The 242,309-nt window shown below is 36.0% G+C and overlaps 11 protein-coding genes, 1 long non-coding RNA gene and 2 other non-coding genes across 35 annotated transcripts; 5 read left to right on the forward strand and 9 right to left on the reverse strand.

Annotated features, from left to right (window-relative positions):
- Positions 1-6,588: 6,588 nt before the first annotated feature.
- On the reverse strand, positions 6,589-6,670 carry TRNAS-AGA (transfer RNA serine (anticodon AGA)). The gene has a single exon. It is a non-coding gene; the product is annotated as a tRNA-Ser (tRNA).
- Positions 6,671-7,029: 359 nt separating this feature from the next.
- TRNAT-AGU (transfer RNA threonine (anticodon AGU)) lies at positions 7,030-7,103 on the forward strand. The gene has a single exon. It is a non-coding gene; the product is annotated as a tRNA-Thr (tRNA).
- Positions 7,104-7,357: 254 nt separating this feature from the next.
- Positions 7,358-35,238, reverse strand: LOC128678026 (tyrosine-protein kinase Drl-like). Its single transcript, XM_053759254.2, has 6 exons — positions 34,763-35,238; positions 13,090-13,217; positions 10,102-10,788; positions 9,703-10,016; positions 9,160-9,456; positions 7,358-8,894 (listed from the first exon to the last, which is right to left on the reverse strand). The coding sequence occupies exons 1-6, from the start codon at positions 34,851-34,853 to the stop codon at positions 8,783-8,785; spliced, it is 1,629 nt and encodes a 542-aa protein (XP_053615229.1). The 5' UTR covers positions 34,854-35,238; the 3' UTR covers positions 7,358-8,782.
- A 930-nt stretch (positions 35,239-36,168) lies between these two features.
- On the reverse strand, positions 36,169-52,238 carry LOC128677385 (proteoglycan 4-like). Of its 5 annotated transcripts, none has more exons than XM_053758185.2 (10): positions 52,079-52,238; positions 47,800-47,935; positions 47,330-47,504; positions 43,289-43,451; positions 42,693-42,819; positions 42,373-42,544; positions 39,840-40,877; positions 38,243-39,497; positions 37,949-37,991; positions 36,811-37,044 (listed from the first exon to the last, which is right to left on the reverse strand). In XM_053758185.2, the coding sequence occupies exons 1-9, from the start codon at positions 52,083-52,085 to the stop codon at positions 37,957-37,959; spliced, it is 3,108 nt and encodes a 1,035-aa protein (XP_053614160.1). In that variant the 5' UTR covers positions 52,086-52,238; the 3' UTR covers positions 36,811-37,044; positions 37,949-37,956. The 5 variants fall into 5 exon arrangements, with proteins under 5 accessions (XP_053614142.1, XP_053614177.1, XP_053614160.1 ...); XM_053758176.1 differs by having other exon boundaries at positions 36,815-36,954; XM_053758167.1 differs by lacking the exon at positions 37,949-37,991 and having other exon boundaries at positions 36,169-36,954.
- Positions 52,239-52,558: 320 nt separating this feature from the next.
- On the forward strand, positions 52,559-145,150 carry LOC128677408 (guanine nucleotide exchange factor DBS-like). Of its 10 annotated transcripts, none has more exons than XR_008405531.1 (20): positions 52,559-52,988; positions 84,299-84,497; positions 85,341-85,431; positions 86,116-86,346; positions 87,115-87,248; positions 87,927-88,046; positions 88,473-88,593; positions 89,745-89,895; positions 90,005-90,159; positions 90,710-90,880; positions 91,572-91,709; positions 133,303-133,434; positions 135,981-136,166; positions 136,406-136,597; positions 137,001-137,129; positions 137,285-137,482; positions 137,961-138,166; positions 138,530-138,689; positions 140,097-140,311; positions 142,440-142,575. XR_008405531.1 is itself a non-coding variant. In XM_053758283.1 (20 exons), the coding sequence occupies exons 1-19, from the start codon at positions 52,820-52,822 to the stop codon at positions 139,376-139,378; spliced, it is 2,889 nt and encodes a 962-aa protein (XP_053614258.1). In that variant the 5' UTR covers positions 52,560-52,819; the 3' UTR covers positions 139,379-139,401; positions 142,440-142,548. The 10 variants fall into 10 exon arrangements, 9 of the variants coding, with proteins under 9 accessions (XP_053614258.1, XP_053614267.1, XP_053614191.1 ...); XM_053758283.1 differs by lacking the exon at positions 140,097-140,311 and adding an exon at positions 139,373-139,401 and having other exon boundaries at positions 52,560-52,988; positions 142,440-142,548; XM_053758292.2 differs by lacking the exon at positions 142,440-142,575 and adding an exon at positions 139,373-139,401 and having other exon boundaries at positions 52,560-52,988; positions 140,097-140,295.
- LOC128677476 (uncharacterized) lies at positions 53,653-63,342 on the reverse strand. Its single transcript, XR_008405532.1, has 3 exons — positions 63,201-63,342; positions 56,664-56,806; positions 53,653-53,980 (listed from the first exon to the last, which is right to left on the reverse strand). It is a non-coding gene; the product is annotated as an uncharacterized LOC128677476 (long non-coding RNA).
- Positions 55,566-60,953, forward strand: LOC128677452 (uncharacterized). Its single transcript, XM_053758318.2, has 4 exons — positions 55,566-55,774; positions 56,043-56,322; positions 56,921-57,151; positions 57,760-60,953. Exons 2-4 carry the CDS (start codon positions 56,062-56,064, stop codon positions 58,951-58,953), a joined length of 1,686 nt encoding a protein of 561 aa, XP_053614293.1. The 5' UTR covers positions 55,566-55,774; positions 56,043-56,061; the 3' UTR covers positions 58,954-60,953.
- On the reverse strand, positions 67,879-70,392 carry LOC128677443 (uncharacterized). The gene is made up of 2 exons (XM_053758306.1): positions 70,263-70,392; positions 67,879-69,879 (listed from the first exon to the last, which is right to left on the reverse strand). Exon 2 carries the CDS (start codon positions 69,876-69,878, stop codon positions 68,064-68,066), a length of 1,815 nt encoding a protein of 604 aa, XP_053614281.1. The 5' UTR covers position 69,879; positions 70,263-70,392; the 3' UTR covers positions 67,879-68,063.
- Positions 88,552-89,545, reverse strand: LOC128677459 (E3 ubiquitin-protein ligase CCNB1IP1-like). Its single transcript, XM_053758331.2, has one exon. It carries the CDS (start codon positions 89,450-89,452, stop codon positions 88,637-88,639), a length of 816 nt encoding a protein of 271 aa, XP_053614306.1. The 5' UTR covers positions 89,453-89,545; the 3' UTR covers positions 88,552-88,636.
- Positions 145,151-147,197: 2,047 nt separating the features above from the next.
- Positions 147,198-148,925, reverse strand: Ak2 (Adenylate kinase 2). 2 transcript variants are annotated; one of them, XM_053758344.1, is made up of 4 exons: positions 148,817-148,925; positions 148,548-148,707; positions 148,016-148,252; positions 147,198-147,705 (listed from the first exon to the last, which is right to left on the reverse strand). In XM_053758344.1, exons 2-4 carry the CDS (start codon positions 148,647-148,649, stop codon positions 147,316-147,318), a joined length of 729 nt encoding a protein of 242 aa, XP_053614319.1. In that variant the 5' UTR covers positions 148,650-148,707; positions 148,817-148,925; the 3' UTR covers positions 147,198-147,315. The 2 variants fall into 2 exon arrangements, with proteins under 2 accessions (XP_053614319.1, XP_053614329.1); XM_053758354.2 differs by having other exon boundaries at positions 148,838-148,923.
- A 530-nt stretch (positions 148,926-149,455) lies between these two features.
- Positions 149,456-159,741, forward strand: Nup188 (Nucleoporin 188kDa). The gene is made up of 17 exons (XM_053758053.1): positions 149,456-149,669; positions 149,771-149,984; positions 150,066-150,670; positions 150,964-151,084; positions 151,459-151,572; positions 151,674-151,973; positions 152,187-152,511; positions 152,733-152,916; positions 153,045-153,225; positions 153,862-154,129; positions 154,574-154,866; positions 155,270-155,539; positions 155,862-157,271; positions 157,520-157,641; positions 158,031-158,247; positions 158,564-158,746; positions 159,080-159,741. The coding sequence occupies exons 1-17, from the start codon at positions 149,650-149,652 to the stop codon at positions 159,674-159,676; spliced, it is 5,424 nt and encodes a 1,807-aa protein (XP_053614028.1). The 5' UTR covers positions 149,456-149,649; the 3' UTR covers positions 159,677-159,741.
- Positions 159,742-160,468: 727 nt separating this feature from the next.
- Positions 160,469-174,703, forward strand: stau (staufen). 7 transcript variants are annotated; one of them, XM_053753848.1, is made up of 18 exons: positions 160,469-160,622; positions 160,739-160,893; positions 162,974-163,118; positions 163,501-163,606; positions 163,913-163,972; positions 164,286-164,470; positions 164,650-164,751; positions 165,133-165,259; positions 165,446-165,631; positions 166,266-166,505; positions 166,979-167,121; positions 169,139-169,339; positions 169,708-169,948; positions 170,196-170,317; positions 171,185-171,278; positions 171,662-171,774; positions 172,602-172,759; positions 172,956-174,703. In XM_053753848.1, exons 2-18 carry the CDS (start codon positions 160,751-160,753, stop codon positions 173,023-173,025), a joined length of 2,436 nt encoding a protein of 811 aa, XP_053609823.1. In that variant the 5' UTR covers positions 160,469-160,622; positions 160,739-160,750; the 3' UTR covers positions 173,026-174,703. The 7 variants fall into 7 exon arrangements, with proteins under 7 accessions (XP_053609823.1, XP_053609866.1, XP_053609839.1 ...); XM_053753891.1 differs by having other exon boundaries at positions 166,266-166,406; XM_053753864.1 differs by having other exon boundaries at positions 165,452-165,631.
- Positions 174,704-175,102: 399 nt separating this feature from the next.
- Positions 175,103-194,813, reverse strand: LOC128674911 (uncharacterized protein). Of its 2 annotated transcripts, none has more exons than XM_053753904.1 (15): positions 194,652-194,813; positions 190,924-191,025; positions 186,998-187,221; positions 185,123-185,310; positions 184,665-184,747; positions 184,194-184,336; positions 182,685-182,841; positions 182,116-182,316; positions 181,531-181,716; positions 180,574-180,687; positions 179,976-180,124; positions 176,948-177,160; positions 176,283-176,422; positions 175,549-175,739; positions 175,103-175,339 (listed from the first exon to the last, which is right to left on the reverse strand). In XM_053753904.1, exons 1-15 carry the CDS (start codon positions 194,793-194,795, stop codon positions 175,274-175,276), a joined length of 2,301 nt encoding a protein of 766 aa, XP_053609879.1. In that variant the 5' UTR covers positions 194,796-194,813; the 3' UTR covers positions 175,103-175,273. The 2 variants fall into 2 exon arrangements, with proteins under 2 accessions (XP_053609879.1, XP_053609886.1); XM_053753911.1 differs by lacking the exon at positions 194,652-194,813 and adding an exon at positions 191,954-192,089.
- A 1,966-nt stretch (positions 194,814-196,779) lies between these two features.
- Positions 196,780-211,182, reverse strand: Pask (PAS kinase). The gene is made up of 22 exons (XM_053759633.2): positions 210,982-211,182; positions 210,673-210,778; positions 210,499-210,590; positions 209,888-210,039; positions 209,210-209,355; positions 208,846-209,019; positions 208,233-208,352; positions 207,330-207,513; positions 207,127-207,248; positions 206,457-206,685; positions 205,359-206,084; positions 204,814-204,996; positions 204,041-204,183; positions 203,042-203,153; positions 202,520-202,695; positions 201,775-201,915; positions 201,097-201,296; positions 200,293-200,426; positions 199,851-199,988; positions 199,487-199,570; positions 198,926-199,074; positions 196,780-198,693 (listed from the first exon to the last, which is right to left on the reverse strand). The coding sequence occupies exons 1-22, from the start codon at positions 211,011-211,013 to the stop codon at positions 198,541-198,543; spliced, it is 3,696 nt and encodes a 1,231-aa protein (XP_053615608.1). The 5' UTR covers positions 211,014-211,182; the 3' UTR covers positions 196,780-198,540.
- Positions 211,183-242,309: the final 31,127 nt, after the last annotated feature.

Genomic DNA, 242,309 nt, shown 5'->3' on the forward strand with positions numbered 1-242,309 from the left:
AGCCAAAGAGAGCGGGTTGCCTGATTACTTGATCGCACATAGTTCTAACGTACGCACGACCAAACCCTACCTCCCACTGGAAACGAATCTCAAACAGGGAGTGTTTGAAGTTTGTTGTTTGTGAGTTTTTTTTTGTTTTTTACAACGAATAACAGATAAATATGTAGCAATATACTCAGATAATACATATATTATAAAACAAATATTAGTAGCCGTGTAGAAAAATATTCACCGCCTAACCAACGTATTAAATGACGAGTTATTTGTTGAATTTTCCACCGGCTATAAACTACGGCCCATCGAGCCTGGGCTCGACTCACCCGACAACAGGAGATGGGGGTAATGTAGTGGAAATCTACTCCTCGTAGATGAGAGTAACCTACTTATATTAGAAAATCTAATATCGCAATAGAACTCATAACTATGTACTTAAATTATGTCGAATATGTTTTTACTTATTTTTTAAAAAAGCAAAGCCTTTATGGAAAGCGACGAAATTAAAAGAGCCGGTTTTTGAGTTGAGATTTTAACCCGAACTCGACTTTACTACTTTCTTTAAGTTCTTGATCAAAATTAAAATACTGTTTCAATTTTTTTTTCCGAATAAGATTAATAAAAAGTAAATAAAAAAATTCAAATCAATGATTACAATAAACATTTCAAATCTTATTCCTGAAACTAGTAGACGTGGGAATTTATGAATAGTTAGATACATAAAACTAAGAGCTATTCTTAAATTATCTAAAAAATTAGATACAAAAATCCTTCAAATAGTTAAGAAATCTTGAACTCTTCCATTATTATTAGTATAGATTATAGTCAAATACAACGAAAAGAAGACAGATACAATGGCAAGCATTTACCTTAATGAGCTGTCGAGGGATACCTTGGCATGGCTTCAGATACGATGACAGATCCGACAGAATATAGCGGGGGCTTCCACACTCCGCCATATTACAGAAAAAGGAATGTCGTCGACTGTGCCCATTGCCAAGTTTCAAGATTTTTAACAAAGATGGATATTTCTTGTGGACTAAATATGCAATCTTTTATTTGCTGTTTCGACACGTGGGTATTGCGTTGAACAAGCCGTGGTTTCGCGTCTCAATAGTCATCCATAGCCGGATCTGCATCATTACATACATCACACACATATTAAACATTATAAAACTAAATCCTCCGCCACGTCTGTCTGTATGTATGTTCGCAAGAAACTCAAGACGGCACAGATTTTCATGCGGTTTTCACCAAAAGATTGTGTGATTCCTTAGGAAGGTTTAGGTGTGTAATTCATTATATTTTTACCCGAGCTTAGCCGGGACGGGAGCTAGTAGCACAATAAAACAAAGTTGCTTCCCGCTATCTGTCCCTATATATGCTTAGATCTTTTAAACTAAATAACGGATTTTTGATGCCGGTTTTTTTATAGATAGTGTGATTCAAGAGCAAGGTTTATAGTATATTATTGGCCGCTAGTATATTATGAAACGAACTCGGTGGCGCTGCACTTTACGTGCTTGCCCCCAAACCGAGAGGGCCCGGGTTCGATCCCCGGTCGGGTCATAATGGAAAATGATCTATTTGCGATTGGCCCGGGTCTTATATATGTATTTGTTATAAAATATAGTACCGTTGAGTTAGCATTCCATAACACAAGTCTTGAACTTACTTTGGGGCTAGCTCAATCTGTGTTCTATATATTCCTGAGATTTTTTAGTATTCACGTCCCAATCTTCTAAAATCTTCATTACAGGCCGTTCCTTTGATGCTGCTGCATGACTAACAAGAAACACTTTTTGCAATTGTCATCCACACTTGCAAATTACACCTTCGCAATAAATTGCCGACAATTTCACAGGCGACTAAGTAAATTGATTAAAAGAGATGATTGATTATGCGTCCTGCTCACACCTGATACAAGCAATCCATCATGACCGCGACAGGTCGCTATCGAGTATGACCCAAGGAACTAACAACCAAATGAAATTTTCCTACTTCCAAATACAAAAATTGTCTGGGCTTAATTTGGTCTTCCGGTTGTGCAAGAAATTTCAATGCAATTTGTGCTGAAAACAGGAGCTTCATTATGTGATTAAGCTATTGCAGATCAACGATTCAACAGATGATATGATATAACAAATGTACATATTACTTTCGTATTCATAATTTTTCATATATAATAATTTTTCGATAGGTAATACGTTTGTCATATCAACCATGAGAGGCAAAAATTTGCAATTTTTATAAATGATAACACTTGTTAGATAAATTTAAAGTTTGCATAATATAGGCTCCTAACCCTTTCGTGGCCGCTTGTCTAGACACAAAAGAAGTTTGATTGTTAAAAACCTCCATAATATTAAGGCTTCTTGGTCTGATTGGAGACTCATTAACGCGAATATTTTAATGAGTCGGTTAATATAACGCGTAATCTGGTAGGCGCGACAGGAACCGGGGTTCCTAATGCTCAATCATTTTAAATCAGCTCAATTAAATAAATGAATTTTAACTGTGTTGTTAATTGGATCATAGAAAATTGTATTGTCTATTGCAAGCTAGTATGTGAATTTTTTGGTCATTTTAATATTCACACACCTTGTCAAAAAATAAAATTTTTCAATTTAAGCAAAATGGAAAAAATAAGTGCTCAAATATTAATTTACAAAATCCTGCATCATTATCACAACAATCATTAGGTGATTTTGTAAAAATACAGTCGACGTCATGCAAATTTTCTTCCATCCATCACAGGCTTCGGGACAGATTAAGTAAAATCTCCCATTTTCCCTGAAATATATACATTGAAACAGTATTTTTGTGTTGCCTATCTAATTTATTCTTTTAATGAGGTTGCATTATATTAAATTGGTGAGTAAATAGATAAATAAATATATTATATGAATGCTAGTACCTAACTGGATGGGAACAAGAAAGGGTGGTTCGCAGAGTGTTTCGACCGCTGCGGTCACGCTGTCATTACAATGTCGAAGAAGGAATGATTTCCAAAATCAATCATTCATAAAATTTACATTACTACAGTACAGAGTAATTAATGTACAGTCATATAGTAAAACTCATTCTTGTCTTTGTTTAAAATTTGAAAAATTGTAATGTCAGCGCGACCGCAGCGGTCGAAACGCAATGCGAACCACCCGAAAACCAGTTACACAAAACAAATAAAATAGAAAAAGTTGGTGCTATCGTTCGCCGTATAGAAATATAAAAATGACGAAGAAGAAAAATTGTAGAAAATCTACTTTACCAAAAAAAAGCATTGTTCTTTTTATGATTATAAGCTAATTTTAAAGAAAATAATTACAATTTCGATATTGCAATCAAAATAGCTTGAGGCCATAACCACAACTATAAAATACAGGTAGCATAGAATTAGGTACAGCGCAGCAATCATCACGATTTACGCACGATAGTGAAACCAGTGAAACCAAAGGAAACGTATGAAGTGTCTTTATGTCAGCTCCATACTATCGGCGAACTCAGGCAGATGCCGACCGAATTCACGAACATTGCGTAATTTTAATGAGTGCTTTTATTTACCAAAAGGAATAACGAGCAATGTGTACCGTATCTTCCAAAATTCGGAAAACTGTATCGCTATAATGTATAGCCGACATTAGAATAAATCCCCAAGGAGTCTGTAGCGGATGCGGCGACGAAATTGCCTGTCACCTGCCGCACTCAGGAATTTTTCATTTCGGCCCTTCACTCCTTAAAAATATAATTCCAGCCGCCATCTTGCCAACTTCAGATTTTAATTAACAGCAACACTTTCCAGGTGTCATCTGGTGATTTCTAGTTTATTCTTTTTAGGGTGCGGAGCGCGTCCTCGCTGAAATTCTAGACATGGCGGAATTAAAATAATTAAAAAGTTGCTTGGAATTAAACTTTTTTTGTCTGGATCTGATAACTTTATACTACTATAGGTACTAAACTATTATATAATAAATGCGAAAGTTTGGATGCTTATATGGGTGCTAGAATAATTGTTACTCAATGACGCGAATTCTAGTGAAGGATTTCCATGAAATTCGGCATACGGGTAGAACATGATCTGGAATAGCAGATGGATATTTTTCATCTCAAAATACGTCAGGGGCGCTATCATTTGCTACACATGACTTTAAAAAATAAAATACTAACAAATTGAAAAGTATATATGAATTATATACACGCTACTTACTTGGTACGACTTCTGTAAGAAATACTTGTATTGTAATAATACAAGTATTTGTTACAGAAATTCACCTACATGTGTAATACAGCACATAGCTACACCTGTCAAAAAATAATTATCTGCAAGAGGTTTAATCAATTTAATCCGGTATTGTTTGGGGTTGGTTTATCAGCAGAGCCAGGAGCGGCAGAGCGGAGGTCCCGGGGGACATAAGATTTTCCCGATTTCCCGGATTTCCCACTAATGAAACCGCGACACGGCCCGGTTGATGGGGAGAGGTTTATCAAACGAACATGTTTTAATGTAAGTAAATTACTTTGTTTTAGTATAAAGTTGTGAGACGATTCGATGTGGTTTAGTACCTATAAGCAACGAATGTTAATCATAGGTACCTATGCTTTAGTCGCTTTAGTATGTATGTGTATGTGTCATATGTAGGTACTTAATTATGTTCATTTTTTGTTATTTGTCAAAACGAAAATCAACAAATATTTATTTTTGAAGTGAAAACTTCATTAGCGGCGTTTTGCACTTTTTAGCATCAGGTTCAGGACACGTGACTCGTGACACGTCAAAAATTCACAACGTTAATACCTATTCAAGTTTTCACTTCTGCCGGCACCCCCGGAGTGCAACCCGTTTTTTTTTATATCTTTATCTTAAAGTCACTCACGGTACTAACAAATAAAATAATGCCCAGTTCAGTGTATATCGGCAATAATATTAACCATTACTTTTGTGACGCACGCATTTCGCCATCTCGATAAGCGTACGGGGCCCTCAAAAGTCGTTTATTGTAAGAAAATAGGGAGTCCATAGTGGAAACGAAGACTTAGTTCTGTCGTGGGGATGTAATTACTGATTGGAAGCTGGAGGGAGATAAGGCACGGTGATTCGGCGCTGATAAACAGTATGCCGGGGATGAATACAGAAAATTTGGTATAGATATGTTACTTAATTGCATTAGTTTTCAAAATAAATATTCCCAAAGAGATTTAAAGTCAGACACGCAGCCGATCTTAATACCACAGCCAAAATTTTTTACCCTAAGGTACTCAGTAAACAGGAGTGTTTTCAATACAAAACGATAAAGTAATATGTACTAACTTGTAGAATATATAGATTGTAATATTGATACGCTATAACACTATGAACAGTGGCGAATTTACTAATAGGCTAAGTAAGCTGGAGCCTAGGGCGGATTTTAGGGTGCGGCCTAAAATTATTTAGCAGAAATAAATAAATACCTAAATGTCTAGGTTTCAACACATTACCTGTGCAATATTAAGCTTTTCTTCGCTCATAAAATAAAATAACTTCTTCTATAAGCCTAAATCAAATTGTGGGTTGCAAAATTATTCCCACTTTATAATCATACCAATAAAGAAAAACAACTGATAGGAAGACAATAATAGTACACAAATCAGTTTATCATGAAGTTGCAATTACATTGACAAAACAATTAATATAAACTAGCGAACTAGGTAGGGTATCGAAACATAAATGCAGACGACAGAAGGGGCAGCAAATTTTCAACAGCTCACTGGCGGCAATACTAACTATGCATATAAATAAAATCGGCACGATGAAATGAACTTTGTGCTACTAGAAGATAAAATCTCTGTCTACCTCTTATACACTATAGATAAGTATACTCTCAATATAGTCACTTAATTCAACTGTTTATTATATTGTGGGAGTAATGATGAAAGCTAATTAGAACATACGTTCATACTGCACGATCTTTATGTATAGTATTCCTTATTCTGACAACAAATTTATGAAACGACCAATGACAACAACAAAAAAACATGATGCTATTAATTACCCAAACCGTATCCAGCTCCAGTGGGCCACGTAGCCAACATAAAATTCATGTTTATAGCATCTATTGCATTTTAAACCGCAGTTTATCCCCTTAATTAATTGGAAGTAAACAAAAAAGGTTTCGGGTATTATTAGGGGACCCTTTTTTGCGGGACTCTTCCCTAACAGCCCCCTGCTGAAATATATCAGATAAGATACGAACACCATACATCGCTCATCACTATGGTACCTATATTTTACAAACCAACTTCATCTAGCAACGAAAATACTCATTTTTCCAGACAGTCAGCGAATTTTTAATGAATCCGTAGTCTGACGTTATCGTATCGGAATCTTTTCCCCGAATAGCACTTACATTTCATGCACCCTCAGGACTCAAACAGATATTATGGCAACTACAACCACATATTATTATTTTATAAATTTTACCAAACCAAACTAATGGAAGTAAAGCAAAAAAAAATCACGCCGCTTATAAACGAGTTACAACAGTAACGACCTTTTTATAAAAAAAATAATGACCCAATAAAAGTGATATATATCTGCAATTAAATTCAGTGAAAAAAGTTCGCAGTCGGTAGGATTCGAACCTACGCTCCCAGAGGGAATCTGATTTCTAGTCAGACGCCTTAACCGCTCGGCCACGACTGCTTGCGACAAAACGTTGAAATTTCGTTTCTAGTGCCATAAAGATTTCTATGTTAAAAAATGCAAGTATTAATTTTCAGAGTTCCTCATTGACCAAAAAATTTAAAAAAGTAGCGTGCATACCGACTTGCAAAGGTGAATTGATGTCTGAAATTTGACATAGGCATTTATCATCATGCAAATTAAATAATACTGCATCTTTACAACATGGTCATATCACAAAATTAACAATATATAGTTCACGTATTTTATATAAAAAATAAATTAATCTGATTTATCTCTGAATGATAAACATACTACTTCCGAAGAAAGACGTCATAGGCTTGAGAAAATGTACAGTAATTTCGACTACTCTACAGCAAGGCGCCGTGGCTTAGTTGGTTAAAGCGCCTGTCTAGTAAACAGGAGATCACGAGTTCGAATCTCGTCGGGGCCTATATGATGATAACTTTTTTTTCTCATTTTTCAATATTTTATAATGTAAACTCAAATTATTATTACGATTAAGAGTCAAAAACAAGCTACGAACTTTTAACTATGAAGTTACTAGAAGCTTTTATTTTTATATCAGTCACTTTCGAAGTATTGTCGTCTTTCTGTGCTTTCGTTCACCACGCCACGGGACAGTGACTGAGCTGATGCCAAGAGAAAATAAAATCATAGGAAAATTATAGGCATATAAAAAAATACTTGTGTCAATATTACCACTCGTATATTCACATTTTCGTCTTATTTACAAATGTACAAGTTACAAAATCGGTTCAATATCTATACATTACAAATGAAGTAAAAATACTAGAGATCTTTCTGAATATAACAAAATTAATCACTGTACTTGCAACTACTTAGCTATTTGAAATAAACATAAAAGTTTTGAGAATTATGTGAATCATTACTCACAAATTTACTAACTTGTTCGTAAGTGAAGTAATTGTAATGCCAGCTCCACACTGTGTCGACTATGTACAAAAAACAAATAAGTTTAAATAAAAATAAGAATTACAGTTTACTAATTTATTGTGTTGCAAACATTGCAATAAAAAAAAGGTTTGAAATTTAGTTTCTTTGTCATAAAAATAAAATGAAGAATTGGATTATTTTCCAATCGAAAATTTTTTGCACATAATATATTGAAGATAGAACAGTCTTATACCATATAACTAATTATAATGAAACACATATAAACATCTAAATCTTTCATAAAATCCGAGGCACATTCAAATACGTATTATATAATACATTATTATATATACATCTTACTCTAATATGGCAGTACTGAGGTATGAACAATTTACAAGGAAACTTTAGGCACACACTTTATTTTTTTCGTGTGAAAATTGTAGCATTGTTGTTTTGATAAATATTAATTTAATATGCATTAGTATTAACATGCTTTTTTTTTACTTATCTTTATTTAATTATCATTTCGTGATTATTTTTTTAGTTTGTTATTCATAATATTATGACCGATTGTCATGTTAGAAATTATAACAATAATTTAAATATGTAGAATAACACGATTCCAGTATTGATATCATAACATGATGAGTTGTACAGTCAACCATATGTCAAATCACCCTGCAAATAACTGTGTGCAATGGTAATATGGGCGTAATTGTAATGTATTTGGGTAGGTTGATATGCTGTTGACTGTACACTGTGGTCTTTCCAAATGAAAACAGCTATATAAGTAGGGTTATACTTAAATACAAATTAAAATCTTACTCTAAATGGGATATTATCGATACATAATAATTTTAATAAAAGGTCTTAGTTGCCCACTTGCTATATATAGTTTAATTAATACATATAATAGCCATCAATGGGTCACACTTGTATGCTTATGCAAACAAAATTGATAAATAATCATAACAACATTTGTAGAAAACGTGACCAACAAAAAAACACAAAGTGTGTGCCTCAGTCGAAATAAATCTCTACAATACATACAATACATATCGATAAACACTTTATAAAAATCAGTCTCTTGTGGAACAACACTACGAAATCGGCAAACGTTCACGTCACTACACTTTCGTTCACAATAAGGCCTCATTCAGCTGTTCACTTTTATTGTCGTCTTTGGGTTGTCTTTTAGGGTTCCTTGGGAATGGTTTAGACGAATCTGGTGAGTTGCGTGTGGAAGTCCCGTAGGAATATCTGGAGTTGCGGCAGCGTTGGCCGGTCGTCCGGCGACATCGCCCAGCAGTACGCCATCACGGCAAATCTAGGCAAAAAAATAATAATATTAATACATATTTTTGCATGCATATATCTACGTTCGTTCGTTTCTTCGTCTTCTTCTTTGCGTGTCATTGGCAAATCTACAACTCTCTTCTATTGATCTATGTATTGTATGTAGGGTATTCGTATATAGGTACATATGCGTAAATATGCGTGCAACATCATATATTATCCTTGTTGGAATGTTGGAATTAATAGAATTAAATTTCATCTCATCATAGAAAGTTACTTTTAAAAATACTACTTACAATTCATCAGGGCAGTTCGCGGGCTGCTGCAATCTGTACCCGTCCCGCAAGTAAGCGGCGACTTCGAACGGGTCCACTTCCGCGTATGGCTGATGTGCAAGCGTCGTCAGCTCCCACAGCAACACTCCGAGAGCCCACACGTCCGCCGCTGGGCTGAACTGCCTCTTCGTCAGCGACTCCAAGGCCAGCCATTTGATTGGCCGATTCTCGTTGTCCCCAAGGCAGTGGTAATCCGCTGGGAAAAGATCCCTCGATAACGCATTGTCTGCGATCATCACTCTGAGGTTCTCGTCCACTCTGTTGACAATAAAGTAAATTTGTTAGTGTACATTACTTTGTCTATGGTAATAATTGAAACTGAATCGATATGGAAAACTTCAACTGTGTAGGACAAGTGGAAGGAGATGAAATATAACTTGCAAGATTTGATTACAGATAGGTGAAAATAAATAAAAGCTTGTAAAAAGGTCTAACATAATATGCCTTCCAGACGGACAGGTGAAACCTTGTATGTATAATACGAAAGAAAAAATATCAACTTACATGCAATTTCTCGCAGCTATGTCTTTATGTAATACGTGCTGTGAGTGAAGATACGCCAAGCCATCTAAGGCATGAAGGGCCATTCGGACCACGTGTTGTGTCGTCAATGGAGGGGGCGGGGCACCTCCAGCGGCCCCACCCAAACCAATTCCCCGGCAGGCCAAGAGGAACTGCTTTAGGTTTCTCCAGGTGGCGTTCCAAGGATACAATAGGAAGGGGGCAGTTTGGTCCTCGATGCTCACTCCAAGAACCGACAAAACTCGATCGTGGTGCAATCCATAAAGCATACAGCCCTCTTGGAGTAGTAATGATACCTAAAACAAAGAATAACATTAGGTCAAGACCGTATTTTTTTAATTTGATAATGTTACTGGTGGTATTTGAGAATATTCAAATTACCTGCACTTGAGATGCATGTTCAGCAACAGTTTTAACGAGCACTTCTTGCTCCCTTGCCTCCTCATCTGCATAAGTTCCTCTGTAAACCCTTCCAAAGGTTCCCTCCATGGCGACAGAGCGTAGTCTGACACGACACCTCTGTATCGTCAATTCAGCGATCCTCTGCTGCAGATCTCTCGCTCTCTCTTCTGCTGCAGCAGCCGGGAGAGAAGTCGGGCGACGGTAGCTGGTATAACTGGCGGCGGACTTGCAGGAAGAATCTGGTAAAAATGCGTGGGCATCTTGCTCGTCACTGCGAGCGCGACGGAGCTTCCTCGCTCGAGCGCGACAGGCCGCCGCAGCCACAGCTGCTAGCAGAAGCACGCCGCCAGCACAACCGGCTCCCGCGTAGAATATATCTGCTGATGTTGGTGCATGAGGAACGCTGTCAACTCTCACAGCAGGTCTTCTGGAGTCTTTAAGGCAGATTTTCTTTCTTCGGAAATGTAGCACAGTGGACGAGGACCCAGTGGACACGTTGAGGGATATTGTTACATCTACTTCGGCGGCAACCATATGGGTACAAGGCAGGTCAACCCGCCATGTCTGTGGCTCCGTAGGCACGAAACCTTCCCGTGAAATGTTTGGAGAAGGTGTGTGCATGGCTTCTGAATGCGACACTACGTCAACATGCAGCGTATATGGTAACTGTAACAAAAACATTGATTTGAAAAGTTTATTATGTGCTACCTACATTTAGAAAATCAGATCAGCAGTAAACTCTAGTCACGATAAAGTTTAGGAATGGCAAGCAATATTTTGATGTACAAAGCACGAGTTGCCCCTAGATGGTATGTGTGACTACAAACGTCTGTCAATGGGATCAAATGTCGAGTATCCACCATGAGAGCACGAATCTCGCTCCTTATAGGCCGAAGGAACGGCAGTGAGGCAAACCTCGGGCTTACTTGGTTACTAGGCACTATATCTTGCCGTATTTGCATAATCCAGTCAATAGATCTCTCAATATGTTTACTCAATACATTCCTTTATAAGGCTGGTGCAGTGATACGAATTTAAATTAAATTTAGTGTAATAACGTCCACGAGGTGTGAGTATGGTAGTGAGTGCAACCAAACTGATTGCAAGTTCAATTCATTGTAATTTGGAGGCTTCGTGTAATGTTGTCGTAATTACAGCACGTTAAATTTTACGATATGGTAATGGTGAGGCGGTAAGTATAATCATAGGGCGGTAACCACAAGTTAAACAAACAGAAACAGAATTCGCCGCGGGCCTTTGGCCATTGGAGTTCACAAACCGAGTAGGTGCGACAGTGAAGCCGCTAATTAAATATTATCACTAGCAGCGGTGAGTACAGACAATAGTAGTGCGATCGCTCATCGGCGCTAGTTAACCGGTTACCAAATATTTGCTGTAGTCAAAGGCGCCGCCGAGCAAATAAGGGTGAGGAGGGGAAGTCAGCAGGGGGGGCGATCTGATAGCGCCGGCCGGCACAAAGCAAGCCGAGATGATGATAAGGCCAGGGCGCGTGATCGCGAATGCGGTACTATTTACTTTTTAGAACCGCCAAGGGATAACTATTTTTTGTAGAAAACTTATCCCAGACAAATGTATTCAAATTACTTGTGTATGTTAAGAAGTTGCTTGTATGACTTGCAAATGTCGCTCTAAATAAGCAAATGTTTTATTGACAGGTTCGCTGAACTTGTTTGCGGTACGCCGTGTCACATTTGATGTTTCTCGCTCGGTATGTAAAGTAGCTGAGCGTTCGTTTGGAAATCCAAAATGACGAAACTTTGGGAGCGTCTCGTTTGAGATGCGGATAAAATAAATGAATGCACATAATATTTGGCCGGCGAACCAGGGACTAAAGCAAATAAACCTTATGTCGTGATCTTGCCAGACGTTGAAGCATTAGCATACGAGATAGATGAATTTGAATCATACATGCTTTAAAAGTAGTTAACATTGATCAAATATATAGTCTATATTCAATCGATAGTAGTTAGTTGGTTATGCTCGTTATCAATGAAAATCTAATCCGATTACATGTGATACAAGCTAATGAAAAACCTATTTAAAAAGGTATTTCTATATAAATAAACCAAAATATTTGTACTGGCTGACAATGAAAATAAATTAAATAAATTTCCGGCTAATCAATCAAACGTCAGAATGTAATCCCTCGGCAAACCGCTACCAGGCAAGATTAGTGACTGATATAGTTATCGTGTCTTACGGTTTATCTGACTCGGGACTGTGGCATTTCCATAAGAATGACTTGTTTGCCGGGCTCTGAGTAAACATCATGGAGCTACCAATCTAATAAAAAAAAACTGCCCCCTAAAATTATCATATCGAAGACATTACCGAAGATAGTTCAATAAGATAGAACACATTCCTAGCAGAGGTAGTTAGTTTATCAAATTTATCGATTCTAAGATGATTATTATCTGTTGTAACAGGATTGAAACTTGCTTTTTTCACAAATATTCCATTTCCATTTTCATGACTATCAATGAAGCCCTTATTGCCATTGAAGGAGGCGAGTTAATTGAGAGGATATGTATGAGTAACGTTCGTTACGGGCGTCTCGTCAAGCATCCGATTAGCATTCTGGTCAAACAAGTGTTTAACATAATGGCGCGATTGTTTCGACCAATCGATTGTTCAATTTAAACTCACATACTAGTTTAGACTTTCAAATTAGGAAGGTACATCAAGACTATTTTTTAAGTCAAGATAGAAATTTAAATACGCGTTGCATGTTTTATATGGCTACAAGAGAGAATTTATGATTAATAAAACAAACAATATAATACATAAATCGGACTAGTAACCACCTAAAGATTTTGACTACTCAACTTATGATTTTAAATGAAAAGTTTTAAAAGTTATATAAAAACTAAAACGACAGCTAATGATAAACAAAATGAAAAACTTATGCAAGATGCCACTCATAAATTTGAAAATGATCAAACTTACCGGTCTTCTAGTGAGACTCTGCCACGTGAAATGCAACTCCTCTATGGTGGCTGGTACAGGCACCACAAAGTTCAGGGCGTAGTAATTGATCTGACCATCTCTCACGTAGTAGAGTTCCGCTGTTAGACCTGGGAACAAACAAGCATCAAAGGTTAGTCGGTTAAACGTTAGACTCGTTCTCGGATTTCGCAATGTTATGTGCAATAAATAGGTCGTTAGAATTAATAGCTAAATTTATTAAATTAACTTTCTAATTTAAATTAATGAGAAACAATGGTGTGTTTTTTTATACATAAAGTTGTTTAAAATATCACACCAATTTTAACATAGATCTATTTATATTTTTTTCTTTAAAACCATTTTGTAGAATAAGAGCGTATGAGGAACAATCCAGTGATTGTTCCTCATTCACACACTTCTCATGGATTATATTCTATTAATTCTTTTGTGTGTTACCCGACGCCGTCCTGTCTAGCAGACACAGGAAAGTTTGACGTATCCCGTCAAAAATTGCAACCGATACCGCGATATTCAGGATCCGTTCGGCGGCATTCAGCAATCTTTGCTCACATCAATAACACAATATCAGGAAAAAAGTTCAATGCGCACGCGCACAATAACGCGGCGAGATCAAAGAACCGCACAAAGATGCCGCAACCCAACGCCTGCGCCACCTGTCCACAAATCATGGGAACCACAAAAACTTTGCTCAAGGCTGGATCAACGACATAAACGTCAAAGTATACCGGTCTTAATAAAGTGCCTATTTAAATCATTGAGGGCTGTAAATTAGAATCGGGTTAACAACATCGGTTGAAATCTCTCCGTTTTTACAAGACTTTTATTTCTTCTCATTTATCTAGTTTTCTATCTGTCTGTAATCTTTTTTAAATGGCAGAAATTATAAAACATTTCATCCAAGATACCAAGAAGACGCAATCTTACTAAATTATCAAACTAGAGACCATTTACTGAGAACTCATCAAGAATATTCACAATAACATCTCATCAAGAACTAGGGTGTCCTGTTACATTCTTTGAATAAGAGTAGGTACGTATTGGACAAAGTTGGCTGTCATGTGTCATAAAAATTGACCAACCTGTTCGAAATTAAAATTATTTAATTGACTACAATGACTAAGAAATCATATTAGAACATAATATAAAACAATAATTATTAAAAATAAAAGTGAAGACTGAAACAAAAACTAAAAAACAAACAATCAAAAAACATTTTAAAATATTGCTTTGGAAATTGTAGAAATAGCCAATACTTCAACAGATTCTTGTTTGGAAGTACTGACTGATGTTATAACACAAGTTGAAGATTAGAAAACAGTCCGAGAAAAAACAGTAATCCAAGCTCAAGATGAGACTGTTAAACCAAGTAATCTTATTCTCCGAAGTTACCATAAACAAGTTAGAATATTGCGACTGGCGCCCATAAATATGGTAACAGGATACTCGTTACTGTCGATCTCGCAGTTACATCGCTGTTATTAACACTATAATCGTAAAATATTAATGTTCTAAACATGTTTGTATAGGTGCCTATGGACACATGTAAATGAGGACGGGGTTCTAATAGGAAAGAAATTAAATAATGCAGCAAAATTGTCTGCAATAAGTACACAAAAATATTGATTTAAATTATTTTTTTTATCGCAAACGTTATTTTCTAAGAAAATGAACATAAATTTGAAACAGACATCTAGATGTTTGTAAACTAGGCGTGATTAATTCAGTATCGCCATTAAGTAATTTTTGTAGCTGATATTCCAAGACGCAACATTTTGAAATGCCATATCCAGTCCATTCGGATCACCGGAACGTGGACCTAATTAATATTTGTAATAATGTTAACCGCTGTTTGTTTATTTGGGACGTGATAACGATTAACAAGCAAGGTACAATAACGATATCGTTCCAATTTGCATATAGCGGGTTCATTGACAAAACATTGGCCTTTGAATAATTCATCGTTGAACTGTTAACTATTCAAATTAATTATACAAATCGCTTTAAACTTCCGGTTTAATATTTCACCGTTTCAAAATTTAACCGATTGTAAAAATAAAGATAATAACAGATAAAAATGTAACCCAAAACAAATTATATATAGTAGTAGCAGAACGATATACATCTAGATGAGGTACCATGAACATTTGAGCGGAGATAACAACAACTTCAATAAATTACTTCCAAGAAATCGAGCTCCCATCTGATTAGAAGTTGTAAAGAGTTCAAACACGGAAGGCAGCCGGCACGAAAATCATCTCTACGAATTTTGATGAGGCAATAAAGACGATGGGGAAAGATTCTGTTACATTCCCACTAATATATAAGTAAATAAGTGGTCGCAGGCGCAGGACGGCTACCGTGCGCGGCGCCTTTGAAGTTTGAAGTCGACGGGACGAAAGGCCACTTGATACGACAAATAACTAGAGATAACCGAGCCCGCCTACAACAGGCGCCCACTTTTTTGCTTACTCGAACTAATTTCTTAAGACACTCACAGCCCTTTCGAGTCTTATCGCAAATTCTTTTAAAATACCGCCCGTGTTAATAATACATTCTCATGTGAAGGGTATCGCGTCGCGAAATCGCATGTTCATTTTTACATTCGCACCTCCGAATAAATCTTTCATTACAAACCCCTATTTGTAAGGAATAAAATAGAGCGACGAACAATAGTCTGATATTTCGTATAGAAAGTCCCCCTTCAAGACGCTGAATGTAAGGATTTTAGGCACAACAGGCGCATTATTGTGGAATTATGCGGAGGCGTGCAAGAAAATGGAACAAAATGCAGAGGTGTCGGTGAATAAAGCGGAGTTATGCACTTCACCCGGACGAGGGTTCATATGGATAGCGCGGGGTGGAAATGTCATCGTTTATTATTTACATTACTTGCACTTCCCAACAAGTTCTATTAAATATAGAAAGTACGATGTATAATGAAATTACGGAATTCGTGTTTTGAAATGTCATGAAGTGTGTGAATAGTGGAAAATTAGAACCTACTCACCTCAGTTACGAGTTGAGTATGCGTATAATTGACAAGAGTAATTGATAAAGAAAGCTACAAGTAACCCTAGAGATAGTCGAGGCGACAGCAAGATAACGGATATTGATATTTTACATAAACAATAATCCAAACACAGTTACCGGGAAGTCGATAAATGAGTAACTGTTTAGCATTTTACAGCCTCACCACATCCCATAACGACGCGTGATAATGGTTATCATAAAATCGTACGATGTGTTAAGAATAGTATTGGATGCGTCGTAAAAAACTGTATTTAGGCAGTGCCTGTTGCAACGGCGACAGTTTTATAGGCTTTGCCCGGAAAACAGTGACATAATGACTAAAGCGGAGAACAGAACGACAGAGATGTCACAGTCGTTTCTAACTGATGATTTGATTGCTTCGAAATGTTACGAGGAAGCACAACTAAAGGCGTCAGTAACATTGCATACGGTCTGATGTTTTCTTTGTATGAATTTTTTGATAATTGGATTAAACAAACGATCTATCTGTAAGATAAAACCCCTTAAAAACAATTTTGATCAAAAAAACATACTAAATTACTATGTATCAGTATGTATTCACCACAACGTAGTTACGGTATAGTAATGATTGCCAAATTTGATCATCACTAATTATACATTACATTACAATAATTTCTTTACCAGTAAATTTTAGTTAAAAACAAGTTTATAAAATTGTTTTATTAAACTAATTGACGACCTCGGTGGCGCAGTGATAAAGTTCTTGCCTCTGAACTGACAGGTCCCGGGTTCGATCCCCGGTCGGGTCATAATGGAAAATGATCTTTTTCTGATTGGCCCGGGTTTTGGATATTTATCTATATATGTATTTGTTACAAAATATAGTATCGTTGAGTTAGTATCCCATGACACAAGTCTAGAACTTACTTTGGGGCTAGCACAATCTGTGTGATTTGTCCTAATATATTTATTTATTTAAACAAAATATCAAACATCATAACATCATACTTAACATGTATATTTATTGACATTGCTTTATTGTTTGATACGCCTAAATTCAAATTTACATTGCGCAGACGCAACACCTACAGAGACAGAATTAGCCGGCTGTAAATCGAAGACAGCTTCATCCTATTTGTCGTCTACTTTGTAAACAACATAAATATCCAATTGAAGTAAAAACATTTACATTTGCTTTCCATTTAAATGTTATTCACCCTGATATAAGCGTTATCAATTTGCCAATACGTTTTATTAAAGAACAGATACCCACACTGTTGATAACAGTAATTACTTATGTACTTATCTTAAGAAGAAGTTATCTGATGATGAGGAATAATTATTGTGAAGTATAAGAGCAAAATTAAACATGGTTTGGTTTGGTTTGCTCCCATAAAAGCATCATATTATCTAATTATTTACACAGCTGAACACAAAAATCGATCGGCTGATCGAAGCGTAGAATTGTGTAATAGCAAAAACTGCATACAGGTGTAGTCAGGTGTAAATGCGGCTTTCGGATTTACCACTCCGGAAGCGAGTAACACGATCCCATTGTCCGTCCGTCTGTCCAGAGAATAGGGGGCTTTGTTCCTAACAAGATTTGCCCTAGGGTCTAAAAGCCCAGGGAAATTAATGCGCCTGAAAAGAGCGAAGTGTGAAGATGTTGCCTTTGTTTTATCTTCCAAAATAGGATTATGCAAAGTGGATTTTGAAATACTTCGATAAAGTAAAAAACAGACATTAGAATAGAGACAACGCATTTCTTGAAACTGATGATCTCACCATCTTTTAAATTCCCCGAAATGGTATTTACAATTTTTGTAATATTTTAATGGTATGTCAGATCAGATATGAGGTATGTAGTTAGAAGAGAAGAGAGAGAGAGAGAGAGAGAGAGAGAGAAAAGAGTTTACCTACATTAAATATGTCACAAATGGTAGAGATAAAAATATTAATTTTTCATTTTGCCACTAGTAACTCTAACTAAAAGTGAAGTGAATTCAAGGGAGTGAAATATAATGATAATATTAGAACAGTGATTCATTCATAAATTAATTCATTTCATAAATATCCAATACAGCTAATATTGCATCAAGATAGGTTTTTAGACGCGGTATTTCTTGAAAGTTGGCAACAATCTGAGGAGACAGAGACAGTCGCTTAGGGAAGCAATTCATTACTAAAACAATTAAGCGATTTGGCTCAGAGTGGGAGGAGATAAAGTAGTTCTCTGGCTATTTACGAGGCACAGTCTCTTTTGTCACAGGCGCCAACTTGGGCTGCCGCAGATATTTTTAAATGGCTGTAATCTGTAGCATTGTCCATATGAGCACCATTTGGACATGCAAAATCTCAAGTGCCCGCAATAATTTCGGCGTCAAAGTAGCTTGTCTTCAACATTATAATGCATATGCAAACCATTTTATTTTGTTCCGGGGCTTCAATCCCTTTGGAACATCGGAATAAAAACTGTCATAATGTCACTCAGGAATGTGTAACCTCCTATTGGTGAAACTATTTAGCAATTTGGGTAACATAACACATAGACTTCAAACACTTCCTTTTTATGATATTAACGTAGATCACCGGAGAATTTTCCAAATTGTCACCAGCTTATACAGTGTTGTATGCAACGCTCAATATGCTAGCATTAAGTAATAAAGTACCACATAAACCAAGTTATATCACACAAACATTATATTAAACGGAGGTCTGAGCATACCCGCAAATAAAAATCAAGGTGCGTAAGCACTCGAGGGTGCGAGGGGAAAGGGCAACATCTCAGAGGATAATGTGCGTAATAATCGCCACCATCCCTCACACCACCCTCACATACCATACCATTACCTAACGCAGAATTTAATTACGGAACCATCCAATTACACGTGTGCAAACAAATTTATTAAATTAATTAACTCAAGCCTCTATTATGCTACAAAATTAGGACGGTCCGTGTGCAATATCACATTTTTATTCACCTCGGCTACCTTATCAGAAGAATAAATTTAATTAACATCTAAACGAGCGTGCATTATGTAACTTGTGCATTTCAAGCATATATCATCCAAATAAGGTGATTCTGATGCTATAAATTAATTAGTGCGATTTTATGTAAACTTTTATGTTGTACCTCAGGATACAGAAAATTCTCTGTATCCTCCCAACATAATTATAATAGCAGATGTGAAACTTTAATCTACAACAGTTGCATAACTTCACAACGATAGATGATTAATGTTAATGAAGTATTACTCAATGAGATGCCAATGACATTTTACCAAGGACATCTTCTATTTTATATAGAAAAAGTTAAAAATATCCCCGTGGCTCATTCGCGGTGATGAATGTAGCTTTTTGCCCGCGTGCCCGGGATCGACTCCCGACATCCCGGGCTAATCCCGCCGATTTACTGACACTTCGGAATCTTATTCCTACTTTTTGCACCCACAACCCACATGCTACATCTTAATTAGCTGCAACGGGACGGAAACATTATGTGACTGAACGAATTAACTGTGAACTATCGATTTAATTTGAAATGAAACTGAATTTACTTAATAAATTTAAACATAGCAATCAGTGAGCGCGTTAATAATGTTGTAACTAAAATAAACAAACGTAAGTGCGCTTCGACGAGCGATTTATTCAACGACATGCGCGTTGCCGATGTAAACATTTGCCACCTGTCGCTGAATTATATCGCGAATGTTATCGTTACAATAACGTTTTATGGAGCGGCGTGCACTATGAAAACAAACTCAGTAATTGTTGTGTTTACATACTGCGAAACGCTCGCAACAGAGCCGTCTCGAATTTATGACGTCATATGGGAGCAGGAAATTAACTTTGGAGTTGCCGAACAACAAGTAACTATCTAAGTTGCATTGAAATGAACACTTGAGTGGCCTCGCTTGCAATTCAGCAGAGATGAAATTTGAAACATGCCTCTTATGTCGAACGCCGGCATAACTCTGCCCAATCACGTCAGTTTGTAGCTCTAATCCGTTTGAAATGCTGTCAAACCATATTTGTCGTGATTGTTCAAGCTGCGGCTTTGCAGAACATTCGTGATGGAAGTGGCGCAGCGTCGTGGCAGCCCGGGGACCGCAATACCACAAATAGAGTGGACCGCTAGCGCTGCAGGAGCCGACCTAATAGCTCAACGAACCGCTCAGATTACCTCCCTCGTATGGCTTGGCAAACAACCTGTACCGCGGAACTCGAACAAAAAACGCTACCCATTTCACTCCGTAGCTCCGAGTGCCTTTGGGATGTGACAAACGACAGAGCCACGTAAACTTGAAAAAAAAAAAACAAAACACGACGCGTGAGTCGTGACGCGTTTGTAAATGCAGGATTATTCCCAACAACCCTCTACATGAGTTATTGTGTCTCGAGCTTAATCCAATAACCAAATCGACACACGTGCATGATAGGCACCAGATTCCACCGTCCCCAACCTTTCTCAACCTTATCTGACATAGTTATCAGAAATCCTTCGACAGAGGTTATCATACGGTACTGTAGAATATTCGGAATATTCGGTCGCTGTAATAATCGACTCCTTATCAAACCAGCGATACGAGATTTGTTTTAGTTCATTTTTATCTACGAACGATAAGCATTATTACGAATTATCGTCAAAGCTACTGGATTTATATAACCGTGTTCTGGGAAACGAGCCAGCAGAGACAGATGTGCAAACACGCACCATTCCTGAAAACTCCCATGGCCTGTGTCAGTGCAATTCAAATACAAATTGTATGCCAAGTAGAGGTGTCCAGTGACAAAACATACGAACACGCTTGTCAAATAACGCTCACCAAATATTATCCGACCGCCACACTGTATTATGTGGATTTGTACCAACATAAGTTGGGGACAGAAGCAGGGAAGGTATGTTTGCTTTGGAACTTAAGAAGGCCGTACTAGGAAAATATATTAGAACATATCGGGTGTATTCTGTCACCTCACACTTGAAATTAAAAATACAGGAACAATGCCGAGTTGAGCGCTGAAAAATGGTCCGTTGGGTGAATATTTCAAGTTTGAAAAGAGCAGTTTGTGAAGAGCTCTCGAGGGCTCTCGGCGCGAGCGACGGCAGCGTGCTTAAACTGCACTGTTTACACCTCACCAACAAACGGTATGAATCTCATGAAAATAAAAAGGCGTGCTGACGTCGTTAGAGTTCAGACGCCGGATAAATTAGAACCCATCGAGATCGCGAGCGCAGACGAGGATAATCCAGTTGGCAACCGTTCAAGAAGTAATTTACACACGTCGCATGCGAGGCTGCGATGGAAATCATAAAAATTTTAACCATCGCCTGTAAAGTAAACAATGGGCAAAAAGAAAAAGATTTAAATGGGCGGCGCGGCCCGAGGGTGCACCGCTGTGCACTCGTCTTATTTTCAACTCTTGTACATTAAAAGTATGAAATTTATAAAATAACACAGAGAACGTTCGAGTCGCGCCAACAATTATTATAATTTTTGAAATATAAAATAACACTATGGGAGTTAGTTATTAAAGTAATATTTTACGATAAACATGGATGTAATAATTTACGTAAAGAATACATTTAGTCGTATAAAAAAGTCAGTAGAATAAAGCAGATGGATGAAAGTAGCAGACGTCTAGTGAACTAGACGAAATGATATCGTCGAAAGATAAATTATAATTAGATCGAAGTAATTACACGGCTTTCCAAAGCGTCAGCAGCGGTTTCCGCGCCACACAATGCGCCGACGCGTCAGATTCGACGCGCAGCTAACAAGCCGTGGTGATGCTCAGTAGACCACGGCGAGATTACCTAACAAGCAATGAACCGTAGTTAAATGACTATTCCTTACCACTGTTACCACTAAACTCTAAAATTTAAAGCGAGATATAAAATTGCCAATATTTTTTTACTTATCTACTCAACCATTAAGAGATACGTCCAGTATAGAAAATAGTTATAAAGTATGTGTATATATTTTTCATTCAGAAAAAAAGCTAGAAGAAAAGAGATCGAAGACGGTTAAAAAATATTTCTTACTTCTTTACCTTTTCTTATACATATTTTGTATTTGATTCACGAAAAATCATTTTCGACGTACGTGCAACTAATATCCCTTGTTTACTTATCATAACTTTAATGTGGGAATATTCAAAAGAGCATGTGATTTGAATCGAATAACAAACACAACAAATTCAATTAATATCCCAGCAACCGTCTCTGGATAACATCTGTTTTGAATATAAAATACGGCAACAAGAAACAACGTCCCTTGTTTAAAACCCCAATAAAAATGAGACCCGCACAACAGACGCCAACAAAAAAGGTCCCAAAAAAGTCAACACGTACACGGTGATCTCAAATTTTGATCTAACGACCCTGAAGGATCCATTGTTATTAATAACCGATGTCTAAATAAATATACGACGGACATGAAAATATTGAACGTAAAAAAGAATGAGAAGTTTTTCGATAAATACAAGACATTTATTAACACGGACCAGTGGATCTTGATAAAAACAAACATGGCTGTGGGCGCGGGCATAAACACGGAGTTTATCGTGGGAGGCTGTCACAACACGCGCCCATTGGGCTGCGCTGACGCATCGGTGAAAGCTGAGGAGACACCCTCAACGACATATGAGATGATGTTATCGCTTCAAACATTCGTGGCCTACGCATGCCGCCTAATAATATTCTAATACGATAATGCTGATACGGCTATCAGTGAAGTTACGATAGATTCCACGATTATAAATTAACGACCAAATATATTAGTCTTTATTTTAGTAGAAGGATCTAAAACATCAAAATCAAACAATGCAGTAAAAATAAAAAAAAATTAACAGATAAATATCTAAGATGAGAAAACCACAGCGAGCCTATAAACCTGGTAAAAAACGATTCAAACCTAACAAGGTACTAATATGGTGGAAAGCGGCGCAGCGCGTTTACCAACAAAGCAAAATAACAAAAGAACAGGTCGTGATACCCATCGGATCAATCATCGAGAGAGAGCCGAAATGGATCGCCCGAGCGCCTCGGAATACCAGTCTACCAATTGCCTACAATCTGTCCAAGTCACCTTCACTCCGTATTCCATTTCAATTCTCCCAAGGGAATGAATACTTAACAAGCCTCATTTATTCCTCAAAATGAGGCTGTTATACAAACATCGCGTCGTGTCCGATGGATCTCGAAATGCAGGTGATTTACCTTAGGTGGCGGTGAAGCGAGATGGCGAGATACGAGCTTTACGAACAACAATGGCTCATTAGGAGCCCAATATAATTCTGCGAAATTCTTTACTACCGTACATGTAGAGTCAGTCGACGACCTACCTACAAAGACGCTGCATTTTAATTAACATTTTTAACCAAGAATTATGGATGAGTTAATTGATATTATGAGATGGGAACCTCAAACGAGAGGGGAGTCATCGCTGGAGATATAACCATGACTTTATAATAACAGCATGTGGTGTCTATAAATCAGAATTACCATCCTAACAAGATAGCTACGAGGTTCGGTGTCGGTTGATTTTGGATCAAAAACAAACAGGAACTCGGCCACGCCTATCGCCTTTTTACGGACCCTCCTCGGGCCAAACCTAAGAATTATTCCACCTGGTAGCTGCCCATTACAATTAGATTCCACTTCTTACGAAGTAGCTACCGGTTCCCTAAGATAAAGTACAAATCGCACGACACGGAAACATTTTTTTTATTTTAATGCTGTTAAATCTCCTAAGTCACGACAACGTGAGGTAAGAAGTAAAAATAAATATGGCCCTCGCCATGCGATTTCAACCTACGATCAGTTAAAACGGTAGTGTACGAAAAATAAACGTAGACTGGCGAAAACAAAAAGCTAATGAGCGGCTACCGAATAAAATATACCAGTGGCTTTAAATGAAAGGAAAAAATAGAGTACGAATTGTTGCAAACAAAAAGGATCTTAGCTAAACTCATTAATGTGGCAGGGTGCATAGTGGCCCTCTTAATGAATTATCTGATGCTCTGAAGCCGATCCCAATGTACTCCATGCAAAACCGCACATCTGTAATTTAACTTTGCGGGACAATGCCTAAAGGAATAACCATATAGACACTCTGAATTAGCATACAGTCAATATTAATCTTTCGCACGACTCCGCTACACTCGCGAGAAACGTGCAAATAAAAACACAAAGCAGTAAAAGAGTAAAGTAAACATTTCCATTTGGTATATTCTCGTAAAGATTTCCGAGTTGGAATTGAATTTGCATTCGCAAAAAGGAGTGTGCAATGCGCAGGGCTTGCTTGCAGCGCCCACACCTCGCAGCTTGCATTCCACTTTATTACACGTCTCCACCAGGCGCCGAGGCGACACGTTTTATTTTCTCTACATCGACCAACCTCCCTAGAATTTATAACAAACGTTATGAATAAACTTGAAAAGAAATTGCATCTCCATGTAAAACCTTATTGATTTTTATGGGGCATTATTCGCAAGGAATTTTATGTTTCGAATGTAGTCCGGTATAACTAAAAACGTGACTGCAGAGCACAATTGTGGATTCCCGTGATCACGACTGTCGTGAGATGTAATCTGGGGGCCGACAGTGGGCTATGCATGGTAATGTGGGCGCAGCGGGCCACATACCTGCTTCCGACCACGACATACTACCACCACAATTAACCTTACAACCCCACTCGCTTCGTTAAATTCTCATTTGTACGTGCTTACCGTATATATTTTTATGTAAAGGCACTGAATCTAAACACGAAGTTAATTTCAAGCCAATTAACATTTGATAAGCAAAACACGACAGCATCGCATTTTTAACAAAACATACGTCAAACAACAGCTAACGCAAACTGACAAGTTAATTGATGAAAACCGTTGTCGAGCCGAAGAAATGACTCGTGGCGACGCGAGCGGTACAGTAATCGCTTAAAAATCCCCACGCAGTCGTAACCAGTCAGTTACGAGCGGTTAAATAAACGAAGCCTCCCATTAATACCATTGGATACCGGGACCGTACGTTAACTCGCCCAAAAATAAAGTTAAACCCGATCTCATGACGTTTAATGTAGCAATACTGGAAATGAGTTACGATTCGACGCATATTTGAACGGTTTACGGAAAATCGTTTGAGACATTTCTCTAGAAGCTACGTTAGCTTAGCCAACCCACCTTTGGAAAGTAGTAATAATGACCTCTGCGAAGGCAAATATTAGTGCTTGCGCAGCTCCCGTCGGATTTAACCAATATTTGAACAGTACAAATGCTGCCCAAAAGTGTATTTTCTTATTCAACAACTTCCACCGTCCGACGCCCGTGAGGGTGTCACGATGTTTGCTCACCCAACGCTTCACATGAACACAAATATGGAGAAATTTCCACTCGAGCGTCAGCATCGAAATAACGATATTAACATCAACCAACTCTCATCAACCATCGACCAAGCATCTGTGACAACCACAATCAAAACCAATCTAGCCAGTTGAGATTATTCGTTAAAAATTATTTATGGACTCCACCACGAAAAGTATGGGCTCACTCGTAATCTGTACATTATGGTATTTGATTGTAGTTAACAAGAGAGTGTGGTAAGTTTGTATTTTATTTATTCATTTACTTGTGTAAAAGATCTTAATGAGTATAAATGTATTCTGTTTTCGGCACAACTATTTTTGTGTGTGTGCTTCATAAAATATATTGATGTCCAAATGTAAATTTAGGAGCATGCGGTCCCGAGACACCGCAGGAGGCCAGGGCCTGCGCTCCATGACTCGACCCATCTCAACTCCATGCTGCGAAACATACGAATTCACTTTGAATATATACTGACTTAGATCCCAAATCAATCTACGTCCTCCATAGAGGTTTTGACAATAGTTTGAAACCAAATCTTAATAAACACGGGGCCACACGCGCTTGAATAAACAAACCCCAGGGTACTCATAATGCACATCCTGAAGTAAACATTCAATGGCATGGCACTATCTTCGCTAATTCCCGCTGAGCACTGCTATGGTGGTCTACTAGTAGATAAAGGAAATGTCCAAAAAAAAAAAAACAAAGTAACATGTCAATCGTCACAAACAGATAAACGGTAATGCATTTTGCATTTCTGGTGACTTAGGATATTCTTCCTAATGCTTAAACTAATAAACGATAAGATAAAGTTCGAAAAGGTTCGAACATAAAATATGTAAATGCCATAAAAATTTGGAATGACGAATGCCTTTTGAATTTAAACAATTTCCAGAATATGATTTATGTGACAACACCTCAAATCAAAAACATGGTGGCTTAAATTAGCAGTAAACTTCGGCAGACGCACATAAATTCAGAGACACTTGGTACGCCATCGACTATAAAATGTCATTGGGCATTCGTCAATCTTACGGGGGCCAATAAAATGCTATTATTTAGGAGCTCATAACCGCTAAGATTTAGTGGTCGTAAACAAAAGGTGAGTTGACCGCATCCTTCAAGAAACTTCTTTGTCCGTAGCTAGAGTAAGTCGAGTGGGAAGGGTTTAATCTCCGACTGGATCCTCGTTTAGACGCACATGATGGATATGTTCGAGTACGGCCATATCCGGTGCAAGCAAATTTAACTCCGAATAGCCTTGTTTATTCAGGGGTGCAGTGAACCATTAAAATACCATCCAGGCGTAACAACGTCGACCGCGTTAAATTCTTCAATACTATCAGAATGCTTTACTTTAATTGCTTTCTTATGAACCCATAAAATTGAAAGTGCCTGTTCAATATTTACAGGTTCGCATTTAACTTCGGCGATATTAAACTTTAACAATAAACCAATCAACTTAACCTTACGCGTATCGGGTAACATTCAAAACCATACAAAATTTTAATGTTTATTCACTTGAAACATTTTATAATGTTAAAATAGGTTCCCCTTTTTGGTATCGATTATTTTAAATTATATCTACCTACGCTCATATACGACAATGGCCCTCGTGGCAAAAAAGTTAAGTATTGTCGCGACCCTATTGATTAATTTGTTTCGCCATTAGAATTCTCTTCACGGCCACCAAAAATGTCCCACTGGAGAACATCGCAGCCGAAATTCGGGACATTATTTATGGTACGCCATTCTCTTCAAAGGACTGTATGATTTACAACCAGCTGCACAAAAGCCACTACTTTATTATGACGTGCTGGCCCGTGCATTGTGCCAGAATATTTTATTCGTTCGATTGTGTGCCATGTTTGTTTATTTTTCGTCCTTCCCCGTAAATACTGTATTGTCACAAAACTTCAATACAATTTGACTGTAGCCATATTTCACGGTCCCTAATTATGGAGCCGGATTTAGAAGTGTTTTGCCAACATGACATAATTTGTATAGAAAACATAAACAGGCACAAAGCCAGTTAAGGTATGATTATAATAATGAAATCTTACTACAAGAATTGAAAAAGTAAACGTGATAAGTACTTCGATCTGAGAAACTGGTTGAAGTTATCGATATGTTAACCAGTGGAAGAATGGTGTTTCATAATGATAGTGGTTGCATGTTTAGAACTGATTAGTACCAGGTTGTAACTAAGTAGCAACGCACACACGCAGAGCGAGGTAACTGTGGCACAGCGTGCTCTGACGCCAAAGTTGTTTGCGTAGGGTGCGCTACCGTGCCGTGTGTGGTCCTGTACATATTGGGAAGTTAAATATCGATCATGTATAACATCACCTTTCACATGACACAATAAACCCAAAAGCACTCCGTGAACCCTTTCGAACAACTCTGCAACTGTCATACTTAAACGGAAACGACGTGTGAAACTTTAGCATCTTTATGTTCGTGAGCAGTGCCTCTAAGTGCATTTAACAATTTAGATAATGGCTCACAAGTGCGAAAGCGCTGCTCGCTTAGAACATTACCGGGCTTTTAGCACACAGTAGTTCTCTCTGTAACGACTTTGATTCACATACAATGGTTTATTACGAGCATTTATTCTGGAACGTGGTCGCGTGTCGTTTCCCATCCGCCTATTCAATTACGCGGCGCGCTAAACTAAATTGACGCTGCATCATCCTTAATGGTCTATCTGAGCTTTGAATAAACAGAGAAAATAAAATAGTGGTCGTGTGGCGGCACAACAGGAGTTCTAATAATATGGTTAGCGATGTCACAAAAGATGATTTTCATGAATTATTAAAGGGATTAGACGCAGGAGTGAGATTAGACTCAGATATGGCATTTATAGAATTCAAAACAACATTTACTTTAATGAGAAACAAAACAAAGTTGTAATGTCATTAGCAGCAAACGTTCGCGTGTGTCAGTGGCTATTTCGGTTTAGGCGCATTCCTCTGTACCATCTATCATGGTCGGAGCTGTCAAGGTTTAAACTGGGCTCAAACTGGGTCTGTCTAACTGAATCGTCACCGGTGGCAGATGACGGACGATCATGACGGCCCGTCTGCGTCAGTCTTGTCGGTGATGTTAGGGCTCTGCTCTGACCCGACGACCGCAGACGTGATTTAACTTAGATGGGGTCACATTTTATTCGACTTTACGTTATATTCATGTGACTAGCCTCTTAGTCAATAATTTATTATTTATCATTCTGTGAGTTCAGGATTACTTTATTGTGCAGTTCTATTAAAATTAGTAAAAATAAAAAAAACTCATGTGGCGCTTATATAAAGCATGCGATAGATGCGCGCGCGTAAACGTCTAACATATAGATGCTTTTTGTCGCGCTGACATCTCCATCCATTCGGGCAAATTGCCACGGAACCGTCCGGACAAAACCCCGGGCGAGGTGTGATTGAACGGCGAAGGCCCGCGGCCATTATTTCGAATATTCCAAACTATCGATCACGGAGAAAAGCAATTTTAAAATGCTGGTTGATCTTGCCTTCACGCTCCGCGCTATACTTGATGTATGATCTACGAGTACATGTTTAGTTTCCCGCCTCATGCATCAAAATTTTTCATTGTCAATAAAGACGTTTGTCTTGCAAAGATTTATGATTACAACAGTAAAATCTTTACACGAACGATTTCCTAAAAGACGTTATCCGTGAATCAATTAGTCCTGCCTTTGGTTGACTCTTTGGGCGTCGGTTTCGCGTTATTTATAAAAGATCTATTTATTCAGCCGCGGGGTGACCTGGATACACTGCCAAGCCATCGCGACATTGTAAACCGTTGGATATGTTTGTTTTGTTCTGTCCATGTGTAGCTACAGCAGACTCATCTACACAATTTAAACGTCAAATTGTTTTACTAATGTTTTATGGGGTATGGTTAATTCTGGATGCCATGCGATATTAATCGTCGTCGTGCATTCCGAAATAAGAATAATCAACGCAGTTAATTGCCTTTTCCTTTTGCTTCATCTGGGAATCAGGGAGTTTATAATTCATATAAAAAACCACAAAGAAGTCTAGCTTTACTACGATAATAAGTAATAAGCTCATGAAACTTTTATAGTCATATCATAAATGTAACAGCAAAAAGTCTTGAGCAGTTTATACTCTCACGTCGCCTAATATGGTGAGAACATGAGAGCAGAAAAACTGGTCACCGGACACCTTTAAACTATCAAGGGAAGGGTTTTAAATTTCTATTCCTATCGACGGCCGATCTCAACCTGTTGTGGGTTGACTGATTGCTTTACAGAGATGACAATGCCCGTTGTATGGTACCCGTATATCGTTAGCTATTGTTACCTGGAGAAAAAAGATAAGTTACCTTCGGAGAAGTCGCAGAAGGTTAATTTATCAATCTTGTCAGATAAAGATTTTGCAGATCAAGAAAAAAATAGTGTTGATTGTAAATCATAATTAAAGTGTCGCAAATTCTGTGAATTACAATTAGTACAATATAAATAACATTTATACCAAACAGATTTAATAAACCAGTTGTTTAATATTATGTTTATATGCGTTATTGTATGTGTATGTCGTCCTTTAATAGCTCTAGAACGATATAAGAATAGATAGAGATAACAAATAAGATTTATGCAACCGACGGCAATTCGCCGAAATGAAACATTAAAATTCAAGGTAGGTACACTGATTGTATCAATTGAAATACATCACAAATGACAGATAGAGGATATAAGCCATAAAACTGCTCGAGCTGCAGAGTCTACGAGGACAGTGATCGAACAAAATAGGATTGCGAGATTTCCAAATTTATCAAAATGTGCGACACTGTTTTCTCTTCTTGGTCATCTTTATGGTTATGTACGATACATAATTATAAATTGTTGAATAATGAAAAGTTCTTTTGGTAAATTAATGAATCTTATAAATTTATGAATGAAGTAATACATTCATGAATAACATTTTAATTCCCTTATTCGAAATTGACACCGAACGCATAGGGCTTTTAGCCAGGGCAGAATAGCTTCGATACTCTGCATCTGCTTAATTGGGAGTAACGAGTTGCATATTCATGTAACTTGCATAACGTTGCTACGTCGCCTCGGGCCGTGCACTAATTCTATTTGTGCGTTTGTCTGTTCCCGTGAGTGCTTTGAGCTTACACTGGATTTAAACTGGAGTACGAATTTAGAAACATATGTACCAATATTGTAACGAAAAGTTACGCCAAAGTGACACTCATGGACAGAAAACCGTCAGAATAATCAAAAACATTTCCATCTAAATAGAATATAAATAAATTCGTCAGCAATTCCACCCTAACAATTAATCAAACAAAATTCAGAAGATACCCAGATTTTAATTAACCCGGTTTTATTCGTATCACGGTCTGGCTAAGCCGCACCTGCAGTGAGTGACATATCACACCCCCACGGATTAAAAACTCAGCTCTTAACCCGCCGTCCGTGAAATTAAATTTATTTAGGGCCCACTCCACATCACGCAGCGTGTCAACGGTATTTACAGAGAGAATAGTTCAGCCCATATTTATATAACGCCGTCGCTCTGTTTATTGAAATATTTCATTGTTAATTCTCTCAGCGACTTCTCCTATAGGGGAAGCTATGAATGCAACACTAATAACATTTATTAAAATAACAATATCTATTCCGGACGTGTCATTATTCCGGCTGTACCTGATTGTAGAAAAAATAAGATGACGAGCCGGAAAGTATAAGCTATGGCAAGAGGTGATTTACACGTACATGAACGTGTCTCTGATATAATGTTGGGATAGGTCTACAAAAACAATGTCTCCAGATAGGGGCTTAAAAAGCCGGAAAGGTAAATTTTGGGATCGCTGTAAACAATGAAATCGCAGAGCATAGCAAAAAATTTAGATATTGAGTCTTCGCTTGGTTAACCTACATCGTGCATTTATACTTGCGGATGGAAACTTAACAATTGCGTGATCGACTGATCGTTCAAGGGCCTCTTGGTAACCATGTGAAGAGGTTACCGTGTCTAGACGAAACCTTATACCGCGCTCATGATCGTGTTACGAAAGGTAATTTTTTATTTTCCCCACCCACCACAGCTCTAGCCAAGAAACCTTAGACATCTCTCAAAGATTAAATTTCGACGGATGCTGTGTTCCATCATTATTCTACTGACATAATAGTTCGGAGAAACTTCAACGAATAGTCACTGGACCGCAATCTGCCAAAACTTTAGATTGAACAAGTTAATTGGCGAAGCTACTCTATAGTTACAATGGTTATTCGATCGAAGGAACGGACCAGTTTCAATTCGATTTATTTCTTTCATTCCACCGCAAAGCTAACTTTTTACAGCAATTTAAGTTCTAACCACACTGTTTCTTTTAACTGTTAAATAATCATGTTCTGTTCTTGAATAAATCTGTTTCATCACATAATTATTTCAAGATATTCTTTGAGTTGCAAAACTTAAATCGGCATTGAATTTACCACCACTGTGAAAATCTGTAGTTTCTATCTGCGCTAGAAAATCAGCGTTATGTTGCACCCACTCGTTGTCGCCAGAACTGGTCTCAGAACAGGGAACAAAGCAAAATACCAATAACCAGATTGTAGTACGCCCTAAATAGCAAGCTCTAGGCGTATTGATTGGTTGTTGTTTGTTTTAGATTTTGAACTTATTATTTCGATGATTTCGAACTTGAAACAGAGTTTAAGTTATTTAACTTTGTCAGATGTTAGAATCAATTGCAATAAGTACCTATGTAGTTAAAGAATATAATTAGTTTCCTAATCGCATAATATTAGGCCACGAATTTCCATATTGGGTAGAATGAAGTGGTGATTATACCAGAACTCTATTTCCTTAATTCTTGATAGTTATTTATAATAAATAAAATTTCGCCTGACTCTTGCCTCTTATAGCGACCATGCCGTGTTAAGAATTGAGATGGGCGATAGTAGCGGAACATAAAGCATACTGTCGTCCGATACCGCCCCTGCGGCCGGCCGTGGCTTCGCAGCACCCGACGATATCTTGGATGCTTTATGAGGTACCAGGTAATTCTACTCCAGCTATCTCCAAATCTGGCTTCAAAAGAAAATATTATACGATGCGATGGCAGGAAATTCTTTCTGAAAATGCTCTATCCAGCTTATAAAGCTAAACGGTGTTTTATATGCTAGCTGATTAAACTATATCTTGCATATCTTAGCGATTGCACGTGGGTGTTTTAACCTAATCATGGAAACACAAAATAAATAAAAACGTTTTCGCCATTTGGGTCTGTAATGTGATATACCGCATAATGTATTCGATTTGCCGCGTTAAAATATACATTTTAGGCGTCAGTTTATTGGCTTCGTGTCCATAGCATGTCCATAAATGTCATCTGAAATAAATTATAGCGTACCCGCTGAGACGACCCATACAGAGATACCCGCACGATGGGAACACGTAACATTAAATGTTAAGATGTAAGATATGTTAATTTTTATGTTATTAAAGTTGACAGTAAATAATGTGCTTAATGGAAAATATTTAGATGCGTGTTTGTTTAAATTGAAATCCTAGGTAATTAAAAGCTTATTGGGAAGTATATTGACCAGGGTATCCTAATTTTATTGCATTTTCAACGAAGTACCGTTCTTCGGAATTGTACATTATTATTCTAATTTTTAAGCAAGAACAAAGGGCAGATGTTTTGTCGTTGACAATGATGGATTGCGGGCCGTATGCAGTGCGCTTAGGCACAATAGATTGGGACAAAAAAGACTATGTCGCTATAGATAGAGCTTCGGGTAAGCTTATTACCTGGCACGGGCCTTTCAAAAATGTCACTCCGTCTTCACACAAAGGAGAGGTGACGGGTACTCAGATTTTAGTTGTGACTTTCGTCTAATTAAGACGACAGGAATTATGTTTCTTGGTGATAAAAATTAAATTCCAGGCGATATACCTATCTTAGAAGGTAACGGTACTTTGTAACTCTTAATATGCTTGCAACTAATTTAACCGCCATTAATCGTTTAAAGGGATTGAGTTGAGTGTTAATAACTATGGTTAAGTAAACTTAAAAAAATGAAGTTTTATTTTGAACCTTGGACACAATCCCAGCACAACACAAATAGGTACAGGACTATTCCAAGAACAAAATTGTGGGTTTAAATAGGTACCTACCTACGTTGCGTGGCTTACAAATAATTCATATTAATGTCAATTGAACACATGCAAAAAGACACCTTTTGGAAGAATAGATTTTGTCACAGTAAAAATCTTTTTAAACCATATTGTCGGTGTAAATTATTTTGACACTTTGAATTGGCATGAAATCAATTTTCTAAGCTGAGATTGGATCTTATTGTAGCGAGAAAGCATTATCAAATCAACACGGATTACAGTTTTTAAATGCAGTACATTTTTAGATTACAATCTCAAATAGGTACCTATCCAAAGATTATCCTATATATATATATTGAGATTATAGACCTAAAAATAGTGTTCAAAAACTTACCTAGGTCATACCTTATTTATTTCAATTCGACATTTGGGTAGGTACCTAGGTAGGGATCCTAGCAAGTAGGTATGTATTTCTCTATAGGTCAAGTAGGTACCAGGTAGATATCATCGTAGCTTTCATGAACTAATTTTCATGAAATTTTTATTCAGTAAATTGGTATGATTGAAGTTATCAGTTCTTTGCTTGTTCCTTTGAAGAAAAGAGCTGTTTCCGGTAAATCTTCTAGTTGCGCCGCTTCTTTTTCACGTTCATTTAGGTACCTACCTATAAGTAGGTACCTACTTGTTTACACAATATAGGTGATTTACATAATACCTATAGGTGATCTAAATAAACCGAACTCTTAGTACCTCTACCTACTTAGGGTTCTCGGGGCACAGTCTGTCATAAAAGTAGGTGCCTACCTATCCTAATAGGTAGGTAGGCAGGTACTGGCTCAGTAACTAGGTATGGTAGATTACGACCTCTCGCATTAATTGGCGTTATCACCTCTAGACACTATCATATCGCTGCTGTTATCTAGATAGTGATTTTAGTAAAATGATCTAATTTAGGTACCTACATGTGTAGAACCTAAGTTTATTTTATATTATCCAATTGTATATAGGTATTACGTACAGTATAATACTTGATTGTATGGTTTTGGATTTAGAAAACACCTTATCAAATGGTAGGTACCCCTTCATTCTCTAGGGCAGTCAAGTCCTAAGTAGATCGAGAGATCTTGTTTCAATAACATAGACTAAAGACTTATAAAAAAAGAACTCAACTCAAAACTTACCTAGTAATCTCCATACTTCTTCACTACTCAGGTAAACATTCAAATGGGCCACGCAAAGCGGCATAAACAGTAATCCTAAAAGCCACTTCATGATTTTGCTCGAGTCCTCGTTTTCCAAGATTATAAACAAATTAACATCGGTTCAGTCCTGCACCACAACATTTGTATCACATTTTCAACCACCGTCCAACAAAATCAACGATGCTGACTTCTCGCCGACACAAGATTACACACAGAATTAAAACGTACAAATCCAAATAAATACACTAATTAATCGGTTATTACAAGAAAGTTTTGAATTTTATTCATGGACATATGTTACAATATAGATTTCGAGTAAAATTTTGTTTATAAACAGTCAGAATGTGAACGTTACTTCACGAAATCGCGCGACAGTACCTCCCGACAACACGTTTCACGTCAAACTGGTTGGTTGTTGCCGTGCCGTGCCGTATAGGTACACAACAACGCAACGCAAGTATAGATAGACAGTGATTGGCCAGCTGGTTATGAATGGTCCGCCTCGCACTCGATGTTGCTTGCTGCTGTAAGATTTGATTTAAAGGAATGACTTGCTACGAGATGGCGCTGTCGCGAGCGAGTCGATTTTTAGTCGTATCGTGTCAAATTTGCAATCAAATTAGTAGGTACTCCGTACACGAAGTAGGTACTTACTAAATCCATGGTTGCAATCAACCTCTGACAATTAAGTTTGATAGATTTTATCAATTTCAGCGGTACCTAATTACTTTTTAGGCCTCCATCTATCTATTGCCAGTTCCACACTGAGGCCTAACTCTGATACATGCAGACGCGAACGCGTGATCATTGTGTAATTTATATGAGAGCTTTTATTTACCGTGTCCGTCAGGATGAACGGTTACTAAGCATATACAACGTTGAACGTATGTTCAAACTTTGCTTTCATATTGCTTCTCTTTGATTGCTTCCATCGTAAATCACAAGATATAAAATACTTTTGGGTGACTGTTCATTCTGACATCGGAATGGCCGGTCACCAGTCGTAGTGTCTTTGCTATGTGGAATTAGTAAAATCTTAATAGGTCAATATTTTGTAATTTACGATGGAAACAATTATTTCTTAATTGGAAGCAAAGAGAAGCAATGTTTAAACATACGTTCAACGTTGTATATGCTTTGTGACCGTTCATCCTGACGCACACTATTTACCGCAATGAAAAACCAAAAATGTATACCATATATGCAAAAGTTTGGCAAACTGTTCAACGACCATGTGGAGCCGGCATAAGGATATACAATTATATCTCTTTTAATTAAAAAATAACACGAGGTATGATTACCTAGTTAATTTATTAGCTAGGTACTTTATCATTTGTCATGGATCTTATTGCATCTATGATTTTGGCGAAATAAAACAAAGTACCTAATAAAAAATATTCCAAAATAGACTTTTAATACAAAATTACATCCTTTCAATAAAAATAAGTTTCATCCTTTGGTACAATTTAACATTTTAAAACCAAATATAGTGACTGGTAAATAAAATAATAAATACGTTTAAATAAGTATACTTAGTAACATAAAGAGTACAACATTTCAAACAAAATACGTTGGACGCGATGTGATGACGAGTAGTAAATATTAATAAAAATTAGGTAATTCTAACATAAAGATTACAGTACATAATAGCATATTTGAAAATTATATAAAGTCGTTAACAAATATAGGAGGCTACAATGGCACAGAGGAACTATGAAACGAAGACGCTCACTTTTCTTTGGGCTTCTTTTCCTTCTTCCGCGGTGGCGGTACAGGCGCATCGCCGCTCGCGCCCTCTTTCGACTTTACTTTCTTTATGACTTTCTTTTTGGGGGCGTCTGTAGGCGTCGGCGGGGTCTCTGGGTTTTCAGTGACTGAAGATTCGATTTGAGCGGCGATGGTAGATTTTCCTTTAGGTTTGACGCCGATTTGGGCGAGGGAAATAGCGCCGACCGGTGGAGTGGGCACCTCAGGTTCGGCCACATTGAGCGTGTCCGACGGCGGTGTGGGGCGGGGGGGTGGCGGGGCGCTGGCCGGCTGCAGCTCGCTGGCGATGATGGACTGCGCGAGGTCTGCGGCGTCCTCGAGTTCGCTGTCGGGCGTGGGCAGCGGCTCGGCCGCAGTCGGAGGCGCCAGCTGCAGCTTGCCCGCTGGCTTGCGCCGCTCCTCCGCTACACAACCAAATCCACTCCTTATTCTCTCGTTCGATTACGCTTGGCGTTAGTATGGCGGTCACATTAGAGAGCAAGCTCGGTTAGGGCCTGGAACAAAGTCGAGGGAAAACAGAGCTACACGGTTAACTCGAAACAATGCAAGCGGAAAGTTAGATCGTGTCAGTTCAGCGGAGATCTGAAGCTCGACATTACAAGGAGTATTATTGTGGCACATGACTCGATTTATTAAGTCTACGTTGATGAAAATTTCCGCAAAAAAGCTTTGAATAATGTTCCTTGCAATGCATGACAAGAATGTGAAGCAAATAAAATAAAATAGACACGCTAGTTTTCCCAGACACCTTTGGCTGATTGAAAACTTAACGATCTCGGGTGAGTGCATTTCATAGTTATCCAGTAATCCTTGCCGAGTCATATTTATCTACTAAGTATGAATATTATTATGGATGATACTTAATATGTACGATGTACGTAAATGACATCAAAAATGATAATTAGGTATTACTTACTAGGTATAACACTATGACGAAGTAAAGATTACTGCACGGCCATAACAAATTCCGCTATTTTATTTACCAATAGATTTCTGCGCGATTTTTCAATCATCATGGTCGCTCGCAGAAACAGTGGAATAAGTCTTGACCAAAATGACCTATTTACAGCATTAGCTTGGACACAACCCAACATACACTCAATAAGGAATATGACGAATAGATAAATTGATAGGAACACGCTTCATGGGTACACAACACGGAAATCGGAATTTCTTAATACACACGTAAGATCGAATACGTCAAATCGAACTGTCATTTCAAAATATGGGGTAGTCTTGGTGGGTCAAGGTGGGATAATAAATAGAACTCTCTCTCTCGCTTATAATTATTTTTTGTAGTAAGGAATGCTTTCTGCTGGTTTCCCACTTAATTTGGATATCACAGGTATATAATTTTGAAAGCTGAGTTGAGTCCAAGGACAAAATGGTTATTATTACCTGATCTATCAAAGCCGCGTCTCTTGCGCTGCCTCCTCGATAGCTGGGTGAAATAACAACGAATTTTGAAACGTACTCATTAAAATAACATAAACCAAAACATCACAAAACGGCACAAAAGGAAAACATGTGGGCGCAAAGAGCGGGCGACGACGTCGGCCTCCGCGCTTAAGAGGCACTACTAAACAAAACATATTAGTAGAAGACTGAGAAAAAACTGCAAAAGAAACTCTGTGAAAACTTAAAAGTGCAAAGCCGTTAATGGTTGGCCCTTCGCTCGAATCTTCTACTTACATTTAGCAGCGGGTAGTGAAGGAGTTTCTTCTTTTGAGGGTGTGTTAGCCAGGGGCGGACTGTCAGTGACCGCGGAAGACTCAGATTTTTCTGGTGTGGCCTCGGGTTTGGCCGTTTCACTGGATGGAGCTTTAGACGCTTCAACAGTCACCGGAACCGGCTCTTGGGCCCCTTCAGAAACTGTATCTGGTTTCGACGCTTCGGGCGAAGACTTAGGAGTCGCGGGAGGAGTGGGCGGTACAATAGGTTCCACAATCTTTAGTTCCTCTACTGCAGGTGTTTCTACACTAACTTTCGCACCTGCAGGTGTTTCTACTGTAGTGGGAATTTCAGTAGATGGTATTTCAGCCGCGAGTGGAACATCGGTTTGTGTTTCTAATTTGGTAACTGCATCAGATACCGCTGGTATTTCAGCTGTTATTGGCACCTGCTCTGATACTGGAACTTCAGTTGGCGCTATAGACTGTACTGATACAGGAACTTCTGGAACAGGAGTTTTATCAGCTACTGGTGCTGGTGACGGCGCCTGTGCCTCAATCACGACTGCTTCTTGTGCCACTTCTACTGGTGCTATTGCTGGTGGCTCTTTTGAAGGTGATGGCTGTTTTGGAGCCGACTCCTTTGGTGGTGATTGCTGTTGTGGAGCTGGCTCTTTAGGTGGCGATGGCTGTTTAGGAGTTGGCTCTTTAGGTGGCGATGGCTGTTTAGGAGCTGGTTCTTTAGGTGGCGATGGCTGTTTAGGAGTTGGCTCTTTAGGTGGCGATGGCTGTTTAGGAGCTGGCTCTTTAGGTGGAGATGGCTGTTTTGGAGCTAGCTCTTTAAGTGGAGATGGCTGTTTAGGAGCTGGCTCTTTAGGTGGAGATGGCTGTTTAATAGCTGGCTCTTCAGGTGGAGATGGCTGTTTTGGAGCTGGCTCTTTAGGTGGAGATGGCTGTTTAGGAGCTGGCTCTTTAGGTGGAGATGGCTGTTTAATAGCTGGCTCTTCAGTTGGAGATGGCTGTTTTGGAGCTGGCTCTTTAGGTGGAGATGGCTGTTTTGGAGCTGGCTCTTTAGGTGGAGATGGCTGCTTGGGTGGCGAAATTCGGGTCTGGTTGAGCGTCTGTGAGATTTTGGCCCAAATATTATCAAAGGAATCCGCCCCCATATAGTCGATATTGCCTGCTTCCCATCCCTGCCGACGGGACAACTCATCCAAAGCCTCGCGTGGAGCACCCACACCGGCTACTACTCGAGCTAGGTTGCCAGCAACTCCACTCTGGAATTAGAAAATTCAAATTTATTTGCTGTGTTTAAAAAATAAAATTATATCTTATCTGAAGTAAATGTTTTAGTAAAAGTTAAAACAATAGAAATATAGTTGTGTTAACAAAAGGATACGTGCAATTAGGTTTCAAGGTCACTCATCATGCCAAACTCTACGGATCAGGGTACACTGGCACTTGATATAACAAAAAGAATTGGTACCTGTAATGGTACTGGTAATCGGTACCTGTAGTGATGTACGCAGCAGAAATGCAGAAACCAGTCCTGAGTGCTATACTTCAATATTATGACGATAAAGATGGTGATATAGGCAATTAAATAACATAAAACTTACTTGCTGATCGTCTTCAAATTCATAGCCATTATCTTCAGGCAAAAGATCAATGTCATTTAATGTTGGAGACTCAGATAGCAAGGAGGGCGGTGGAGAGGATGATGGAGTAGGAGGTAGTTCATGCGAACAAACTTTTCGTCCATGGGCATCTATAGCCGGTCGGTGCCTTAAGTAGAATCCATCATATGGGTGCCTTGGTATTATATCGTCATAAATTTCACTATCTTCAGAATCTACACCTCCATTTATGGCTCCATTATAGCTAAGTGGCATTTCAATTGGTTTGAGATTTCGACGCCTTTGAGATATCTGTTCAGTACCTACATGAACATGTTGTACTTGAATTGGTTCTGACGAAGGATGCACTGCCTCAGATCCCTGATGTATATGATGAAAATTGTCAAAATTTAAATTAGTTTTTTCAAAGTTTTGTTCGTGACTAGATTTATGTACATGGTGTTGGCTGTGATAACTTGAGTGTTTGTGCGAATAATTATCGAGATCATGATGCTCGTGGCTGGAATGTTTATAGTGAATATTATCAAAATATTGTGTATTAACGTGATCGAAACTATCGTGTTGGTGTTCGTGAGAAGGAGAATGATCGTGATGATGCTCTTGAAGCCAGTGCTCTGTTTGATGCTGTTGATTTGATTGATTGTTTGCGTCCCATTGTTGACATCCGTACTCGTATCGCCCCTGATTTTGACATGTTATTTCTACTTCAAAAGTATCAACGCCTTGTTCCGATTTATATTCCCAAGCATATTTTCTCATTTCTCCGTGATCTTCATATCTTTGTGATTCATTAAATACTGGCGTTTCATTATTGATCGGTGGAATATGTCCTTTATAGATGTCCCATGGATTATGGAATTCAGTAAAGTCTAGCCTTGCCGCGAGTGTCTGTTCCTGGATTTGAGCACTGGGGTGATGCCAAGGGAATTCTGATTCGGGGTCCACCTGCGGTTCATAGTGCTGGCAGACGTCGTGTGGCAGTAACGCCGGGGGACGGTAGAGGACTCCCTCCTCCTCAACCTATCGGTTGAAGGGACAAAACAACTCTATAGAATTGCATGCAGACAAACACTTGAACTAAGCTTATACACAACGATACAAAACGGTGCTGCTAGCTTTGTCCAAGCGATTATTAGAAAGTTAAAAATTGCAAAACTAATTAAACATACAAACGCATAAATTAAATATATTAAGTAGTGCTATAAAATATACCCAATACCTTTGAACATATCAATCTATGGCATGTAACAATCTATGGCATTGTAAGTGTTTAGGTTATTAACTGGTTCATTAACTGTCCACCACAGCATCGATGTAATATTTGTCATAAGTATGTTTATTTAATTTTGCAATATGTAAGTTTTCACCAAAATACCAACACCATCTAACACCATACCATGCCGAGAGATAGAACCGTAGAACCGTGCAATCAGGGACTGTCATTCAAATATACAAATAGTAGAAAATGTTAGTATTTTGGAGAAACTTTAATCACAACTTGACAAAATGCTTTAAACAAGTGCAATATAAGTGGCAGGTTGTATAGTGGGCAAGCTTCAGAGTGCAAGCGTTAATTAATTCACTCTAATATCTCTAATATTACAAGCTAAATTTAAAATATTGAAGATCTTAATGTGGTAGTAGGGATTTTCGGAAGGTGAATAGAAAGACAAACTAATACATATGTATGTACAAGTTGATTTAAAATCTCACCTCTGAAATTTTAGATTCCTTGTGTGAGCGATCGGAAAACATTTCGAGTCAGTACTATACAAAGGGCACTAACAAAATGGATCGTTTTACTGAGTAATACTAAGAACAAGATGTTGTGGTAATGCGTGAGTAACCGCAATGTGGGTTCGATTCCCCGCTTTACTTGATATCGTAATCGATATCTTAGGTAACGTAAGGCAACTGTATAATCACGTGTATTCTATTGATTATATTTTATAAACGGTGATACTATATATATGTAAATCTATGAGAATTGTATCTGCACCAAGAATAGTTTTTTTTTTATTATTAGAATAAACTATCTAAATGATTTCAACAAAAGTACAGAAGATCTAGCAATATTTCTTTGGATTCCTGTGGTATTTTTACAGGCATTTATAAATTATTTTATTATATAGTTAGACACTTTATAAAAAAAATTTTTTTTTCAGAATTAATCGGCTAACATTTTTTCCAATGGTTTGTCAGCAAAACTGTATAATTAACCCAAATAAAAATAGTAATCTAAACAAATTTGAAGCTATGTTTTAAAGTCATTTTTATTTAATAAGTACCTATTTATTATTCATGAGCTCATTTAAAAATAATTTCGATAGGATGTCTAATTCTTCATCTGAATTTAGCATATTTGAAAATTGAATTCCCTATAACATTGATTTACCAACATTAAAAGCTGGCTAAACTGAAACATAGTCACAGCATCACATATGTTATTCACTGATTGGACATAAAATGGTCCAAGTAGTCATTTCAGATGAATAAAGATTTAAAATGAAATTACCATGGACTCATCAAGCTTGGAGTGGACATCGGAGACGAAGAGATCCCACCAGAGTTGTAGGAACTCCCGCAAATGCTCAGGCGCATCGACTGTGCGGGATTGGAAGTTGAACTGCTGCAGCCACGGCTTGGCCGCACCGATAAAGTGAATGATCTTCAGGTTCTGCCCGTAGCTAGAAAAGTTAACATTGACTGTCAATTCCACTATGAAATATCACTAACAGAATCTACATTGCTAATTGGAAATGAAAATGGCCATCATTTTGCAGAATAAAAGAAATGTTATAAATGTTTCTCACATATGACATTTTTAACACTTACTGTTTTAGAGCAGGTAGATAGGAGTAGAACGCGGCGGATGTGACGTTGTACAGGAAGGGTAGATGTTTGTTGATGTCACCACGTGCCCAATCCGAGAAGAAAGAATTTAGCAGGCCCTGGTCACCACCTTAAATTGTACACAATACATTACGAATGAAGAAATAAAGGAATGGGAAATATTATTGTTCTATATAAAGTAAAATCTATTTGATTATTTAGTCTGACACATACAGAAAAACATACAATTTGTGAGCTGTTAAACTATAAAACTTTAGTTGATATAGGCAATAATATAGGCCGATAATCAATATTTCGTTCAGCGAAACCGAGAAAAAGCATATTCATACACTCTTGTGGTTGAAGAGTTATTTAACTCTTCTGGGATTTCCAAGCATTATACTATTAAATCCACTTTCTAAAATTCCAGTGATACGTTTTAATAATTAATGAAAAGCTATAGGAAATCAAATTTTATCAAAACACCTATTTCGAAGAGTGAATATAAAATAGCAGCTGATAGTTTTAAAATTCAGCATTCTCTTCTAAAAATTCAGCATTTTCAGTAAAGCTCTTATTTTGTATCACGACATTCTCACCATCAAAACTGCCCCGTTCTTGGGCGAACTTGATGAGTTTCTCGAAGGTTTCCGCTGAAGGCCTGTAGACAAATACACCAGAGTTGAAGCAGTCGGGCCAGCCGACGTCAGGCGCAGCGGATAACTCCTCTCTTTCGAACAGTTCATCGCAATTCTGGACGATCTGATGACAAAGAAGGAATACGCTTTAGAAATATTTAACTACAAGCTTTTGCCCGCGACTTCGCACGCGTGAATTTCATAGCTAAATCTCAATAATTTTTTATTTAATTTTTATCGCGTACTTTGTAAGACTGGTAAACATATATGATTCAAATTCACATTTTTTCTCATTTTTAGTTCAATTTTCTGTTTCCCGCTGCCTGTCTCGTCCCACAAACTTGTCCAATCCCGCTTCCTGCTATGTAATGTAAAGTAGATATCCCGTACCGTTTCCTACATATTGTGCCATCATATTTTTTGCAATGTGTCCCGCCCTGTTTCCCACTACGTGTCTCCTTCCCATTTCCCGCTCCTACTCTCACTCCCGCTTTCTGCAACGCCTATCGTCCCAATTTTCATGACGTTTAAGTCCCGGATTTTTATTAACCACAAACATCCCCCTCATTTCCGGGATGAAATGTCTATAAGATGTTGACCCGGGGTTCCGAGGAATTATTGATTCATAATTAGTGTTTTAATTATCCTACGGAAACCTGAACATTTACCGGGATGAAATGTCTATAACATGTTAACCCGGTATATAAGGTACCTACATACCAAATTTCAAGCAAATCGCTCCAGTAGATTTCGAGTGATGCGCGTTCAGACACACAAACAGACAGGCAGACAAAAATTTCCAAAACTATATTTTCGTCATCTATATCAGTAACTAAGTATATCCCATGAAGAATTAAAAAAATATATCCAATGTACAAATTTGGGCTTCCTTCAATTTTATTATATGTATTGATATGTATTGATTTTCTTTTAGTCCTAGATTCGAACAAACAACAAAAAATAATCATTATTCAATGTTGGCTTGTCGTAAATAAAAGTGAAGATGATACACAACACTTCACATAGTATATATATAACATACCAATACTAATCTATAGCGTAAATAAGAAATGCACTTAATTTAATAAATTCCAATTTTGCTGACATTTTAAACAAACAACCTAAAAAAATGAATCACATAACTCGCATGATACTATCATGAAGTAAACATCATCTCACACTCACTATTACTACGTAACATATGAATAGGCATCTCGTGAACATTTAGTAGCTCCTTAAAAATGTGGATGACACGTGATAATTATTTTATTTTACCAGTTGATTAGATAACGTGCATATTTGCGCCTGGTTCATCAGCATTCGTTCTGAAGCTGCATGCCTTGATTATAAATAGTTCACGAATAAAAATGTTGGTCGAGTAGATGTTATCACTAAGAATACATAAAGAATAGTATCGTTACTACAACGTGAAATCTAGATATGCTCGTGTAATATGCGATAACAAACTTTGTCATGCTGCAACGATAAATTCTCAGAGTTGGGATAAAAATAGGTGCGGAAGTAGATGTAACCAGATAAATTTTATCTAATGATCAAATTGGAAAGTACTGTGCAGCTCAGAATTCATCCTACATCTCTACTATCAATCACAGGATTACCATATATCATATTCATAAGTTTAGGTACCTATGTATTCAAATGTGTTGTATTTGTCAATACTTAATTGTAAGGCTTCTTTATAGATTTTCAAAAGTAATTTCGAATTTAGGACAAAACAGTACCTATAATATTAAGTTGCGAGGTATACATTGTTGTAAAAAGCATTACCTAGGTAATATGCATCTGAATTAAAATAGAATTTGCTTATGGAACATCTAGTCCAGAAATTAAAATAATTTGTATTTTTCTGCAATGGGACTCACAGAATTGTTGTAAACTTTGACCACAACTTGATTTTTAGCTTAGCTATCCTATCGTTTTTTTCTTTCATAAACTTATTGGAGAGAGAGAATTGATTCAATAGTCACGTATCCACAGCAAACAGAGAGATAGCGTTTTTAATTTCTTATAGAGTTCATTGAGTTACCATATTTTTATCGCAGGTTATTATGTCAACTGATGCTTTGTTCACGTCCGATAATATGTACTTATAATATTTTTATAAATATTGTTTAAATTGCGTTAATTGAATATTTTACATGTTTTTGTACATTGATACATTGTTTTTGTTGTGTTCAGTCGGCTAAATTGTGTGGACCAATACAACTCACTGATACGGCATTATTTGTGGCGCCATACAGGTATTTTAGTGTGTACCTAATTACAATTTAACAATTCTTCTTATACGGATTATTGCTGATAATAAAGTTGCCTACTCCAATCAGAATAGAGATATTGATACCGAAAGATACGGGAACGCCAGTTGAAAAAACACTATAAAACGAAAGTGTAGAATTTGGACTGTGTCCAAAATTGCCGGGAGCAAATATTTGGGCCACGGTCTCGTCATCGTCATCTCGTGTTACTGCTAACATCCACATCCGGTAACATTGACTTTCTTATCGCATAAACAATTGCACACCGAAATAAATTGATGGCTTTTACAAATTTTAACATGGACCGTTAATTTTCAATCTCTCTCTCATCTAAGCGTATCCCTTCCTCAACCGTTGAGTGTCGCATACCTAGTTGCTTGACCATTATTGGTTTGGTACACCAAAGTAGTTTATGATTGGTATGCATATAATCTTTGACAATATTTTTCAATCTGTACATCTAAAAAGAGCATCTTTTTTCGATTAAATTTAGTTATTGCTCGTTACAAAATAACGTTCATTATGGTCACCGGTACCCGAATACATCAAATAGGCTAGTTGAAAATTTTCGTATTGATGACCATTGAAGGTGGACCAGTGAAAAACTTACTGTTATAATGACTTCAAGATAATGTTTTCAAAGATTGTCATTATCACTAAGATAAAATTACACATTTTGGATTCGCCTAAATGCTCTATACTAAAATGACACGAACAAGTGTAAAAGTAAATATTATGTTTACGGTGATGAGTTCATTATAAAAGTTGTAATAAAATTTTATCTTTTGAGTTATTATTATGGCTGAGTTTGATTTTATAATTTCATAATTTTTGAAAATTGACTTTCCAACCAATTTTAAATATTCGTATGGGTAATGATCCAACTGCAATGTTACAGTCTATAAATTATCATAATGATTCTAAATATCAATTTTACCTGGGTTATACACATTTTTTACAATTCTCTAACCTTGTGCCTAAAAGTGGATATTCTTAGTTTTAAATTATTAATGGGTTACATACATACACATGACACATAGTAGTGTACAAGCATTGTACAGGTAGTGGGTACCTATTTGTTCATCAATTGTTATTTAGGTACATTTTCACGAAATAAGTTTGTTCCGTTTTTTTTACTTCTGCCGTAACTAAAATTTCAATCGATCATTACTACATACATAGGTACTCAGGAAAAATTTTGATACTGTTCTTGATATCAATCGGTAACAAATTGCGTCATAAGAGGGCACTTTGCATTCATTACTCTTCATTTGAATTCGCAGATGTGAATGGCCTGTGTTTCTTCACAATGTATTGTAGGTATCTTAATCCATGATACTGTCTCGCAGTCGCAAGTATCTTTTGCTTTCAAATGTAGTGTGCTATTTATTTGTTTGGTTATATATTATTTTAAATAAGCTCATGTTCTAATTAGCTATTATAAGAAGCCATTAAGTTTTATTTGTTGGGGCTGACTGACCTTATATTGTGTCCCAGATTTTAAATCACGCTATTTGGGGTTATTACCCTAATAAAATTAAAATGTTTGTGGGTAATAAACAATTAATTAGTCTTTGTATAACACTACTGACTCAGCAATGAAGGACAAACAGTTTTGAAGGCCCTACCTAACAGTTTTTTGAACAAATTATCGAAACGAATCAAGATTTTTCTTTAATTATTAAGACTGTCAAAATGTCAAAAAAAATCGTGCCATAATTCTTACCAAAGTGTCAGCGTCAAGGAAGACACACTTCTCGTACTGTGTGAGACCCCAGCAATGGATCTTTGTGAATGTGATGCCCAGTTCAGGCCTTTGCAACAACGCCAAGTGTGTAGCATCTCTTGAATCCAACACGTCGACCAAAACCACCTCAGCAAAAACTGCGCGTAGACGATCTCTGAAGACGCAAAAACACTGCAATTAACTACTTTTTATTGATTATATTAATTTAGAAAGTTACTTTTATATCGCGCGATGCATTTCTACACAATTTATCGTCTATATTGGTAAATAGATTAGAAAGGTAGCACAATAAATAACAATAAAATCCGTTAGCGATGTTCCCATAAAAACCGCAGAGAGGGATGTTATTAAAGTGCTAATAAAAATTAAACTATTAGTATTTAGTATTTTTTTTCAGAGCTTAGAAAGATACAAGTCCAGCAGATATGTTGCTACAAGAAATGATTTACCTCATAGGTTCAGTGACAGATGGTGTTATGAGGACGACGCTAGGATATGCGGAACCGGCGCGACGCAATGAATGCGCCAGCACTAGGGCTCCCAAGCCATAGGAGTCGTTTGTGGCTAATGTCACCCATGCTCGATCTGCGGAAATATGGAGCAAGATTGAAAATTGTATGCTTATGCTTGTAAATGAAACAGCCTAGGGATAGAAGATTGTAGTAGATCTGTTAATATTATTGATTTACCTAATTAGATAGCGCATAGTTACACATTTCTTTCATATTGGCATTTGAAAAAGTTGAATTAAAAAAAGTTACTGAGTAACTAAAAGTAAAAATTTCTCCATTGAATACTTTTCACGTCACGTTTAAAATAAATGTACACACATAAATGAATTCCTTCCCTGCAATCACGAGACTCATGTCGTATTTCAGCAGATGATGTTTAGGATAAAGAATTACTTATTTCGTTGCCATCCATTTATCAGTAACAATAGTCATGTCGTCATTAAACTTCAGCTTCATAATGCTGACATAAACATAAAGTGTAAGAAGTCTGAATGTTATGTAAGTGTGTTTTATTAATCTTCAATATTTAAAATAATTTATTATATTATATACGCAAATGAGAATGTTCCTAAGACATATAATATTACGAGTTAATTTAAAACGCGTGAATCCAATCACATCCAACACAACCTTGGGTGCCAAAGACGTAAAATCTAAATTTACGGGAAATTTTGAAGATTACTCAATTCTGTATTTAGTTGGTTGGTGGGTTTGAGTTTCGTCGCAAAAAGGTCCAATATGCGCAGTAGCTTCCTGTTTTGCACTGACGTGGGATCTACGTAGATGTTCAATAGTTCTTGGCACGTGTGCTAGAATTGGCTCTGCCGCCTTGCAGTTGCCTTTGCGCGCTATTGCTGCTGTCAATATCGACACGTGTTCACATTTAGCTCGATTTATTGTTCGTAATTAATGTTAAACCCTTTTTGATCTTAGAGAGTCGTTTAGTTTCAGCACTTTAAGGTTTTTTTTTGTAAAGTGTGTAATTAAAGTTCTGTGTTAACTGAATATTATACAGAAGAACAATTTTCTCTTTTCTGTAAGAAGTCTCTACTCGGGTTACTTTCCAAAATGTTTGATCATCTCTAATTTTATTCATATATATCACCGAGAAAATATTATCTTCATCAAATTTAACTAAAAGTCACATGTTAGCTGTTAGCGTCGAAATATGTTGGCGATTTTATGGAAAGTCAAAAATGTATATCATAGATTCTATTAATTTCCAACAGTATTTTTTTTTTGTTATAATAGACAGGTTTTATATAAAAACCTAGCTTTAATTACAACCAAGCAGATCATCAATTATTTCTTTTTGCAAATTCCTCTCATTAGCTTCTAGAAATACATTCACGAATATCTGTTGAGCTCGCGTGGGCCATCGCATACACGCGATGTATGTAGTAGACAAGTGCCGCACGTTTCTGATCCAAAATAGCGCGACACAAATAAAATTGAAAATAAAACCAACTGGATAGTGTCAGACATTCGAAAGCGTTGCCGGCGTCTGTTACGCCTACATTAAAATTATACCGGATCATCCCTACCGAGAAACGGGACGAAAGTAAATGTAGCGTTGTATATGGATTACATTGACAGGAGATTGGCATAATGACAAAACATTACAACGGGTACCTATCAAACAATCAATCTTGTCGTCGATATTTCGAAGTTAGAAACCTAACAAATGAAACTAAGCCACAATTATTAAACCTAAGCTGTAATATATATTTTAACAAATCTCTCAATGTTTCCAGTGTTAATAGTAACTCTAATTAATAAATGAAGATGTAGAAGACACAATTTGTGTACGATTTATGATGTGATGTGTCAATCTTGGCAAAGACTCGAACGAATTTCATAGTTACAGATGTTTGATGTGTGTAGTTAGCGAAATTGAATTATATCATTAAATGCAGATTCTAATTTAGACGTTTTCTCTTCGCTGGAAAATGTTCAACATCAAATTGTCATGTTATCCATACTAATATTATAAATGCGATTATCCGTCTGTATGATCCGTTTTCACGGCTAAACCGCTGGACCGATTTTGATGAAATTTGGTATGTAATTTAGTTTAAAGCCCCCGTTCAAGTATGGGCTACTATTTCCAAAATCAATACCCAAATGACTATAATGGGGCCTCCCCCCATGAAAGTTTATATAAAAATCTTGCCTGTTCCGTGTTCGCAGAGAAACTGACGCGGGCGAAGCTGTGGGCAAAAGCTAGTTGTTTATTATAAATGGAGCTCGTAAAAAGCATCTTTTAGCAAGCCACATGTTGATGGTTGATAGGTTTTCGATTAGTTAACGCCTTTTAACATCCTGCGTGCTAGTTCTTGTAATAAAATTGAACACGATAGCAAACTAAACGAGCCAACTGCCGAAAGGCGCCACAATAAGGCACTTGAGAGTCGAGATGCAGGATCAGACGTGGGTCGGGAGCAATGTCCCTGCGGTTTCTATTTAGGTGCGGCCGGTCCGGCGGGATGGAACGCGGGCAGTCAACCATTTAACGGAATAAAGGAATGCAATGGTGATATGCCCATCAGATAACCTATCCTTCCTTTTGTTTTAAGGCAAAAGTCTATCCAGCGGTTATTGGCCTATATTTACAAATGCCCAGTAGCTATGCCATAGCCATAGCATATTTCCTAATCTCTACATATTATTTAAAAAATCACAGAGTGTGTCTGAGTCTGTGTGCCATAATGATTTTGGTCTGGATATCATAAATTGGAAAACTATTGACCAGAGATATACATACATTTAAGTACCGATTGAGGGAAAGATGCAGAAGTATGAAGATCCTTTAGAATATCTAACTTTGAATTTGGAGAAGTGAAAATACATATTTACCCTAAAGAACTCAAGAGAAAGCTAGACAGGTTTAGAAATTAGCTGGTTATCTATGTTAGTAGTGTTTATATAAATATTATCTGGTGCCACCGATGCCATGGATCCACGAAACTTATTTATTGATGAATTGTAGTTTTGCATGCCAACAAATCATCTACGTATTGAAACAGTATTACGCGACGCCGGTTAACCCACAACCAGGTCGGATGAACCTTTGCGGCTAGGATTGAATATCAGCAATAAAACCGCAGCTATATCCAGACAATAGCATACTATGTATCACAATCGATATCTTAAATAACAACATTATCACTTGCCAATATCGTGTGTCATTTTAATAGAAGTTCTTTTGACGCGGAACAAAATAAAGTCCACGAAAATTCATGGCCAAACCAATTGCACAAACTTTGCAGACTTATTACCGAAGTTATTAGTGTAGGTTCTGATAACAGAATATGCTGATAGACTATAGCTTGGCTGGTATTTGCTATAAGATAACGATCGACTGTTTACAATTTTATTGATACAACATCGTAAATACAGATTAGAAAATGAGTTAATTCATAATTTAAACGATTTTAACATAACATAGAACGGGTCGATCTGGACTAAGATGATGTAGATAATGTTTGTAGTGTCAACAACGATAAATCGGACACAGGCTGGACGAAAATAAAATTCAAGGCTGGCCATCAATAAACATAGCGTTTTAAAGTATTAAGACATTTTTTAAAACAGATGCAATCGTTACAATAAGATTATATCTATGTTTAACGAAATTGATGAACTCTTTAAATTATTTTTATTTTCTTCAAAGTTTATGAATACAATTAGAATTTGGTAGATCTATTATGGAATACAACAGATTTTTAATAAATATAAAAAATATATACGAATGCAGATTTTATTATATATATATATATATATATATATATATATATATATATATATATATATATATATATATATATAAATATTAAGGAAATTCTTCAATCAGAGAAACGACTTGGATATGTGGGTTATTATAAATAAAATTATTTTAAGAAATTTGTAGCAAGTGTATTAAAATTTTAATAACCATGTATACTTGATTCAGTTCTGCTACAAGCATTTGCGAAGGTAGGTATTATACCTAGGTAAGTTCAAAGACTAAAATATATATGAATTTGAAATTTATTAAGTAGCTAGCTATGAAGATGTAAATATTTGGAGTTTTTTTTAAACTACCCTGAAAACTTATTTTTCCTAATTTCTTATTCCATTTTGAGAAAGATCTAAAATTGCGAGTTAAATGGTGAGATAAAAATTAGATTAGACACTGGAGTAGATTTCAATCAAATACCAGTAGTTAGGTACTCACTTGACATTTTGTGGCTGGGTGTAGTAGTCTCGTGTGTGACAGTTCCAGTCACCTCTGATATCACGAACTACACGCGCTCTTCGCGCAGCACTAACAAATGCACGCAGCGTGCGCGACCGGCAACTCGACCCCTTTTCCGCGCCACTAACGCACACAACCAAATTAATATGTAGCAACACACTCACTCATAGCATGTAACGCAGTGAGCGCAAGCGCGATATAGCAACAACTTCAAAGCGGTGTCTACAGAATTAAATTTAAAATAATAGAACAAAAAACATTTCTATTTTTGTAAGCAATATCGCTACAAAATTACAGCAGTATGAACAAAAATACAATGGCATAAAAATATAGATGATTTTTGAAAATAGCAATACCAAATATAGCACTGGCAACAATGAAAGATCAGCTGTTCCTTGCGATCGATAGATGTCGGTGGTTAGCGCTTTATTTTTGATGCCGTATATAGAATAACGGTATCCGTAGTAAAATCACTGCGCTATCCAATAGTTTTCTTCATAGTCAGTGGCGGTTCGCTCGTTTGATAATAACGTGCGTAATGATAATTAAGCAGTGTCAATGCACGAATTCGGATAGAGAATGACCTACAATCATGTTATTTGGAAGAAATTAGATCATCTACGAAGACGCATTTAATAAAGCACTAAAAGTGTAACAGCGTAAAATGATTGAACAGACAGGTTAACCCCTGTGTTTGTTTTCGGTGTTTCGGTGGTAACGATGGCTAATTCTCCGACGAGTATAGAGACACAAATAGACAGTTTCTTAGAACAGTTTAAGAGAAGTGCTTCTAAGGCGATGGAGGAAAGGATGGAATGGCCTGATGGTCCTTCACCAGGAGCTGTGGTCAAGTCTCGCAGCAGCTGTTTCGCCTTGGATGCAGCCGCTGGTGAGTACTATCTCAATAATTTAGAATAACGAGTTCTAAAATAGGAAATAAATCAATCAAAAAATCTACGAAATAATGGGAAATTGAAAAATTATTTAAGTATAACAAAGTCGGTAGGTACCTAGGTAAGTACCTACCTACTTTGAATAGGAAACAGACGTTTTCGTTCGTGGTTTAGACCATGTAGTTAGGCACTAACTAAATTAATTAGGGACATCGTAAGTAGTGCTCCATAGTCTAAGGCACAGTAGGTACCTACCTATAATAATAGAATAATAATAATGTCATTTTCATGTAGGTGTATGAGATCTCAAATAATAACGAAGAACTGCAACTATGATATGAGTAAACGGTAAAAATAAACAACTTACTTAAACAAAAACAAATGAAAATAAGAACACAAACTAACAACCACATTTATTTTGGAAAATATTAACAAAGGAAAAAAGATTATCATGGTGACATTGACATTTTGACACTTCAATAATATATTTTCCGCTTTCCGTTTCCGCAATTAGAATAAATTTTTGAAAAAAATATTCCAATTGACTAATGCAAACCTATGTCTATAGAATAAAGTATAGAATCTTTATATATTTTTAATTAATTGGGCGTTGGATACCTGGCACCCTGTGGAATAAAATGACGCGAATGTTTGTTACATTATTGTTTATTTGGCACTAACATAATAATCAGAGCATAAAGATATTTTGCACACATTAAATTTGGTAGTAGTAATGTAATGATGTTACCAACACCAACTGACTTATACCTATACATACATAAATATAGGTATATACATAAATTTATTTATGTTGTAGGTTCGGTTAGGTAGGTCACATTAATAAGTTTAACCATAAACCTCAAAATTTTAATAATTGTTTGTTGTTAATAACCTATGTAACCCTACGAACCCACTTGTACGTAAAAGAAAAATTCACAGACTCCACGAAGATCGCCCACACGAAGATTTTTGAAAAATAATTTGGTACCTGTAACGGTATAAGTAAAGTTTAAATATAGGGAACGCACGATGGAATGGATACCTACATCGCACTCGATCCGGATTCCGGAAGTGAACTCATTTGACTCATCTGTCCATGGTATGTTGATGACAATTCAACGCAACAGGCATCTAAGTACACGACTCCCAAACTTCTAGGCATATCCTATCCATATCCTAACTGATATTAGGTATAAAAGCAAAGACGCAAGAACAAGACAATTGGACAAGAACTAATTTATTATTAGGTACCTAATTATTCACCTAGAATCTCATTTTGTCAGTGATAGCAATAGACGACATGCAAACAGTTAGCATAGCATTTTTTAGTTTTGTTTTCGAGGACCATAATGCAGGAAAAAGCGAGTAGGAGGTAACATACTCGTAAAATAATGGTTTAATGTCCGAGGGAAATTCTAATGACCGCTCTACTATGAATGACTGCTTAATCCAAATATCGTTATATATTCAGCTATAAAATATAATTGAAATTTTAAGTGGTTCCGAATTACATCGCAGAATCATATTTATTAGTAAGTCACGAAAAGTTTTTCTAGGAAGTATAATAGTTACACACAACGTATTGAATAGTAGGTAGGTACTTCGAAAGAACTTTGGAAAATAAAAGGGTACAGACTAGGTTAAACAGTCGCCAAGCTATTCCCGAAATTCCCACAGGAACGAAACCCAGAAATGCAGGTAGCTATAATCAAATAAAATATGTCTGCCGAGGTCTACGGAGATATTTTATTTTGCAGGCTGCAGCTAGGTACAACACCGGTGTTCCACTTCGCTGCGGACCCTCTCGTTGCTCTTCCTTTTTTATTTTCGTTTCGCCCCTTTCCTCTCACATTTAAACACCTCGTGTTGTATGCCTCAGACGAAAGTATTATAATACAAAGTTATTTTCGTTTTTCTGTCTTGTGTAACACCTGCCCACCTACGCTACGATTTCGTCGGTTTACTCAATGAAAGTAATGTTTACCTGCAAATTACGAAATTACGTAGGGAACAAATATCTGGCTATGCCACTTCCGCCCGGACTGACGACAACAAGCCAGCAAGAAATGCTGGCTTGTTGTCGAAGAAACCCAAGTAAGAATATAGGTAGAAGAAATCCATCGGTAACTAAATAGTTTTTACTATGGAAAACCCGGTAAATACTGCGACAAATAGCTTTTGATCTAGTGGCAGTCTATATACAAATTAACAATATCGTAGATTTTTTTTTACATTAATGCTACGTTTTTGAAGCCAATTCTATAAAATGTCTTGAATTTTATTTTATTTGACTTACCACCCTCGGTGGAGTGGGAAACAGTTTGTATGAGTTTTTCTTATTTTGGTTTCATTCCGCATCTTATCATACCCGCTCTTTGGATCGAAGCATACACCATTAAAATCCATTGTAATTCAGATGATGATGTATGTACCTATACGAATTTATGTAAATTAAAATAATTATCGGCTTTTCGCAAGTCTTTCGATCTCAATTTCAAAATTGCCGCGTCTCGTTCGGAGCGAAATGCGTCGATACGGAAACGCGCTGCTAGCGCTTTAGCGGTGGCGAACTGTACTAATTACGTGTTCTACGGCGTCCTCTGATTTTATTCACGGAAAGTGATCGCCATATTGCTTCCGTGAATTCATTGAAATATTTCTGCATTTCTCATCTATTATGACTGTAATACCAAAATGAAGTGAAATAAAAGGAACCACATTCAATCAGTGACTGCGGAGACCCATTTTTGTGCATCCTAAGCCGTGGCATAGGACGAAAAAGGTGAGTTTTAATCTTCCTTTGCTATGACTATATGGCCCAATATTCCACGGGAGTTCGATCCGCTATGCGATAATGAAACTTAAAAAATGCGATTAAGGTTAATAATTGCGCGGTTTTTGTTATGTTTATTTACATGAATTTGAAAAGTTCTCCGCGGTTTTCTTGTATTTGGTGTAAGATTTTGTGGCAATCGGGGCGGGTTTGCCGTGTCGCCTTTGTACATACACGTATGTAGGTACATGTGATTGACGTGCACGATCGGTTTTAGCGCGGAACGGCCAGGCAGGATGTCGTTCGAAAAGTTAGAAGTGGTGAACCCGGCGGAAAAGGAGGCCAGTGAGGTGCTACACTCGCTGCTCTCGGTGGAACGACGTAGTGTGGACAGCAAGGAAGCCATCATCGTGTCCATCCCGTCGGATCAGAATGGCGGCGGCGAGTATGGCGAGAGCGCCCAATGGCACACACCTGTCATGGGCCAGCACTCTGTTTTTGAAATGGGAGCCCCTTCCAATATGCAGCAGCACCAATACAATGGGCACCAGGAACCGGTGAGGCTAATATAATTATCTTTTCTTTTTAATTTTCATATATACAAAATCAACTATAATATCAAATGATATGTATCAGTTCTCAAAGGTGCGAGTTTGTCAACTATAAGTGTAATAAGTTGCAATTAACCAAGCCTGCAGACCTATTGCGCCTCAACTTTATTTACACAATCACAATATTTGGATGCAAACAGTATTTGCTACCAGTCAATAGCTCTGGGAAAAACTAAGTTATTAACTTAGTTTAAATGCTATAATAAATGATGGCTTAAATGCATTATTCGGGATCTGATAATTTTATAGACAACTAAAATTTTGTGCTAATACTTTATACTACTTACCTGTGTGATACCTATGTATGTACTTGTTTACTTGGTTGATACACATGTTATTTGCTTGCCAATTTTTAAATCATCTTAGTGTCCATCCACTAAATGAGACACAAAGGATATTTAATTATTATAACATGTGGATGTGAAGTGTCCTGCAAAGGGTTAAAAATTATCATTTGATATAGTTCACATGATATACAAGTTGTTTGTATCGTAAGGATACATTATCAACTTGAAAATTAAAATATATTTATTATAAATTCTAGGTTTTATGGCAAGGACATACAATCCAAGTTGAAAATGGGGATGCAAACATGCAAGGAATGTCTGCCTCATACACCATTCAATTTGATACCCATGTCAATGAGACAGGAGAAATGGAGGTGGATACTAAGCCCAAAGTTGAGAAGAAAATTGGAATGAAGAAAAAGAAAAAGACAGACTCGGACAGTGACGAAGAGGTGTTGGATAATAAACTGGAGGATAATCCTACACAGGTGATAATTTATATATTTTATATATAAATTTCTGATATTTTTCTGTATCATGCCGCTAGGTTATTTACTAAAATACAGGTTGTGGAGAAATATCATTTCATAATGATTAATCATAATTCACATTTGATTGTAAACTCTTTCTACTCAAGTGGTGATGATGATCAAAGCTGGTATTAGATTTTTCAGTCTGTTTTATAAATTTTAGTTTTTAGCAGCCAAGTACTTGTCTTCTGGGAGAGTTACCTTTTGTAAATATTCAACTCATTACACTTAACATGTGTTAGTGCTCCCAAAACAAATTTAGGAACCATTTTAGATGTCAGTGTTTGGAGTACGTACTTTCCATTGGTTTATCAAAATATATGTGTAAATATATTGTAAAAGTATGCAGTTGTGTGCTGTATATAGGCTTGAAATGCAGTAGGAAGATATGATTAGATGTATATATAACAACAAAACTATTTTCATACTTCAGTTAATTTGGTTGGCAATAATGAATATAGTTTACTGTATAAACTTAGTCTCACATAGTTTTGCCCAAGCATAGATCTAAAATAATGATTAATCCAATAATATAATTCTCTGAATGTTACATTCCTACATTTCAGGTAAGAGAAAGGCTCAAAAGAGGTTGTGATTGTAAAGACAACTGCTACCGTGGTCTAAACCCAGAAGCGGTATACCGACACCGCCTGAACATCGCCGAACTGACCAAGAGCGAACACGACATGTATCTCATGGGCATCACAATGGCCAGCTTGGCCAACCCTGCAGAGACCTCACGGCACAAAGTCAGAAGGAGACTCAGGGCTTGCTATGTATACCAAGGTCGGAAGGTTTGTCTTGAAGCTTTCTTGTATTTAGAGAATGTTACCCATTACCAATTAAAGCGCATACGACAACATGTCATGACGCATGGCGTCGCGCCGAGGATACATGGGAACGTCGGAAAAAAGCCGTACAACACCTTCACATTGGATATCTACAAACACGCTACAAACTTCTTAAAAGAATACTTGAAGCAACATGCTAGTTCGCCTAAAGATGTTCAACCATCTGGCGACGGAAAAAAAGCCAGCAAGACTGTCATCATACAGGGCGACTCTCGCAAGCACTTATTCGAGGCATATAAAGAATACGGGGAAATTCTCGAGCCAGGCGTTAAACTTATGGGTTATTCAACATTCAGAGCATTCATGAAGGATCAGTTCCCGCACGTCAAATTCGCGACGAAGAAACAAGACATGCCCAAAGAATTGGTGCCGTTCCGCAGCGGGAAGTGTATGTCTTACGATAAAAATAAGGATCCGATCAGGATACAGCAGGAGAAAGAGAAGGCGGAGGCGAAGAAGGCAGCTATGGAAGCGAAGAAAAAAGAGGAGCACGAGAGGGAGCAGCAGGCGCAGCAACAGGCGCAACAAGTGCAGCAGCAGCAACAGCAGCAGCAGCAACAACAACAACAGCAGCAGCAACAACAACAACAAGTGCAGCAGGTGCAGGTGCAGCACCAGCAGATGCAGGGCCAGCCGCACGTGGTGATCCACCAGCAGCAGGGCGGGCAGCAGCTGCAACAGCAGATGCTGGTGCCGCAGGTGAGCCAGCACCAGCAAGTGCTGCCGCAGCAGGTGCCGCCGCAGCACTGCGTGCAGACGCTGGGCGTGGGCGAGGAAGGCGGCCAGACGGTGGAGATGGCGCAGCAGGTGATCCCGCTGGCGGTGGTGCAGCAGCCGCAGCAGGCCTACATCGTGACGCCCGTGTCGCACTTCCAGACGCGCGTGCAGGGCGCCTGGTACCGCCATTGACGCCCGCCGAACAAACAATCCACAGTCTCTGTCTGTGACCGCTGTTACTTTGGCAATAAGTTAGCGAGGATAGTTAAGTTCGCGCCCTTTCAGTATTTGTTGAAGAAACTGATTACGACTATTGTTTAAGTATGAAGTTAATCGTATTTACACGACTTATATTAGTGCTAGTGCTAGCTACGTAGATTATTTTGTATTCCAGGCGAGATCGAATCGATCCGGTAAAATAGTGTGACCTTCGGTTATTCGCCATTGTGAGTTGGTTTGATAAATGTATGAGCAATATGAATAAATAGTTTAGGACCAGTTTACCTATTTTAGCTTCTATTACGAAACTCGAAGTTCACATCCATGTGTCTTAAAAATTAAAACAACTATTTTGTACTGTAGAAACATGACGCCCCTTAAAACCATAGGACTGTTCGAATGATACTAAACTGTAGTGATAAGTTATCCAGTCGCTGACTTGAACTGATAAATTATTGAGAAAAATATGCTTCATACATATTTTAGGCACAATATATTTATGTTTTGTGCTAAACCAGTTAATGTAAACAGATGTTAAGGAGATACACTATGTACATCCTAAGGAACATAACAATACATAGACAAGAAAAAACAGTTACAAGATGTACATAGAGTCAGCGCCTTTTTTGACAAAAGCAGTGCCTTCAAAGTTTGATGTGAATAACAAGTTCAAATGAATTTATTATTTCCTGCTGAATTAGTTGTTTGCTTTATCAAATGAACAATTTCGAAGTATTTGAGTATATTTTTAGTAGGTTTTTGCGTCGAGGCATTTTGCCATGGAACTAAGAAAAGAACGATAAGATCATAATATTTTATCTTCCTTGTTAATAAAATTAAATGTATTTGTATTACATACATATCAATAACCACAACCAATCAATTTTGAAAAGACTTTGTCATAATAAGGTTCCTTAATTTTTTAACTCTACTTATTTTTCTTCTAATACTGTAATTTCAGTCGCAGTTTTTAAATTAATAATCCTGTAATGATAGGGCTTCCATCTTACATTCTCTTTACACTGGATGTTTGTAGCCCAACCTATTTCTAATTTGTATATGAATCAGATTGCGGTTTATTATATAAAACAGAACCATCTATTGTTTAATTGTCATAGTGATAGTACATATAAATATGATGTTTTAGGATTATTTGATTTATATACAAAATAAGTACACGGTATTTCATTATTGGATACTTTTTGTACTATTTAGTTTTGCAAGGTTTTTATAAATTCGTATTTTTGAAATTGCACGTGAATATATTGATATCGTGATGTGACGTCACGAGATGATTTATATCCTATGAATTCTATTTATATCACCGCCTGCACTCAATACGTCATTTTACAGTTCATTATTTTACAATTAGCTATTAGATTACATTATATTTTAATGCGAATGTTTTTCTTAATTTCGCGTGATTGTACCGTATGTATGTATGAAATGCTAGGCATCACAGGAGGTGAATTTGAAAATCTCATTTTAATAGTGATAGTATAATTTATGTAATGATAGAAGTGTGTAATCATAATCATAAATATAGACAGTACAGAAATGTGCCTAGAAATTATGCTTATCCGTGTATTTTTATAGTGCAATAATGTGCGAGATTCGAAGCATTGTGAGATCCGTTTTATATTATTAAAATAACTCTGCATATCGAAATGAATTAGTAACACAAGTTTAAGTTATCAAAAGCTATTTTTATTAGCCATAAAAAAAATTAACTGTTGTTTTTATTCATCATTTTCAATACGATGATTGTATTGATAATTAAATTAAGCCTTTCGATTTTATTTTTATTTTAAATAACAGAAATTAAAATAATGTAAAGAGACAATTTTATAACTAATTTATTAGCTTCGGATCATAGTAATTTGCCCTTAGCATGATCTTCGGCATCTGTTCCAAATTGAATACCTTAGGAAGACAGTCATGATGTGATAGCAATTAAAGTTTTTTACGCTATACTTTTATTTTTATTTTATTGCATAATACTCCCACTGACGGTTCGGGATCGTCTACTCATGTTATGTAGTAGTTCTATTTGCGTAGTGCATGGATTTAGTAAGTACTTCGTAGTTCGTACAACGTTGTACGGAGTACCTACTAATTCCATGGCGTAGTGCGTCTTTGCTAAATAACATCTCACCGAATCGAGTTGATTCGCAGTGAAAATCCGGTATGTAGCCAATCACAGTGTGCCATGCCATTGTGACCCGACAACAACCACAACTTAATTTGATTGCCAGACCTAAATGCAAACTCACATTTCTCGCCCTCTGCAGTTTGAAGGTGAAGTTTGGGTTTGTATTTCACTTGTCGCGTCACAATGGCGCACTCTGATTGGTTAGCTGCATATCATTGCGAATGGATTTTATAGATGCAAACCCACACTTCGCCCTCTACGAACGTTTTACTCCCTCACCTCAGATTTTCCTTCTAGCGGTTCTTAATTTTAAGTATTTTTTGACATTGTTATGACTTTCAATAAGGTTTATAGTTTTGTTTTCTGCCAACAATTTTGTTCATGTTATTAAGCGTTTTTTTGTATTTTCGTTGAGCCAAAGTTAGAGCTTAGTTCTGTTGGATGTGGGCCCCCAACGCTTTAGGCTAAGGCTTTCAGCCTTTCAGTTTATGGAACTTAGTTCTATAAGTCTGGCTGTCTACGTGAATAAGTTACGTTCTTTATAATGTGCAATTTCAATTATAAGATTAACATCTTTTATTCCATCGATTGGCTAAACAAGGCGCAGGAAGTCTTTCTCCCACGCGTTCCGCAGCCGGTGCACTGCGTCGTGAGATTGCCGGGGGTGTGCGTCCATTATACTCGTGCCGGCCACCGGCCGTACTCCGCCAATTTGTTAAATCATCGCGTCGTCCTTTTGTAAACAAAAGTCATTGTTTCGACGCGACCAGTTTGATCATGGCGACTTGACCTGGTGGGCGCGCGCGGTATATTCTTTATTCACATTTAAAAGTTTTTTCTGACATCTTTATTAATATTTATAAGATTTTCATGTCATGAAGTTTTGGAAGTGTAGTACCAAGAACGAGCGCCGAGTCGCTGCATTTGGTGAGTTAAAATTGAAATAGGTACTCGTACGTCGTTGATGTTGATCAATCATTATAAATAGGAACCTATTTAGTGCTAATAAATTCATTTGATTAAGTTAACCCACTTTCGGGACATTGCAAGCAATTTCTACACAATTTATCTTTATTGAGAACTGCAGACGGACGCCGCTATTTCTCGGTCTTGACAACTGTTTACCCATTGACCCAGTCTACATCGACCACAGAACACTGATCGACTAATGGAAAAGTATCGGAAAATTATTAGTTTTTGTTACATCACGGGTATGATCACAAAAAGGGACAAAAACATATATAACTAAAAATTAATAGAATTAATAAAAACAGAGATATAACTAAAAATAATAATTTCTACAATACGTATTATTTTCCATTGTTTTAGCTGAATAGTTTGATTTCTTGAAATAAAATTGTAGTATAGCTAGGTGTAAGTAAAACAGCGTCACATGACCTTGACATCTTAGCAAAAACAAGCAAATGATGAGAGCATTGCCTGGTATGGAAGATCAAATAATTACCAAGACTAGTTAAAGAAATATTACATAGCGCCACAACTGAGACGCAGTTAGCTACGAGTGTGTGCTTTGTGTTTTGTAAATAAAAAATTGTCTGTGCTGTAACTACCAGATATCATATTTCATTCATTGTCTTGTTAGTTTATACCACACCGGTTGTCTTATACACGATAATGCACGTATTTGTGTACGTAATTGACATAGACAATTAACCTGCACTGAAAATAACACGCATTTTGTTTTCTACTAGTTAGTGGCAATCCTTGAGGACCTAAGTTTGGGGTGGGGTTTTATTCCAACTCTTGAACATCCCACATTTTTCCCCGCGCTAAAGAAAGGTTTGCTGAAGGCAAGGGGCCCTCACCAAACTGTCTCATCTGAGTTTCCCGGTTTTTTTCTTGTTACCTATGACCCGCTTTCCAAATTCTCCAAGTCGCAACGATCTTCAGCATCCTTAGTTTGTCAGACTATTGGTATTTGGTGACATGACAACTTGATGACATCAAGTTAGCACTTGCCTTCAGCGAAAGTAATTCTAAATATAGTTTCCTCGTATAATTCCTATACAAAATATTATAGATCGAAATATATATCTAAACCACTAACGTGGGAGTTGCAAGCTACTCAATAAAGTAAACCGGCGGGTTGTCGGCCGTTGCGTTGGTTTGAAATGTGCGTGATCGACAACGCTTATTACTTCGTGTGCCAACTGCTAATCTTTCTTTTTGTTCAGAATCAGTTAAGCTTATTTATCCTGTGAACAAAGACCTTTTGGTCGGATTAAGATATCTTTTTTTATTTGGTCTATTTGCAAGAGAATCTGGTGTTATGTCCAAAAATAGACAACAGGCTGGACTTTCTCAGTATATTATTATCAAACAAAATATGGTACCCACCGTGTCCCAAAACAGTTGGACTTTTATTCTGTACTAGAGGTCTGTCCCAAATTTAAGTAAAATCATAAGAAATTATACACCTAAACCTTCCTCAGGAATCACACTACTGGTGAAAACCGTACGAAAATCTGTTCGGAAGTTTTTTGTTTATCGATTTATTTTTATAATTGTAAGGATTTTAGAAGCTGTTAGTAGGTACCGCCTTTATAAAATGCAGGAAGACCCATGTATTTGACATATAGGACTTTAATATACATATGTATGTAAGCCTGCGTCCCATCCATCTGATTGCTATGCGAACCACGCCTCAGCTATCCACAGAGTGGCTTTTGTTTGCGCATGGCATTGTCTCGTCCTTCCCTTACCCAACTTTTACTGAACTTACTGCTGTATTTTGAGCGCCATATAACGGTTGATTTCTAATTGTACTTTGATTTGGTTGATTGAGTTTGGTGATTGTTTGGTCAGCTACGTCCAATTTCCATCAATACGGGTGTCTACAATTTTCCTGAAAAAATAAGGGTAGATATCTTAGTTCTGTAATTAGCGGGACAGTTTACAACTTGATAGCTGCCGATAGATATCATGTCCAATATTTATCTGACTTCAGACTAGGGCACGAACAGTACGGACAGCTCTGACACGACATGATATAAGACGGCAGCACCAAGTTTCTGGTCATGAGAATTTTCACTATTTACGCCACGATACGATTGTATTGGCATAAAATTGAAGTTGGAATCGGTAGTACTTTATATATACTGTGTATATCTTAAACAATAATGGTATTTAAACAATGTATTGTTCTATGTCAATTCATAATATTGTTTTTATTTGATCCATTACATACACAAGGTTTAATTATAGTATATGTACTTTACCTTTGACAATTTTTTAAAACCTTTTAAATATTCTTCTTACTTTGCTTACTTTACGTAATTTGCGAATGTGATGCGTCGCTTTAGCAACGGAAACAGCACAAAGCTAATAAGTAGCATAGCACAGTAACAGCGAATAGTAATGGACAAAAAAGTGGACGAAACGTACACTGGATTCGTTAGCATAACTTCGTCGAGTTCCATTTATTCACAGAGCATTCCTGCTCATTGAAAAAAAAAATTGAAAAAATGTTGATTTAGGAAATGGATCCTTCAAATTCTACATGTAGGTACAGCTACATTTTTTTCTTATTCAATTTGTGGATTTTGTTTAAAGATTCGACTTTCCAAGTATTTTATTATGTTCAAGTGGGCTCAATATAACCTTAAATATTTACCCTAATGTTTTCTTAAAATGTATCCGTCAAAATGTCGCTTTCCTGTCATATTTTCATTTCTCTAGTAGGTACCTTCCTTAAAAGCTTTCAGCTTACAGTGCTTTTGCAGTTATCAAACATTTTACCATTTAATTCCTGGACACAGAAACTCCGTTTATGAAAATAATTTTAGCATCGTTTATTATAACATTGTTCTTACTTCGACTGCAACGCAAAGTATTAGAAACAGTTTCAATGTATTCATTTAGCGATAAACATGTACGTAATCAAGTAATTATTATCTATCACATTGCATTTTTGTTCACCTATTTTTATGTTTCGGTTCAATCCCATCTCACTTCAAGCGACAACCTTTTCGAGAAGGTCGACCCTTCGCCAAATTGAATTAAAAAGTCCTCGACTTAAATAAAAATACTCTACCTAATTAAAGCTTTTTTTTCTCTGCATCACTTCTTGGTTGACTGGTTGAAAAACATTGCAAAACTAATTCCACATAAATAACATGGTTTTGTAATAAAGTTAAATAAAATAATTTGTCTTTTATATTAGGTAGCGAATATAATTCTAAGGTATTATAAATATAATGGTATTTTATAGACATATCACAGTATAATAAAGGGCTACCAGGGCTTAGTATAAATTCGCTTGTGTAGTTATTGGACTAGTAAACTTGCTATACAGAAACATGGCCAAATTTGTATGGGATTTCATCTACAAGTTTCAAATTTCCATTAGTAAGTACCTCAGAATTAAAATTTTATTCAGCAACTACATTTTATCATACAATGTATTGAAATGGTTACATTATGAACCACATAATACAAAAATTTATTCATGCGAATGAACGCATCATAGCTTCCGAAGGCTGTGCCCATTCTGACAGAAAATGTTGGTCAAATGATGCTCTCAATCCTTTTTATGACGTGATTTTCCCGAGTACCTTTACTACATACCTAACCTACCCTATATATTTTTGCAGGTGGTATGAAATAGGTACAAAAGTAGGTAATTATGGATATATGTAAATAACCGGCCAAGTGCGTGTCGGGCCACGCTCAATGTAGGGTTACCGTAGTTTACTACAATAACCAAACAAGTGCTAGTCGGACGAAGTCGACGAAGAAATGTTCGAAGTTTTAATATATCGTCGGCGTTATTAATGTGTGTACCCATATACCAAATTACATCTTTCTAGTACTAAACTAATATTTTTTGAGCGGCCGGCGAAACTATAAGGAAAAGTTATTACCGAATAAAATTGTTAGGCATACCTACCTAACAATTTTATTCGGTTATTACTTAATTTGTATCATTGATGCTGCTGTAATCAACTCACGAGATCGTCATGATTGGATAACTTCATTATCGTTGCTCATAATCACGCGATTTTAATTAGATCACGTCAATATTCCTTTTTACGGGCATTAAATAGTGTGCTGTTACGAAATGTCGTTTGGTTTGTGTTCTTCCAGATTTGATGTCCCACTTTAGCAGGACGTTAAATTCTGCTTCAAAGTCTGTAATCCCGGCCGTAAAAGTAGCTGGTGTTTCATGACGTGTTATCTAAACAAATGTCAGTTTCGTCACATGCAGATTACATCACATCACACATCTCACGCGTCGCATGCAGAGGAGATGTAGGGCGGCGCGGCGGGAGCCCGACCATCCCATTGCGGAAAGACCGCGCGGGGCATAGCGAGAACGGAACGTGCCAGTCGCCCCGTGTTGTTGACAATAGCTACTCGATACGCGCCAACGCGCGATTCGAATTTCGAAACTCAGCCGGCTATTTCCGTTTTTAAAATTAAAAAATTAAGTGACACATGTAAAAAGAAAGATAGTGATATGAGAATACGTTTCGAAGTGCCTAATAAGTTGGAGATAACGTTCGGCAGAGGTAGTGTTTATTGTTCTGTTTGGATCACTGGAGGCGATATGCAAACGGCTTTTGCGAAATACACTAACATTAATACGTACTTTCAGAACAGTTTCAGTAAGTACTTGAGAACTGGTTTTATGAAAGAAATCCTTAGCGTTAACATCGTAGGTAGTGGAGAGCGTTAAATAGGCTAGTCCCTTATTAAGCGTGTGATACCGCAGCAGAATATAGCTGGCTGGTTATTATAACATGGAATTAAGTTGAGAACACAGGCCCAAATTAGCTTTGGGATTTCCGAGGTTGCTTAATGCCTAATAAGAATATGCATTTCGTCCTAAATACCTCTGGCATACTATATTAGGCATACTAGCCTAATAAAAATATGCGAGTTTCCACCTATTAAGTATTTGCTTTGGGAATAGCAGTTACATGCTTGAAGAAGCTTAGAAGGCATATTTCTAAGTGGCGTTACTACAGGAAGACTATGTGGTGTCTGACAGGGTCCAGGGTCCCCAAGGTCAAGGGACCTCAGCCCGTAACCAGCGACCTTTTTTCGTTGCACACTCATTATGAATATCATAATAATATAATGATATTTTTATGATATTTATGATGAGTAATAAATATCATATTATAATAGATGAGATTATACCAGCATTGTAGGCTAATTAGTTTTGGCTACTGTCGTGATATTGTGATGTATATGGTGTTTTAAAATAAAGTTATGTCTATGACCAGCAGCTACTGTTTTTACTACCTACCTAACTACACCATTAGAAATTTAGCACATTCGATGATAAAAGAAAATTATTTAACGACATTAATCCTAATAATTTGTAGTTTAGGTTCCAACCTACCTTCACTTTATCTAACCTAAACCCATCGATAGTCAAGGTGCTATGTTTTCATACATTCTCAATATTATTGCATACTTTTGCTGGCATTAAACCAAAGCATAATACAGCGGAAGACCTAGACATGCGCTGTCATAACCCTGTGGGTTTACATCGCATTAGTGATAAAATACGAGTGCAAAGGACAGTAATGACTAATACTTATTAGATAGGTATCTCTGTTCATAATTTAAAAAAAAATAAATATATGTATATGGAAAAATCACACAGATTCAGTTAGCTCCAAAGTAGGGTAAGGTGGTGTAAGATTGCGCACTTTTGAATCAATGGCTCATAAAATGAAAAATGTAAATCTTATCTGAGATCAATCATTTATTTATTCAGTCCAATTCTACTGGATACAAATTAGCATACTAGTTTTAACAAAAAATAAACAAACTTTTAAGGAATTAACAAAAAACCACGAGTCGGGAAATGCGCAATGTTATACACCCTAGTGTGTAAAATTGCGCATCTTGGTGGATAAGATTGCGCATCTTGGTGGATAAGATTGCGCATCCCCATTTATTTGCATAAGTCGCAAATAAAAGCTCCTGAGCCATTGTAGTCTGAGCAATTTTCGTGCCACCACACATTGCACTTATCACACGCGATCCAGTCTTCTTGTATTGGCTCCTTACAAATTTCGCTGCATCCTCCACACTTCCAAATCTTCTTTTTATGGCATATCTTTGGTTTCTTAAACGATTTTTTCATCTTTTTCGCGTTTGGTACATATTTAGGTTTATTTTTCTGTTCATTTTCTTTCTCTTCTACTTCCCTTTTGTATGGTGAACTGCTAATCACTTCCGATTTTTTGTGCTTCCGATTAAAACTCCTTTTTTGTGCTGATTTAGGAAATGGAAGTAATTCCGACAACGGTGTTGAACTTATTGGAAGACTAGACCTCGTTTCAGCAACATGTGATGGCTTCTCAGATACAGATGCGGTTGCTATGCATGTTTTTAAAGGAGGCCCAGCTTGTGGCTCTAAGCGAGAAGGCCCGGGCTGTGGCTCTGAGTGAAAAGGCCCTGCCTGTGGTGGAACAGTTGCAGCGGTGTTGTTAGCTTGTACCGGTGAAACGATGGATGACGTAGACTCACATGAGACACGCGCTGCAGAAACTGACGGCTCCCTTTCAGTAACGCTACTGGCCAAAAAATCAGCGTCTGTGAAAATGTCAGGATTCCAGGGCACAATACCAGTGCACTTGAAGAGTTCCACTCCACGGCCAGGTGTTGCAGCTTGATAAAAAGCCGCTGCAAAAATTGAAGCCATCTGATAGACGGTTATAGCTCTCCCCGGGTGATTGCGGAGCCATTTCTCGCACTCGCTGGAATAAAATTTCTTCAGGGCACCATGAAAACCTCTATCAAGTGGCTGCATTTTGTGGCTGCTGTGGGGAGGCAACGTCAAGGCAATTATGTTGTTTGCACGGTAAAAATCGACAGCTTTTAGTGTGCAATGTGACACGTGATTGTCCAAAATTAGGAGGATAGGCTGGTCTTTAGTTGGCTTCGCGTGATCTTTGAAGTGCGTTAGCCAATCGAGATAAAGATCTGAGTTTATAAAACTGGAATCCGAGACCATACCCACAGATCCAGGTGGTGCAGCGTCTAAGAGTTCTGCTTTCATTCTCTTTCTCCCAAATATAAACACGGTTGGGATAAATTGACCAGTCGCAGACACAGCATTGACGATAGTCACGTTTGTGCCTCGCTCTGCGCTGGAAATTTTATTGACAGAGCGTTTACCCTTTCTGGACAATACTTTCGGTTGTTTATTAGGTACTGTGGATATCCCTGTCTCGTCCATGTTATAGATAGATTGTGGTGGGAAGTTATATTTGTCCATGAGCGCAGATAAATTTATGTAAAACCTCTCCACCTGTGGTCTATTGAATCCTATTGCACGTGCAATGCTTGTGGAAGTGGGCTGTCTCAGGGAAATATCAGGGTGTCTTCGAAGAAAGCCTCGCAACCATTCCTTGCCCGCAATTTTTGTTTCTCGATTGAATCTATGAGCAATATTGTGTTTTTCTGCATACTCGTATGCCGCAATTCGTAATCTTTTAGCTGTCAGGCCATATAACATGTCATCTAATGTATGTAGTTGTTGACAAAAATTTGCTTCTACTTCCGTAGAAAATGTTGTATCAAATCGGCCTAACTTTGTAGCACAATGTGGTTTTTGCAAACGGAATCGTAAAGTAGATTCTGACATCCCTAAAGACGCAGCCACTGCTCTTTTACTTTCTCCATTATCAATTCGCTTGCGAGCCTCGTTCATTATCTCATCAGAACAAACCTGGCGAGTTGATTTTCTCTCTCTTCTGGACATTCTGAAAATAAAATAAAGTAATGAAAACCAATTAATATATACCAATTAATCGAATACACAATCAAAAATAAAAAGCTATTACAATAATTGCAAAATACGCTTTATATTTAATTTTAAAAAAATAGTGGCGTGTAAAACTGCGCGCGCAATCTTACACGCGCTTAGTCTGCGCAATTTTACACATCCAGGTACAATTCTGAACAATGCTATACTAATGCCATCTCCCGCAATAGTCTCGAATAACTTTCTCTGAGGTTGAAATTTGAATGATAGTACTGTGAGAAAATATTAACAAATTACTTAAACTACTTAGTTTTTTTACACAGTAACACTTTACTTTTGTCGGAAAATTAGATCAAACACCAATAAAAACTTTGTACTCACGTATTTCTTGTGTTTTCCACTCGTATTCAATATGTTTACGGGAGCGCATACCAGGCGTGATAGTAAACAAAACACAACTGAAGTTGGCTACGAAGCTCACTCCGTTGTCCTGTTATGACGTGTGCGCAGTCTTATCGACCGCGCAATCTTATACCACCCTACCCTAAGTTAGAGACTTGTGTTATAGGATACTAACTCCGTGATGAAAGTTACCCTATGTCCTTCTCCATACTTCAAACTATATGCATGCAAAATTTCAAGAAGATTGGGTTGGTATTGAGCAGATAGAGTACGTAACAAACAAATTTACTTTCGCTTTTATAATATTAGTTAGGATATATATAGTTTATAGGTTTAGTAAATACCTATAGTTAATGATTTAAAAAACATGAATCAGAAATTTTCACCTCCGTCATACTTCGTTTAACTGGGCAGCCTAGCTCCCTAATTTTAAACCAATAACTGGCAGTTAAAAGGAATGAGAGAACGCATTTACCGTCGGGTTGATGTCCGCGTAGTTGGTTATAATTAAATCTGGAAATGTATTGGATTTAAGACGAGACTAAGGGAATATATTTAGTTTATGGTTCATATGCTATAAGGTCAACTCCTCGGCACCTTGAATGAGATCGTTTGTATCTCCCAACCTAATTCAAATAGACATTAATTTAAAATAATAGGTACCTATGCCCTATACTAAACTAACACTTTATGTATACGATATATGTTCAATCTTTGTTTCATCTAACTTCTCATTATAAAATAACCTTTGCGTGGCTTTGTCTAAACGAAATGTCTCCCAAAACAAAGCGCGACAACATGGAGAGACAATATATATTGTTTTATTGTATAGTATCAAGCATGTTTATGAATTAATTAACCTCGAAGATTAAATAAAATATTTATTTTGTTTGTCATCATTCTTTCTTTGAAACATTGTCTGCGCTTTAATCTCAGGCATACTAAATGGCCTTTCTTTGGTAACCCAAATGATGTCGGCTCTTAACGTTCGTCATCAGTTGTTATAAATGGTCACACATCAAAACTTTCTTAACTTCGCGCATTTTCTATTCGTTTGTATGAATCACTGACAAGAATAGATAGATATATGTACAAATAAATAACAAAAGAATGTCATTGTTTTACACAATTCTATTACTGTGAGTCTACATACTAATTCAGTCGCAGATAAATAATAATACTTATAGTCAATTTAGTTAGTTTTACGGGAAATTATGAACATTAATTATACACAAATGGTCACAAGATGTACTTAGGTATACTTACGAAAGCACAGCCTTACATGGAAGATATCTTTATCCACGGTTGCAGCTATAATTTAAACCACAAGAAATCAATCCACGTATGTTGTGGCCTGTTTCATGACATAGTACATTTATGTGCATGGATTTTCTCATAGGCTTTCCATACATTTGTATTTGATAACTTGCCTTTCACGAATTGACCTTCATCTATGGGACGGGTAGCACAGAATATCCCATCCCAGATCATCAGCACAACTAAGACCACTCTGTCAAGAGCGACCGATTAAGAACACCTTTGATAAAAGCATATAACATTGAGGCATATCTAGTTACCGTGAAGAGACATGAAGTTGATAATAGCGACGAATTTGCATGAATTTGCGGAACCTATCACCTTCTTCTTGACGTGAGATACCTTTTACGTTTTCGATTTATGACAACACGTCGGCTAATTCAACATGTAAATTGACTGCGTCCACAATAGCCTAGGCATTGGTAGGTCCATTGTGTCCCACAGGTACAATGGCACGGCACCTGATGCCGGAAGTGGTGACGAAGCTGACAGAGCCAGCCTATCTGCAGACTGATAACGTTGAACGGCAACTGATAACTAAATTGCAAGTTGCTATTATTTGCAAGTTGGAAGTGGAAACTTAGAATGTTAGGTAGGATAACTTCTGAATGTTTCGTGCTTGGGGTACGTTGAAGTTTGTCGAAGATGTGGAGCTAGAGATCTTGAAATTATCTATCCCTAGCTATCTATACGTTGATGCCTCGTAGTTCCAAATCTAATTTAGTATAAAATGTCACGGAAAATTTTGCCAACTGTTTCACTGCCAGATATGAAACGACGTTTCTTTTTTTGAAAAATATAATATGGTTATTTATTTGATCTTGTGGTAAACGATAATTTGATGATGATGTAACTGTAGACGGAAATAAATAAATACAAGGAACCCCATCGACAAGAACTTAGTTCTTAATTAGATGATGATATTTTTCTAAAAGTTTTTAGGCAGCACCTAATCAGAAACTGGATTAGTTTCGCGAAAAATTAAAATGTCGTTGACATTTATTGTTTCAAAAAGCTTGTTTAATTAACTGCGAAGCGAAGAAACAGTTCGACCTAGTTTGCTCAAATCTTTACGGGGTGCTAATGTAAATGAAATTCGACACTATTTCTTCGTGTTTTCATCACAAAAAGAAGATGATGAAAATTTACGTTTACTGCTATAGTACACGACACCGTCCACAACATATTTATACGATTTTGATGAATGGATGATCTTACACAAACAGTTAGCCGGCAACCAAGTGGAGCAAATTGATATGAGTTATTACATGTTGGTGGAATGATTAACAACTCTAGTTTTTTCTGGAAAAAATCTGGCAAATGTTATTTACGTAGCCCCAAACAAATTCACGCTATTTATAGTGTGGTCTGTAGTCTGTTTTTGTGCTTAAAAAGTTTGCTAAATGATTAACAAGCATAATAAAAACTAAATTGAAAATTTAAACACCCCCTCCGAAGTTTGTTGTAGTCGGGGGTGAAATATATTTAGTTCCCAAAATTATATTTCAGTTGTTAATTTCAAACCATTTATTACATCTACGCCGTCTCTACATCATTTTCTAACATTAAGGCTATGAAAGATCAATTTTCTTTCAAGGTTCTTTTATGAGCATAACGACAATAGTACGATAAATTAATAAGTATAGTACTAACTGGTTAATAATTGAGTATACTCGTATAAGTAATAGTCTATCATTACTGCACCACGTGTAAGCAATTGTAGGTACTATATCGTACTACCTGCCTGGGTTACATAAAGCCTATTAAGTTCAAACTTACTTATTAAGTACTAGCTGATGCCTGCGACTTCTTTCGCGTGGACGAATAATTTTTGGTAAGGAGTCAAAACTATTAGAGAAATTTAATTATACATATTTGTATGTAACGATAGCTATACATACAGACGATGCTGATCAGACTGGAAAAAGTATACTTTCTATAGTTTAGCTGAACTATTATGACTCTTCTTCAGGTGTTCCAGATCTTTGACTTTTATACCTCCACAGAAAATGCTCATCAGACTGAACAACTTTTATTAGAGCGTCATTTCTTTGTTTCCTATAGTGTAACTGTACCATCATAGGTCTACATCAGGTGTTACAGATCTTCGATTTTTATATCTCAACAAAAATGCTCATCAGCTGAACAATTTTTGTTAAGTCATTTCTATATTCCCTATAATTTAGCTGCACCATCATGGTTCTCCATCAGGTGTTTCAGTTTTCAAAATAATTTATACCCTATATGTTGCCCAGGCTTAATAGCTATATAACAAAAAAAATCATTCAAATCCGTCCTGTAGTTCCGAATTAGCGTGTACAAACAGACAAACATACAGACAGACAGTTTTTTTTCAAATTCTTACTCTGTTGCTGTGACTCTATCGCCTAATTTTATTTTTATCTAAATTTATTCAATGTACAGGATTTTTTTTCTGCTGTTTTATTATATGAATTGATATTGATTTTCCTTTTGGTGCAGGATCGAACGGATTTTTAGGTTTAAAAAGAATTCTTGGAGTCATCTGACTGCAAGAATCAAGTTTTAGGTTAGGTAGGTTTTAACGTAGGTATTCTATATAATATATATATCTCACTCTCTATTGTCTTCGCGTTTCTGATTTCATTCACGGCTGTGATGCTCTGACGTCCGGGGGCCGCGTAATCATTTTAAACATTTGATTCTGCGATTGGCCGCTTATCTAAAGATTTGTGTGTGATAATTTGTAGAGAGTAAAAATTCAGTCTACAAGTATGTTTCAATTTCTGTGATAATACAAAGTATAGTTTACATTCACTGTTAAAAAAAAGTGTATGACAGCGTGGATTTAGAGTCATTTGCGCAAGTAACAAGGACGCTGAAACAATGGCAGAATTAATATAGCAAAGAATGGGTGCGCAGGCGCCGACTTTGGCCACCAATGGGGGCTCAAGGCGAGTCGACAACGTTGTGACATTTTTTATTCATATTTTCTAATTAGGCAAGTAGGTATCTTACTATTATCGGTACATTTTAAAAGTTTACTATGTAAATGTCCCTGTATATTTATTTGTTGTTTGTGTAATGAATATCTCAGATGCATAATCGCTACATTATGATGTCAGGCCATTACGTAGGTCTGAAAAGTTATAATCGTATTTTTTTATCTTGCCACGCTTTTCTTTACAGCAATTACTTAGAAGTGAAAGCTTTTTCTTTCTAAGAATAAGCCTTCCATTTGTGGACCAAATTAAGTAAAATCGCAATCTACTGTGTGCCGATATTAATGCCACGAGAAAAGTTATTTTCTTTGAGATTTTGATTTTATATTTGTAGTCTGAGCATCTTTTACATTTCTCTCGAGAGATGAAATCTTCAACGGCATTATATAAATGGGATTCTAAATCTATGGGGCACTTCCTGTTGACCTAGATTTATAAAATTTGGCAAAAAGCAACGCTTGTATAATACATAGAAAATCACTATTAAAGATGAATCTGGGCTTTGCCTTTTTTACCAGAATGGTTTTATCCTTATCGTCAGTGTAAAAAATATTTTCAATGATTTTCTTCCGGCAATGATTCAGTCTACACCAGCGTGTTTATCGAATTGAGTACATAATGCTCTTCAAATAAATTAGACTGTCTGATGAAGTAACAATTTCGTTGGCTTGCTGGATGTAATATTTTATATATGTACGGGCCGCTTCATTTTATTTCACAGTTTATGTTACTACTGAAACATTCCAATTATTACCTACTATCGTTGTATACTTCTCTATCTCGTGGGTTGAATTATTGTAAATAAATAAAGATGTTTAATGTTTACTGTTCATTGTTTTTGCGTCGGCATTGTTGGATGCCGAATGTTCAGTTTCCGCGTGTCGTGAGATGAGTGAGATTCCTTAGCTGTAATAAAGTTGTTCTGTCCGTCGGTCCGTCCCGTCGTTCCAGTCTGTTTGCGTGCATTCCTCCATCGGCCCAGTTAGTGCAACTGTGTCGATATTCCAGCTATAATTACCAGATACATCAGAAGCTTGTGATGCCTATCAAATTCTCGTGGAGTAATGGGAAACTCCGTTTGACTCGGTTTACTTACACCTGGCACGTTACTTCTGGTTAGTATCAGCGTTATATCAAGCCGAAATTATTTAATCGTTCACCTCTATTGGATATTCATAAATCATCAATGATCAAAATCAAAGTCTTGATTTATAATTCTGTTGCTCAGTGAAGGCAAGAATCTTAAATAAGATCTATAAAGGTAAAACAATAATTTAAGCAACATAATACTGATGTAAATTAACATTAACCGTAACAAGATAACGTCCGATAACGCATCTCAATCGATCTCTCAGCTACATCCCCGTTTATCTATCAGATTGTCCGCGAGCCGACAGATAAGGCTTTCAATTGACATTTTAGCCTGTTGCGGTTCGACGCGCACATTGTGGTTACAACTGTCTTACTGGATTTTAAACCATAGCACGTGGTATTAGACTATATGTTGTATTGTTCAGAGTGTAAGGTCAGAGGTTGTTATGTCGGACAGTACTAGTGTGAGCGTGGTCGCGGTTGGCGCGTGCTGCCGCGTGCGCCGTAGGATGCAGTGCTTCGGAATACGAGGTAACTTAGAAATGTGACATAGATTCCGTGAAAATGCATCGAATTATAATTGAATTGGGGCCGGCACCATTTCTTTTTTCCGTCGGAGAGCTGCAGTGATTGCGATGTAGTGACCGATAGACTGCGGCCGCGCATGGTATGCGCAAGCGCCGCGTAGTTCCATATGTGCCGTATCAAGTGTTGTGTGTTACTTGCGCAGATGAGATTTGGATTAAACCTGTTTTTTGCTAAGAGTGAGAGACTAGGCAAGTGTTTTCTATTTTGGCTTATACTTATTTATAAATATATATACCTACGTTCATATATTTTTATCAAAAGTACATGTATAATTTTATGTGCAGTGGATACTTTGGTGAAACAAATTGAACTGCGATAGAGCAGGGCTGGTAAAAGAAAAATATCAATAATATTTTTTTCGTTCCATAAAAATTGTCAGGTCTGACTGAAACAACTTTTGAAGGAAAGCAAAAGAAAAGTTCGCTCAGAAATTATGTAGACCAGCCACCCTTCTAAGCTCAATTTGAAAACCAAAGTATGTCCGCCTGTCCCTAAATAAAATCTTTCTAAAGATTTCAGGGAATGTTATGCTCCACGTTTGAAATATTCGCTAAAACAAGAATGATCTATCCCATCTTTTATCGAAGTATTCTTATAATTTTGCTTACAGTGAATAAGAATAAGTACAGGGAATAATGAATAATTTTCCACACAAATGTACTCAAACTATTAAGGCACTAGTATTTTAATCGAAACTTTTTTAACTTTTTATTAACCATATCTATTTTCTTAATTAGTTCTACATATGTTATTAGCTGTTACTTTTAATAAAAAAAATAACAACACACTTTTATTTAAATTACGTTGAAAAACGTCGTATGATACGCGCGCATTTATTATTACATACTCGGCTTTATTATAGCGTTCCGCTTCGCGTCGTGCTTTGTAATCAATAAAATTATCACTTGGATTCCATTTATGTCTTCTAAGATTATTAAGTGTAGCTATTTCATTTGCTCATCGCTAAATGGAGTAGACAACGTAATATTTCCGAGCATGATATTAATTTAAGATTGCGGTTAGCCTACGGAGAATTTAATTTTGGCGTACTTCGCTGCTAACAAGAAAGGCTTATTTCACTGGGCATCAGAAAATTGTTCACTATCAAATCTCATCCAAACATAGATGACATTATGTATGGTACAAAAATAAAGTAAATATTTTAGAAAAAATATATATTTTAGGTAGGTTTGTACCTAAGTAGATACGAACATTTTATAATTGAAACATAGGTACTTCCTTATCAAAAAATCACAACGTAATACCTAATTATTTTTTAATTTGTAGTGTAACCTTTGTGAAAGATAGCCCAATTTGAATAAAGGAATCCCTTTTACTTTACCCGGCCCCGAGCCCTTCACACAAAAGAATTTGTAGACATGCAGATTTTTCACGTCCGTGTTTTCATTATGAAACCTCATTACCGTTTCCTAAATACATAAACCCCAAGGTTTTTTGTTATAAAAGACATAAAACCTTAATGAATGGATTGATAACCTCTTTCTTGAAATTGTTTCGTCAAATTAAAAAATACCTTTGAATCTAAGGCCATCGTAGTAAATACCGCGACGTATCAATGAAATAACGTCTCCGAAAGATGATAATATAGCCAATAGGAGTCCTGTGCAATTTGAACCTTATCGCCTCGTAACATGCACACAAGACAAACCCATATAAAATATCGCCAGTATGATACAGAGACACAAAAATTATAAAATTCCATGACTTTGCAAAATTACAAGTCAGTTTGACTGGCTCGGATACTTTCCGAATTTCCCTCGACAGTATTCATGCTAATGCGGCCATCTTCGAGATTGACTGCATAAAGAGAGTGGCCGTATTGAGCCCTGTTTCTTGTTGACACCTTATTATCTGGCTTCTACAAAGAACCCTTGGAGCCGATGAGATTACCTTGCACGATGCACCCCGCATCTCAATGAGGTCAGGAAAACCTTTACGAAACCTAAAACTTGGGATCTAGCTTGCAACTCTTTTAGATTGAAATCAGTAATGAATATTTTAATTGTTTAATAAGTACTTTCAATGTCATATAGAGTAAAATCTAAGCGGAAGCCTGTCAAGATGATTGCGATTGCTATTATAGTTATACGTTAAACGGCAAACTACGTCACAAATTACATAAATGTACAGCATTAGCATAATTTCTATTGTGATAGATAAAATGCAAATTATTAAAACTATATTTAATTCGGTAATGTTTTCGAGCGATGGGTGCCATGTTTTAATATTATTCCGCATGAAAGTAATAGTAAAGCGCTTACTTAATGTATGCGTGTTAAAAGTCTAATAGCTCCGGTTTCACCCAAGCAAATAAATACTGGTAAGCAAGTACATATATACGAAGTTATTTACCAACAAATGTATTTACTTGAAAGTGAAGAGGAAGAAGAAAATGATTTCCATTTCAAGCTTTCAGTATGTACTTCTTAGGATTTGGACACTTACACGCAGATTTGATGTGTCACAAAAGTAATTTTCCACATGAATAAAGCTATCATTATGTCCAAAAATCATCGAAAGTCCACGGATATTTGTATACTAATCTGTCTTACATTAACTTCCCCAAAGAGTTTTTGTTGTTTTTTCTCAGCAGTGAAGCAAAAACTTTACAAGCCGCAACGAAACCAGTCTTGGCAATACAGATTTTTCATAATAAATTGAAATTGTATGCCGTAATAATAACAAAGACCAAGGAGACCGGGAAATCCACAACAATTTGACGCAAATAACTTTGAAGATAGGAATTTAAGGTTATATCCATAACTAAGTATTATATCATGCAAGACGATATTAGTTTGTGATATAACCTATGTGTGAATAGTATCGGTTGAGTGTAATATAAACATTTTCTAAAAGGAAATGTTGGTCATGACAGATTTCTTGGAGAGATGTTATGTCCATGCAAATAATGACTGCTCTCAGCTCTGTTACGTTAAGACCACGATCAAATTTTACACCTTCATCTATTGCTGCGTAAAATAAAACTCTTTAAATTGATGAACTACTTAGTAAATTGTGAGTTTTATCCGACACATGTTTTTAATTAGTGGAAATTAATTGTATAAGAGTGAATTTCGTAAAACCGTTAAAAATTAATTTGAGCGTTCAAAATTCACCACGCTTCGCTGAATAAGCAACAAACAGTAACAAATAATATATCCAGGGCTGACTGGCAAAGAAATGTCAGCGTTTTTCCTTGTTTGGAAATTTTTTTAGAGCATTTTAAAAAAATATGCCATGTTAGTGATACTACTCACAACATGTACGGTGTATACATCCATAGTCATAGTGATATGTCATTAGTCATTTTAATCTTCATTAACCGTTTTTTTGCTAATCAATGTTCAAACATCTTGATGTTACTTCGGCATAGAATTGTTTTGAACAAATTTTTGGTTTCATCATCGGTGATAAACTTTTGAAAACTACGAGAAATAACATAAACCCGCGTAAGTAAAAAAAAAAGATAGGTATCATACCTACATTTTATCGTGCATTAGCCTACATTCACAATACATCTGCGCGCCTCTGCAAACAGTATTACCTATACAAACTTCTGTTGTTTGGCATTGGCCTTGCCGCCAGCTGCCCTTAGTGGAGGTGCACCATTATGTAATTCTCCTCGCTCGACTGCCGCGCACGTAGGTATGTTTAGCTTATTTGTATTACAATTCAATATCAGGTAGAAATGCGGTCACTGATGATAAACTCATATTTGTACCATCTATGTTTACAACGAACATTTCATTGCTATCAGTGTTGTAGGAATGACATTTTTAATTATGAAATTCGTGGATGCTGTTTGGGCTGGGACTTCAATACACTTTTCCTTGTGCGACAATAATCAAACTAATAAATCTAAACATACTAGGTGATATGTTTACAAGACGCTGTCAAAGTCATAAAGGTATGTTCAATATTATTTTTAATTACGATTGAAATAAATAGCGTAAAATTACATTCGAAACTTGTGTTTAAGAAATAGGTATATCTCAAAAGTTAAACGAATAAAATGATCCGGTTGCGTACTGTTACTTAACTATTGAATAATACTTAAATAAATTGCTCTATTTCTTCCGGTCGGATAAAGAATATTGCTTACAGTTTGTATAGATTTATGCCAATTTATGCAATATGTAGGTGTAGGTATATCGGGAGGATTGCAAATGTACATTTGTACACCAAACCCCCATTTGGACTTGCTCGGAATGGGTCGAGCTGTTTTCATCAGTTTTCTTCACTCACTCGAAACCAGTAGATTATATTACAATAAAATTATTGTCATTGAATTCGCACAGCAATAGAGTAAGAAATACATATCGAATTGGATGGGACACCATTGGACGATGTTACTAGGTACTATTATAAGCGTCATAAGTTTTAAGTCAAGAAATAATCGCGGAAATTTAATTATATCCACGAACATGTATTGTGGTGTCTTAATTATAATTATTTTTTAATTCACATCAAACGACGTCCATCGCGGTGGTCGTGAATTGGCCCGAAGCTTCCGGTCTCGCTGAATTATAACTTGACCTTTAAATGGCCAACGTCTCGGCCATTGAACCGATTATAAATATTGTTTATTGCACGCAATTGAAAAGCTTTAGTTTCACTGATTTCGTGATTTGAAATTTTTGATTCTGAAGGATGCACACGCACATTTATTATTTTTCTTTGCAATGCTCAGTCGTGCTCGATTGCGACGACGCAGCAACATTATAGCTCCTTTATTTCTACAGGTATTAACACCAACTTCTCTCTATAACATTTCTGTGTTGTTCGTCGACTGATTACAACGTGACGGAGGACGTAAGAGCGCGTAGCAATGGGACATGGCTCTTAAATGATTCTACGATTGCTTTACCGAATTCGCACTTATTAGGAAAAGTATAAGATCAACCCACCCATATCGACCCCGTTCTGACAACAGGAAATTAAAATTACAACAATTCCGTACCAAGCCAAAATAATACTGCTGCATACCAAGTTTTATGTGTCTAGGTGTATTGCGAAATTCAATTTCAATAAAAGGAAATATATTGTACACAACAAAGATAATATTTCCTGCGGGGCAGCAAATGCATCACGAATTTTATTTGGCAGAACGCCAACCTAACATTTGCGTTTTTAATTTGTGTAGTACCGTCGTCTCGTTTTACTTGCTTCTGAAATCATCGTGAGGAAACCTGCGCCATACTGCCCGCATTAATGGTTGACTATTCAGTTCACTGGTTGTGTATAGGTGCGACTTCATGCCACTAAATGGCGATAGGTAGTCGTTAAAAGTCATGTCAGATGCTTTTAGGCAACTTGGATTAAATTTGACACGTGTGTTAACAATTAATAACAAAATCGATAGGACTGATTTGAGTCAGTTATGTTCTGCTTCAAAAAATAAGTAGATACCTAGTTAAGATCTATGAAAACATTACCAAAATCCCGACATCATTCCTACTTGCTAGGACTAACGTGCACAACAACCATGGCACACCCAATTGTAGAATAAAATAACAATACATATCAGATGGCAACATGTTTTGTAAATCACTTAATGACTTGAAGACACGCAATGTACAAAAACATAGAACTTCCTCTTTTTTGAGGTCGGTTAATAAAAATACTGTCTTTTACCACATATCATTTCAGTCATTAGAACGACATAATTACTGAATGACAATGATCAGAATTGAATAAAATTTGATTTCTCTTCCTCCGTACTACATTTTGGCCGAAAACAATCAAAAGCTGTCCTGAGTGTCCATATTTCTTTTATCTACTCGTAAGGTGTCCATGGTCTTCTAGTTCTATGCAAAGAACCTCCCCTAACTCTTTATTCGCACTTGTCTAAGTCTTATTTTCTTTGTAGACAGAAGAAGGAATTACATAAAAAAAGCAAAAAGTAGGTTTTCATTATGAAAATTAATGATGTTCATAGAACTGAAACAAACAAAGCTGAACAAAAGTTGGCTCGTTAGTATGTTCGACGAGATCGAATGAGTTCCACTGTGAGTTTTCGACACACTTCATTAGCAGTAGTAGAGTGAAATTTTCTATATAATTTGGGTGCCTTCAAGGTGTGCCGTGATTCGATGTTCACTTGATCAATTTACTACAATTTTTTTTTCGATGTTTACAAACGAAAAAATTCGATAGATCTATGCGTTCGGTCGAACTTTGTGACGGTGATTTTTTGTTTGTGTGTAAATGGGTACCCGGGGGTAGAAGTGTACATACATTTTTGTTTGTTATTACTGCATGCCCTGCACGACCAGCCCGTTGAGGAGGCTGTTAATGATGTCAGAGGGATGCCGAAGACCAAGTAGGGGAAGCGAAGAAAAAGGAGGGGAGCGGCCCCTGGGCTCCGAAGGAAGTAATCGTTCAGATTAAATATGTAGGATTGGCACAGCACAGTTTGTAAACACCTATTTAGATCTACCACTCAGTGCGGTTTTGATTTCTTGGCTAGTATCAGCTCCACTCCACACATATGGCAATAAATAATAAAAAAAATTGTTCCCAAAGCCAAAGGATTCACTGACCCTTTATTTATTTATCCTGTAGTTATCTCAAATTAAACTCTAAAGTGCAATATCCTTTGTTCAGTTTAAAATGCATTACGCATATTGTAGTCTGTACGACTCGTTAACTGGCTGAATACCCTCAGGGTCTTCACCAGTTATTATTGTATCGAGTTACTGATAACTTATATCATTTTTCACAATTTTACGTGTTTATTGTGTACTTTATAAGGAACATAAAATAAAGCTTATTTGGTCATTTTTGGGACATGACATCTCAAAAAGTTATTTATACGTAGACTACTAGGACTAAGCTAGTCATAAGTATCGTATAGTTTTGATAAAAAAATTGTTTCTATTCTCAAGCTAAATATGTATTTATAATTAGCTTCATCAATCAGCTAATGGGCTCACATTTTATACATTGGTATAAGAGCTAATAAATCCGCCGTAAAAGCTGTGCCGTGATGGTTAAGGCTTAGGCTTTGCGTCAGAAGCGTGAATTCCGTTTCTCTTTGTAGTACTGCACTGCAGCGAATTAATAGGTGAGCTCCACAGTAAATTGTTTGATTTGTATAGCATTTAGAGTTGAAGTACGTGTTCTCTTTGTAGATCTAAATGAATATGAGCATCTAGGAATGATATCAAGATAATAAGATCTACGAATAAAGCAAAGTGAAACATATTTGTGTATTGCCCACGTTTTGGTGACATGTTGTCATAAATATGTGTAAACAAAAACGTAACTGATGTCATGTTATAATGTAGATTATAAAATCTGATGACAGCAACCATTGTATTGTAAGTTAATACGTTATATCATCTGAAGTTGTAAACAGGGAAAGACAATATCCTCCTAGAAACAGAATGACACGAAGTACTTACTAAATCCATGAGAATGACATCAAATCAAGTGGAAAAACGATCATTGTGACATTAATAAAACAGAATAAAAGTCACCAATTACAGCTTTAACTAATGTCTTTAACAATATATAACGAGTGAAACTGCCACATGAAACAAAAAATAACTTCCTCGTGTGTCAATTTGAAGCCTCCTGTCGTTTCGCTCCAACGTCTTGATCCACACGTGGATCCTGGAACGAATGAATCCGATTTTAAGACATGCAAAAAGCTAATATTTTAATGTGAACTAGGCCGTTACATATTTTTCAGTAAGTACCTACTGCGACGCCACTAGGAAGAAATTATCTATGACATAATCTTTTTGTATTGCCAAAAAATTAAAAAAAAGACATTAAAACATAGTAAAGGCAAATTGTTGCGGCTGATCTCTCTCTCATCTAAGCGTATGCCGGTTTCGTTGAGCGTCGGAGCCCAGGGTCCGCTTTCTACATCTCCACTTCGCACGTTCGTCGGTATCCTTAGTTGTCAGACTATTAGCACGCGTATTATCCTTGTCGACATCCAGCCAGCAGCTGATCAAGATATAAAATGGTTACGAAGACATTAAATACTCCTCTTTTGTCTTCCAGAAGCAGAATGCGACGGTTGCGGCGAACCAGACGAGGGCCGGAGCGTTGGAGAGCTGCTTCTGCCTCAGTATGCGCTCGCCACCGGGGGCCTGGCGAAGGACCACCGGCCTCTCATCACGTTCCCTGACCACAACAACTTTCACCTACTTTCTGCTGCAGAATACCGAAGGCTGCTGCTTTATCTCACCTCCGTGCCCTCGTAAGTACTACTCTTCTTGAGATAAATTGTCGAATCATCATCGACCTCCCATCACGTTCCCTGACCACAACAACTTCCATCTGTTTTCTGCTGCAGAGTACCGAAGGCTGCTACTTTATCTTAAGTCTTTGCCTTCGTTATTTGTGGTAACTACCTCCAACCAACCTTTTTTTAGAGACAATTTCGTATAAAGGTCGTGTAGTGATGGAGCTGATTTAAAAGCAACGTATTGATTGAGTACCTGTAGAAGATATATATATTCATATAGGAAATTTGGAAAAGCTTGGGCATGTCCAGTGGACAGACAGGTGAAAATATTTTATGTCAAAATTCTTCAGCTGTATTATTTGCGTACTAAATACGCTTCTGATGCGTACCGGCACTGCCGGTCCGTAACTATTATGTTAACTTTTGTGACGAGGGTGCAGGAAATCCTTTCTATCTTATATTAAAACATTGTTTATTGAAATTTAAATGAATGACGATGGCCTATTTGTAATGTGTGTATGATATTTATCGTTCTTACAAGTTAATATAATGGATAATTCTATTCTGGTTTATATAAAAACACCGAAACGAACTCTGATTTCAGGGCTTGAAATATAGCAGAAATTGTTTTGCGAATAAAACCTAAATATATCGTGCGTAATATGCCAATGGATCATATAATAAATACATTACAGACTAACTAACATACATATTGTAGGAATCACTTTTGATACAAGAGGTTTTGCCGAGTAACAAATGTGGTTAGAGCCTCGGGGATGTAATAAATAAAACGTCGGCCATTACCGGAGATTGATAGAACGATGTACGATTTCATTATCTGTTTATTCGTTTCAGGTTATTGGAAGCTGACATGGGCTTCCACATCATAATAGATCGGAGAAAAGACAGATGGAATTCAGTGAAGACAGTGTTGTTACGGGTTTCCGTAAGTTTGACCTGTTTATTTTATCGATTGTTTTTCTAGTCAAGCTATAATAATTTTTAAAAACATTGAAATATTTTCACTTCAGAAAAAGTTTATATTCCCATAATTTAACTTACATCTTGTTAGTTAAGTAGACCAGCTACTTTACTAACCAGCAAATAAAAAAATTGCACGCATCTCCAGCTAAGTTTACTACAATAAAATACTTCTGGCATGAGTTCAACTGTACTGGACGTCCGCTCCGTCGCGGGAGTCCTGCGGGAATCGAACCTACTTGCTAGATTAAAATATATATAATATTTAGATTGCATGTTTTGCTTTTTTTTCTTTGGGATTTGAATTCGTAGTTTGATGAGATGAGAAGGTTGTTTTAAAACTTTTTTTAACATTTGGTATTTATTAGCAGCGTTCAGGAAGTGATATCTTGAAAATTAAACTAAAAAAATATTTGACAGCATATTCGGAAGGATTCTTTTAATTAAAAATAATTCGCAACTTTACCCTTTTACATAAAAATCTGAAAAGATCATGCGTAGGAAACTTTACACGTAACTTTTTACTAGGAAGACTTTACTTTTGTCGAAAGTGTCGTATATATTTTGGAAAAACACCTTTTATGGTTATTTAAATATTCAAGATGCATATTTAAAAATACATTATATTTTTTGTATTTTATCTTTCCAGGAGTTCTTCCCCGGCGTGATCCACGCCGTCTACGTACTCCGACCAGCCAGCTTCCTCCAGAAGGCTCTGTCAGAAGTCAGCAGTAAACTGTTCAAGGAGGAATTTAGGTTCCGGGTACACGTGTGTTCCACCATCGACGAGCTGTACGAACACTTCGACAGGACCCAGCTGACCTCTGACTTAGGGGGCGAGCTACAGTATTCACACTCCGAGTGGATACAGCAACGGATTGTAAGTATTTTGAGATTATCATAAGATTATCTCTAGTCAGTCAACTTCCTCCAGAAGGTTCTGTCAGAAGTCAGGAGCAAAATTTTCCGAGAAGAGTTTTGGATCCGCGTGCGTATGTGTTCCACCAACGATGAGGATAAGAGCATTTTGATAATTCCAACTGACGCTGGATTTGAGGGTCGAGATCCAGGATTCATATTCCAAGTGGATACAGCAACAATGGATTGTGAGCGTTTGGGTTCATCACGAGAACCAGTCAGTTAGTTTCCTTCAGAAATTCTATCTGTAGAAGTAGGTGCTTAAACTCTTCAAGCAGATTGTCAGGTTTCAATTGTTTTTTCATACCTTACTACTTCTAATTAGTTAATCGCCAACTATTATGAATAGTGTGGCGACGACATCTACCACGCCACATGCACAACGGCGCAGATGTAAAAAGCCGACCAAACGCAACGAATAACAAGCCACACAAGTGATCCAGGACACTATGGACAGATGGCACGACGGTCGACTCACTATGGACAGCTAACAAGCCTAGACCGCGCAGACAGTGCGTTTTAGATTAGAAGCATAAATAAAACCTTCGACATGACACCGTCGGAGCCGTGCGGTTCCCCAGGTGCAACACCTAGCCTGGCGGGAAGATCTTCCCTTTGTGGCGGTCGAGCATAATCACCTAGCTCCCGCTACAATAGTTTTGTGTAATATATTCTACTTACCTATCACTATATTTAGACCTATTTAACCTTATGCATACATTTATTTCAGGCTTTGGAGAAGTTTTCAATTATGATGAAGGAAAATTCAGGGAAACTGGACAACTTCATGCACGAGATCGTTGACTGTGACATGGGCAACGACCCCTCTCAAACCAAAGAATTGTTAGACTCACAAGAAACTAGGTAAACCTTACCGTAGACTGAAATATCTTTTGATATCTAGCTATTCTATTTACTTCCAAAATTTTTAGGTACTTAGATCAGATTAGGCCTATTTAATTATATTATATATCTATCTTATAAATCAAAATCAAATCATTTTTTTCAGAAATTAGGCCTTCACAGCCACGCTTTTTCACGTCATATTCTAAATTGAATTATGTTTACCAAAGCTACAAACTACTAGCATTTCGGAACGACCATAGCTGAGAAGAAATGCCGAAAGAAACTCATTCAAACGGTGTTGGTCCCTATTATGCCAGAAGGGCTTACCATTTTTTAAATATAAATTTATGTATAATTTTTTATCAGTAATATAACAATGTAAGTACACAATAAAGTACATGGTCAAATATAAAACCCATTTAGAATGTTACGTTTTTCCCCTTCGGCTATTAAAACTTTTGGTCTACAATTATACAGTTAACACAGACTTATATACTAGTATATTATGTAATTTTATTTTATTAGTATATAACTAATAGTTAGGAAGGAGAAAAAAATATCTTTGTTCGAAACCACCCGACCCATCTTTTCTAGTTTATAACGGCAATTTTTTTAAGGGGCAAGCCAAATTGAATAGACTATTTTGAACCTTAATAAACCGTAACCTGTTATTCCTACTTGTTTATATATTTTCAGGTATAAAGCTTTAAAAACAGAACTGGCGTCAGCGACGGCACAAGGTGAAGAGTTGTTGACGCAAGTGCGAAAACCAAATCTTAATTATAATATTATAAGCCACGTCGCCGCGGTCGAAAGGTAATTAATAGTACCTACCTGTTATGTTATTAAGAATCAAAATTACTAGTGCTACAATCTAAAAAAAAAACGAAAGTATATTTTTTTATTCCAATACTTATTGTGACGTCACTTTGCCATGTTGTCCTACAAGCCCCATACATTTTTTGTTTTTGACACATGGAAAACAGTACCTGATTTGACTTCATGGCAAGTTATAGATAAATATAATGGCAAGTATCAAGTATTATACAATAGGTCGCCATAAAACTAAGCGTTATAAGTACATACGTCGCCGATGTACCACCATCATAATCTACGGACAAAGCGGAAAAGTTTAAAAGTCCTAATTCTAATGTTCAGAAGATAGGTAAATCGTTTTAGAGAATGTTACTTGTTATAGATCCTTATTGCCTATTAATTAATAACATGGTGTTAATATTTCAGGCTACTGGCGCAACTTGAAGAGACTGAAAAACAATTCGATAATTTTTGGCAGAAACATTCCATGAAATTAAACCACTGGTTAAAATTTAGGACATTTTTATTAAACTTTAAACAGATGCAGGTAATACATTACTCTTACTTCTAATATATTATGTTAGTCTTCGCTAAGACGACAATGGTCTAAATTTAAAATTTGACTGTCTCTTACTACTTTTGGGTCTAAAGTCAAAAATAGGCGTTTTAGGCGAACATAGCCTATTGACATGAGACTCGTCCATTTCCTTCGCTGGTCGGAATACAAATGCCTCCGAAGCTGATCGCTTTCGCATTAACGCAGAGATATCCATGCATTTATTCGGATCATTAATATTACTATTCTCTTCTACATTATTTCCACGTATGTCTTTCCTCTTTTGGGCTTCCAGTTGAAACGTTAATTTTTGTATTTTCCTAGACCTGTCTTCCAAACGCGCCTTCAGCTCTTCGTTCTGCCTTCTCTTAACGTTATATTCCTCCTGTAGCGAAACAATCTTACGTTTACACGTTTCTAATTCTGCCTTGATTTTCTGAAGGTTTAAATTATTAATCTCTTCTAAACACACAAGCTTTTCCCTCGAATGTTTTGCCATGCTTTCTTGGTACATAGTCTCTTGCTCGATTTGATACGACCAAAATGACATAGCCCTCATTGCAACATCCATTATGGTATCAGGTTTCAATCCTGCTAAAACGATTGACTTAAAAGTCTCACTAGGCTTGAGGTCGGCTTGTATAACATCGAATTTATCTCGTAACTCACTGCCACAAGCTGGACATGTTAAACAATTTTCGGCGTTTCTTTTAAATTCCCTCTGCCCGTGTTCTATGCAGAAAGCGTGCGAACATGTTGTTACCCATGCTTGGTTGGATAAAGATCTTCTGCATTTACGAAAATTACACATCATATCCATGGTTATTGTCTGTAGACTTGACAAGTGCATAAAATATAATTACATTTTCCGTGCACTAGATAAACAACATAATTTTTGAGGTTATTTTTTTATGTCAAATTATTGGGCAAATATTTTTTCTTTTTTATTAACGGACAGGATCACTTATTTTTTATACACATCGACCGTTTACTGTATACGCCAAAGATCAACAAAAAGAAAAAAAATACCGTGAAATTTTTATTCGATTGTTTTATATTTTTATTATATGTATTGATTGGATATGTTTTTTTGTTTGTTGTTGTTTTTTTCGAGAAGGATTTTTTTGTAATTTTTTTTTCAGGCGACTTTAGACGGCCATCTTAAGACAGCGTGCGACATGACAGAAGTGGGAGAGACTGCGAACAGAGTGGAGAACCTCATACAGGAGGCGACCGACTTTGAGAAACTATGTACCTGTGATCTCGAAACCGCCAATGCAGTTATAGATGATGGTATTATTTTTTTACCTTTTGCCACAATGCACAAGTAAACCTCCTCATGTAGGTATTTCATGTTTTAATTTTTGTATCCATTGTGTAATTAGTAACATTATTTTTCTAGGCGAGAAACTAATGCAAGACCCACTAAGTTCAGTTGACCACATAGAGTCAAAATGCGAAGAGTTGAGACGAACGAGTGCATTACTAGTCGATAAAATACAGAAGAGAAATCTATTGCTGGCCAAAGCGCGGGAACTCATGGACAGGATAGACAAAGTAAGTTTACGGGAAATGTAATTAAAAAACGATACATTTCGCCAATTTTTGAGTTACATTAGGTAGCCGGTGTCCATGGGCTATGGTGTTTGCTTACCATCAGGTAAATCGCATTCTCGTTTGGCCACTACTTATGCTATAAAGGTTTTTCCTTAGCTCTCAAATACGCAATATCTGCGCAGCATTTATGTGTACGCCACGGGGAAAATTCCGATGTCTGCGGTGTAAGCTAGTACTCTTGAGGTACCTACGTACTTGATATAAGTGTATGCTAGTACTATATGTCCGTTATTCTTAATTATATAATGTACCTACTTGAATACTCTATGGACAAAGTGTCAAATTGATTCCCACCAACAACATTAATTTCAAGTTTATATATATTTTTTGTTTATTTTTTATTTTACTTTAGCAATTAATTTTCGTGTACCTACTACATTGTGAAACATGTAGAACTTTCTATGTAACACCTTATCTATGTATCATATCATGATTATATATTGTTTTATGTACACGACATGAAAAATGTAATTGTCCTTTCTATTGGCAGGCAAACGAATGGTGCGCGACGGGCGTGGACCTGCTGGCGGGCGAGAAGGGGCTAGTGGCGGTGGACAGGCTGATAGAGGACGCCAAGAGCTTCGGCCTCAGCACGCCCGAGCAGTTCCGCGAGATGCTCATGCAGTCCGCCACGCAGGAGACCAGGGCCTTGGTCACGCAGGTAAAAATAATATTTTTCTTTTAGCCTGTAGTTATGTCCCAGCACAAAGGCCTTCTTTTCTACCGAGAATTTATATTTCATACAATTTGTTTCAAATTATAAAAATGTTTTTATATATCATCAGAATCGTTTTTGAGTAGCAGATTACAGAATATGTAAGTAAAATTGTGGGTGCCAATAATTTAGTTACATAGTTGTGGTCCTTGAACACTTTGTCTTTCTTTTGTTTTGGGTGGGATTCCAATTATTTAGGTTAGGTGGTTCCGCCCTAGAATAGTACCACCATCACCCTATAATAGTAACCACTCCGTATCTCGACATGGATATCGTAAGAGGAAACTAAGGGACACATAACGTTGGCAGTTGATTAACAGCATTAGCATTCCTTAATACGGTCTTAAGTCTTAAGCAAGCCGCGCTGCTTGTAAAATCACGCAGGGTGAGATGGTGAGACGCAGGGAACCAATCACATTGCGCCATTGTGACGCATCGACAAACACTGCAATGTGATTGGTTCGCTGCGTCTCACTTCGAATCGATTCGATGGTGAGAAGTGAAATGCAAACCCGCATTAACCCCTCAGAGTCCTCAAAATTTTAATGTTTATTTTTTACGGCTTTGCCGCGGTCACAGCCTCTGCGAAAGAGACAAACTCAAATGAGAAATGACACAATTCGTAATTGACCGCCAGGTGGCGCAACGCGTAGAAGACATGTGGCTTATGGCTACCGTGAAAAGAGCGACGCTCCAACGCGCGGCCGCCAAGCCGGCGCGGCCGGTGCAATCGGTGCCGCCGCAGAGCGCGGCCGTGCCGCCGCCCACCAACAAGGTCAGTGGCTCTTCTTTTTCTTCTTATTTAAGAGCTAAGTATGCTCTTATCGGTGGTGTCAGTGTCTGCATTTGCACACAACATGTGTTGGCAACAGTTAGTACTGTGTTTAGCGTTTTTGTAATCCTTTACATAGTTAGTCAAAAAGACATTGTAGAAATATCTAGGAAGTTGCAAGTGATGGAGCATGGAACTCCGTCGTTTTGTATATGGTTAAAAAATAAAATGTAATTATGACAAGTGTGATAATGTTTAAAATTTATATATTGGAAAAGTCCTACAAAATAAATCCAAGCTTCAATTTCTAGATGAACCCATAGTCAGAGTTGATTGTGTTGTGGTTGCTATTCGATTTATTTTTTTAATTTATACGTATCTGATATGAAATGATCAGTACTTTATAACATCATGAATATGCTCGAGCTCTCATGATTTTGTCCCATTGATGGGACCACGAGGGATAACGGCGGCGCCACAGACAATAAAACATTAAGAATAATATACTCATGAGGAAGGGCAAAAGTAAACAACAAATAAAAGAACATTGTAAGCTACACGTCCAAGTTCAAGCACTTTCGTGCGCATTAGCATGCAACGGCTGTCGTGCGCACGCGCAGCTCATAATAACGAAAGTTGCGTCCGCCGCAGCCTGTCGCCAGGAAAGTCGAGAGTGTTGTCAAAAGAGTAAGCACGCACTACTCGATCGTTAATGATGTCCTTGTGCCTGTAATATATAATATTATATATCTTATAATGACAAAATCACCTTGATTTATATACAATGAAAATATATTTGGGACTTTTACAGATTTATGGGATAGTGTTAATTTGTACCCAATTTCATGAAAGTCGATTCAGTAGTTTATTTTTTGATTATCCTATGCCAGACAATTTGCCAATTTGCCAGTATGAAATTTATCTAAGATGTACCTAAGTTCGGTATGAAATCAAATAAATCGATACAGTATTTTATTTTTAATTTTCCTACGGGAACCCGACTATGTACCGGGATAAAATGTCTCTAAGATATTAGCCCGGTATGTACGATGTACGATACCAAATTTCAAGTATTTAAATCAGTCCAGTAGTTTTGGTGTGAAAAGCGAAGAACAGAAAGACACGAATTTCAAAAATCATATTTTTGGTTTCTATTACTTGTATGAAAACCCCTAAATGTATTTTTTTTAATGTTTATATTCAATGTACAGAATTGGCCCCTCTTACAGTTTTCTTATATGTAGGTATATACCTATGTTTTTGCAAATACTGTTTATCATTATAAGAAAACTGGATTAATTATAAATATAATAACATAATCCGTAATAACGGAAATTTCCTTTCGATTTTCATCCAAGAAAGTTCCGACGGTCGCCTTTAATTAGCACAAAAACATCTCATTACAAGTAATGAACTATGCGCCAGCGCAGCGCAATCACGTCGTGCAAAAACGTCGTAAGTATAGAAAGTCAGCTGAGAGCGAGAGGTCGAAGGAGGTGACAAACCTGGCTTTCCACTGACGTCATACTTTCTAGTAATTAGGGACAGCCCTTAACAATACCGCTATTCAAGTAGAAATTGATGTCCTTTTGTGTTCTAGCCACAAAGTGGCAACGGGTGAATAAAACGATAAATGTTTAATATTATCAACTACATTAACAGATGAAACACACCTGAGAAATAAATATTATGAAGTATGTATGCATTTATTGAAACTTTCATTTACCCTAAAACTTTATCAACGTTATATTCAGTCTAGTCAGTAAATCCTAATTAATATGCGAAAGTAAGTTTGTTCGTTTGTCACCTCTTCACGCTTTATCTGCTCGATCCATTTTCTTGAAATTTTGCATACATGTAGTTAGAAGACGAGACGAGACGAGGATATACCTTTTATACCGGAAAAATAACTGCAACTAGAAATCACGCGGGCGAAGCCGCGGGCGAAAGATAGCAAACAATAAAAGAGTTTTACTTTAATAGCTACAAAATATTAAACCTTCCATCGCTTGTTCATGTATTACGTCCCCCTAAGATTGTCATTAAATATTTCCACTTTACGAGCACCTATGATTGCGTGCTGCGCAGTTGGCAAGTGTTCATTACTTTATTAAAATAATTTATTTACTTTTGACTTTGTAAAAATATCAAATTCTCAAGTAACTACCCCAAACACTATCAAAGTTATATACTAAAACTACAGTGACGACAGGGTAGGACAAATCATGTCAAAATAAATGTTTTTTAGAAGCGCCACTTCCTAAGATCCTGTTGCTGCTATTATCCACGCCTTCATGCATTCGGCCACTTTTACAAGGTTTCAAATAAATGCATTTTGTAACCGGTTAAAAAAAGACAATTTTGTCTTTTCTCGTCACCAGTTACAAGCTAAAATCGATTCGGCGTCCCTTTACAAAGGCTTTAGAACAAGCAACACGGAAAAAAGCCGTCAAACGATATCAGGATATAAAATGGATTTCCGAGTCATTACAAGTTCGATTTCCTTAGAAAAAGGGAAACTTTATGAACTAAATTGTGATCTTGTTTGTTCGTATTTCGCCCTAAGCTTTTTTGTAAATCCCTATTTGTTGCTTATTCTCCTCCTGATGATCCTGATTGAAAACGCGAATTAATACTATTTTTTGTTTTGATGACGTTGAATAAATTTAAGTATTGGAACTTATATTAAACTACTTTTAATGTCTAAAGAGTTACATGTCGACCCACACCCATTGTTTGCATCCGCAAAATCCAATTGTTTCACAGGCCAATACCACCCAACGGTATTTATGCGAGTCAGTCGGCTAATAGAGTTGTAAGCAAAAATATCACGAATTACCTTATAACAATGACAGCATTGCCGTCGATTATATCATTAGGTATGTACAATCGTTTGCAGAACTATGCGTAGGCCCGTATGGCTTGGTTATAGAGGCGAATTTGTTATAATTTCGGTTAGGTCTATATGCTGACCGTTAAGTACGTGCAAGATGTAGATTGGAGATAGTCTTTTTATTCATAATTCCGCATTCTATTGATACTTTTCTCAGAATGTGTTATACTTAACAGAAACACATGAAGGCTTAACATCATCACTGTATAGTATAAAACAAAGTCGCTTTCTCTGTACCTATATCCCTATATATGCTTAAATCTTTTAAACTACGCAACGGATTTTGATGCGGGTGTTATTTATATATAGTTTGAGTCCTGAGGAAGGTTTAGGTGTATAATTTATTAAGGTTTTACCTGAGCGAAGCAGGGACGGGCCACTAGTTTAATGTATAAGTAATAGCTAACTTAAACTTTTCCAGATGTACTTGTTTCAGGAAAACTTTGATACTCTTTATAAAGTTACCCTTTAAATTATATCTACACATGTATATATGTATAGATGTTTTAGTGATGGATATTTATGAATCGGAGTTTTTCACTTTGACAAACTAAAGCGATTAACAAAAAAAATTTCAAGGACCCCATTAAAAAAATTGTGTTTACGACTACCAAGATCTTCTTGCATGATGCAGCGTCTATGAATAAATATTTTTAAATATTTGATACGGTTCAGTTCAGTGTCTAAACATTTCAAAGTTGATGAGAAATTTATGATAACTTATTAAGCCAAAAAGAACTTAACTCGGTTTTAATAAGACTTATAACAGACTGATTAGTATAATAAGATTCGTGTGTTTATTTATGTATAATTTAACGAGTGTTTACACTTCCTAATACTCGGAAAGTGTGGTATTACATCTGTTTATTGCGTATCCTCTTAAAAAGTGAGATCATATTTTGAAGTTGGCACATCCTCTGAAATTTCATACTTAACAGAATATTATACTGGAGAAAATTTGGATCTTTTCCAATACTTACTTAGTTAAGTATTTCACTTTCAAAAATGTTTGGAAATATTTGCAAAAAGTCTTAGGGACATTATTTATAATTACGATAAGCCTTCAAAACTTTTGCACTTATAAGGAAGCTTATGTATATACGTTATAATAACACATAGTACATAATTGCTAGTGAAATATAGCCGGCCAAATAACATAAATAAAATTTATTACATGCATATTCTAGAATACGGCTTGTCCTACTTTATTTTGTGAATATTTATTTAAGTCACCAAAAAGGAGTGAAAATGTGGGCGGAGAATTATGTTGATTTGTCGCTTCTTACAATTTATTGCCTTCTCATGCCAATGTTTTTTAATGATTTCTACATGTTGAGTCTTCATTAAATAATGTGTATATTTTTTATCAATATTTTCCGGAATTGACATATCTCGTTCTAGTTTTTTTTTCTTGCATTCATTTTGGATAAGGGTTTTACGAAATCTCCACTTCTTATTTTTTATTTCACTTATGATAATAACATACTACCTTTTTATATTATATTAATTTAGTTTATCAGTGAACCATAATGGAAGAAGGGCTAAATATTTGTTACCGATCAAAAACCGATACAAACGGACTGTGTAACACGTATGCGTGCACGATTTTGTATGGAATTTTGACGCATGCGTCTACATGCAGCCGGCCCAAATTCCATAAAGAAAGCACACGCGTAAGCGTTACATAGAATCTCCTTGCCTTGGTAATAGTGGCAAATTTACAATCAAGTTGAGACGGTTCATGTGCTGTCTACTGTACCAATAATGATTTGGTACCACGACAAAACTATAGTTCTTTTTTACCGCTCTATTTAGCGCTCCATACCCATTCATATATTTATAGTGTACTCGGGCCAATCGTGACCCATACGGATGACAACATAGTGCATAGTGTTTCAAGTGAAAGTGTACAATGTGTACATCATTATGGTGGTACAATAATCATGGCTATTGACGCAATATCCGTGACGAGCCACACAAATATTGACACGTAGAGCACTGCTGTTCTTTCATTCATGAAGTTTTGAAACTAGACATACAATGCAACATCCTAGTCCTAGTGTCTCGTGGAAATAGCTTACGAGTATGAGGTCACTTGCTAAAGTTAAAAAATAAACACATGTACCTATGCGTTAACGTCTACCTCAGGAACCGGTGCAAATGCGCCCGTCAAACAATTTATTTATCTATTGCGTCTCGATTCTGCGCGAACGACCGGTACAGTATTTTAAGATTACAGTATTTTCTGGATTTTATGTTTATTTTCTATATAATTATCTGATAGTTTTGTTTATTTACGCAAAAATCCCGCCTTACTCTGTTTCTTTTCCTGTCTTTTCAACGACTTCCTTTTAGTAACTAGCTACTTGATTCTGTTGTTATGTTTATTGCATGTTTAAAGCAAGCAGCATATTAAAAATTTCGAAATTTGCGGTAAAAGTTTGTAACATGCGACCAAAATCACGTAAAACATAAAATAAATTGCACATTGGAAAGCAGCCGACTTTTCTATTTTCGGAGCAGTTCCTTTCGATTTCAAACTCACACCTTGTATCAACGTGCCAACCAATGTTGCCTGCAATAAGGGCATCACTATTAATATTGATGGTCGTACACATAAACACGCTTTTACTTTCTGTTAGGGGTCCAAATAGATACTTATAATATTATTTATTCTTCCTAATATTAAATTATATGTATACATTCAAGACTTACTGAAGGATATAAAATATTCATAATTTCAAATAGTATCGTTTAGATTTAATAATGAACATCGACATTTATTTTATAGTTTCTGACGTACGCAGTAGTAACGTTCATTATAACTGTAAGACAAGATTATCTTAGGATTCTGTGCTTATCATAAACATATAATTTCCTGGAAGCGTAGAGGGTAACGATTCCCAGATAATATAAAAAAGCATGCAATTTTTATTTTACCTCACAACAAAAGAGGACTGCATAACTTCCAAGCTGTGAGGCAATATTCCGAAGTATGTAGTTCTAGAGGCTTGACCAGTTCACATTTATGGAAGTCTGACCTCCACCGGCATCGCAACTGCCATGATACATATGCCGTGTAAAATTTTAATGAAGCCTAAATTTTTGGCAACATGTACTTGATGATATTGAGACTGTTGAGAATTGTATACAGACGAAACTATATCTCCTTGAAGACACTATGTTATTTTTATAAGCCTTGACTTTATTTTTGTTTGCTGGGAAGGTCATTATTGTGAGTGGTCATATCATATCTAATATTATCCCACTCAATCAGCGTAGTATAAAGTGTAAAAAATTTTGAAAAATATCAGCTAAATTTTGGTTACACCACTATAGCTGTTCTATCTAGTGTATAAGTATTTATTATAGAAAATCTTTTTCATTTCTTTCATCTACGTGGAAATTATTTCATATATGATTTGTATGATTTCCCGCTTAGAGGAATGCGAGAATCAAGGCAAGTCGGTGACTGGAACAAGATCTCGATTTATTCAGTCGATAGTTGACATTCGATTATACCAATGTCAGAAATTCGTAATATAGTTATTGCGTGGGATTACGTATTTTTGAATGAACATTAGCTTGTTTCATTTGACCTTTAAGTCAAGTTGTTTCGGTATGCACTTGTATTGATTTCAAAGATTTGTGACTTAAATTTTAGAGGAATTCCTTGGATAATAATATACCTACTAGATCGCTAAAAATATTCTAACCAGCATGAATAAATATATTTCAAAGATTTGATTCCCATGGTTCGGTTCTAACATAAGCTATAAAATAGGAAATATATTTATAACTACGTCATTAATCGTCAGTCCATACGAGTAAAGAGAGTAAACGAGAAAAGTAAACATTTCGATAATGATAAAATTCCGAGACGAAGATAATATGAAAATTAATAGCGATAATGATCTAACTAGTACCTCGATAGTACGCAATGTGTCTTTGTAAAAATTGCTTCTCTTTTTCTATTTTATTAATTCTATTGCATATTTTATTTAATATAATATAAAAGTAATAATTGTCATTTGTGTCTTTAGAAATCTCATTAGTTTCGACATCGTTTTTGTGGTGATCGTGATAGCACATTCTGCTATAAAATGTCTAACAAGCGTAGTAGAAGACTTAATGGAAACATCAAAGCAGTGCTTGCTGTTATATATTTGAAGAATGCCAGGGATTTTAACTGTAAAAATAAAACTGTGAGTAGTATCTTAATTTCTGTTACTAGTAATAATAATAATAATAATGAAATTTATTGCACAACAACAAAATAGGTACACAAATCATACAGTACTTACATATGGAACATGGAACAAAAGCGGACTTATTGCTCAGAAATCTCTTCCAGCCAACCTTTGGGTAGAGAAAACGAACAAATTAACTAGAGGCGGTAGTTGTCAATCAAACCCAACAGAGTTAATTTACATTTATATTATCTTTGAGGTAGCCACTACTATTATAATCGCTTAATATAATTTGAACGAGTAATCACCTTCATAACCAATCAAATATAAATGCAATATTGTAAGAAAAGTTCATCCTTTTCATGACCATAAACGTAATTAACTTGAACTTAGCTAGTATGTCTTACCATAGTTATCGTCAGGTCGTTAAAAGTAACCTGTTCACTTGGCAAATGGTCGCATTCCTTTCCCAAGGTGAATACAGAGCAAATCTTGGTATCTATATCTTGGGAGCTCGTAAAAAGTATATTATGCAAGGCAATAATACATATTGTACTGGTATCTAGATCAATATTCTCATCGAAAAAACCAAGGATTTCTTTTGTCTTTTTTGTATTGACAAGTGATTAGTAATTAAATTTGCTATTGTCGTTCTGTACCTCAATAATTGACTTGACTCAATAATGATTTAGATTGATTTATTATATTGTTATCTTTAAATGCGTATTATATTTGAACATATTCATATCTAGTAATATTTTTATAGATAGCCAGACTGTCCCGATCAAACTTTAACTAAATGTAAGGTTTGTATAACCAGAAAAGTAATAGTAAAATACTAATAAAACAGTAAAAGCAAAAGTAAAATACTAATATTTGTTAGTCAAGTTTAAAATAGTCATCTTTCACAAAAATCTTAAAACATTGTCCCCTATCATTTTAAACGTGGGATCTATTTTCGTCCTCTTGAGAAGTTCCCACGTCATCTTGTCTCCGTTACGTTTCCCCGCGGTTACACTCGCAATGTACACTCTACCTTGGGAACATCCATGTCAACAGCGTGTTAGAGCTGAGTGCTCTCAGACATGATCCGCTCTTCCCTCTTCTTGCTTGTCACTGGTATTGTTACATGTTTACTGACAAATTTTATGTTGTTGATCTAAGAGTAATGACAGGATTAAATTACTTATGGTAGTTTACTTATGGTCAGTGCTATATAATTTGCAATTATGTGAGCTATCAGCCCGATTTTATCAGTTGATATATAGTTTATCCGGAATCATGTCATTCGATCGTAAATAAATATTGAGTAATTCAGAAGCACCTTCAATATCTTCTGTCAGATATTCTTTTACAGTCACTTATAATTTAGTATTTTTAAAAATACCACTAGGAGTTGCATCAGCTTCGGTTGAAGATCCATCAGCTTCTTGCAGCCGCACCTGTTTCCGCCTCTACCAGAGCGTGTCGGTATTGTCTCCGTTTTTGTCCCCTGCCGTTACCATTGTTACCGACGATCCCATGTTCATGGGTGATCCATTATGCTCTGTTATGGGAAAATATTAATTAACCAAACGCCATGTGTGTAGTTTCGGAGATTCAAGATTGTTCTTACACATTTCTTATGTGATACAATTTAACAAATACTGGTATATTCTATATCATAATCTAGTCTATGAAGAGCCTATTCCTTTCGAATTCACAAAGAGACGTGCGGGCGCTATAAAATGTTTGATAAATTTTTCTACATTATTATACCTACTCCGTCTCACCATATTTGTGTATTAAAATGGAAATTATTTGCAAAATGACCAAAATGGTCACCGAATGCTGTCCGCCCACAATTTGCCTTGTATGATACTTGACTAACATCAAATTTAAAGGTTTCGTTGACTTCAAGATGAAATGTCATAGAATAAGTTTTTACTGTCTAATTTATCGACTTGCGGAATACTAGGTAGTATTCCGCAAGTCGATAAATTAGACATTAAAGTAAAGTACTTTATGTATTTTATTTTATGGGTCTCCTTCACGTGCACGTGAGTGTGGATGTGGAATTATTTCTACAAAGAACCTGAACAGAGGTACAGGAAACATTACACAAAGCAGTTCAATATGTGATTATATGCTCTTTAAATAGGTATGCAAATTCCTCGATGCACCTTGAACCGTCCGATGCCTTTCCTGTCTCCCACACAGCCTTTCAAAACCATCGAACATTCAACAAGGAACTGCCTTGTTTGTAACATTATTAAATATGCACAATCTAGTCTTTTGTTACTTTCTATACCTTGCAAAAAAGAAAGCTACTTCTTAGTCTAGTGTATTCCTCATGGTTACGGCTGAGGGTCGTGGTCACTACGTGGAATGAAACACACATAACGACTTTTTTGGCTCTATTCATGGAGTGTTTTGCCGTTACTTTCTCCATTTCGAACACAAGTTGATAATCAACCAGAGTGCAGTTTTTCCGCGATGTTTTCCTTCACCGGAAGCAAGTGGTGGATGAAAACTACTTCGCATGAGTCAGATTGGTATACATACTCTGTGGCACGAGTATGATTCGAACCTGTGACCTTTCGGTTTATAAGCGGGCGTCTTAACCATTACACCACCACCGCTTCATATCTTATACAGGATGTTACAAAATACATGCGAAGTCTTAACCTACGGTACCTTGGGTAGTTCCGTTATGGGAAGTCTGAGGTTACTATTAACATTTCAAAAAAGGGTGCTGCTACTCGTAAGGAGGTCACATTCGATTACAGCCCGAATGATGACTACTTTTTATTTTGAACTGATAATATTAACATAAAGGATCTACCTGAGGTATGTACCGTATCTTACCGCTTCATATATAGATATTTTGTTAACAGCTTGTTTTTTGCATTGTAAAATGTAATAAGCCTTACAAAACTCAATATTCTTTAGTCTATCATAATTACTTATACGATTTATTACAATTAGCTTCAAATAAAAACGGATCAATATCCAAGATTTTCCTACGAACCTACAATAACAGACTGTTGCATTGTCATATTCCTTACATGGTCGTAATATCTATTTTCTCAGGTTTCTCACTGACGTGTCTATTTCTATTGAACACACGATCAAGTTCAATGCTAAAGAAACGCAGACGATGACTCGGCTCTCCGCTTTATAAAGTGATTTATTTTTGCCTGTCATCGTATTGTTATTGATGTTAACCAACTTAATATAAATACGAAAAGACGGGGTGACGAGTAATTTCTTTTCCATAAATTTACTATAGTGTCAAAAGACTAATAGCTTAACCACAACAAAATTGATAAGTTTAAAATGGTTGTAAACTTGGTGTATTGTAAGGAGATTGCTGTAAATTTGCTTCAACCAATTAATAGGTCTAAATATATTATTGTATTCTGCTACATTACCTACGAGTGTGTTTCAACACACTCATAAGTAATGTAATGTAATGTAATAAAAATATATACATAATTAATGGATTATGTATATATTTTTATAGCTTGTATTTTTTGTCCCACTGCTGGGCATAGGCCTCCCCTTTTGTCTTCCAAATGTCTCTATAGCCTTTTGTTACCAATCACGCCGAAACTTGTCTAAATCATCCCGCCATCTTGTTCTACTTGATTAATTAGTATTAGAAATCTAAAAATATATAAGCGTTGACAGTGTGTCTTTTCACATCACGCATTATTCGGTAGATAGTGCAAAGACGGTCAGTTCAATCCAAATTGTTTTCAAATTTATAGAAGACTAACGCATTTATTCAGCTCAGTGTATGTCTGCCCGTACTTAACTCTATACAAAAGAGCGCGTTGGCAGCCAGTACCACTGACCTACAATAATGGTTATTATTTTTTTATTGCGTTTTCAATCAGAGTTTAAGCATTCATGGCCAAGGTAATGTTACAATCGATGAACATGACGAGTGTAAGATTTGAAAGTTTTGTCGCATGTTCAATTGGGAAGTCTAATCGTATAAAGTCTTTACGTATCGGCACAATATCACATTGGAAGCCCGAAAAAACCAATAAAGGGCACAACAGGACCAACACGACCTTCGGATACGGCTGTGAAGAAGGGTTTACATTACCAAAACATTATGCTAAAGAGCAGTTATTTTAAACAGTTCCCCGATAAACAAGAAACAAACAAAAACGCCGTCACCAACTCTCGATGCAAAGTTAGCCCAATTTTGCAAGTAACAGTTTCAGATGGTTAATATTCTTCCTGGAAAGGTTTGCGAGCTGTTGACAGTTTCCCAACAAGGAAGAGGGTCAGGAGCCCACGACAGACAAATAAGGGCATTGGATTGCAATTCGACAGAGCAAGGGACGGGAAATGATGTCGCAAAACGCGTTAATATAGGGCTTGGCTTTGTAACGTGTAGGTGCTTTTTGTTTTGTAACTTAAAAAGTTACAACAGACAACAGTTTTATACCAAACAACTGTTGTCTGCAACTTCGCCCAGGGGTAGCCTATATTTGACCTCGGGTCATTAACTATATATACTTAAAATGTTACCAAGCCGTGACGGACGGATTGACTTGCGCATTTATTATACTAGTATGAATATGGACGTATACTTAAAGTTTTTAAATATTTTTATGTTCCTTTCATGCAGAATTATTCTTTATCTGACTTACGCCGTTAAAACTAAATTTACACACATTGACACTTTAGTATTTCATGATTTTTATGACGTCGTTACAATATATAAAGAGAAATGGATGGAAAGTATGCACTTTCTTCCAAGATCAAAATATCCGCAACTGCTCCAGTTTGAAAAACAAATCACGTTCTTGCCACTGTAAGGTCGGGTCACTACCCGAAAGAGTGCGGACACAGATTCTGTACAAGAAACTATTATGCGACTAGATTTCTCTAACTTTAGACTCAAAAAACTATTAGCACGACAACGATTAAGTACCTTTTTAAAAACGTGTTGTAGTAATCACTAAAAATAGTGTTATAAGGGTTTCCGCCCCGTCTAATACTTGCATTGCAATATTTATATTTATCATGATCATTATGATTGTGAAAACAGATGCCAAAAGATATAACTAATTGCGTAGTTTACTAGTGTGTAACATAATAAACAAAAACTTCAATCTTGATATGGTACACGCGCATAGCATGGCGTACAGTTAGCATTCTAACCTCAATTTGAAGGCATAAAGTGACTTTTTTACGATAGCGGCATGATCATCAAAACGAATGGTCTATTGTTATGTGGAGGTAAATAAAGTTCTAAGTGAGAATTTATATCACTGAAAACTGATGTTACTTCCTCACAATCATAACGTCTAAGTAGGAAAACTTGTTGAATAATAGACGTCTGTGTAATGAATACCAATACGTTAGATCTCTCTGAAGTTGGCTGAGATGTTTATTAGCGCTGAAAACAACATATTAAATCATCGAGATATATGTAATAACGTATGTAAAATACTACTAAATATTTTACACTCGAACTTTTGATGCATTGCTTTTTTTTTTTAATACAGATTATACCCATTGTATCTTACGTAAATTAAATTTCGAACGTTTTAAATACGAATAATATACATGTTTATTTCGAAAGTTAAGTGTATTTTACTTATAAAATTGGAAGTTTCCAAAAATACTAAATGCACTTTAGTAATTAAATTCATTCTATTTTATATGTATGGATCATTGGTCTGAAAATAAATTATTATTATTATTAATTCAGTTTATGCTGCAAAGTAACTGACTGAAAGTGATTTTGACTCGTAAGAATGACATTTTATATAAACAAATTTTCTGTAAAATATGTAAAATATCTTGATCTAACAAAATATGTTCTAATTTCACAATTATTGTAACATCTTCCACTAAATGCTCAATTCTCATGTAATTTTGATAACATTGTTATAAAATTTGAATTGCATTAACATTATGCCAAGTCTTTGTTTGTCTGTGTACCTTTTCGGTGATCTGTGAGAAATTTACTCAACTGGTTTGGTTTAGTCACTCCACTAACTTCAACATTATCTTAAACTGATGACCTAAATGGCGGTTAACTGTAAGATTCGTGCAATTTATTGTGATATAGAGAATGCATGCAATAGACAACCCGGAGCCTTTGGCGTAAATGTTCGAAGAGACCCAACCTAATTTGGGGTTGGGTTGGGAATGGGAGAAAGGGTGGACGAAAAAGAAGTAGAGAATACCTGCAATCAGTATACCTGTCCACTTATTTCAACTATTCCCATCAGTGTTATTGCTCACTTAAATTCAATAAAATATCTAAATCGATAGACATCACTACAGTTATGAATTATTTTAAGAGATAGCATTTGGTTAATCTCTCTGAATAGTAAAGCAACATATAAATATATTGCTTTAGATATAAAAATAAACTGGAAGAAATATTTTTCTCTAGTGTACGGGTTAAGAAGTTTAATATTTTTTTGATTGCTAAGATTGCACCCGTTTTTCTTTATTTAGTGATGCCTTACGTTGATACGAGTACGTAACTGCAAATACTTTTAAATATGTACCATGCACGTAGAAAGTAAATAATGTGTTCTTATGTGCCATAAATGGATGTCTTTCTGCTTTCAGTCACTTAAGTGATACAACTAAAGTGCATTATCGTAGACTTCCTTTTGTTTTTGAGGTTAAGTTAGGACGTGACTAGCGTACAGTGTCTTTATCTAGGTTTCTTAAAACGTTTAGTAAATGAAATAGAATAGCATGTCTTTTGTAAACCAAGTAAAACTATGTCATAACGTAGGTAATATAAAATTGGCTGATATAGTTTTCGATAAGCAAATTGATAATATCAAATGTAATGATTATAATATTCAAAGACATGTGCGATTTAATAGTATAATTGCAGTTATGCAATTCGTCAAGAAATTTTGCTAAATGTTTTTCCTTTCGATTTAGATCCGTACAATAACTTAAATTTTGACGCTATTGAAGTACACTTTTGTACTCCCGATTCAAAACAAAATTAAATTTAGATGGTCGGACTAATGGAGCACTTCCTAATTGGAGGTGAGCGCAGCGCGGTGCGCGCAGCTGGTCTGATTTGATTTGCTGTAGTCTGTCCGATGAGCCGTAGCGCGGCGGTCCTGCCGCCTCGCACACTCCTCGCTACTTTTGATCGCCTAGTACTTTCTCATCCCGAACTTTCAACCAAAACTTTAAACAACAATTTTTAATGTAGTTTCAAGGTGTTAGTGACCTTTTACTGACAAGTGAAGTGTTTGTTTGTTTATATAAAAAACAGTCAAACTTTTTGGATAAGTGTTTTGATATTAAACTGGATAGTAATGATGTTGAATTTGGATCTGAAGTGACATTAGCAACAGTTTGTTGATTGTGCACACCAGGAGTTCATCCTGATGAAGCGGTCGACGTGGGTGGACGTCGAATCCGGCGGCCGACTCGGCTGCAACGGCGAGATTTTCTGGAGTGAATGCACCGAATGTGACTGTTCTTACTGCAACCCAAACTACGTTTGCGTTTGTAGTGACAAGGTATAACTATTGCAACAAATTACAATAATTGATGATATCTGTCTGGAACATATTGAAGACCATAAACTTAACGAAACTGCTATGTGATTCAATTTTATTTTTAGTTATAAAGTTTTTGCGGCACGTTTATTATTAAATGCAATGTTCCATAATTTGATCATTGTCGTTTCAACTACAAGCAGTCCACTGAAAACAGGTTTCCCCATTAAACTTCATAACAACATAGATATGAAATCATGATGAATGTGGATAGGTTTATATGCTGTTGACTGTACCAACGCTCATTAATTCTGAAGTCGTCGGGCTGATAACGATGTAAAAGTTCCGCCTTTATCTCCACTGTTTGGTAAATGTTTGCTGATGATGCCCAAGGCTCGACCTTTCACATGAAGCTGCAATACGTAGAAGTAATGATAAATGAAGTCATTAATATAAATGACTTCGATTGCATTCCTGTTGTAAAAATATCCGTGTATTTATTGTATATTATATTTTCACTTACCTTTAATTATTGTAGTTGTAAGATTGATTATGAGTAATTTAATTCATTAACGAGTAACAAAATGAACAGCTAAGAAAAAACTGTATTTCTATAGATCACATATATATCTGGCCATTTTTGGCTATGTGAGGTGACCATTTGTATAAAACTTCCAATGTCATCGACATGTTTTCGTCTCTTCATCTCGTTTTTTATTCAATTTACTTTTCAAATTGCCAGCGACCTCCGCTTACACATAATTATCGCTTTTTAATATTTATAAATATTTAGCGGCCTTGTCAGTGCAACATTTTCCTAGCATTAAGCATAATCCTATTCGTTGAGTTTTTATCATGTAATTTTAATACTGTTTGCAGTTATGTATTTTGTTGAGAATATATACAGCATTACAGCAACGTCGAGACGTGTTTTACTTTCATTTTTTAAACAGGTTATCATGATTTATCAAGCAAATAAATCTACACATCAAAAAATGCTACTAGTAATGTTACACCTTTTTTTTTAGTACAGTTTCTGACATCATAAAATAACATCATCAACATTAGTAAATTGTATTTGTTATTACCTTGTTATATTTTATAAATAAATATGTCTACCACTACATAAAGAAAATGTCCCTCAAGAACAACATAATGATGTCAGTCTATTTGTAAATTTACATTTGGGCATCAGAACTACCGACAAGTTGTGGGTGGAAGATGATACGTGCACGATAATCTGCCATGCTGCAGACCACAGGACTTCAAACACAAATTTATTGCAATGCTCCTCATTCCGCCACATAGAGGCGCACAATGGCAAACTTTACAAGCACTTGGCTGTAACAAATAATCAAAATCATGTTATGGTAGTAAATGGTCGCGCTTCAATCAAATATATGTGCCATACAAATGGTGCTTGCCTAACGGCGATCGTTACCGCCCGAGGATGTTTGTTTGACCACATTTTCATGATGTGAGGCAATTGTAGGCTTGTAATGATGTGTGGAAGACCAGTTGCTGGTCATTAGGATTGCAAATAACTATATGTTATTTAAATTGGTAACAATAATAGTTTAGTATCAACTCAATTCCATCTTTCCAAGAAGACTCTTGGTATCATTCTAATGTAAATATCTATCATTTGATCCCTGTATAGCTATCGCGGCCCGTGATTTATTTATTATTTTATACATTTATTTATATTTTCATAACTATGTGCATATACATACTTACACATAATTATGGAAACATTCTATGTATAAATAAGCATCACAAACAACAAGTTCAACGTTTTGCCTTGGGTCGAAACCTCATCAACGCATCCAAATAAGGAGTGGTCTTTCCAAATTTGACTTATTTATGACCCTTTAGGTGTCTACATTATGACTCAAATGTTAAAACTACCTCGACACTCCTTGAATGCCTTGGACAAAAAGACGACTAATGTATTGCACAGTCAACTTCTAGTTACATGTTCTGCATTGATCTCTGTACTGTGAAAATAACGATGAATTTGTGTAGGTTTGTGCTGTTGACTGTACGCAGTGTCACATACAATGGATCTCGCCTCACAATACTCAAGCGAGGAAAGTGAAACTGTGGAGTTTTTCACTCTTTGTCTTACCAGCATTTTTACCCGTATGTGAAGCTCTTGTCATATTGCTTATCGATTTTGTTGCATCGACAATAGGCGTGCTCTTAGACGTTTTTTTGTTTTAATACTTAACTTTTGTTTTAATGAACATAATGACTATGAACATTTTTATGGTTCTAAAGTAAACAGTAAATACCGTTATTATAGTTTTTGATTCGATCGACTTGTTTTTTTTTAAATCGACGAACATTTTGCACTTATATCGTAAGAGATATACTGTATTTGATACTTTGTAAGTTATGACTTATAATGTTAAATATTTTCAAATTACTAAGTAGAGATGTAACTACTTGGGTGTTTGCCTATCTTGCCACTACTCCACAACCTAATTCCATGAATAGTTTTACAAAATTCTTCTTTTGCTTTTGCCCATTCAAACATACTATTACTAAAGTAAAAACTAAAATGTAAGTTTAGGAAATTGCGGCGTAAAAAGTCTAGTGCGCTTCGAGGAATACCTCTAACCTTTTAATAATTGTAGTTTTAATGACAAAGTTTTGAAACAACCGCAATGTACACTCTAAAATTGACATGTTATAAATATTATGTTGATACACACAACGAAAATGTTTGCCATAATCATCTTTTCTCTCTCTCTATCTAAGCGATGTCTTTGTTTTCCCTCGGCCGTTAAACTTCGGAACTTGTGTCGCTTTTCCTATTATTTCTTCTCTACATGTTAGACCATTGGATACACACACGCATATTTATCCTTGACGAAACTATACCACCACTCTTTGGCATATCCATTTTTCTTCTTAGCGCGTTGACTCGGCGAGTCAGATTAGTGAAGACCAATAATATGGGTATTGAATATCTTTATTGAACCAGTGTAAACATCTTCAGACCCCGACTCCTGGCTTACGGTTAATCTTCGGCACAGATATGTCCAGCTCTCGGTATACGAATAACGGGGTTGATCCATACAGTTAACTGATGTGTTTAGTTGTAATAGCAGTATTGACTGACATTGTGGAAACACTAGCTGTTCGCTAATCAATACATATAATAAAATTGAACAAAGGCCAAATTTGTACATTGGATATATTTTTTTAAATCTTCATGGAATATACTTAGTTACTGATATAGATGACGAAAATATAGTTTTGGATTTTTTTTCTATCTGTCTGTTTGTCTGTCTGAACGCGCATCACTCGAAATCTACTGGACCGATTTGCTTGAAATTTGGTATGTACCTTATATACCGGGTTTCCGGGTTAACATCTTAGATACATTTCATCCCGGTAAATGGTCAGGTTCCCGTAAGATAATTGAAAAACTAATTATGAATCAAAAACTTGTAGACATTTCATACCGGAAAACGAGGAGAAAATTAGATACATTTCATCCCGGTAAATGGTCAGGTTCTCGTAGGATAATTGAAAAACTATGTTATTAACTGTGTTAAACATGTTTACGACGTTATTTCGAAAACGATTGCTTTTCCCCTCATCAATTACTTGTATGTAGACCATGGGGTGCTAATCTAAAATACTTTCTTACAGTTTTTAATTGATCATCGGTATTTGATTTATGTGATGAAAATGCTTTGATTAATTTTATTTAGCGAATAGACGAAAGATTTTTAAATTTAATCGAATTCAGGTCGAGTTTGTTCGATAATGTGAGAAGTGTTCTTATTTAGACTGTAAATGTTAAAAGTTAACCGTGACATTCAACACCAAACCTGCTTTAGAATTTGGCGTATTTACAAATTTTGTTTCTTATTTAAAACTATATTCGACTAGTAAGTAGACCTACTTAATTTAGTATTCACCTAAATCTAAATACGAAATGCCTCAAAAGACTCGTAAAACGTCTGCTAATGATCTAGTCTTTTACACAATTCGAAATAAACTCATTTCATAATCGGTCGCATTTAAATTAGCAAACTAGCATCTGACTTAAAATTGTCACTGTGTTTTGTAATTATTATGAAGATTTTATCATTCCTATCATGCGCTTTATAGTAGAAAACTTTGACAAACAGTTCTGATTTACCATTACTGACCACAAAATATTAATTTATTATCTAAATATAGCACCATATAAAGCATACGTTGATTTAATTCAGCTAGTAATTTCTTCCTTTTGAGTGATATTACCAAATGGACAAAATAATTAAATCTATCTAACAATTGTCATTTTTTTATTTGGTTTAGATATACATACTTTAAGACATAAAGGATAGCAGCAAATAATACTTTATTTCCTTTGACTTGTATTTGTTAAATTGCTGGTTATTACTTGAACCAGTTTATCTAGACTAAGTGAGACCTAAAATTATACACAAGCAGCTCTCTGCATTAGTATTAACATAGAAAGCTAGTGTCCATACAATGTAAGTGTATGTTTACTGGGAAAATTACACGTTGAAGCCCTCATCAAGAATCGCTTATGTAGCTTGGAATATAATAACTTGGTCCATATTAATATAAATGAAATTATTTTGGTTAAAATTAAAGTTCAAAATAAATATGACTACGGGAATTCTGTGGCGGTGGAGTTTCGGTTAGATGAAATCGATTCTGTTGTCGAATACTATGAATAAGCAGTGCATGTTTACATAATCATCATTAGTTATTATTTTCGCCTGTTTGTTAGACAGAAATAAGCTATTGCAGTAACATCATCTTGTTTTACAAACGAAATTACGTGAGTTCTAATAAAATTGTGAGTACCTGTTACATTATTATTATTTGCTACACTGTAGTCATCTCTAATGCACTCTTTTTATGCGCTGCTATAATTCCACGGTTAGTACTTATATCGGTTTCGTTTTGTGGAGCATGTGAGAGCAATCACGCGCAATCATACGGCAATTATGAAGCAAGGTCAGGGCGCGTAGGTAGTTCGTGTCGAGCCAAAATACCGTTAACGGAGGTGAAATTATCTAGATGATAGTCTAATTACATGTAGGAGTTATCTAAATACCGATTAACTTGTTTTTTTTTTTACCCTCTCTGCTGTAAGGTAGAATTAGATGCTATCAAATGATAATAATTATTTCTGATTAATTATATGGATGATATTTTGATTGATTTGTTGTTGCGTCTAATGTATTAGGATTATTCTGTGATGATTGTTTTAAGTTCAAGGTATTCTGTGATGAAACTTTTAAGTTCGCAGGTTAGGCTTCCAAAGACAAAGATATAGAATTTATAGTTTCTTAACCTATCAATTCACCCGCGGCCCAATCTGTCGCGATCGTTTGTTGTTCAATTGTTTTTATTATCTCCAGGATCGAAGGGTTTTTGACTGTATGTAATGTAATATTTAATGTGATTTGTTTTTATTTTTGCATGCTGGAAACAGCAAGGTGTAACGTACTTATACGAAATAACTTATTTGATTAGTATGAACTGTTTCTACATATTGAATATGGTATTGTATGGTGTTATAATGAGTATATAAAACTTCTATAATTAACACTTAAATTGTCATAATTAAAATTGCCTACCTAATTTTGATTACAAAGGTGATCATTAAAATAATGTCGAACTTTATATTTCGCCAATTATTAAAAGGTTAAATGCCAAAACAATTAGGTTTCAGTTAATTGTTATTTTTACTTTGGCTACACGACCTTGTGCGGAATATGCATGCAATGTACCGTTGTGTATGAGAAACCCAATATATCGCCCACCAATCGAAACTGGTTATGTTCATATAGTTTTCACGTTTGGGTCAATGTAGTTGAAATAAAATTTTGTGGTTAAAAAAAAAACAGAACGTCATTTTTATTGTTCAATAACTATTCTCTGTTAAGTAGATATTCGTTTAATTAATTATTTTAACATTTATCAGGGTTTTTTTTTATAAAATAATAGGTACAGTCAAAAGCACATCAAGCTATACAAATTCACTGCAAAATTGTTATTACCACTGAAGGATCCATGCAGGAAAACTTGAAGTGCGGTTGCTAAATTATACACTTAAACGTTGCTCAAAAATCACACTTTAATGGTGAAAACCGCATGAAAAACCGTGCAATAATTTTTGAGTTTATCGCATCTATTCAGATGCGACGCGGCAGAGGACTTGTTTTATAATAATGTAAGGATTTGCATGAAATGAATTTGAAACCGCTAGTATTGCCAAAATGAATTTATAATACATCAAAACAAACTTAAAAAACAATCATTGACATTTAACCCTCTTTAACTGCTTTGTCAAAAACATTTTAGCAGCAATTCGATCAAATACCTTGACACGACGGAGTTAGATAATCAAATGAACACATATTATACTTACATAATTACATAACATACATATATTATTACGGCTGTTTACTTAACAAACACTATTACTTACTATTACACATTATTTATCGGAAAATATATTAAATTCTGGAATTGATATTACACGGTTACAATACAGGTACCTATCTACACTACATCTATAACTTGATTTAATCGATTGTTTGTAATTTTAGGAAAGACATTGATTCTTCATTTTTATAATGTGCTTACCTATAAATAATACGAGTACAGTAGGCAAACGAGCGTCCGGTGTTAGCGGATGGTAAGCAAACACCTTAATCCCTTGTTAAATTTTGTACAGTAATATATTTACAATTTAAAAGTATTGTGGTAATAAAAAGAAACGTGTTTTACCATTATTATTGGGTTGCAATTGTACTGACTTCGTCGTTTCACGTTGGATATCACATTCTGTCTCAATGCACGCCGTGAGAGGCTAGCCATTATCACCTTCTAAAATTATACCAAATTGGTCGTCGATGTGTTAGTCCAAAATGAGTATAATCTCGAAGAAGAATGTAATCTTGATAATAATCACGAAGTAAAGATTTATTATTGTTGAGACATTGAGACATTCAATAACGTCATCTACAAAATATGACAACTAAAGTACCGGTTTTTGGCGTAGAACTAAATGTATTCAAAAATCTTTACGTTACAAAAAATGCAATAGGTTGTTATGCTAGTTTTTGCACTAGTGTTTACAAAAAATATCAAAATAAAACGTGCTAAATCTATAATAATAAATGAGAAAACGTAGAGAAGCTTGAAGATAAATTAATAAATTACCAAAATTAAACGAAATGGTGTCATGCAAAAACCGGTTCGTATATTCGTAAAGCACGGTTCCGTGGTATCGGTGGTTCCGAATGCATCCGAACTCACTCGATTTCCAATTTCTAATCGGCATATTAAAATGTTGCGGCCTTTCACGATCCCATCTCAACTAAAAATAAAGTAAGAACAGAAATTGTTACTTCAAGTAAAGTATTTTGACTATATCTAAAAAGCAGTTACACACCAACTCATCTGATCACTATGAAATTTCATTTGAAAAGCTTTACAAAGTCCTACAATTATTTTGTGTTATTTCATTCTTTGGTTTAAATTCGAATATGGCTAACATTCCAATATCTTAAAGTTTACATCTCAAAGGGAAACAGTTAAAGTCACTTATTAATTTACATATCACCGTAATGAGATATTCATCTGTACTCTCTTTGTCTATAAACTAAATTTATTAGCCAATGCACGCCATTCTTATATTTTTAATTTTTATACTTGCACGATTCTTTTCAATCAATAATTTGGCTTACTTTTACTAGAATAATACTTATTCGGAATTGAGTTTTAAGTACAGGTTGAAATTTTGATATTACAGACATTATCATATATTATGTGCTACCAACATCATTATATACCTTTACATCATACATAAAATTTCCACCCTGTTTATATGTGTGCATTGAGAATTGAGCTATTGAAACTTGGGATGAGTGATTAAGTATATGACGTAACGAACGTATCGGAAAAATATATAATCCAAAACAGAAAATTTAGTAATGCGAGTTTAGCAGGCTTCTTTACCCATAGCCAGCAGTAAACCATGCACATTGAAAAACCTTCGTGTTTTTCTTATCGTGACTAAAGATTAAAAGGAAATCCGCTCATAAGCATAAATAATTCAACTAAAACTACTAATGGGTCTGGCAATTAAGAATCATGAAATGGAAACAAAGACAAGGTTGATCGAAGAGTTTCCATAAAGGAGACTGATTTTTCAAATTGTGCCTGAGAAGAAGCGATATTATCTAACTCAATAATTCGGCTGCTATATTTTTCTTTATATTCTATAGGTTTGAGGAAGGGTCAATTGATTCATACAACATATAATCCAATTACTTGACGAGAATCTACCGAACAGTAAAGGCGAAAAAAATTTTAAAGTCTAAATACAAAAACACACTGATAAACAAACTGCATTTTATGTATCTAGTAACTATTGTAAAAGTTGAGTTTGATTTTCATTGAATTTTGAACACTTAATAACAATACCTTATGTAAAATTATGTTCAAAAGAACGGTCATGAAATAAGGACAAAACATCGATTGTAGTTTATGGAGTGTTATTTTTAATTAAAATGATTTAGTTTTCCTTGAACCCGCGTCACTAAAGCATGTTAACAATGCAATAGAAAACATGTTTTTCAATAAACACACATTCACCAGTTCTAGAAAATTCGTATAAAAAATAGTGATTATAAGGAATAAAAAGTGTTAGTGCAAGTTGAAACTAAAACATTTGTAAATTCTCGTAAATCTTTGGTGATATATCGATGACCTTCATATTTAGTGGACCTAAAGTGTGTACCTCATCAAACAAAGAGTGTTTATTCGCGAAGATGTGCTAAACGTTTGAGAAACAACATTAGCACTACTATCTACCAGTTTGCCGAATATTGGCTAGTGTTTATTATGCAAGTTACTAACGATTCATATTTATTTAATTAGCTGCATATGCTAATGAAGATTTTATTACTGCAATATATTTACCGGTACACTTCCTACTTGAAACCTTCGTAAAATTTTGTAAAACGAACACAGTTTTGTTTTATTTTTATGAAGCATTAGCATTTTCAATATCTTTCGGGCACAATTCAGTTGTTAATAATCTAAGTAAATACTGTCACATTTTACCATATCTGTGAAGGCTGTATTTTTTGGATTATATCTGTGTGTATTTATGGATGTCATTTATTTATCTCTTTGCTATCTTTAAAGATTATTTAAATGATGTTTTCATCTCCGTTCATTGACCTCTACCATACGTCCACACCATCATCTTGCCCTGTACTTGTCCGCAATGGTTGTGGTTTGTGGTCTAGTGGTACAGGCTTCAATTTTATTACCTTGTTTAAGCCCGCATATTCCAGGTTCTAGAAATTGTCGCTCAAACGGTTCACGTAATAAACTTTACCTTTATTTATGGTTATAAATTTTACTCTTATATATTCAGGAACATGTTTATTTCGTATGTACCGGAATGAAATATTTGACATCTATAAATCCAATTAGATGGTATTCAATTCCGTATTTCAAAAAATACTGTAAGAATTGTTGAAATATCGTCATTTTCAAACTTTTTTTATTTCTGAGAGGTCAAATAGTTTGATCAAAATTTTGTAGTTCGTAACGCCCTTGTAATAAGTTTGTGCATACTTAATTTTTTACATAACGATGAAGTTATGCACCTTCCGGTCGTTAATTTTTCATTAAAATATGCGGAAATTCATTAGTAAATACTAAAAATAAAAGAATGTGTGTATTAAGTAAGGAAAAAATAGCTCATAAACTTTTCATGTACTTATGTAATTATTTTTAAATAATTCGTCATTCAAGTTTACTTACGAGATCTATTCCATGAACAACTAATACATAATTTAGCATTAATCATTATTATCATAAACATAAAACTACTATGTTTGTTGATGTTATCTGTTTCGCCGATAACGTAAAGTTTCCTAACAAAAAAAATTGGAATAAAACTCCGTGTAAAAATAAATATTTAATTCTAATTTGGTATATCTTTTAAACTTCCCGTAAGCTGGAAGATCCCGACAAAGTTACAACCGTAACTCACTAATTAACATCCCGAAATAAAACGAACAATTTGTGTAGAAGACAAAACAAACATTTTAGAATTCTAATTCTACATAACAAACATCTTGAGTCGTTATTACTTGTCAAAAATTTTCAAATTGTCAAAATTCATTCCTGTTTCCTTTGATGTCGTATCACTATTAGTAATACCTAGGCTTACAGCATGATGCAGTTTTTCATGCGAGATATAATAATGACTCATGCATCAGATTTACGTGATTAGTTCTAATTATAGATCAAATACTAACACAACACTGACGCTAATTAATAAATGAATCAGATTGTTCATAGGAGAATATTCAACAGCATATATAACAATAGCCGCTGCGTCTTTGCCGGTAATAATTTATTACCGCCAAAGATGCAAGCAGAGTAACTTGACATGCGGTTGCCTGTACTATAAAATAAAATACCAACAAGATTAACCGTTAACTATAAAGCTATGATCAATACCGTGACACTGAATCCTCTACTCAAGTCAGTGACTCGACTATGGATTGCCGGACGTTGCCCTGCGTGATTCCGGCACTTCCGGGAGGGAATTTTTTGACACAGGATACAAAATGTTCATTACACAAATTATAATTAACTAGACAGTGAGAGACAAAAATGCTGTTAAATTAAATGTAGGTGAATCGGTATATTCAATATTATGACTAGTTGAAGGAATGGTATTTTGAGCACAATCCAGTTCGTTTCTTGTCCTTCCTACTGATAATTTTCTCCAATGGTTTATTTCTATGAATTCACTGAATTAAAAAAATCATATAGTAACATGTTATTAGAGTTGACTAATATTATTGCTATGCAGCTTTTAATTTCTCGTCTTAAATTAGCTCTTATTAAAACTAAATGCTGGTGCCATATATTTTTTTAATTTCCTGCAATTCAATCAGTGCTCCTTATCGGCATCTGTTCGCATTACTCAAAGCCCGGCGAACTAAGTGGCGTTATTAAAATCCTCTCTGGTACATAATTACGACATAAATAACTCAAAACGAAACCAGCCGGCTATAAGATTGATTTACTATATTCGGATATATCATTATCTGTTCGGATCTTCACCTTCGTAAGTGAAACGTCGCTCACTATGGTGATAGTGTTATTCATTCTACTAACTTGATGATTTTTCGGACGTGAAAGCGCCTTTGCTCCATATTGCGATCGGATTGGTCCTAATCTTTTACAGTATCTTTATCTCATTGGAGCGCGTCATAAAAACTATATATGGCTCATGGAAGATGTTTTCTGAAATAGGTGTTCAGAAAAAGAATATGCCGTGATCAATGATTACTATGGTTAAACATAAAATAAGTTTAAAATATTACATGAGCAGACTAATATGTTATCCAAATTACAACTAAGCTTAACTAGAAATATAAAAAAAGAAAATAAATGATTCAAACTCGAACCAACCTACAACTTAGTTCAAAGATAATCTCCAAATGCGGCTTCAATCCGGCAGAGGATTTGGCCAGACTGTTGACACGCCAGTAATAGTAACTGACACAGCTGAAGATTAGATTTTAATGGCCACTGCGTTCGTGTTACTGTGAGCTTATAATAACGGTCCAAATGCAGGGAAATCTTGGAAATAAACGATGATTAAGTGATTAAGAAAAAAGAAAGACAGGTTTTCTGATACAAAGGCCTAACCACCTATATTACCTACACTATAACCATAATAAGAAATTTATACATACGTGCACTTGGCTAATTAGTTCCCACTACATCGAATCATATAAGATAAGCAATTTGCTAATCAACTGCGTAATATATCAAATGCGTAATCAATCATATGCCATTTCTTTTTAATTACTTTACGGCCATAACCTTAATTTTGCAATTGGCGCGTTATGTAGTTATGTAAGCCAATAAAATTCCTATTCGCTTCTAAACGCATCTGATACGTAAAGTATTAGCACATCTTATTTAAATATTTAGACATTCAAAACATGACTACTGATCGTGATTAAAAATTAAAAACATCATGAATCTTGTGAATAAGTTGGACTTGTATTTTTCATCCAATGCCATCTTTATTATTTTTCATTGTATAACAAAATATCATAGACATATTATATGTATAGTTCATTGATAAATCTTTTTGCTCTTTCATGTCAGTTTTAATTTTTCATTTAGGAAATTCCATGGTTTAATGTCGTCGTAGTCCCACTCTTCCTCTACGACGACCTACACCAACACCTATACCACGGTCGTCGTAGTAGAATTGTTAATTAATTAGGGACAGCCCTAATTAGGTTTAACAATTTCTCAAAATAGTGGTGGATCGTTGATTGATTTTATCCCTAGATTCCTCATAAGAGAGATTTCGATTGCAGTCAATGAATGCACGTCCTTGACTCGCAAATTTTATGAAGTAAGTGAAAACAGTTCTCGTAAATTATTTATAAACAAGTCAAGTTGTATAATTCCTCCATTTGTATTCTAGCACAGTCTCTAACACTCACTAGGACATGCATTAGCATTTTCTATTAATTCAACTATTTTGTTGTATACGGGCATTTTGAACATCTGGGATTGAGGGTGGTCAGTTAAACGATATTTCATTCCAAAATTATTATAGAATATCAGTTTTCATTATTATATCGCGATAAATTGTAGTTGTAACCATTATTTAATCCGTATCATTATTTAATCGTAATTTTGCCATTCTATGCATTTTATCAGCTTCATTGAAAAACTTTGTTTTTGATGGAGTTCCTTGTATTGTTTTTTCTTCATTGCTTATTAATTATTAACTTCTTTTCACAATTCGTCCATTGTAGGGTAGAATAATTTCACAGATGTTTTTACAAACATCCGTTGATTTATTTGGTATCCTTGTAATTTCAAATAGCTATATGATGGTGACAGCCAAATTCATAGGCCAGTTAACACACTATTCGTAATGCTGTTGTTTAAATGAGTAGGTAAACTTTCAGACATTATCCACTCTCTATTAATCTGATGATGGCACATGTCACGGACTAATTCTAAGCCACGGACCAATGTAATGTTCAGCGAAACCTTAATGTAACTCTCGTGTTGATTTTCCTTTACACAAATGAACGAAAGTGACCGAAAGACAATGACATGTCCGAAAACAGTCAACAATTTAAATATGGGAATTTAGCTCCTATTCCAACTGAATACAGCTTGCTTAATAGTATCTTGACCTGCGTTCGTCTATACCTGTTCGTCTATATCTGCGTACCTATTTTTTTGTTTCCGACATATGAGTGAAAGTGGTCAGTTCTCTTGTAACTTGTAGGATACGGAAGATAGGTATCTTAATCACTTCTGCCTTCCCACGTGTATTTATTTAAACTTAAAATACTTAAATTATTTAGAAATCTTTTGATATTTTCTTTTCGAAAACTAAAAGCTAATTTGATTTCAAAGTTTTAGGCTTTTAGTTTATTTGTCCCAATATAAGATCTTGGATCGATAGTATGGATCTTATCGATCGAAACTTATTTTGCAATTCTGCATATCCTTTGGTTTTATCCAATTCCATTCGACACTACTAGTTGGTCCTCTATCGTTACTATCCTGACTATTATCTTAAAAGGATGATAAAAAGTTAGAAAAAGTTTTTAGCTAACTGAAGAGTCAAGATGATATTCAAACAGATAGGTAATATAAGTAACAACATTTATGATATTACATCTGGTCACTTTCTTGCGGTCAGGTTTTAAGCTCAGAAAAGGAAACTTTAGGTACCGTAATCAGTACAACAACCTATGGAAATACATTGCAAAATGGTGGTTATTACCATGGAATAGAGGTTCACTATAATCCTACAACTGAGCTGACAAGTGAAACTAGTTCTAAGGAATGAGAAGTCAGTACAGGTCAGGAAATTGTTGGACTGTGTATGTCAGGAATGAATGGTCTCGTATGCTTTCATCATAAATGTATAAACGTATAACGTAATAAACGTTGAGATCCCAATGATTAGAAACATTTTCATTTTTAACTATCATTGTTTATGGACAAGTTAAGAAATGTAAAATTAAAAGGTAACAAATACGTCCTGTTATTGCTTCGTAGTAGATTGCTCATAATGTTTAATCAAACACTTTTTGACTTATTTTAAATAAACTCAAAATTGCACTCGATATTCTGATATTCTATAAGTAATGAACTGTTCTACTTAAAAAGTATTCCCTATATTTCTATCTTCCAATTTTTTTTCCTAAAAGAAGACCACTGAGAACTTTATAATCGAAAAACGAATAGCAAAACGTTTTACCAAGATCAGGTTAATTTTATTATGGCGGAAATCATTTGGCAACTTTCTCTCTCATTCGTCTAAAATTCGCTGGCACGTTAGGCTTTATATGTGATTAAGTATTATGATATTATTCTGAGAGTAGAATCATAATGCTAATATTATTAAAATTATGAACACAACAATCAAATTTGAAGGGAAACGAACCCTAAAACATTAGGTCAATTGCAAAGGGGCATCACCGGTACAGCATCTATCATATCCCATATTTTTCCATAGAAAATATTTTTATTAATATCATATGACAAACGTCGATTATAGTTATTATAATAGAAATTAATTTGTGAAATTGCGTTTTTCAAATCGATAACCTTCTTTTATAAAGTCATTGGAAAGTATCTCATAGTGGGCTTAACCTTTTTTAACAAATGCACTCATGATATCTATTTTTTGGTTTATTTTAATTGCAACTGCACTTGCATAACAGTTATAAAGTTTGATGCAATTAAGATGCGATAATTTCCATTATATATGCATCTTGTTGCGACATCAGTTTCCAGTTATCAGCAAATAAACATTAAAAACATCTTCAAACATGCCTTTTTAAACACCGACAAAAATAATTACGTAGGAAAACACGAAGTACCATACATATTTAAATAATAAAACATATACGAACGTTTCGTAATTCTTACATAAACGGAATTAAATTTAAGGAAATGAAAATACTGTTTTCGTGTATTTTTCCACTCGAAACAAATTGCCATAGAATATAATTATTAATTAGGCATGTTGGTTTGTATTAGCATAACTTTAGTACGTGACTGAATGTTAGAACTGAACGAACAGAATGATATTTTAATCGTTAAAGGTTGAAATATTTTTTCATTGACATCAGTGACATTTGTTTTAACTGGACCTTAATTTCCATAACTATAATAGTTATGGAAATAAAGGTCCAGTTAAAAATCCTTGCTTTTATATTTATGAGAACTAAAAAGATAATAAATATATTTTGCTGCATGTATTATGAGATATTCGAAACTATTTTCAAATTAATGTGATTATCCTACTAAATGGAAAAATGGACAGCTATAGTGCCTACGAGTACACTTATGTGTTACTGTTAATGAGGGTATGTATTGGTAAATCGAAGTTTTAAAAGTAAATCACTCCATGATGAATTAATTTCATGTATTAAAAAAACAATTATTCGAGAGATATACCAATCGCGCTCATACATAAATGTTTATTTTGGAAATGGAATGAAGAATTTTATACATTTCATTTGGGTATTTTATCACCATATTTTTTTACTACAAATGTACAATAAGATACAAATAAGTATATTTGAATACAGAAAACATAAACCGGTCTCGAATTGTATAATATCATCATTTATGTATTAATAATAGCATAAAAAACATTATGATCTAACCAACAGAGTGAAGCTAATCCCACACAATAAATCGCATCGCTTGATTAATTAGACTAATCCACAACCTTCCGAGATAGAAAGTGGTGTCGTGGGGTCGTAGGTCGGGGCCTACTTGTCTCATCTAAATTCGTAGGTTGCTTACTCTGTGACGCAAGCGCTGCCTGCCCACCCACGTTATGTTTGCTAAATCAACACGATACATGGTTTTTAATCCTTTGATCCTGGAGGAGCGGGAATTGATAGATTAATTTGCATTCACATATATCTTTTACTGCCAAGTTTAAGGAGATATCGCAAAAAGATCCATCAATAGATCTCCAAGATGGTTTTTATTGGACGTAGGGTCGAATTCTCACATTTTTCATGAAGCCTCGCCCTAGTATGTTTAAATTGATAATATACATAAAAGTCGACAGGCATTACAGGCAAAAATTTTGCTGAATCAGTAACTTATAATACAACTAACGACAATGACTGCCGAAGTTTCGTGATTTGTTTTTAACTTATTTTGCAAAGAAAACTGGAATAATTTTACATCTCTGCTGGAGAGAGAGTGTTGAGAGAAAGAGTTTTTAAGTTCTCTCAGTCGGAGGAGAAGAAGCTATGAGTTTATCAGCATTTTAGAAGAAGTAAGACCTAGAAATAAACTAATCAGGAGATCTTGACTCTGAAAACTCTCTTGAAGTGACTCTCTTGAAGACTTAAACATTTATGAAAACAAAAAACATCTAAGATTAAATTATCAGACCAAAGTGCATTATTATGAAAAATAAGGTGCGAACTATTGTATTGTAACCGTTAATCTGACGATAGCTGACATTATTGTGCCAATCCACTGACCTATCACGTAACTTCTTCATCAAAACAAAAGGTCTCAAACGGTCATTACCTAATCGGATACAATCTGTATTTACCGTGGATATAAGAAAGTGAATTGAATAAGTAGAAATAAATTCATCAATGCTAATAATGCTAATTATTATATTTGATAAATCAACGTTATGCAGATTATCAATTAATTTATAACAAAACATTGTTATAGTTGACTTTCAGCTGATTAGTATCACACTATCCTGAATAAATTTTAATTTAACTTTTACACAATACCAAAATTCAGTTTTTCCCTCATTTTGAGTTAACCCCAAATTGAGCAAAAGTGAATCGTTGATAAAGTCTCGAACTTACTTTGGGGTTAACTTGTGAGCGATTTCTGTTGCACACCACCACGAATCAGATAACATGATAAATTTATTATGTACGTATATATAGGTACATATATTTGCAATGTCTAATATGAATGCCCTGTACAAATGGATGCATAATGCATGCTTGGGATGTATGGATGGCTTTATTCAATAAAGGAAAGTTTCTCAATCTTGACTTTGGTTCGTTTGGCTGAACGATGCTGAAGCTATTATCTAAGTTATAGGCATACCATACTTACTTTTACTGATCAGCTGATAAAATCGCATCAGAGATTTTATTCAAATTCGAAGGTCATTCCAAAACATTTCCAAACTGGTTTGAGGAGTTTCTACGATACGGCTGCGTCCCACTTCCCGCCAATTTCCATAATAATCGCTGTTATGATGGAGTGTTAATTTCGCTACTATACCAGCATCCGTTTGGTTTGATAACTTTTCAATAAATAATATTACACAATCAGGCAGACTAGCGAAAAATATTTCAGAAACGTAAAACATCATCACTGTTATCAATATTTTGTTCTTGATTTAAATATTCTTCCAATATGCCTATTAGTTTTGACCATGTCCAATTAGGAATTATTTAGAATATACAAATGCTGAACTATGGACACAGAGTTCGAATTCCACATGACTAAAACACGCTCGGGCCAATAGAAACACTAAATAAAGCAATTTGGACTGAAAACAACATTTGGCTTGGTCAGCATCATTTCAATTCATCAATGTTCATTTCTCATGAGCAGCTTCCACCAGGTGACAGACAAACACCAGACAGATTGATTAATCACTGCCATCATTCTTCTATCTGCCATGCTTGTTACCTCACCTCGGAACAGTTTTGTCATTATCTGAGGCTTCTACGGAACTAACTAAGCGAAAGAATGCGACCTTAAAGTGACCTCAACAAAATAAGCTCTGATGTGGTCCGATTACATACAAAAATATGCTAATTCAAACAAGAAATTTCTCATTTCGCTAAAAAATTACAGAATTGGATTTTTATTTTACGGAGATATAAAATTATACCAACCACCGAACATATAATAATTTCTTTAATAAATTATTTATTATGAAATGAAGTACTTTTTTCAATTTTAGAGTAATCCAATTTGGTATTTTATCAAAAAACCGAACAGACATCGCACTATCCTATTCGGGGAATGTAGTCTAGATACCATTATCATGTCGGAAATTTGTTCTGTGCATCCTCGGATTATCGAATGTTTTTGATATTTAACATTTTAATTTTTTACAATTCTTTTGACCAAAGTTTGTACTTTCGGGAGTTTTATGGCGGAACACTGAATGCACTCCAATAATTAGTGCATTTGCATGAATCGCTATCTGCATATGAACTGGTGCCCTGAATAATTTGTCTAGTTACGAAACTCTAGTTAACAACCGACTCGTTTACTGATAACTCGTCACTTTCTGATGGGAAACTAATTGTTAAATATTGCAGTAATAAAATTTTCCTACTAAACTTTCCCAGACGTAATGTAACGTGTGTATGTAATTGTTTTTATAGTGATTAAAACTATGATGTCAGTGAAGACAGAGGATTCTAAAAATGTGAGTGAGTTGAAGGAATTATATGAATCTAAAGAAAAGACGCCTAAAGGTTTTGCACCCATGCGCTGGCGAAAGGAACAACCAATATCTCCCCTGAGTTGTCTTCAACAAAAACCTACAGAATTTCAAAATTTACAGAGCGAACCGAAAAACTCAGAAGAATCACCATCGTGTCGGTCTTTAAGCGTGCAAGTATCACGCTTCAAGTCAATTTGTCAGGCTAATAATACTCATGAATTTCCTAAGCAAAATTCACCTCCGTCTCAAGCAGATCGAAGCGCGTCTCCTATATATTGCACTATAACTAACCTACGCAGGTCAAGAAGCACATCTCCAGGTGTTGAACTTGACCTACGCAATCAATCACCCAGACTTCCGAAAAGTACTCATGTATCGCCAGTGCGCAATCCATTGTCAACAAAATATAAGCACAAATCTCCTATATACTGTGAAATAGCTGATCTGAAGTTACTTTTGCCAAAAGATGCACCTGTTACATCAACAAGTCCAGAATATGCTTCTCGAAGTACAACAAATCTACCAACTAATGTTATCTCTGAATATAGTACTTTGTCGAATGAACCTGAATATGCGTCTTGTAAAAATAGTAATAATGAATTACAAAAAGCATCATTGGAAGCTATAATCGAACAAGAACCGTCGAAAAGTGCGCCAGCATCACCCAGATTATTGTACGAACCTAGAACGCAAGCATCTCTTCAAATCTTGACTTCACCATCTTCATCTTCACTTAAAAAGAAATCATTAAAATCAGATGTTATAACAGAATTGCAGCCGTTATCTACCAAGACTGTTGGAACTTGTGTCATTAATACGTCAAGATGTAGCGCCCAGATGTGTTGGGCGCAGGTGATGGAAGAATTTTCCTATAAAATTAATTCTGTAAGTTGCCACTTTTCGTTTCTTTTTAAATTCAGCAATTTTACATAGAATCAGACAATCCTTGTTATTTAATGACTCCCTTTGTGTGATTTACAATCAATACTTAATAACGAAGATATGTTCGCACAAAGACGTTTAGGAGAAATGGTTATTGTTGTTTGTTCTCACGATCACGCAACCAGCAATTAGCACTGTTGTTGCCACAAACGATCCTCACTTCGTAATTACCTCTTGCTATAGAGCATACAAAGCATATCATAGTCATACATACATGTGTGAGTAGCGTCATGCACGCACAAGTAGAATAGACGATTTGAGTGGACGTAGACCGAAGGTAGGTACGCCATGGTTCAAATCAGCTAGTAAATCCTAGCCTTTTAGAAATAGTAAATCCTTCGGGATATTATAATATCTTTATGATGCACACATATAAGACATCGATCTGTACTATACTCGTATAGTTGTTGTTGTGCAATTCACTCTTACACGATTCGCTGTTTGTGTGTATGCGTGTGAAAAATTAGTGCCATAAATTTTGTAGATTTTTTATGACACTTCATCATCATTATTTGCTTTTGTAAACAACGAATAGATTATGTAACGTACAAATGTAAGTATTAGGATCGTAACATTTTGTGTATCTTATAAAATAACTACAATATTGATTACAACGTATATCAAAACGATTTCAAGCGAATAGAAATCTAGAATAAGGTCATGTAAGTACCTAGCGTGTGTTGATTTGATGGACGAACAAACCCTGATTTATTTATTCTCCTCTTCACTAGGTCAATCAATTTAATCGAAAGTCCACACATAATACACCACATGCTCGGCTGATATTTATTCAATAACTAAACTCAGCAGCGGTCGTTCCGAAATGCCAGTAGTTTGTAGCTTTTTAAGAAATTATTATAGAATATAAAATTTGACATGAAAAAGGTTTAATTTCTGAATAAACGATTTGATTTGATTTGATTTTGATTAAAAAGGAATGTTCTGTAAATAATAATTACAATTAAAACTCTTGTTGTACTTATGCACTACCACGAGTTATTTGAAGTATTTACAAGTTATAAATAATACGGCAAACATGTTTATCTGCAATTAGGGAGATGGATTCCCTAGAAACGACTCCAATTATATTAATGTTCCAATCGCACAAAGATCGGCAAGCTCCCACAGAACCCGAAGAATTATGTAAGTTCCAAGTAACAGTTACAACGTAACGGGAGCGTGTGCCAGTTCACTCCTGCCAATAACCTAACTGTATTCCTTTTTTATTAATAACTAGCTGTGCCCCGGGGCTTCGCTCCCGTGGGAACTTCCTAATAAGAAGTGACAATCAACCAAATGTCAATCATTTGGGTTGCATATTTAATAAGTACTTTGTAACGAGTACCTACTAATTCCATGATTGTGTGTGTTGCACCAGTCAATTTTGACGTTACGTTTGACACAACCACTGATGTCAGAATTTGTTTAAGACGTCTAAAGGCATGACTTTCAACTTTATTACTTGTCAGATCAAAACAGTACAATTTCCAAGTTTTAAATATTCGTTTAATTTTCACACAACGCCGACAGAGAGGAGGGTGTTAAATAAAATTTAAATAAAAGAGAACTAATAATAAGCTCACTCCACTGCAATCGTTAGACCCCGTCCACACTAATGCGAGATTTTTTATTCTGCCCACCAATAAGAAAGTTATAAAAAGCGAAATATTTATAAAAAAATATTAATCAAATATACTTAGAAATTAACCATTGATACAACATTAAATAGGGTCTCGCCATGGATAAAAGAAATACCTTGCTGTTCTCACTGAACCGATTAATTTAACCTTCCAAATAGCAATAGAGGGTATGTGGGGCGTGGAAGTATATCATCAATGTTTTATTAAACAACAAATCAATATTCAACACCCTCGCCGCTTCCAAGGATCATTCCAAAGCTCTATATTAAATTGCTTTGCTATCTACATCAGAATTTATTTTCGACGCCGTCCAATTATTTTTTTAGCTCTTTAATTAATATTGTTAAAAAAGTTGTATTTGAAAGTAGAACAGACCGCATCATCTGCTCATGCGCGTAATCAAAATGATGTGTGTAAGGACCTTTATGACTCGTATGATATGAATCACGGCGGGCGGCGCGGGCGCACAATTGGACTCATATGGTCAATCAGTTCAAGTGCACAGTCGGGGTCATGCATTACATACATGCAAACATGTGCAAGGGCGGATATGGTTGAGGCGATTGTACGCGAAGTATCTAAAAGAGAGGATGGAAAAGTAGGTGTAGTAGAGGTTGGGATAAAATGGATTTTTTTTAACTGTTACCCCAAAAGACATCGGATTTTTTAAAAATATTAAAGCCTATCACAATGCTTTATTTTACATGAATATAGTAAGGATATAGTAAAATTATTCGATATCAAATTATGTTATGTGACGACCTCGGTGGCGCAGTGGTAAGATTCTTGCCACTGAACCGAGAGGTCCCGGGTTCGATCCCCGGTCGGGTCATGATGGAAAATGATCTTTTTCTGATTGGCCCGGGTCTTGGATGTTTATCTATATATGTATTTGTTATAAAATATAGTATCGTTGAGTTAGTATCCCATAACACAAGTCTCGAACTTACTTTGGGGCTAGCTCAATCTGTGTGATTTGTCCTAATATATTTATATTTATATTTATATTTATATGTTATCCAAATCTCAATTAAAACTTGCGTATATGGTTAACTAAAATTACAAACCCTAGCAACCATAGTTGAGGTTGCGCCCGACTTTTTGTACATAAACTTTTACATAAACAGGTTTATTTGTTAGACAAATTAAAAAACCCCCAACTTTCAATATACATTTCGCTACAACTTTTGAACGGCTGAACCGATTTTCATGTAACATGGCTAAGAACACTCTGGATAAAATTATCTATGACAAAAAAACTAAACGAAAATCGGTTCATACGTTTGGGAGCTACGATGACACAGACAGGTACACAGACAGACACGTTACACTTATAACCCCTCTCTTTTTGCGTCGGGGGTTAAAAATGTCGGGCGTAAGTAAAGTAAATAGTATTTACTTTAGGTTTACGTAGTTTATTAGGCGTAAACCTATCTAGCTACTAACTGGTGGGGTTCTTAATACTGCTACAAATGCTGGTATGACATAATGCGAAGATCCATTCTCAAGTTCCAACAAACAAACAAAGTTGTACTCATCTAGCACGTAAGTAGTAAAACATAGGTGTACTATGCTAGCTATTGTCATAGGAACAATAGCTCGTTGAATTTGTTAATCTTTACTCTAGCTAAGCTGGTGCTAGATATTTTTTTAGAGTTTGAATTATTATTTTTACACAATCCACCAATATTTTAATAGATTTTTTGTCGTATACTTAATTTTGAGATGAAAATCAAGCAATACTCAGGGACAATTACACTAACATAATTTACAATTTATTTGAAACAGTAAAAACAATACATCTGTTATTTATGTAGGTACCTTTTTAACCGACAAAACGTACATGGTAGAACGCAGGTATGTGAGGGCACAATACGACCCAGGAGCTTTTGTTTAAAAAGCTTTACAAAACTTAAGTTATTTTCTAGAACAAAAGTGGACTTATAACTATACGTGAAATTTTTGCAGTACAAACAAGAATTTGTTAAATAAATAACACAATAAGAAAAATATTGTTTGACAATACACCCTGGTAGAATATTGCCTTGATGTCAAAATTTGACCATATAAATAACTAGCTAATGGACACACCGAATAAATATCAAATATGATGCTCCGCCGAATTTTGTTAATTTTCTCTAGTTTCGTTTTTTCACGGTTATTGGATTTTTTTCAAAAGTGAGAATCATTTCTCCTCGGACAGCCCTAAAGTAGAGGTATTGATTATGTTAACATCTCCATTCATTCGTGGGCCCGTATTGATTATACAAAACAAATCTATTTGAGAGAATACATAATAATAATTACAAAAAATACGAACGCAAGTACACCAACGTATAAAAAAAATGTTACTCACATTGCAGGATAAACGCGTTAATGAATTATCATGACATAGCACAACAGCTCTTTTCGGTAATGCTCTTGTATATAATAGACCAAAGCGTGGGAAATAAAAATATCGTCCTAAAATTAGATAACGGTTTACAAATCAAACGTTAATAATGATAACATCGCTACAACAACAATAAATACGAATATGAACTTTAACAAGATCTTGTTAAGATCGGAAATCCTGTGACCGAATGTTTACTCCACGTCTATAATTTTACATACTCTTTGTAGTTGTATATCAACCTTTGAATAAAACAGTGTTCAATTTTGAACTTCATAGTTTAATTTTAAAACTAACGTCGCATTTTTTGTTATTTGTAGTAGAAATTTTAATACAATTTGTATTCTCACAATGTGAGCACGTGCTCCAGTTCTTCAAATAAACTACAATAGTACATCACAGATGTTTCGGAGAAAAGATTTAAAGAACAATAACGCTCGGCCAGCCCGTGAGATCAATACCTTTGAATAATAAAACTAAAGTCCTTTAAAACTACGGCAACAGTGTGATGCTCTACTTCAAAATCTGTAATATAGCAATTTACTAGCCGAAAATTCAGAAATTATGCTATTATGTTCTAGTTTTGCCGCTGTCTCGCTAAATAAAGATAGAATTAAATATTGAAGATTTTTTTGCATAATATTTTATGTAACTTATAAATATTCTAACGTGAGATCTGGTGGCCCAAGGCATAGACTAGACTAGAAAGATATGCGTGATTTATGGTTTGGGTAACTACTTATTATTAAATACTGTGGAAGTGTATATGTAATGTAATGCCTGTAATGCCTAAAGTGTATTACTGTTGTGGTTAAAAAAACACTCTTGCACAGGAAATTTCAATAGAACTCTAAGTCTTATTATCAGAAAATCGAGATCAAAACATTTTGATCAAAAAGAACTCAGATATAGTTGACGACCTCGGTGGCGCAATGGTAAAGTTCTTGCCACTGAACCGAGAGGTCCCGGGTTCGATCCCCGGTCGGGTCATGATGGAAAATGATCTTTTTCTGATTGGCCCGGGTCTTGGATGTTTATCTATTTATGTATTTGTTATAAAATATAGTATCGTTGAGTTAGTATCCCATAACACAAGTCTCGAACTTACTTTGGGGCTAACTCAATCTGTGTGATTTGTCCTAATATATTAAAAAAAAAAAAAAAAAATAGTGCATCTTATGGCGGTTGTAAACTAGTAACTGCTCGCTTGCCCTTTTAGTTAATGTTTAGCTGACTGGTATAATGCTCTACCTATTAAATTAATCATGGAATACAGCCAAGCCAATATTAATCTATTACCCGAATGTTAATGTGGCAGTAACAACAGATACAGTGTTTAAATATTGGATTTAACTTAATTACTTAATCGGTTTATACATAGAGATAATACCATGACCTCGAAATATCACTCGCTTCCCTGAATGAGATAATTGTCCATCTATACATTATGCCATTAATAACGGCCTAGTTATATTCCTTACAAAGGTCAAGCATCGATATAGGTACAGTACGCAAAACGTTATCCAAGTAGAGCAACAATCGAGCCGACCACTGCACTAGAAGGCAAGACAACTTTTTTTACCCCAACGACCCGGCTTCCCGCCAGACACCGCAGTTCCTTATTCTTGCTCCCGACACAAGCATGTGCCCGTATTCTCCCATATATCTGGGACGCGTGTTCACATGTTTATGATAAAATGGATACATTGAACGTAGTGCTCAAGACTGGATATAAGATAGTTAAGGATTTTTCGGAGCAACGCAAACCTGTAAGTTGGAAATTGTCGCTTAATAACAATAACGATGTGGCGCACCGGGACGGTTAATCTTACTTTGTTGGAGTTGAATTTAATAGTTCACACGAACGGTTCTAGTTACTTACTTACATAATATTGAACGAATTAGATAAACTTTTGGCATGTTTACGACTACATACTATAGTGAATGTAAACTTTAGTTGACCGTATTACCGTAGATTAGGGAGCTTGTTTTGGTACTACCTTGCCAGAAGTGATACCGCTTGGTAGACATGAATACGCATTAGTAATACTATACGTTTCGTATAAATATACTTTGCGCGTCCCGGGGCTTCGCTCCCGTGGGAATTTTAGGATAAAAAGTACCCTATGTGTTATTCCAGTTTATATTCTACCCGTGTACCAAATTACATAACAATCCGTCCAGTAGATTTCGCGTGAAAGAGTAACAAACATGAACACATACATCCTCACAAATTTTCGCATTTATAATATTAGTACGATCGTTTGAAATAGCCTCAGGCTTTAAGCCAGCATTTTATACGTTTAACAATGCAGTTAGCCATATAACAGTCAGCCAGTCGTTTACGTTTGTATCACTATGAATGCTAAGCCTAATTGCAATATTTAAAAGTCTATTAACATCAAGTCCGTAATAACAACTTAATGTAAAACTTGTTGAGACCAGCAGTTACTTACGAGTAATATTTTCTCAATTAATCAAATCCAATATATCTACTTTATGAAAATATGTAATTTTAAGGCGTGATCTCCATTACTATTTCCCATGAAATTACATGTGTGCAAAGGAAGTGAAAGGCAGCTAGAATCACGTGTTAACGACTTGAGACACCTGGCCCTCGAAGGGAGCACCAAGGCCGTTCTCTATACGTAACGAGATCAAATGGGGTGGATCTGTCCCGTTGGTGTCTATAAATAAATACGCTATTACCTCGATGGTTGAATTGAAATTATAACTCATCTTTTTGGCCGAGGTAGTAAACTACTATGAATATCGAAAAGAAATATGTTTTCTATTTTTGAAATAAGTTTTATTGTTATCAGAGAGATCTTATAACTTTCAATGTGTGACAAAAATATCATGTCCGTGCAGTAAATCGTTGATGGGTTTCCCACGTCTGGTGCCTTTTCTGGGTGCACCATCAGGCATAACATAATAATGCATTGTCATCCAAACTACGAAAATATATAGGGAAATATGTTCCAATATCTGTGGGATATACTTCACCTACTAATTCCATATAATGTACTTGGATTTTTATGCATTTCTAAACTGTATGCATAGACGTCAAATGAGAATTGTCACTGTTTTACAATAAAAACAACAAATCCAAAATAGTTCCCAAAAAAAGGCGTCACTAATTTATTAATTTAAAATAGGTATATTTAACTTATCACAAAAATAGAAAATGAAATAAGCTTTTAGCAACGCGATCTTCAAATCAGCATATAAATAATGTGTATAGCTGTTTGTGTTCATTTAAAATATATAAATATTTTAAATGATAACATCAACAAACAGGTACTGCGAAATGCTATTTACGTATACAATGTAATATTGTAAATGTGATAAGGCGAAAGGAAAACGAATGAACAAAAATATATCAAAAACATAATAAGCTTTGGGAGTTTATAGCCCTATTATTATTTCCATCAAAAAATTGTTCTTGCGCGGCGATAATCCGTCGATTAACATTTTTCTATTTTGTCTTCAGATGGAAACATCAGGCGGTTCAGAGAGCTCCACAGAGGACGCCGAGGCGCAGCGGTCGAGACGCGGCCACGTGTTGGCTGAGCTACTCCAGACGGAGCGGGTTTACGTGCAGGAGCTGGGCTCTATACTCAACGTAAGTGATAGCTAATACATTTATTTAGTGGCCACATCCTGGTCTCATGTAATATAAATAGCCATAATGACTCGAAAAGAAGAAGTGATAGCTGTGGAGGCCAGAGTTGGCACATCTGGCGGGTCGAAGAGCTCCACCGAGGATGCCTGAGGATTTGTCATTTTCGAAACGTCATTTTTGGAAATCGTCTATTTTACAATAGACATGTTAGGAAGTTGTAGTTTTTAGCCTGGGTATTTGACTGGGTAAAATAATTAAGCATAGGTACATGATGATTTGATGACACTTTAAAATTGTATTAAATAATAAATACTTTTCAATATCCAACTGAAAGTATCACGGCAAATACTTGCAGTTATATTTTGTAAAGAATAAAACGTTAGTCATTAAAGATTTCTGGGTCGTATTGCGGTTAGCATATCTTCAGTGCAATATGGTTTAAACTCACACGATGTGTTGGAATCGAAAGCTCGATAAAAACTTTCTTTTTAGCAATGACGATCGCATAATGGTCATGTCGAGTTTCTGTCATTGATAAATAAGAATAGGCAGTTATGGAGGCAAGTAAATCAAACATGGAATGACATAATAATTTTAATTTTACTTGCTAATAAGTGAAACGGGGCAGTGTTTGATGCGGACATTTGGTCTGCTTGTTTTTTGTGTCCTAATGTAAATTATTTAGTTGTCTATTATATTTTGGTTCTTAATCAAAAAGCTATCATACAATGAGATTCAATAGTTACTAACCATATTTCTTTTTTCTAAATCAACATTTATTAATTCACTAATAAACTTTCCGATTGTTCAGTCGATTAGTTCTAACACAACCGCGATATCTCCTTCATTACGCGCTCTATAAATTAAATATGCCATTGATATGTAGTTCATGCTGAGCGTCTTCAGTCCATCGCAAGCACTGCGGATCTGGTGCATAGAGTGCAACACGCAAGCGATGCATCGCCGCCGAGCGGAACGCATGCGAGACACATTCGCTGACTGCACTCCGCTGCAGGCACACTTCCACTAACTTCACCATGAAGTATGGAAAGTACGACCTTCATAAGTCTTCCGCGAATCTCAGTGTCGGTACCTCATACTCCTGGTATTATAGGAAAAATGATAATCTCACGACGCGCAGCAAGAAACGCCTCACCAGATCCGCCTCAGATTCCACCCTGTTCAGCGACTACGCCAATCAACTCCCTCTCTTCGAGAGAGACAAAAACGGTGTCCTCAAAAAGTGCAAGAAGTCCGTGAGTGATGTCGGAAAAAACACTCGTGTTAAATGCGTCAATATAAAGCCCGTTAATACGGAACCGTTCATTGGAAATTTCTTCTACGGTAGACCGCTGCCTGGTTATGAATATTCACGAAAAATCGAAGAGAAAATCGAGTATTTACCGGATTCCGATATTGTTACGGCTTCCGAAGATACTACTGCGGAATCGCTGACTACAGCCGCGACAGTTATGGATGTGCCGGAGTATGTTCGAAATCCTTTATATGGCTGTCTTGACCCAGACGCAAGACTTTCTTTATCCGAATTTATGAGTGATATAACTAATTCTAAAGATTCACAACTGAAGTCGTCCAGCTGCACAGAATTACGTCACACTATGCAGAGCAGTCCACAGTCGGGAGATATATTGTCAACTATCCTGAAGGATTACAAAAGGATAATGAAAGAATGGAATCACACAATAGAGGCCCATTACTCTTCCATATCGCACTGTAGTAAAAAAAGTTCAACCATGTGCAGGAGAAGCAACACCGACAGCTATGTACGCAGTTTACATTCGACACTATCCTATCGAAAACCAAAAAAATATATTAATCCTAATAAAAGCAACACTTATTCGCGTAACTGTAGCCGTTATCAAACTATATACCAGGAGCAGAGAAAAACACAGAGTTTGCACAGGAATCAGACCTTTAGTAATTGGACATCAACGCTGCAGAAATGGAAGAAAAAGTCGAAGTTTTGGAAGAATACCCTGACGCCTTCGGAGTGCGAATGTTTAGAAGCCATCTATGAAGATTACGATAGGCGATTGCAGGATTGGTGCGATGCAGTTAGCTACTGCTCTTCAATGCTTACCTCGGTAATAATATTACAAATTATGTAGGTACCTAATCGATGCAATTAAACGCTTTATGGTTATTTCATAATTGAAATTATGGTACTCATCGTAAACTTCAATAGATTGTTATGGTTTTATATTAGTACTGTTAGCTTTATAGATGACTTATCATTTAACCAAATCACAAAATTTATCACATTAGTAAAATAGTAAAAATAAAAAGTTCATTGTCACTGTTTTTATAACAATACATCATCGAGTGGTATTGCAATGAAGGTGCAGGGGCATCATTCATATTTTTTGTCCCAAATGTAATGATAAAATAACTTACACTCACCGAAGAGACGTATTGAATAAAAGAGGTAACAAGTTGCCACAAATGGAAATAATAATTTAAACGGCAATTTAAATTTGATCGACCGTTACTTTGCTTTATAAAACAAAATCCTGTTGTTGTTCCAGGGTTACAAAGAAGAGATAGAGAAACCGGAGAACCAGCACCTACTGCCGTCAGCTCTGGTCGGCCAAGCAGACGTACTCTTTGGGAACTTACACGAACTGTTCACCTTCCACCAGGATGTGTTCCTCAAGGATCTGGAGCGGTCCATATCGGCCACTGAGCTCGTCGCGTTGTGTTTTGTTGAAAAGGTTGGTGTTGCTCCAATTGCTTTAAATATTTGTATTACAACTTTAGTTCTAATCGGCCACGTGCTCTTCGGGAATTTCACGTCTATTTTCTTTTTTCCAAACAAAGAAAACCACTAGCTCTTAAAATAACAACTCAAAATCATAAAACAAGAAACATTTAATAAATAAAGAAGCCAATTACAGTTCTTCACAAATGGAAATGAAATAAGTAATCAACTATAAGAATAATTTTTTTCCAGAGAGAGACGTTCTTCCGCCTATATAGCTACTACTGCCAGAACATACCCCGCTCTGAGCGGCTCCGGGAGACGCTGGTGGACACACACCTGTTCCTGCAGGCATGTCAGCTGCGATTGGGACACAAACTGCCTCTCGCGGCTTATCTGCTCAAACCCGTGCAGAGGATCACCAAGTACCAGTTGTTGTTGAAGGTAGCCAACTAATTCAAATAGTGTTTAGGCGAAAATATGGATGTTTGTTAATCACGCCGGGATGGATATCGATAGTTTACTCGTAAAGTTATAACCTAATACTTAGGCACATAGGTTATTTTTTCGAATTGTATATTGGGAATAGACTATTGACCTATAAAATTCCAGCTAATTTAATATTTCACCATTATTTTACCTCTTTTCCAACTTCCTTCTCTGTCCAGCACTTCCCTTGACCCAACCTGCATGACCTGAATCTTCTACTGTTTCATTCATTTGTCATTTAAGTTTAAAATATTATTTGCTTGTCATGTTTTTACCTAACAACTGTATTTTTTACTCGTTGATAAATAACATAGACGACATATGTCACGTTCATCCAATAACTATTGTTAACTCCCAGGACCTGATCCGCTACAGCGAGTGCAACCACTCGATGACGACGGGTCTACAGCAAGCGCTGGACTGCATGCTCGTCGTGCTCAAGTGCGTCAACGACTCCATGCATCAGATCGCCATCACTGGCGTCCCTGTAAGTATCCTTCGTTTGTGTGGATTTCATATTTTATATTCCTCCCAGCTGAATTGCTCATCTAGATTGATGAGTTACATAGTTGGTTTCAGGAATACAGCTTAAGAGCGTCAAATCAAATCAGTAATTTATAGATTTGTATTTACAATCTCCAGGTGGATCTCAGCCAGCAAGGCGAGCTGCTGATGCAAGGGTCATTCCTTGTCGTGTCAGAGAACAAGAGGGACCTCCGACTGCGAATACGACCGCGGCGGCGACACATCTTCTTGTACGAGAAGTCCATGCTCTTCTGCAAGCCGGCCACCAAGAACAGCCATAATAAGGCCACGTATCATTTCAAACATGATCTCCAGGTAATTTAATGTTGGGTTTCTTATTAATGCATGGCAGGGATTTTCATGTGGGATCAGAAAATCAGGTCAAACTAAGACTCCATAACGCCGCGGCGACGACATATTGATTATAAGTTACTCCTCTTCTTCAAACCAGCCAACTGAAAACTAAGATTGTTGAAACTGATATTTATATTTTTGTGGTATATCTATGACGTATTTAATACATATCAAAACGTAAAAGATTTTTAATAGTGATATGATAATAACTTACGTAATAACTTAAGACAGAATGTCCCATAAGTAGAGTAGAGTAGTAAGAGACTGAATAAATTAACCGACTTGGTATTACATGTATCTCACAACTTTTTACGGTAGAAAAACTGAGCTGCGAGACTTGGTGTTTTTACAGCATGTTTTTGATGGCATTTTTATCGTAAACATAAATAATCTTGTCTTCACTTTCCATCAGTGATTTACTTATAATTTTCGTCCGCAGATGTCACAAATCGGTTTAACGGAGTCGGTAAAAGGTGACCCTCGCAAGTTTGAGGTGTGGAGACAAGGCAGACAAGAGGTCCACACGATAATATCGCCCACAGTGGAGATCAAGAGGGCGTGGGTAGACCGCATCAAGAGGGTGCTTCTCGATCAACTGAAAGAGTTGAAAGGAGAAAGAGTGCGGCAGTATGGAGCGCAGCACAGGTGTGTTTGATTGAACACATTCATTATATGTACAGGGCAGTTCACATTAATTGATAATGTGATTATTCTTCAAACATCAGAGAAAATAACAATTATGTTAAAATTATTTTAGATTTTTCTGTTGGACATATTATGTACGCCTACGTTTTTGCTTTATACTTATATATGTTAGCTATCTATTTGAGTCCTGGGACTCATTGGGTACAATGGTAACTTTCTTTGTGCTTGGTACGAAACATAAATAAAGTTAGTGTTTAGACAGTGTTTATTCAGGTATCTATCCGCTTTTTCGCTTTTCACAGTTCTTTTTATCTTTTGCAACAAAATAATTACAGGTAATCATTTTTGAAATGAACTTTCTAGAACACTGATCCAAACGAACTCGTGGGACGTGGTGAGCGGCGTGGGCGAGCGCGCGCGAGGCGCGGCGCCGCCCGCGCGCCTCGCGTCGTGCGACGCGCACGAGGAGCCGTGCTGGTCCACCGACCCCTCCGACGACGACGACGACGACGACCACGCGCCGGTAAGTAGGGAGGGAGGGACGACCTAGCGTTATCTAATGAGATTGAACATTTTCACAGTAACTTCCCGGCCCGTCTCGTACAAAAAGGGGACAAACAATTTGCGCTCTGTACCGTTTCTTCTCGTGTGTTTCCAATTCTCTTTATTGAAGGAATGAAACGAAAAATATTAACTTTATAGCTTTCTCTGTCTACACTGATAATAAAACAGTTGAATGAGGGTTACTACACTAGGGCCTCCAGCAGTGAATTTGATCGCGTTAGCCCTTATTCGATGTCCGCAACGAAGATTTTATTGGAACTATTTCTTACCAATTACTATAAAACCTATGTAATAATGATACCAGATGTGTTGTGAATCAAAACTTTAAATTATGGAAGAAAATTAAAAGAGTACGATAAAATCATACTTATGACATTTTGTTAAACAAGAGTGAGGTCTAGTTTTCACATTTGTAATTTTGTGATAAATTGTTAAATTATATAATATGAAGAACTATTTGTGGTTTCAAATGTTTTTTGGCTTTAAATAAAAGCAATGCCCTTGAACAAATCGCTAGTAGTCTGTAACAGTTGTGGTAATCGTCTACTATTAATGTTAATACTAACAAGGTTAAATGAAAATGCTAAAGGGGTAGCTTTGCTTATACTGGGTATCTAATGCCAACTAATTTTGGGTTTGCAGTGTTGAGTGAAGTGAAACCCACTCTTAATGTAAGTGTACAGTATATTTCTAAAGGAATGTAGGCTGAGTCACGGGTAGCGCATGGTCAGAGCTGGCAACCCGGTGCACGTGTCGCAGCCATTTTAGAGAATTCGCCATTTAACAAAACACCGCGCCGCATTACAAAATGGCGGCGGCGGCGGCACCCTTTTGTAATGCAGCTACTTTACGTTAATACTAACTACTACTTTATGTTAATGCTAATACGTTCTAATATGTTTTGAAATGTGGCGCGCCATTTTGTAATACGGAGTATTCTACAATATGGCTGTAGCACACATAACGCTTCCCCGAAAAAATAACATTGAAATGTACTCACAGATACGACAAGCAAAAAACGGTGGTAGAAAAAAAATCTCCTATTTCAACAGGAAATTTGTAGTAAATATAGTTATAGTAGATATAGTCGAAATAGATACTACAAATTCTCTGTTACAAGACGTCCTCCCCGATCCGAATCACGCCGTCACTGCCTAATTACTTTAGCAAAACCACCCATCATGCTTTCTTAGTTTCTTTAAATCGATAATTTCAACACTGGCACAAAATTAGTCACGCACTGTTTACACCTTAGCTGAATAAAAAATTTAGCGAGGTGCTCTTGTATTTAACATCGAGTAGTGCGTATGTCTAACATATGAATGTGGCCATACCGTGGTCTTGTCTCACGTTTGTTGTTCAACAGGTGACGGAGGCCGTCGGTCTCAACGGTACCATACACAGAATGGTACAATTCTTTTCTGTCTCGGGCTCCACGCAAGCCACGTCCACATTTTACGTATCACAGTACTGATAAATATTACCTTTATGAAGGTCCTGTAAATATAAAAGAGACTGATATAATATCCAAAGTTTTAGCCAAAGAATTAGACTGTGTGGATGTTTCAGTTTAACTATCGTGTAAGTCATGTTTTGTTTGTATGTCATACATTGTCAGTGTGCTTTTTGGTTTTCTTAATTATGCGCTTGCTTCGATTATGTGTATCCGTTATTGTCGACTTATTTTATATTTTTTGTCATTATTCATTTTATTATTTAGAATCCAATCAATTAAAACCTAACACTATATTATCTAAAACTACATATATTTCTTAGCCTGAATAAATATTTTTATAGTAAACATTTGAAGGTTTATGCAAACTTCGATGAGTCTATATCTTACATGTAGCATGTATATAAAACTATATTTAAACAACTGCCGCTCAAAGGAAAATTGCAATGTTCGTGACGAAGATTGCAAAGAATTGCCTGCCAGCACAGCTCCACACATCAGCTTGCCTCATTCACTCATCACTGCCTGGATGAAAAGCTTTTTTGGGTGTTGATTCTATTACAGACAGTAGAATGTTACACAGCGATAATCGATAATATTGTGACATTTTTTCCACATATTCCTATCTAAATTTATTAGGTATTATGTCATACAAGACGGCGGCGTGCGTGACAAAGACAACTCTTGTTTTTTTTTTTTTCAAATTTTGCTGTGTTACATTCTTGTTGGACATTAATAAATATAATACCATTATAATACCTACTTACAGATATAATAGATGAATGTATACACATACAATAAAACAAATTAATTGTACATAAAGTTCGTTTCCTAATATTTTCTCTTTAAATTTTACAGTCTGGGAATACTATACATATATAGGCATAATAAAATACATATGTACTACTATAACACTGACATTATTTGATATTATGTACCAACGAAAGATGTATCTATTCAGGATATATATTTGTATATTTAGTATATAATATTCAAAAATATAAGAATTAGTTCTAAGAAACTGCTTTACTAAAATGCATGGACTGAACTAATTGCCGCCAAACTGATTGAAGAAAAAAAGTACAATTAATTAGCTACTAGGCACCTTTCAAACTTGATTTTCAAATTCTACCTTTATGTCTCCTGTGAGTTATTTTTCTGAGCGTGAGTTAGTTTTTGGTTATGTACTTTTCGAAATTCTCACAAAATTCTCGCCTCACTCCAAATTAACAACAACCAATATTTGTCTCAGCCGAGCCTACTCGTACCAGAATTCTTCCAATAAAAATACTCAATAGGCCAATATAAAGATAGGCACTCATTACATTCAATACAGTTTGGTTGGTTGAAGAAGGTATGCATGTACCATTGGTGTGTAATTTTTCATGAATAGGAGTTCTATCAGCGTAGGGTAGAATCACAACCTTATGTAAGTAACTATAATAAGTATAAAATAGTACCTAGTAACTAGATTTTTAAATACTTTTGGAAATAAGTACATTATGGTTGTGTTTCTACCTTTAACATTCACTATTCAAGTAACATTTAAATTTTTGTATGGTATAAACACTAATCTAAAAATAAGTACGTTATCACTGCTAAATGATACACAAGCTCTGTTGATATACTATAAGTTTTTTTTGCATAAAAATTTGCCCATATTGTGTACCTAAAGTTTGATACATATTAACTTTCAACAAAGACACCTGTTCGTTTAATTAGGTGCCAATCAAAAAACACAGAATTCCATAACATATAAATCTAGGATGCGTAGAAAAGGGAGCTAGTTATTGGTACATTATATCCTTACACTTTGAATCTACCACGAAAATTACTTTATAGGACACAAAACATGTTTAACGATAAAATTATACAGACTAACGCCTATTCTACACCACAGCCGACACTCCTGTACTACGCTACGAACTGTGATATCTGCTACTTCAACGGCTCGAACATGCTACGACTACCTTTAGTGCGACTCACTATGAATCGTTATTTTTTTCAGCGAGACGCTGCCAACCAATAACAATGTTATAAGTTGGCTGTGTGTCGCTACGAAAAGATTCAATAGGTAGTATAATTACAAAGACGAACTACGCATTCTAATTCAGACTATGCTTGCAAATACTTGAATATTATTCTACTTGACCATCATATTTATACACTGACTTAACAGTACCATAAACCAGCTTCATCCGCGCATCCTAACTAACAAAGGCATGTAAATAAAATAAAGTTGCATTGGGTGCGCAGGCGGTGGGTTGCGCGTTGGTAGCGCTGTCGGACTACACGGCGGTGGGCGCGAGCGAGGTGTCTCTGCGCGAGGGCCAGCACGCCGAGCTGCTCAAGGTGGGCTGCGCCGGCTGGTGGTATGTGCGGCTTGCAGGTGAATAGATACGTTCCTTCGCTTTAATGTCGGCTATATGCTATCGGCAAACTTTGACGGATTCGACATACATTACCGATTACTTCTTGCAGTGAATAAACGCTCTCATACAAAGCATTGCTCGTGCATTCGCTTCGGCATCTGTCCGAGTTGGGCAATAGTGTCTAGCCGGCATAAGAGGCTATATACGCGCACAGTAGCGACACCATCACATTTGTTTTGGCAAAAAAATCTTGACAAATCATGTTACACTAGTAAAAGATTTTATAGTATGCAGGTAGGTACGGCCTTAACATGGTGTATACAGTTGATCTTATGAAAACAGTTTCACGTATTTTATTTATAATAGACAACACGCAATAGTTTTTCGATTTGTCTACCATTTGCGAAGAATTTGGGTAAGTAACATGGTGGTGAAACTTCGTGATTGCCATGAGAGTTGTGGGAGATGCTATGATACATTATGTTTGCTTGCATTCGAATGCTTAGCCAAAACCACTATGTTACGTTGGAGATCTGATGATACCTTCGTATACCGCTACATACACCATGGTGATGGATAAACTCGTGTCATTTTATTAAAATTGCGTTCAGATGGTACCTAGACACCAATATGTCAAAAACTTTTTATGGTTACCGTATCAAAATAAAATAGGAATTTGTATACTAAGTACCTTTGTTTCAGAATTTGAGTGGAATGCATTGTAAAACTTGAAAATTAAAAACCGGATACAGTTACACTTACATGAAAATAGTGTGAGGAGGATTTTGTCCAGCATTGGGACATGTATAGCAATGTGTAAAAGTTTTCACCCCACTTACCTAAATTTCTCAATATACTTACCTAAATTTAAAAAAACAATGTCCAGGTGGGAATGGCGAAGGTTGGGCGCCGGCAGCGTACCTCGACCAGCGCAAGACGTCGCGCTCGTCCTCACGCTCGCACGACCGCCTGCACGACCACTGAGCGCCTCCACGTCGTGCTCCGCCCCCACACTAGCGTCGTGCAGTGCGGTTGCACTAGCTACGTCATCCCCGGGGAGTTCGTCGTCAGTCTGCACTTACAGCTTCCATGTCTCAGTTTGAATTGAGGTTTGGAATATTGCAATTTTATTTCTTTCAAAAACGAAATTTATGGTCCAAATAATTCGTGTGGAAGTATGAAATTGTTTGTGGCGACAATACAAAAATCTAATTCTTAAATATTGTGTAAATATGAAATTTATTGAGCTGGAATATTCGAAGCCTTAAAGCTTGTTGACACATGGAAGTAGAACTTTTCTCTACCTATTTGGAATATCTTATATTTTTACTTACGAGATTAAGAGATCGTGTTTTAGCGCTACGATTTGGTTTTCTGTCGATAGAACTCCTAGAGCTTAGACCGAATGAGGATGAAGTGAAAATAACTGTCTCGGAGGGACGCGAGCAAATAATTTCGATTCAATTTGCATTAACAATTCAGTTATTTTTTCTGTGTTCGTAAGTTTTGTCATCATTCGGTCTGCGCTATTTTTTTGACGATATTCACCCCACTTGTAGGAGTGACTGCGAAGGCGATACCCTGTAATGTTTGCTAACGTTTAACCAGTAGCTTTCATCAGAATCCAATCTCAATCCTCAATTACGATAGGATATATAGGCCGTCCTCTTCTTGGCAGTCCTCGCATTAGATTAGATGCCAGAATTAGAGATCCAACTTGATTACCAGTATTATTTATTACCAGTTATCAAGTTTTTTGATCTAAAAGTAAAGAACTGTAACTACCTATATGTATGCTATGCACTATGTGAACTGCAAACAGTTATGGCATGTATAAATACTAACCAATTGGTTAATTATCTGTAACTTTCAGAATATCTAATTCTGAATTCTAGTTTCGATCGTAATCGAACAATAATATTGTTATTGTAAACGTTGTCTAAAAGCTTTATTGTAAATTAGTGCTAGAGTAGGCTGGTATCGTTGCGAGTGTCCAAAGGCGTAGGTTGTTGAGTAGCCACTGTTCATGTTTGTACATACATTATTTAATTGTAGTTATTTATTCCGATGCTAGATGTGCTTTCGGTGTTAATACAATACGTCTCAATTTTCCATGACAGATACTGTGGGTAATGTTTATCCGAACGCGTAAGGACCTGTGATTGTTATCAACGTTGTGGTAAAGTTTTATACCATTAGGTATATTGCTCTATGAGCTTCATTTTTATCGTGCATAAATGCATTTTTGTAATGCAGTAAATCCCTAAGTATATTGTTACAATTAGGTACATGTGAATTATTTTATAGCATGTCTTGTTATTAGTGTATGATATTGTATGCGCATACAATGGAAATATGTGTCGTTTGCTAGTCGACGTGATAATTATAAAAATCAATATCGATCAAATCATTTACGAAGCATATCATGTTAAATTTTTCTTTCTCATATTTTCTGTTGAAAAGAAATTCTTAGCATCTCGTTCCACAGTACCTGTAACTCGTTATTGTATAAAGTGTATTATTTTCTGAACATAAAGTTTTGTATAAAGTTACGTTCATTTTGACATGACCACAATTACACAAAAATTTCCCATTCATTTGTGTTTTATTTTTCCCACCTCATGGTCACCCTAAATGCATCTTTAGGAATTCATTTCAGTTTTTAGTTAACATTTCACATTTCAAACGCCAAAACCAAAAACATTGCGTCAACAATTTTCTAGAGAAGACATTGTAGGCCATTGACGCTTGTATTGTACGAACATTATCAAACAAGTTACCGTGTCAGGCGGTGGCGATAAGGATACCAATCTTGAACCAAACATACTTTAATGCAGAACAGCTCCAGAATTAAAGTACCACAGCACATCAACTGGTAGTCAAACAATAAATAGCAACAAAAAAGAAATATCAGCTTCCTATGAAGCTAGCTTGAGGTCAAACTCATACAAAAACGAAAAATATAGTTTTAAAAGAAATTGACAAAGACACTGTTCTTTACCAGCACGATAAAAACCTATAAATCTCTTCCCCATTTCCTCCATAATATCTTTTGTATTTGTATATAAAAACCTGGAAAGCAAAATAGCCCATATAAATTCATTATTACTAGCGGCCCGTCCTGGCTTCGCTCGGGTAAAACCATAATAAATTGTACACCTAAACCTTCCTCTTGAATCCTTTCTATCCATTTAAAAACCCGCATTTAAATTCGTTGATTAGTTTTAAATATCTAAGAATACACAGGGACAGACAGCGGGAAGCGACATTATTTTATACAATGTAATAATAATGATGAAGTAGGTAATAAAAAACGCAAATTATTACCTGCAGCTGTGAAGTAAGCAGTGATGTTTTAAATATTAGCGAATTTCTCTTTGAAACATTTTACATTCTTATCTTGTACTACTCCTAATAAAGTATAGTATAAAACAAGTTAGCTGGTAAGTTTTTTAATCTTTCACAATTCCGTAATTAATAAAGTATCTTGTAGAAATCGTGGGTAAACAAATATAGACGGATTAAATTAAACGTAGCTATAAAACATAAGGACGACCTCAAAACACGAAATTTAGATCACAAAAATTAGAAGGCACCTATGAATTTGTTTGTGATATTTTTATTGTACAGAGAACAATTCATATTCATGCAATGTTCGTTACTTGTGTACCTGATCCCACGTAGATATTTGATATAAAATGTTATAACTAGTCGATCCGTATAATATTGTGTAGTTGTTGGTATAGTGGTAGTACTCAATGGTGTAGAACCCAGTTATAAGTTTGTGGTGCAGAAACAACTTACCCTACCTCTGTTCTATATTAAAAAGATTTCTGAAAAACATTATTGTATGATACAGTATGTACTATGAAATAAGATTTTAAGACCTATACTCCACCAAAGCGGTTATGATTATGAGCTAAGCTGTATATAGAGTAAACCAATTGGTGGTTTTTTAAACAAATCATAATATCGTAGTCTTCTGCACGTTTGCACTTTTGCGGACTCTTAATCCTAATTAAAGATTAGTTAATTTATAATAGAAATACTCGTATTTAACGATATTATACTACAAAATATGAATTACATAATATAACAAGTGACTTTTGATTTAGAGTGAAATGTATACCTATGCCTTTATTCGAGCTTACCAACCAAAACTACTGTTAATTTGTACTTGATAAATAGAATCTTCACACTGGTACCTAATAAATTAACTTGGTTTGAAAATATCACCTTTTATTTCAATTAACAAAATGACAATTTTCCGCATGGAACTCCGATGAATAATAAAATTGGTAAGTAAATCTATTTGTTATATTTATATATAGAAGAGACGTTGGACTTAACCATGGCACAGAAATTGTTTTTTTTTTTTGTTTTGTGGGCCAACTGTATATTCATAAGTATGTATTTGCTAATATAAATTTTACATTAGTAACCTTCAATTTAGCTTCGACTTTTTTCATCTGGGTATTATTATTGACGTCAATTTGTGCAACTGTCAATAACTTCATTTTTAAGCATAGGTCATTGCGTAAGTCACATATGACCTTCACACACAGATAAACATCACAATAAGTAGATAAAAATATTTTCCAATTACTGATAATTAATTATCTATAAAAGTAAAACAACAAAGTACTGTAATACCAGTTCACTGTATTCATTAAGAAATAGTCTCTAATATAAACAGACAACCTAATAACGGTCACATGATATAAAAAAAATAAGTTTGTACACTTTTACTTAAACAATATTTACAGGGCGGCGCGTTGCCGGCCAAAAATCCGACTTTTGAAGATGTTGTCAATTTTACTGAAAACATCATCAGCTGATTTTGAGGCATCTACTCTATAGTGAAGACCTTTTCTCATGTAATAGTCAACAAGTGGGACGGTTTGCGCGTGATATGTAGCTAACCGTTTCTTTAGAGCCTCAACATTATCATCGGACCTTTTGATCAAAGGCTCGCCAGTGACGTCGTCAGTCATGGCCTTCTTGGGCGGGTGGAACTCTTCATGGTAACTGCGCCCACTGGGCGGATGTATTAGTCTGCCAGTGATCCTCCTAACAAGCAAACTGTCCTGGATTCCAAACTCAATAACGGCATCTAGCTCTGTTTTTCTCTTTGCCAGCAAGTCATCCAACTGAAATTATTATCAAAATTTTATATTAGGTACCTAATATAAAATTAGGTACCTAATACAAAAACTGTCCACTGATGGAAATAGGCCTCTCCCAAGGTGTTAGTAATACATGTTTGTGTTATACTTAATTGCAATTTTTGTTTAATTTTCTCTCTCCTTTTCCATTCATATGCCACAACCAATTTTTTTATTTTATGAAGGGTTAAGAACAGATTAGATAGAATCTCCAAACTTCAGCTTAATTAGCTGCTTGTGTGTTATATAATATATAACAAATATATGAATAACAAATAAAATATAATAATATAACCTTTTGTGCCTGTGGCACAGTCCTAGGAAAGCCATCCAATAGGAACCCATTTTTGCACTCTGGCTGGTCTAAGTTCTTGTCAATCATGTCTACCACCATCTCATCTGAGACCAACTTGCCTTCATCCATAACTTTCTTGAGACGACGACCCAATTCAGAACCAGAGGAAACTTCCGCCCGGAGCATGTCGCCGGTAGACAAATGGCATACACAATATTTTTGTTTGAGAAGCGGGGCCTGTTACAATCAAGTATCTTTATGAAACTTTAATGTTATAAGATATTGTTGTTGTATCACTAGTAAAATAAATAATGGACTACCTTAAACATTAATAATTTTTATTATACTTATTTTAAATCTAATACAGAAAGACAGTTTAAAAAGCATTCTTCTATTAATTATACTTATGTCGCTCTCGCGATTACATAAGCTAATTAGGTAATTATCAATTCATTACTTTCATTAAATAGGTAAGCACTGAAGGTTACATACAGTAGATCAAAGGTCAAAGAGTGTAATAATTATCACTGACCTGAGTACCTTTACCCGAACCCGGCGGGCCCAACAACACTGCTCTGATCCCAGTAGGGTCATCTTCAGGTTGAGGTTTCACCGCTGTAGCTGCTGGAGCCATATCGAACAAGATAGGTACTCTAAATTAGATGTTTTTAGATGACACCGAATGACGACGCCTGAAACGAATGACCACCGACGATTTAAACACCAAGCACACTAAACAGAAATATGGTACAATTGTATAGATTAAGAATTATCAAACAATGTCTATTTGTAGTCAATTACTTATACAAAGGACGAACGAACATCAACACAGTGTGATAGAAAAGGAAATGTGAGCCAGCCGGCAGCGAGCGGGAGGCGGGTGAGGTGAGGTGGGTGACGTCGAACAAAAACTGCCAAAATGCTAGATATGTCAATGTTATCCTCATGAAAATGACAGTCATAGTTACGCACAGGCAAAGACAAAAAAACTAAATGTAGTGTCTGACCTATAAGTATTTTACTCCATTAAATACAAATAGGTACACAAGTAAACATCACCAAATATTATATATGTAATAAATGTATTATATTTACACAAGTAAACCTCACTAAGCGCGACAAGCTTTTGATCATATAAATTGTGTATAATGAGGTTATAAGTTGATAGTTAAAATTTTATTTTCTTCTTTTTGGAGCATTTAAATAAAAGCTTTTTTTTTAGTTTTTTTTTCTTTTAATTTATTACATGATTAAGAGGGTATGATATTTTTGGTTTCATCAAGCCATGTCATGTCAAGTCGAGCGAAAGCAAACAACACACTGTGTTTTTGTCTTTTTTAGCTCATCGCAGTCAACGGATAAAACAATCTAGACCGGCCGGTCTTTGCTCTCATAATCAAAAAGTACGATGACAATGACAGATTTTTTGACAGCAGTTGATTTAACAGATGGATAACCTCACTTTTTATTTTACTCCGCTATCAATAAATAATTATATTCTTTATTTTCTCTATTTATTTTATATTTAAAAGAGAAAATAATGGAGGTTATGTGACGTTATATTCTCGAAATAATAACTATTATGATCATTGGTTTATTTGGTGATCGTGGGTCAAAAGTAAATAGAATAAATTATGAGTAACGGTGGCGTCAGGTTAATTTAAAACATTACCTACTTTTGTTAATTAAATTGTGTACTTTTTAGTTCAAATTTGTAATCTTTAAACCTGTACAATAATCCTCTCATATATTCAGGTACTGGAAGCGGCTGTGGCGATGGACGGAGTCTGAAAGTCTTACAAATGAAGATTTAGTGTCTGTGCTTGGCGCCAAAGATGTTATTGAGGCTCTACGCCAGGGACTGTCCAGCTACAGGCCAAACAAACCGGAACTGTACAACCAACTGCAGACGAAGAATGCAGAACACACAAAGCTATTAGCTGTGGTCCAAATTTTGCAACATTACATGGTAATAATGTTTGTGACAAACATTTTCCAGTTGTTAATAGCTTCGGTTTTTAATTCCCCAATAATCGTTATTTTGTTTTAGAATGTCGACTGCTTCCAAATCTGGGAAATAATAAAGCACTATTTATGTGACATTTCATATGGAACTCCTGAAAATGCTCTTAAAAACATCACTTTTGTTGATACAAGACAGTCATTCCTACTTCCAAATATTTGGAACTTTTATTATGCTGAAAGACTCTTCTTACTCAAACTCCTGCAATATATCATAGAATTTAAAGATGAGCCAGGACACAAATATCAAGAACAGTTTACAAAAATTTTCTCTGATTTAGGATGTAACAATGTTGTAGAATCATTGATATCTCAGTTTGAGAAACTTGTGACAGCAGCACCTCCAGCTAGAAAGATCCAGAATGACTTTTCAAGTGATACAGTGAGGCAGGAATGGGCAGAAAGCAACCTTCGTGAGCAATCAACGATATTACAGATCCTATTGCTAATAGTAAGCAGGAATACCATTACACCAGAACAGTTCAATAAACTAATGGTGTTGTTCAAGAAACACAGTTACGGGAAGAATCAGGGCTTTAATGATTTCCTTGAAGAGAGACACAGGGACTTGTGTATGAGTGTTATGTACTTGGAAATTTGCCTTTTCTTGGTTGTCAATGATAGCAATGTTATGTGAGTAATTAACTAAAGTTTTTTTTCGTTTACCTTTTTCATTTGCTTCATATACTCCTTATATGTACTTTGTACATGAAATACCTAATCCTAACTAATATTATCAATGCTAAAGTAAGTTTGTTTTCTACCTCTTCTCTTCACACTCTATCTAATTGCATACATGTAGTTTGAAGTATGGAGAAGGACATAGGGTACCTTTCATAGTGGAAAAAGTAACTGTTTCTATGGGAAATTTACGCAAGTGAAGCCATGAGCAAAAGCTACTTTATAATAAACATTGTGTTTTACAGAAAGAACCCTTCAAGTTGGATTGAGTCAACCAAACAGCATGTAGAGTGTGAGCTTACCAAACTACAGTTGAATGTTGAACACAGCCCCATGCTCCTGTCATGGATGCTTCTCACATTAAAGGTATGGATAATGCTTTAATATGGGATATTCCTAGTTTAAGTGTGCATGATTTAGCATATGACAGCTGATATAAATTTACATAGGAACTGTAGAATTGCTGGAAAATCATAATAAATTTTGGTTATTCATAAAGTAAAATGATAAGAATGTTCAGTTTTGAAATTAATACTTTTGTAAGCATATTGATTTATGAATTCACTAGCCATTACTTCAGCTCCAACTGCAGCATTAGTTAACCTAGATGTCAATGATCACTATCTCCAAATATCATCTCAATACAATGCTCTATTTTGAAGTCAAAGAAAGACAAACAAAGACATACATTTATAATATCAGTATGGTTTTTCCATATTATTAATACACTTTGTCAACAGAGTGACCAGCACGCCAAGCTGTTTGAAAGCCAGTATCAGCACTATGGATCTGTTGCACTCAAAATGCATGTTTTTGAATTTATACTACAAATGCTAAATACCTCAGTCTTTTCTGTAAGTATGATTAATTTTTTATTTAATTGTTTTGTAACCTTTTTTGCATAAAATGCAAAGTTACCATATAGTCGACTCTTTAAGAACATTTTTCTATGCAGGACAAATCAAAATGCTCACTGATAATACGGAAGCGAATATTCGCGCTTCTCAATGAATTGTGCGATAAATTCGACGGTGACGGAACCCTGAGCCACCAATCGGGCGTCATGCAGCTCTGTGCAGAACTCGTCAGAAATCCCGATATAGCAGGGGAATTTTGGAGACTCCACCAGAATGAGAAGAACTTCGGAGTTGTGTCCCTTTGGAATACGGCTTTGGAATATTTTCCGTTCAATTTTACAGCCTTGTCTATTTTGTCTGCTGGTTTGTCGGAAGCTGGGAAGAATAGTGTTATAAATGTAAGTATTATGTGCATGAATTAGAGTCTGGTAATAAACATCAACAAAAAATGGTCTAACCGACAATGATGTGTCACCACAACTTATTTACTATGGACAGGCCAGCATGTATACGCGTTTTTAGCTCCAACTTGATGGTATGAAAATCCAGAAAAATATTATAGAGAAAAATAAAATATCTTTTTGGTTCGTCCATGATGTTTTCACTTTCAGCTTCTAGCAGAACTGAAGGATCTCCCAATATACACTGAAATCTACAAACCCAATGCAGTCTCACTCATCTCCTTTCAAATGGACGACACTACGATTGGCCGAGATTACTACCCTCTCGGCGACCCATCCTACAAGATAGAGGCAGGCTCCCGGGCTACCATCATGGAGAGAAAAGAAGGCACTATGATACACTTTAGAACACCTTACTCGTACTGGACGATATTTAATAGTGAAATCGAAAAAGCTTTGGATCAGAAACAACACCATCAACATAACACTTCGGTAACTTTGCAGAAGATTTATGAAGGCACGAAAGTTTTGAAAGGTAAGAATTTTAGATTTTTTTAAATGTGTAGTATAGATGTGCTTGAAAACATTTTTCTTAATTATACTCTTCATTGCTAAGGATTGTTGTTATAATTTCAGACGAAGAACATTATTATAACATATGAAGTAAGTTTGCCATAGGCCATTGCCATTATAAACATTTTAAAGATCAAATAATGAAAATATTTATGGCCATTTAATAACTAGTTTTTGCTGCAGGTGTACTTTCGGCGTTGGCTTCTGAGAAGCAGATCCCCAAAACCTTGTCAGTGTCGTGTTCGTGCGTGTTCGACGTGCTCGTGCGGTTCATGCGCGCGGACTCGCCTGCGCTGCCGCTGCTGCTGCAGTGTCTGCAGGTCTGCATCCAGCTCATACCCGCCATGCCCAAGGAGATATATCTCAGGTATTATATATTTAATTAAAACTTATACAAGGAAGCAAGTGATGGTTATGAAAACTATATGAATCAGATTGGTATACGAACTCATGTGGCATGAGTAAATAATATTTTAAATAATATAATCTTTACAGACTAAGTAATACGGGTCTCCTTCCACGCATCATAAACCAAAGGCTGACGCATGTGGAGTATGCAAATGGGGTGTCTTTCGACTCTGCTGCAGTAGGGTCATACCTGGTCACCATTGAACAGCCATCGGGCAAATACGAATTTTTGGGTGCCTATATTGATATGCTGTGTGCTTTTCACGAGGCAAGTATACTATATTTGCATATTATATACCTACTGTTATTTATGTACTATGTATAAGTGTGCACTAAGTACAAACAAATAAACAAAAGATATTCCTTTTAAGGGCAAAAAACGTATATAGAAATATACTGTAAAACAAATTTATAAAAGAATTTAATAGCAGAGCCATGTATCTCTTATTCTTCATGCAAGGTTCAGGTACTGAATAATTCTTCGCCAGCGAATAATGTAATCTCCTGGTATAATTATGAACACACGAGGTTAAGAGAAAGGATGATACATAGATAGATAATAAATCTATATAGATAGATAATAATAATGGAAAATGATATTTTTCTGATTGGCCCGGGTCTTGAGTGTTTATCTATATATGTATTTGTTATAAAATGTAGTATCATTGAGTTAGTATCCCATAACACAAGTCTCAAACTTTGGTGCTAGCTCAATCTGTGTGACTGTGTCCTAGTATATTTTTATTAAGTGCAGTAATCTAGCACATATAGTACTTTATATCCCGAAATTCTCAAAAGGGAGCTAGGTACTTCAAATCACCATTAGCACTTTGACTTTGAAATTGGCTTTAGTTTGTTTCTTATTTGTAAACACCGCTGATGTTATAATTATAATGCATTTCAGGCTTCGAATGATGAACGCATAACATCAGATGTGATCCTACCAGGCTTAGTGCTTATTTTGCGCGAAGTGTTCCCCAACGTTTGCAGTTGGCGGTACAGCGACCCGCACGATCGACGCGACATGTTGCGCCGGTGTGCTACATTCTTGACCTTAGTTCTACAACATAATAAGGACACGAATAAGAGTATAGAGCTGTTGAAGCGCACGTGCTTGTATAGTCTTTTGTACTCGGAGAATGCTTTGGAGTTGTTGAAGATCATTTCTATTGGTAAGTTTTTCATAATTTCTCGTTAACATGTGTAAAGTTCAGAGCTTACATAAACATTATATGGTTCGTAGAATCGATTAGCAGAATTTGGAAATTAAAGATAATATATTAAAATTATTTACGTTACTAGTAGAGAAGAAGATATCTAACGTGCGTCGGAAGTCGTGAGCCGTGGTGGGTCGTGACATTATCATTAGCCATTATTAAGCCTGTGCCCCAGCAGTGGGGATATTTAAAAGGCTGTTGGTGATGATGATGATGTTAAGTCTTTCTTTGTATATCAAGTATGTTATTGTCAGATTTTGTTCAATTGGTGGAGATATCCTTAACCTTCAAAGCTGGAATGCAGTCAGTGAATTTTTGAATACATAATGTTATATTTTTAACAATTAGTTTTTTTACTCTGGTTGTAAATTTTAATAAAAACTTTACGCCCCTTTTTAGGTAACCAACAATTAGAAAGGATAATGCAAGACGAAACGAACTGGACATCGGGCAGCGGTTACCAATACCTCACAACGTTACAGAGGTGTGTTGCCATAGTTATGTTCGCTCTTCGACTCAAGCCTTTGGTAGGGGGCGCCACTGAGATGAGCCCGTTGGAACATCTGATATTTGCTCAGAACAAGCAGAAGGATTCACTGAAAGTGGTGCCTAAAGTGACTAGTTATATTAATCATGCGTTTAATAAGAGTTTACCAGTGCTATGCTGTCGGCTTTTGAAGAGGTTTGCTGATGTAAGTTGGAACATCTATATCTATTTTTTTTTTCAGTAGCTATAATATGTCCCACTGCTGGGAAAAAAACCCTCTCTTTCCACGTGTCCCTTTCTTTGGCCTTCTCCATCCAATGTCTGTTGAATGCCCTAAATATATCTATATGTATATGCTATATCTATATGTATGTGCTAATATTGTCATTTGTAATAATTCTTTTCGATGGAGTTCCCTCCATTGTTCTCTCTCTATAAATCATTGTCTTACTTCTTCATACGACACGACGCCTATCTCTATATTCATAAAGATACTGTAATAATTTTTTGAATTTCATAAGGTATTCAAATAGTACAGAATTAAATGTCCATCCAATATCTAATTTACCTATTTATCACACTAGCATATAATCTTCATTCCATTACAGAGTTTCCAAATGTCGCTATTCGCGTCTTTAGACATGACTCCGTATCAAGTGCGAGTGATGTTCCTTGATCGACTCAAGGACGAGTATGAATCCATAGAGCTGAAGGTAGCCATCTTGGAGTTTGTGGCCACGTGCGTTGGGAAGCAACCGGGACTAACTGAAGCATTCTTCATGATCAACTATGAGACGAAGAAGGACGAAAAAGAGAAGGATGATAGTTTCGAGGGCATTTTGGGATACATGGCTGACTATCTGGGCACTGTTAAGTCGGTAAGAGTTTTTTAAGCTTGAATAGGTTTGTAGTTATGGCGTGTGAGTCTTCGTAAGCCTTGACGGTTTTGAGGTCATAGCATCATTTCTGAATAGGTTTGACGTTAGGCCGGTCGTAAAACCTCAGCAAACTTCAATATTTTTATGGGGATCCTGGTTAAGCCCCAATCTCAACCAGAAGAGATTGAGAGAGAGAGAAAGTATAGATTTATAGCATCATAAAAATTAAAAATATATGGAATCTGAAACCAAAACCATAATACATTGGTTTTGGTTATTCAAATCCATATATATTTCACCATCCGTATTTTCATCTTTGCAGGACGTAAAATTACTTCACAGCCCACTACTTGCCTGTATCATGGGCTTGTTCCACGCGCTATGGAAGAACAACATGCAGATATTAGTGAAGAAGTTACGCGAGAATCCAAAATTCTGGGAACATATGACCAGCCCTCTGTTCAGCGAGATACAACCTAACTTGAGAACGTACGCGCAAATATTCAACGTCCTCGGCATCGAATTGTTTGCGTCACGAGGAAAACCTGAACCAAATCTTGTAGAAGTTTTGAACCAATTTTTCGACACGAACAAAAAATATCTCGACACTTGGATAGATCATATATTCTCTTTCAAAGGCAAGGAAGACGATCAAGAAGTGGTCGATAAGGTGCCAGTCTGGTTGGGACTTCTCACTTCGTGGAAAGACTTCACGACAATTTTCTGCAAATGCTCGCCTATAAGTTTAAACATCGCTCACAAAGCTAAGATGGTCGCGCCGTGCATGACCGCACTTCTGAACGAAATAGACGACATGAAAGATAGCAGACTAGTGGTCATACTTGCTGAACTCTACGTTATAATGCTGGCGAATTGGAAAGACGATTGTTTCGATAATCGCAAAGTCAGTGCAAAGCAAATCGATACTCTTCTCACAAATACGGCTATTGTGTACGAATGCTTACATCCTCGTGCCATCCGCGCGATCTTGTCTCTAGGAACTGTAGCTATCAGCAGCTTGGATTACGAAATCAAAGCTAACAGCGTAACAGCTCAGAGCATTGTAAGAGCCGTTACAAATATCAACAGTATTGAGCTGGAAAAGTTGTTTGATGACATTGAAGAAGAACCGAAAGTCGAAACTAATGGAGTCAAAGAGACAATTCCTTCAGTGGTATTATCTTTAGCTATGTTGGAACAATGTCTAGATTTGTATGACGACATGTTTTCGCATTTATCGCAATGGTTCCAATCGAGCAGATTTGTCAACAAATTGTTGTGTTGTCTACAAATAAGTTTGCAAAATAGACGTCATTATCACACCAGTTTAGCGGTTTTGAGATGCCTCACGTCCTACTCAAGAGGTCCGTTCTCGAAGGATTTGCTTATGAGTGATATCGACCAATTCCTATGGATGCAACTATTGCCGCCAAAGTTTGATTCTACAGAAGCACTGTCGTGGAAACCTCAGGAATGGTGGAAGATTTACGGGCACAGTTTGGACTTCATATCGATGATGGTGATGAAACATGGTCAATTCTTCGCCAGCGATGCCATCACGTTTGTGGGTGTACACTTAGACCATTTGATAGAAGCCATCTTGTTACCGCGACAAGTTTACAGTATCGATGCGCTGAATGTATGCGCATCTACCTTGAATTTAGTAGTGCAGTTAGTGAAATTCGAAGCTAGGTGGCGCATCCAGAATATTAATTCACTGATTGGAATAATGGTAAGCTTCATTTTTAACTAGCCGCCCGTCCCGACTTCGCTCGGGTAAAACATAATAAATTATACACCTAAACCTTCTTCAGATAGTGTGATTGAACACACTATCTATAAGGGTGCAAGAGAAATATTATTTTTAATGCAAGAATAATTTTAAATTCATTTTGAATAATGATTCAAATCATCTTCCTTGATATGATTTAATAATTGTAAAAATATTATTGATTTCTTAAAATTGTCTACAATTTCCAGCGCAGTATAAGTGCCTGTTTATATCAATGTGTGACGCTGATGCTGCGCTCGCGTCGCCCGTCCGACCCGACGCTACACACCACCGACGACGCCATTGGCCAGCCGCCCTCCGCATTACACAGGTAAATGTTTCAAAGACCCCGTACTTCAGGCGTCACAGCCGCGAATATAACCGGGAACAAGCGTGGACAAGAAAAATAAATGCTTGATCTATCGACTGTTCAAAATCAAAACCTAGCAAGGGACAATTTTGTAAGCATTATTTTTTAAATTTTATTTTACTTAGGGTAGGTCAAAAAAGTAAAGACAAGATTTACATAAAAAATTATGGGTTATAGGTTATTACATAGGTTTTGATTTAGAACACCCGCAATGCTATTTAACGATTTAATGAACCTTAAAATCAATATGTTATATTGTATTAAATATTTAGAGAAAAGAAGGATCATTTAATTCAACATTGCGTTCATAATAACTGATTAATTAATTACTATAAGAACATTTGTTTCAGAACATTGGAAGTCCTCCACATGTCAACTCTCTGCCTACTAGCGTTCAGCCCGGATCTGCTTTCCTTGCTGGCCGATCCAGGGCTGGACCTAGAACGATGGCAGCCCCTGGTGGAACTCCACTTTGGCGCCCCCAAGATCTCCTACGAGCCATTCCCGCAACTCACCTTCGGCACGCTGTTGTCAGCTATATGTTTATTGACGAGATCTCTTAACCACGTAAGTTATTTTTCCGTTTCCCTTTCTAAATGCGAAAGTGAGTTTTTATGTTATCTTATTGTACTTGAATTAAAAAAAAGAAATCAATTAAAAATAATACGCGTGCGAAACCCCGGGCAAAACCCCCCGCCTGCAGCTCACTTGTAGAGCGTAATTTGGTACTCCAGCGAAAATTGTTAACTCTAAGACTTTTTTGCTAACGGTGACAACGGGAAGTAATTTAGATTATTAATTTCCCATTGTCCCCATTAACGGGGACGACGGGAACACACCGTTTGGTATGAGCTGGGTTTAACCCGAGATTGGTCCGCGCCAGACGTACCACACGGAGGAGGCCGCGTCGCCGCGCCGCCGGCGCGCGTGCTGCAGCTGCAGCCCCGACCACAAGCGCTCAGACTCGCTCACCAGCGTCAGCTCCGCCGCCTCCGCCTTGCCCGGCCTCGACGAGAGGCTGGTCGCCGGCGCGCTGGAGGCCATCGCTACGCTGCTGGCCTCGCAGGTACAGCTAACAGAGATTCATATTCGACCATTTTTATAATAGTATGAATCTGACGTGAAATGGTGTTTGTGAACGACTTTCATTAATATACAGGTATATTTCTTGCCACACCTGATGATCTGACTAACACCCTTATTCTAAGACGTTCTGTCCACCAACTCGTTTATTTTTTTTAAATATAAATAGTTATCCTATTATAATAACATAAATATACTATCTACTGGTCACTGTAATACCGAAATAAAAACTATAAAGTATTAACTTTGTTTCTGAGCTATTACAAATATATTTGTATGTACATTAACAAATATTAACGAAATCTTATGTTTACAGGCGCTGTTAGCAGTTCGCGATCCGAGCGTCCCGTCCCGCCACAAGCAACTCATCCGCCGCGAGCTGGGCTCTGAAGTGACTCCATTCCACGACTTCGTGCGCAAGCGCATACTCTGCGCCGCGCACGCTCGCCCGTATCTCGTCCGGAATAAAATCGACGCGTGGCCTCTGCAACCCAACGAAGAAGAAATGAAAAGAATCGAGGAAGCGCGGAAAGAACGCAACTTGACAGATGAAAAGGACGACAGATCGCTGCCTCCACCGCCGCCGCCGAAGCGAGCTAGCCATGATTCTATGAGAGAGTATATACTTCGAAAGCATTATCTCAATAAATGCGCTGAAACTCCAACTAAAGGACCTCCTTCGCCCGTGTCTCATTCCACACCAGCTCCGGATAAGAAGAAAGATACGTCTCGGAGTTCAAAACGCGTGTCCTGGGCCGACACCACACCCGATAGTGATGAGAGTCTGGACAGCTCGCTGGAGGAAATTGAACCTGTCTATTCGAACTTGACTGACGTACAAATAAATAATGACGAAGATTATTTCCATTTCATGTCTGTTGCGTTCCTTTATATTTGCCAGACTGAATTGTAATTTTCGTGCTAAGTGAAAAAGGTGGAGATACTCATTGCTTCGTAATAAAATATTTTTAAAATCAATGTGGTTTTAACTATCATCTAATCCCGAACAATAAAGCCAATATATACTAGGGGATAAATTGTGCAAAATGCCTGGCTAGGAAAATTCATTTATTTGACCAAACTTAACGTGGTCGCTCCTAGGAGAGCGGCCGAGTTAGAGGCCGCCGCCTCGGGTTTTGGAGCGTAGCACATGGTCCCGTCCCGACCCAAATGCGGTTGGCGTTGACACCATTTGGTTTTAATGGGTTCGAGTCCCACATACATTTTCGGCCTCCCATGGCAAGATGCTTATGACGAGGGTCTTTCCACACGTGAAGGAAGGTAAGAATTCGAAGATAGTGTGAAGCTGGCATGAGATTTGAATGTCTGTTTCATGGATTTAGTAAGTACTCTGAGTACCTACTAATACTCTGTTTCAGCCACCGACTAGTATATACACAATGTTCTTGTATCGGTGATGTACACTGCTTTTGCCGGTGAAATGGAAGCAAGCAACATATATTATTATCCCGCGTCATGTAATATATTGTAATAGTGTCTTCGTGGCTTCATATTAATATGTCTGCGATGTCTGTGATTTTGATACTTAAAAAAATATAAAAATAAATAATATTTTTTGTGAGTTCTAAAAGTACTTACTAGCTTAGAACCATATGGATATGATTCTAAGCCCTAAATAAAAAATATAATGTCAGTTTTTTTTAATTATGGTAGTTTTTATTTTTGCATTTCTCGGATTCTGTCAGATTTTGGCATGGTAACATTTTTAACATGGCCGCATGTTGAACGAGACGATTTTCTTTACTGTTTGCCAAAATAGAAAATACTGGCGTAGTTTTTAGCGGATTTATGTTGTTGTTAAAGCTAGGGGACTAAATATTTAACGACTAAATAAATCGGTAAGCTTGTGTATCTGGAATGCTAAGATTCCATTGCCTATGTTCTTGTTGTCGGTCGATGTGTTTATTTTGTCAGTTGAAAGTGATTTTTATAGTTATTATGATTTGAACTGCAGTATCTGGTTAAAATGATGCATCACCCGAACATGCATCATCAGCCGATGTCGGGGCACCCGCCACAGCACATGGGTGGCCACCAAGGAATGCCCGGTCACCATCAAATGCCGCCCCATCAGATGCACAGAGAAAACAGGCACGTAACATTAACTAGGTAGAGTAACGTTCTGCTTTTTTTAAATTTATTTAGTTGCTAGAATTAGTATCACCGTTGCGAGTTATTTAGGTGCCAAATTAGCAAGTCATTACCTTGACTTAGTTCTCCACATCTCATAAATTCATATTATTCCTATTTCTGTAATTATTAATTAGTAAACATCTGATACATAGACTCAACGCTCATATAATATTACATTTATACTTTGCATTTGCATTCAATTTTTTGCAGTCGTTTTTTTTTTTCAATGCACAGTGACATTATTTTAATTTTTTAGGGTAGGTAAAAATGGAACCCTGGAAGGATCACTTTTTTGTCCATCTAGACCTTATCTCATGGAAATGCATAAACTTGTTGGTCATCATGATCAAAATATATGGCATATATTTTTATCATCACATAAAATTCAAAACCATACAACATAGGGCACTTTCTGATATCCAATACTAAAATCAAGAAATTGGGCAAGAAACAAAGGTTTAAAATATATGTTAAAAAGGAAATAAATCTGAAAACCAGAAATATGTATCCTCATAAAAAATTTTACATAAATGGAACACTTAGTGCCCAGTCAAACTCGTATTTGACAGTTTCTTTTATAATTTCTTGAGAAAAAGACTAGGAAAGATTACAATCAACTGGAATATGACAAATCCTTCCAAAATTTAAGATCTTGGAATAATTTTTGTAATGGGTTACACATACCAAAGTCGAAGAGCATTGATGTCTTCTTCATGTCCTTGCCTTTAATAGTTATGGTTTAATTTTCAAGATGTAAATAAGGTTTAGAAAAAGAAGCTCATGTAAATATCTCTATATGAAACATGTCTATCTATACTGATACCATGTATCTAGTGTAATTTCACCATTATTGCTTTTAGTAGAAAACTAAAATTTAACCAGCCAGAAATTTTGTATGTTAGTTTAGGGCAAAATTGGTTAGACAACTTACAATGGTCTAGTCAGGTATGTATGTGTCCCTGACTAGATTCCTAGTCGGACAGGCCATTATATAAAAAAAAATCTAAATGTCTATTCCGTTTTAATTTATTTTTGCATTCTGAAGTTTTAAATTTTTTGATGTTGTAAAATCTGGCATTAGCATTCTACTGCTGTATTATCTAATAGAATGATATAGGAAACTTAACTCACATAATACTTAGTGAGTTTCCTAACTCACTAAGTATTATGTGAGTTAAGTTTCCTAACTCACTAAGTATTATGTGAGTTAAGTTTCCTATATCATTCTATTAACAATATTTAGAAATGAGATAGGAATCTCATTTCTAAATATTTTTATATTCTCACTTATAAATATTATTCACTATGAAAAGTTTATAGGTATGTTGCAATCATCAAACACATCATTTAGGTAACTTTTATTGCATTTGATGTGTTGCAACAGGATTATGCATTGTGTGGTGATTGTGATCACTGTAGTTTCATATTTCATGCCATTGAACAATATAGTTTCGGCAACATGTGTCCCTCACTCAAATACTGCCACTGTTTAATAAAATAACTCTGTCTTATGCCACACCATGGAGCTCAATTCATATGCAAATAATGTGTAATTTGTTGATATGTCGAGGGTCTTTTGCGGCACTCTTTGTCACTTGAACTGGTCTGGATTGGGACAAACAAAGGAACATATGACGACGTCTCTATTGATCCGCGGGACCATGCGATGAATACGTCTCCCTGTATCTCGTCTGACCAATATATCATGTCCATTGAGACGTGCAGTTGAAATAACAGTGTCTGTATGCAAGGCGGTGCAAGCTCGCCTGCAGTCCGTTACGTGTCCGTATTTTATATTACTTTTCACGTATTCCTTTGATGTCATAACCTTACTAAATTTTATGATAAATATATTCACCATTAAAAAATAAACACGAATTTCGTAATAAATAATACACATTTCCTTTTTTGTAAATCATTTAATGGTTTCAGAGGAATACGAGGAATCTTTCATAGCCTTCAAAACTTCAAAATATTTCGATCCAACTCAAGTACAATTCCATCCAGATTGAACAGTGTAAAAGTACGATAGTGTTGAGATAGTGTGGTGTGTCAGGGTGCCGCTGGGCCCGTCGCAGGCGGGCGCGCTGGGCGGCGCGCTGGACGTGCCGCCCCCGCACCACGCGCCCGGCATGCGCCCCCAGCAGCCCATCCGCCCCATGCCGCACCATCCGCCGCAGCAACACCACTATGTTCCTTCGGTGAGCCTCTTTTTCAGGATTCTTTACCCAAAGAGTAAAAGGTTACCCTATTACTAAGACTTTACTTGTCCATCCGACTGTCACCAGGGTATAACCACTTAAACTCAATAAGAAAGGAGAGTACGCGTAACGTGGAATCCAAAATGACAATGCTACACCATCCGCTGCAGCAACACTATAATGTTCCCTCAGTGAGTATAATTTAAGACCTGAGGCTGTGTGGGTTTGCAACACTCACAACTTTTACAAAATTGTGAAAGTGAAACATGAATTGCGAAGTCGCACTAATGCCTCTGGCTATTTGCAACGGTCTTTTGTGTTAATTCATAGGCTGCGGTGACCACTTCTAAATGACAAAATATTAATATGTGTATTTGAACAGATGAAGCCGATGCGGCGGCCGTACTCCGGTTACGGGCCGGCGAACGCACCGGTCATGCCTCCGATGTATGCTCAGCCCGCACCTATCCAGCCACAACAGCCCACAGGTGTGTTTTAATTTAAAAAAAAAACAAAATACAAGATGCCTTTGTTCAAAATGGTGTAAAAGTCATGCCAAATGCCTTTTGGCGACTGCAATAAGTCGATGAAAAGTATGTGAAATCCAAAATGACAAGAGGAGGAATGTCGCAAAAAGTCATTCTGCATTATTAAAAAAAATATTCCAAGAATGAAAAATTGTACTTAATATACTATGAATTTAATTAAGATATCCATGAATTGACACATAGCCGCAACGATTTGTTGCTCGTGTTTAAAAAGCAAGAAACTAATTTTATGTTTTGATCATCAAGGTCTGGGCAAGTCACAAACGTCCCCAGTATTGGCGAAGTCGAAGCTAACCACAGATTTTGGTCAGTTGTCTGCTATAAATGGATTTGGGTTGATTGTTGTTTGTTAAATTTGTGTTTTATTAAGTTAATGTTATGTAGCTTAGATTAATTTCTTTTATACTTTTAATTTTAGTTGTTGTAGGCTTACTGTAGAATAGTTAGTTTCTTTTTGTAATGGCTCCTATGGGGAATGAAAGTAGAAAGGGGTACAACAAGCTAAACCATACAAATTATTTTTTTTTTATTTTATTTCTACCCACCTACATTTTTTTACCACTGGAAGAAGAAAGAAGAAGTGACGTATGTAATACTAAGTTAAATAATTTGAATACAGTAGCATCGACCCCAGCCAGCAACCCGCCGCCGGCCGCCAGCTCGGAGCCCCGGGCCGCGGCCGCGGAGGACGCCCCCTCGCCGGCGCCGGGCGACGCGGAGGCGCAGCGTCCGGCGCCGTCCTCGGCCAACAGTAAAGAGAAGACTCCTATGTGCCTGGTCAACGAGTTGGCCAGGTACAATAAGGTATGTAAACTAAAAAACTAAAGCCTAACTTCCATTACGATCTAGTATGTGACATCAAAATAGTTTCACGGAAGTAAACCTTACGTAATGATTTACTAGTGTAAAGGGGGCTAAGATTTTTTTTTCATTATGATTTTATATTTCAAAATAATATGCTTTCAATTGAATAAAATTTTCAGATTAAGCACCAATACCGCCTCACATCAGAAACGGGACCCGCTCACAAGAAAATATTCACAGTAACACTCCGACTGGGTGATACTGAGGAATACACTGCAGAGGTAAGCTAGGACAAAATTGGGAGTTTTTATATATATTTGGTACTGTATATTATGTGTTTAATCATAAATAATGCGAGAACCAATTCGTTACGAAACTAATGGCATAGAATTTTATCAACATGTCACATATGAACAACAGTTTTGATGTAAAATTAATATGTCTTTACTTTACAAATGTTAACTTTGGAAGTTAGTCTCGTAAAGTAATTTAGGCTTCACTATTATATCAGATAAATAAACAAAAAAATAATTCGGTGGTGGAAACCTGCAATCAATCTAATGTTTGAAGAGATGGCAATCGGAAACTAGTCCATTAATATTGCCAAGAAAGTCGTTAGCCATGAGGAATACGACTACAGTAGCATTATACTCGTGGTGCAGGGTACGTCAATAAAGCGCGCGCAGCACGCGGCGGCGAGCGCGGCGTTGGCGGGCACGCGCTTCCCGCCTCCCCCGCCCCGCGCGCCCGCGCCCCACGCCGCCCCCCATCCCCACCACAGGCATTCAGGTCAGTGCTACTGTGGGATTTCTCATGACACACACTATTGCCAAACTTAACGCTTTTCTTGTTTGCCGTATTTTTATGTAAACAAAAAACAGCTATGTACTTCTCGTTGTTGGTCAGATAAATTATTTTTTTAAGCAATTTTTCTTTTAAATCATATGACATGAAATAACAACAAAGCATTGTTAGGTACAGTGATGCCGACGGTGGAACTGAACGCGTTAGCCATGAAGCTCTGCCAGCCGGCGGTGTACACTTCAATCCCGCCGGTGGCAGCGCCGGCGCGGATGGCGAGGCCTCGCCCCCCCGCCCCCTACCGCATGCACGCCCCCTCGCCCGGCTTCATGCCCCCCTACCAGCGGATGATGACGCCAGGTAAATAACATAACTAAATATAAATTAAAATAGATTTAGTAAATTACTTTCTAGGTTAATAAATGTATGAAACGGTGGTGGTGTAATAATTGAGACGCCTGCCTGTGGATCGAAAGGTCTTAAGTTCGTATCCTACTTGTGTCATATGAGGTATACCAATCTGACTCATATATAGAAGTTTTCATAGACCAAGACCACCAACTGCTTCCAGTGAAGGAAAACATCGTGAGGAAATCGGACACTGGTGGACAGTTTATATCACTAGTGTGTTTGTGACTACTTGCCACTACATGTCGGTATGCGTCGGTGACTTGAATAAAATCTGACAGTAGTGTTAGTAATAACACACTCGATATGATGATGAATGTATGGTGGTTATAGAGTTGCGTCAGAAAATATGATTTTATTGCAACAGGTTATTTTTTTTGCGAACTGATATTGCGATTGATTGCAGCCATTACTTACGCAAGAGAAACGCCAAACGGCGAATGATATTTAATTTTTGAACGTTTCACTTTGCGTGATCTTATAGGTTATTAATGATTTCGAAGCAAGAAAATAAAGACTCGTATCGTATAAAATACAAATATGTATCGACATTAGACAAGAGAGCCTGCCTGCCGTGTGTTGTCAGGACTGGTGTACCGCGTGCGCGTGTGCGTGGGCGGGCGCGCGTGGCTGGGCGAGGGCAGCACGCCGCAGGGCGCGCGGCACGACGCGGCCGCGCGCGCGCTGCACGACCTGCGCCAGCCCGCGCGCGGCTCGTCGCCGCCAGGTGAACCGACAGCTATATCATCATCATCATCTGCAGCCCACCGTGACCCACTGCTGGGCATAAGCCTCCTTCCGTCTACGCCAACCGTCTCTGCCCTGTGTACTACTGTCCTTTTACTACATCCTACTAATATTATATATGTGGATGTATGTGTGTTTGTATGTATGGTTGTTACTCTTTCACGCGAAATCTACTGGACGAATTGTTATGACAGATAATGTATAACCTAGAGTGACACATAGGGTACTTTCATCCCGAAATTCTCACGTGAGCAAACCACCCCGGGGCACAGCTAGATATTATATATCCCTACATACATGCTTGACTCGCAAATTCTTTCAGATCATTGAAATCAAATGAAAGAAAAAACAGCTTTTAAAGCTATTATATTATTTGCTTGAAATTGATCGTATCGACAACGTCAAAAATTTACGTACAATAGAGGCACTGTTAATTTTCCATCAATATAAATAAATAAAATATGCTAACACTAACCTACAAAAAAAGCACCTGTCAAAATAAATGATTGTTTTCTCGTGATCGAATGAGTGTAATTGTAATCCTTCCTACAGCAACAGAAACGCCGATAGAAAACACAGAGCTCCTGAACTCCGAGGTGAAGTCTCCGGTGTCGCTGGTACACGAGCTGGCTCTGAAGAGGAACCTCTCTGTGTTGTTCACGGTCAAGAGCGAGCGCGGACCGCCACATATGAGGGTGAGATTGTATTGAGACTGTGCGCATTATTTTAGAGAATTACCCTCATGCTGACAGCTAAACAGAAAGTAAGAAGCTCATTCAGTCTGCCATGTTATTATTGTTTGTGGTTTATCCTGCGGGTTCATTACCTGTTGTTTTTATTATACCATCTCCGTCATTTAGAATATATTCCACTAGCTCCATCACAGGGCTTCGCTTCTGTGGGAATATTGTGTTAAAAAGTATTTTGGTAGTTCCAAAACATTACTTATTCACAATTTTATCGGACGCTTTGCTATAGAAGTCGTACGTGCGCAAACGAGAACCAATACGTAGAAATTATCAAATTAAGAAAGAGTAATTTTAATCACTTCTTTAAAAAAATTACAACCTTCTAGTTGCTTGTCATACGAGGGCTGCTATTTATGTATCCGGAATAACAAAATTAAACAAACATATATTATTACATATGGTTTTATTGTTTCTCGAAGTATTCTCCGCGATGATCTATGCACTTCTGCATACGATGAAACCAATTTTCAAAGCACTTTTTCCATTCTGATTGAGGTATGTCCAAAACGTGTGTTTTGAACGCATCAACGGCCTCTTCGCGGCTCGAAAAACGTTGACCACGTAATTTATTTTTAATGTTTGGAAATAAATAAAAATCATTGGGTGCCAGGTCGGGGCTGTACGGCGGATGACCCGTCAATTCAATCTTTTGACCCTCCAAAAAATTATTTGTTTCAGCCGACTTGTGGCAGCTAGCATTGTCGTGATGAAGTATGATTCTGCGTTGTGGGTTGTTCTTTCGTATTTTTTCAAAGACTTCTGGCAAACAAATGGTGGTGTACCATTCAGAATTAACCGTCCTACTATTCTCTAGTGGCACTGTAGCTACATGTCCGTTGATACCAAAAAAACAAGCGACCATTTGCTTTAAAGTGCTTCTCGCACGAACAACTTTTGTTGGATTCGGTTCATCTTGAAAGACCCACACCGTTGACTGCTGTTTAGTTTCAGGGTCATAAGCATAGATCCAGGTTTCGTCACCTGTGTAGATATTATAAACAGCTTTTGACGTGCCACGGTTGTATTTTTTTATCATTTTCTTACACCAGTCGACACGAGCCTGTTTTTGATCTACGCTCAAGTTGTGCGGAATCCAACGCGAACAAATTTTTTTAACAATTAAATGTTCGTGTAATATCGCGTGTATACTCGTCATACTAATGCCCAGAGACGCCTCTATCTCGCGGTATGTAACATGACGATCTTGCATTACTAATTGTCGCACAGCATCAATATTTTGTTGTACCACTACCGATTTAGGACGACCCTCCTTAATTTCATCCGTGAGCATAGACCGTCCACGTTGAAATTCCTTAAACCAATAATACACAGTGGTTTTCGATGGTGCTTCATCTCCAAAAGTTAAAATCAGTTGTTCGATGCACTGTTTTTGAGTTAATTCACGCCGAAAATCATAATAAATCATCGCGCGAAAATGTTCACGAGTTAAATCCATGGCAATGAAGACAAGCTATTTTCAAAATTGGCGCCAATTGAAAAAAACAAATGACAGGGACATGAAAAATATTTATTCTCTAGCCGAAGAGTTCTATTTTCAAATGTTGTAATTACTTTTTAAATATTCTAGAATTATTGGCCAGTTCCGGATACATAAATAGCAGCCCTCGTACTAATATTACAAAAAGAAAAAAAATTGTTTATTTATTTGTAATGAATAAACTCAAAAACTACTATGCTGATTTTTATGATATTTCTCACAGAGACAGAATAAACTTCTAGGAGTAACATAGGCTACTTTTTTTGATCAGGATTTATTCGAGCGAAGCTGGGACGGGCCGCTAGTATTTTATAAAAATATAGCTGCGTTTCTTTACTGATCATTACATAAGATACAGTAACACGTCTATTATAATTTGTGACAACCCTAACTCCATCGTAAACGCTGGCGGCTTTTAGCTAGACAGTATGAATCTGATGAAACTGTTATACCATTTCATTCCAGGTGTTCGTAACAGTGTGTACAGTGGGCGACATGGAAACAGAGGGCGAGGGGAATGGGAAGAAGGTGTCCAAGCGTCGCGCGGCCGAACGAATGCTGGAGGAGATGAAGCGACGCTGGCCGCCCACGCTGCTGCGGGCCAGGGTCTGTCAGGACAAGCGGCGGCCGCAGCCCACTAAGAAGAAGCCGAGGAACTTGATCAAGGTATGATAGATATTCATTCTTCTAATATTATAAATGCGAATATATTTAGGTAGCACCCAAAAGAGCGTTGATTTGCCATCGCCACGCAAAGAAGAATGCGAAAGTTTTTGAGGATGTTTGTTATTCTTTCACGCAAAATCTACTAGACGCATCGTCATGAAGTTTGGTACACGAGTTGAATGCGAGGTTATATTAAGGAATAACAAATAGGGTAGGTACTTACTTTTTATCCCGAAATTCCCACGGGAGCGAAGCCCCAGGGCGTAGCTAGTATTATATGTGCAAAATCTACTTGTTAATTTTAAAAAATGTTTTATAACAATCCGTCCAGTAGATTTTGCGTGTTCAGTAATAGATATCTGTCGCAGGAGGGCGGCGTGGGCGGCGTGGGCGGCGTGGACGGGTCGGGCGGCGGCGGGCTGGACAACCCCATCTCGCGGCTGGCGGTGGCGCGGCACGCGGCGCGCGCGCGCTCGCCGCAGTACCGCGTGCTGGAGGAGCGCGGCGCCGCGCGCCGGCGCGAGTTCCTCGTGCAGTGCGACGCGCCGCCGCACAGCGCCACCGGCCTCGGGCCCAACAAGAAGACTGCCAAGCGCCGCGCCGCGCACAGTCAGTGTTCACACTACACACTACACACTACACACTACCACACACCTGCCGCTAAATCTAAAGAGAAGGATGCACGTATTTAACAATAATGGAAGGTCGTCCTGCTTTTCTTTCTTTTGTATACCTGCATCTCTTTCTTTAAATCGAAGCGTATATGTAGTCTGTATTATTGTTGACCGGCTGCATAAGGATAAGGATAGTATATGTAGCCAATGAGAAAACATGACAGCAATATTTATTTTTCCAGACGTGCTATTAGCAATGGAAATAGCAAACCAATCAGAAGACACCATATCATCTGAAGAGAACAGCCCTGACACGACAACCAATGGTACTACGGAGAATAAAACCAGCGATACTAAACTAAAGGTAGCACTTTTACATTATTTCAACTACGATTTGAAGTGTGAGTTCTTAATTAATTATAATGGGTCTAATATAACTGATTTGATGCGCCTATATGAGTTTCTAAAAAGTTTCTTGAGACGAGAGTATCTAACAAACAGATCCTATTTAATTAAATTTTTGCCTTTTGAGGTATAAACTCCTGTTATGTTTCCCCTTATTATTCTCATACTGCAGGCTTAGTTCAAGGTACTTCAAACGTTGTGTCTTTTTTTATAATCACGTCAATGCATTACTAACCCGCGACGGGAAATCCGATGCATCTATTATCTCGGTTCCACACTAGTCTATCTCACTAATAAACAATGCATGCCGAATCCGTTGAAAGTTCGGTGAACTTTTCCGCGATAGTGTGGACCCAGCATTAGACTCAAATTTTAATCGTAATGCGAGGTATTTTTTTATACTGCACAGTGCACAACTTTTGTGAGCAGATATGAAACTTGAGTCTAAATCGATGCCAAAGAATAACAAAAATGTTTTGATCTCCCTGGCTGATTGGACTTAGAATAGAAAGTCGAAAATTTTCGTTTTTTTTACTGTTTAATTCTTTTGTAAGTTGTTGTATACCATATACTGAATATATTCTGAAAAGTAAATGGAATAAAATATTATCTTATATATGATCTTCATCATATTTATAGATTCATATATCTAGGATCATATATATGATATATAACTATTCATTTATTTGCCAATTAAGTGTACAATAGTGGTCTTAAATATAGTATAAACTGGTGCCTGAAGGACTACATGACCTTCAGAGCGTCACCTGTTGCATATGGGATGGGGTTACAAGTCGATGACTGAGTAAGTTACCGTCACGTGCAGGATTCGGAGAACAGCGGCGCGTGCGGCGATGTGCGACAGCCTGTACCCGGGGTGCTGATGATGGACTACCACCCCTGCAACCAGCAATCTAACGGTAACTACTTTTGTGGTCTTTAGCTGAGGCAGTAGTGCAAGTTTAGTTTTCCATTCGATGTCGACCGACGAAAGTTTTTGAAGTGAGACGCAGCGAACCAATGACATTGTGTGGTTATCGTCGCGTCACATTGCTATAATGCGATTGGTTCGCTGCGTCTCACTTCGAAAACTGAAGGTCGGTATCGAATGGCAAAGTCACATTACGACCAACACTTGTTATTATATAGTTATTTGGACCTATTTCATACTTCTATGTCTATGTGAAATTTCAAGTAATGTTTGAATAAATAAAATTTGAAGAGGAAACTAACGAACTCACTTTCGCGACAGTTGTATGAGAAATTAAGTTTAACTTGACTGAGTTAAATTTATTTGAACCAGGCACTCACGACACAAGCGGGTCCAGCGGTGGCAGTTCTCCCGGCGCGAAGGACCAGCTGATGTACCTCTCGCAGCTGCTCGGCTTCACCGTGCAGTTCTCTGACTTCCCCAAGGTAAGTCTTATAGTTTGTCAGTATAATAATGTACATACACGCGCACGTACCCTTTTTATACATTTTTATTTTTTGTTACGTTGGTCTACGTTAGGGATGCTACATATGTTTCGAATGATGGTTTTTTCTAGTATCGGGATACGACACATGTGCAAAAGTATTGAGCATTTTAACCTTATTCTGTACTAACGCCCTAGCGGCTAATTCAATCGCATTATACCTCATGGACGATAACTTCTTTCTGCAACATATTTTTTATCGACTTATCTATTTAACCTTAATGTTTGGCACAATGTGACGTTATTTCAAAACGTACCTTAGGTTTCTTAAAAATAACACTGTTAACCCTAAATTAATCAGGGTCAAATTTATTTCAGAAGTAATATAGGGTGCAAATAATAATTAACTTTGTACACGAAGACAATATAATGTTCGTACTAGTTTGTAATAAGGGGATATGTACTCGATTGACTTATTACGCCGATCTTGATCTGGTGTATTGCTATATACAAGCGCGATAGAGTGCCGTGTGTGTTTAGTCAGTTCTATTCGGAAAGCGCATAATAAGTAATAAGTGTGAAATTTTGACTACCTTGTATTTTTGCACTATTTCTAAATTCGAGAGGTTAATTAGTAAATTAGTGTAGTGCGCAAAATAGTCTTCATTAGTGTCACAGGCGTTTTTTATCCAAAACATCGAACCACTAGGTCGTAACGTTATGCAGGGCAGTTACGGGCCAGTTCTGTCTCTCACTTTTAACTTGTACCTTCAACTTACTAATTTCGGAGGACTTGCAGCAGCTCGTGATGAATGTGATTTTTTCCAGCGCAATCACGGCGAGTACCTGTCGCTGGTGTCGCTGTCGACGGAGCCGCCGGTGATGTGTCACGGCGGAGGGCCCTCCACGCAGCACTCGCACGAGCAGTGCTCCCGCGCCGCGCTGCGGGCGCTGGCCCTCATGGGGCTGGAGCCCGCACGACCACAGTCAGTATACTCCACAACAAACAAGCATGATTCACAGTCATCTGCACGAAATTATGACTGCATAACAACATTACTTAACAAATACAGGAGTATTTTCGAAAATCAATCTTAATGTCAGTCAGACGGACACAATGTACACCAGCACTTATAGAAACCACGAAACATTCTTTTGTTAATTCAACATTTTTTGTTTCAGAATCCAGAGCATAGGCGGCGCGACGACTCCCAACAAACCGAAAGCGATCGCCAACGGCATCCCCGAGTGAGCGGAGCCATTTTATATTTTACCATCGCTGTTCAGCTAAATGCAGATCACTACCCTATTTTAACCTTCTTCGAATGCAATATCACGTCGTGTATTCAGCGCGAATTAGTTCGGGACGACTTCATTTCATTTTAAATAATTTATTCTATATTTTATCCTCAAAATATCGACATATTTACAAATGCGACTTTTTGATCTCGGGTCTTGCAACTACTTAGTTCATTTTGTTATTCAAAACGATTCTTATTTTTAGAATGAAATATGTATATTTTGTTATTTTTTTATGAACTGTAAGAAGCTATTTTAGTTACTCACGAACTGTTTATTGAAAACTGCCGCTCACATCTATTATTATTTTTTATTGGTGTAATTTTATGAAATAACACGACTTTTTTGATTTAGTTGATATTCTATATCAGCGACGTATTATAAATGTTCGGTCGGATTTATGAAATGTGGCCGACGATGTATGTTAGGTAATAATTGACATTAAATATCAGTAAAATTATGTAGAAACGAATATTGTTCGAAACTTAGGCTGTGAAGCCCAACCAAAACAGTTTGTTCGGGAACGACGGCGCGGACCGGCGACGTATGACAGTACATTCATATTGTATAAGGCACATAGTGGAACATTATCAATGGTACTTGTCTCAGTCATGAGGGTTAAAGTATATTTAAAAATATATTGCCTGTTCTGAGACGTCGCACGCTCTCGCTTAACGGATATTCCGTTCGGAGAGGGCGTGTTCTCGCGGCCCCTCGCTGTCAACTCCTGACGAACACTAAAGTTACATCATGCGGCCATGGTGTCACGTTAGTTTAGCATAATAGTAGTAATCGCCGTGGTCCCCGCGATAGGTTAGGCTTCGTCTAGTGTACCCCTACGGCGAGGACGGCGATTATAGCATTTGTGGCCTCGATTTTTAAATAAACCACTAGTGGGTGAGCGTTTGCAAATTCCCCCGACCCTAAGCCATGAAATGTGTAATTTTAGACGTAGTTCTTGCGAATATTCGACACTCGACTTTGCGAGCCTCTATCTATGTAGGATAAGGTTGAAGCTGCTTATTTATTTTAGGCTTTTTATAATATCCTATAAACGGAAACTAATGCATGTTATACTAGTGTAGCGTTTTTGACTAATATATATTCTTTATATAGACATTACGATTGATCGGTAGACGTATGTAGCTGTATATCGTAAACCTAAAATGGTGCCGATCTTTTGTATCTTATCGATTGTACATTTCATTGTAATGGGTCCGATAATGAATTTTACTTATTTTTTAGTCGTGTAAGTTTATTATAGCGCATGAAATACATTTGATATAATAAAATGTACTCGTGAACGCTTGTAAACTTGGCCATGTATCGCGGGATAACGGCATTTTAAGTTATTTTTAGCATGGTGTACTAATTCTTCGTTATTTGTTGAAACGATTTTAAATCGAGGCCAATTAAAAATTTCTTCGTCTTGAAAGTTACACTAGTAACTGAGATACCGAAAGAAATTAATAAATCGGATAAAGAAAAGCCACAAGGGCATTATGAAGTGTTTTATTTATTTTGTTCTAAGTAACTAATATTTTATATAACGTGGGTGGAGCAAGTCCCAACTGAATTTCGTGCTTTTAGCAAACTATTGTAAGGATAAAACAATAAAGTTATAAATTAAATATCTTTTTTTTTATTGGTATTTCACCATTCAGAATCAAAATATATGTGAAGTGAGACTCACTAGAAATACGCAAGTCGCGAAATGAGCGAAAGTTTTATTGGCGTGTGGTTACACACCTTAGAATTGGATCACTCACCATATGCTCCCGTGGATGTCGTATGAGGTGACTAAGGGACACAGCCTAGGTAGTTGTAGGCAACAATAGTATGTGCCAGGAGGGTTGACGTCAGACAGGCGGTGTCACAGCCGAATCTTCAAAACGTTAAGATCTTTTTACGCTAACTTCGGGCTTCGCGGCTTCATAACCCCCAAACGCAAAGGGAACAGGCAGAGATTAATTTTTATTCTAGCTAGCGAATACCAAGCGAAAAATAATTTCGCTTCAGAAAACTTATAATAAAAAATAAAAACAAAGTTTTATTAATAAAAAAATAGTAGCAATGCGTAACAATATCACCAGTCTTCGCGGAGACCCGAGGTAATCAACAGGCTGTGGTATTCTCCTATTTACATAATAATAATTTCATCTCGATCATTAATACTATTTCGTTGCTATATGGCGTGTCGTTCATTTTACGAACTTGAGGCCTAGTGCTTGCGTCATGAAGCACAGAATGTCTGTGTTCTCATCGATCTGAAACAACGATAATAGCTTTGTCAAATTTATTCAACAGTAGGAACGCGAAGAACCGACGACCGAAGGTTCTCAAATGGCGAATACGAGAATTCGTAAGCGCAGCGTAAGACACTCACAGATCATTGGACAAAAAATTTCTTTGGGAATCTTCGAGGGAGTACTCTTTGGAAGCACTCTGTGGCTGAAATAATGATAATGCAACTCACAATCTTGGTGGTGGGCTTGCCGCCGCCGTGTCCGGCCTTGGTGTCGACGCGCGCCAGCAGCGGGCGGGCCTGGCGCGCGCTGAGCCGCGCCGCGTGCTGCAGCGCGGCGATGAACTTCAGCGAGTGCAGCGGCACCACGCGGTCGTCGTGGTCCGCCGTCAGCACCAGCGTCGCCGGGTACTCGCCGTGCTCTGACAAATATTAACCAGTTTTTGTTACTATTTTAATAATTATAGTGGCAACTCCCATTGATTTAAGTAGTCATTACAATGGCAAAAATAATGGCAATACAAACTATCATAATGACATTGACATGACAGATGCCCGGAAACCTGCCAATCACAGGCCGATCGGAACGATTCTGATTTTTGGAAGGAATTGGGTTGTTAAAAGAAGATTATTATGCGAGGCATGAAAAACTTTTAAAAAGTTCTTTTACCACGATCTTTTGAGTCATTAAGATATTGTACCTACAGAAAAAACAACGTAAATAGATTGTGTCAGAGAAAGTGTACTAGGAAGAGATTTATACCACACTATCGCCGAACTCTAACAGATGCTGGTGCGAATACATGAACATTGCGTAGTTGTATGAGTGCTTTTATTTACCACAATTAAATACCAGCAATGTATATCGAATCAGCCAAAGTTTGGTGATATGTTCGCGGATAGTTTGGATATAACGTGTTTAACAAAATTAAATGGAAAGACGAGATACATAAAACTATACTCACGATCATCTGGTACAAAGATGTTGTGCAGGGGACTGTACTTGATCAAGTTCTGAAACTGCGTCTTGTTGTCGGAGCTGCCGTAGTCTGACACCCACGCGTGTCCGATCGTGAACTTCTGGAACCGCAGCATGTCCAGTACACTACAAATTGATTATTATGTATAATTTTTGTGTCAAATATGATAACTTTTCTTTAAAATATCTAAAGAGCTATGAGGGGTTAGAGTTGTATGAATAAAAAAGTACTATATATGAATGAAAAAAGTATGTATTTATAACAAGTATTTTAACTAATATGCGACGAACTAATGCGAAGGTATTTTTGTTTACTTTTTATACTCTTTCTCTATTCAACCAACTTTCTTAAAATTTCAACTTTCCTAAAAGATTGTCATTTGTCATACTTTCACGGATAGCCGATTTTGTTGAAGTGTGGAATAAATATAGTTAACTGGGGACATCTTTCTAAGATGGCTGGTTTGGTGCTTCCCAAAGTCATCTGGACTATGTTTCATCTAATACAAGTCCTCAAACTTGACACCCACCTCTAAGCCTGTCTTAAAGGAAAGGAGGCATAAAATCAGACATTATAAAAAATTGAAAACAAACGGCAATTAAATAACAAAGTTTGTTCGCGGCCCACTCAGTGAGTGTACGATGACTCACCCGACCTGCACGATGGCGGCGCCGTAGAGCGCGGGCCGCTGGTTGAGGCACGCGGCCACCAGCAGCCCGCCGTTAGAGCCGCCCTGCATGGTGATGAGCGGCGCGGCGCTGTAGCCCTCTGCTATGAGATACTCCGCCGCCGCCTGGAAGTCGTCGAACACGTTCTGCTTGTTCAGCAGCCGGCCCGCGTTGTGCCAGCGCTCGCCGTATTCCCTGCAACGCAATCAATATACGCATCTAAGCTTTTTGTGCTTATATGAAAAAGTGAAGAAAACGTTCTGACCAGTGGCGTGGCGTGAAAAAAAATAGAGGTAAAGCCGGACCAAAAACACGGATAACGCGTAAACAATAAAAAAGTTAACTTAACTATTTAAAAAAAAAAACATTTAAAAACAACAACCGTCAAATAACGAAATACAACTGACAATTGCTCTCTATGACTAACATCTGGGGTTTCGTCAATAATTACTGAAACGAAGTTAGGTTGGCTAATCTCTAATCTAATCTCGTCTAAAATTACTGCCGCGGTGCACTGTATTAGATCATTTTGGATTTCCGCCGATAGACCGGTAAACACACAAGGTTCTACAAAGCTGTCATATTTACTCAAATATAACAATGTTTCTATAAAGTTGAAACGATTTTCCGAGTTAGCCTTTTCATTATGCCCGCGAAAAGGTAACTCTTGTTTTGCAAGGACTATAAATCGTTTCATTAAGTTTCGATTTCGCTCTACTTTACGATTATGGGCTTCAAAATTATTATCGAGAAATGTTTCCAATTCTACTATTACCAAAATCATGTATTAATAAACAACTGCGTAAATGTTTTTCAGTTTGACAATGTTTTCTCGCGGAATTGGTCAAATTATTTATGTCCGAAAAACCCGTCCTATTCCAAGCACTATTAGTATCGGAAAACAAGAGACAAGGAAAGCAAAATAACTTATTTAATTTGCAACTGCCGGTTATCCATGTGTATTTGTCATACATTGAACAATGAAAATGTTTGAAAAACCCGTCTTTACGCCTATAATCAATTTTCATATCTGGACAAGCGCGTCCGAGTTTTATAACATATTTCTTATTTTCGAACGACATTTTTGAGAAAGCAGTTGATTAATTTAAAAGGTAATCTGTTAAACAACAACCTATTTCTACTAATGCCGCCATTTCTCATATACATACTACGACCTATGTGACGACAAAAAACAAACAAACCTTTACAGAAACACTACGCACAAAACACTTTTGGCAAGTAAAATTTCACTACTTTCGATTTTTTTAGGTTTCATAATCAAACAACACAAATCACAACAAATAAATTAGCATAAAAAAAAAGCTGTGCAATGCAAATGCGCGCGTTAACTAATGAGTGTGACTGATTTTGACAGGACGCTAGGCAGAATCGCTCTGATTGGTTAATAGTTGCCAAGCCAATCAAATCCTTAATACCTACCTACTACAAAAAGATTGGGAGGCGATTTGAGATCGGGTTATAGGTCGCCGTATATCGACGATTGGTTCTATGTAGTGGTATTAAGCATGTGTCTGTGAATTTCATTCATCCTAATTATTGAAATTCCCAAAAACATGGGCGGGTTGTCGTGACCGAGGCGCGATAGTAAAATCTTATGTGTGCGTTTGCGCGATTTCAAATGCATTGCGTATTTAGTATTACGATATTAAAGAATGTCTTTAGAAAGCGGGCAATGTATCGACGATCGTTCGTCGGCTTACATACCTATAGTAACTAGTAAGGATTTTTCTAAGAGTAGACCGCGGGGTAAGCTATTATTGTTGATTATATGAATGTAGTTTTTTTTAATTTCAGGAAACAAACCTTAATATTTTCAGGACAAACCTATATATCGAGCTCTATTTAAAATCAGACCTACTGTAACATTACCCTGAACAGATGAAAACAGCAAAGTCTTGTCTCATATAATGTCCGTTTGAAAGCACAGCGTAAAAGAAATCTGCATCCACAAACACAGTAAATACAGATGTACTGCAATGTCGTATCGTGGCAGCCTGAAAGTACCCTAAACACTTTATTATATGGAACCTGAAGGGCACTAATCGGTCCAATTCCAATAATCAGTCCACAGACTTCGGGTGCACAGGCATGATATATAGTTTAATTTGGTACATGTTCCGTCGCGTTCAGTCGAACTCGCAATCTGTCAAGAGCTTGAAAAACCGTCAAAATCGCCGAACTGCCAAAATAGCATTTGGTCCATACTATCTATAATAGCAAATGGTCAAATAGTCGTAGTGCTTAGCGAAAACTAGTTATGCCAGACATGAAACACACCTACATCAAATTTCAACGAAATCCTTAGCGCAGTTTTCAAAACCGCGGTCATAAATATATAAATTATTCGTTTAATAATATAAGGTAAAATAATTTAAGAACTAGGTGGGTAAATTTTACCTTATTTTAAATTATTAAAATTAAGATTGAATATTTTGACATTACAGCCACGACAGTTTTATACTTTTTAATTCTTGTTCGACTAGGCATAAGAAAAGTCACGTACAAGGAAACTGCTGACGTCATCTGGTCAATTTATTCAAAAAATATATCAATTTATTGACCAATGAAATACATTTATATTCAAATTAGTTTTTCAAAATAGCGTATATTTTCGAAAAAATAAATAACTATAAATACGAAAAAATGGACAATGCCCATTCCAGGCTTTGAGACGTCACAACTGCAGTGTTTGTATCTATAAAGTAGATACACATACACTGTCTCACGCGCACAAGTCGGAAACACAAATGTCAATGTCTCGCTACACAACATGACATCTTAGTATCACACTGATATACGGCCGTGGGCTAGTGGCAGTAGCGTGCAGGCAATCGACCGAAACGGACGTGTCCCGGCACTTGATATGGTTATTAATGATCCAGTGTTTGTCGTGAATAATAAATTACGTGTTCTACAACAACCTAGAATGTAAATGGGAACATTTATATAATGTTGAGAAAATATATATTTTTAACATGTTACAACTGACCCCCCTCCGCGGATATTGGGTATAGCGACGACGCCGTTGAAGTGTTGCATGAACACGAGTCTGGTGACGCTGAACGAGGGCTGGATGTTGATGTTGAACCCGCCGTAGCCGTACAGAAGTGCTGGGTTCGACCCGTCCATTGGTAAATTCTGAAAGTATTCATCATATATAACCAAGTAAATATTGTTTTAATTGTACATGTTTTATAGTATAAGTAGGCAAAAGAATATACAGGTTGGCTGATGGTAAGCAAACACCGCAGCCCATGAACACCGGCAACCTGACACGACTTTTAACATAAGCATAGGGAATATTTAATAAAATTTCAGTCCGATTTGGTAAAAAAGTAGGATGGCGCAATGGCGCTTTATAAAGTAGATAGCTAGAGTGCATGTAAACGTAAATTGTTTTCGAATAATGACGTGATGTACCCAGTAACTATAAATATTCGAAGCAACACCAAAGACACAGATCAATCTGAAATTAATCGGTATCAATCTATACATTATGTGTCTTCAAATTTCTTCTTCTTTCAAATTTCATTGAAAACTGAAAAATAATTTAGAATTTACATCAAAAATAAGTGTTTTAGGCTCACCTTCTTCGATACTATAAACATAGGAACTTTAGTGCCATCTTTACTAGAGTAGAATATTTGCTTAGCCTCGTACTGCGACGCATCGAAACCCTTCACTTTCACTTCCCTGAACACCTGGAATAATATATCACAGTTAAATAAAATATAACCATGTGCAACTGCCCAATTAAATTAATTTGCTAACGAACGTTTAATTTATTTTTTTAGATAATTACAGTAAATTCATACGTATTATGGGACTACAAGTCAAAAATCATACATTCAGTAATTATTTTTAAAAAAACACAAAAATGGAAATACAACAGTAATATATAACTTTAGTAATATTTATCACTAAATTATATGTACAATAATAAAATCTAACACAATTTTTATTACTATGGATTAAGTATCGTCAGAAACTATGAAATTACTCTAATAAAATAAGCAACTGATTATTGGTAATTACGATTCAGGTTCAACTTGCATTTGTTACAATTGTCTTCTGTAAATAACAAAAAACGTAGGTTCAAAAAAATTATCAAAATAAAAAAGATAAAAACCGTTACATTTCATCTGAAAGATTTGTTGTATTTTTAAAATCTTTCAACAACGTTTAGTGAGTAAAACTATTGATATTGTATGACTTGTAATTATCAGATTATTAAAAAAAAAAAGATTATAAAATAGATCCAATATATACCTACTCACAACTATTATCATTTAATTTTTATATAGTCGTTTATAGTTTTATCTTAATTTTAAGATAAAACTATAAACGACTATATAATTATACTTAATAAACTATATTATAAAGATACTATGTATAAAATTAGTGCAGTTTTTTTTTACGAACAAATTTTTTTGCAATTGCAACACCAAATTAAATCAAGATCGGTCGATAAACACCCTGCGTTGCCAGCAAAGAACACAGTGCTCTAAATGATGAGTGTAGTTGTATTCAAGAGCGGTACTAACAGTGGGTTCGTAGGGCGTCTTGTTGAAGTCGACGTGGTAGATGACGCCGGGCGTGAGGAAGGACATGAAGTGGTAGAAGATCTCCGCCTGCTGCTTCTTCCCCGAGAAGCCGACCACCGAGCCCACGCGCAGCGGCAGCGTCAGCAGCAGCGCGCCCGCGGCGGCGCTGCGCAGCTGCAGCACGCTCTGCGAGTCGACTAACGATCACTATCACTTTCTTACGCCGTTTCTTCTCTGCAATCTCTCAATTTATTTCATTTTGATTCAATGATCATTTCCCAATGTAAAATTGAAATAAATGATTTATTTTCTTGTGCTCGTGTTTAAAAAAAATCAAATGTTGAACTATGTACGTGAAAGTATTGACACTAATCTTGTTAAAAGCTATAGAATCTCTCATCTTAATCTATCAATGTATAAATTTATTAGCATCAACAGCTGTTAAAGCCATCAAATTTTAAATTATATCTAATATCTCAAAGCTAGCCCAAGTCCAGTCTCCCTGGAGTACTCCGTGATCAGAGTCTGCCAGTTGTGTACGTGAGTATCGAAGGTGGATCTAGATCAGTGGTAGTCATATCTCACCTTGACATCTCTAACATAATGTATGACCAGTTTGTCCCCGTCAACAGCTGAAGCCCAGTCCAACACATCACTGGGGTGCTCCGGGATCAGAGTCTGCCAGTTGTCCTCGTGAGGGTTTTGGAGGTCGATCTTGATCAGTCTATAGTTCGGAGCGTTCTTATTTGTTCGAAATATGCACACGGAACCCTCGTTGGTAATGTACTGGAAATAAATGGATTTATTTTTTAGTTCTAAGAGTTACTAATGTCAAAATCATAATGATGTCCAAAAATCTTAGGCTTTGTATCACTTTGTCATAGAATTAGACTAAACGCAAGTTTAAATAGTTGTTTCAAAGTTTCAAATGTGCACCTTCGAATAACACTGGGAGATAAATCGTTAATCAACAGCACACAAATCGTTTATTAAAGAAAAGGCAGAGAGTAGACCTATTCATGACTAATTTGCTATTCATTTGAAAGTTACATTATTATCACGCTTGCTACCCACGGATGTGACAGACAAAGAATTTGAAAAGTGGAAAAATTATCAGAATTTTATTTTTGGTACACAAACGTTAAAAGCTTTACCTCATAATCAGCCTCAAACTTGTGCACGATCTGAGTCAAGGGCAGCTTCCCGGTGATGTTGTAGTCGTTGAGCTCGGCGAAGAACAGCAGGTTGTCGCGGCAGTCCCGCACTGGAGTCACGATCAGGTACTTGCCGCAGTCTGTCACTTCTGCGCCGCTGAGAATCAAGTCATATTGGACCTTATACCATGGTAATATAGTTGGAAAACAGATTTTTGAACTCCTCAAAATTTTTGTCTAAAACAACTGAATAACTATGAAACTTGTTAACAATTCTATTTCTAATAGTTGTTAACACATTGTTTAAAATATATTATAAACAATAACACCGTGAAACCTAAATTTAATCGTGGTGTATGGACCTCGAATGATCTTGGTCTGGTGTATTGTCATCATATAAGCGCGACGCGAGTGAGTGCTGCGTATCATCAGTACTATTTTGGAAGTTCTACCTTCCTCCTCGCGTGTGACATCAAAGTTGATAAGTGCGAAATATTGACTATACTTTACATCTGATTCGGGAGCATCTCGTGTGGATATTGTCGACTAATTAGTGTTAATTAATCAAATATATAATGACACGCTTTAATAACACTTTACAGATATATTGTGTATACATATATTTCTAAAGTATTATTGGAGTGTTTATTAAAAATCAAGAACCCTTAGTTCGTAACAATATTTAATACCAAAGTTACGATGAATGGCATGAAGTTACAGTAGTTTACTTTTCTGATTTATTTGTACACTAATTTTGCTTTCTAAAGGCGGATGCACACTGAATGCGTACGAAGCACGATTTTACACACTATTCTGGACCATAGACTATGACATTATATATATACATATATGACATTTACAGACAAAAAATACTGAACTAAGGTAAAATAACTTGTCGTGAAAATTACAGAATATTATTTTAAACAACATCCAATTTTACCAATAAAATGCTTGTTTGCTCAAAGTGAATTCTAAGCAACTATTTACTTGCTAATTGTTACTCTAATTAAGGCCGTACGTACGCTTTCCTGCTCAGCCATTGTCTGTGATTTGTATTGATGTCTCTGTCGACACGCAAATAAAAGTAAAAAAAAATAATAAAATAAACAATAATAAATCACTTTGAACAAACAACTTATTAATTAATTGATTGAAAACTGATCGATAAGGTCTAATGCGAGTGAATTTGCTAAGGGCAGTGGTGTAGTGAAATGTGCACTTCCAAAGAAAATTTAAATGTTTCCGTTGTGCACCACAATATAGCAGATATCATATTTTAGCCGATTATTTTCCAGTTCTTGAAGATGACAAATAAGTATCATTCATGTCTCATCAATGGTCTGACAACTAGAGATGCCGGAGACAAGAAGAGTTCGGTTCCGACGCTTAACAGCGAGAGAAAATACTCATATGAGAGATAAAACTTGATCTGACCGGGGATCGAAACCGGGACCTTAAGTGTAGCATTTCAGTATGATAACCATTAGGGCAGAGAGAAGTGACACTCACATCCTCCAGAGCGGTTCTTCCGGGAACTCTACGACGATGACGTCATCCTTCTGCGGGGTGTTGAGGCGATGGAAGCACAGCTTCTGGTCGCGGTTCACTTCAGTTTCCGACCCGTCTGTCTTGCCCGTCTGGTCGGGGTAACGCTGGAAATAAAATGTAACGCCATCCGTTTGTAAATGTTCAAGATTTCCAACTCACATTTCCATATTAATATTATTAACGCGAAGTCGGTCCATTGCGCTTTCACAGTCGATTTTGATGAAATTTGGAATGACCCGAGGTCAAATACAGGCTAGGCTACCGTGGGCAGAGCTGCGGACAACAACTAGTGAATAAATAAAACCGACTACATATGATTTGAAATTCAGGTGAAATGGATTTTAATTAACAATTTATGTGGAAAGTGAATTATGGAAAAACAATTTCCACTCAGGCGAAGCTACAATGTTTATGAGATTGTGTACTACTTACGGAATAAAATAGGCCTTTGTGATCTTTCGTCCATGACATCGACGCGAATTTAACCTTTTCTAACACTTCAGGGTAGTCTTTACCTGAAAACAAAATTGGAAATACACTAAACAGTGCCCTGGGCACTGAGCTAAGGTAAAAATCGGGAAACGCTTGGATGAGAGCCATTTACACTAGTATCAACATTTTAATTGAAAAGAGCAAACCTCTGCTCCTTTAAAACTTATATATTGTGATTCCAACAAATATATATATTAATAAAATTGCGCTTTATTTAATTCATTTGTTTAACATTTGCTATCAATTTTGGATGAGAGCTAACTCTTCACAAATTAGTAAAGGCTAAATAAGCCTTGCGCCGAATGTACTCGGGAACACGTAAAGATGACAGAGAGAACTAGAAGAGGGCTAGCTGTAGACCATGAAAAGGAAGCTGCCGAGTTACAAAAATATGTTACCTGTAGCAACATCCTTCAGATGTATGGTGATCCAATCGGAGCCGCTGGCTGACAGTCCGTACGCGAAGGTGGCGCCATCTTCCGTGAAGCGACTGCCTGATAGCGCGATGGTGCCATCTTCAGATAACGTGTTGGGGTCGAGGAACACTCGTGGCTCGCCGTCGAGGCTATCTTGCACGTATAAGACACTGCAAATCAGGAGAATGTTTTAATTCACACAATATGAATTGAATACTACTTGGAACAATGTGAAAAAACTGCTGTCAACAGAAAAAGTAATGACGGCCCATATTACTTAGAATGAATCAAGTATATACGTAGATACGTTCAAACCGTTGAAACGCTACCGTTAAAACGTTCAAATGATAATAATCTATATGACTGAATAAAGAGGTAGGAGGAGGTTGTGTATGTAAACCAAAACCAATAATAACATGGCAGACTCAATAGGCTTCTCACTTTTTGTTTAGCTAACGGTCAGGATGAGGGTATTTCTCTAAAATAAAGCGCACAGCTACCAATGCATAGGCAATAGAACTCTTATCTCAAGTTACAGCTCAAAATACCAGGGAATATTATTATATACACCAGAGATAGTCTCTGATTATCATCATCCATTACTAACTCTCAAATACTATACGCTCACTGACCAAGCCACCTTGCGTATCTTTACAAAAAATCCATAACAAAGTAACACCACAGGCATAGTGAGAGAACACGGCCAGTGACAGAATACTCTTACTGGCCTCACAGCCACTACACCATAATCTCAAAGCAATAACTATTGTCTCAACTGTCTGTGTGTCCACCCTAACTACACAATTAACTACCCTAATAGATAATTTCAAAGACACACGACACAACCACTCTGCACGACAGCGCCAGACCAAAGTGAATCTCTAGAAGACAACGCCCACCGAACAAGATTTGAATCCCATTCTTGTCCAATGAATGAAACGGTTCAATCATTCATTTCATTCCTTCGCGAACTGAACTGACAGCTGAACATTTTCATTATACCAAACACAAACTGTCACATGTCAGTATGACCATATCGTGTTTCAAATTAAATCAGTTAACAAACTACGAACCAGATAGCGCTATAGTAATTACTTTTAATCCAACACTCCGACATATCTTTCAATATTAATGAGCTATAGAGTCGCTCAAAATAATCGAATACCTACTAAAGATGTTCTTTAACCAGTCAAGTTTCAAAAATGCAGCTATACTAAAAGAAATTACAAATTTCGAAATAGCCTTTTTTATTCGTACTTAATACTTACTTGTACGTATTGTTGTGTATCAAAACACATCCCGACTGCCTTGCTCTAGTTGAATGGCGAAACAACTGGCTTAACTACATTATATAATTTAAGGGCATTCTCATTCATTGCTCTATTTATATGCAACGCATGTGGCGGTTATATAACACGTAGTACTACTAAACTGTGGCGATAAAACTGTGGACCTTGTGGTTGCTCACTGAACAATATTTACAAATCATTCGTTTTGATTGGGTACTAAACATTAAGTGCATCACTTACAGTGTTCATTCGGTGGAAAATCACTGCTAGTGTGTCAACTAGTGATGTCAACCTTTTTTAGTCACTACCGTGCAAATAGGGTGGCCATGGGCTACCCTGTTACAAAGATTTATATATTTTCTATAAGCCAACGAGTTTGCTCATATAGCTCACAGTTTATGAGCTGTGAGTGAATTAATATTGTGATATGTTTAAAAGTTTAGCATGGATTTTCATCATAAATTAATCAGCCCTTCAAAAATGATCTTTAAAAACTACCTATTTATTAGTCGTGTGAGACAAATTAAGATAAGCCCGTCGTTTCATTACCTTTCATTTCAGTACTCACTTCTGGTTCTGTAGGCCAGTGTTTTTGAAGAAGAAATATCTGTCGCCCCTGCGGAAAGGACAGGAGTATTTGGGGTAGTTCCACAGTTCCGTGAGTCGCTCGTGTATCTCCGACTTGACCGGGCACGCGTTTAGGTAAGGCCGCGTTATTTTGTTCTCTGCCTCTATGAACTCTTTGGTCTCGTTGGAATCGGGGTCTTCTAGCCAGCGGTATGGGTCTTTGATCTGGAAGTACAGATAAGAAAAACATTTAAGTCAAAATTACTTGTTTACATATGTTTGAATTTAAATACAACATTAATTTGAATAAAAGAGAGTGACAAAAACTTGACGATAATCATTGAATGTCAACTTGACCCAAATGGAAAACCAAGCAACTGTAAAATAACAAAAGCCATGATTACAGTAAAAAATAAATAACTCTTCGATTGAATTGTTGTTGAATTGTCAACATCTTTGTGTATATATTTTTTAGGACATTAAATATAAAATTAAGTTAGGGTGACAATGTTTACATTTTTATGTGATTTTTTTATTCGACAATATAGAGAATGATAACACTTGTGTAAAAACTAAACGTCAAAATACAATTTAAAACGAAGGAGTTATTAATTAAATTATAAGTTCATATTTTTTATAGTTATCTCTTAATAAAACAATATATTTTTACACAAAATCAAATTTGAAAGTGGTGCAAGATTTGATTTATCTATTATCCCCTAACATCAATGTCAACCTCGGGCAAGATCCTTGTCAGTCACAAGAACACAACAGGTATTGCATTAACTGCAAAGGTCAACGAAACCTTGTTTGCCACCATTTTCCTTACCAACGCTTGTAACATTAATGTATTCTTTGATTCATTTTATCAAACACTCAATGCCACTTTCTTGAAGTGTATCACCAGTGATACATCAATGTGGTACTTTTTATACCGGAATTATATACGGTATATAAAGTACCACATGCACTTTTTATAACACGCGTGTTATTTCAAGTTTTACTCGTATGGCAAATTTAATTAAAATTAGTCGAGTAGTTTTTTAGTAAAGGATTATCGAACATCCATCCTCAGAATGTTTGCATGCATTACTCATATTAGTTGAACAATATTGGACTTTATTCGCGAAACATATATTTTATTACGTAAATAGTAAATTCCCATACAACATATGCATCTCATCGCTTTGTTTCTCAGTCATTGAACCGAACTGAACAAGAAGGCTATGAATAAATTTAATTCATCAATATTTTTCAAACGAACACATGTTACCAAATGACGCATTCTACTTAAAATTTTGCTTTCTTGTCATTTACAATTTATTTTTAACGGGAATAAATTACTTCTTGGCAACTTCACTTACTATTAAAATAATTTTAAACTTTAGGAAGAACAGTCTCCTCGATCTTGTAATAGATGAATGAAAAAAAAATACTAACTCTAAAGTTTGTACAAAAATTGTAATTTGGTTTCTGTGTTGTAAACATTTTGTTGCTTTGACTGTGTATCGGATACGGACAATGACTTATGGATCAATACAATGATCGATATCATTCAATTGAGGATCCACTCGTCACAACAATCGATAGCGGAAACAATTTCCTCGATAATTGTTACGACAGTTGAAAAAATTGCGCGGCAATTACGACAATCGTTTGTGGAACAATCTATATCTGCATGTTGTCTACTGTTCGTTTACTTTTTCTTGTCTTATCGATAAACGCTTTACAGTTTTCATACAAGACATGCAGCTCTCAGAGACACCTCTAGCTTATCTTTTAAATACCTTAGGTACTTATGCAAAATCAACTAGATATGTGAATTTATTTACATAGTTATATTCACATAGTTTTTGTTGGTTACGTTTATTGATAAGACAAGTTATCCATCCCAACTGATATCAGATGGAAAGTAAATTCATTTATTTTGTTATCTATTCATACTTTATCTACTGAATTAATCTTGTTAAAATTTCTCATACATATACATTATGGAGAAGAACATAAGACTACATATTCCGGGAAAGTGTACTGTTCCCGTGGGGAATCCACGCGGTGCATGCCGCGGATGAAAGCTGGTTAATATATAAGCACAAGTGAACTTCCAAAGCTTATAAACGTGTGGAAAGACCCTCATCTCATCCATCCAAACACGGTAATCTGGACAGGTATGAGTATGAGGACTATGAGGGATTCGAACTCCAACCCACTAAAACCCTACGGTGTTAATACGCCAACCGCAAATCTAGGGACTACCTCAGAACGTGCTAAAAAGTGCAAACAATGAAATTTATGCTCAGCAGTGGGCGAAGTTAAAATAATGATGGTGTGAATCTAATATAACTAAAGAATAAATCGATGTCTTGATTTAAAAACATCGTACTAAAATCTTGACGTAACCAGATTGCATTTGTCATCGAACAAAATGTGTTATATTACTTATTTTTGTGTTACTACAGAGTGAAAATGTGATGGAATTACGCCCATTAATTTGTCAGTTTGTGTCGGCATTTTTGGGTAGCGGATTCATATCTAAATTACAACATAAGAATAACTCGTTTTAATCCTATGGTTCGCAGCCTTACTACTAAAACTATAGTTTTAAATTGGATAACCTCATATATGTAACGATGTTGAAAATGCATTGTTTATTTTACTGTCTGTCGACCGGATATTACATAAGGTCGGGGCTCTCAACGTTGTGCACCATTAGTTGCATCAATCCAGACTATTTTATGTGCATGAGTAACATTTCTACTTAGCAAACGTGAGACAACACATTTTTATAAATGTAGAAGTGAAGGGAAAATTCACGAAATCCTATTGTTGCAATACGAGGATGACGTACGTCGCGATTAGGGGATATAAAGCTATGACAACAACAGCATCTCCAAAGAGGGTTGACGTCAGACAGGCGGACCATTGTAAAATCATAGCCGAATTTTAGGCTAAGGGGATCCTGGGCTTCCAGGCGTCATAACTGTGAATCAACCGACATGCACAAATAAGTGAGAGATTTATTACAAGCTGTTGTGATTAAATCTTGCACGTAAAATTCTACCTATTTCACCTATTTCCGCTTGTCCTACTGAGTTGAAATTTTCTGTCGCTTCGGTGCACCTGATGATGCACCCAGGATCAACTCCCGATGAGGATTCCTCAACGGTTTGGTTTCCTCACGGACACGTATGATATTTTTCACACGTCACGCGTTGAATCTTAAATGTAATAAGATCTCTCTGACGACAATAAAAGCTTGTGGCAAAAATGACATTTTTGTAAAAATATGTACTTGTCTTGAGATTGCAAACATGAAAGTTTGTGAAAATGTTTAGATTTTAGAATCGATATTTGTTAACTACTCTTTCACGCAAAAATTTATGGCCAGATTTAATTTATGGTATTTTTAATTCAGGAATTCCTAGTGTGCAGGCCTTACGTGTCTATTTGCAGCGACCAGCATTCGGAAACAGCACATCAAATTAGCGTATTAACTTATCAGAGTGAGTCTAGTGCATGCATTGTGTGCGACCACTACTGGTTCTATACCGGTATTTAGTATATAATATCATACTTTGCAAAATTCCATTATAAAGTTCATTTAACTTTACAATGGGAAAAGTTATCTCTCACTATGAACTACAGAAAATCTATATAAACTTAGTTGCAGCACACGTCCGTAGCGCTACCTAGTGGCATGTTTTGATAGGTTCCAATATGTATGTGAATAAACACCTTACTAATGCAAAAATTTACAAGTACCTACCTAACATACAAGGCGAAAACTTCGCAAAACAAATTTCGAAATTTCGAAAATTACGCAAAGACAAATTTTCCTGAAACGACAGCTTCAGGAATGCATTAATTATAGTATAATTCGGTACAATCAGAGGAAATAGCCATACTGTGACAAAAAAAACAACTTACCAAAACACCATGATAGTTATCGACGACGGTTTCATCCCTCCTCGCGACAGGATAATCGAAACTCATGATCTTCGGCGCGGAGGACGTGGACGCGCACACGCACTGCAACAACATATACACACACACTAAATACACACATTCCATGGCGGGCAACGCTCACAGACACCGGTCAGAGACTGGCCGGATGGAGGCGCGACATCGTCTTATAAAGCACGATTGAAAACAAACCGGGTTGCCACACGAGCAGTCGAACTGGCCGCACCATTTGCAAGCGGTTATTTTGACTGCTGCATGCATTTCTCGTTCTTCCTTGATTTGTTTTGATGTTTACACGTCAGGTTTAGTTTTTTAGCTGCACGACTAAGTTGCCAGTGTTCGAAGTTATAAGGATTGTCTTTGTAAAATATTTTTTATGGCTGGTTTGCGCGGGTTATTTGTTGATCTATGTCTGCGATACATTGAACTTGATTCACACGACATAACACAACTATTATATATTTTATATATTAAGCTCTCATTCATAGAAATATGTAAAAAGCAGTGCCAACAAATTATTGCATAATATTTTTAGGGTTCTTTTATAAATGAGGATGTGCACATGCCGCATCCTATCGTTAGAATTTTTGTCTAACTGTTGTACTTATTTGAGTATGTTTTGAATATTTTATTAAATGATTGAAAAAAAAAAAACTAAAGATTATCTGTCGTTTCAATAACATCTGAATAAAACTAAACTACTGAAATTTTGGAAATGACTATTGAGAAATGACAAAGACATTATCTAAGTTCAATTAACACCAAGAAAGTTGGTTACAGAGTAAAAAAAATAAGTTTTCCAAAAAATATAAATAAGTAATCAAAATATACAAATAATTACGTAAATACGTACGATGGTGATCAGAGCACAAAGATAAAATAGTTATCCATAAAAAATAATATTTTGTCATTAAGATCGCTACCAACTAATGTTACAAACAATGATGTAATAAAACATTACAATAGCACGTAATTAGTTGCCAAATGCGCTTACCGAACAGCGAAGCAAAACAGAAGATAGAACAAGTGGAATGAAATCACTATATCTATAAACGCGATACGCACATACAGGATGTGTGACTGGTACTGGAGCGGCTGTGATACCACTGTCTTGTTAAACGTTGATGCGTTTGATATCTAGAGGCCAACCATCATTATGTGACGTTCCCCTCCGATACGTATTGTCATTTGTAAGTATATGAAAGTTCATACATATTTAGTATGTCAGCAGGAAATAGACATAGCACAGATTGTGTAGCATTTTCACTCGGGTAGTCGGCATATATTTCCAAATATCATAGCATGTAATAAAAAAAAATATTTTTTCCAAAATTTTCACCCACTTTTTTGAATTTGGCCGAATGGGAACACGCGAGAATGAGAGAAAAAAAAAGGGAATACCTATATCATTGAATTTGCCTGCAATGATATCTATAAAATAATGAAAATAAGTAATGCATGAAAATATATAACATGACAAAATGTAATGGAGGGAACAGTCATTCAATCATGATTAATCTCGAATAATGACGAATTCGAGTTTATCGGGAGCAAACCATTTCATTAATATACAATACGAGACAAGGCACTCCAAGTACTAATACACAAGGTGAACTTGTTACTATGTTCTTTTATATAAGGGCTGAGATAGAACCAAGGGGTATTAAGAGGCTTGACTATTTCTAGATCTTTATGCTGCCATTGGCGGCATAGTATTTTATTTTGTGGTAATAGAGTAACTTCACTTTTGCTTTTTTAAAAAAATACTAGAACAAATTAAATTTTTGGATACTTATTCAAACACTATTATATGTACATAACATTATAATATATATATATATAATAATATGTAGCATTAAAAAAAATGTCAACTGCGTAATTTTAAGGCCAGTTCACACACATTTTTAATGGCTATAACTACAGTGCTTATCATGTAAATCGGATTAAATGACAAAAAAAATTCAGAGCAAGTGTATACTGCACCTGTGTAGAACAGAACTTCACTACCAAATAAGTAGTACATTTAATGGTAGCACACGAAAAATATTGCAAAGACTTATATCTCGTCAGATTTCATTATTTCTCTAGTCTAGCTAGCTAGATATTAATAATAATAATTTATTTCAGACAACATGATCCATAGGGGTTAGTATCAATTGGCCTTAGAATAAAAGTTAGTAACACATTTACGGACATACACAGATATTAATTAATCACCTAACTGCATTTATTTTTCGAGAAATTAAGTTTTATATATTAAGCAGTGGTCGTCAGCATCCATATAACTGGATAGGTAGCATCCTTTACATGTAATGTGGTTTCATCCATCCTTTCTTACATATTATAAAACAAAGTCCTCTGCCGCATCTGTCTGTCCGATTGTTCATGATAAACTCAAAAACTACTGCATGGATTTTCATGCGGTTTCCACCAATAGATAGTGTGGTTCCTGAGGAAGGTTTAGGTGAATAATTTATTATGTTTTTACCCGAGTGAAGCCGGGATGGGCCGCTATTTTTATTAAAACTATACCATCCCCCTATAACTATTTCACTGGTGCTACCTTCATACTTTTTCTTACATACATACTCATTCCGTGTACACCACATCCATCTCAATATACATCTCTGCCATATGCAGTTGTCTTTAATCCATTGCTTTTTTTGCCCAACATCTTGGATCCATATTTCATTACTGGTTTGTTGTATTAATTTTTTCCCTTTAATTTAAGGGCATTACCAGCTAAATACAGAATAGTGAAACTAAAGTAAAACAGCAGGTTTAATTAATTAGGCATACACTTTCTCTATCCTTTAAATTTGAAGAAGCTGCAGGTGTGATTTCAGTCTATTATTACTCAATACTGCTGATATTTTTAATACTGATTTTTTGTTGATAGAATAATATCTTTTTGAGGTAGCATAATATAAATTAAAGCAAAAATTAATCAAACCAAATATCAATAAAAAGAATAAATACTTAGAAAAGTTAAGTAAACACCTATTTCAGCCAAACAATGGAAGAATGTTTCATAGCCCACTATTTTAAGAATATAAAAAATACTTGAATTCTCTTAAGTATATGGTAAGTCTTAGTCTTTAGCGCCTGCTTAGTAACACTGTTATCTACTTTCTAAATTTTACATAACTATTTCTATACTATTATTATAAAGAGGTAAGCGTTTGTGATTTGAGGCAGGTAATCTCTGAAGCCGACTGAACCGAACCAATTTCAAAACTTCTTTCAACATTAAAAGAAAGGTACATTATCTAAGATTGCTATAGGCTATATTTTATCTCAAAATTCCTACCGGCCCTGAGCCACATCTAGTGTTACATAAAGTTTGGAAGTTTGTATATGGTAAAAGTTTTCAATTATGAGGTCAATGAGTGTTTTGAGATTTTCAGCACTTTTTAGGTAGGTACCTAATTAGGCTTGGGAAACTCTGGGGGTATCCATCCAGGTAACCTACCTTCTTGCTGTCAAAATTATTGAATGAGGTTATGAAAACATAAGTAATCATAACACGCCAGAAACGAGCACAACAAAACCCTATGGACCGAAAGTAACTTTTAACACAATAATAATATAATTGGACTTTATTGGAGTCCAAAATATGAATTTCAAACAATGAAACAAAGCACGGTTACCATTGGTACTAAAAAAGTTTTGTAAACAATTTCATGACTTACCAATTCTTTTCTAATTCCACCAAATTTGAACTTATAACTTATCTGGCGGGTCAAAATTGGTTGTTCGTGTATAAATAATGGGAAATTTACTAAAATACGAGAATGATTGGCAAAAAAGGGACGCACCGCCATGCGAAATGACATTTTGAGTTGGTGTTGCCAAGCCAGTGTATTTTACACGTTCAAGATATTTTATTTTGTGATAAAAAAATATTTTAAAATTTAAAAGTATTGTACAGACAACTCAATAATTTACCTAAATGCAAAAATTCTAAACATACTGGAATAAAAAGAAATAGGAATATATAATGTGTCTCAACTAATACTAGAAATGTGAAAGTAAGTTCTTCATTTCTTCACGCTTTATCATGCTAACCAATCTTCTTGTTTCTCAAAGAAAGAGTGCGGGGAAGGCTACTTTTCATTCTGGGAAAAAGTACCTACTTTTCCTATGGGAAATTCACACCGATAACAAGCTAATATTTATGAAATCAACCCCTTTTCTCTAACTTAAGATATTTATGAAAATGAGGATAAATGCCAATGATTTTCAATTCCTTTCTCGAATAAAGTCAAACTAATACTACATGAAGTCTTGGCCATAGCAATGAGCCGACAGTGCTGCGCTTTACGCAACGTGACAGAATTCGTGTATCCCTACAATGTGTGGGCGTAGCATCATCAGTCCTTCCGCTAAACAGTATGTCAAGATGCCTGCATGAACTTTTGATAATATCGACGAATTTGCAATAAGTTTCGGTAGGTTGATGTGCTGTTGACTGTACATACATTCACTACCTGTGTGTAATCTGTGTCATATTTATAAAACCTCCGATATTCCACTTTATCATTACAAGGTATAAAACAAAGTCGCTTCCCAGTGTCTGTCAGTCTGTCCATATGTATGCTTATATTTGTAAAACTGCGCAATGGATTTTGATGCGGATTTTTTTGGAGATTCCATTTATACAATAGAAAGGTTTATAATGTATATAATCTAAACTAAAACTCGAAATATATTTGGAGAATATAATGAGACAAATATTTGGTAATTGAGTCGTTTAATGGTAGTTTAAATGAATGGTCATAGCGTTTTACATGAGCAACGTAACCTGCCGTCCGCTGTAAGGCACTAGTAGAGAAACGGACGCTTAGACTATATTACCGATAAAATAATTATACCGTCAACACATACATTAGGAATCGCTACAAAAATATAATCCTATGCACTCTGAATACAATTGTAATTGATAAGACTGGTATAAAGGTTTAAATTGAACATAGGTATATAACATTTATTAATAAACGGACAGTTTTATTAATTTAAAAAACTTGCACTGCAGTCCTATTTAGTTTATATAAGCTGGGAAGACCCCATTGTTGATTATTGGTAATATAAATAATAGTGTGCAAAACAATTTTTATATCCAATAAAAGCGATAGAACTGAGATTCAAACCTTTACACCATATATTTTTATGAATTTAACATTCAATAACTAATATATAACACAGATATGTATTCAACTTCATGATATTTACAATGTTATTAAAACTACGAATATTTTACAAATTAAGCACGTAACGCACAAAAACATCACGACATAACATTTTGAACTAGGAGAGCATTTGGAAGAAATGGTATTCCGCCGTCATGCGTCAAAAAAAAAACCAACAATGACATTTCTTAGAAAATTAGTTGTAGGTATACAAATTTATTTTTATATTAAAATTCAAAATCAGCAAATAAAATAACTTCGAATATACATAGATTTATTACATATTTTTTCTAAAGCAATTACGTGTATATATTTTTTAATTACAGATTTTCTTCCAGTTTATTATTATAAGCAGTAAAGTATATTGGCGCATTAATTTCTCGCGATAGATTACCATGTTTTTGATGAGATTTATTTTGTTAAAACATAGTCTAATGTCATAATAGTCTTCATGTGATTATAAAAAGAACAAGTGTTTCTTATATAAATTGAATAAAATAATTTATAATTTACTCTAATAGGTGCTAATAGTACTTTAAAACATTGAGTTTACTTTAATTCTATAAAATGTCTCTTCATGGCTTTACCACAACCATACTTTCATACTGTTTTGGCCATTCACAGAAATAACAACGAAAAAGTACTTGGACATAACTCTTTAAATGTAATTAGAAACCTGTCAGATTATTAAAGCTTTGGCTTTTTACTATAAAATTAATATTTTGAAAATCTAACAAACACATTGATCTTAATTGTGGAAGTCTAATTAAGATATAAAAACTATAAGTATAGCTATTATCATACAAGACATGTAATCGAACTTTTAAGATATAATTAATCCCTATTTTTCTATGCTTGGTCGATTCTCTAAAACTATCAATCAATGGAAATTAGATTCTAATTAAAATTGAAACAATAATACTGACTCACAATCCGTTCTACCTAATTTTAAGCAAGCAATTGTTATCTTAAGCCTATTCAGGTGAAGGGGGTTAATATTGGAATAAATTTATCGTGGAAAATGTTTCAATATCATACTGCAATTTACGTTACATTCACGTGTAATATAGACAAACTGTATCTATATTGATACAGTTTGTCTATACCAAAATAGAGAGAATACCGTTGTCTTTCAACGAACGCCATTTTAATACAAAGATATAAGCACAGTGTTGCCAGCCAAGAGTACACAGCGCCCTCTTCTATATTCTATTATTTAAAGACATTTATCAAATCAAGACACCACAATTATTCGAAATATCAGCACTCAGCCAGATAAAAATTATATGCACCATGGAATGTTTTAGGTCGTGGTTGGAATTGAACCCTTTTAAGATATAAGTAAAGCCGTGGATAGAAAGGTGTGGCAAATACTCCACTGACAAAAGAATAGCTCTATAATAGAAAGTTAGTATAATAGAAAGTTTTCGATCCCGATATACATAACGTTAACACAAACTCGCTCTAAGTTTTCAATAAAGGAAGTAAATTTAAGGTTTCGGAAAAAAGATCGAACTTTTAAAGATTAAACTTGTGAGATCACATGAAACTGATGTATAAATGTTAATTCAGTTCTGGAAATATTTAGAATAGTAGGTTTAACTCGGACTTAAAATATTGCAACAAGCAATTTTACACACTATAATAATTAAAAGGACGTATATTGCGTCCTTGCTTATTAATATTTGAAAAACTAGTAGATTGAGAGCAATATTAGCGCATCTTACTCTATTATTTTCTAAAATCAAAAGATATATCGCCCGCATACATCCTGCGTCAGTGCAACTAAATTCACAATCATGGGTGAGGTCGCCACTATACGCTAGATTTCTCTGTAGTCTATTTGTCGATGTTATTCAAATTTTTAGCTACATTGAATATAGCTGTCACACTGAAAGCGTTACAAATATCAGCAGCTAGCAGCTAACTGTTCCATTTTGCTCATACAAAAAAGACAAACGCGTATTAGAAATACACGATGAGACATGCTCTGCGTTAATAGCTTTTGTCTACGGTCGTAGGCTGTCTTTTTCAAGGACGTAGTATTTGATGGGTTACCTCATGTAGCAATTATTTTCTTTGTTGTTGAAGTAACGTTAATAACGTAATTAGGTTATGTTATGCCATCCCCCCTACTACGCTATATTGATGCCGAGTTGGTCGGGGATCAGCTGATTCCGATACGTTACGTTACACAGATCAGTGCCTAAGCCTGATTGCTTAGGCACTGGTCACGGCACTGGTTACTGTTATCCATTATGACAATGAGTGAATACGGTGGAACAACATTGATCTGGTAGTGATGTACAGTTACGCGCGGAGGGCCGCGGGACTTAGTCGTACACTAAACTTATCTTTGGTGGTATCTGTTAAAAAAATCTTCTGTTTCAGTTTAAGAGAAGCTGTCCTGCTCGCACTCGTCCCAGCTGTCGCAGTCGTAGTGGTCGCAATCGTAGTCGATGTCGCAGGCGGCGTGCCCGGTCGCGTCAGAACTTATGTCCGTCAGAGCCGCGTCTGACACGGGTTTTGATGAAATGTCTAGTATCTGGAAAGTAATTAAGAAATATTTTTTTATAAACAGCCTTATGTCATGGTAATAAGGTGTAGAATACCCAGAAGATCTAAAAGCTTTAGTTGTCACAGTGAGCGACTCTGTAGGCTACGGATAAAGCGTGAAGTATGGAGTTACGTTTGAACTTATCTCGACACCGTAAACCCTTCCACAAGAGTACTGAAAATAAGTCTTATGCCATGGTAATAAGGTTCAGAATACTCACATCAGCAGAAGATCTAAGGCTGTAGTTGTCAGAGTGGGCATCTCTGTCGGCCGCGGAGAGCGCGTGGAGTATGGAGTTACGTTTGGGTTCGTCCCTTGATACCGCTCGTCCATCAGACGGCTGTACCGCTTCTGATGGATTTGAACGTTCTGGAAACAAATTATTTTTCTTCAGCAGTGGGCATTGCGAAATGGTCAACTTATAGGTATATGATTTAAAATTTGACCCAAAATGTGACTGAATAAAGTTTTGCATAAAATTTTGTTTTAGATAGCCCAAATCCAAAATATTTGAAAATTATATAGAAATAGCATTGCAACTTTTTTGAGATAAATAAATGTCATAAAAAATTGTAAAAATATTTGAATTCACATATAGAAACCAGTGCTTCAATATGTTTCAGTGATAATTATGGCAATAGACTTTCTTTTAGCAACAGATTTGGGAAATAAGTTTGTTTAGTTTTCCCGGAATTTGAAGTTTCGAATTGAAGTGAAAACTTAAGTGATTAACTTCGACCATTTGATTTACTTTAACTGTACACACATCAAAGTACTTTACCTTTGTTAAGTGATACGGGAGACCCACTTCGAGGCGTTCCTAGGCTCCCGGTGTAGTACATCTCAGGATTGGCTTCATGACGGTCTGTAATATAATAAATAATTAAGCAATCAATTACAAATTGTTGTTAACACAAATTAATAAATAATACTAAGGTCTTGTTTCACACTTTCTCATAAAATATAATAGTGTAATCTGACAGATAAGCTAACTGCTAGAAATCTACCTAATGTGATTGAGCAGTTAGCCTTAACCAACACTTGTGTAACGCAATTTTTATCTGTTCAATATGTTACATATAGACTATCAGATACTTTGACAGAAAGCGGTGAAACAGGGCCGTTGATGAAAACAATAACAATACCGCAATCAACGATGTCGCTGAAGATATATTGTGAAATAGCGACGGGCTGCCGTATCCACGCGTGCGCCATCAGCTGCGACACGGTGCAGCGGCTGCAGGGCTCCTTGCACAGCATCCAGCGGAGCAGCTGCTCCAAATCTGAAATAATTACTTCATTTACAAAAAATATAATTTTTGCCACAAGTTTTTATTGTCGTCAGAGAGTTAAAAGTAACACAAACAAAACGAAACAATGCCAGTGCTGTAAATAGGTTTAAGTGTTCCTTCGGTCGGAAACCGATCATTCAAGAAGTGGGGCCTTATTTTATTTCATGATTTTCAGTGACATTGAAGTCGGTTCAATTATTTTGAGAAAAAAAGTGATTAATAGATTATCACGATAGAATTCACTAATGACGAGCTGTAATAGACGAATTGTTTTTTCCATCATAAAAAAGATTACCTTCAGAAATTAGTTGTGGGAACTGCAGAGGTCCCTGTATCGTATCTTCGATGTCCAAGAAAGGGTTTATGAAGAAGGTCAGCACGTATAGAGTTATGCCCATCGACCACATCTCCAATTCAGGCCCCGCATATCTGCGAAACGTTAGGAATTTTACACACCGGAGCATGATTTGTCATGTCAAAAGATCTATCAATTGCTGAATATACCTTAATTTCAGTCACCTTAAAATTGTTAGCGTCGAGCTATCAGAGCGTTTCGATCGTTGCGGCCGCGCTGTCATTACCTACGATTCGTAAATTTTCTTGGGGAAGGAATCATTTCCAAAATCAATCATTCTTAAAATTGACCACATTACAGATTAATTATAAAATCAGATAGTAAAACTTCTTGTCTTTGGTAAAATCTGAAAAATTGTAATGACAGCGCGTTTGCGTCGTTCGAAACGTTTTGAGAAACGCTCTCTAACGATTTGAGAACAACTGGGGTATGATAATTCTCTTCTTTTGAAAAGCAAATCATTATCTGGTATTTATTGACAAGTTTCGCGATAAGGTAGAAAACTCTAAACATTTTCGAATTTAAGATCTAAGAATATATATAAGATCGTAAGAAATATTTGTCAGAAAACGAGCGAGCATCTATAATGTATAGATGTTTGGATTTCGGGCAACCGTAAACAAGAGTACAAAACAAAAATGTGTCTTATGATATGTTAATAATGTTCTGTCATATGCCTAAAAAATATCCAATCACCCTCGTTTACACATATATTCATTACAATACAGTCAGACTGTAACTCACTTATTCCCAGCCAAAACTTCCGGACTGCAATACTCTGTGGTTCCGTAGAACGTGGAGAACAGCGTGTCCTTGCTCATGAACGTGGCCGAGCCGAAGTCTATGAGCTTCACGTGGAATTTGTTGTCTATGATCACGTTCTCGTCCTTGATGTCGCGGTGGAGTATGTTGAGAGAGTGGAGGTATTCTACTGCCTGGCCGATCTGTAACATAGTACTTTGGTGTATACTTAACTAGTATAAACAAAGCCATCCGCATCATCAAACCACGCAACGGATTTTCCCTGTTACTTAGTTACTGTTGTAGTTTACTGTTGTTTATGAACGTGTGAAGCCGGGCCGTGTCGCTAGTAATATTTTAAATGCGAAAGTCTCTTTCTGTTATGCTGAAAGAGAAGAGCCAAGCCGCTGAACCGTATTTGATGTAATTTGAAAGTTTCGATATATTTTGCCACGGCTTTTTTATATGTCGCAGCCATATTGTAGAACCTCTCGTTTTCGTTTTCTAATAAAATTAGTAATAAGTTTTTAGTTTAGTGGGATACAATACTATTCAGCTTCTGCCTTCGCTTGAAATAAGAAGCCTGAGTTTTAACATCGGCGAATTCGAATTCATATGTTTCTCTATGACTACGCAATGCTGTATTAGACACATATTGATGAAACTTTATTGTATACATACTTGTCTAAATATATAACTCAGCAACGGCTCATCAAGCCGGGGTCGTCGTTCGATAAATTCAAACAGATCCATGCCGGCGCCATGTTTCTCCATTACCATTTGGAAGTATTTCTCGTTTTCGAACACGTCTATTACGCTAACCTGGAAAAATTTGATATTTTTGAAAAATTACAATTAATCTATATGACGAGAGATCCACATTTGTGTTTATTTTATGTATTTGACCTATTAATACTATTATTAATATTAAGACGACCTCGGTGGCGCAGTGGTAAAGTTCTTGCCACTGAACCGAGAGGTCCTGGGTTCGATCCCCGGTCGGGTCATATTGGAAAATGATCTTATTCTGATTGACCCGGGACTTGGATGTTTATCTATATATGTATTTGTTATAAAATATAGTATCGTTGAGTTAGTATACCATAACACAAGTCTCGAACTTACTTTGGGGCTAGTTCAATCTGTGTGATTTGTCCTAATATATTTATAATACTGGATTCCTACAGTCAAAATTCGAACGCCTGCATGGAGGAAAATGGTGGGGGAGTGAGAGGTGTTGGGAGGGAGGAATGCTCCCAACGACACGCTGGGAGGGCTAAATCAAGGGCTATCACTTGTCACCATCTCTGCCCAGCAATGGTACAAGTCACCTAAAGGTTAAATAAGAAAAAATAGAAAACCTAAAGGTTAAACAATAAGAAAGGCATGCGTTTATCAGGATTTTTTAGTTAAATAAGCGACTAACAATATTAGGATGGCTGAGAGACAACAGCAGACTCAGTTCCAACGGCAGTCTTCGTCCGTCAGGGGCGTCGGTCCAGAACTGAGCGCCGACCTTCTCCTTCAGCATGAACTTGGCGACCGTCAGAAGGCGGTCCGACCGACGGTACGCCATCTTCACGCAGCCATACGCGCCTTTACCTTAGGAGATTCATTACAAACTAAGTATATATTATACTATTACGTTTTTAGGCAAAATAATAACGGTGAAAAAACAGAAGTATAAGCTGTTTTCAATTAGTTCCTCATTGACAATGAGACTATTATGTTAGATTGCCAGTGAGAAACATAGAAAAACTAATTGGAAATATTTAAAAAAAATTAAGCGTAATTTATTGTATGGAGTATACTTCATATTAATGAGAAACCAATGACAAACTGTGAGAAACACTTTGATAATTAGCTAAAATATGAAATAATATTTGGTGCCGTATTTTCTAATAAACCATGTTTGAGAAACATAGAGAAACCGATGAGAAACACTTACCAATTTGCTTGAGCGTGACGTAATGCTTGCTGTATTCGCCTGACGTTTGTTCTTCCCCGCCAATACTCATAAGAGACATGGATTGCGGCCTACTGCTCACGGATTTGTTGCCCTGTGGGTACAAAACATACATATTAAGCTATACCAGAATGAAATTCTATGGGAATATTATGTTGTTATCCGACTTTTAAATGTGATTTGCAAGTTCAGGCTGGAGCAAGCTTTTAAAGGAGTAGAGAAAAAAAGCATTAAGATGTAATATTATGCAATATCATCTACGTTTTTAATTAATACGGACGGGTTACATGTACGTGCAATAGCCATCAACATTTAGTATTTGCAAGTGTGTTCCTGCAATATGATAGCAACTTTTGATAATTTACTTCAGATCATTGAGGTTCTACATTAAAATCTAATCTAATTAAGTGTAGACAAATAGTATGGAAAAACGACACAGATACCGAAGTGAGCAGACTTGAGCAGATATCATAATTTATTGTAGATGTGTTAGTAGACAATAAGAACCTGCTAGCAATTAGCGATGTTGCATGTGTGATTTACATATAAAAAATAATACATTATTTCAGTATGAAGTATAAATGTTACATTATTTTTTCATTAAATGGCGTCAAAATGGTATGACGGTGTCACTGTTTTCCATACTGTCATGTTCCCATCGTCTAAGCGCCCGAGCCGGGTCCTTTGCGTTAACATAGCGCGTTGCCGTTCCGTTGTTTTTTTAGATAGGTTTTGACACTGACGACGACCATACAATTTCTGCCTTGTCCGTCGACGGACGTCAAACTCAAAATAATGGAGTAATCGGACATGAGACTTAGCAAATTCAAAATCCTTTATTCAATTTAGGATGATATACAACACTTATCGACAATAAAAAGACATACTTAAAGTCTACCGCCGACTCCCAAAGCGTAGGAGAAGAAGAGGCGCAACAAACTTGTGGATAAGTTTGTTTGGTTGGTTGGATAAGCTACGCACCAGGACCAGCGAGTTGTCGGCGGTGGAGGCCTGGCTGGAGGCGAGCGTGGTGTGCCGCGGCGCGTCGTCCAGCGACACACCGAGCCACACGCAGCGCACGCGTCCGCTGCTCAGCTGCATGCTTGACACCGTATACACTACGTCTGGGAAATTTTACAACTTAATTTGTAATCTCACGGAACATGTTTTTAGCGTTTAACCAAGGCTTCGCCCGCGTGTGAATAGTATTTTTCCCCGAAATGACAAATGGTATCTTTACTTCTCTGCACTCTATGTTTTATGTTATTGACATTTAAGGGATTCACCCGTGTGTGAACAGTACTTTTTTTACGAAATGACAGGTTGCTTATTTACTTCTTGCAGTCTTAGCTATATGTATGAGATATTTCGGGAAGAATTGATTAAGTAGATAAAGCGTGAAAAGGTAAGGTAAAAATATGTAAGCATAATTTTTTTATAAAACATGCTATTAGCCTTATTACGCTATTAATAGTATATAACTATACAAGACTTTCGCGCGAGTCAGCCAAGCGCTATAGTAAAGCCGAATATCAATGCACGTAAAACGACCAATAACATTAGTGTTATAATATTACGAGGCAGTGTGTTGAATAATAATTTCTTATGCTGTCATCCACATAAAAAAACTGTAAAAATAACATCAGCGAATTCGCCAGAATTTTGACGTTGGTATGGCGCGCACTGTCAGTCAAGAAATGTGCCACTCAAAAGTTAGCTGTCATTTAACTGTTAAAAAACGAAACTAGACTTACTGAGTTCGGTGCCATCTCGATGTATGACCACCCCCCTGTAAGTGCCATCCCGCGGGTAGTCGACCCCGCTGTCGCCGTCCCCGCCCACCCGGCCGCTCGCGCCCCGCGCCTGTTGCGGCGTCGACGTCGTCACCAGCGTTCGTATGAGACGTTTAGCTACGCACGGAGTCTCTGGCGCTTCTTCTGCACATTGAAAAAACAGAATTACGATATTCATATGTATAACAATATAACAGCTATCTCGTTAGCGACTTGGCAGCTACCAATTAATACTTTCGAGGACTCTCGACGAGACAAAAGAAGTTTGATTGTTATAACTACGAAGTGAAATTAAAATTTGTTTTAACTTGTCGTAATTAAATGGTATAAAAATCGCTAGTTGTTGCGCACAGTTCCGCCGACGATGTTTGAGTCGCATAATTGGATATAACAAAATTTCATCAAAATCAGCCCACCTGTTGTCAGCCGTGAATAAAAAGAGATAAGACTGATAGACAAGGCTTTTACATTCACAATATTAGTATGGATGTATTATTTATTCTTACCATCATAGGTTTTTCTCGGCGCCGACTCAGTTTGCGTGTCCAAATCGTTGTCCGTGCTAATAATACTGTAATTCCCATTATGTTTGGGCAAGTCTTCTATCTCACAACCCGGCGGCGGCATCTCATTAATGGGCGTTAGGAAATCCGCGCTAGTCTCATTAGAATCACAGAAATCCAATGACAAACTACTCTTATCGTCCCTCATCACTTGCCCCGGCAAGTTGTTTTTCATAGCCTTATATTTACTGGAATCGAAAGACAGTCTTAACGACGGATCGTTCAATCTAACTCTTGGCGTGTTGCCGGCGGGTGTCACTTCATGTGAATGCTGCGACGTGTAATATATAGAATCGGATTTTTCATTAGTTTTCGTATGTTTCACAATCGGGTTGCTGTGTTCTGAGCGTAAGATATTTTCAGATCTAGATTTCGATATGCTACTGTGGCAATAGTTTTCATCGTCTATGGAAATCCCGGACATTCCCGAAACGACGTCGGGTAGTGCTGACGTGTCGTTTCTCTGTTCAGTGGTGCTAATGCTCGAGACCATGTCTTGTGTGGGGGTGGGGGTGTGCGTGACGAGGGAACATGACTTGTCGAGACAGAGGGCGCTGGAGGACTTGTCCCTCGCGGCGGAGAGCGTGGACGGGTGAACATTGAGCGACATGCACGCAGACTTCTGACTGCCGTTGAAAGCGCCGCACGAGTCTTCGTCTGTGTCCGAAGCTGAAATTAATATTGTATTAACGTCTACCTTACGAACCGGTGCGAATGCGCCGATAATACAATTGTTTATATTATGTCTCGATTCTGCGATCGACGGGTTAGTATATTTTTTAAGTTTCATTATTGTTTAAAAATAGGCTTCAAGTTTAACACATTCGGTTAATTATAATTTATGTCGAAAAATATCAAAATTTCACATACTGGATAAACTGACAACAATGCCATAATCGAAACGTATAAAATTATGTCCGGATTGAACGAGTTTATGAGACGATCGTAAGGAATATATGTGTAGTAAAACTTTACGTTCACATGTGAAACGAAACTATTTTGATGTCACTAGTACAGTAATGAAAATTAGTCATTATTCACCTGATCCATTGTTGTCATTATTGACCGGCGACAGCGTCATATCTCTATTCCGATCTGGCACCTTGACCATATCGGCTTCCCTGCAGAAGTTGTGGATCACATGTTCTATGTGATGTCCCACCACTTCAGAGTAAGGTTTCCCGAAGGTCAACATAGCGAAGTGGTGGTTGCAAGCGGTGATGACGCCACTTTCGTCGACAACCAGGAGGCCGCTTACGTTGTATGTTACCTGCGAGAGGTTATAAAACTCTTAGAAGCATTTGGGCTTCTGAAAATTTTAACCGTTATACTATGACGAAGGTCTGGCAGTTGCTGGCATTTGTTTCATTAAGTCAACGCTTATTGACGTCGGAATTAAAATTATATGGCACTTCTAAAATTTATAAATTTTACTAGCATTTTTGAACGACCGCTGCTGAGAAGAATTATCGAAAGAAATTAATTTAAACAGAGTATCTATTTTTACATTCCTATAATGCCAGAAGCCCTTCTGGCATGCATATAAATTATACGCGAAGGTCTCGCATGATAGGGACCAACACTGATTAGATAGAAGTTTATATTGTGTCACCAAAAGAAAAGATAACATGATAACATGACCTCTATATAATAATCAATATATTTTTAAAAATTAGGTAATAATGATCTTATAATGTTATAATGATCTTACCCTGACATTAATTTCAAACAGTTGCCTGTCTTTAGTACTTTTGATGGAAGACCAAGGATTTTCAGTTTCGACCCGCGAGATCCACAGACATAAGGGAAAGCAACCACCGTCCAAACTTCTACCTGGAAGTGATAAATTGGCATTGTTTTTATCGCAGTTACTTTATAATAATTGATAAATAGTAGTAAATTTTAATTTCGAACCTGTAGCCTTCTGTTTGGAGAAGTTTTTGGTAATGGGCGCATCGTACGCGGGCAGTTGTATGGAGGGTATGAGCGAGGCCACCGGCAGCCCCACTAACTTCTCCGCGCACTCCGCTTGGAACAGCAGAGCCGCGTGTTCACCCTCAACTGAGGTTATAACCCCGCTGTCCGCTTCCACCGTTAGCTAACAATGTTTATATACATATCATACACCATAAATTTTCAATTATGCCAAAAAATAAAATGGGGCTATCAGTACCTATTACTGATAATATGTGCATAGTCAAAACATAAAAAGTCGAAAACCAAAATGTATCCGAAAAAATCAATAATAATAGGTAGTTACATAATACTTAGAGTGTGTCACCTGACTACTATGCTTCATAGTAAAGGTAGGTTCAGTGCAGCGGTTCACACAGTCGATTTCCATTGATAAATTTTTGCAATTCTTTTTTATTCACGGTCATTGCACGCGAGAGCGAGAGAACACGATACACTACTTGGAGTTTCAAACTACGTCCATAAATTCATTGATATTTTGGGATAAACGCAAACTTCAATAACTTTGGTGATAAACGATAATATTAAATTTTGATTACTCACATGTATTAATGGGGTCATTAATATTAAACCTTGAATTTTTTTGGCATAATTAAAATTTTATGGTGTATATCAAGTTATATTATGTTTGTCATATCAAGATCAGTAATATTCTATCAGTAGCTCGCAGTATTCTAGGTGTCACAAGACTGAAATCCGAAACCCCATTCGACGATCTAATACTGGAGAGAGGGAGGTGTCACTGAAAAGTTTATATAAAGTGCATTGTTGTTATTGTGTAATGTATATTATGTGGATGGCAAATGTATTCTTGTATTTGTGTTACAATTTAACAGTACTTACAATAACATTCTTGCAGTTGACCGGCTCCGCTACCACTAAGCATGGTCCATCACTATCCAGTTGTCGAATCCATAACGACACTTGAACTCCAGAACCGTCTTTTGCGAGCAATTCTACTACCTGCAAAACCAAAGTTTTTTTAATTTATTCACTTTAAACTAATGTGACGACCTCGGTGGCGCAGTGATAAAGTGAATCGAAAGTAAACCGAGAGTATTTGTTATAAAATATAGTATTGTTAAGTTAGTATCCCATAACAAGTTTCGAACTTACTTTGGGGCTAGCTCAATCTGTGTTTTGTCCTAATATATTTATTTATTTAGTTAAGAGTAATATTATCATGTCATCTCTCTCTTATTCTATTGTGTTTTCGGTTTCATTCTTGTTGGTGATATCTGAAGCGCCTTTCGCTGGGTTCGCAAATAAAATGTAATAAACACGATGCAGTTATTTGTAGCTTATACGTCTATATCAATATTCATTCATTCTATAAAGTCACTTTCTCTTCATCAACTGATATTATTTGGTAACTTTGTTTAAAACCAGTAAACAATAATATAAAAAACATCATCGCTGAGAGCAGAAAAAAATATTAAACTTTGGTATAGATTACCTTTCCACTTAGAAGCACATTGGTACCATCTTCTGCTCCGTCCGCTTCTTCCGGCTCATGGAGACTGAATGTCTTGCAGCTTCTATTGCGGAGAAGGTCTGAGAAACGAAGCCCACACAGCTCTCCAGAAGAGTAGCCCAATAGCGAGCATGCTTTATTGTTCACTATTAGGATCTGAAAGGAAATGTACACAGGTCAGGGGAAAAAAAATTGTATTGTTGAGTTAGTATCCCCTAACACAAGTCTCGAATTTACTTTGGGGCTAACTGGGACTAAACTGTGACAAACGAAAATTCTAAAATAAGATTGCAACTTAGATCAAACTAAGCTACAAATGAGGTCACATAAAGTAGAATTAGCTTACTTTAGAAGAGTTGGGTTCTATCGTGAAGACCGCCTTGCTCAAATTTATGGTTTGTTGGAGTCTGTCAGTCTGCGACTGTGCTGGTGACCCGCTGACGTCGCCCGCCGTGAGTGAACTGTTGAACCGGAGACCATTTGGACCATCCACTGAAAATCATAAATGACTGTATCTGTTCTCAGAATGGTTGGGATGGACTAATAATATTAATTTTTTTTTATGGCTTGTTGGTAAAAGTATGTGAATTTACTCTCTCTATATGACACTACTGCTATCTCTTTCTTGCACATGTCTATTGGATGTCTTCATAAACTTTACTTTTTATTGTACAAAGAAAAGCCATAAAAAGAGATGTATGTTTTATTTAATCCAATGCCAATACATGGAAAGTAAAGTATATTCAATGTTTTTGTAATTGATGTAATCTATAAAACTATAAGCAGATATATTATTACTAGCTGTGCCTTGGGACTTCGTTCTCGTGGGAATATCGGGATTAAAAGTACAATATGTGTTATTCCAGATTATTTTCCACCCATGTACCAAATTTCGTAAAAATCGGTCCAGTACATAGTGCATGAGGTAATAAACAAACTTACTTTCACATTTTATAATATTAGTTGGGATTATGGCATGCATCAGTCAGTTTATTGATATGTATGAGAATTAATTTGCACTTACCACGCACAAGATCAATGGATGATTTGACTTTAGTTGGTGTTTCCAATTCCATCCTAATTGGTCTGGCCCTGCGGTTCAAACGTGGGAAGCTCTGATTGCCATCAAATGAACAGCTAAATACATGATGTAAGCGTGGCTGTTGTTTGACCGTTCTAAAACAATATTAAATTACATGTCCATAAGCTGACTTGACCCAGATCCTCGCTCAGTACTGCATTAGTACTTACTGCCTAGTTAGGGGATAATATAAACAAAGCATTGTGTTATGCATAGAAAGTATAGTTAAAATATAAGAAATACTTTTCCTATTTTCTATAATAGTTCCTATACAGATATATGGTGTCAAGAGGCAAAATTACTGCTAGGATTTTTTCTTGTATATGTCTAGTTTAGTTCTACCTGTGGGTATTTATATTACTAATGTCAATTCTAGGATAAATAATGGCAAATAGTGACAAAATGGCTTACTTAAGAAGAGATTTCATTGATGTAAAAATAATCAGACGTAAAAATAATGCAAGAAGAATTTTATTAAAATCATTTAGTCAGTGCCCATTCTAAAAGACATTAAATTCTTTAATTTTTAGTAGTTGGTCATTTGTTTAACTTACCTGCATTTGTAATCAGTTTCTGAATATTTTTCTGGAGTTAAGCAGTTAAGGCTTTCATTCCTCAAGTCATTTAGGTCTAGTTTTGGGACAATCTGAAAGGAATGTTAGGATACAATTAAATATTCAACAGTACTAACCTTTAAACAAGATTTTAATTGTTTTCTATTTACTTACAGAAGGCCTTGGTGTCAAATTGAGATGTTCTGGAGAGTAAACATCAACGAATCTTCCTAATCTAGGCTTAACTGGTGTCAATTCAGATGTATCAGCGAGATTAAGTCTGTACAAAGTAATAATACAAAGCTCACATTTATTCACAATTCCAAGACGTAAGCGAACAGTTATTAATAAATACCGCGAAAAGCGTCTGCAGACACTGCTAATGATTTATTTACATCCCATCAAACTTATTTTTGGAAGGAAAATCAATACATTACAGCGCGCAAGTTCAAAAACATTTCAAGTAAGAAATGTCAACTTTACCTGGTGTATTTCACATAGTCTGTACTCTCCATTATATCGTTATAGTAGACTAGGTAGTTACAATCAGCTAAATAATTTCTCGCAAACAAAATCACATCAATCGCCGTTGATATTAATATGAGTGAGATTTTCAAACAATGGTGGTAAATTAAAAATTGGTCATTCCGTTGCGTTGAATGAACAGCTGTTGTCAAATGAATGAAGAATGTCAAAGTCACGAAAAAAAGGTAGCTCACTCACAGCCTGTGCTCACAGCTCACTCAACTCATGGGGTCTATTTATGTTTCTGCTTCAGAATGCACAAATTTGCAGTTGATTGTAATTTTTATACCTATAAATTAGATTTAGAATACTTTTTTTACTCAAACGTATTATTGTTTCCTAACAATAAATACATGAAAAGCATGTAAGATGTAGTTTCTTTTCTTAGTTCCGTCTTGAAATTATAGATGGCGCTACATGCGAAAAATAAAAATATTTTTTTGTGATAAAATATGCGAAAATCAGGGAAAATGAATTGATCAAAATGTGGATTTTCATTTATATCAATGAAATAAACAAGAAAAAGGATTATTAATATTTTCGTTTTTATACTTTGTCCTTTGAGAATAATGCGTTTATGAATTTCGGCGAGTTCGTCGACTGGGAGCGTGGCGCCTCCTGTAATCCGGCTACTCGGAGGTCGGAATCGGAGGATGGTTTGAGGTCAGGAGTCCTGGTGCTGAGTGGCCCATGTTGACTGGACGTCCACACTAAGCCTGGTATTAATATGGTCCCCTCGGAGGAGTCTGAGGGGAGCAGGTTACCTAAGGAGGGGCGAACCGGGCCAGGGGGGAAACCCAGCAGCCAAAAGTCCCCGTATCGGGCAGTAGTGGGATAGCGGCCGGGAGTGGGTGCTTAGTAACAGCCTGACCAATACATCCAGACCCGTTTCTTTTGATAAAACAATGTATTTTATTTTATCAAAAGTAACAACTACTTAACTGACTAATGAGGTAGGTATATGCATATGGTTATCCCGGAGTCTAAACTAACTAGGTAACATTAGTATTATATATAGGTAGGTAGTTGTTTTAAAAAATAAATAGCATTTGTTGAATATCGTATGACCGGTACCAATATATATACCTTTTGTTCTAGTAATCTAGATTTTTCCTGGAAGGTAATAAAATTGTACGTTCCGGTCGCTGTCTGCACTTTCAAATCCCAAGGTCCTTTCAATCTACGAACTCCACCCATTGGCTGTTGATATCTTACCATTGTAATTTATATCCTAACTCTTTGTAATAAGAGTCACAATGTCGAATATCGTTGGAAAAACTGATAAACTGCGGTTAAATACTGCATTGTTGTTCTATAAATCGTACGAGTAATTAATGATTGAAGTTGTTCGGTTGAACGGTCATTGCCTCACGGATATAGTTTGAAAGTAATTTGAAGGCAAGAATATCTACCTAAGATTCCTATATATAGAATAGCATTTACACACGTTAGTACTCCCACTAGTAATTTCCCGAAATTGTGTTTAAAAAAATATTTTTTTATAATAAATCAACCACACTGTAACTATTTCTAGAGTGTTCCGTCCTAAAACAAAATAAGATGTTTTTCAACCCACTTCAGAGACAGTGGATTAAGATAGTGGCACGCTCAGAATACATAGTTTATATAATCTAATGTGGCACATGAGGTAGGTGGTCTCTTTCCAGTGCACCAACCAAATTTCATCAAAATAATTCCGGTACTTGATAAATGAGTCACTTACATTACCATACACATTTCATTTCTTTTCATTAAGAACATTATTACATCAAATAAATATTTTTTTATTAACCTCTATTATCCCACTACTGACAGAGGCCTCCATCTCTTTCCATACCACTCTATCCATAGCAACCTTCAACCAATTCCCTTCAAATGACCTTATCTTTTCTGTGGTCTTCCTTCCTCTAAGTAGCCTCATTGACGACATCATTCGGTGGCTACAAAAGCCCAACGGCCCGAGACATTCGGGAGTGCCGAATCGGAACTAAAAAGTTAAATGTTGCGACCGCTGTAATCGCCTTCCTTTTTCGAAGTCAGTTAATCATAAGTTGAGTACATAATAATCGTGGGACATAATGAATAAGTATCACAAATCACGAACTATGAACTTAACTATGCGTAGGCGCAGGTGTGCATTCATTTTATTCTTTCTCTATGAACGTGGCTGCGTTTGGAAGTATTGTGTGTTAGCGAAATTGATATTCCCCTTTGTTTTTGTATGGCAGCTATTATGTCTCCCATATAGCTTATTATTCATACAAAGTAAGTTATTAGTTTCGACGGTCTTCTAAAATGTATGCTAATTTGTGGTATTATTTAAGTAGTGAGGGATATTAGTTATTTGAATATTAACCTTGTAAATGCTTGTAATGTAAGGATACAACAAAGTGACTACGTTTGTCGTTTATTTGTGCAAATGCTTTTCAGCTTGCTTGGGTATGCCATATTTGACCTATGATAAATATTTAACTACACGTTTGTTAGAGTGAGATAGAGGCAGACCAAAGAGTTGGTGGGATGACCTCAACAAATTTTCGAAAGAATGGCCAGATGTTATTATACTTAGTATAGTATAGCTTGATACCCTTTACTTAAAATATGCCGATTAACAACAAAAACACTACTCTTAAACATACCTATACATGTACATAGTACATAGGTACTTATAGACATTTTTTTCTCATTAATAGAGAGTTAAAAATCGAGGTGTAACTCAACGGTATTAAAAATAAATACTTGAACCGTTGAACAAAATTAGTAACTTATAAAAGTCAATATGAATTTTTCTGGTCAAAATTCAAAAGAAATGTTATATTCGAAAAGACACCCTCATTAGCTTTTGTACTGGACCATTACGGGTTCCAGTTATGTAATACTAGCTACGTCCCGAGCTTTCGCTTACGTGGAAATTTCGGGATACGAAGTACCAATAATTATTATTCCAAGTTATATTCTACACGTGTACCAAATTTTATGAAATTTGTTATGAGAATCCGTCCGTACTGGACGGATTGTTATGACAATCCGTCCAGTAGATTTTCTGTGAGAGTAACAAACATACACAAACACACATACCTACATCCTCACAAAGTTTTGCATTTGTAATACTACCAATGTATGAACGTTTTGTCTTAGTAAGTACTACTATGATTTGCTAGTATTTATAATCCTGTTCATAAGTTTTTGTGACCTAATCTTAGGTCGTTAAGCGTGGTTGCCCCATATACCACTGGTGAATGTAATGCCAGGCAGCCAAAGGTTACTGGTCCCATTCTCTCAGTCCACGTAGAATGTCCAATCTCAGTTTAATTTAATGTTGCATTTTACAATGCACATAGTGCTGTTTCTAAAGCTCGGTTGCTCCAGTTAATTTTGACGTTAAACTGCGCCATTTTGTCTTATCGGTGGCGGCGCGCAGGTTAAAGTTGATGTCAAACTGGACTGAAGCAACCGAGCCAAGAATATATAGCGAGCCAAGAGTACCTAAATAGTGAAGCTCAGGTGTATTTAGAGAAATTGAGCCAATGAAGGCTTTGTTTCCAAGTTTTGTGTGTATGTCATTCCTATTGGCTATAAGAATGACATACACATATATAGCCTGTTATACTTACACTCTGTTATGTAATGAAAATATCAAGAAAGGTTCAAGAAAAACCTACCAACAAGAAAATCTGGAAACCATAATATCTGCAGATAGAAGTTTTCTAACCGTAAAAAATGTATCACATATCATAGCTACGTACTACATCCAAACTACGTACAGACGGACAGAAAGAACCGTGACTGATTGCAATTGGTTTCGCGCGAGAAAGTGTAACACAAGGTGGGCCGAGTATACGATTATAAATTAATGCGAAAACAGAAAAAAATATTTTTTCGTACTTAATCGAAAAAGGTGCTATGAAAATAATAAGTCCTCGGTTCGCATTTTCAGTTAGATAAGTATGCCAGACCTGATGCAGCGCACACAAAATGCGTTGGTTAGTCCAAACTGTTTTATATAATAAAATTAATGACAATTAATAAGACGTACAATTACGGATTTTTCGCGCCATTTTCGACGGCGTGCAAATTTCAAATTCTCAATCAATTAAACAACGTTAATCGATTAGCCATATAACATTTTATGATAAATTTTAGTAAATGGTTTAACTGTTAGGTGACAAGTCTAGTAGTAGTCCATTGTGATACTCACATATGACATTATCATGGATATTAAATTCTACATAATTTCTCAAGAGTCCAATTAGTTAAGTCGATAAGAAGTTAAGTGAAACGGTGGGAGAGATTGGACTGAAAAGATCAATCTCCAGATTACTTAGGTTGGGATACTAGGAGGGAGAAACAAAAGTAATGGTTCAAGGTGTTCACCATTGAACTATTCCATTTGGATCTTCGCGAGAAGAAGAAAAATATATATGCAGTTAGTGCTTTATTGTATGTTTGTTCAAGGTGTCGCAGAGTGGACCGGCTTACTTGGTTCATTGTTGATTTATCGAAAACTACGTAATGGTTAATATTAACTACGAAATAATTAATAGAGTAATTTATCTCACATTATAATTCATATTTTTTTGTTTTCGGTCTATCAGATAGAACTTATTTTATACTATCTACCTACTTACTTTTATCAAGAACTAGCTTTTGCCTGCGTCTTCTCTCGCGTGAATTCCCACGGGAGCTCTTATTTTTCCGGCGTGAAAGGTAGGTGCCTATGTCCTACTCCGTACTTCAAACTATATGTTATGCAAAGTTTCAAGATTGGCGGAGAAGATAGTGTTTGAAGGGTTAAAAAACAAATAAACAAACAATCTTAATTTTTTAATTTATAATAATAGATAGAATCGGCTCCGTAGTCTCATTCTTTTATAATCGATGCTATTAGAAGTGACGATTAAAGCTAAAACTCGTCAATAGATTAGCCAGCTTTGTTTTGCCGCCAAACTGTGTAGGCGATTATGTAACTCGTACTTATGTAGATCGGTTTTAATTGAATAGAGGAATTACACGCGGATGTACCAGTTTGATAAAGAACATGGTTTTTATGTGTAAATGAGCAGGTCTTTTTGGTACTATTTAATTGTGGCATATTTCTTATATTTTGGGCTCAGCTTCCTTATGTACCTAAGGGACTGTTCCACCACTTTCCGATAAAATATTGTACAGATAAAACTTACTGCTAGATAAATTTGGCTGATGTGTTTGGCTAGTTAGCCGTATTTAATACTTCTGAAACACAATTTTTGACGTTATCTGTTCGATATATTACAAGTAGACTATCAGATACTTCATAATCAAGCGATGAAATAGGCCCAAATCACGTTATTAGGGCGCATTTTCAATTTTGGTCTAGTTTAAGTACATGTGCATCGCTTCCCCTACTAGTGTAGAAAAATCATTTCGTAGACAAAATGCCTATCTTCAACTACGTCGTAAATCGGTTTTAGTTTCAAAACTTACTATATTTTTAATGAAGTGTGTCGCTGCCTATTCTTTCCACTCCACAGAAGCGATAATAACTGATACTGATTAACCATAGCCTGCATGAATTTGGGAGATGGAAGTCTTAATTATCTTTAGTAGGTATGCAAAGACATGAAGGCAATTCCATTATTTTATATTTCAAACTTTACACAGATCCGACCTACCTCTCCTACCTCTTTTTGAATTGAAACATAGATAAAAGAAATGATTCATTCATAGCATTCTTTAAGCACGAAGATACAATACACATTTCAAATTTGCACTTACATAATTGATGTTCAAAATGATTTAGAATTTAAGCAAAAAATATATTTTTTATATAAATCTAGGTAGTTACCAGGTTGAAAATCGATTATCTACTTTATGTCGAAATCTCTGAAGTAAATCGATCATTGTGCTTAAACATCTTTTAGATAATCTGAATTAGTAGCTTGATAAGTACACAATCTTCTTTTTTTTTTTATTCAAAGTTGTTAGTCACAGTTTCACGGATCTGACTTCTTGGGTTAATTATGTAATGTTTTAATTTCACAGACTTTAATATAAAACATTTGGGTGACTATAGGCGCCTAACTATTAAATCGACAGATTACATTTTTCAATTTATCAATATCTATACAATACATATAATAAAATTGACTATGTTTGTTCGCGCAAAACGTAAAAGTTACTGGATGGAATTTGATGCGGTCTTCTCAGTTGTATAACTTAAAATACTAACTTAAAATCTTGTATAGGTTTCATCGCGATATATTATATATATGCTAAGAAATTAGAACCCGAGATCCCGAGATGCGAGGGCGAAGCCGCGGGTAAAAGATAGTTTTATATTTTTTTATTTCTTGCAAAATGTACCTAACTAGTTACTTACCACACATACTTACTTCATAAAATAACACTAAAAGGATTTCTGTAAAGTGTTTAAAAGATTGCCACATCAAGCAATTTAATCTTGACCAAGTAATCAAGAGACAAAACTTTATTTGCGCCATTTCTTCGTCCGCGGCGCAGGGTTAACAGTTTAAAAATAGTCAAATAAATTATTATAGGATCCGTATACGGCGAATGTTATGGGTACTTTTGAGTTGGGTACGATACGGAGTGGCTTTTTAGATTAATTCCAATTTAGTTTGACGAAGCATGTTGCGGATTATAGAATGTTTGATTTTTAAGTAATTAAGTAATCTATATATATAAAACTCTTGCGTTACTGAGTGACTGACTGACTGAAAGACAACACACAGCCCAAACTACTGGCGTATAAAGCTGAAATTGGTGTGTAGGTTCCTAGGACAGTTTAGGGGAGCACTAAGAAGGGAATTCCTGAAATTCCCACGGGAAACGGATTTTTATTCACATACGAAGTTGTGGGTAAAAGCTAGTAATTAACAAATTCTGTACTGTAAGTTTTCGTGATCCGTATGTTTTATTTTCATCTTAGCAACAAGAATTTCAAGCACAGACTCGAAAAGTCGCCATCCTTTCAAGAAGTCGTAGACTTGTTTTCTGAAGGTTTTAATGTCGTATCCACATAAACAGATTGGCCTGCACGGCCTGTGAGATGAAAGATCGCAAACAACCAAACTACAAATCAATTTCAAAAGATTAGATCTTTTCAGGTTCAGATTTCGCTTTTGACGGAACTGCATTGAAATTGTTGTAATTTATGTCTCACATGTTTTTAATTAATTTTTAAAAATATCTAATTCCAGCTAGTCTGATTTCCAGTCCTGATTTCTTAAATTTTATTTAAATTTAATTAAATATTTCGAAACTAATTTCGATTTGTAAGTAATTGTAATACGAGTATGCTGATACTTTTTGTCAACATATATTTTATCGTCTAGTGTTTATCTATCTATTTGTGGTTTTATCATCGGCAGATAACCAGAAAATTCCGTAGATTTAAATAATGTCGAATAGATTTTCGACAGAACCCTAAAAAATGTATTGTATCATTTGATAAGGAGGTTGCACGTACCTTTCACTATTGTGCAACGACTGCACCGCAGGTGCATTCGAGGTTGAAGCCCTGATAACTCGGTTACCGTATTACGTGTGATTCCAATGTCAAACAACAAAGCCATAATATTGTCCAACACTTATTTTTTTGTATTAATTTTATGTGAAGAAAACACTCACTCTCACATATTTTTGCCGCCAAACAGCAGTGCCTGCATTGTTGTGTTCCGGTTTGAAAGGGTCGGCAGTGTACCTAATTACAGGGTGCTATGGTATACCTTAGGCCATAAGAAAGCAACACGCGTTTGACATCCCCGGACATGACTGTAGGCATCCATAAGTTATGGTGACCGCTTACCATAAAGTGGACCGCATGCCTGTTTGCCTGTTTGGTAGTATTTTTATTTATACAGATAATAAAGGGTACATCTTTAGGTAGAGCAAGGGACCCCAAGAAGTACAAATTGAGACATATTTCAGAACTATTGCAATGGGTGTGATATGACAAATGACAACTTCATATATTCTTCTAGCTTCATTAACTTGGGACAAAAAATACCATGATTTCCACCTTCATACCGAGCATTTACACAAATGTTAAGTTTCCCAGGCTTCGCACTATCGATTTTTTTATTCCAGTGATAGCACATGGAAATAGTAAAATCCTGTGAGTGAGTGTTCCTTTGTTTATTAGAAAGTTATCCTCTTTTTGAATGAAAATAATTTTTAAATACGTGTTCTGTATCGCCTTTATATCAGTTTGAAATATTCTGTTTCATTTGACATATTAATCGATTTAAATCGGCATGACTAATGAATATTGCGTAGCGAATATTGGGTAGATTAATTAAATTAATTAAATTAATGACATTACGACTTCAGAAAAGACTGACTTATGACCTCGAGTGTCGAACGTGCGCGAGATTTGGACCAACGGAGATAACAATGTAAGAACAATCAATTTTGACAAGCACACCTTATACAATGGCAAAACTTCGCACTCTATTATTTATACATTGCTCAGTTATATTTTGTGTCAATATTTAGCTCGTATTACCACTGAGCAATGTACGTTGAATCAAGGCAAGGTTGAACCAACATAAGATATGGAGCTCATGTCGGTCGAGAATTGAATGCTATCACGATAATCGATCATGACGTTAATTAACATTGCGCTAATTCGTTTAGCAGCTTGTCTCTACCAGAATACCAGTTCTATATCATTAAATAGTCAGAGGTACTTTAGGCACTTTTTTGCAATGTTACTACCTACTTAATAGTAATTCTCAACTGGATTCTGGGCGACATTGCATCCTAATTGATGAGATAGAAGATAAGCCTAATTTTATATTACATACATTTTAAAGTCACTATCGATATCTAAATTTGCTCAAATTAATATCATTATATTTTATAAATTATGCTTAGTATAATTTATTTCATACGATAAAAAATACTGGATACATAAAGCTTAACGACAATTATTATTTACTTCAAAAAAGACTTGTGTATAATTTAGAAAGCGGTGTTGTCTAGGATATCATTAACGATATCTTCTTACAAGCATTTGTTGGTAATAGAAACGAGCAGACTCATTGCAATGTCTTTTGCTATCATATTTACGTGTATTATTGTCAAGAATGCAGGCATATCACACGATTGCGAAGTGCATTGCAATTTATTTGACAATAAAACGTTATAGCGTCAACCTTATCCTAGGGTCAATACAAATACAAAGTTGCCAGCATTGTAAAGTTGAATAAAATAAAATGTTCCCTTTTTGATAGATTTATTTCTTAGCTTTTGCCCGTTCCTCCCACGTTCTTAGCGATAAAAAGTCCTCTATATATATTTTTTTATGTGGATACTACATGAGTGAAATATTACTTTCGGTACACTCGTGTTGTGTGAGATGAAAATAGAAGTGAAAAATTAAAACTGAAAGTTACGGAATAAATTCTAGTACTTTGGCATTTCGACATAGAGCTGTAAGCTTACAGTTAGTTACAAATTATCGTCTAACGATTACAAAAAATTGGGATCATTAAAAATAATTAGAATGCTACATAAATTGTAACAATACATTTTCGCTTTGAATATAGAAAAGCAGCCTTGACTTGCAACAAAAGCGAGCGAGTCGTCGACTCTAGCGTGCCGAATAATCGATATTCTACTAGAACAAATATGTCGAATATGGTCGTGACGAAAATGACATTGACTGTATTGTCTTTGTTTCGCGTGCCCCGGATTTAGACGAATTTAGGTCCAAGAACTTTTGCAGAAAAACCGTGGGCGTGTCAGATTTAAGAAGGTTGTTACCTTTTCCATAATAACTTCCAGATAAAGTTACGTTTTATAGTGCTTTAATAAGAAAATCATATACATTCGATTATCGAGTGTTATGACCTTTATCAGTGGATTCGATATGCATATTCCATTGAACTTGCGATTTCGAAATTACACTCATTGTCATCGAAAAGGTCATGCTCGCATGCGCACTGTCACAAAAATTAGAACTGTAGTGATAATATTAGATGCAATAAGATCATAGGGGTGTGAATGGGGTGTCGAAATCAACCTTATGTTCAATGAGGGTTGTGAAACTTTCGTTGAATAATTCTGTTAGCGCGTATTACCTACGTTACGTGGATTTTATGGACCTGATAATTGACCTTTCCAGGCAATGTCATGTTTAGTTCAATTGTTTTTGCCTTCGGCCAATGAGATACCTATTTATTATTCAATTATTTTGTTATCATTTACTGTATTATTAGTTATGATCTTGAGATTGCGTGCTCTAAATTTTTCGTGCTAACTTATTTTGAAGTGGACGTTGTAATTGGAAGTAATTTCTGAAAAACGTTAAAGTATTTTAATTATTAATACATTTACATTAATACATTAAAGTATTTTAATTATTTTTTCAAGGCCTAAATTCAACAGGTTTATTTATAAGCCAAAGGTATTTTTCTGTATTTTTACTAACAACATTAAATACAGCAATGCATTATCAATACACCAGTGGATCAAATAAATTAATCAGTTTGAGACTTCTTTTAGTTTTAAAAATTTAATTCGCGAAGTCTATGTAAACGAATAAAATATTTTAACGAACCATTTTTTATTCGAAGGTATTATCAATTACAATAGCGGCCAGTTAATTTGGGCGAGACAATAGTCCATAGAGCGTGAGATGAGACGCTAGTAGGTAATTAGACTCAGTATGTGAACTGTGTCCATTGTAAGACGTCATACGAGATTTTTTTCTTTTCATCTTTGTTTGACTTTTTTTTCGTCCTCCTGCAGAATTTGTTTGTCTCCTTAAAGCATCTGACATGAGTGGTTGAAGTAACTACAGAATATCCCTTTCGAACGCGAGTGGAGCTCCACCGCTGATAAAGCAACCACAAAATCAAGAGAAAATGGTTCGTATTATTGCAATTGCAAGATTTGGCACAATAAAAAAAATCAAATTAGACTACTACATTGGTGTTTTTTTCTTGCGTTGATACAAAGCTCACGTTAGCCGTCAGTAATGTACGTTGATTCACGTCGAGATCACTTCATTTCAATGAAAGTATATCGCAATCATATAAAGTGAACTCTGGATAGACTATCCCACTTCTGATATTTAACATAGAAAAACATATGATATGTTTTTTTTATGTTAGAAAAACAAATCATGTGATAGATAATGGAAACATTATTTGCTAAAGTGTGCAACTTTGGATTTCTATTGTTATTGTGTCAATATATATGTTTTTTTTTTGTATTATGCAGCGGTTTCCCATATTCGTGTGTAATGTACAGTGAGGTAACTGTGAAGAATGGGGTATTATCAAATGTTTGTAATAGCTATTGGGTGTCGAAATGCACGCGAAATGCCCAATTTGCTGCATTGTGCAGTAATTAGATTGCTTTGTTGAATTAGCCCGTTACTTTTTTAAGACGGCTTTCTTTTGAAGAACGTCTAAGTTGTTAAGTTTATTTTTATTTTATTATTTTCAGTTTTCTTAAACTAATTTTTAATCTGAAAGTACTTAGTTATAGACTTCATTATAGTTTATTCCGTGTGAAACAAAGTTGCAAAATTTCAATAACCGTGTTAGTTACCTATTGTTATATGAAATCAAATTTTCAATAGATCAGGATATTTCCATTGCATACATTTAACGAGCAGATTTTCAATTCAATTCACATCTCAAAATTATTACCGAAGTAATAGTTACTTAATCTTTGCTAAATCTTTAATCAAGTTCTTTTATAAAAGAAAAAACAATACTCCGCGGCAACAATCGATTACGTAAACTAGATCACGAATCGATTCCGCGAATTTGTCCGAATACTCGAAATAAGATGTTCACCTGTTATGCAACGGTAAAGATTTGGGGTAACAAAATAAAAAGGGTGTAGGACTGATAACCTCACCTTTTGGAGATTTTAATGTAAGACTGTACTGTTCACTGGTTTTATGAAAAAGGGGAACTAACAAAATCGTTGATTTCTAAACAATAAAGTCATTGTTGTTACTGTAATATATTTATTATACCTACCTGTAAAATGATAGGCTGTATGGTGTATTCAAGAACTTAAAAATATTAATTAGATCTTTGGAGTTTCTGATAAAAACTAAATGAGTAGCGGAAGATCCCTTCCCCCCTCCCTTCTATAACATTTTTATTTTATAGTAACAAGATAAAAAGTAACAATGCCACAGCATCAGACTTGTTACGTCCGGTCGGAGAGGAAACCAGAGTAATTATGATGTATTCTTAATTTTGTACTACAATATAATGAAATACAGTGTGCATTTAATTATGTTGTAGTTGCAAATTTCCAACAACAAACAATAGACAGTTAATGGAATTTTGATAGGATGTTATAAGTATGTGCGTGTGGTCAAAGGGACTTCTTGAAATTTCAGTAAACGTTAAACCTTCCTCAGGAAATCACACTATATATTGGTGAACCGTACCGTACCAAAATCCGACTGGTATTTTTTGAGTTTATAGTGTTAATACCGACAGGTAGACGCGACTCTACTTCTTTTTATAATATGTAAGGATTCACAAAATTTTGAGATGTTTGTTGTTGTAATTTAGTAGATATATATGTAAAACATGGGTCGTTCGATTTAATACTTAGTATAATTTCAGATTCATAGTTTGATATAAATTTGTTGTTATCGTGTACAGTTTACAATTTCAAGTCTGTTAAAGTTGTTAGTAAACTTGATAGTTTCTCCCGCCATAGGACATTAAAATGTCGAGTCGAGATAAATATAGCATTGTTATATATTAAGTTAGTACAAGTTGCGTCGCTGCGCTTCACTCTCGTGAGATATCGGGATAAATATATTGAAGTTTGCTACTAGGGAATAAATTTTGGAAATCGGTTGAGTAGTTTTAAAAATTTTCCCCTACAAGTACACTTACAATTTTTTTATAACAAGTCTTGTAGATTCATAAATTGGAAAATTAGTTTTTCGTCACTATAAACATTTTGGTCACTGTAAAACCACCAAAAACCATAAATATGCCCTCGTATTCATAAAAAAAGTTACAGTTCTGTCAATGTCAACTATTGACAAACAATAGTAATAATCTTTAGCATAAAGCATGCTTTAGGTTTTATATAAGAGGGTAGGTGTCTAGCGCAAATAGGCGCCTTATCGAAGGCTTCTATTCTAAGGCCACATCGTGTCTTGTAAATAGACTGTTATAATAGAAAAGCATGCTCGCCGTGGGGCTATCTAGGTTATTTGCAGGTTATGTGTATAAACAAGTGCTGTAAAGTTAGAATGTCGCCGCTGGCTATGTTGTGTCCGTTTCATTTTTTGCACCTAAATAAGGTCGCGTATTTGCTATTTCGTATGTTTTCTATTTACTTTTAAGTATATTTTATGACGTGATAGAATCAATTCGACTTTGTATTAATCGTCGCTTGTATTGTATTGTACTTATTTAGATTAATCTTCATCAGATTGTAGGGTCTAAAAGCACTTCACTGTCACACACAAGACAATTACCTGCTTAAAAGTTTAGTACCAAGTTTTTTTTGTCAAGATACGTTTTCAAGAAAAGTCATAAGCTGTTATAGGTAAATGAGATATCCACATCATAAAGCATATCTTTTTGTACGAAATCCAATTAGAACTTAACATTAATTTCACAGAATATTTGGTAACCAACTATCGTGAGCTTTCTTTACGATATTTCCCTTCACCAGGGAAGGATACCGTCATAAATTAAAACTTCCACGCATAAGATAAACCTTTTTCTTATATAAATTAATGTGGTCTTATATAAATACTTATATTTCAAAATTTATTTGCAAACACGGGAAATACAGTACTTAATAGGAAATAATTTATTAGAAAACTAATGATGCTTCATAATCTTTCGCTCTAATTAAAAAGTCATAAGTACATTATATATGTATGACACGGAACCAGACCGAAGGTCAATTATTTGAAGGATATTAACAAGTAAATGTGTTAAGTTGTAATGTATATTGATGCAATGACTAATGATGTTAATCAATTTGTTTTATGTTACTTCAGTTTGTAAAGTCTTTTTTGGCTCTATAATTTACATTGCGAAATCGAATTAGGTCATAATAACAAATATTTCGTGACACTTGAGGATCTGACGTGTAAGTGCGGGTTGCTCCAGCCAACTTTGACGTTAACTTTAATTTTCACAGATAAACGCAAATTCAGCGGCAATCGTCAGCGGTGCACAGGTCAAAGTCGACTGGTCACCCTAAGGCACCCTAAGGTGATAAATATGTGATACATAAAAAGACACAAACAATGTGTGGCGACAGAATAATAACATCGAAAAATGCACCAACTATTCCTTATTGTCGAAATTACATTTAGGTTTTGAAGATACGCGGCCCCGGTTGCTCCGGTGAGAGGTGCTCTTGGTGGTCATCAAATAGTGAGTATATATCTTACAAAAGAATAGAAAACTTTACCTATTGATGCCGGTCATCCAAAGACGTTGTGATGATAATGGATCAAATATATTTTTTTAAGATTACAATCACCGTTCATACGTTTTGACTGAAAACCATTGGCATGCGATAAAATAAGTTTTATTGTTTACCAAAGCTGAAATCATAATTGTTAAGGACCATCATATTACACTAGATCGAACTGGAAAGAACTGGAAATATCATTCACACTGTATTGACTCGTAATCTCAAGGTCAAAACACCTAGGCCACTGGAATTAACAGCTCAGTAAAACTTCATAATCCTGACTTGTTTGTATAACATTGAATCATAACATAGAATTTAACAACAACTTTCCTTCCGCCTTTCCGTACGCACAGAAAGTAGAAGTAGCAGCTTTTAATTTCTATTTACTTTACATGACAACGATCATAACATAATAAAACCTTGTAAACGTTCAAATATTGAATGAAAGCCGACTCCAAAGATGCCCCCTGATTTAGTCTTTGGTAAAATACAATCAAAATATCGAGAAGTAGGTATCAAAAGTGCAATAAAATATCAGTTTCTGCTAGAAGAAATCTGCTGCCATGACTTGTTATGACAGAAATAATGACAATTAGAACTGAAAGTGGCGCCCGCATCCAGCAACTTTTTGCGATATTGACGACATTAAACCACCATTTAGGTGAATGGACGAACTGAATTTCGTTTTCATCATCATCGTTTATCAATCATCGCCTCAATAACCAAATGTCAAGGCTTTCCACTGGACTCGTTTTAATATCTCACTCATGTTGTAGCTACACTCTATGCTTATAGCTTGACAGTTGACATTGTTTATTAATAGTATTAATTATCTTAATCAATTTCGTACAACTTCTTTAAATATTTCTACAGTTTCCTCCGACTTTCTAGGGAGTACTACTTTTAAAGATTTTATTTTTGTAACGTAAAAAAATGTTCCCAAAATAGTATCAAGGCAATATATATTGCCTTTAAATTATATAATTCTATTAAGTTTGGATGCGTGTACCAATAGATAATGTGGTTCCTGAGGAAGGTTGAGGTGTTTCATTTGCTGTTTTTATCCGAGCGAAGCCGGGACGGGCCACTAGTATCTGGATTATAACAAAATGTGTCATTCAATAGTACGTAACTAATAACAGCGAACGCGGTTCGTTCCCACAGTCGCGATTTAAATTAATCTGAATGCAAAGGTCGCGTAAATTTACTGAACCAATTGTGATTAAGCTTTGAGATAGCGTTTCAATTGCCAAGTCTTGTTCGGGGAACAAATCTCTAGTCACGTACGCATTTATTAGGATTGGTGAAGTAAATTGAGTATCCATAGACCGTTATTATTTTGAAATACAAAAATATATATACATAGCGACTTAACCTCATAAATGCAACGATTAACATGATTCTAAGCTGGTTATTGTATTCGTCATCATCATCATATCGAGTGTGTTATTGCTAACATTGATGTGCACACTGTACTTATTGTGTTATATATGTGTATAGTACTGTTTAAGATCGATCCCAATTTCAGAATTTTTCAATTTGTCAACCACGTTCTCTGTTACATCGCAAGCTCTAAAAATATAAATGTGTTTTTTAACATCAATTAAACTAAAGCTACTAAAAGTACGAAAACATTCTACATTTCCTCTTGTCTCATTACAATACAAATATTTCTTAATACTTACATAAGTACTTATTAAAAATGTTATAGTTGTATATATCATTATATAAAAATATCTGAATGTAAGTGTAACAAAGCTTTAGGTGTAGCAACCGCTTTTGTTGCCAACGTTTGTAATTATTATAATGATCTATATTTTAAAAGTATAGTTTAGCTGTTTGCTATATATAAATAAATATAACTTTAGATCTATTTGATCGAGATCCGTGGCTGTTTCTACATCAATATGTAAAATTTAAATTCTGATAATTTATGAAAATAATTGTGTTGAATTCTTTTGTTATTTATTTCGATAGCTATTTTTACTCGCGGCTTCGCCCGCGTGAATTTCAAAGCAAAATCTCAGTAATTTTTTTATCGCGTACTCTGTAAGACTGATAAACATATATAATTTAAATTCGCATTTTTTCTCATCTTTAGTTCAATTTCCTGTTTCCCGCTGCGTGTCTCATCCCGCAAACTTGTCCAATGCCGCTTCCTGCTATGTATTGTAGATATCCCGTACCGTTTCCTACATATTGTGCCATCATGTTTTTCGCAATGTGTCCCGTCCCGTTTCCCACTACCTTCCGATTTCCCGCTCCGTCTCCCAATCCCGCTTTCTGCAACGCGTGCCGTCCCATTTTCCATGACGTTTTGCTTCTCGGTTTCTTATTAACCACAAACGTAAATTAGTCATTTTTTGTATTTGCTTACTGTTTAAGCAAACTACAATTACTATTTACGATTACTATTTACTATATAAAGTAAGTGTCAGTAAGATTTTACAGCTTTTTATCTTGAACATTATATTAAGTCCCATACAATCTTTCATCCCCCCTTTTGAAGTTTGAGAGTTAATTATCAGAAAAATCTGAAACACGTATTCATTAATTTGTTGTAAACAACCAAAATCCAAAATTTTAAGTCACTAACTTCAACGGTGTAGGACTTTCATATTAACAGTTTTTACCCCTTTTTCTTTCTGCAAAATTTTAAAGTAAATCGGCTCCGTGGATTGTTATTTTAATATTTCTACAGGACCCTCCTCATCTTCCGGGATGAAATGTCTATAAGATATTAACCCGGGATTCTGAGGCATTTTTGATTCATAATTAGTTTTTCAATTATCCTACGGGAACCTGACAATTTACCGGGATGAAATGTATCTAAGATGTTAACCCTGTATATAAGGTACCTACGTAACAAATTTCAAGCAAATCGGTCCAGGAGATTTCGAGTGATGCGCGTTCAGACAGACAGACAGACAGGCAGACAAAAATTTCCAAAACTATATTTTCGTCATCTATATCAGTAACTAAGTATATTCCATGAAGAATAAAAAAAAATCCAATGTACAAATTTGACATTTTTTCAATTTTATTATATGTATTTGCGATATTTGCGACATTGAGTTTGGTAATTAAGACAGAAAAGCACAGGTTTCCCAATATGAGAAACACAATCGATCAGTCAGGCCGGGTCAGAATCGATTATTGTTAACAATCCATTATGATAACGTCTCAGTTGTGTGACAGTGTACATTGGTCGAGTTTAGTGGAACCATTCAAAAGGCGAGTTGGAGTTTTAGAAAGGGAAATTTCTCGCTAGTCCAGCAGTTTATAAAAATATGGATATAAAATATGGCATATGTTAGCAGATTTTTAGGGCACAGACTATAAAAGTCTTCCAAGACAATGCTTCTTAAATTAGACATTTTATAATACGCGTTGGGATGTCAAGATTATTGTTTTTAGTTTCCGCTGCTGTCACGTCGTCTGTAAGTCCACAATTTACGTAATCGTACTGGGACTCCGTTCCTAGGCTGTTGTCCAGTTCTTGCTAGCATAGACCACTCGCACCATCTCTCTCCAATTTGAGCATTTTTCCAGTATCTTCCGCAGCCTTGAAGCGTCGTAAAGTCCAGGGAAAAAAGTAAATAAAAGTGTTTCTTCTCCACTTCAAGACTTCGACATCTTTGTTCTTAGTTATCGTTAGATCATTGGAACCAGCACTTTTTTGGTATTTCACTGATTTTAGAGGAATTATCATGGCCCACCTGCTCCCCACTTTATTTAATTTAATTAACTTTAATTAATAATTGAACCCACTCGCTCAATATGAACCACGTATTATGAAAGTTCACGAACAATGCGCTCGATATTGGTCCATTCGACCGAGCCCTGCTGTAGAAAGGGTTTCGAAATCTCAAGAATTCGTTGCAGATCTGCGACAGTTTGCAACATGACATTGGATATGTAAATTATTTTTGACAAGCTTTTATTTAGTTTCACGTCCAGCTGGTAGTCTGTAATTGAGCTGTAGTTTCGGATATAATGAAAGGGTAATTATAATATATATATATATATATATATTATAATTACCCTTATATATAATTTAAACCATTTATACTTTATTATGATAGGTGTTAATTACTCGTATATGCTTAACACATTTAACGAATCGGCTTAGCCACTTTGTTATTTAGTTGACAAAGAACTACGTTCGCAACATATATCTAGTCTTATTGAGATGTAATCATAAAACTTCTTACCCAATTCCAGATTATATCTTTTTTTCTATAACAAAAAAAAAACACTATTCTTCTATCCTTGTAAATTTACTTGTTAATAGTAAAAAAATATGGATTTCAAGCCTTCAAGCCTGTTAGATTCTTTAGTAATATAAGAAGCGTCGCAAGCGATGAAGTTCATCAGAATTACAGTTTACCAGCGAACGACCCCTCTTCTAAGGGCCACTCTTCTTCTCCCCGACGTCGTGTGTTTACGCATCCAGGTCGATAAACCAACTTTCAGGACCTTGCTTGATAGTGCTTTAGTAGTGGCGTGTGGTCTTCAAAAAAGAAACCGCCAGAGTCGTCTCCCTAAGAAGAAGACTATTTATATATTTTTCTATTCAGTTTGCATGCAGTTGAATTTTCTATGTATGATTGTTCCATCAAAGAACAAATTCAACAGATGTCGATGCATTAGATTAGTTATATCTCTATAAAGTATATTGTAGTCGATATTTTTGTTCAATTTAAACAACGCGAACTTGATTTGACCATAAATGTGCTAATAAGAACTCGTTAAATCCCTGTTTGGACATCAAATCCGGTAACCAATCGCCTCTGAGTCATTGGAAATCAACACTCTTATTGTACAAATTTTCTACCAGTGTTGCCAGAAAGTCGACAGTGTAACTATCGATAGTTTACCTCAAATTCGTCAAAAATAGGTTAGGTACTTGCTCAGTTGTAACGATAACTCAGAGATTTTTTATATTTGAGGTTTAGCGAAAGAATATTCTATAAATGGACTATCCATCGGGAAACTGTATTCAAGGAAGACATAAATAAATAAATATAAATATACCAGGACAAATCACACAGATTGAGCTAGCCGCAAAGTAAGTTCGAGACTTGTGTTATGGGATAGTAACTCAACGATACTATATTTTATAACAAATACATATATAGATAAACATCCAAAACCCGGGCCAATCAGAAAAAGATCATTTTCCATCATGACCCGACCGGGGATCGGACCCGGGATCTCTCGGTTCAGTGGCAAGAACTTTACCACTGCGCTACCGAGGTCGTCAAAGACATGCTTGCAAATGCAGGATATCGCGAGGTGGAAAAGAATAGATAGCGAAGCAGTTTCTGTCAACCTGTCAAAATACCTGTCAAAAAGTTTCTGTCAAAATGTGCACAACGTCGCTAAAGAAGTTTTCTCTTCAAAAAAGGCTAAGGAAGAAAAAGGAAAAACGCTGATAAGAGAGATTGGCAACACTATTTTCGATGCTAAATTATAAAATAAGGCATCAAGGCTCTTTTTTGTAACCACAAATATATTTGTAAGCATTTTTAGTATCATTAATTACTATTTTCCTGCGCTCAAAAATGTTATGATTGGCATTTTTATAGCCATGTGTCTATTACGACAAGCTTAGTTGTCGTTTTATATAGTATTTTTCTTATTGGAAGCTGACCTTTAATAGAAATTGGTCATTCGTATAAAAAGGATAACAATAGGAAGTATATGGACCATTATTCTAGAGTTGTCTGTGTTTAAATGTCAGTTGATGGATTTGATTATCTGTGCGTTTCCTTATATTAGGTGCTTTATAATATGCACTTGATTTTTAATTAATAAAAAATAATAGCCAATTGTTATGCTAATGGCCTATAAAAAATAAATAGCTTTTTTATCTGTATTGCTCCGATCTAAAATCAATTGTATATGGTCCAGTGAATAGTAGCATAAGAGATAAATGTATGTTTAAGGAAACCACATGAATAGTGTCCACCTACTGTTGGTTGTCGCTTAAGAAAAAATGTTTCTATTTTCCCGTTTTAGCCAAGTATTTATACAAGAGTTTCATTATCAAGCGGTTCGTTTATTTAAATTTCATTTACATGCAACTTACATTACATACAGACAACCTCACAATCTATAACATATTATCGAAAGGAAGTGGTGTTCCATGAATACATGATTATCATCATACAAACTCACGTAAAATTAGTAGGTATGATTCGAACCTGAGACCTTTTGACACGCGTCTTACTACTGAACCTTCGCTTAATAATAACATTAACATTTAAACATATTTTACCTCTAGATATACTAATAAACAGTAACTTAAAAACATATTTAGATACGAGTACATAATACGTATCGCGTATCGACTGACCACTGAGATTATTCAAATAAATTTTGTTTTCCATGACCCCAGAACTCAACACCATTTAGGTACGTACGAGTACAGTCCACATGTGAAGTAACAAGCACGGATCTCTATGTCTCGGTAATAGTGGTTAATTTGCAATGACTTTGGGTAAGTATATGCGCTGTCTACTGTACCTGCAACATAAATAAACCTAATGACATGCAATGTCATATACTACAAATGATAACCGCCACAAAGGTACACCTTGACTACTGACATTTTGAATTTTCTTTACAATTAATTAAGGCATTATACTTATACATGGTAGCCATTAAAATATTATTTATCATCGATATTATGTTGTAGCCGATAATAACTAATGGGGTTCACTTGAAGGTACTTTAAAGGTTGTTTGGGGATCGAAAATAAATGTTACTTTAATTATGACTGAAAAGGTAGAAGTCATAATTAAAGTCACATTATTTTTGTACTTGTTCAATACTGCTCGCGGCTCCACTCGATAAAAAAGTACCCTGAAGTGCCTGCCTAATCATTATTAGGCAGGCACTTCAGGGCAGGCGTAGATTCCAGAAATCCGTGTTCATGTTCTTGTACATATGCAACTTCGAAAGTTCACTATACTATCATGCTTTCACGGCTAAACCACTAGGCCGGTTTTAATAACATTTGGTATATATAGATTACATAACTAGACCTATTAACTAGGTATATCTATATATGACCAAGAATAGCCAAAAATAATACCCAGCTGGCGGAGCTACGGGCAACATTCAGTGTTTTATAATGGTTCCAATTCTTTGCTCCGTCGTGTAACAGCCTATGTCTATAGGTGGTGGTAACGAGGCATCTCTCACACAATAGACGTGTTTGATACGTGTATTTGCGAATTTGTTTCGGTTGCCTAATGATTTGGAGACGCCGAATGCATTGGTGTCAGTGGGTGACATGTGGTAAAATTGTAAAGCATATTATTGTTACATGCTATACATACCACGGTCAGTACGAAAGCCATATAAGGTATTCCATTTTGCGCATCAATTTGAATCGTATTCGCACCTAACGTCTTGAGAAGCTTACTAAGAAGCACACTTAATTTATTCCTTGATATAACGCATATTTAAAAAAATGACTGGTGCGGCTAAAAGGAGGCGTTAGATGCAATTGGAATCAACATTTTATTAATTGAAACTAAAAACTATCTAAACTAAAAAAAACTTATATATACTTATAATTTTTCATTTATTCATAATAATAAAATTGTCAAACATGCAAAATTAAACATACAATAAAAACAATTTGAAATGTGCGATAGAGCTTATATACGAAATTACCTAAATACGTAACTTCATATAAAATCATCTAGTACTATTTATGATTATCGTGATTAATCACAAAAATTGTATTACTACGTATATCAAATCTTTCGCATTTATAATATTCTCAAGTTCTCAGGTCCGACGTGCAGCTGAGCAGAGATGTGTTTTCAGTCTCATTTATATATTTCTTCTTACATACTTAATTATATATTTATTTATTTATTTATTCGAATCTGTTGGGTTCGCATTACTTAGTCACGTAATCGAATCCAAAACGTCAAAATTTATATAGAAACAGAACAGTGTCAATGGTTAAAGTAACTATTAATTTTCCATATAAATTTTGACAGCAAAATCTCATGCTTAGCCCTCTAATAACTCGATAACCAAATTACAAAAACACATCTTTACGCTCATTCGCTCCACTGGACACCGCCATCAAAAAAAGGATCATACACCAGCATATCCTGATTCAATGCATAATATAAAATTATGCAACGCCTATTAACAATGAACTTTAAACAGTGTGGGCTAGCTATTAAGACGTCGAGTCATATTAAACATAAAGTACTACCACACCTTGGCTGGTTTCTGTGGGAATTCAATCAAGATAGCCTGCAATTCCAAGGTTCCTAACATGGGCTTGTGGTTTGGGTCTCAGCAAGCCCTTTGTTAGGAGGCAATTTGGACCAAAATGATGGTAATAGCTTACTTAATGTAGGTTTAAATGTATAGAGTTAACAGCTTGGAATATAGCTCAAAAGTCGTGGAATATTAAGTAGTTACCTATCAAGTTTAATAGATAGGTCTTTTATTGGACGTTAACAGAACATACATAAGTTGTAGCATAGTATATTAATAAATGAGCTCAAAAGCCAATGCAATACTTTGAGTGGAAGGAGTATAAAATGCATCGAAGAGGGTGGGTTTATCGTATATCTTTATAGTATACTGCGCCGCGGGGCTTTGCTCCCGTGGGAATTTTGGGATAAAAAGTACACTATGTGTTATTCCAGGTTATATTCTACCCGTGTACCAAATTTTCCATATAAATTAACAAAATATACACACATACATACCTCACAAAGTTTCGCATGAATAATATTAGTAGGATATAATATTGATGACGATGGTTAAAAGTAATTTGACATAAATGTATATCCGAAAACATTAACAATTATAATATAGTTTCGGTCATAATTTTGGTAGTAAATCAAATAATATATAGGTATTCTCGTGTATAAAAATATGTCAATTGGATATCAGATTGTGAGTCAAATGTCAAAATATGCAAGGTTTGATTCCAGCTGCGCTGCTCTTGATAGAACTAAATGAAAGTCGTCTCTATTACAAACATTTCAATGGCAACAAGTGAGTAATGAGTTTCGCTAATTTGTCTTCTATGCAAATATTATGGTGTTGCTAAAATTATGGATTTATGTGTGTCTAAAACAGGCTCACTGAGGTTTCATGGCCATATTTGGTGTAAACAGTTATTTTACATGGAGGACGTGGTAGGCTCTTGTATCCTTTTCAGGCAACAAAAAGATTCAACCAACCGTATTTTTGTATGGAATTATAATGCTAGTGTGTGTGAATACAAAAAAAGAGTTTCGGTGTGCAAACAAGCAAATAAATCTCTTAGCCAGAAAAAAAAATGTCTTTCATTATTTTGTTGTCAAATAGTTAACATTTGTTTTAATTTAAAATCTGTGAAGTTTATATACAAATTTAACAAAACTAAACTAACGCTAAACTACCTATACTTATACTTTTAATTTACCTACCTAACTAATCTTACTACCTATACTTTTAATTTTATCCCTTAACTTATTCTATATCTTAACAAAAATTGGTCGTAACTTTTGTTATGAAATAGGTAATAAATATTATAACCTATTGAATATTATATAATATATTGCTTTACAAGTTATCTTTAATTGAAAACATACACATATAGACTACAGTCTACAGTCTAAACAATACCCTTCCTTTGCAATCGGGTAAAAAGAAGAATGAGTCTGCTTTAAAAACAATTAACATTTATTTTTCAAAAGCTGCCAAACAAAAAGCTGACGATTGTTTTGATGGCAGTTAATTAAACTAGTTAAAGAACCCTACACTATAACGTAAGAGTACATTAACTCTGTGACGAAAGGTAACATAGTGTAACACGTTAGGTATTGTCGAAATAATAATTAAGCAATTTATTATCGTTTGCCCCGATCTAAAACTATTGCCCCAATATACTAGACCTCTACTAACTGTGAATTACAACGAAAATCTACAAGATACTCGGATCCAACAACATTGGACACAGTATACGCACATGTACACCTATTTTTTCAGTCCTCTAATAAATCATTTGGACATCTTAGTTGCACTGTTAACTGTCTTTTGTTATGTGCAATTAGTTTCGAAAAGTACTAACTTTTTCATTCATTGTTCTAGTCTAGATTTGAAAAATAATTATCTTTATCACTATTTTCACATGCAATTAAAAATCTGATATATTTAATCTTCCACTATGTACTTATTAAACTGGATTCATAACATTTTAGCTAGTGGATTTGTCGGTTGATTTTTTTTTACTAGCTCAAGATAAACTATAATTCTATTAACTTTTGTACTTCGAGTAAAATTTTTAATAGATATTGTGATTTTTGAGGTTTAGGTGGACAATTTATTATTGTTTCACCCGAGCGAAGCCGGTACGGGCCGCTAGTATTAAATAATAAAAAGGCAATTGTAAAATATTTACAATTACTTTCATAACAGCACGATTCAACTTTCAAGTTGCAAAAACCCATTGCAATATCGGAAATTGTTTGATTATGACCATTCGAAAGATAAATAGTTGGCAACAGTTTCGATAAGTTTCGGCCTTGAAGGTCATGTTTTCCGTGTGATTAATTTGATTGACATTACTAAAGTTACCATACAAGAAAGATTTATAAAAAGTGCTTAGTTGTGTTATTATTAGACGACCTCGGTGGCGCAGTGGTAAAGTTCTTGCCACTGAACCGAGAGGTCCCGGGTTCGATCCCCGGTCGGGTCATGATGGAAAATGATCTTTTTCTGATTGACCCGGGTCTTGGATGTTTATCTATTTATGTATTTGTTATAAAATATAGTATCGTTGAGTTAGTATCCCATAACACAAGTCTCGAAATTACTTTGGGGCTAGCTCAATCTGTGTGATTTGTCCTAATATATTTATATTTATATTTATTCATATTTTGATAGAATACAAGATATAAAAATAGACTAGTTGATAATTTTTTGATAACTATTCGAAGGCCCTTATATTAATAGAAACAACTGTGAAAATGACAATGCGCTCAAAGATACGTTAAAAACAAAATTGCACATTATTGGTTTCGTCCAAACGTCTAAATCCAGCTATTTTGCTACCGTCTATGAATTATCGGGACAGGCTCTTATGTCTTTCTACACCTATGTACTATCTTGTAGACCCTAGTATCGAATCCCGGAAAGAACTGTTCCGTAGAAAATACGCGGGAACCGCGGGCAAAAGCTAGTATTCCATGAATTTATTTATTGCATTCAAGATTTATCGCAAGTCGTTTAAACTCAATATTTAAAATATTCATAACTTCTGAGCTTTGATCCGTGACATTGTCACGGAAGTGAGGCCGGACCACGAGCCGGAACGAATACCATAATTATAATAAGTAGAAGTTATAATTAATAAATTTAAATAGTCAAGTAAAAACGTTGGATGAAATTTAAAGATATTGCAGAAAGCTTAATTGTGTAACTTGAATTGCCAGTCTAATTTTCCCTTGACGAAGCTCAAAAATGATTCATTAACTTTTATCATATCAATTGAAATGTGTGAATTCAATTGCAGGTCACCCATATGTCATAGAAATTGTAATGTCAAATTTTTTGTACCCTAAGGTGGGTTGCACCATTTTGACGTTAACTTTAACGTGCGCAAAGACGTCATTTTGTCTAAAGCGCCGCGCCGGTTTAAATCAACGTCATATTTGATGGTGCAACTGACCCTGCCATGCTATAGAAATTTTATAACACTTTATATTTCTAGGTTAGAATCACATGCCTTTATAGGTCAAAGTATACGTAGCGTGAAGTGAGATGGAATGTGATACAGATCGATCACGATCTACGTGACGATCGCGCGAATTTCTTGAAGTTTCCGCGTTCGCCGCTGCGGGGCGCCACTAGTCGCATTTCACAGATTATACAGTACACCGGAACATACAGCCTTGGATATGATTTAGTTTTATATAATCTGTAGATAAATACTTTTTATAATTAGTTATAATAATATAATTAGTTTTAATAATAGGTCTATATGTGGTCCCTGATATGTTTTCTTTCAGAAAGTTACCTTCACACCCAAAATAAAATAAAAAATATAATATATATATAGCAAGAATGTAAAGAAATTTATCCCCATTTTAACACTACTGCCGTGAAAGCTCAGTGTGAAATGGGTAAAACCTAAGATTGTTACAGATTACATCGTTTCATCACTTTATGATAAAATATCATATTGTAATTTTTCAGATAAACTCTGCTAGATAAATCTGTCTGATGTGATTGGCCAGTCAGTCCTAGTCAAAATTTGAGAAACATAAATTTAACGCCTTTTGATATGTTGGTTAATAGGCTATCTGTGAAATCCTTAGTAGTATATTTGTTTATAGGTGTATTACATTACATTGTTCTAGATGGTGGAGTCATTTCTATCCTTTTTCATCCTTTGATCGCATTTTACGACTGGGTTAAACTTTGAATTCACTAAATAAGAAAGAAAATATCACCGTCGTATGAGCATTACATCATCTCCGTTAAACAATTTAGAAAGGGCGCCTAAGTAATTACAATTTGCATCTCATTACGCGTATTACAAATTAAGCCCACATTGACCCAAAACGATATATTGACGAGATATTGGTTACGGAACCACGCGTGTAGTTTCTTAAATTAGAAAAAAAACTATTGTTTTGTATATAAATGAAATAAATAATATGTAACATTAAAAAATGAACAATATTACATTCGTGTTAACATAACATTTCTATCGCTCAGAATCACTCTTATCATACAGATACATTTTTTAAGAAACTGTACTTTAGTACACTGTACTTTTTATCGAGTGTGTTAATAATTGGTCAGATTTTATTAAAATCACCTAAAGGCACTGCACTTATAATAACAATGTATTTTAGAGTCGGTTCGATAAATTTACAACAGTAATTATTGGAAACTTGATTGATTTTTGTAATATTTAATATACATATTATTGTTTTTCTAGGTGCTTTTTTACAAATAAAAGTCAGGTACGTAAGTAAGTCAGTTATGTGTGGTCTCCCAACTATCATACATACGATCTGATACAAACTTACTCACATAGTGTAACAATTTAACCACCACTAAAACCAAGTAATGAACGATGCTTGTCCGCAACGGCGTATGTGGCATTACACATAACACGAGCAATACCTAATTCGTGCGTTAACAGTCCGGTTTGCGCCTGCGCAGCGGCCTTGCGAACGACCTCTGTTAACCACTGGCCGTTTTCAACTTTTACCGACAACGACTGTTTTGTCACTAGGCTGTGTCACTTGCATGTTTATTACAATATTTTACTCTGTGACCCAGTATTACGAAATGCTGACTGAAAATTACTTTTGACTGGTAATTAATAATTGAGCATGTAATAGATAACATTTTTTTATTATTCCAATTTAAAATTTAATTTCAAAACCAAAGTGAGAAAAAAACTCCAAATATGGAGTTTGAAACGGTTCTCCGACAATTGCTTCGTCTACGAACGTTTCGTCGACAAAATGTCTATCGGCGAATCGTTCGTAGATGAAGCAATTGTCGGAGGACCGTTTCAGACTCCCAAATATATAGGTTTAAAAAACATAAGATTTAACTTACTAAATAGTAGAAAACAGGCAGTGCTTCTCTTGAATTTCGGTATTTTCAGACATTTTAAAAGTTTTATATGAAAAGAAAAAAATCTTCAAAAGACAAAACGGAACACCAAGACATACACAATATATGGTATACATAAAACCATTCTAATATTTATCGCTCAATAACTGGAGCAGTCGGTGAAAAATATGACAAATAAAACTGTGCACGAAAAAAACTTTATTATAACATTATAATATAGAATTACATAACGTGAAATGATCGAAATCAAAAACTGGCCATTATCACATCTAATTTGACACTTTTGTAATTGTTATACCACTTTATTATCCCTACTTAACACTTTGTTGTGACATAACAATGTTAATTTGGATTTGATTGAACGCCAATCTAGTTTAAAAATATTTACGATTGATGAGACTCATATCCGCATACCGGTCTGTTTGAAATAATTAAGATGGCGTGTTTTGTAATATTTGTATTTTTTGTGAAGCATTTTATCAGAAATATAAGTCTTTTCTATGGATAAGAGATAAAAAAACTTGTTAAACAATAGATCCCTATCATGCTAGAAGTGCATTGTTTTTTGTATAATTCTCTTCCAGACGTGTCGCAGACACTTTTTCACGTCAAATTTTATATTATCAAATTTTATGAATAACCATGCTGATAAGAGATAGATAAGACTTATTAAAACATATACCCCTATCATGCTAGAAGGACTGGCCATTATAGTTTTTTGTATAATTTTCTTCCAGACGTGTGGTGGTGATTGATAAATATCTTATTCACCTGGTTCCAGTCGATGATGGTTACATGAAAAGAGTAAGGAGATGGTTGTGTGGTTGTAGTGGGATTATGTAAAGATTTTACGAGGAAAAGAGGATAAATTACTAAGAATAGAGGAAGAAGAGGAATGGAATAAGTTAGGGGGAAACTTGACACTCATAAATATATAGAAAATAAGAAAATAATATGTAGAATTAACATAATATATTAGTGAATCTAGCACTGAGCTTCAAATTGTTATTCTATATATTATACGTTCTACAGAAAAAAAAAACATATCTATACTAAATAGTATAAGGTGTATAAATTGTATAAGGAGGTAAGTGTTTGTGAGTTTGTATGTTTGAGGCGGGTAATCTCCGAAACTACCGAACCGATTCAAAAAATTCTTTCACCATTAAAAAGGTACATTATTCAAGATTGCTATAGCCTATATTTTATTGAAAATTCTCACGGGAGCGAAGTCCCGGGCAACAGTGTTTTATATTTAAATTCACCGCAGTATGAGTGTGATTTGTTCAAAAAATAGAACGCTATATTTGTTTATCTCATCTTGTATTTACTTATCTAATAGATTTAAAATATAGTAATTGATTTAAATTACAACAGTGCATTAGAAGCATTACAAAATAGTATTATTACAAACGATTTAATGAGGTTTCCAGCAGTACACATTATGGTTACCGATTTAATATAGTTTTCACAAGGTTGCGGTTGTTATCGAATCAGACAAACGTATGTAATTGAATTAAGGTGATTAGAACTTTTTGAGCGCCATTAAACTTTGAAAAACTGACCTCTCAGTGGTCACGTACTGATACATGACGTACATACGTACGTCATGTGTGCCTAGATATACATCTAGGCACAGATTATATAATACTTCCAGTATATGGGTACTGGAATGAAAATTAATATGTCTGAAATTTAACTATTAAAATACTTAAATTTTCACACGGGATAATTCTCTAAATTTAGCAAAACAATATAATAATATAAATATTTATCCATAGCTAAGTAGGAGGACTAATTTGTTAATTCCATAAAACGGAAATTTTAATACAAGATTTTATTATCAATATCCGTCCGCTTAAAATATAGAATATTAATAAGAACTTGGTTAAGTTAAGATGAAAAGTTTATGTAAATGCAATAACTTATTATGTGGGTCACAAAACAGTGGGATATATAATATTATTTTGTCGATTTTTTTTGTTATATTCGGCCAGCATTCATATAAGTACATTTTAATTAATTAAACATATACATTGTATACATATGAAATAAATACGTCGTATTTTTAACATTAGTAACAACAAAATCATATCAATAAAATAAACATAAACAAAATTCCTTGACGACCTCGGTGGCGCAGTGGTAAAGTTCTTGCCACTGAACCGAGAGGTCCCGGATTCCGATCCCCGGTCGGGTCATGATGGAAAATGATCTTTTCCTGATTGGCCCGGTTCTTGGATGTTTATCTATATATGTATTTGTTATAAAATATAGTATCGTTGAGTTAGTATACCATAACACAAGTCTCGAAATTATGAGGCTAGCTCAATCTGTGTGATTTGTCCTAATATATTTATTTATTTATTTAAATTAAAAATATATTCTTCACACTTTTTGTTACTTTATTTGTATTCCGTATAACTCCAACAGAGTAAGCCTATGGACATAAAAATAATTATATACTTTTTCATACGTACATACGTGCTTATTTGTATACAAAATAGTATAAAAGATGTGAGTCTTGCCATCAAGCGTAGAAATGCTAACACTACTGTTAGATTTCATACAAATAGCCTAAAGACATCTGGCAGGACGTTTTTGAAATGTTTAGGAATAGAATCAGAGTAACCTCTTTTGCGATAAGGAAAAGACATCAACGCGCTTCCTTTCTGTGCACTGTACTGTTTTAAATAATCAAACATGAGATTTAGTATTTTTTTTCAGTCTCGTTAAAGTAATATACTGTAATGAGACTGAAAAAAAGTAAATCTAAATATAAATAAATAGTAATAAGTTATATACTTTAATGAGACCCAAAAAATAGTATTAAATGCTTTTTGACAATAAAATTCGTGTCATCACAATACATTACTGTCATTAAACTTTATATAAATACTCTTTTTGACATTAGAAACAATTATCTGATTTAACTAGGTGGAGAATAGTTGGGCAAAGCCGCGGGTAACATCTATTGTGAGGATAATCTATAACGAATATACACTAATTATTTGTAAATACAAAATGTACATGATCGTGTCAGAATTTAAAGTAAAAAAAAATATAGGTCTACTTTTCCTTGCCTAAAGAAAAAAAAAATTAACGACATGTAATTACATAGTTTATAAACGTAATTCGTTGAAACAGTTCAGGATGTGTTTTGTTATGCGCGTGCTCACATCCGTGATTGCTATAGGTTACCCGGTGTCCTAGTTGAG

This window comes from Plodia interpunctella, chromosome 2 (genome assembly GCF_027563975.2).
Source record: "Plodia interpunctella isolate USDA-ARS_2022_Savannah chromosome 2, ilPloInte3.2, whole genome shotgun sequence".
Lineage (NCBI taxonomy): Eukaryota > Metazoa > Arthropoda > Insecta > Lepidoptera > Pyralidae > Plodia > Plodia interpunctella.

Bases quoted from the DNA above. Each gene is read 5' to 3' on its own strand.
- Pask (XM_053759633.2), bottom strand. From the start codon at position 211,013: ATGGAGAGTACAGACTATGTGAAATACACCAG. The intron at 209,020-209,209 runs GTAAGCTAATTC...ATTTCCTTTCAG, and splicing joins TAGAACCCAACTCTTCTAAA to ATCCTAATAGTGAACAATAA. The intron at 199,075-199,486 runs GTAAAGTACTTT...ATTTGTTTCCAG, and splicing joins TCCCGTATCACTTAACAAAG to AACGTTCAAATCCATCAGAA.
- LOC128677443 (XM_053758306.1), bottom strand. From the start codon at position 69,878: ATGTCCAGAAGAGAGAGAAAATCAACTCGCCAGGTTTGTTCTGATGAG.
- LOC128677408 (XM_053758216.1), top strand. From the start codon at position 52,820: ATGGCTAATTCTCCGACGAGTATAGAGACACAAATAGACAGTTTCTTA. The intron at 52,989-84,298 runs GTGAGTACTATC...TTTGTCTTCCAG, and splicing joins CGCCTTGGATGCAGCCGCTG to AAGCAGAATGCGACGGTTGC. The intron at 137,130-137,284 runs GTAAGTATCCTT...TACAATCTCCAG, and splicing joins TCGCCATCACTGGCGTCCCT to GTGGATCTCAGCCAGCAAGG.
- LOC128677452 (XM_053758318.2), top strand. From the start codon at position 56,062: ATGTCGTTCGAAAAGTTAGAAGTGGTGAACCCGGCGGAAAAGGAGGCC. The intron at 56,323-56,920 runs GTGAGGCTAATA...TATAAATTCTAG, and splicing joins ACAATGGGCACCAGGAACCG to GTTTTATGGCAAGGACATAC. The intron at 57,152-57,759 runs GTGATAATTTAT...CCTACATTTCAG, and splicing joins TGGAGGATAATCCTACACAG to GTAAGAGAAAGGCTCAAAAG.
- LOC128677459 (XM_053758331.2), bottom strand. From the start codon at position 89,452: ATGCACTTGTCAAGTCTACAGACAATAACCATGGATATGATGTGTAAT.
- Nup188 (XM_053758053.1), top strand. From the start codon at position 149,650: ATGAGTAACGGTGGCGTCAG. The intron at 150,671-150,963 runs GTGAGTAATTAA...TGTGTTTTACAG, and splicing joins GTCAATGATAGCAATGTTAT to AAAGAACCCTTCAAGTTGGA. The intron at 152,512-152,732 runs GTAAGAATTTTA...TTTTTGCTGCAG, and splicing joins AGGCACGAAAGTTTTGAAAG to GTGTACTTTCGGCGTTGGCT.
- LOC128674911 (XM_053753904.1), bottom strand. From the start codon at position 194,795: ATGTCATTTCGCATGGCGGTGCGTCCCTTTTTTGCCAATCATTCTCGT. The intron at 191,026-194,651 runs GTAAGTCATGAA...ATGTTGTTGCAG, and splicing joins GTGGAATTAGAAAAGAATTG to TGCGTGTGCGCGTCCACGTC. The intron at 176,423-176,947 runs GTGAGTCATCGT...ATCAATTTGTAG, and splicing joins GCCGCCATCGTGCAGGTCGG to TGTACTGGACATGCTGCGGT.
- stau (XM_053753848.1), top strand. From the start codon at position 160,751: ATGATGCATCACCCGAACATGCATCATCAGCCGATGTCGGGGCACCCG. The intron at 170,318-171,184 runs GTAGCACTTTTA...CGTCACGTGCAG, and splicing joins CCAGCGATACTAAACTAAAG to GATTCGGAGAACAGCGGCGC. The intron at 171,775-172,601 runs GTAAGTCTTATA...GATTTTTTCCAG, and splicing joins AGTTCTCTGACTTCCCCAAG to CGCAATCACGGCGAGTACCT.
- LOC128678026 (XM_053759254.2), bottom strand. From the start codon at position 34,853: ATGAAGTGGCTTTTAGGATTACTGTTTATGCCGCTTTGCGTGGCCCAT. The intron at 13,218-34,762 runs GTAAGTTTTGAG...GTTTGTTCCCAG, and splicing joins AGAAGTATGGAGATTACTAG to GTCTAACAGCGGAACTCTAC. The intron at 8,895-9,159 runs GTAAGTAGTATT...TTTTTTGCCTAG, and splicing joins GCGAACTGCCCTGATGAATT to ATTTGCCGTGATGGCGTACT.
- LOC128677385 (XM_053758167.1), bottom strand. The intron at 42,545-42,692 runs GTAAGTGTTAAA...TAACTTTTCTAG, and splicing joins TATCTACCTGCTCTAAAACA to CTACGGGCAGAACCTGAAGA. The intron at 40,878-42,372 runs GTAATTTCATTT...TTCAACCGATAG, and splicing joins CCAAGCTTGATGAGTCCATG to GTTGAGGAGGAGGGAGTCCT.
- Ak2 (XM_053758344.1), bottom strand. From the start codon at position 148,649: ATGGCTCCAGCAGCTACAGCGGTGAAACCTCAACCTGAAGATGACCCT. The intron at 148,253-148,547 runs GTCAGTGATAAT...TGATTGTAACAG, and splicing joins GTTCGGGTAAAGGTACTCAG to GCCCCGCTTCTCAAACAAAA. The intron at 147,706-148,015 runs GTTATATTATTA...TAATAATTTCAG, and splicing joins CTGTGCCACAGGCACAAAAG to TTGGATGACTTGCTGGCAAA.